The sequence below is a fragment of the Dendrobates tinctorius genome, unplaced genomic scaffold (assembly GCF_039654945.1).
Source record: "Dendrobates tinctorius isolate UK_male_01 unplaced genomic scaffold, ASM3965494v1 ptg000074l, whole genome shotgun sequence".
Lineage (NCBI taxonomy): Eukaryota > Metazoa > Chordata > Amphibia > Anura > Dendrobatidae > Dendrobates > Dendrobates tinctorius.
This window is the reverse complement of record NW_027361742.1, coordinates 16,806,827-17,095,184: the sequence shown is the minus strand read 5'-3', so window position 1 is coordinate 17,095,184 and position 288,358 is coordinate 16,806,827. Positions and strand designations below refer to the sequence as shown.

General features: G+C 45.3%; 1 protein-coding gene across 3 annotated transcripts; it reads left to right on the top strand.

Moving 5' to 3' along the window:
• The first annotated feature begins 100,264 nt into the window (after positions 1 to 100,264).
• Positions 100,265 to 229,896, top strand: LOC141096376 (beta-1,3-galactosyltransferase 2-like). 3 transcript variants are annotated; one of them, XM_073582929.1, is made up of 5 exons: positions 100,265 to 100,399; positions 101,365 to 101,555; positions 101,886 to 102,061; positions 122,606 to 122,731; positions 228,387 to 229,896. In XM_073582929.1, exon 5 carries the CDS (start codon positions 228,426 to 228,428, stop codon positions 229,542 to 229,544), a length of 1,119 nt encoding a protein of 372 aa, XP_073439030.1. In that variant the 5' UTR covers positions 100,265 to 100,399; positions 101,365 to 101,555; positions 101,886 to 102,061; positions 122,606 to 122,731; positions 228,387 to 228,425; the 3' UTR covers positions 229,545 to 229,896. The 3 variants fall into 3 exon arrangements, with proteins under 3 accessions (XP_073439030.1, XP_073439029.1, XP_073439031.1); XM_073582928.1 differs by lacking the exon at positions 101,886 to 102,061; XM_073582930.1 differs by lacking the exons at positions 101,365 to 101,555; positions 101,886 to 102,061 and having other exon boundaries at positions 100,279 to 100,399.
• Positions 229,897 to 288,358: the final 58,462 nt, after the last annotated feature.

Here is a 288,358-nt window from a genome sequence, read left to right as displayed (position 1 = left end):
CAGACCAGAAAATGAGTTCACAACACTTTCCGTTTTTCTACTTGTTAAATTCTGGTGTAATACATACTGAGCCTGTGAGTGTCTGTGTCTGACTCCGGAAGTATAGATGGAAATTTACAATTACCCCTAGACTGGATACACCTGGTATGTGCTGATACAGTACCTTTGTTCAAAATTTTGCATTACGGTATCATCCATAGTGAGTGAGCATGTGTGGTTTACGTCTTCTATATATACGGTGAATCGGAGATACCAATTTTTACCCTATACTCGATACAGCTTGTATCTTGTTGTACAGTACCTTTGTTCGACATCTAGTATTACGGTCAAATCCATACTGAGTAAGCGTCTGAGACTGACTACGGGACTATGTATATGGATATTTCAATTGTACCCTATAATATATATACTTGCTATCTAGTACCTTTTCTACAATATTTGTTATTATGGTCAAACCCAGACTGAGTGAGCGTCTGAGGGTGACTCCGGAAATACATACCGAGATTTCAAATTTGGCCAACACTGTATACAGCTGTACGCTTGTGTTACATTACCCATTTACAGCTTTTCATATTCTTGTGTAATCCATACTGGGCCCAAGAGCGTTTGTGTCTGCCTCCTGAAATGTATACGGAGATTCAGAATGTTTACACTATACTATACATACCTTATACCTGGTGAAACTGTACCCTTTTTCACCTTTTTATTTTATTGGGTAATCCATACTGAGCCTGTGAGCATCTGTGTATGACTCATGAAATATATACGGAGATTTACTGTTATCCCTAGACTGTATAGAGCTGTACAATTCTGATACAGTACCATATATCTGCTGGTATTTTGGGTCAATTTTCTAAAACATGAGGAAGTATGGTGGAAGAGGACGCGGACGTGGGGGGCCACCTTGTACTGATGGTGGTGGTGCATCTGCTAGTAGTGCCAAAAAAACAATAGCAGCTAAGGCAGGAGGTGTTGAGCCTGCATCATGGTGTAGCTCTGTAAGGCCTGTAAGGCTCTGTTTTCTGGGAGTAGGTAGACTGCTTTTAAAGCGGAGCATCAGGAACTGTTTTTGGCTTACATTGCTGAAACAGCCTCCAGCTCTATCGCCTCCTCTTCTGAAGTTTAAAAAAATGCAAGCACAGAGTCGTAAGTGCAGGCTTCTGGTCAGGAGCAACCACTTTCCTTGTGTCCTTCACCCACACCAAAAGTGAAGGATGCGGCAGCACACACTTCAGATTACTCCATGGAGCTCTTTTCACATACCATGCCTGGGTTAATTAAAAATGGGGCCCATCATATACTGGAGCATTCAAAATGGGGGACATCATACACTGGAGCATCATCCATGAGGCCCATCATATACTGGAGCATTCCAAATAGGGCATATCAGACACTGGAGCAGCATCTATGGGGCATATGATACACTGGAGCATTAGAAATGGGGTCCATTATATATGGAGCATTATTAGGGCCCATAAGACACTGGAGCATCATCCATGAGGCCCATCATATACTAGAGCATTCCAAATGGGGGATATCAGACACTGGAGCAGCATTTATGGGGCCCATTAGACACTGGAGCATTAGAAATGGAGCCCATTTTGTATGGAGCATTATTAGGGCCCATAAGACACTGGAGCATCATCCATGAGGCCCGTCATATACTGGAGCATTCCAGATGGGGGACATCAGACACTCAAGCAGCATTTCCGGAGCCCATTAGACACTGGAGCATTAGAAATGGAGCCCATTATATGTGGAGCATTATTTTGGCCCATAACACACTGGAGCATCGTCCATGGGGACCATCATATACTGTAGCATTATGTGGAGCTCATCATATACTGTATGGAACATTATATGTGGCCAATTATTCTGTATGGAGAAATATATGGGACTCATTATTCTGTATGGCGCACAATGTGGTGGCCATAATACTGTATGGAGTAATATACTGTCCTTTTTTTGAGCTATTGTACAATTTAAAATAGATCAGTCATGTCATGTAAGCAGTGAAGTATTTGTCATTGTACTATACCTATATTTCTGTGCCGTATCGGAGCATCATGAGTTGTGGTAAGTGTTAAAGGGGCGCACTGACACTCTTTGGCCCAGGGCACACGAAAACCTGTAGCCAGCCCTATCCCCCCACCAACTTTAGCCAAATAACCCCCTGTTTTCAATGCGTAACTATTATTATGAAATAAATTAAGGTTGACAAGCTTCAGTAATAAGAATTGATGTTTTTGACATTGAAATGGGCACTGTAGGTGTGTTTACTGTCCTCCACTCCCTGCTGACTTTGCTTCCCCATTGACTTGCATTGGGATTCGTGTTTCAGTTGGCCTCCAACTTTTCCCTATAGTTGGCCGATTTCATTCGACCTGACTTTTGAGAAAGTCGGGTTTCATGATACCCGACTCGACCCTAAAAAAGGCAAAGTCGCTCATCTCTATTGGTAACATATTTGAAGGGTTTCTGAGAAATTATAGGCCAGTAAATCTAACCTCTATTGTTGGTAACATATTTGAAGGGTTTCTGAGGAATTTTATTCTAGATTATCTCAATGAGAATAACTGTTTAACTCCATATAAGCATGGGTTTATGAGGAATCACTCCTGTCAAACCATTCTAATCAGTTTTTATGAAGAGGTAAGCTACAGACTGGACCAAAGTGAGTCACTGGAAGTGGTATATCTTGATTTTTCCAAAGCATTTGATACCGTGCCACACGAGGTTGGTACACAAAATGAGAATGCTGGGTCTGGGGGAAAATGTGTGCAAATGGGTAACTAACTGGCTGAGTGATAGAAAGGAGAGGATGGTTATAAATGGTATATTTTCTAACTGGGTCGCTGTGACCAGTGAGGTACCGCAGGGGTCGGTGTTGGGACCTATGCTCTACAACATATTTATTAACAATTTGGTAAAAGGTTTACACAGTAAATCATCAATATTTGCAGATGATACAAAACTATTAGGCTAGTTTTACACTAGCGATGGCAGCCTACTTGCTCCTTTCTTCCTTCGTGAAGCTCTACCCACTCTCCGCCTACTGCTGCATGCGTCCTACATGTCCCTGCGCACCAATCTTTAACATTGGGTACGCAGGGACATGTGTTGTATGCGGATGCATCCGCATATGGTGAATTGATGTGTGCGGCAACTGCATGGAATCGCAAAACTTTGCGTTTCCGTGCGGTTGCCGCACACGTCAAATCGTCGCATGTGGATGCATCCGCATACAACACATGTCCCTGCGTACCCAATGTTAAAGATAGGTACCACATAGTCTGCCATACAGTATTATGGGCCACATATAATGCTCATTCATACAGTATATCAGTATATCATGGGCCCCATGCAATGCTCCTCCACACAGTATTACGGGTCCTCTGCTCCTCCATACAGTATATTAGGGGCCTCATGCTCCTCCATAAAGTATTATGGGTCCCCTGCTCCTCCATACAGTATATTATGGGCCCGCTGCTCCTCCATGCAGTATATTATCGGCCCCCTGTTCCTCCATACAGTATATTATGGGCCTCCTGCTCCTCCATACAGTATATTATGGGCCCCCATGCACCTCCATACAGTATATTATGGGCCCCATGCTCCATACAGTATATTATGGGCCCCCTGCTCCTCCATACAGTATATTATGTGCCCCCATGCTCCTCCATACAGTATATTATGGGCCCCCTGCTCCTCCATACAGTATATTATGGGCCCCCTGCTCCTCCATACAGTATATTATGGGCCCCCATGCTCCTCCATACAGTATATTATGGACCCGCTGCTCCTCCATACACCACATCATGGGGCCCATGTAATGTTCCTTTGTGCTCCTTTATGCAGTACATCATGGGCCCCATGTAATACTGCATACATAAAGAAAAAAAAATCAAATGCTCACCTCTCCTGCTCCCACCGCAGGTCCCATGCACTCAGCGTCTCTCCCGGCTCTGCAATGCTCAGGACAGAGAGGGCACGCAGTGAGGACGTAACCCTCTGCCCTGAGATGCCGCAGAGTCAGAGTGTGCTGAATACCCTGCAGCTGCTGGAATGAGGACAGGTGAGTATTAGAGGGGGCCCCGATGCCAGCGCTGTCTGGACCCCATGCTGTGCGTGCCAACCCCCGTTCACCCCATTTACCCAGGGCCCCCAGCGCTTACCTGGGTTATTAAACTCTTAGAATCGTGTCTTAGTATATAGATAACCTTTACCATGCCACATACTGTCAAACTTTCTGCATGCCACAGTAGCTGTGGAGCATTCAGACAAATAAGGTTGATAACAGTGTGAGTAGCCTTTTCTTACTTGAGCACTCCTGGTATCTAAAAGAAAAAAGATTGACATTCCAGCTCCTAAAATCAATTCTTTATTAGACCATTAAAACTTAATGTTTAGCCAGAATCCTCAAATGTAGTGGATGTGCACTCAGAGCACTGACAGTCCAGCGATGCGTTTTAATCTATAGGTAGATCTTTGTCACCGCTAAACTTCATCTAACAGCATACAGATCTTAGAACTTTGTGGTGCTCTTGATGAAGAAGTGTGAGTATTTTGAAATGTGTTATCCTCTACACCAGACTGGATGCTTTTGTGGATACACAACCAGCAGCGCAAGTTACCCACAAGTCCTAAATAAAACATTGGACTGACAACCTGTGGGGCTGCAGCTGGAATTTTTTCTCTGAAATTGTTGTCTCACACAACCGTATCGGGTGAGCAGTACCGCCTCTCACTTAATGCTGTTATCTGGATAGCACCCTCTCCTTTACAGTTATGAAACATTTGTGGGGGCAAACAATTGCCCCCACAGACGCTTCATAACTGTAAACTGAGGAAGAATTTTCACTGTGTAATTTGTGTATTAAGCTATGAATTTGTGCACTGATATCAATGTAATTTGTGGAGCCTGGAAACAGATGTTTGGAGAAATAGAGCAGTATCTACAGCATTCACAATAAATAAACAATTGAGCTAAGTGGACTTGTGTTTTGCGTAGTAATAACAGTCTGCCCTCTTAGCCAATTCTCTTGCTGGAACTGCTCCCTGATGTATCTCACAAATTAAATATTTACACGAAAATTAAGTGAAAGAGAGGGAAGCTCATGTGTACAATGGTTGTCACTTGGTGCCTGTATAATTGGAAATACTGTACCATGAACAGTCTGGTGAAAAATAAATCTGCTGCTTCCTACTTCCTTGTTATATATGCTTGTTTTTCAATGACAAGTAAATAATTTCTGTATTACATTCCAAGTAAAATACACACATAATTAAAAATGGGGCAGGAGAAGAAACTCATGCACTTCATACTTTAAAGGGAACCTGTCATCAGGTTTGACGGATACGAGTTACGGTCACCGCCTTTCAGGGTGGCTGTAACTCATATCCTGCAATCCTTATACTGCATTCTATAATGCTGTAGATAAGCCCTTGATCCAACCTGTGAGAGAAGAAAAATGACTTTTATTATACTCACCTGTGGGGTGGTTCGGTCTGATGGGTGTCTCTCTTCTTGGCCCGTCGCCTCTCATCTTCTTGCGATGTCGCCCTCCTGCTTGCTTCATGGCTCCCTGGCATTGCGCTCCTGCACAGGTCTACTTATTTGCCCTGTTGAGGGCAGAGCAAAGTATTGAAGTGTGCAGATGCTGGGGTCTTTGTGACCTTTCCCCCAGCGCCTGCACAATGCAGTACTTTTCTCTGTCCTCAACAGGGCAAATAAGTAGACCTGTGCAGGAGCGTGATGCCAAGGAGCCATGAAGCAAGCAGGAGGGCGACGTCGCAAGAAGATGGGAGCACTATAGAATGCTATAGATAAGCCCTGAAAGGCAGTGGTTGTATCTTATATCGGCCAAAACTGATGACAGGTTCGTTTTAAGGCTGTGTAACCAGGGTGACTTTTTGTTGACTTTTTGATGCTGCATATTTTCACTGCTTCAAAAATTCAACATCTTAAAGTTCCATCAAAATGAATTTATAGAAACCTCATGACCTTTGTGCTTATTTTTTACTCATCATAAACTGACCTTTGGTGCATGATCCATATCCACAACATGTCAGTTTATCTTGTGGGTACGCTGAGTTTTATGTGCAGATTTCAACCATAGACATTTGTTAGATACTGAAAATCTGCAGTCAAAAAACACACATGCACTTTTAGTACATTTCTATGGCAGAAACACATCAAAAACCCATGTAATTCACACATGATGAATCAATAAAAATTTGTCAAAGCCAAATACCAGGAAGTATTAAAAAAAAAACAATGAAGCTATTTTTAACTCCTTAGCCCCAGAGGTATTTTCGTTTTTGCATTTTCGTTTTTCTTTCCAGAGCCATATTGTTTTTATTTTTCTGACAATATGGCCATGTGAGGGCTTGTTTTTTGTGGGACGAATTGCACTTTTGAACTACAGCATTGTTTTTACCATGTCATGTACTAGAAAACAGGGAAAAAATTCCAAGTGTGGTGAAACTGAAAAAAAAAGTGCAATCCCACACTTGTTTTTTGTTTGGCTTTTTACTAGGTTCACTAAATGCAAAAACTGACCTGCCATTATGATTCTCCAGGTCATTATGAGTTCATAGACACCAAACATGTCTAGGTTCTTTTTTATCTAAGTGGTGAAAAAAAATTCCAAACTTAGTTTTAAAAAAATTGCGCCATTTTCCAAAACCCGTAGCGTCTCCATTTTTGATGATCTCAGGTTGGGTGGGGGGGGCTTATTCTTTGCATGACGAGCTGTTGTTTTTAATTATACCATCTTGGTGCAGATACGATCTTTTGATCGCCCGTTATTGCATTTTAATGCAATCTCGCAGTGACCAAAAAATGTAATTCTGGCGTTTTGACTTTTTCTCGCTACGCCATTTAGCGATCAGGTTAATCCTTTTTCTATTGATAGATTGGGCGATTCTGAATGCGGTGATACCAAAGATGTGTAAAGTTTGATTTTTTTTATGGTTTTATTTTGAATGGAGTCAAAGGAGGTGATTTGAACTTTTATATATTTTTTTATTTTTTTTTAGATTTTTAAAAACTTTTTTTTTCACTTTTGGCATGCTTCAATAGTCTCCATTGGAGAATAGAAGCTGCCATAGCAAATCGATCGACTCTGCTACATAGAGGCGATGATCAGTTCACCTCTATGAAGTAGAATTACTCACTTGTTTTGAGGGCCGACCACTGGGTGGCACTCACAGCAAGCCGGCACTGACAACCATAGAGGTCTCCAGAAGATCTCCGATTGTCATGCCAACATACCGATGACCTGCGATCATGTGACACGGGTCACCGGTGGACGGATTTCTGGCGCAATTTCCAGAAGTGCTTGTTAAATATCGCTGTCAGCGTTTGACAGTGGCATTTAACGGGTTAATAGCAACAGGTAGATGCAATTCCACCTGCTGCTATTGCAGGTAAATGATAGGTTTTCAAAACAGCTGACATGTTCCTGGAAAGATGTGGGCTAACAGCCAGAGCCCACATAAAAGGGAAGGAGTCCGTCATCGGCGTACTATTATGTCTGATGTCGGAAAGGGGTCAAAGAATGACATACCAACAACAGACAAAAAACGCAGCATCAAATACACAATTGAAACTTGTTAAAAACGCACTCCAAAACACAATGAAAAACCGCAAGTAACCCCATTTACTTTATAGGTGCAAAATGGCACATAAAATCTGCAACATAAAAAACTCATCAAACACAATGGTAGGAACATAGCTAAAGTGTATGTGCTGTGGTAGATAGACTCACTTGGCTACATCATGGAGGTAGACACAAGTATACTGTCTCTTTAAGAAGCTCACTGGTTTACTAAGAAAATATCTCCCAAGTTTTGAAGAAGGGAAAGAGGGACAAAGACTGCGGTATGCGCAGCGCACTGTGGGAAATTTTAGGCCATGCCCCCGACCACACCAATTTCACAACTAGTCACACTCATGTCCGCACCCCAACTGCATCCATTTAGCAGTGCTGATTACACTGAATGGTACTGAGGGCACAGTGGCTAGCATTATGGGCACACTAAATGGTACTATGGGCACACTGACTTGTACTAAGGAAAAGAAAGAAAGAACAGAGAGAAAAAGAAAGAACAGAAAGAAAGAAAGAACGAACAGAGAGAAAGAAAGAAACAGAGAGAGAAAGAAAGAGAGGAAAGAAAGAACAGAGAGAGAAAGAAAGAAAGAAATAACAGAAAGAGAAAAAGAAAGAGGGGAAAGAAAGAACAGAGAGAGAGAGAAAGAAAGAAAAAGAAAAAGCAGAGAGAAAGAAAGAACGAACAGAGAGAGAAAGAAACAGAGAGAGAAAGGAAGAACAGAGAGAGAAAGAATGAACAGAGAGAGAGAGAACGAACAGAGAGAGAAAGAAAGAAAGAAAAAGGAGAGAGAGAAAGAACGGAGAGAGAAAGAAAGAACAGAGAGAGAAAGAAAGAATAGAGAGAGAGGGGAAGAACAGAGAGAGAAAAAGAAAGAGGGGAAAGAAAGAACAGTGAACGAAAGAAAGAACAGAGAGAGAAAGAAAGAGAGGAAAGAAAGAACAGAGAGAGAAAGAAAGAAAGATAAAAAGAAAGAAATAACAGAAAGAGAAAAAGAAAGAGGGGAAAGAAAGAACAGAGAAAGAAAGAAAAAACAGAGCACAAGAAAGAAAGAAAGAACAAACAAAGAGAGAAAAATAAAGAACAGAGAGAGAGAGAAAGGAAGAACAGAAGTAAAGAAGGAAAGAAAGAACTGAGAGCGAAAGAAAGAACAGAGAGAGAAAGAAAGAGGGGAAAGGAAGAAAGAACAGAGAGAGCGAAAGAAAGAAACAAAGAAAGAAAAAACAGAGAGAGAGAAAGAAAGAGGGGAAAGAAAGAACAGAGAGCGAAATAAAGATCAGAGAGAGAGAGAAAGAAAAAGAGGAAAGAAAGAAAGAACAGAGAGAGAAATAAAGAAAGAAACAAAGGAAGTAATAACAGAAAGAGAAAAAGAAAGAGGGGAAAGAAAGAAAGAACAGAGAGTGAGAAAGAAAGAAAGATAAAACAGAGAGAGAGAAAAAAAGAAAGAACAGAGAGAGAGAAAGGAAGAACAGAGATAGAGAAAGAAAGAGGGGAAAGAAAGAAAAAAGAAAGGAAAAACTGAGAGCGAAAGAAAGAACAGAGAGAGAGAAAGAAAGAAAGAAAAAATGAAAGAAGGGAAAGAAAGAATAGAGAAAGAAAGAGGGGAAAGAAAGAACAGAGAGAGACAGAGAAAGAACAGCGAGAGAAAGAAAGAAATAAGTAAGAAAGAGGGGAACGAGAACAGAGAGAAAGAAAGAAAGAAAGAAAGGGGAAAGAAAGAACAGAGAGAGAGAAAGAACAGAGAGAGAAAGAAAGAACAGAGAGAAAGAAAGAAACAGAGAGAGAAAGAAAGAACAGAGAAAGGAAGAAAGATTAGAGAGGGAAAGAGAGAACACAGAGAGAGAAAGAAACAGAGAGAGAGAAAGAAAGAAAGATTCTATAAAGATACTATAGCAGCCCGGCTCCCATTGTAGTGCCCATCTGAGCCTCCCGGTGCAGGACATATCATGATCCGCTCACATGGCCGGCATCCCCGATTCCAAGGCGATCCCGCTGTCCGTGCTGTCGGAGGAAGACACGGTGATGGATCTGAAGCATTCCCTGAAGTGCCTCCATGATTCCGTCACAATCTCCACCCGAAATCATCTAATTTCCGGTCAACTTCCAGCACATCACTTCCGGTGGAACGTCACATGCGAGTTTTAAAGTGCTCCTCTGCCATGTACTCCTGTGTCCGTGGGAAAAGTATGATCCTGGCCGGGACAGTGGGGCAGACTCAAAATCGGACTGTCCCACTGGATCCCGGATGGTTGGGAGGTATGAATGCTCCCCACCATACACCTTGTACACACACGGCTCCGTACACTTCATACACACAGGGCTCCGTTTTGTACACCCCATACACACGCGGCTACGCTCCGTACACCCACACGGCTCTGTACACTTCATACAGACAGGGCTCCATTCCATACACCCCATATGCACATGGCACTACTCTGTACAACAACTACACACATGGCTCCACTCCGTACACCATGTACACATGCAGCTCTGCTCCGCACAACCCATACACACACAGCTCCGCTCCGTATGTGGCTCCCCAAAAGCTCAGTCACCACAGAGGTACTGCACCTTCTCCTAAGGTGTAGTGCCCCACCACCTAGGTAAGTTGGGAACTCCTTTCCACACTCCAACACCTGCACCCCACACACAGGATAGTTCAGCAAAGGACCACATTGCGGCTTCATGCTTAGAGGGTAACAGAGCACCTTTCGTGGGTCCTTGCTTCGTAACACGAGATGTGCTGGGAGGTGGGTGGAGTTGAGATATATAAAAGGTTGGGAAGGTTTAGAATTACAGTTTGAGTTGGACTTGGAGTCAGGAGGTCAGTCAGTCAGGAGAGTCTGAGGACGGATCCCTGGAGGAAGGGATGGAGGAAGGAGTGCTGCACCTGCCTCTGAGACCTGAGCCAGCTGGCACGGGAAAGGAACAGAAGGAGAAAGACGTAGAACTGCAACCTAAGCTTCCATAAGAGAGAGAAGGAACAGTGCGGAACGAAGGAGTAGGAGAACAGAGAGGAGTTGTGGGTTGGAAGAGGAACCCTGCCTATAGGTTCTCAGCGCAAGGCCAGGGCCTGGTCCCCGAGGTTGTATGGACACTTATGGTTCTGCAGTAGACACCGGTGGATTAGTTGGCTGTAAATGCACTACTCCCATCCAAGACTTGGGGCACAACAGCAACTGAATAGAGAGCCAGGACTCCAGAGAAGGGAGTCCCCGAGAGAGGCTACAGCTGTCTGTGATACAAGTAGAGTTGTTAGGAACATCTGACAGGAGGAACTTCAGAGTACCACGGTACTGGAGCTCTTCACACTAAAAGGCGCAATAGAGGAATCATTCAGGAAAGGTACATGTTGGCGGAGTGTTGGAGAGGAGAACCCTGACTTGCCCGGGAAGTTGATTGAGTCTCTACCCCGGAGGACACGGCACGGAGGCAGGCACCAGTGTGTACCACGAACTGTGAGTAAAGCTTTGGAACTGCAAGCCCTGGTGTCTTCCATTCACTTGTGCGCCAACACCGTCAGCACTGCTACATCTGGGTACCAACATTCCTCACACCGCCTGAACCTATACACTGCCCTGGGGTCACAGCTTCACCTGTGGGTAGCTACACCATCTATGCTGCCACAAACCATCAGCCCCAGAGGATCTGTATGCAACGTTGGCTTAACATCTTGCTTGCCAAACACCACAGGTGGCATCACGAACTATCACACAAACTATATCTCAAGCCACCATTGATTTGGGCGCCCAGGGCCACGGACCGGGTCACAGCCGCCATGACACATCCCCCTGACACCGGCCCGGTACCGAGTACCCCACAGCCCTGGGACGGGGCGACCCACGTACACCTCGCACACACACACAGCTCCACTCAGTACACACAGGGCTCCATTTCGTACACACCGTACACATGCGGCTTCGCTCCGTACACCAACTACACTCATGGCTCCACTCCGTACACCTTATACACATGCGGCTCTTCTCCGCACACCCCATACACACGCAACTCCGCTCCGTACACCTCGCACACACACGGCTCCACTCAGTACACACATGGCTCCACTCTGTAAACCTCATACACACATGGCTCTGCTCCGCTCTGTACACACATGACTCAGCTCTGTACACTTCGTACACACAGGGCTCCGTTTTGTACACACCGTACACACGCGGCTTCACTCCGTACACCCCATACACATGCGGCTTCGCTCCGTACACCCCATACACACACAGCCCCGTACACTTCATACACACAGGGCTCCATTCCATACACCTCGTACACACACGGCTATGCTCTGTACACCAAGTACACACATGGCTCCACTCCGTACACCTTGTACACATGCTGCTTTGCTCCGCACACCCCATACATATGCGGCTCCGCTCCGTACACCTCATACACATACAGCTCTGCTCCAAACACCAAGTACACACAGGGCTCTGTTCCGTACACCTCGTATACACATGGCTCCGCTCTGTACACATCGTACGCACATGGCTTGGCTCTGTACACTTCGTACATACAGGGCTCCGTTCAGTACACCTCATACACACACGGCTCCGCTCCGTACACCTCGTACACACAGCTCTGCACTGTATACCTTGCTCACACATGGCTCTGCTACATCCACCCTTTAAACCCCTCCTACCCCACACAAACTTTCCCTCATCCAGCACCATGACAACCAGAACAGCAGAGTTCTGCATACTCTGAGGCCCCTGATCATGTGACCCCTGACTCCTCTGTGGTACCCCTGAGGGTTCAGTCACCACAGAGGTACTGCACCCACTCTCAGGTAAGGTGGGGGCACCTGACAGGACTCTAACACCTGCACCCAACACACACCCTATAGCAGCAGGGCATCTGGATGTACCCTATGGGAGGAGGATCTCAACCCTGCCTGGGTAGTAAAGGGAGTTGGGAGGTGGGTGGAGCTAGTAGGATAAGAGTGTGAAGAGAGTTCAGTGGGAAGGAGAGAGGAGAAAGTGAAAGTGGAAAGACGTGTGTGAAGCAGCTCCCTGTCAGGAGGAGCTGCAGGGAAGGAAAGAGACAGAAGGAAGCTCCCTGAAGAGGGAAGGGATCCTAGAGGCACAGGCAGTGACCATACTGCCCATGGGGCTTGTTCCACGCTGTCTAACATCGGGTGGAGGGATTAGGTCGCAAACTAGGGACTGGCCCTAAAACTAGCAGAGTGAATAGCGGACTCCGCTAGATCAACCAGAGGGTACGAGCATTGCAAGTGCTGTAGCCAAATCCTAAATCATTCGCTGAACAGGCAGACACATAGGAGCCAGGGACCTAGAGGTTATTCGTGACAAGATCCGAGTCTGCTGGCTTGGAACACTGCTTGTGAAGGTGCTGGACAGGAGGGAGGAAATCAGCACAGGGAGACGGCCGGAGGAAAGGCATAGAAGGAAGTCCTGGAAAGGTGTTCTCCATCTACTTGGGAGTTTGCTGGACCCCTCACCTGGAGAACGCAGCATCAAGTGAGCATCGCCAGCTCTTGAGAACAGTGAGTAAAGCTTTGGAAACTGCATCTACTGTATGGCCTGAATCCTTTCCATCTGGTCTGTCCTGCACTACACTCCAACCTTTAGCACCACCACCCTGCCCTGGGGACTAGCTCCACCTGTGGGGAGCTGAACCAACTCTACTGCATCACCACCATCCCCAGCAGTCTGAACTGCAGCGTTGGCCTAATATCTAAGTTGCGGAGTACCACAGGTGGCGTCACGAACTTATCTGCACATAGACTTTATTCCTCATCAGTACTTATTTTACATGGACACTCAGGGCCAGGGACTGGGTCCCTGCTGCTGTGATGCATCCATTTAAGACACTGGCCTGGTACCAAGTAACCCATAGCCCTGAGGTGGTGTTCCACCTCCCCTCCTGTGACCTCATCACAGGTCCTGTGCGCACAGAGCAGCCCAGCCATGTCATTGCTGGGATTTATCAGTGAGGGGCTGCGGTGGGTCTCTCTGGGAGGATGAGGAATGGATGGGGTCGGTGCATGGGGGCATGGCAGCTCAGTGCACTGCGGGAAAGTAAAATCTCAGTCGGGACAGCGGGGCAGGCTTTGAAAATTGGGACTGTCCGGCTGGATCTTGGATGGTTAGGAGGCTTGATTAAGAGGGCTGCATAAGCCAATGCAGAGTTCGCAAAAATAAACAAGGTGTTTCTGGACTGAGGAAAAACATAACATGCAGCAGTCCATATTCCCGTTCAGGGAATTCACATATAATGGTGCGTCTTCCTTTTCAGGACACATAGCACTGGATTTCTACTCTCCCAGCCTTCCGAACAATGAATGACTCAGAAGGCCGACTATTTAAGCCCTAGACTGCACCCTGGGGAGGAGTTAAGGTGGATATTCTCCCATCCGTTCTATGGTTGTCCACAAAAACACAGCCCTTAAAATGGACAGTTAACCCCTCTAAACACATAGTGTGCTGGAGCTATCTTCTGAGTTTCAAATCACTGAAGCTATTAGCCTCAGTGAAACAAATCCCCCTCCAGCACTTTACCAATGATTTTGTCACAGTGCACACTGTCAGTATTGATAGCAGAAAAATCTGCTGCACATCTGCTGCAATTACTGATTGTTGGCAGTGTGAGGGAGAGCCAGTGCCATAGTCGTGGCTGAGAATATCGGCTCCAGCATTCCCTGGTCTCCCGTCACATACAAAGAATGTCCCATTGTCAGACTACTTGCCTCTCTACTCTCCGCACCTTCAGGGTCTTCTCTATGTTGCCTAAGACCCCCTTCAGTCATTTGCGCACAGAGACACAGTCCAGTTGCAACTTAAAACATAGAACTTTTCTTCTTTCTTTTCGCAGCACATCCTTATCGTGTTTCCCCGAAAGTAGGACCCCCCCGAAAGAAAGACAGGGTGGGGGTTACGGGGGGGTCCTTCAAGGCCTCCCCCGAATGTAAGGCAGGGTTGGGGGCCGCTGTGAAATGTAAGGCCCTTACCTTTGGGCCGCCGCTGTCCCCCATTGGGTCCAAGAAACCATATAAAAAAAAAAAACCCTAAAAACGATACTTTATTATTAAAAGACCAAAAGTCACACCACAAAGTGAACAAAACTAAACAACAACGTGTCCAATAACAAAAAACATGTAATGGGGTTACCTAGGAGTCCCTAATACAGTCTAACGCTCAATCCTTCCTTGCCGCGGAGGTTGGCACCCTAGGGGGAACGTTGTGGCGCCCCCGCTCAACGGTGGCTGTCCCTAGGGACCCTGATAAACCCTGCAGCCACTAGGGATCCCTTCCCCGATGCTAAAGGGACCCCTATCATTAGACAGAGATCAACTATGATAAGGAGGACCCTAATCCCCAAAAGGATTAAAAACAAAAGGAACACATTAATATACTGGCATTAAAGTGGTGGCATCGTGGTGACGTGATTCAAATAAATACAGTAGAGAAGGTCCACAGCATATAGAGTATCAAATATCATTTACATGAGGTTAGATCCAAATGGCACAAAAATGCAAACTCAACAAATGGTAAATCACTAAATAGCCAAAAATTTGCATGCAAAATGACAATGATCATGCCACTAGATTAGAAATATGGTGCCATTAGATACATAATTCAAACACTCAGTGATCAATGCTGCAGATACTCATCATGTCACACGCCATCTGCCATATACATGAAGCGCCTCAACGCGTTTCGCCCCATCTGGGCTCATCAGGAGGGCCGATCTCAATAACAATAGTGTCCTGATGTGGTATAGTAGATGTGCTGGCATGATAGCCCTTATTTTATAGTTACCGCCACAGCGTTCGCCAGCTCCGGACGCTATGAAGGGACACACCCCCTTAACGCTACTGCGCATGTCCCGACTCAAAAAGACTCACCCATTGGTTATAGAGTGTCTCAATCATTTCCTCACATCGAGTATGCCTATCATGACTTAGATAACGCCCCTGTCACGGGTGTAAAGACAAACCCACCCTACCCCCATATTGTACTGCGTTTGATGATAAACGCGCAAAGTCCCGGGGGATGGATAAGTGTTAACAGGAACATGTATTGATGAATACGGGTCAGTTTGACCTAATTCCTAACACGCATGTCGCTCATCAATATACCAAAATATGGGGCTTGCGTATGTACAACCCGGAACTGATTGTATTGTTTCCGGGTAGGTCAAAGGTGAATCTCACTGTGCAGAGCCACGGCCTCTCAAAGGTGCACTCACTTCATCCATAACACAAAAGTGTCCACCGTGCAGGTTCCAGCTTGGAAGCACCACTATCATACATCCCTATTACTGCGCATGTCCACCATCGGCCATTCAATGCCCGCATTCAGAGCGGGTGCATAGCACTCAATGAAAGCCGGCAGAAAGCATCCAGAACAAGGCACAATAGAAACAGGTGAACCCGATCCAGCAGAGCAGAGGCAATATATACCGCTAGCTCCACAAATGACATACAATTAATGCCCATGTTCGTCTCTTAAATATGGTACCAGATGAGACACATACAGTGTAGATCCATGATAAAAAGCATCATGTTAATAGGTGCATTCTGTCCTCTATTTATGTATATATATTTGGCCAATGTATACATCTATGATTGAAAACGATACTTTATATTAGCATAGCAAAGGCAATATATACTACTATCCTCATAGGTAACATACATTTTAATGCCCGTGTTCATCTCTTAAATATGGTGCCAAATAAGACACCCTGTTAGTAGGTGCATTAAATCCTTTATTAATGTATGTTAAGCCAATACATAAATCTGTGATTGGCCAATATCAGACCTCAAACTACCTTGATCATCTGGGTGGTCTCAGAGCGGGGTGTCAAGTCCCTAATAATATAAGGGGGAAATAATCATCAAAAGAATTTGTCATGGTAGATCCATGTAGGTCTTTAAACTAGACCTTAACAAGAATTTGGAAAACAGTCCAGTCTTACATTTGGTCCTCATAGGAACTATATCTGGGTTTAGTATAAAAATTGATATATAGCAGACCCGTGAAAAAGGATGAAAAATCACAAAAAACAGGCAAAGGAAAGTTGTTCATTTAGTCCCCTCGGTTCACGACTCTCCATCCTGAATATCCATTCACACTCTCTTTTCAGGATGGTTTTATCTGTATTACCTCCTCTGGGATTAATATTCACTACCTCAATAATCGTGAACTTGACCTCAGCAAGGGAATTATTGTGGAATAATTGCATGTGCTTAGCCAAGGGGGTGTCTCTCCCATTCCTGATGTCTCCCATGTGCTCGCCTACTCTACGTCTGAATTCCCTCTTCGTCTTCCCAATATAATCCTTAGGGCAAGAGCAAGTGGCCAGATAGATCACTCCAGTGGTCTTACAGTTTGAGAAATTGCGTTCCCCGTGGCAGCACTACAAAAGAATTTGTTGGGCTTCATCCATCTACACAGGGTACAGTCCCCACACTTGAAAAAACCAATAGGTTTCCTCTCAAGCCAAGTACCCTTTGGTTCCGGTCTCTTGTATTGACTATGTACTAGCATATCTCTAATGGACTTCCCTTTCCTAAATGTAATATTGGGGCGTTCGCCTATCAGACTTCCAATATCCGGATCTAATCTCAGAATATCCCAATGTCTTGCAATAATTCTCATAACTTCTTGATGTTTATCATCAAATGTACCTATAATTCTCACTATTTCAGATGTATCCCGTTCAGTACGTTTCTGTAGGAGTTGCTGCCTATCCGCTCTTTCAGCAAAGTTTAATGCTGTATCCAAGACATGTGTCGGATATCCCTTTTCCCTAAATCTGTTATACATGTCCCCAGCCTGACTATAAAAGAGGTCATTTCTCGAACAATTTCTCCTCAGTCTAAGGAACTGACCTTTAGGGATTCCTCTCTTGAGAGGGACAGGGTGATGACTCTGCCAGTGAAGCAGACTGTTGGTACTAGTAGGTTTACGATGAATACTCGTTGAAATATTCCCGAAAGATTCTCTCCTGATTTTAATATCCAGAAAGGCCAGTTCTTGCTTCTCAATTTCAAAGGTAAATCTGAGATTGATAACATTATGGTTAAGCTCATTGACGAACATCTCAAATTGAACTTTTCTTCTTTCTTTTCGCAGCACATCCTTATTACCGTGTTTCCCCGAAAGTAGGACCCCCCCGAAAGAAAGACAGGGTGGGGGTTACGGGGGGTCCTTCAATGTAAGGCCTCCCCCGAATGTAAGGCAGGGTTGGGGGCCGCTGTGAAATGTAAGGCCCTTACCTTTGGGCCGCCGCTGTCCCCCATTGGGTCCCCAGGCTCCAGAGGTGTCCTCAGGTGCAGCTGGGCGGGTCCAGCGCTCATGGGGTTAACTCGCCGTGTTAACCCCGCAATCCGCCCAGCTCAACAGCTCATTGGCCGCCCCTGTTCCCCACGTCACCGCCGGCCCCCGGCTCGAGCACTGATTGGTCCAGCAGCTCGGGCTGTAATTGGCCGCCCCAGCCCCACGTCACCGCTGTTTCCCTGCTGATTGGCACAGCACAGGCCTTCCGCACCCACAGCCGCACCGCAGAGGAAAACGTCCAGCATTTAAAAACCAAGTAGGGAAACATGTACTGTATAGGGTATGGGGCTGTGTGCAGTGGGATACGGCACTGTTATGGGGTGTGGGGCTGTGTGCAGTGGGATACGGCACTGTTATGGGGTGTGGGGCTGTGTGCAGTGGGATATGGCACTGTTATGGGGTGTGGGGCTGTGTGCAGTGGGATACGGCACTGTTATGGGGTATAACAGCATGTTAATAAATGTTAATTTATTGGTTAAAAAGAAATTGTCATTTTTTTTCGGCTAATGTAAGACCTCCCCCGAAAGTAAGACAGGGTGGGACTTTTTGGGGTAAAATTAATGTAAGACAGGGTCTTACTTTCGGGGAAACACGGTAGATATAACATCAGCATAGGGTTCCATACAGTCCACATTCTTCACTTTCCTTGCACTCTTTCCTACATCCTTCAGTACGTACCCCGGTCATGTTGTCTCATCCGGTACTGCAGCACCCTCCCTGTTCAGACTCACTATGCTCAGGCGTTCCCTCATCTGTTTCACCCCAGACATGAGGCCATCTGCCCAGGTAGTAAGCTGCCATATTTTGGAGCGACCTGTGTCCTTGTACTGTTATGACCTCTGCTGTAGCTTCAGTTCCCACCAATGCTGTCACCGCTACTGCCTCAGCTGCACTTCTGGACCACTGGCCATGGATGGCTGGGTTCATTGCTTTGAACTTTTCAGAGCTGTCCTCCCTATAGGGTTCTATGGCCCTACTCACTAGGATTAGGAAACCCTCTATCTTATCCATGGTTGGCTCCTCGTAGATAACTATGTACACTAATGTGCCCCCATCTAGTGTCCAATTCTGGGTACTGCACTTTCCCTAATCTACAACATAGCAGTAATATACATACAGTATAACTGTATGTATGTAGTAATTTGGCATAAGACATTATATACAGTGGGGAAAAAAGTATTTTGTCAGCCACCAATTGTGCTTGTTCTCCCAGTTAAAAAGATGAGAGAGTCCTGTAATTGACATCATAGGCAGACCACAAATATGAGAGTCAAAATGAGAAAACAAATCCAGATAATCACCTTGTCTTATTTAGGAAGATTTATTATGGTGGAAAATAAGTATTTGGTCACCTGAACACATGCAAGATTTTTGACTCACACAGACCTATAACTTCTTTAAGAGGCTCCTCTGTCCTCCACTCATGACCTGTAGTAATGGCACCTGTTGAACTTGTTATCAGTATAAAGTTGGTGGTATGTTGGCCCATTCCTCCATGCAGATCTCTTCTAGAGCAGTGATGTTTTGGGCATGTCGCTGGGCAACACGGACTTTCAAATCCCTCCAAAGGTTTTCTATATGGTTGAGATCTGGAGACTGGCTAGGCCACTCCAGGACCTTCATATGCTTCTTAAGAAGCCACTCCTTCGTTACCCTGGAAGTGTGCTTGGGATTATTATGATGAAAACAGCACCAAATCATGATGTTCCCACCCTCATGCTACACAGTAGATATTGTGTTATTTGTATGCAACTCAACATTATGTCTCCTCCAAACACGACAAGTTTTGTTTCTACCAAAAAGTTCTACTTTGGTTTCATCAGACTATTTGACATTCACCCAATACTCTTCTGAATAGTCCAAATGCTCTCTAGCAAACTTCAAATGGGTACGGATATGTACTGGCTTTAGCAGGGGGTTACTGATGGTAGCCTTTGTTATGGTGGTCCCAGCTCTATGCAGGTCATTCACTAGGTCCGCCCGTGTGGCTCTGGAATTTTTGCTTACCGTTCTTGTGATCATTTTGACCCCATGGGGTGAGATCTTGCATGGACCCTCAGATCGAGGGAGATTATCAGTGGTCTTGTATGTCTTTAATTTTGTTATTATTGCTCCCACAGTTGATTTCATCATACCAAGCTGCTTGCCTACTGCAGATTCAGTCTTCCCAGCCTGATGCAGGGCTACAATTTTGTTTCTGGTGTCCTTCGACAGCTCTTTGGTCTTCACCATAGTGGAGTTTGGAGTGTGACTGTTTGAAGTTGTGGACAGGTCTTTTATACTGATAACAAGTTCAAACAGGTGCCATTACTACAGGTAATGAGTGGAGGACAGAGGGCCTCTTAAAGAAAAAATTAGAGGTCTGTGAGAGCCAGAAATTTTGCATGTTTTTAGGTGACCAAATACTTATTTTCCACCATAATTTGCAAAATAAATCTTGACAAATCAGACAAGGTCATTTTTTATTTGTTTTTTTCTTTTTGTCTCTTATAATGGTGGTCTACCTATGATGTTGATTACAGGTCTCTCTAATCTTTTTAAGTGGGAGAACTTGCACAATTGGTGGCTGACTAAATACTTTTTTTCCTCACTGTATATAATATATGTATACTGGGTGGGCCTTGTATATATACACCTAAATAAAGTGGGAATGGTTGGTAATATCAACTTCCTGTTTGTGGAACATTAGTATATGGGAGGGGAAAACTTTTCAAGATGGGTGATGACCATGGCGGCCATTTTGAAGTCGGCCAATTTGAATCCAACTTTATTTTTTCCAATGGGAAGAGGGTTATGTGACACATCAAACTTGAGAATTTCACAAGAAAAACAATGGTATGCTTGGTTTTAACGTAACTTTATTCTTTCATGAGTTATTTGCAAGTTTCTCTTTGTTTACAGCCATTGACATGGCACAGAGGTTAACACGTGAAGAGCGGATAAAAATTGTGTTGATGTCGGGTGAACGCAGTACCTGGATCATTGTAGCAGATTTCAATTGCAAGACACCCTATGCAAGAAAACTGTCACCATTCCCATTTTATTTAGGTGTATCTATGGCGCCCCTGAGGCTCAGTCGCCACAGAGGTACTGCACCTTCTCCTAAGGTGTGGTGCCCCACCATCCAGGTAAGTTGGAGGCTCCTGACCACGCTCTAACACTCGCACCCCACACAATAGAGTAGTTCAGCATAACCAAATTGCGGCTCCTTGCTTAGAGAGAAGCAGAGCACCTTTGGTGGTTCCCTGCTTGGAACACTAGACGTGCTGGGAGATGGGTGGAGTTTAGGTTAGATATAAAAGAGTGGGACAGTTCCAGGATTGAGGTCTGTTCAGTTCGGGGTTCAGCCTGACAGGAGGTCAGGGAGGAAGGAAACCACTCGGAGAGGAGTGGGGATCCCTGGAAGAGGGATGTGTCATGATCCAAGGTGGATCTGACAGTTTAAATGCACAAAGTAAACTTTTTTCCTTTGGCTTGGTGCCAAAGTGGGTTGATTGCCCCTGGTGGCTATTAGAATTATTACACGTGGTGTCGTTCATTCTTAGTTGCCCCGGTGGTGGTGAGCGGTAGTGCACTTTAGTTTCTTTGGTTTAATGTGCACTTAATTACAAATCAGGTGTTAGGCTCAATAAAAGGGAGCCAGGTGGGTTCAATCACTGTTGGTGATATTGTGTGTTAGTCATTCACAAGGAAGCCTGGGTGAAAGAAGGAGCTGAACATGAGTCCTGCGCAGCCCAGCCAGAGGGGATGAGTGGCAGCTATGTGGTCTGCAGGAAGGGCTGGCATGGCGTGGTGGAGTTGCAGTTTATGGTGTCAGCAGGAGGTGCTTGTATGGCTTGGTGGAGTGGTGACGATGGTGAGAGTTGCACTCAGCATGCTGGACTTGGTTGCTGAAAACTGGACTCAGGCATGCTGGACTTTTTGGCAGAAGCTGGACTCATCTTTGGGACTCTGTTTACTGGGCAGCTGCAACTGGTGGTGGACTCTGCTCCAAGGCTGCACTATGGTGAAGAATCCAGTTATGGTGGATCTGGGTGGAGGAGAAGATGCACACAGGTGGTGGGCTCTGTTGCTAGGAGCGTACGCAACAGAGCAAAGCTAAGTGGTGTTTCCCCTGTATTGTCATTTTCCCTCATGTGTGTTTAGTGCAGTGGTGGGATTAGTTTCCGCACCGACCAATTCCCTAGTGAGGGTTTAGGTTCCAGGCGAGCTAGGGTTTTTAGGGTCCTGTGCGTTGCCCGGTGCGGAACCGGCATAGGGAACGTTAGCACCACTGCTGTGACACATCCAGCTGATACCGGCCCGGTACCGAGTTCCCCACGGCCCTGGGAGGGCAACCCAACTTGGCATCATGAACAGGATGACGAGACCCGATGCCATCGGGTTCTGTGCGCCTAAGATTTGTTGGACTTAAAACTTTGAGAATGTGCAGAAGACCCAATTTAATAGACTGTGAAATGAACATTGAAAATGGCCGTTGGCGTGGAGAAGAAGGGCGTGAAGAGATGGGAGGTCCTAGGAAAAGACCGCGAAGAGTCTTGGGCCTCCCCTGCCTGACTTACTATGTGACAGCGACATGGCCCACCCCCCCGAGGGGTTCGTATACTGGCTTGGTATGGAGGCGCTGGAAGAAGATGCCACCCCAAGAAGGAGGGGCAGAAGCCAGTGGCGGGAAAAGGGGCCGAGAGTGGAGGGAGAAGAACGCCAGAACGCCATCTTGGAGAGAGAGGGAAGGAGGCCTGTGGAGCGCAGGGGTATGGATCTCCCTGGCGCCATGGCTGAAGGCTCCAACCCAGTAGCAGAGATGAACCGTCAGCAGCTGGAGGACAAAATCTCCTGGCTGACCGAATGTTTGCGGCTGAGGCAGGAGGCCTTGTGGAGGCTGAACTGGCAGCGCGCCCAGGAGGGGCCTACATCTGCGGTGACCGCCGCCGCTGCACCGGAGCTTCCCCAGGCTGATTCAGTGGAGCCTGCCACCGCCGTCACATCGCCGTCAGCATCCGAAGCCCCTTTGCTGCCGCCACAGGAAGAGTTATATGAGGCCCCGGGAGCTGAAGCGGGAGAAAAAGAGCTCATGCCTGGACCTGATGCAGCTGCGCAGGTCCCATCAGAGGACTCCCGGACTCGGAACTACCACCCGCTACCACCGGCTCGCTTTTACCAGCACCGGAGCAGAGACCACACCGCCAGGAAGCCCCAGGTACGTCCGATGCCCCGACACCTGGGAAGGCCCTGGGGTGCACCACGGTCGCAGCGGCTGGACAGGTCGTGCTAGATCTAGTCTGGAACCGGTATACCAGTCCCCGGGGGGGGAACACCGGAACCCCTGAAGGTGGCGCCGCTTTACCAAACCAGCCTGGACCGGTCCCGGGAGGAGCGGGAGGATGATGAGCACTGGGCTAGTTGTCAAGCCACCATCCGGCATCTGGCAGCTGAACACCGGAAGAGAGAGCAGCGCCGGCAAGCGGTACTAGGCCCAGATTTGGACCAGAAGGAGCGGGTCCGTGCCGGTCATTATGGTCCCAAAGATGCGGCAGGTCGGGGCCACGTCCTGAATGTGAACCATGAGAGGGGGTTCGGCTTTATCCATGACCCTAGCCGAATCTCCAATCTGTTCTTCAGTCAGAGGGATGTGGAACCCCATCTGAGAAAAGTACACCCTGCCAGGAACCTGAGCCCGGGAGACAAGGTGACCTTCACCAGACATGAAGGTCTCTGGGGCTGGTATGCCATGAAAATCAGGCGAATCCCAAAGGATCTCCTCCAGACCTGCAGGCAGATACCACCTACTGCCCCTATGTGCCAAGATGTGCCCAAGGTACAGAAAGCCACAGGTTTCACCCCACTGGAAGAGGAGTACTTGAGGACTGCCTGTGCGTTCCTTACATCTGGTAGCAGTACCCCATCAGCAGCTTCCAGAACCCCAGGACCAGCACTGATAACTTACAGTAACTCTCGTAACCCAGGAGGGTTTGTTTGCACCGTTGTGCCTTTTGTTCTATTTTTGACCATCATGGTTAGTTTTTGTTTTTCCAGAGTTGCCCTGTGTTGTTGGCAGCCTCTACATTTGAACTAGGCGATCATGAACTTGGAGTGATCCAAAAACTTTTACTTGTAAATAGTTGCACCTCTTTAGGTGCCCTCTCTTGGTTTTACATATAGACACTTTGCGAAGATTACATCTACCTCAAAGGACACTGCAAGAGATCCCGGCTGGGAGCAGTGTCCAGCACTTACAAGAATTGTTGAAAAGTTTTAATGTGAAATATTTGATAATGGTATATCTAATAAGAGTATTGGTAACTAGGAAATGGCTTTTATATAGAATTAAAAATGTTTTGATATAGATATGAGAGATTTGAATAAAGAATTGAAATTGTAGATGATGAACCAGGCATCACGGTTATCTCTTGAAAGAGAGTAGAAAATGTGCATAAGAGAGAGAAAAAGAAATGTGTACTAGGGATGGAAAAATGAAGAATACTGAAGTGATAGTGAGCAACAGATAATAACACTTTGTCTTAAGTATGGTATGAAAAATTGCACCTTTTTGACTTAGAATTTTAGATAGAAAATGAAGAATTGTTTGCAATGTTCAAGAATGAGTGCCTCTCATATTGGGAAGCTTTGTATAAGAAATGTTTATTCAGCATTACAAAAATTTTGTATGTTCCTGTATTGTCAACTTTGCTTACCTTGCAGCCCGCGGACGTGCTGTGTTTAACGGGGGGTATGTGGCGTCCCTGAGGCTCAGTCGCCATAGAGGTACTGCACCTTCTCCTAAGGTGTGGTGCCCCACCATCCAGGTAAGTTGGAGGCTCCTGACCACGCTCCAACACTCGCACCCCACACAATAGAGTTCAGCATAACCACATTGCAGCTCCTTGCTTAGAGAGAAGCAGAGCACCTTTGGTGGTTCCCTGCTTGGAACACTAGACGTGCTGGGACAGGGGTCCTCAAACTATGGCCCACGGGCCACATGCGGCCCGCCGAGAACTTTTATCCGGCCCACGGCCAGGCCGACATTGAACTGCACTGCAGTTCAACACCGGCGGGCCATGTAATCGCAGGCTGGACGAGGTGCAGAGAAAAGGCATTGCGCAGCCCTCCGTATGCAGCACAGTGCACACAGACGACGTGACTGTCATCACATCGCCTGCACAGCCTGATGACGTCATGCCGCCTTTGCATGTGCTGGAAGAAGATGGAGACGAGCGGGTGCCTCTTCAGAGCAGCGAGGGACATAGGTGAGTACTTTTTTTTTTTAACGCCGGGTCCTCTTGGGGACATTTACAGTACTTGCCTATTGTGGACCTGCACTGCCTATTGGGGACCTGTGCTACCTTTTGGGGACCTGTGCTACATTTTGGGGACCTGTGCTATGTTTTGGGGACATTTTCCTTCTTATTGGGGACCAATGCTGCCTATTTTGAACCTGTGCTGCCTATTGGGGACCTGTGCTACCTTTTGGGGACCTGTGCTACCTATTGGGGACCTGTGCTGCCTATTGGGGACCTGTGCTACCTTTTGGGGACCTGTGCTACCTTTTGGGGACATTTTCCTGCCTATTGGGGACCTGTGCTACGTTTTGGGGACCTGTGCTACGTTTTAGGGACATTTTCCTGCCTATTTGGGACCAATGCTGCCTATTTTGGACCTGTGCTGCCTATTGGCGACCTGTGTTGTCTATTGGGGACATTTTCCAGCCTATTGGGGACCTGTGCTGCCTTTTGGGGACCTGTGCTACCTTTTGGGAACATTTTCCTGCCTATTGGAGATCTGTGCTGCCTATTGGGGACCTGTGCTACCTTTTGGGGACCTGTGCTACATATTGGAGACATTTTCCTGCCTATTGTGGACCTGTGCTGCCTATTGGGGACCTGTGCTGCCTATTAGAGACCTATGCTGCCTATTGGGAACATTTACCTGCCTATTGGGGACCTGTGCTGCCTATTAGGGACCTATGCTGCCTATTGGGGACAGTTACCTGCCTACTGGGGACCTGTGCTACCTATTGGAGACCCTGTGCTACCTTTTGGGGACCTGTGTTGCCTATTGGGGATATTTACCTTCCTACTGGGGACCTATGATGCCTATTGAGGACCTGTGCTACCTATTGGGGACATTTACCTGCCTATTGAGGACATTTACCTTCTTATTGGGGACCTGTGCTACCTATTGGGGACATTTACCTGCCTATTGGGGTCCTGTCCTGCTTATTGGGGACCTGTGCTACCTTTTGGGGACATTTACCTGCCTATTGGAGACTTATGCTGCCTATTGGGGACATTTACCTGCATTTTAGGGACCAATGCTGCCTATTGGGGATTCTGGCAGCACACCATGAGGTAAAAGTGGAGTTCCACCAATATGGGCACTGGTGAGGCTGCATTGATGGGCACTGATCAGACTGCATTGATAGGCACTGATCAGGCTGCGTTGATGGGCATTGATCAGGCTGCATTGATGGGTACTGATCAGGCGGCATTGAAGGGCACTGGTCAGGCTGCATTGATGGGCACTGATCAGACTGCATTGATGGGTACTGGTCAGGCTGCATTGATGGGCACTGATCAGACTGCATTGATGGCCACTGATCAGGCTGCATTGATGGGCACTGATCAGGCTGCATTGATGAGCACTGATCAAGCTGCATTGATGGGCACTGATCAGGCTGCATTGATGGGCACTGATCAGTCTGCATACATGTGCACTAATCAGACTGCATTGATGGGCACTGATCAGACTGCATTGATGGGCACTGATCAGGCTGCATTGATGGGCACTAATCAGACTGCATTGATGGACACTGGTCAGGCTGCATTGATGGGCACTGATCAGGCTGCATTGATGGGCACTGATCAGACTGCATTGATGGGCACTGGTCAGGCTGCATTGATGGGAACTGATCAGACTGCATTGATGGGCACTGGTCAGGCTGCATTGATGGGCACTGGTCAGGCTGCATTGATGGGCACTGATCAGACTGCATTGATGACCACTGATCAGGCTGCATTTATGGGCACTGATCAGGCTGCATTGATGAGCACTGGCCAGGCTGTATTGATGGGTACTGATCAGGCTGCATTGATGGGCTCTGATGTGCACTAATCAGTCTGCCGTGATGGGCACTGATCAGACTGCATAGATGTGCACTGATCAGACTGCATTTATGGGCACTGATCAGGCTGCATTGATGGGCACTGATCAGGCTGCATTGATGGGCACTGATCAGGCTGCATTGATGGGCACTGATCAGACTTCATTGATGGGCACTGATCAGGCTGCATTGATGGGCATGATCAGGCTGCATTGATGAGCAATGTAGTGTGTATGTCTCTGAGTGGGCAATTTTATTGCTGGTATATTGTTTTTGTAGTGCTGTATATATGTTGGTATTTTACTAATAGCAATTTTGAAACCCTAGGAAACAATGATATCAAGAAAGAGAAAAAATTGACTCGAAGTGTAGGATATTCGAAGAACCCCCAAAAATCGGTAAGTTTGATGATTTAACTTTACTTCTTCATTTTTAGTATTGTATTTGTTCCTATTTTGTTTTATTACTTCTAAATAAGATTTGTGCAATGTGCATAGGAATTTGTTCATAATTTTTTTAAAACTGTATTCCGGCCCTCCAATGGTCCGAGGGACCGTGACCTGGCCCCCTGTTTAAAATGTTTGAGGACCCCTGTGCTGGGAGGTGGGTGGAGTTTAGGCTAGATATAAAAGAGTGGGACAGTTCCAGGATTGAGGTCTGTTCAGCTCGGGGTTCAGCCTGACAGGAGGTCAGGGAGGAAGGAAACCACTCGTAGAGGAGTGGGGATCCCTGGAAGAGGGATGGAGGAAGGAGTGCTGCAGCTGCCTCAGTGACCTAAGCCAGCTGGCACGGGAAAGGAAAGGAAAGGAAAGGAAAGAAGGAGAAGGACAGTGAACCGAAGCTTCCTGAGCTTCCATAGAAGGGAAAGACAAGTACGGAACGTAGGAGTTAAAGGGAACATAGAGGATGTGGGTTAGAGGAAGAACCCTGCCTAGAAATTCTAAGTGCAAGGCCGGGGCCCGATCCCCGAGGTTGTATGGACACTAATGGTTCTGTAGCAGACACCGGTAGAGTAGTGGGCTGTAAATGCACTACTCCCATCTAAGACTTGAGGGCACAACAGCGACACGGATAGAGAGCCGGGACTTAGGAGTAGAGAGTCCCCGAAGAAGGCTACAGCTGTCTGCCGTGCAAGTAGAGTTCTTGGGAACATCTGTCAGAAGGAACTCCAGTGTAACACAGTACTAGGAGATCTTCACACTTAAAGGTGATATAGAGGAGACGTTCAGAAAAGGCACATAGGTTGGCGGAGTGTGGAAGGGAGCTTTCCATCTTGCCTGGAGGTTGACTGAGTCCCTGTCCCGGAGGACATGGCACGGAAGCGGGCACTACAGACTGTGAGTAAAGCTTTGGAACTGCATGCCCTGGTGTCCTCCATTCCTTCCTGCATCTGTCCGCCTAGCACTGCTGTATCCCCTGCGCCAGACACTACACCATCTAAGTGTCTCCATATCTACACTGCCCTGGGACAACAGCCCTGCCTGTGGAGGGCTATACCATCCTTGCTGCACCACACCATCTGTCCCAGAGGATCTGTCTGCAGCGTCGGCTTAACACCTCCCTTGCCGAACACCACAGGTGGCGTCACGAACTATACATTTAACAACATTCCACCATTCACATCTCCGCCATTGCTTGGGCGCCCAGGGCCACGGTCCGGGTCACCGCTGCTGTGACACATCCCGCTGATACCGGCCCGGTACCGAGTACCCCACGGCCCTGGGAGGGCGACCCATATCCATATAAATGACCCACCAAAAAAAGTTTTCCTCATCACTGAACATAATGTTCTGTGTAAACTGAGGGTCCTGTTCCAAATTTTGTTTTGCCCATTCTGCAAATTCAGCGTGCTGATTGGGTGCAGGTGTGCCGTGTCTCGTAATGGCGCTGCGCTGCCCGACACCAGGTATTCTTCCAGACTCTGCGGTTCCGTGGGAGGAGCCACTTCCGATTGCTCTGCCCAGTCAGCCTTGGGCTCCTTCCATTCTTCTGGGATCTGCTATAGAGGGCATGGCTTCTCCTTTCTTTGCCGCGCCCATCGTGGGCTGGCACCACTCACAATGGGATGTGACCTGGGATCAGGCTATTGCCTCTGCCAGGCAGATTTTCATGCCATTTTACTTGTGGGGCACCCATGATGGGCATAGATTTCACCTGCCTCCGCAACCATCACCTGCCATTTTAGTGTCTCTTAAGGCTAATATCTTTGTGATCCCAAGGGTTCCTCCGCTTTTCAAATGTGAGGACTCTAAATCCTGCCGACTACGTCAATTTTGTGAGGTGGCCAGGGTGGAAATCATGGTGAGGAGCTGCTGTTTCGGCACACCTTGGCAACACGCAAAGAAAAACATAATGTCAAGTCTGTTGTGTGATTTGTGTGTAATGCAAGTCAGTCACTTTTGGATTGAAGTTCTCTTCAGGACCCCTGGTCGAGGTTCCAGATGTCACCCCATACTGATTGACAGAATCTGAGTTCATTTTTAACAACTTATCTTTACTCAACAGGCTCAGTTCAGTCACAGACACCACACAGAAATTCTCACAGATCACAAATCCCTTCCGCTGTGCTGCCCAGGGTCAGACTGGGCCATTGTGAACCTGAGGATTCTCCGGTGGGTCCAGGCACTTACACCTGCTGGCATACAAGGCCAGCAGCTGCCTAGGGTCCCTGCTGCTCCAGGGGCCCACAGCCAGTGGCGTGTCGCTAATAGCGGCACACCATGCAGCTGCTGTGGGGATCCCTGGTGCCAGTGGAGCAGAAGCGGGTGACAGGAAGCTGAAGTCTGTTCCAGCTGCTAAAGAGAAATGAAGAGTCATGCTTCCCAATGGGCGTGGTGAGGATCTGAATATTCATTTCACTTTATTAGCAGGCAGTGTTTGCCACAGGCTGAGGCTAACACTGCCTGCTATCAGGTCCCGCAGACAAGGGCACCCGCCCCCCCAGAGGCCCCCAGTCCACGCAGCCGCTATGGGCCCATAAGTCAGGGGAACCAGGTGTCAGCACCGCCCCCCCAGTGTGCGCCGCATTCAACTGTATCGGCATCATATGCTGATACAGTGGAAAGCAATATAGGAAGAGAGAGCGTTAGATGACGCTCCCTATCCCATCATTCATCTCTGCCTCTGACACACAGCGGGTGTGCGATGATGTCACTTCATCACTTTCCCACTGTTTGCCGGGCAGACTGTAGTGCAGCTCCTGACATTGGAGCAGAGCTGCTGCCGGAATCAGAGTGGGAGCGAGGAGAAGAGGTGAGTATTGTGGGGTTTTTTATATATATACACAGTATATATATCCGTGAGTCCTGGTTGCATTATACCCTATAGTCAGCATTATTTCCCATGGGGATCGGCATTATAGCCTATGAAGGGTGCATCCTTATACCCTATGGGGGAACTGCATCATACCCTATGAGGGGGGCAGCATTAAACCCTGTGGGGGAGCTACATTATACCCTATGAGGGAGACAGCATGATACCCTATGAGGTGGCTGCATGATACCCTATCAGGGGGACAGCATTATACCCTATGAGGGGGCAGCATGAAACCCTATGAGGGATGCAGCATTATATCCTATAGGGGAGCTGCATTATATCTTATGAGGGGGGCAGCATTATACCCTATAGGGGGAGCTGTATTATACTCTATGAGGGAGGCAGCATTATACCCTATGGGGGAGCCATATTATACCCTATGAGGGGGGCAGCATTATAAAACCCTATGAGGGGGGCAGCATGATACCCTATGAGGGGGGCTGCATGATACCCCATCAGGGGGCAGTATTATACTCTATGAGGGGGCAGCAGGAAACCCTATGAGGGGGGCAGCATGATACCCTTTGAGGTATAATTAAGACATGCACTACCTTAAATTATACCATGATATTAGTGCATTTTACAGCACAATTGGTGGTCTTGTATTTATTTTTATGTAGCTTCATAGTGGGCTCTGTTACACCGCTCCGACATACTCACCCGGCCTCTGCTCCCACGCCATCTCTGCATTTTCACCCGGCCTCCGCTCCCACGCCGCAGCCTCTCGCCACCCGACGGCCACAGCGGTCACCTCTGACAGGCTCGCGGCCGACGCCATCTCTGCATGCACTGCGCATGCGCCATAGGCAGCGGCCGTGCCTCCCTTCTGCTTCTTGTGCTCCGGTTGTGCCCTGACCCGGAAGCACCTTCGGACCAATGGCAGACCAGACGAGGCCATATCGGGCCGCTTCCCCCTGAGGGAGGCGCCTGATCGTTGTGCTACCTTGCACGCTGGGCCCTGCTTCCTCCTGTGCTCTCTGCAGCCTCTCGGTGCCGTCCTCTGTGTTTCCTGCAGCAGCCTCACAGCCTGTCTTCCGTGTTCCCTGCAGTATTCTCAGTCCTGCTCCAGTGTTCGTGTTTCCTCCATCTCCTGCCCTGTTCCTGTGTTCCTGCCTACTCCAACCCTGCCTCCGGTGTTCCTGCTCCACTCAACTATCCACACTCTTACAGTCCAACTCCAGTCTTGTTCCTGTGTTCCTGTTCCATCCTACTCCAGTCCTGCCTCTGGTGTTCCTGTTTCATCCAGCTGTCCACACTCCTACAGTCCTATTGCAGTCCTGTTCCATTGTTCCGGTTCCATCCTACTCCAGTCCTGCCTCTGGTGTTCCTGTTCCATCCAGCTATCCACTCTCCTACAGTCCTACTCCAGTCATGTCTCCTGTGTTCCGCTCCAGCCATCACTCCACATTCCAGCCTTACAGTCTACACTTCAGTCGCACACTCCCACTCCAGTCCATCCTGAGCCGCCCCTCTAGGTACCGGCTACCGTGGTACTTGAACCCCTTGGCCTGCTCCTAACGGTCCCTGTATAGGGGTTGGTTCCACCTGGCAGCTCACCCGGGGCCCCTCGGTGCCACGGTCCAGAGGGTCCACTCCTGGAGATTCCGGCTCCTGACCACCCACGTTAACAGTACGATCAGGCCATGAACTCCGCCGGTACTACTGCTGCTGCTCAGAAAGAGTTGCTCTTCCTGTGGGAGAATCAGGGACGCATTATGTCGGTCATGAAGTCTATGGACACCCGTTTGTCGGCCCTGCAGGTGGCAGATCCTGGAAATGCCACTCAACTGGCCAGTCTCCAACAAGAGGTGGGTCAGCAAAAGGTTACTCAAGCCCACATTTTGCCTTACATGGCCTCCTTTAACAGTTGCTTGTCGGCCCTCCAGGCTGCCACCGCAGCCCCGACTCCTCCCTCCGCATCTAGAGCTCTTCCGACGCCCCGCCTCGCCAACCGCCTCGCTTCACTGGGGATCCCAAGCTCTGTAGGGGGTTCTTAAATCAGTGTAGCCTCCACTTTGAATGGTTGCCGCAGCAATATCCCTCTGACCAGGCCAAGGTGGCCTTTATCTTGTCCCACCTCGGGGGAGGCCCTGTCTTGGTTGAATCCCCTCTGGGAACGTGACGACCCTGTAGTCTCGAGTCTCCCAGTTTTCCTGGATACTTTTCGCAGAGTCTTCGATGAGCCGGGCCAGTTAGCCTCTCTCACTGAGTCACTCTTTAACTTACATCAGGGTTCTCTCACGGTTGGACAGTACGCTATTCCTCGGAGCTCAGCTGGAATAACGCGGCTTTGGTAGGGGCATTCTGGCACGGTCTTTCAGGCAGAATAAAAGATGAACTCGCAGATCGAGATAACCTGTCCACCTTAGAGGACCTTATCTCGCTGGCTACCCGCATTGACCTACGCTTCCAGGAGCGCGTTCAGGAGTCAGCGAGAGACAGGAGGTCCACCAGGCCAGTTCCCCTTTTAACCCGTTCTGCCAGTCCCCATTCGGCTGGGTCCTCTTCTCCCTCCTCGGTTGAATCTATGCAGATAGATCGCCTAAAGTTGGCAGAGTTGCATCAGAGAGAGAGGCGGGCACAAGGTCTGTGCCTCTATTGCGGTGATTCGTCACACTATGTCCGCACCTGTCCTAAGAGACAGGGAAGCTTCTCCACCTAGGTCAGGTAAGAGAGGCCTCCCTAGGTGATGATGATCCCTCTCAACCTCTTACCATTTCTGTGTTTTTGGTTTCAGGGGAAAGACATGGTTCCGAGGTGGCCTACGTGGATTCGGGCTCGGCAGGTAACTTCATTCGACCTGAAGAGGTGGACAAATACCAAATTCACATGGTTACTCTATCTAACCCTATCCAGATTGCCGCAGTGGATGGCAAAATGCAACAGGTGACCATCACCTTGGTCACTGAAGAAGTGGAGTCGCAAGTCGGAGCCTTACACCGAGAGAAGATAGCCTTTTACGTTTTGCCTAAGCTCTCTCACGCCATTCTACTCAGACTTCCATGGTTAAGGACTCATCAGCCTGTTCTCGAATGGTCTTCTGGGGAGATACTCTGTTGGGGGCACCCATGCCAAGCTCGCTGTCTGACTCCTGTCCGCCTGGCGGCCGCTACTCGTTCGCCTCCAGACCTTTTGGGTCTTCCTCCAGTCTACAGCTCCTTCAAAAAGAAGGACAGAACTCTACGACCGTGCATTGACTTTAGGGGCTTGAATGAGATTACCATCAAGAACATGTACCCTCTTCCACTCATTCCGGAGCTGCTTGACCATCTCAGAGGGGCTCGGGTCTTCTCCAAGCTGGACCTCATAGGAGCCTATAATCTGGTCCGTATCCGTGCAGGTGACGAGTGGAAGACCACTTTCAACACTCGAGACGGCCATTACGAGTACCTGGTCATGCCCTTTGGTCTCTGCAATGCTCCTGCGGTGTTTTAAGAGTTTGTCAATGAGATCTTCCATGATCTCTTGTACTCCTGTGTGGTCGTGTACTTAGACGACCTCTCGTCCCACAGAAAGAGTGTTCACCTGGTGCTACAGCGTCTTCGGGACAACCGCCTGTATGCGAAAATAGAGAAATGTCTCTTCGAACAGACCTCTCTGCCATTTCTGGGATACATTATCTCCGACGCTGGACTTAGGATAGATCCCGACAAGTTGTCTGCCATTCTCAAATGGCCTCGCCCTGTCGGAGTAAGGGCGATAAAACGCTTTCTCGGATTCACCAATTACCGGCAATTTGTCTCCCACTTCTCCGCGATCACAAGACCTATTTCTGCTCTCACCCGTAAAGGGACTACCCCCAAAGATTGGAGTCCTGAGGCGGAAGAGGCCTTTCTGACCCTAAAGCAGGCTTTCTCCACGGCTCCGGTCCTGCATCGCCCTGAGAGCAATCGACGTTTTGTACTCGAGGTGGACGCTTCCTCAACAGGTGCCAGGGCAGTATTGTCCCAGAGATCTGCCTCCGGTCGCCTGAACCCTTGTGGCTTCTTCTGGAAGGCCTTTTCTCCATCCGAGTGTAACTACTCGATCAGCGACCGGGATCTCCTGGCCATCAAGTTGGCCCTGGAGGAATGGCGTCACCTCCTGGAAGGAGGTGTCTATCCCTTTGTCATCTTCTTGGACCACAAGAATCTGGCCTGTTGTGAGCTCATTTTCGGGTTTGCCTCAGGCTTCTAGTGAGGGTTATGGAGCTGCCTGTGCTGACAGAGGAGTAGTGAGTTCTCTATCTGGACTCCCTCTGTTGGTGAAGGGAGGTAATGAAGCTGATCTAAATGACAGAGACCGGCCACCTGAGGAAGAGGACTGTGATTGGACATCAGGAATTTCTGATTGGATTTAAGGCAGCCGACTCCCAAGTTTCTTGCTGGTGATTTCTCCTGACTGTGGCTTCTGGTTTCCAGTTTGGTTCCTGCCTTCCTAAAGCTAAGTTTCTCTGCTATTGTTCATATGAGTTTTCGTCTGGTTTACTTAGTTTTTGTGTTCAGCCAGCCCTGGCTGGGACTGGGCTGAATCCTCATTTTGTCTCTGATCAGTTGATCTCTTTTGCTCTGTCTTCAGAATATACCTGAGTGCTGATATAGGGAATTGAAGTCTAGCGACTTCAGGGCCTTTTTCTATCAGACGTGTTGGACATTTTTTGGCAGGGTTTTTTGCGTGATTGCAGACAGCAGCTTTTCTTTCCTGTCCTTTCTAGCTAGTGAGGGCCCCATTGTTTGCTCAGCCTATCTTTCTATCTGTGTTTGTGTTTTCATCTTGTTTCACCGACAATACATGTTGGGGGCTGTCTATTGCTTTGGGGTCTGCTCTGGGGCAGTTTAGATTTTCCCTTTCTTTCTTTAGGCTTATTTAGCTCTCCGGCCATGACGAGGCATCTAGGACCACTGTAGGCATGCTCCACGGCTACTGCTTGTTGTGTGTATAGGATCAGGGGTCTGCAATCCGCTAGTTACCAACCTCTACGGTTTTCTGGGCTTAGCTTGGTTTTTGTGATTTCCTCCTTGGTGACTCATTCATAACAGAATCACCAGCCATACCGCAGATTCTAGGGTACTCAAAAGCAGGAGAGAATTGTTAAAAAAAAAAAAAGGACAAGTGTCGGAATTTTTTTTTTTTTGTTTGTATGGATATTTTCTCCTCTTTTTCTCTGGGGCCGTAGGAGGATTCTATTTTTTCTTTCTCCTTGATGGAGATTAAGCAATTGTCTGATCGTGTGGAGCAGCTTGCAGCTGAAGTGCGGGGAATTTACGCCTATCTCACTCATTCACATGCTGTTTAACCAAAGATCCATACTCCTGATGTGTTTTTTGGGGATCGGTCTAAATTTTTGAATTTTAAGAATAATTGTAAATTATTTCTTGCCTTGAAGCCTAACTCATCGGGGAGCTCTGTGCAGCAGGTTAAAATTGTCATCTCCTTGCTGCGCGGCGATCCCCAGGATTGGGCGTTTTCTTTGCCACCTGAAGATCCTGTTTTGACTAATGTGCATGCATTTTTTCAAGCCTTGGGGTTGTTATATGATGAACCTAATGCTATTGATCAAGCTGAGAGAGCCCTATTGGCATTAAACTAGGGTCAGGATCCTGCAGAGTTATACTGTCAGAAATTCCGAAAGTGGGCGGTCCTTACTACATGGAATGATGCATTGGCAGCTCTCTTTCGGAAGGGTTTGTCTGAAAGTTTAAAAGATACTATGGTGGGATTTCCTGTTCCCTCTGGTCTTGACGATTCTATGTCATTAGCCATTCAAGTTGATCGGCGTTTACGTGAACGCAAGACTACATGGGAGGCGCTGCCACCTTTTGAACAAATGTCTGAACCTATGCAATGTGATAGAGTTTTGTCTAGGGCACAACGTCAGGAGTTTAGAAGGCACAATAAGCTGTGTTTTTTCTGTGGAGAAGCCTCTCATGTTATTTCTGTCTGCCCTAAACGAGAGAAACGTTTTGCACACACATTTGCTGTGGGTGGTGTACAACATAAGTTTCTTTCGGCAATTACTCTGATCTGCTCCTTATCCACATTTTCCGCAAAGGCTTTTGTGGATTCAGGAGCGGCCTTGAATCTGATGGACTTGGATTTTGTTAAACGTTGTGGTTTTCCTATGACACCTCTGCGGACACCTATTCTTTTGAGGGGTATTGATGCTTCTCCTTTGGCGAAGAATAAACCTCATTTTTGGATCCAGGTGATAATGCGGGTCGCCCCAGACCACCAAGAAAATTGCAGATTTTTGGAGTTGCATAATTTACATGATACCATTGTTCTGGGTTTTCCCTGGTTGCAAATCCATAATCCGGTTTTGGATTGGAAATCTGTGTCTGTGGTGAGTTGGGGTTGTCGGTGTGCTCTTGGCGACACTCCTGTTTTCTCCACCTCTCCCCAGTCGCATGATGTTCCTGACTATTTAGCTGATTTTTATGATGTATTTAGTGAGAGGAAGTCTGCGTCTTTGCCTCCTCATAGGAGTTATGACTGTGCAATTGATTTGAGACCTGGGTGTAAATTTCCCAAGGGTCGACTTTTCAATTTATCTGTACCCGAACACGAGGCTATGCGATCTTATATTAAGGAGTCGTTGGAGAAGGGTCATATTGGACCATCCTCTTCGCCCTTAGGTGCTGTTTTTTTTTTCATGGCCAAGAAAGATGGTTCATTAAGGCCTTGTATTGACTATTGTTCCCTCAACAAAATTACGGATAAATATCAGTATCCGTTACCCCTGATTTCTGATTTATTCTCCAGAGTTAAAGGTGCTTGCTGGTTTACTAAGCTTGACCTCAGGGGGGCATATAATCTTATTCGCATCAAGCATGGGGATGAATGGAAGACGGCGTTTAATACTCCGGAGGGACATTTTGAGTACCTGGTGATGCCTTTTGGGCTGACTAATGCCCCTTCTGTCTTCCAATCCTTCATGAATGATATTTTCTGGGACTTTGTGGATAAGTTTTTGATCATCTATCTGGATGATATTTTGATCTTTTCCAGGGATTGGGATTCTCATGTGGAACATGTTCGGACTGTGTTCCGGATTTTGAGAGTGAATTCCTTGTATGTTAAGGGATCGAAGTGCCTTTTTGGTGTACAGAGGATTTCATTTTTGGGATTTATTTTGTCTCCGTCAACTATTGAAATGGACCCGGCAAAGGTACAGGCCATTTATGATTGGGTTCAACCCACTTCTTTGAAGGCTCTCCAGAAGTTTTTGCTAATTTTTATCGTAAATGTATAGCTAATTTTTCTGGTATTGCTAAACCACTGACTGATTTAACTAAGAAGGGTGCTGATGTGCTGAATTGGTCTTCAGAGGCTGTTTCGGACTTTCAGGAGCTGAAGCGGAGGTTCACTTCTGCTCCGGTTTTACGGCAACCTGATGTCTCACTTCCTTTTAAGGTGGAGGTAGACGCTTCAGAGATTGGTACAGGAGCGGTTTTGTCCCAAAAAGATCCGGTGACGTCTAAAATGTATCCCTGTGCCTTCTTTTCCGGAAAGTTCTCCCCATCTGAATGCAACTATGATGTGGGGATTCGGGCATTGTTAGCCATGAAATGGGCATTTGAGGAGTGGAGACATTGGTTGGAGGGAGCTAGACATCAAGTTGTGGTCCTCACTGACCACAAGAATTTGATTTACCTTGAGTCGGCCAAACGCTTGAATCCTAGACAGGCTAGGTGGGCCTTGTTTTTTACGCGTTTTGATTTTGTGGTCTAATTTCTTCCAGGCACTAAGAATATTAAGGCAGACACCCTTTCAAGGAGTTTCTTTGCTGATTCTCCTATTGTGACCAAGCCTACTACCATCCTAGGTGAGGGGGTAGTTCTTTCTGCCATCTCGCCCGATTTGAGACGTGCTCTGGAAGAATTCCAGGAGGACAAACCTGAACATTGTCCTATGGGAAAATTGTATGTTCCTGACCAGTGGAGGAAGAGAGTGATGTCTGAAGTTCATTGCTCCGCATTGGCTGGTCATCCAGGTAATTTTGGTACCAGAGATTTGGTGAGTCGGTCTTTTTGGTGGCCTGCCTTATGTCGTGATGTCAGGAATTTTGTGCAGTCCTGTGGGACTTGTTCCCGGTCTAAACCCTGTTCTCGCTCTAGTGGGTTGTTGATGCCCTTGCCGGTGCCTAAGAGGCCATGGACCCATATTTCAAATGATTTTATTTCTGATCTTCCTGTCTCTCAGAGAATGGCTTTTTATTACAATAAATGGGAAAAAAACAACCAAGCCGTCAGGAAAAAACAATAATGTGTTGATGAAGAACCCGAGGCTGCAAAAAATTCTTTCAATGTTCGTAGTTTTTATTATAGATAACAGTCACACAACAACCCAACGTTTCGGCCGTGCTGGCCTTTCTCAAGGGTATCTTATCTGTGTGGCTATAATTAGGAAGTTCAGATTTCTGCAAGTGAAATGTGCGGAAAGACAGGACAGCGCCGCAGTCAGATGACTGCGGCGCTGTCCTGTCTTTCCGCACATTTCACTTGCAGAAATCTGAACTTCCTAATTATAGCCACACAGATAATCTCAGAGAATGACTGTTATCTGGGTGATTTGTGATAGATTCTCTAAGATGGTCCATCTTGTACCACTCTCAAAGTTGCCTTCTTCCTCAGAGTTGGTACCCTTGTTTTTACAACAGGTGGTTCGGTTGCATGGGATTCCTGAGAACATTGTATCGGACAGAGGAGTTCAGTTTGTTTCAGGATTCTGGAAAGCCTTTTGTTCCAAGCTGGGAATTCAGTTGTCCTTCTCCTCTGCATTTCACCCTCAGACCAATGGACAGACGGAGAGAACAAACCAGACTTTGGAGTCCTATTTGAGATGTTTTATATCTGCTGATCAGGATGATTGGGTTTCATTTTTGCCCTTGGCCGAATTCGCTTTAAATAATAGAGCTAGTTCTGCCACCTTGATGTCCCCCTTTTTCTGTAACTTTTGGTTTCATCCTCGATCTTCTTCAGGGCAAGTGGAATCTTCAGCCTGCCCAGGTGTTGACACTGTGGTAGAGAGAATGCAGTAGATTTGGGACCAAGTAGTGGATAAGTTGTCTCTCTCCCAGGAAAAGGCCCAGCAGTTTTCTAACCGGCATAGGACCATTGTTCCCCGGTTTAAAGTGGGTGATATGGTTTGGTTGTCAAAGAATATCTCTATGAAGGTGGCTTCTCCAAAGTTCAAGCCAAGATTTATTGGACCTTACAAGATTTGGGAGATTCTTAATCCGGTTTCTTTTCGATTGGCTCTTCCTGTTACGTTTAAGATCCATAAGGTGTTTCATAAGTCGCTGTTGAAGAGATATGTTGAGCCAGTAGTTCCTATGGCGGCACCTCCTGACCCTGTATTGGTTAAAGGTAATGTGGAATATGAGGTAGAGAAAATACTGGATTCTCGTCTGGCTAGACAGAGACTCCAGTATTTGGTCAAGTGGAAGGGTTATGGCCAGGAGGACAATTCTTGGGTCTCTGCCTCTGATATTCATGTTGATAGATTGGTTCGTGCTTTTCATCGGGCCCATCCTGATCGGCCCGGTGGCGTGGGTGAGGGTTCGGTGACCCCTCCTCAAGGAGGGGGTACTGTTGTGAGCTCATTTTTGAGTTTGCCTCTGGCTTCTGGTGAGGGTTATGGAGCTAGCTGTGCTGACAGAGGAGTAGTGAGTTCTCTATCTGGACTCCCTCTGTTGGTGAAGGGAGGTAATGAAGCTGATCTAAATGGCAGAGACCGGCCACCTGAGGAAGAGGACTGCGATTGGACATCAGGAGTTTCTGAGTGGATTTAAGGCAGCCGACTCCCTATTTTCTTGCTGGTGATTTTTCCTGACTGTGGCTCCTGGTTTCCAGTTTGGTTCCTGCCTTCCTAAAGCTAAGTTTTCTCTGCTATTGTTCTTATGAGTTTTTTTCTGGTTTACTTAATTTTTGTGTTCAGCCAGCCCTGGCTGGGACTGGGCTGAATCCCCATTTTGTCTCTGATCAGTTGATCTCTTTTGCTCTGTCTTCAGAATATACCTGAGTGCTGATATGGTATTTTGAGGTCTAGCGACTTCAGGGCCTTTTTCTATCAGACGTGTTGGACATTCTTTTTTTCAGGGTTTTTTGCGTGATTGCAGACAGCAGCTATTCTTTCCTGTCCTTTCTGGTTAGCGAGGGCCCCGTCGTTTGCTCAGCCTGTCTTTCTGCCTGTGTCTGTGTTTTCATCTTGTTTTGCCGGCGGTGCGTGTTGGGGGCTGTCTATTGCTTTGGAGTCTGCTCTGGGGCAGTTTGGATTTTCCCTTTCTTTCTTTGGGCTTGTTTGGTTCTCCGGCCGTGATGGGGCGTCTGGGGCCGCCGTGGGCGCGCTTCCACGGCTGCTGCTGGTTGTTGTGGTTGGGATCGGGGGTCTGCGGTCCACTGGTTGCCAACCTCTCCGGTTTTCTGGGCTTGGCTTGCTTTTTGTTTTTTCCTCCTCGGTGACTCATTCATAACACGGGCCCGTCGACTTCCATGGGGGACGGTGTCACGACGGCGACCCGGTCCGTGGCCCAGAGGCGTCCAGTAATATAAAATAGGGGAAGTTGTGTGGTATTTATGTGGTAAAAATTAAGATAAAGTTTATAGATGGTTAAATACGTGACGCCACCTGTGGTATTCTGGCCATAGGTGACCAGCGCTGTGGTGTTGCTTCTCTGGGATGGATGTTGGGCACAGTTATGATGTTGTAGCCCTCCACAGGTAGGGCTGTAACCCCAGGGCAAAGATGTTAAATAAATAGTAAAAATGGCTGTGAACATTGGGGTGCAGAGAAATGAGAGAAATACACATAGAGGTTCAGTTTCTTTACCTTTTACTGGTAATTGGTTGTAGTCCGGAGTACCACATAGAGGTGATCGAATGAGTCTGGCTCGCCTGGAGGCATTCAGGGGATCCACCTTTCCAGGTGGGGATTTAGGACCTTCCTTTCTGCGCTTTGTGTGTGGGTCTCCGCTGTATATAACTATGCTGCGACCCTCTATTCATGATGGTTTCACTAACCTGTATGGCTGTCAGCGTGAGCCTATTCCACGGGTACTATTCTCTTCACCGTCGGCCCCGAGCTCCTTATCCGCTGCCGTGCCCTCAGGTGATTAATGTGCACAGGAATTTACAATCCCCTGTACTTTCAGATTCGGCTATCAGGGCGTACAGCTCCTGTCAGCCTAGGACTCTGATGTCCCTTTTCTCTTTATTAGCGCTTCACTCGGGTCTGCTATATGCAGTATTTTAGTTTCCCTAGAGTCTCTCAGTCTCTGCTCTTGTCCTTTCCCTCTTCACAGATCAGCTGCCTGTCTTGAACTGACAGGATCTTCAGAAAAATCTCTTTTACCTCACGTCCCCTCGTTTAACTGTCATTATCATTTTCTCACAGCTGTTTCGATTCCATGACAACTCTCTCAGCTGACTTCTAGCTGACTCACCAACCCCCTCTGCTGGCCAGAATTTATAAGGCATCTCCCTTTTCTGACCTGCAGCAGGAAATTGTGATTTAATCTATTACCTGGCATGGGGGCCCCTTTTCTGCCTCCAAGCATGACTTAACCTCATAGAGGGAGGCAATGTCACTGAGACAACCGGACACAAGCGCTGCCCATTGAAGCATTCAGATAGCTGGAACTTGTAGTGCTGCCCAGCCAGGGAGTCTATGGGTTAATGTAGAGAAGGAGAGAAAGGATATGGTACTTCTGTTTGTAAAGGTGTAACTGAGTGATTTGCTTCAATCAACAAATTTTATTTAAAACAAAAATATGATAGGATTTTCATCAATAAGAGGACAATCTCCATAGATCGTGAGTAGATTAAATATTTATTTGGTATAGTTGTGATAACTATTGGCTACACCATATATACAATAAAAGAATAACTTTTTTTTTATACATTTCATATAGGAAAATTAAAAGAGAGGTTGAACAAAAATCGGAGCATAACACAACCGGTTTCAGCCATATAGGTCTTCTTTATCAGGTGTATAGAAGAGTGTATCACATGAAAAATATTTACACATGTCCTCATTACTTGTAGGTGTGGTTTGCTCCCATAGGGTATCCAATCACTGGTAGTCTCACTTTTGAGAATAACCAAGGGAATCCAAGTTACAGGTCAGTGTCGAGCACTCTAATGGGACAGAGGGTAAAAATAGTATCTATATAATTGATATTTGAATTTAGTATGTGATGTTTTCTAAAAATACCACTAGACTGATTATCATGGTGTAAGAAGAGAAACCAGGCTGGGGGTACATTTCCTGTGACGGTCCAAAACCGTCAGGGATGTCTCCTCGGAAGTCCATGGAAAAGTCTAAGCAACTGGACCGATCTTTGCACGAGCTGACAGGGGGCATGGCTAAGCGTGACCATGAGCGGAACAGTGCGTGGGTACAGACAGGGAGCGTGGCTAAGCTTGACGAGGTACAGCCCAGCGTGCCGAGACAGGGGAGGTTGTCGGGAAGACACAGCGCACGGCTGAGGGGAAAAAAAGGGTCCTGCGTCAGTGACGGTGAGGATGAAGGGATGGTGCCCAGCCATGTCAGAAACTCAACGCAAAGTCTCTGACCAAGAAGCCTGCCGTACGCAGGTTGGTTCTCACACAAACTGGTGCCAGCTGTTCCCCTACAGTCGGGGTTGTTTTTGAAACGACTGACAGAGACTCTAACCAGAAACCCATCATGTACAGGACGACACCTGAGCATTTATCGGCTAACGGGTCTGTAATGTTCAGGGCTGTGTGTGAGACTTTGGACAGCGACTGGGACAGTGACCGGAGACTGCTTCTGAAACCCTTGGCATATAATCGTCGAGCCTGACTGAACTTTGTCAAGACCGTGGCTTATACTTTATTGGCCATTCGACTCTCCGACTCTCAGTACTGAAGGCCCCACAGGACACTGCAAAGACTCATCATTGTCAGCCGGGAACGAATTTTTGCCTACTTCAGGACCACACTGGATCTACGTTGCACCATCGGCTATTGGCATCATCATCAACTTTGGGGTCTTTTCTGACAAGAGAACATCTGATTGATAAGTGACTAATTTCGGAATTCCCTCACTAGTTATTTCCCCCTACCAAACGCTGTATTTCCTGGACTGTGGATTAATTATCTCACGTTTACCGTGAATTTCCCCAATTGAGCCCCTGTATTATCAGTGTTGCCCTATTTTACCCCATGTAATTCCTGTCTCCCTGTTTAAAATAAGCTCTTGTTTGGTAAAGAGTTGTTAACCCTTGATCTGTCTCCTGACTGTCACTGCATCTGCTAAGCTGTTCACAATGGTAAGCAAGTTTTAATAACTCCTCAGGTCACATCATTATTGGAGGACGTTTTTCTATATCTACTGCAGTCTCCACACCGAGTTTCAGTGGATCTGGACAATAGGATCATATGTGTGAATATAGACCCTAGTGTCTCTATTCTATGTCTTACCAAGTAAAACATACCACAATGTGTCTCAGCACAAACACATTGGGGCTAACAAACCCTGCCTGGAGTGACCAAACCAAACGGCTGCTTCAACCCCAGGATAAGTCACCCCTCAGTTTAGACTCAGGAGAACTCCCCCATAATATCATATCGGGGTCACCCCATTCTTTGAGGCACCTGAGGAAATGAGTGAAAGATTATGACTTCCTTAACAGATTCAAGAGTCTCATTTAGTCCGTCTGGTTATAAACTCCCCAAATCTATAAATCCAACAGGATTCTTTTGCATTCAAGGTGGTTTTCCTATTTCTGGTCGATAGGGGATTTGTTCCAATAGGGTTACTCATATGGAATACAAATTTTTTTATGTCATAAAATAATGTGTTTGAATAAACTGTGCTTGAGATACCCAATTTTTACGTTATGCCTATGGCCTTTCATGTGACTATGTAATGTTTGTGTGGTCTTAGGCTAGTTTCACACTAGCGTTTCACTGACCTGCGTCAGTCTGCGCACGGCTGCTGCTAAGCTCCGTCCCCTGCCACGCCTCCTCCTGTCAGCTCCGCCTATGGGCACTGTTGTGAACACTTTTGACCTGACTTCTGAGTTTGGGCTCCCTCTGTTGATTGCTGCGGGTAGTGGAGCTGGTTGGGTTGACAGAAGTCAATCACCTGAAGAGGATGATTGGAGGTCAGGTGTTACAGACTGGGAATATTTAAGTAAGCAAGCTTCCCTAAGTTGTTGCTGGTGATTTGGTTTTCTTCCTGTGCATTTTGAAGTCAGCTTGCCCCCTGCTTGTGTCCTGCATCGTCCAGATAAGTTATATGTTTGCTGGAATCTTTTTGCATTTGATCCAGTTTTTGCCTTTCTCTGCTTTCTGCTTTGCTGTGTGGGTTCAGCATTGTTCCTTGGTGGGACCAGTGCTGAACCCCGTTCCATATGCCACAGCTTATGTCAGTCTGTTCAGTATTGTTAGTCCACTGTTATATCAATTTAACACAATCCAACATGTTTAAGAACATAATTCATTTCCCTATCAGAAAAAGAAATGTTCAAAATATACCATGGAAATAGGACAACTCCCATATTAGTTATATGATCCTACATAGAATATCCGGAGTATAACGCCCAAAATTGAGACCCAGACAGGTTAATTATAAAGTGGTGAAAAATATATACAATCTTTATTGATACATATACAGTGGGGAAAAAAAGTATTTAGTCAGTCAGCAATAGTGCAAGTTCCACCACTTAAAAAGATGAGAGGCGTCTGTAATTTACATCATAGGTAGACCTCAACTATGGGAGACAAACTGAGAAAAAAAAATCCAGAAAATCACATTGTCTGTTTTTTTTTTCATTTTATTTGCATATTATGGTGGAAAATAAGTATTTGGTCAGAAACAAGCAATCAAGATTTATGGCTCTCACAGACCTGTAACTTCTTCTTTAAGAGTCTCCTCTTTCCTCCACTCATTACCTGTAGTAATGGCACCTGTTTAAACTTGTTATCAGTATAAAAAGACACCTGTGCACACCCTCAAACAGTCTGTCTCCAAACTCCACTATGGTGAAGACCAAAGAGCTGTCAAAGGACACCAGAAACAAAATTGTAGCCCTGCACCAGGCTGGGAAGACTGAATCTGCAATAGCCAACCAGCTTGGAGTGAAGAAATCAACTGTGGGAGCAATAATTAGAAAATGGAAGACATACAAGACCACTGATAATCTCCCTCGATCTGGTGCTCCATGCAAAATCCCACCCCGTGGGGTCAGAATGATCACAAGAACGGTGAGCAAAAATCCCAGAACCACGCGGGGGGACCTATTGAATGAACTGCAGAGAGCTGGGACCAATGTAACAAGGCCTACCATAAGTAACACACTACGCCACCATGGTCTCAGATCCTGCAGTGCCAGACGTGTCCCACTGCTTAAGCCTGTACATGTCCGGGCCCGTCTGAAGTTTGCTAGAGAGCATTTGGATGATCCAGAGGAGTTTTGGGAGAATGTCCTATGGTCTGATGAAACCAAACTGGAACTGTTTGGTAGAAACACAACTTGTCGTGTTTGGAGGAAAAAGAATACTGAGTTGCATCCATCAAACACCATACCTACTGTAAAGCATGGTGGTGGAAACATCATGCTTTGGGGCTGTTTCTCTGCAAAGGGGCCAGGACGACTGATCCGGGTACATGAAAGAATGAATGGGGCCATGTATCGCGAGATTTTGAGTGCAAACCTCCTTCCATCAGCAAGGGCATTGAAGATGAAATGTGGCTGGGTCTTTCAACATGACAATGATCCAAAGCACAGGGCAACGCAGGAGTGGCTTCGTAAGAAGCATTTCAAGGTCCTGGAGTGGCCTAGCCAGTCTCCAGATCTCAACCCTATAGAAAACCTTTGGAGGGAGTTGAAAGTCCATGTTGCCAAGCGAAAAGCCAAAAACATCACTGCTCTAGAGGAGATCTGCATGGAGGAATGGGCCAACATACCAACAACAGTGTGTGGCAACCTTGTGAAGACTTACAGAAAACGTTTGACCTCTGTCATTGCCAACAAAGGATATATCACAAAGTATTGAGATTAAATTTTGTTTCTGACCAAATACTTATTTTCCACCATAATATGCAAATAAAATGAAAAAAAAAACAGACAATGTGATTTTCTGGATTTTTTTTTCTCAGTTTGTCTCCCATAGTTGAGGTCTACCTATGATGTAAATTACAGACGCCTCTCATCTTTTTAAGTGGTGGAACTTGCACTATTGCTGACTGACTAAATACTTTTTTTCCCCACTGTACATAAAAAATTGAAATGCATTAAAAATACAATCATATGATCAGGAGGCGGTAATGACACAAAAGGAAAGTGACAGCAGCATGAACAAAATATTACGCACTGGTACACAAAGTAACCAACAAATCACCAGCAAAACAATGGCTCACTAAGTAAACTGTGCCACAGTCAAGGGATAGGATGCAAAGTAGCGCTCTATCGCATAAATACTACAGAGGGCACAAGGAGACATGCATTGCAAGAGTTAAAATGCTTAGTGCAGAAATGAAGGGAAAGTTATGTAGTGACCATGCTTACCCATGTGGGGCATACATCTGCTGTGTGTCAGATCCCTAGCCCCAACACACGTTTCACGCTGGGCTTCGTCGGGGGGGCTTGTGTATGTTGCTGCATAATGCACGGGGTTTAAAACCTCATATCACAGCTGGCCGTGATTACCGCCGCTCCAAAGTGCGGCAGACCTCGGGTTACAGGTGCGTCACATCCGGTTATCTCAGTCTGCAGGAGGGACAAGGAGAAACGCTGTTCTCCTGACGTCGCTGAACCACCCCAGACTGTGATGACGCCTTCAGGAAAGCCCACAAGACCACAATTCTACTGCGCATGCGCGCACCGCGGTGGCCATATTTAGTACTGGCCAAGATAAGGGAATGGGTGACCACTAAACAAATGAAAGAGATATTAAAGTCTGAGGGCTAACTCGCAGTATATCTTGTAGACCACCATATTGGAAGTACTTCACAAGAACCCATACAAAATTATGGGTCCATTATTCATAACTATATAGCGGTAGCCATTTTAGGTACTGGCTCATGAGTGGGCAAAGACAGGGGGAGGAACAAACAGACAGATAGGGAGACATATGTAACTTTAACAACAGTAAATCACCGTTAAATATACGATCCTGCCCATTCCGTCTCAACAACTTGTAAAGAAAAGATGGATATATAGTTTGTTCCACTTCCTGGAAGAAAATGCATATATTCCGATGGCTTATTTTTCCACATCGATGTCCATAAAATACTGCCCACACCAGTCCAGATGATTAATATGGGTCCCCAATGATAGATGGATACCCGTAGTGCACATCCGAAACATATAGTATCATGCTGATTATGCTCTAAAAAATTATAAAATAAAAACAGCAAAAAATTAAAAACAAGAGAAAAAACAAAAACACAACAAAAGAATGATGCAGAAGGACACCAAATACATTTTCCTCTTTGTACCCACCCACACACTAACGTCCCACATGTATCAAGAGGTAAGCTTACAGAAAGGGGGCGAAGGAGAGTTTCTCATTGAGTCCATGAGGTACCATAGAACCCAAAGATACAATCCAGCGGCACTCAAGCTGGGCTAAAGTTTTTTTAAGATCATCACCCCTAATACCGGAGTGCACTCTATCAGTGCCCCGGACCTTGAGTGCACGTGGGTCACAATTATGAAATTGCCTGAAGTGCCGCAGGATAGTCTTGAGTGTGGTGACATCAACAATCTCCTTCGCTGCTTTGATGTCCCTTACGTGGTCCCTAACCCTGATACGGAGTTCCCTGGAAGGTAGGCCCACATAAATCAGGTTGCAGGTACAAAATGCATAGTATACACATGAGTGGTACTACAAGATATATAACTCGTGATCCGGTAGTCCCAACTACCATCTGCCGTTTTGAATGTGGTCGCTCTGACAATGTTGTGGCAAGCCGTACACGAGACACAAGGATAGCATCCCCATCTCTGAGGTCCCGCACCGAATGGATTAGTTGGTTTAGCAACGCAGTGACTCCTCACAAGCAAGTCCTTTAGGTTTTTTCCTCTCCTTGCCGTGAGGAGGGGTCTATCTGGCAAAATCCTTTTCAGTGTGGTATCTGTTTGCAAGACAGACCAGTGTTTGTCCATAATTTCTCTAATTTTCCTCCACTGGTTATTATATGTCATAATACATCTTAGTGGTGGGTCCCTAGAGATGTTACCATGTTGTTTTACATCAAGGAGTTGGTGGCGGGGAGTTTTCTTTGTGAAACACGTCAGTTTGAATAGTACCATCCGCACACAACATGATTTTAATATCTAAGAAGTCAATCTCTTTCGTTGCCACTCTATAGGTCAATTTGATGTTCCGATTGTTCTGATTTAAACCACGGATGAAGTCCAGAAGACCAGACTCGAGAGCCTGCCATATGATGAAAACATCTTCAATGTAGCGGTACCAGCACGGCGCATGGGACGCGGCGCACGCACCATCCCCAAAAACCTCCCGCTCCCAGTAACCCAGGAAAAGGTTGGCGTAGGATGGCGCGCATACCGAGCCCATCACAGTGCCGCGATGCTGTAAGTAAAATTTGTCCTTAAAAGTAAAGTAATTGTGAGTTAAGACGAACTCCAGCAGCTCCAGGATCAGGGTCTGCAATGCCAAGTCTAGGTTGCTCATACTGAGGAAAAACTCCACAGCCTCCAATCCATCCCTGTGCCCAAAGCTAGTATAAAGGGACTTTACATCCACTGTTGCAAACAGCATACCGGGTTCAAGATGGAGACCATCCAACTTCCTCAGGACGTCCGTGGTATCCCTGACATAGGAGGGCAGCGTCTCCACTAGAGAGTGAAGGTAATCAATAAATTTGCATATGGGATCGCAAAGCAACCCCTATGCCAGAGACAATAGGACGCCCTGGGGGATCCACTGGGTCTTTGTGGATCTTCGGCAGAAAGTAGAATGTAGGGACCACCGGATTCTTCACAAGTAGACCCTCAAAGATCTTTTTTGGTATAATGCCCTGGTTAAAAGCCTTATCTAATATCTCGTAAATACTCCCAGAAAAACTGTTGGTAGGATTCTGTGGAGGAATAGAATAAGATTCTCGGTCCCTTAGTTGGCGGAAGGCCTCTTTTTCGTACTTAAATGTTGGCCAGATGACCACATTCCCTCCCTTATCTGCTGACTTAATGACAATATCTCTCATAGATCTTAATTCTTTCAAAGCAATTCTATGCGCCCCTGTCAAATTGTCTCCCTTATGTGTACTTGTTATTGATCTAATATCTTCTACAACTAATTTATTGAAAATTTCAATCGATGGGCACAGAGAAAAGGGGAGGGGAATGTGGTATACATGATATGTTTCGGATGTGCACTACGGGTATTCATCTATCATTGAGGACCCATATTATTCATCTGGACTGGTGTGGGCAGTATTTTATGGACATTGATGTGGACAAATAAACCATCGGAATATATGCATTTTCTTCCAGGAAGTGGAACAAACTACATATCCATCTTTACAAGTTGTTGAGATGGAATGGGCAGGATCGTATATTTAACGGTGATTTACTGTTGTAAAAGTTACATATGTCTCCCTATCTGTCTGTTTGTTCCTCCCCCTGTCTTTGCCCACACGTGTGCGAGTACCTAAAATGGCTACCGCTATATAGTTATGAATAATGGGCCCATAATTTTGTATGAGTTCTTGTGAAGTACTTCCGATATGGCGGTTTACAAGATACACTGTGAGTTAGCCCTCATACTTTAAAATCTCTTTCATTTGTTTAGTGGTCACCCATTCCCTTATCTTGGCCAGTATTAAATATGGCCACCGCGGTGCGGTTCCTGAAGGCGTCATCACAGTCTGGGGTGGGTCAGTGACATCAGGAGAACAGCGTTTCTCCTTGTCCCTTCCCGCAGACAGAGACAGCCGTACGTGACTCACCTGTAACCCGAGGTCTGCCTCCCATGTGCCCTTTGGAGCGGCGGTCATCACGGCCAGCTGTGATATGAGATTTTAAACCCCATGCATTATGCAGCAACACACACAAGCCCCCCGACGAAGCCCACCGTGAAACATGCATTGGGGCCAGGGATCTGACACGCATCGGATGTATACCCCACATGGGTAAGCATGGTCACTACAGCACTTTCCCTTCATTTCTGCACTAAGCACTTTAACTCTTGCAATGCATGTCTCCTTGTGCCCTGTATAGTATTTATGAGATAGAGCACTACTTTGCATCCTATCCCTTAGGCCTGTTTCACACTTCCGTTTTTGACCATCAGTCAAAATACGCCGTTTTTGCAAAAAAACGGATCCGCCATTTTTTTGGCGGATCCGTTTTTTTCCCCATTGATTTGCATTACCAGCGGATCTTGACGGATGGCCATCCGTTGGATCCGTAGTTTTGCGGATCCGTCAATTTTTTTGCGTCCGCCGAGATGCCTGGACGGACCATATAACGTTTTTTGTACTGCAGGATCCGCATTTTTATAGTGCGCATGCCCGGAGGAATGAAGTCAGGCTGAAATTTAACCCTGAAATCATTTCTGGCGGGCAGAAAAAAATTCTCTCTCTCTCTCTCTCCTTCCCGGGCAGCGGTTCCTTTAAAATTCTTCATTCGGCGGATCCGTCAAAAAAAAAACGGTCCGGTGGCATCCGTTCACATCAGTTAACAACGGATCCGCTTTCCGCCATTTTGGCGGATTTTAACTGACAAAAAAACTGATGTGTGAAACAGGCCTTAGAATCAAGATTTAATTGACTGTGGCACAGTTTACTTAGTGAGCCATTGTTTTGCTGGGGATTTGTTGGTTACTTTGTGTACCAGTGCGTAATATTTTGTTCATGCTGCTGTCACTTTCCTTTTGTGTCATTACCGCCTCCTGATCATATTATTGTATTTTTAATGCACTTCAATTTTTTATGTATATGTATCAATAAAGATTGTATATATTTTTCACTATAATTAACCTGTCTGGGTCTGAATTTTGGGCATTTTACTCCGGATATTCTATGTAGGATCATATCCCCTTTTATATCAATACTCAGGAGGTGTTCCAGCAACTTCGACCAAAGGATGGTTAAAATCAAAAGACTTTATTCCAAAAAAAATGATTGAAAACAGAATAGAAGCATAAAAAACATATGGTTCACCATTGTGACAGACGCTTACGCGTTTCGGACTGGAGGGTCCTTACTCATAGCTTAACATCTCACAAATAAACACATACCTATATACACTTGCTGGCTGCAGTAAAGTGGGAGGGAAAAAAAAAAATGGGCGGAGGTCCACAATAGCAGGAAGGGAGGATTTTCTCCACCATACCATAAAGCATTGAATCTGAACATGGAGGGAATCACCACATCATCTTAATCATATATATAGAAAAGATCAGATTTTAAATTCATGCCTGCGGGATATCGGGTTTTTAACTTAAAAATCCACATTGCTTCTTTACGCTGCAATTCCTTTTTTCTATCACCTCCCCTCTTGGGGTTTGGGACAGTTTCTATTATATTAACCCTACAAGTACTGACATCTCCTCCATGTACAGAAATAAAATGCTGAGAGGCTCCCGAGGGACTCCTTGTAGTTTTATTACATGAATCATAAAGATGTTCAGAAATCCTTTTACGAAGAGAACGTGTGGTGTTACCCACATATTGAATACAGCATGTTTCACATGTTATTAAATAAATAACATATGTGGAACTACAGTTAGCAAACATATTTATAACATATTCATTTTTGTAACTGTGGATTTAAATGTAGACGTATTATACATGTATTTACATAAACCACATGATCTTATTCCACAACGATAGCTACCAGAGACGGATAACCAACTTGAATTATTGTCTGATGAAAGACGCAAAGTGTGATCACTGGGGGACAAAATATTCGCAATTGTAGTTCCTTTTTCAGGAATAAAATTGCAGCCTTTATCCAATATACAGTCATGGCCAAAAGTATTGACACCCCTGCAATTCTGGCAGATAATACTCAGTTTCGTCCTGAAAATGATTGCAAACACAAATTCTTTGGTATTATTATCTTCATTTAATTTGTCTTAAATGAAAAAACACAAAAAGAATTGTCCTAAAGCCAAATTGGATATAATTCCACACCAAACATAACAAAGAGGGTGGACAAAAGTATTGGCACTGTTCGAAAAATCATGTGATGCTTCTCTAATTTGTGTAATTAACAGCACCTATAACTTACCTGTGGCATCTAACAGGTGTTGGCAATAACTAAATCACACTTGCAGCCAGTTAACATGGATTAAAGTTGACTCAACCTCTGTCCTGTGTCCTTGTGTGTACCACATTGAGCATGGAGAAAAGAAAGAAGACCAAAGAACTGTCTGAGGACTTGAGAAACCAAATTGTGAGGAAGCATGAGCAATCTCAAGGCTACAAGTCCATCTCCAAAGACCTGAATGTTCCTGTGTCTACCATGCGCAGTGTCATCAAGAAGTTTAAAGCCCATGGCACTGTGGCTAACCTCCCTAGATGTGGACGGAAAAGAAAAATTGACAAGAGATTTCAACGCAAGATTGTGCGGATGTTGGATAAAGAACCTCCACTAACATCCAAACAAGTTCAAGCTGCCCTGCAGGCCGAGGGTACAACGGTGTCAACCCGTACTATCCGTCGGCATCTGAATGAAAAGGGACTGTATGGTAGGAGACCCAGGAAGACTCCACTTCTTACCCCGAGACATAAAAAAGCCAGGCTGGAGTTTGCCAAAACTTACCTGAAAAAGCCTAAAACATTTTGGAAGAATGTTCTCTGGTCAGATGAGACAAAAGTAGAGCTTTTAGGGCAAAAGCATCAACATAGAGTTTACAGGAGAAAAAAGAGGCATTTAAATTAAAGTACACGGTCCCTACAGTCAAACATGGCGGAGGTTCCCTGATGTTTTGGGGTTGCTTTGCTGCCTCTGGCACTGGACTGCTTGACCGTGTGCATGGCATTATGAAGTCAGAAGACTACCAACAAATTTTGCAGCATAATTTAGAGCCCAGTGTGAGAAAGCTGGGTCTACCTCAGAGGTCATGGGTCTTCCAGCAGGACAATAACCCAAAACACACTTCAAAAAGCACTAGAAAATGGTTTGAGAGAAAGCACTGGAGACTTCTAAGGTGGCCAGCAATGAGTCCAGACCTGAATCCCATAGAACACCTGTGGAGAGATCTAAAAATGGCAGTTTGGAGAAGGCACCCTTCAAATATCAGGGACCTGGAGTAGTTTGCCAAAGAAGAATGGTCTAAAATTCCAGCAGAGCATTGTAAGAAACTCATTGATGGTTACCGGAAGCGGTTGGTCAAAGTTATTTTGGCTAAAGGTTGTGCAATCAAGTATTAGGCTGAGGGTGCCAATACTTTTGTCCGGCCCATTTTTGGAGTTTTGTGTGAAATGATCAATGTTTTGCTTTTTGCTTCATTCTCTTTTGTGTTTTTTCATTTAAGACAAATTAAATGAAGATAATAATACCAAAGAATTTGTGTTTGCAATCATTTTCAGGAAGAAACTGAATATTATCTGACAGAATTGCAGGGGTGTCAATACTTTTGGTCATGACTGTAGTTCTCAAAGTTGGATCCACCCGTAAATAGGTAGATTTGATTTAATAATTTCCGTTATTTGATTAAATTGATCACTATATTTAGTAATAAAAACTGGTTTCTCCTGAAAATTACTAGATTTTGATTTTATTTCCAAATAATCATCTCTTGTTTTTCTTTCTGCTACAATTTTACCCCTATTAATTTGATGCTTGCGATAACCTCTAGTCTTTAATCGTTCGTCAATTACTTCACATTCCTGTCTGTAAAATGAATCAGTTGTGCAGCACCTCTTGGCACGCACAAATTCACCTACTGGGAGATTATTAATGACGTGTTTGGGATGGTTGCTGCTAGCATGCAACAAGGAATTACCTGATTGCGGTTTTCTATATAAACATACTTCAACCCTAAAATCTGCTTCATTTCCAATCAACATCATGTCAAGAAAAGCAATTCGTTCCTTATCCATATGATATGTACATTTTAAATTATGATTATTAATATTAAGGAATTTTATGAATTCTTTTATATTATCTGGATCACCCTTCCATATTATTATCAGATCATCAATAAATCTTCCAAAAAATTCTATATGATCCATAAAAATATTTTCCTGACCATAAATTTTTTTCTTCCTCCCACCAAGTAACAAATATATTTGCAAGCGATGGGGAAAATTTCACCCCCATCGCACATCCTTGTAATTGAAGGAACAAATTGCTTTTCCTTTTGAACATAAAATAGTTGTTTTTTAACAAAAATTCAGTTACAGATAAAATAAATTGCTGCAATTCCACACTGTATTTAGTATATTAAAACAACTGATCCTGAAGTGTACGAATAGCTAGATGATGAGGTATAGATGAATACAGTGTAGCAATATCTGCAGTAACCCATGTATAATTACTATTCCACTTAATGTTCTTCATTACACGTAACACATGTTTACTATCCTTAATATAGCAGGGTGATCTCAATACTAGTGGTTGAAGTCGTGCATCCAACCAATCCCCCAAATTCTCCAATAATGACCCTATTCCAGATACAATAGGCCGCATAGGTGGGGGAAATACCCCCTTATGAACCTTGGGCAAGGCATGAAAAAGAGGAATTTTGGGGAAAGGTGGATTCATAAATTCCAATTGCTGACTAGTAAAAAAACCCATCAAATGTCCTTCTTCCAAAATTTTCATTAAAAGAACTCTTATCTCCTCTGTAGGATCTTTCATTAGCGGCTTGTACACAACACTGTCTTGAAGCAACTTAAGCACTTCTTGTTCATAAAGACCAGTATCCAGTATAGTAGTAGATCCACCTTTATCTGAACTTTTTATAACAATGTTAGAATTTTTCTTCAATTCCTCCAATGCATTTTTTTGTTAAGTTTTTTTTATTATTCTGATTTTTGATTTCCGATGCCAGTTTGGTAAGTTCACTTTCCACCACTATTTGAAATTCCTCCATCACTGTGCTACGTGACTGCACTGGGTAATAAGTAGGATTGGGAACCCTGTTTCCAAACAGACGGTCATTTATGTCCAAAAAATTTTGTTTTGCTGGAACACCTCCTGAGTATTGTGCCTACAAGATTTTCCGGAATCCAAGTTCCCTGCACCGCCCAGGATTGATTGCATTCCTCCAGACTCCGCATTTGCTACGGTTTGGTGAGCTGACAAAATTTTTTCCTTGTGTCTCTTTTATATCAGTATCTTTTGTTTTGCTTCCAGTTAACGCCAGAATTCTGATCTAGTGGGGGAGAGGTCGTGTGGCCTCAGTATTTTTGCATATTAGACGTGTTGGATTTTTCTTAGGGTTTTTTGCATAATTGCAGACAGTATCTTTCCGGTCCTGTTCTATCTAGACAGTTTGGGCCCCATCATTTGCTTATTCTATTTTCTGCCTGTGTTTGTGCTTCATCATGTCTCACCGGCAATGTATGTTTGGGGCTATCTATTCCTTTGGGGTTCTACTCCGGGGCAGTTTAGCTTTCCCCTTTTTTGCTTTAGGCTTAGTTAACTCTTTGGCTGTGCCGAGGCGTCCAGTTTAGGGTTCTAAACCGGAAATTCAGTTGTCTGTCTCCTCTGCATTTCACCCTCAGACCTATGGGCAGAGTGAGAGAACAAACCAGACTTTGGAAACCTATTTGAGATGTTTTATATCTGCTTATCAAGATGACTGGATTTCATTTTTGCCCTTGGCTGAATTTGCTCTAAATAAGAGGGCCAGTTCTGCCACTTTGATGTCGCCTTTTTTCTGCAACTTTGGGTTTCATCCTCGATTTTCTTCAGGGCAGATGGAGGCTTTGGCCTGCCCAGGTGTGGATTCTGTGGTAGAGAGAATGCAGCAGATTTGGGATCATGTAGTGGATAAGTTGTCTCACTCTCAGGAGATGGCCCAACGGTTTGCCAACCGGCATAGGACCATTGGTCCCCAGTTTAAAGTGGGTGACATGGTTTGGTTGTCCTCAAAAAATATTCCTATGAAAGTTGCGTCTCCAAAATTCAAGCCAAGGTTCATTGGACCTTCTAAGATTTTGGAAATCCTTCATCCCGCTTCTTTCCGTTTGGCTCTTCCAGGAACGTTTAAGATTCACAACGTTTTTCATAATTCTTTGTTGAAAAAGTTTGTGGAGCCAGTAGTTCCCATGGCTGTGCCCCCTGATCCTGTATTGGTTAAGGGTAATCTGTAGTATGAGGTAGAGAAGATATTGGATTCTCGTCTGGCTAGACAGAGACTCCAGTACTTGGTCAAGTGGAAAGGTTATGGTCAGGAGGATAATTCTTAGGCGTTTGCTTCTGACATTCATACCGAGAGATTGGTTTGCGCCTTCCACCGGGCCCATCCTGATCAGCCTGGTGGCTTGGATGAGGGTTTGGTGACCCCTCCTCAAGGGGAGTACTGTTGTGAACACTTTTGACCTGACTTCTGAGTTTGGACTCCCTCTGGTGATTGCTGCGGGTAGTGGAGCTGATTGGGTTGACAGAAGTCAATCACCTGAAGAGGATGATTGGAGGTCAGGTGTTACAGACTGGGAAGATTTAAGTCAGCAAGCTTCCCTCAGTTGTTGCTAGTGATTTGGTTTTCTTCCTGTGCATTTTGAAGTCCGCTTGCCCCCTGCTTGGTCCTGCATCGTTCAGATAAGTTATTTGTTTGCTGGAATCTTTTTGCATTTGATTCAGTTTTTGCCTTTCTCTGCTTTGCTGTGTGGGTTCAGCATTGCTTCCTGCTGGGACCAGTGCTGCACCCCGTTCCATGTGCCACAGCTTATGTCAGTCTGTTCAGTATTGCTAGTCCCCTGTTATATCAGTATTTTTTGTTTTGCTTCCAGTGGGGGGGGGAGCTGTCGTGTGGCCTCAGTATTTTTGCATATCAGACGTGTTGGATTTTTCTTAGAGTTTTTTGCGTGATTGCAGACAGTATCTTTCCTGTCCTATCTAGATAGTTTGGGCCCCATCATTTACTTATTATAGTGCTTTTGAAAAAAGCACTATCTTGTAATCCGAACGCTGCTAACTTATTATAGTGCTTTTGAAAAAAAACAATATATTGTAATCCAAACGCTGCTAACTTATTATAGTGCTTTTGAAAAAAGCACTATATTGTAATCCGAACGCTGCTAGCTTATTATAGTGCTTTGAAGAAAGCACTATCTTGTAATCCGAACGCTGCTAACTTACTATAGTGCTTGAAAAACCACTATCTTGTAATCCGAACGCTGCTAACTTATTCTTATTATTCAGTTAATTTCCGCAATTAATGCGGCCTGAACTGCTACACACACAGACTCTGTTGAGGTGTCGTTTCGAAGCCAGCGTCCATGAGTGGTGTGCCAAGAATTTTTCGTGTCGATCGGATTTGTAGTTTTTGCGCAATTTGCGTTAGAAAATTTTTTTTTCCCCGTCATTGGAATGCATTGTCTCAATGCTTTTCAATGGGGAAATGTTGCCAAAGACAAAACATGCCCTGAGGCGATTGAAATGGCAGTTAAGCTCATTGATATGTGCAGGCAGACCCAGCTACTATGCCAATGACTACGAACTTCACATGACGCCCCCAGGACACAGATTCTGGCAGATAATATCAGCTCTTAAAGCGAAACCCACAGCACAAATGCAAATCTAGCTTCATCACATGACGCACGCCCCTGAGAGAGAATGTGCGCCAAAGTGGATTTAGAAGCCCAGTGAGCCAACCTAGCTCTTAAACGGCCGACGCGCCAAAGTGATTCTTAAAGGGCCGGCACGCCAAATCGAAAGCTGAGTGACCCCAGGCTCCAAATCGGAGGCTGAGCCACCACGGCCTCCAAATTGGAGGCTAATCGACCCTGGCCTACAAATCGGGGGCTGAGCCACCCTGGCCTCCAAATTGGACCCAGAGTGGCCCCGCTCACCAAATCGGACCCAGAGTGGCCTCGCTCACCAAATCGGACCCTGAGGGGCGCCGCCCACCAAATCAGACCCAGAGTGGCCCTGCCCACCAAATCGGACTCTGAGGGGCCCCGCCCACTAAATCGGACTCTGAGGGGCCCCGGCCACAAAATCGGACCCTGAGGGGCCCCAACCAGAAAATCGGACCCTGAGGGGCAGCAACCACAAAATCAGACCCTGAGGGGCCCAGGCCACAAAATCAGACCCTAAGGGGCCCCACCCACAAAATCGGATCGAGGGGCCCCGGCCACAAAATTGGACCCTGAGGGGCCTCAACCACAAAATCGGACCCTGAGGGGCCACACCCACAAGATCAGACCGAGGGGCCCCACCCACAAAATCGGATCGAGGGGCCCCGGCCACAAAATCGGACCCTGAGGGGCCACACCCACAAGATCAGACCGAGGGGCCCCACCCACAAAATCGGATCGAGGGGCCCTGGCCACAAAATCGGACCCTGAGGGGCCTCAACCACAAAATCGGACCCTGAGGGGCCACGGCTACAAAATCGGACCCTGAGGGGCCACACCCACAAAATCGGACCCTGAGGGGCCCCAACCACAAAATTGGACCCTGAGGGGCCCCGGCCACAAAATCAGACCCTGAGAGGCCCCGGCCACAAAATCGGACCCTGAGGGACCCCGGCCACAAAATCAGACCCTGAGGGGCCCCAACCACAAAATCGGACCCTGAGGGGCCCTGGCCACAAAATCGGACCCTGAGGGGCCCCACTCATAAAATCGGACCCTAAGGGGCCCCGGCCACAAAATTGGACTCTGAGGGGCCCCGGCCACCAATTCAAGCCCTGAGGAGCCCAGGCCACCGAATCGGATCCTGAGGGGCCCTACCCACCAAATCAGACCCGAGGGGGCCCTACAGGCCAAAGTGACCCCTGAGAGGCACCCACAGTTAAAACGGATCCTGTGTTGAAAGTCTTGCAGGGGCAGCAGTCAAGTCTCTCTTAAAGGGGCAGCCTGGGCACCACTTCAAAGCACTATCAGAACTTCCTTCAGGAAATACACATCTAGCTATAGTGGTTTGAAAAAACCACTATATTGTAATCCGAATGCTGCTAACATATTCTTATTATTCAGTTGATCTCTGCAATTAATGCGGCCCAAACCGCTACACGCACAGACTCCATTGAGGTGTCGTTTCGAAGCCAGCGTCCATGAGTGGTGTGCTAAGTATTTTTCATGTCGATCGGATATGTAGTTTTTGTGCAATTTGCGTTAGAAATTTTTTTTTCCCGTCATTGGAATGAATTGTCTCAATGCTTTTCAATGGGGAAATGTTGCCACAGGCAAAACATGCCCTGAGGCGATTCAAATGACAGTTAAGCTCATTGGTATGCCCAGGCACACCCAGTTACTATGCCAACGCCTACGAACTTTTCATGACCCCTCCAGGACAGAGTTTCTGGCAGATAATATCAGCTCTTAAAGCGAAACCCACAGCACAAATGCAAATCTAGCTTCATCACATGACGCATGCCCCTGAGAGAGAATGTGCGCCAAAGTGGATTTAGAAGCCCAGTGAGCCAAACTGGCTCTTAAAGGGCCGATGCGCCTAAGTGATTCTTAAAGGGCCGAGACGCACCAAAATGAGTCTTAAAGGGCCGGCATGCCAAATCGAAAGCGGAGTGACCTCAGGCTCCAAATCAGAGGCTGATCGACCCTAGCCTATAAATCGGAGGCTGAGCCACCCTAGCCTCCAAATCGGACCCAGAGTGGCCCCGCCCACCAAATCGGACCCTGAGGGGCCCTGCCCACCAAATTGGACCCTGAGGGGCCCCGCCCACCAAATCGGACCCTGAGGGGCCCGCCCACCAAATCGGACCCTGAGGGACCCCGCCCACCAAATCGGACCCTGAGGGGCCCCACCCACCAAATTGGACCATGAGGGGCCCCGGCCACCAATTCAAGCCCTGAGGAGCCCAGGCCACCAAATCGGATCCTGAGAGGCACCCACAGTTAAAACGGATCCTGAGTTGACAGTCTTGCAGGGGCAGCAGGCAACTCTCTCTTAAAGGGGCAGCCCAAGCTCCATTTCAAAGCACTATCTGCACTTCCTTCAGGAAATACACATCTAGTTATTATTCAGTTGATTTCAGCACTTAATGCGGCCCAAACCGCTACACGCACAGACTCCGTTGAGGTGTCGTTTCGAAGCCAGCGTTCACGAGTGGTGTGCTAAGTATTTTTCATGTCGATCGGATTTGTAGTTTTTGCGCAATTTGCGTTTGAAAATTTTTTTTACCATCATTGGAATGTCTCAATGCATTTCAATGGGAAAATGTTGGCACAGGGAAAACATGCCCTGAGGCGAGTCAAATGGCAGTTAAGCTCATTGATATGCGCAGGCAGACCCAGTTACTATGCTAACGCCTATGAACTTCACATGACCCCAGCAGGGCACAGTTTCTGCCAGATAATTTCAGCTCTTAAAGCGAAACCCACAGCACGAATGCAAATCTAGCTTCATCACATGACACATGCCCCTGAGAGAGAATGTGGGCCAAAGTGGATTTAGAAGCCCAGTGAGCCAAACTGGCTCTTAAAGGGCCGACGCACCTAAGTGATTCTAAAAGGGCCGGCGCACCGAAAAGAGTCTTAAAGGGCCGGCGCGCCAAATCGAAAGCTGAGTGACCCCAGGCTCTAAATCGGAGGCTGATTGACCCCGTCCTCCAAATCGGAGGCTGATCGACCCTGGCCTACAAATCAGACCCAGAGGGGCCCCGCCCACCAAATCGGACCCAGAGGGGCCCCGCCCACCAAATCGGACCCTGAGGGGCCCCGCCCACCAAATCGGACCCTGAGGGGCCCCACAGGCCAAAGTGACCCCTGAGATGCACCCACAGTTAAAACGGATCCTGAGTTTAAAGTCTTGCAGGGGCAGCAGGCAAGTTTCTCTTAAAGAGGCAGCCCGGGCACCATTTCAATGAACTATCTGTACTTCCTTCAGGAAATACACATCTAGTTCTATTTTCTGCCTGTGTTGGTGCTTCATTTTGTCTCACCGGCAATATATGCTTGGGGGCTATCTATTCCTTTGGGGTTCTACTCCAGGGCAGTTTAGCTTTCCCCTTTCTTTCTTTAGGCTTAGTTAACTCTTTGGCTGTGCAGAAGCATCTAGGGAATCATAGGTACGTCCCACGGCTAATTCTAGCTGTGTTGTTAGTTTTAGGGGTCTGCAATCTGCTAAGTTACCAACCTTTCTGGTTGCCTAGCTTATTTCCTGGCGATCCTTTTCGGTGACCTAATCATAACAGGGTGCATGTGGCCTGCATGCTACCTGCATACCCTATCTTTAGCATTGGGTACGCAGGCAATGCGTTTGCCGGCGCATGCGTCCTTTTGACGGTGCGTGGACCTGCGCCAAATGCACCGTGTTGCATTTTGGTGCGCTTGGCGCACCATCAAAAGGATGCATGCGCCGTCCAACGCATACTTGCGCATGGCCTGTGTACCCAATGCTAAAGATAGGGTACGCAGGCCGCATGCGCCCATAGGCGGAGCTGACAGAAGGAGGTGCATCAGGGGGCGGAGCTTAGTGGCGGTCGCGCGCAGACCGACGAAGGTCAGTGAAACGCTAGTGTGAAACTAGCCTTTCATACGTACTGAAGCCCGCATTCACATGATAACACATATATAACAAAGTCTGAAACGCATTTCACTTCCTGGGTGAAATTGAAAGTGGTACCAGACTTTAATATTTGGCGTTTTTATCCCACAGTTAATAATTTTGCAACAATAACAGTGCTTGTTTTCACATTTGGACACTCCTATTGGAATCTTTGCCAACATTTTTGGTAGTAGATTTTGTTTTATCCCTTAATAGGCTGGGTGCTATACTATTCTTGATTGTTTTTCCCCTCTGAATAAAAATATTGGGTTTTGGGGGAACCAATTCCTTCAAAATTGGATCCTTCTTTAGAAGGTACCATTATTTATTGAGTGTTTTTTTTAGCTTATTGGATTTCCCTATTATATACGTATGCTAATAAAACTGTATCCCCATTTTTGTGTGTTTACTATTTTTTCATTTTAGACAATAATTTTGACTGAGAGCTAAATTTCATTTGTATGCAGACTGTACTAATTTTTGGGACAATTTTTCTCATGAAATCTGGAATGTAGAACTCATGATTGTTCAACATAATCCCTTGTGATGCGGCAAAACTGACTGGATGGTATATATTTTTTCCACTTGAGATAATGTGCACTAAAAAAAAAAAATCTAGATAGCCACTAGTGTCCACTGGCTTGACGTGAGTTCTACTTTGGATGGAATTCTGCCAGATGTACAATTCAAAATCCAGGAACACAATTTTTTCTCTCAAAAATTTGCTGTGAAGGACAGTTCCCACTGATTTTGGCTCAGTTCCTGCACAAAACTGTTGACCTTATCTTCTTTGTCCCTCCATATTATAAATAAATTGACTATGAAGCAATGGTAATATAGAATATGATTTTTGAATTTTGGAGACATGATTGGCGACAGGGACTTGAATCGCCCCATGAACAAGTTAGCAAAACTTGGTGCGACCCGAGTCCGCATCGCAGTCCCGAACTGCTGGAGGTATAATTTGCCTTGAAAGAAGAGCAAATTGTGTTCAAGAATGAATCTTAAACCCCTCAAAGGAAATGTGTTTTGCTGTACCAATATACTAGGGTCTCCAGTGAGAAAAAAATCACCGCATCGAAGCCCAGATTGTGCTCAATATATAGAGCAGACACAGTGAGGCTTAGGAAGATATAATTATCCTCACGCCAAAAAAATATTTGTCTCAAGAATGAGCTGTGTTGAATCTTCTTAAATGAGATGGCAATCCAATAACATATTTTTGTAAGACTAAATCAACGTAATGGGATAACGAACTTGTGAGGAAACCTATCCCTGATATAGTAGGCCTTTCAAGGGGACTAGAGATATGGTGGTAGAAAATTGTCTAATTTGAACTGGTATTTATGAGATATCGTTTCTCTTTTGTTAATGAATTGAGATTTGGTGGCCTCATTTATCAGTGAATGGTATTCTCTTTTCAAAATATTCTGTCGGATCAGACCGAATGAGTTTGTAATACCTGGTATTGTCAAGGTGAAAATATATTTTCTTATATAACTTTTATACTTTTATACTGTGAAACAATAAGTTTTTCCTAATTGCTTGCTAATGCAAATGTAACTGTATTAAAGATGGCTGCCAGTGTTCACTTTCACTTAAATTCAGTGTCTAAAGAGTTAAGTTAAGTTTCATTTCTCCTAAAAAAGATAACTCAGGAATGTGAAGAAGAAGTAACCATCGGGAGACGTTTTGACGAATCAGAGAGAGACTGGACACTAGATGTATACTGCATAAACCCCGCCCAATGCACGCCTTCCCCTAACACTCAATATAGTATTGTGTATTTGTAAATAAAGCCAGTTGTTGTACTGCTCCTGACAGGTGTGGATGCGGGACATTAGCTAAGACTGAATCAGCTGCGTGTCTGAGTCATTCTTAATTGGTACCAGATGTTTTGCGCTCGCACAATGATTTGGAATGACTGGTGAATGAGGATTTATTGTCGTTTACGACCCCGACAATTTGGAGCCCAACGGGGGGCGTGGACAGTGATCCGAGGCTCCTCTGGACCCATGCCTGGATGTCTGTGGATGATACCTGTAGTGGCTGACCTCGAGGACTGATCACCCTCCAAAACACGGTAAGTGAGATCATATACACTGTATGTGTCACACTTGCTAGTGTCTCAGCCGTTATTGGTTTGTCTGTGGTCTCCTTGGGTCTGAGGGGTGACCGGTCGAGTGGTGAGACTGAGTGCGATCCTGTGCCACGCTCTGAACCAGCAACTGAGAGACGTCGCATTCTGCGCGTCCTCGTGTACACCACACCTCCTCCACCGGTCATTGTACTCCATTCAACCACCCTACCCGTGACTATTGTCTAGTAGTGAAGTGGAGTGATAAATTGAGCTAGTTGCAGATTGTGGGGCAACTTAGAGGAAGGGATAGGAGACGCAGCCTCTGTGATATTGTACCAGCTAGGTAATTAAGACGTCCCGAGAAGGGACCACCTGTATTTCTGTGGAGGGCTCTCACTAGGAGACCGCCTCCCGACTGTTGGAATATCGTGGCAGGATAATCTGTTAATCACTGCTGTTCAAGGTTAGGGAAAGGAAATATTGAGCGCGAGGCTCTTTTCCTAGTACGTCGAACGTGAGGCTCCGTACTGTGGAACATCAGTGTTGATATCGCTACCAGTGGTTTTTCTGCAGAGAACCATAGTATTCTGTAAGAGTCATGCTGCGTATCTTAAAGCAGAAGAAGTCTGTGCCCCACAAGTTAGATGAGGATGCTGTGGAGGTCAAGGCAATAGTAGCGTCACGGGAAGGCAAGAAGGCAGTCAAGAATGTTAAGAGATTGTATAAGCATGTAGGATTGCCCTCGTCAGGGAGATTACAGCCGGCTATGTGGCATAATCTCATAGAGAACAAACGAGGCATGTTGAAAGATAAAGGAATGTTAGAACAAGCACAAGCTCATCTGCGAGTTGCGCGAGGCTTGAAGAATGAAGGATGGAAAGAGATTGATGGGGAAGGAGGATCAGACAATGCGGAACCTGTGTTTGGTTATAAAATGCCTTTGAACTGTGATCTTATAGATTGTAAAATGGCCGCCGTGCCACTGATGATGAAAATGCAGTCCCAACCACCGCCCTATAATGGCGACAAGACGAGCTCTCCAGAAGCGTGGGTGTGTCCTGTTTGTGGCGTGCAGAATCCAACCTGGGTGGAAACCTGCCGTGTGTGTGGGGCGGGCCGTCCTTGGGGTTCCGCCCAGACCATGGACGGAAGTGGGGCATGCCACGCCTCCACCGGAAGCCATCTTGGTGCACCCGGAATTCCTCCCCAGCCACTATGTCCGCTGGTAACACTTTCCGGCGAGTACTATCAGGGACCACCACTTCCTGAGAAACCTCCGGCACCGACCGATGCTGTTCCCACCTCTAATGTTCCTGTTTCTGTTCCGGCCTCTGGGCCTAGTCTCCCGGTGCAACCCACTGTGATATTTGTAAATACACCTGGTCAAGGTCCCTTCACTCTTGATGCCCTGACCGGCAGTACGGCTTTCCAGTCCGTAATGCGTATGAGGCGCCAAGCTATCGGAGATGATGAGGGATCAGAAGATTCTGACAATCAGGTTGCTACAATTCCCCCTGCCCCGCCACTGCTATTAGGTCCGTTCGAATCCCCCCGGCCCGGAAGGAGCCCACTACCTACCCCTCTCAACAAATCCTCTAGGTTGCCCCATGACCCTGAAATCTGGTTCCCCTGTCATTCACGCTATTACATCACACCTCAGGGCTCCCAGGTTCTTTTCTCAGTGGGGTATGGGGACATAGTTACCCACCAGGTAGGAGCCATAGTGAACCCAGCTAACTCTACCCTGTCGCATAGAGGTGGTTTGGCCCAACAGATAGCTAAAAAGGGAGGCCCAGCCATAACCCAAGAGTGTCAGGCCTACCTTACCAATTATGGCCCCTTGCATCCAGGAGACGCTATGTCCACCCAGGGAGGGAATTTGCCCTGTGATATAGTGTTACACACTGCAGGCCCTATATATGATTACAGGACACCCGAGCATTGCCGTACAATATTGCAGACCGCCTTACAGACAGTGCTTATCTTTGCAGGACGGCTAGGGAGAGATACACTTCCTCGTAGAACTTTGGCTATACCATTGATATCTTCAGGACTCTTTGGATACCCACTGGGCCCCTGTATGAAGGAACACGTTGAAGTCATCAAGAATTGTCTCCAATCAACCCCAGATCTCGATTTACAAGAAGTTAGGATCGTCTGTTACCATGAATCCGGATTAGAGGGCATCATGCCCTTGGTAGCTGAATACATGATACCACTGATGCACACAGGTATAAAGCCCCTGGATGAGGTAATACCCACAGCACCCCCAACTGCCCCGAAGGATGAGGCAGTGACACATGACGAAGAAGAAGAAGGGCTGAAGCTGAAATACAAACCCTTCACTCCGGTACAAATTGATGCTATTGTTAACAAGTTACCTGACCCGGACAAATTTCCCATGCAGTATGTAAGGAAACTGGAACAGACTAGGAGCATCTACGGGGCTACATGGTCTGATCTATCAGGCATCACCTCAATCAAAGCCTCCGAATATTTTCTCCCCACCATCATGAAGGAATTGGACCCCACTAAAGCAGGACCTCTCAACAAGTTCAAGTCTGGAAAGGAGTTTATCGCTCAACTCACAAAGTGGGCCCAGGATCGTCTCTGTGACGAAGCAGGATCAATACAGGATATACAACAAGAATCTGGTGAAGCTGTGGAGAAATACGCTGCCAGACTAACTATGCAGTTTGAAGACTTGGGTTATTCAACTCATGTGAAGACGCAGGCAGCCTTGTTGGTCCGTGCTTTTATTGATGGTCTGGAAGATCCACTGAAGGATAAGGTCATGAAGCTTCGTCCCGAATTACCTGATGGTCCCCTAAAACAGGCCCTCACTGTTGTGAAGAGTTATCAGAAAATGCTTCAAAGGGAAGAAAAAGAAGCAGAAAAGGAAGCAGAGAAGGAAGCACAGAAGGACAAAGGCAAGAAGAAACCAGCCATGTATATGGCAGAAGCCTCAGAAGTACCTGTTATGGTGTATCAGGCTCAGGATCGGTATGGATCACCACGCTTGAGGCCGAGAGGGTCCCAGGGCCAAAACTACAGGGACAGACCAGTTCGTGATGACCAAGGGAGACCTCTGTGTTGGGAGTGTGCCAGCCTTGGTCATATGAGAAGAAGTTGTCCTCGCAGGGGGCACCCTCAGAGACCTCTTCCTCCTCCACACTCATGAAGTTCAGGCCAACCGGTGCCCACTTTTCCCGCCACCTGTACTTCCTCGTCTTGTGGTACAGTGACCCTGGAAGTGGACAATCAACCTCTCAAGTTCTTAGTGGACACTGGGGCAGCCACCTCTGTTATCTCTTCATCTCAGCTGCCTCCTACAATCTCCCTGTCTTCAGATTTCCTCACATGTATTGGAGTTGAAGGTCAACAAACCTCATCACCACTCACTGTTCCCGTCCCAGCTGGCCCATTCTCTGGTGTCTTTGCCAAATTTCTGGTGTCTGAAACCTGCCCCGTCAACCTTCTAGGAGCTGACCTCCTTCAAAGGCTTCACGCTACCATCATCTTCGGTGATCAAGGGATGGAATTGCAATTACAAGATCCTGCCTCACAACAAGGCACTGAAGATCGTTGTGTCCTTAAGGCTTTCCCTCTGATGATGATGACTCTGCAAACGACACCTTCCCCGGATTTGCCCAATCTACCTACCACTCTGTGGTCAACTGGACCTGAGGATGTGGGTCTGCTCAAAGTGCCTCCAGTAAAAGTCCACCTCAAACCTGGGCACCCATACCCCAGACTACCTCAGTATCCGCTTAAGGCTGCCCAAGAGCGGAGCCTTGGAGTTCAGATTACCTCCCTCTTACATTCTGGAGTGCTAATCAGATGTGTTTCACCCTGTAACACACCCCTGTTTCCAGTGAAGAAGAAGACAGCTCCTGGAGACCATCCGAAGTACAGACTTGTACAGGACCTCAGAGCAGTCAATTCAGCCACCATCTTGGAAACTCCTGTGGTACCCAACCCAAACACCTTGCTTTCTCAAGTGCCTGCTTCAGCAACACTCTTCACCGTTATTGACCTGGCTAATGCTTTCTTCAGTGTCCCGCTTCATGAAGACTCACAGTTTTTATTTGCCTTCACGTTTCAAGGATCTCAGCTGACCTGGACCAGGACACCACAGCGTGCCCAGAACTCCCCTAACCAGTTCACTCATGCTATGAAGATGACCCTGGATCCGTGGGTGTTACAGAATCTTCATGTCACGCTTCTCCAGTATGTTGATGACCTACTCCTCTGTGGAACTGAAGAGAATCTGTTTGCTGCTTCTGAGTCCTTGCTCCTTTTTCTTCATTCTGCCAACTGCAAAGTCTCAAAGGCCAAGGTCCAGTGGTGCAAAGAGAAAGTCGTCTTCCTCTGACACTGCATCTCTCAAGGCTCGAGACACCTCACCGAGGACAGAAAACATGCAATCGAGGATATCCCTTATCCAAAGACATACTCTGCTATGCAGTCTTTCTTAGGACTCATTACCTACTGCAGACAGTGGATTCCGGATGCTTCAAGACTCATGCAACCTTTGTATGATTGCCTCAAGACTGGAGGACCGGACTGGGATCATGCTGAAAATCCGTATATCTATGCTCAGCAAAAGGACTGTTTCCTGGCTCTCAAGGAAGCTGTTGTCAGCGCCCCTGCTCTGGGTCTCCCTGACTACACTCAGCCGTTTCATCTCTTTGTTTCAGAATCTGAAGGACATGCCTCTGGTGTGCTGGCACAGAAACATGCTGATCGTTTCCGTCCTCTGGCCTACTACTCAGCCAGGCTAGACCCTGTTGCCAGAACTGCTCCTTCCTGCCTCAAGGCTGTGCATGCAGCCCATGTTCTTCTGGATAAGTCTGCTGACATAGCACTTGGTCATGACTTGGTCATTCAAGCTGGACATGATCTCTCTGCTGTCCTCCAACAAACATCTCCTAAGCATCTAACGAGCCAAAGACATCTCAGACTTCAGTGCTCTCTACTTCTGCCCTCCAACATCACCTTCCAGAAATGTACTACCATCAACCCAGCCACTTTGCTTCCACATTCTAGGGGGGAGTTCCCTGACGGGTATAAGGACTTACCAGACGGGAGGTCACCTGATGACCCGCATGACTGTGTAAAAGCACTGGAACAAGAAGCCTCTGCACCACAAAATGTGGTAACTCAAGAACTTCTCAACCCTGATTTGCAACTATGGACTGATGGATCTCGATTTGCAGACTCTTATGGCAAGTTCCACACTGGATATGCGGTCACCACTGAAACAGAAGTCCTTCTGGCTGAAGCCTTGCCACCTCACCTTTCGGCTCAAGAAGCCGAACTTGTGGCCCTACAACAAGCATGTTATCTAGCAGAAGGGAAGACGGCCAATGTCTACACTGACTCAAGATACGGCTATGGAATCTGTCACGATTTTGGATTCCTGTGGAAGTCCCGAGGGTTCATTACGGCTACAGGAACCCCTGTTAAACATGCACTAAGGATTAAAGCCCTGATGAAGGCATTGGAGCTACCTGTACAAATTGCGGTGATCAAGGTCAAAGCTCACGGGAAAGTCAATTCGAAGGAGACTAGAGGAAACCATTTAGCAGATCAAGCTGCCAAAGCTGCTGCCATAAAGAATGTCTCAGCAAAGTGGGAAGAAGAAGAAACAGCACCAGAAAAACCCTGTTGGGAAGGCACTGATACACCTGTGATGCCTGTGCTTACCAGAGCACAAACAAGAGAACAGGCAACCAAAGAAGCTACCCAAGCCGAAGAAGAACGAGACTTTGAGAAGTCCGAAGCCCGAAGAAAGAAGAGGGAGTTGATAGAAGACATGGAAATGGAATACCCTGCCACCGGATCTGTCTGGAAGCCAGCCCGACCACCTGAAGAGAGATTGTGGGAAGAACAAAAGTTGACCTCTAAAGAAGAAAAGAAGCAGTGGGAAGCTGCAGGAGCCATTCATGGGAATCGTAGTTCTGCCGGACAATACCAATTTCCTAGACTCTATAAGGTGGATGGGAAACCCTGTCTACCCAAAAGAATGTATCCAGCCGTTGCAGCATGGGCTCATGGATCAACTCATCGAGGAAAGAACCAAGCTCTGGCCTGTATCAAGAAGCTCTACTGGGCCCCAGGAATCTCTACCACTGTCACAGCCTACTCAAGAGCCTGCCCAGTCTGTGCCATCTGTAACCCAACAGCCACCGCCAAGGTTCCACTTCAGCATCTTGCCAAACCAGACTACCCTTGGCAGAGAATCCAGGTTGATCATATTCAGATGCCCAAGTCAGGAAAGTATGAGTATGTCCTAGTGGCTGTGGATATGTTCTCAGGATGGCCCGAAGCCTACTCAGTGACCAACATGACTAACAAAACTACAGCTAAGAAGCTCATCACTGAAATTTCGTGCAGATTTGGAATTCCCGAAGTTGTTGAATCAGATCAAGGCCCAGCCTTCACTGCCAATGTCTACGAGGAATTGTGGCACATGTTAGGGACAGATTTGGGTCTGCACACCCCCTATCACCCCTCCAGTTCAGCCAAAGTTGAGAGAATGAACTCCACAATTAAGACCCAGTTGCTTAAAATGAGCCAGGACCACCCACTCCCATGGCCAGATTTGCTCCCCGTGGTCCTATACCATATCAGACACACCCCACAGGGAAAACACGGCCTGACTCCCTTTGAGATTCTTTTTGGTGCTCCACCTAAAATAGGAGACATTAGGCCACAAGAGTTGTCTGAGACAAATGATAAAGTTGTACAATTTGTGATTGCATTGTCTAAGGAACTGTCTAACACCCACTCTACAGTTTCTGCTTCTCTTCCAGAATCCACAGGTGACGTGGTCCATGACTTTGTGCCAGGAGACCTGGTGTATGTGAAAAAGTTTGTGCGCAGAGATTGTCTCCAGCCGAGATTTGAAGGACCCCACACGGTGATCCTGGTCACCCCCACTGCAGTAAAACTTGAAGGAAAGAGCACCTGGATTCATGCTTCACACTGTAAAAGAGACCGAACCAGTGTTTAGTCACAGTAGTGACTGAAGGGAAATGTTGCTGTTGTTTTTGACCTTGGGACTGGGGGCCATCCTCGCCCCTACCTCTTCGGCCCCTATTGTAAATAAGAATTCTGGTCCCTTTATTCTCTGGGTAAACCTGACAGCCCCGGTGAATATCTGGCGATTTGATTTCTGTGATGTAGTCAAGTGCCTTGAGACTGAACGGGTGGTAGAGGGGATCATCCAGTTCTATAAGTGTGTTACCAGACAAGACAACAATAATTGTCATTATTGGACAGATGCTGCCTGGAGTACGGGGAATGATTGGGGATATAAACCTAGCGAAGCCATGTTCCCCAAGGATGGGACGGGTAGGAGTCTTCGTGAGAGAATGCATCTAACAGCCCTTCTGCAACCATTTAGGGGCTGTAAATGGGGTAGAAGCTGTCACCCCCTTCTCCTAAATCTTGAAAGCCCTCAATCTGCTGATCTGCAGACGTTCGTACTAGGAAGGCATTATAATTATGTATTTAGTGCTGGACCTTATGCGTATTTAGGCCATATACGGCTTCAGGATATTAGCTTCAAACCAACCAAGGCCCCCGTTACCAGTACACCTAAAATAGGCCCAGGTGAGCGTTTGCAAAATGTAGTTAATGAAGTGATCCCCATTCCAGGTCTCAGTTGGCAAGAGGTTTTCTCCATAGAAACACAAACAGCCCCAAGGAAAAATTTGTGGTTAGAATGGGTGAGGTACAATGTAAAAGTCCAGAATATCTCTGTAGGATGTATTGCTTGTGCTGCTGCGAATACACACCTATACACACATGCATTGCTTTTCCCTGATGACAACACCACTGCCTGTGTCATGAATTTGTTGAAAGGTTTGAAGCCCACTGATTGCCCAGATTACGTCCCACTAATTCATAAGGAACCCAAACTAAAGGTCCCAGGAGAAGTAACTGTATTAGCTGACAATTACACCTGCTATAATTCCCACGACACCACAGGTACACCAGTAGGGATCTTCGAGACAGGTTTCTGCAAAGAGAATAGTTCTCTAGATACTGACTTGTTAATCAAACATACACAATATATGTATGACATTTATTGGTTATGTGGAGATGGTAAGCTCCGTCCTAGGTTGCCAAATGCCTGGACAGGCCAATGCACCCTTGTTAAACTAGCTATGCAGTTCAAGATTCTACCCTGGGATCCAAAGATACCTGATGAACCTACCAGGAAAAGGAGAAGCCTCGATCAGCTCCATATGAGTTATGAATAAGATCCACTAGTATATATTGATGCTATTGGAGTGCCAAGGGGGGTGCCTGACCAATTTAAAGCCCAGAACCAGATCTATGCTGGCTTTGCTTCTATAATCCCACAGGTGCAGATTAATAAAAATGTTGAATGGATCAATTACATATATTACAGTGAACAAAGGTTTGTCAATTTCAGCCAAGATGCCTTCCAAGGTATAGTTGAAGAATTGGGCCCTAACACTAGAATGACACTCCAAAATCGACTAGCCCTTGATATGATATTAGCTGAGAAAGGAGGAGTTTGTGGGATGGTGGGAGAGGAGTGTTGTACCTATATCCCTCAGAACTCTGGAGTGAATGGAAAAACCATGATAGCCCTTAAAAAGATAACTGGGTTAGCAGCAGAATTGAAAACTAATGCTGGAGTAGACACACCTTTCTTTTCCGGCTGGTTGGGTGGACTCAAGGGATTCCTTCAACAAGCTTGTATAGTACTGATTGCCCTCCTTGTAATTGGATCGATAACTCTTTGTTGTGTTATTCCCTTGTATAAAAAGGTTATTGCCAAAGCAACTCCGACTGGCACCTTCCTCAATCAAGAAGTAGACCCACCAGAGTACGATGGTACTGATCTAGGGGAGATCCCTAAGTATATTCCCCTCAAGAGAGTAGACAAAACCCCCCATTCTCAGATGATGTTAAGAGACTTAGTTTAGGGACAGCGGGAGAACTCCATGTGAGGTTAGTGAAGGGTTCAGCTGCCTGGAGGCCTCTCGCTAGGGGAGAGCTTCTGAGGTGTCTGGATGAAGAAATCCACCTCCCCTTTTCCCATCGCATGGACAGTCTCGAAGGATCTTTCATTAAGGGAAAAACTTAGTGTTTAGGGGGGATTGTCAAGGTGAAAATATATTTTCTTATATAACTTTTATACTTTTATACTGTGAAACAATAAGTTTTTCCTAATTGCTTGCTAATGCAAATGTAACTGTATTAAAGATGGCTGCCAGTGTTCACTTTCACTTAAATTCAGTGTCTAAAGAGTTAAGTTAAGTTTCATTTCTCCTAAAAAAGATAACTCAGGAATGTGAAGAAGAAGTAACCATCGGGAGACGTTTTGACAAATCAGAGAGAGACTGGACACTAGATGTATACTGCATAAACCCCGCCCAATGCACGCCTTCCCCTAACACTCAATATAGTATTGTGTATTTGTAAATAAAGCCAGTTGTTGTACTGCTCCTGACAGGTGTGGATGCGGGACATTAGCTAAGACTGAATCAGCTGCGTGTCTGAGTCATTCTTAATTGGTACCAGATGTTTTGCGCTCGCACAATGATTTGGAATGACTGGTGAATGAGGATTTATTGTCATTTACGACCCCGACAGTATCAGAAAGAATGTTGTATGCCCCCCGATAAAATCTTCCGTTTTGCACAACTACCCCCCTTTTCTGCTTGTCTGATTGTAATTTTATCATTATTTTGTAACCATTTCAAAGCTATTTTTGTTCTTATTGAGATTACTATTATTAATTTTATATTTATTAATATTTTATTTTCAAATTCCTCCATCACTAGGGAATAAAATGTTCCCAAATGTTGACCTTTGTGATGTAATGGATCGAAGGATGCTTTTGGTGCCACCTCCTGATGTGTGTAAGGATCTGTAACTGTGTTAGGAAGAACATAGTTCCCATTAATTTTTTCTTTCCTTTCTCTCCAATTTCCTGCTCAAGATATTTTAAATGTCCTGGCTATTCCAGGACGATCAGCGATAACCGGCAAGGGGGGCCGGTCGCTGGTCAATGTCACACACAGCGATCTCGCTGGTGAGATCTCTGTTGCGTCACAAAACTTGTGACTCAGCAGCGATCTCGCTAGCGAGATCGCTATGTGTGACGGGGGCTTTAGTGAAGTCAGGGGAGTCACCAAGCCCACTCTTCCTGTTTTTGATACGCTCAATGCAATTCTTTTGTGTAAGAGCTCTTGCGTTTATAAATGCATCAGAGACCAATTTTTTAGGATACCCTTTATTCTTGAAACTTTTTTTAGGATAATGGCTTCTTTAAGAAAGTCACTGTCTTTTGTGCAGTTCTTCGTTATCCTCCAGTACTGTCCGTAGGGGATGTTTAAAATCCAATTGGGGAGGTGACCGCTGCTAAAATTGAGGAAACTATTAACATCAACTCTTTTAAAATGGGTGGAGGTTGAAAAACAACCAATTGAATCAACTTGAACCATTAGATCTAGGAATTGAATTGTAGTATTAGAAATATTGGCTGTGAATTTCAAACCCCAGGAGCTATTGTTAAGGGATTGGACAAAATCTAGGGCCTCTGACTGGGAGCCAGTCCAAATAAAAAAGAGGTCATCAATAAAGTGGCTGTAAAGGGATATCTTGCCTGCTGCAAGGGGGGACTGCGCGATGAGGACTGACTCGAATGCCTTCCCCTCCAGCAGTTTCCAAATCTAATCCCTCCACCATACCACTCACCAACAATAAACTGAAAGACCGGCCCTGTGTCTTTGCAAATAGTCAGCAAGAAAAATACTATCAGCAACATAAGGACGCTCTTAGGTGATGCACCAAAAACATGGGACATCCCCCAGGAGTTTCCTCTGAGGACCCAATTAATTGTCCTATATCCCCTAGCACATTAGCTCAATCCACCAATAATAAATTCATGAACAATCCCTCCTATGATACCCCCATGGAGGAACCTCTTGAAGCTCTACTCACTGTCCCTATCCCCCCCATCTTCCAGCGAGGTTGACTGCATAGGGGGTTTCTCTCAATTTACAGTCCATTATGACTACCTTTCATCCCAATCCTCCATGCATTCGATTTCCTTCCTGACTCTGCCCCCTACTCTTATTAAGACTATCCCAATACTCCCTATAGTCGAAACTGTTGAATCGACGGACCACTTGAGAAGCAGTTTAGCAGTCTCCTCTAGTATAAAAACATTTTCTACTTCCCCAGACTCCCACTTACCAAATCTAGAATCTCCTGACAATAGGCCCATTAGGCCCTACACGGACCACCACCAATTTTTCCTCTAGTAATACCAAAATCACACAATTGTTTCGGCTTGCTCCAGGCCGTTCCTCTAAAATAAAAAGAAAAAGAGGAAGCGTAGAAGTAGAGGAAGAAGAAAAACCAGATACAGTTTCAAACCCAAAAACAAAAAAAAATGTGTCAGGGGCGGTCATGGACCGCCCCCGACACGTTAACCCCTTGTACACTGCGATCAAACACAATCGCGGTGTACCGGGGGTTAAAGGGAATCATCGGCAGGGAGGGGTCCCCCTCCGTGCTTCCCTGAGCCCCCCACGGCAGCGCAATGTGCAGCGCTGCTGCGGGGGGCTCTTTCCCTACAGGCCCCCGGATCCAAGATAGCGACGGGGACCTTCGGGGGCCTGTAGGGAGCTGACTTCCTCACTGCCTGCAAAGCGCAGGCATGAGGAAGTCTGCAGCAGTGCCTGTGACAGATCGCTGATCTGTCACAGTGATCTGTGATGTGACACATCAGCGATCTGTCACAGGACAGTGATGTCCCACCTGGGACAATGTAATAAAGTTAAAAAAAAAAAAGTGTAAAAATAATTTTAAAAAAAACAAACCGGTAAATAAATTAGTAAAAAAAAAAAAAAAATATTCCCCAATAAATTCATTTTTTGAAAATAAAAAAAACGAAACAATAAAAGTACACATATTTTGTATCGCCGCGTCCGTAACAACCCACCCTATAAAACTGTCCCATTAGTTAACCCCTTTAGCGAACCCCTTAAAAAAAAAAAATAAAAAACGTAGCAAAAAATAATGATTTATTATCATACCACCGAACAAAAAGTGCAATAACGCGCGATCAAAAAGACGCATATAAATATCCATGGTACCGCTGAAAACGTCAGCTTGTCCTGCAGGAAACGAGCTGCCATACAGCGTCATCCGCAAAAATTTAAAAAAGTTATAGCTCGCAGAATAAAGCGATGCAAAAATAATTATTTTTTATATAAAATAGTTTTCATTGTATAAAACCACCAAAACATAAAAAAAGACCTAAATGAGGTATCGCTGTATCCGTACTTACCCAAAGACTAAAACCGCTTTATCAATTTTACCGCACGCGGAACGGTGGAAACGCACCCCCCCAAAAGAAATTCATGAAACGCTGTTTTTTGTTCATTCTGCAAAAATCGGAATAAAAAGCGATCAAAAACTGTCACGTGCCCGAAAATGGTACCAATAAAAACGTCAACTCGTCCCGCAAAGAATAAGACCTCACATGACTCGGTGGGTCAAAATACGGTAAAATTATAGCTCTCAATATGTGGTGATGCAAGAACTATTTTTACAATAAAAAGCATCTTTTAGCGTGTGACAGCTGCCAAGCATAAAAACCGCCATAAATAGTAAATCAAACCTCCGTTATCACCCCCTTAGTTTGGGAAAAATAATAAAATAAAAAAAATGTATTTATTTCCATTTTCCCATTAGGGTTAGGGCTAGGGTTAGGGCTGAGATTAGGGTTAGGGGTGTGTTGGGGTTAGGGTTGGAGTTATAATTGGGGGGTTTCCACTGTTTGGGCACATCAGAGGCTCTCCAAATGCAGCATGGTGTCTGATCTCAATTCCAGCCAATTCTGCGTTGAAAAAGTCAAATGGTGCTCCTTCCCTTCCAAGCTCTGCCATGCGCCCAAACAGTGGTTTACCCACACATATAGGGTATCAGCATACTCAGGACAAATTGCAAAACAACTTTTGTGGTCCAATTTCTCCTGTTACCCTTAGGAAAATAAAAAATTGGGGGCAAAAATATCATTTTTGTGGAAAAAAATGATTTTTTTATTTTCAAGCCCAGGCATTATAAACTTCTGTGAAGCACTTGGGGGCTCAAAGTGCTCACCACACATCTAGATAAGTTCCGTGGGGGGGTCTAGTTTCCAAAATGGGGTCACTTGTGGGGAGTTTCAATAGTTTAGGTACATCAGGGGCTCTCCAAACGCGACATGACACCCGCAGACCAATCCATCAAAGTCTGCATTCCAAAACGTCGCTACTTCCCTTTCGAGCCCCGACGAGTCCCCATACAGTATTTTTCTCCCACATATGAGGTATCAGGGTACTCAGGACAAATTGGACAACAACTTTTGGGGCCAATTTCTCCTGTTACCCTTGGGAAAATAAAAAAATTGTAGACTAATTGATCATGTTTGTGGAAAAAATACGATTTTTTTATTTTCATGCCTGGGCATTATAAACTTCTGAGAAGCCCTTGGGGTTTCAAAGTGCTCAACACACATCTAGATAAGTTCCTTGGGGGGGTCTAGTTTCCAAAATGGGGTCATTTGTGGGGGTTTCCACTGTTTAGGCACATTAGGGGCTCTCCAAAGGCAACATGACACCTGCAGACCATTCCATCAAAGTCTGCATTCCAAAACGTCACTACTTCCCTTCCGAGCCCCGACGTGGGCCCATACAGTAGTTTTCTCCCACATATGGGGTGTCAGCGTACTCATGACAAATTGGACAACAACTTTTGGGGTCCAATTTCTCCTGTTACCCTTGGGAAAATAAAAAAATGGGGACTAAAAGATGATGTTTGTTGAAAAAATACGATATTTTTATTTTCATGCCCGGTCGTTATAAACTTCTGTGAAGCACTGGGGGGTTCAAAGTGCTCACCACACATCTAGATAAGTTCCTTGGGGGGTCTAGTTTGCAAAATGGTGTCATTTGTGGGGGGTTTCTACTGTTTTGGTACATCAGGGGCGTTCCAAATACGACATGGTGTCCGATATCAATTCCAGCCAAAAACGTCAAATGGCGCTGCTTCCCTTCCAAGCTCTACCATGCGCCCAAATAGTGGTTTACCCCCACATGTGGGGTATCAGCGCACTCAGGACAAATTGCACAATATCTTTTGGGGTTCTGTTACCCTTGGAAAAATAAGAATTGAGGGTGAAAAGATCATTTTTGTGGAAAAAATATGATTTTTTAATTGTACGGCTGTATGTTATAAACTTCTGTGAAGCCCTTGGGGGTTCAAAGTTCTCACCACACATCTAGATAAGTTCCTTAGGGGGTCTAGTTTCCAAAATGGGGTCACTTGTGGGGGGTTTCCACTGTTTAGGTACCTTAGGGGCTTTTCAAACGCGACATGGCGTCCGATCTGAATTCCAGTCAATTTTGCATTGTAAAAGTCAAACGGCGCTCCTTCCCTTCTGAAGTCTGCCATGCACAGAAACAGTGGTTCCCCCCACATATCAGGTATCAGCATACTCAGGACAAATTGCACAATAACTTTTGCAGTCCAATTTCTCCTGTTACCCTTGGTAAAATAAAAAAAATTGAACCTGAAGTATTTTTTTTGTGAAAAAAAGTTAAATGTTCATTTTTTTAAATATTCAAAAAATTCCTGTGATGCACCTAAAGGGTTAATGAACTTCTTGAATGTGGTTTTGAGCACCTTAAGGGGTGCAGTTTTTAGAATTGTGTCACTTTTGGGTATTTTCTATCATATAGACCCCTCAAAGTGGCTTCAAATGTGATGTGGTCCGTAAAAATAAAATGGTGCTGCAAAAATGAGAAATCGCTGGTCAATTTTTAACCCTTATAACTTCCTAACAAAAAAAAATTTTGGTTCCAAAATTGTGCTGATGTAAAGTAAAGATTTGGGAAATGTTATTTATTAAGTTTTTTGTGTGCCGTATCTCTGTGATTTAAGGGCATACAAATTCAAATTTGGAAAATTGCGAAATTTTCTAAATTTTCGCCAAATTTCCATTTTTTTCACAAATAAACGCAAGTTATATGAATGAAATTTTACCACTAACATGAAGTACAATATGTCACGAGAAAACCACGTCAGAATCACCGGGATCCATGGAAGCGTTTCAGAGTTATAACCTCATAAAGGGACAGTGGTCAGAATTGTAAAAATTGGCCCGGTCATGAACGTGCAAACCACCCTTGGGGCTTAAGGGGTTAAACATCCCCTACGGACAGTACTGGAGGATAAGGAAGAGCTGCACAAAAGACAGTGACTTTCTTAAAGAAGCCGTTATCCTAAAAAAAGTTTCAAGAATAAAGGGTATCCTAAAGAATTGGTCTCTGATGCATTTATAAAAGCAAGAGCTCTTACACAAAAGGATTGCATTGAGCGTACCAATACACACCCCCGCACCACCGAGAACCATTTTTAGAAAAAAAATAGCCTTTGCAACCTTGTTGCCCCAGCAACAAACCCGTCGACCCTCAATCTCTCCTCATCCTCAGACTGTTATGAACTGTCAGTCCTGTTATGTATTTGATTGAATGCGGTTGCGGGCTGCAATACGTTGGGTGAACAATATAGACTATGCCTGCAAGTGACTCGCCCCAAGAGGCCATGGGGTACTCGGTGCCAGGCCCGTTGATTTCAATGGGAGATGTCATAGTGGCAGTGACCCGGTCCGTGGCCTCAGGCAGTCAATGTAAAAGGGGTAGAGTGATGGGGATAAAGTTATTGAGATGATTCATGATGCCACCTGTGGTTTCTGATCAGTTTGACCAGCGCTGCAGGGTTGCTTCTCTGGGACAGATGGTGTGGTTCAGCATTGATGTTGAAGCTCCCCCCAGGTAGAGCTGTAGTCCCAGGGCAGATGAAGAGAGTTGGTAGATAGTGAGGTAGTGTAGAGCGAAGGATGCAGCAGTGCGGGGAACGTGGCGCAGAAATAAGTGGAGGACACATTGGAATGTAGTTCCAAGGCTTTACTCACAGTCTGGTGCACACAGATGCTCGCTTCGGTGCCGTGTCCTCCAGGTCAGGGGCTCAGCCAACTCCCAGGCAAGATCGAGTACACCTTTCCAGCACTCCTCCAACATGTGACTTTCCTGAACATCTCCTCACTAGCGCTTAAACTGAAGTACTTGTAGTTGTGAATTAAATTCAAGTTCCTCCTTCTAGATGTTACTTGGAACTCCACTCGTATGGCAGATAGCTGTAGCCTGCTTCAGGGACTTCCTACTCTCAGGTCCCGGCTCACACAAGTTGCTATTGTGCCCCCGAGTCTTAGGTGGGAATAAAGTGGTGATAACTTCTATTCCTCCGGTTTCGGCTGCAGGACCTTCAGTATCCATACAACCTCAGAGACCGGACTCCGGACCATGCGCTTTAACTTAAGGAAGGGCTCTGCTCTCACCCTTGTCCTCAGTTCTCTTCTCCCCACGTTCTGTACTAATCTATCTTCCTTCTGAAGAATTAGGCTTTCTTCTTGCTCTTTCCCGTGCCAACAGCTCCAGATCACAGGAGTCTGCTGCAGCACTTGTTTTCACTCCATCTGTGACACCTCAGAGTCCGGTTGTCACAGTGACATTACCTCCCTCTAATGGGTAAAGTCATGCTTGGAGGCAGGAAGGGACCCCCATGCCAGGCAGCATAGATTTAATCACAATTTCCTGCTGCAGGTCAGAAAAGGGAGCTACCTTACAAATTCTGGCCAGCAGAGGGGGTAGGTGAGTCAGATAGAAATCAGCTGAGGGGGTTGTCATGGAAACAAAACATCTGTGTGTAGAAATGATAACAGTTTAAACGTGAGGACGTGAGGTAAAGAGATCTTTCTGAAAGATCCTGTCAGATGAAGACAGGGAGCTGATCTGAGAGGAGCTCGATAGGCAGAGCTGATCTGTGAAGAGGGAAAGGACAAGAGCAGAGACTGAGAGACTCTGGGGAAGCTAAAATACTGCATATAGCAGACCCCTGAGTGAAGCGCTAATAAAGAGAAAAGGGACATCAGAGTCCTAGGCTGACAGGAACTGTACGCCCTGATAGCCGAATCTGAAAGTACAGGGGATTGTAAATTCCCATGCACATTGAGCACCTGTTGGCACGGCAGCGGATAAGGAGCCCGGGGCCGACGGTGAAGAGAACGGTACCAGTGGAATAGGCTCACACTGACATCCATACAAGTTAGTGAAACAATCATGAATAGAGGGTCGCAGCATAGTTATATACAGCGGAGACCCACACACAAAGCGCAGAAAGGAAGGTCCTAAATCCTCACCTGGCAAGTGGATCCCCTGAATGCCTCCAGGCGAGCCGGACTCATTCCACCACCTGCATGTGGTACTCTGGACTGCAACCTATTACCAGTAAAAGGTAAAGAAACTGCACCTCTCTGTGTCTTTCTCTCATTTATCTGCACCCCAACGTTTACAGCCACTTTTACTATTTATTTAACATCTTTGCCCTGGGACTACAGCCCTACCTGTGGAGGGCTACAACATCATAGCTGCGCCCAACATCCATCCCAGAGAAACCACACCGCAGCACTGGTCACCTCTGACCAGATTACCACAGGTGGCGTCATGTATTTCACCATCTAATGCTTCATTTTCATTTTTACCACATAAATACCACACAACTTTCCCCTATTTTCATTACTGGACGCCTCTGGGCCACGGACCGGGTCGCCGCCGCCATGACACCATCCCCCATGGAAGTCGACGGGCCCAGTACCGAGTACCCCCAGGCCCCGCGGGGCGCTCCACATCCCTCTCCGGGGATCTTCTCTCACTAACTAACTCCTTCCTAACCTTCTTCCCTCTCTTGTGCAGTCCAAGCTCCACCCGCTTCCCCAGCACCCTTTGTGAACCAAAGCAGCTGACTTACAGGGTGCTCCGCTATTCTAAAGTGTCTGTGCTGGGTGCAGGTGTTGCAGTGTGGTCGGGCATCTCCACCTTACCTGGATAGTGGGGTACCACACCTCAGGAGGAGGTGCAGTACCTTTGTGGCGACTGAACCCTCAGGGGCGCCACACAAGGATAAACAAACATCGTCAGAACATCCGTAATGGATATCTAATGCATAGTCTGTCAAAAAATTTCCTTGTAGCACATAATAAAAACCTATGTTCTTTAAAACTTACGGTAATCGACCAGATATTAGCAGAGACCCCTGACCGGTATAGGGCTTTAATTAGAAGAGAGAGCTACTGGATTTTTAAACTTGGCACCATAGCACCTGAGAGGTTAATTCTTATTATTGAAAAAATTATTTAATTATACCCCTTTTAGTATATTTTAACATTTTATTCACTTTTTTCATACATTGTCTTATATATCCCCTTATTTTAACTGTTGTAACCGTGTTTTTATTATGTCCGTGTAATTGTCCTTTCCTTCGTTTTATCCTAATCATGCTTTCTACTCAAGTGTTTGTAATGATTGCACCTTAATTGCTATTGGCTGTCAGTCCCTTTATATGTTCCCTTTTCCCCCCACTTCCTGTATATGCCACCTGATGAAGACAGAGGTTATCCGTCGAAACGCGTAATGGAACTTAATAAAAGAAGAAATCTACCAAGTATACTCTCATCCTACTTGTCCTTTGCGCTCCCCTGCGAACGGGCTTTCTCTGCTTTCCATGTTCTCATCTTCTCTTGAGGCACCCAGCAGGAGCAGCATCCGATCTCAATTCACCGGCGCCCCGATACCTGTCGGCCTGGCGCTCCACTAATCTGTCTCATCTGGACTGTTTCTATATTTTGACTTCCTGTCAGTCGTACGTTTTTTCCTCTGATACAGTCCTCCTGGTATTGATCTCAAGTTCTTCCTGACCATGTCCCTGATTTCAGAGTCTATCTTGAGTCACCTCTCTATGGTTCTGGCTCAGCCCATCGACTATCCTTTACCAGATCACACCCGCCAGCTAGCAAACACACCATGGGCTTAACCCAGTGAACTCTATAAAAGGGTGAAAGCCAGGGTTCTTCTGAGACCTGCAAAGCAGAGTGGCTTGATTAAAGTCTGTACATGAAAGCCCTAGTAAGAGCTGTCAGGCTGCACATAGAGCTTTACGTTGCAGCAACATTATTAGTATTCATTTTTAGAGCACCGTCGATTCCATGGTGCTGTACATGATTTGTGAAAAAAATAAATTTTATTTTTTTTCCTTCCACATTTAGTTCTCGTGAAGCACCTGAAGGGTTATTAACCCCTTTCTGCCATCGGACGTACTATTCCGTCCATGTGACCTGGGACTTAATTCCCATGGACAGGATAGTACGTCATAGCGATCAGCGGCGCCCCTAGTGGGAGCGCTGCTGAACGTGGCTGGGTGTCAGCTGATTATCACAGCTGACACCAGGCACTATGTGTCAGGGGCGGTCACAGACCAACCCCGGCGCATTATCTCCTGGCACACTGCGATCAAACATGATCGCAGTGTATCGGGGGATTAGGGAAGCTTCGGCAGGGAGGGGGCTCCCTGCATGCTTCCCTGAGACCCCTGGAGAAGCGCGGTGTGCTGCACTGCTCCGAGGGTCTCCTTCCCTGCTGGCCCCTGGATCCAAGATGGCTGTGGGGGCCTGCAGGGAGGCGGCTTCCTCAGTGCCTGTTGAGAAAGCCTGCAGCAGCTCCTGTCAGATTGCTGATCTGTCAGCATGCTGTGCAAACTGTCACATTACAGTAGTGTCCCCCCCGGGACAATAAAATTAAGTAAAAAAAAAAAAACACATGTAAAAATAATTTATAGTAAATCCCTAAATAAATTTAAAAAAAAAATATTCCCTAATAAATTCATTTTTTGGAAATAACAAAAAAAACAATAAAAGTACACATATTTAGTATCGCCGCATCCGTAACGACCCACCATATAAAACTGTCCAATTAGTTAACCCCTTTGGTGAACTCCTTAAAAAATAAAAGAAAGCAAAAAAACAATGGTTTATCATCACACCACCGAGCAAAAAGTGCAATAACGTGCGATCAAAAAGACGGATATAAATAACCATGGTACCGCTGAAAACATCATCTTGTCCCGCAAAAATTGAGCCACACACAGCGTCATCAGCAAAAAAATAAAAAAGTTATAGCTCGCAGAATAAAGCGATGCAAAAATTATTTTTATATAAAATTGTTTTCATTGCATAAAAACGGCAAAACATAAAAAAGGCATAAATGAGGTATCGCTGTAATCGTACTGACCCGAAGAATAAAATCGCTTTATCATTTTTACCACACGTGGAATGGTGTAAACGCACCCCCCAAAAGAATTTCACGAAATGCTGGTTTTTGTTCATTCTGTATCCCAAAAATTGGAATAATAAAAGTCACGTGTCCGTAATTGGTACCAATATAAACGTCAACTCGTCCAGCAAAAAATAAGACCTCACATGACTCGGTGGGTCAAAATATGGAAAAATTATAGCTCTCAAAATGTGGTGATGCAAAAACTATTTTTACAATAAAAAGCGTCTTTTAGCATGTGACAGTTGCCAAACATAAAAACCTGCTATACATAGTAAATCAAACCCCCTTTATCACCCCCTTAGTTAGGGAAAAATAATAAAATTTAAAAAAATATATTTATTTCCATTTTCCCGCTAGGGCTAGGATTAGGGTTAGGGCTAGGGTTAGGGCTGAGATTAGGGTTAGGGGTGTGTTGGTTTTAGGTTTGGAGTTAGTATTGAGGGGTTTCCACTGTTTAGGCACATCAGGTGCTCTCCAAATGCAACATGGCGTCTGATCTCAATTCCAGCCAATTCTGCGTTGAAAAAGTCAAACGGTGCTCCTTCTCTTCCAAGCTCTGCCATGCGCCCAAACAGTGGTTTACCCACACATATGGGGTATCAGCATACTCAGGACAAATTGCACAACAACTTTTGGGGTTCAATTTCTCCTGTTACCCTTAGGAAAATAAAAAATTGGGGGCAAAAATATCATTTTTGAGTGAAAAACAATATGATTTTTTCATTTTTATGGCTCTACGTTATAAACTTCTGTGCAGCCCTTGGGGGTTCAAAGTGCTCACCACACATCTAGATAAGTTCCTTGGGGGGGTCTAGTTTCCAAAATGGGGTCACTTTTGGAGGGTTTCAACAGTTTAGGCACATCAGAGGCTCTCCAAACGCGACATGACACCTGCAGGCCATTCCATCAAAGTGTGCATTCCAAAGCTTCACTACTTCCCTACCGAGCCCCGACATGTGCCCATACAGTAGTTTTCTCCCACATATGGGATATCAGAGTACTCAGGACAAATTGCACAACAACTTTTGGGGTCCAATTTCTCCTGTTACCCTTGGCAAAATAAAAAAATTGGGGACTAAACGATCATGCTTGTGGAAAAAAATATGATTCTTTTATTTTCACACCCGGGCATTATAAACTTCTGTGAAGCCCTTGGGGGTTCAAAGTGCTCACCACACATCTAGAGAAGTTCCTTGGGGGATCTTGTTACCAAAATGGTGTCATTTGTGGGTGGTTTCCACTGTTTAGGCACATCGGGGGCTCTCCAAACGTGACATGGCGACCGATCTGAATTCCAGCCAATTTTGCGTTGAAAAAGTCAAATGGCGCACCTTCCCTTCTGAGCTCTGCCATGCGCTGAAACAGTGGTTCCCTCCACATATCAGGTATCAGCTTACTCAAGACAATTTGCACAATAACTTTTGCAGTCCAATTTCTCCTGTTACCCTTGAGAGCTTTCAGAGTTAGAGGGGCACTCCTTGCATCCTTCTTCAACTCTGTTGTGGCATCAGTCATCTTCTTTGGTGTGGCGTGCTGGTGTAGTGGCATATCAACCAGGGACAGGAATAGGCTGGACAAACTGATTAGAAGGGCCAGCTCTGTCCTGGGATGCCCCCTTGACCCAGTTCAGGAAGTAGGCGACAGGAGGATACTGGCCAAGGTGAGCTACATGGTGCAGAATGATTCCCATCCCTTGCATGAGACCGTGACAAAGATGTGCAGTACTGTCAGTGACCGGCTACTTCATCCTAAATGTGAGAGGGAGCGCTATCGAAAGTCCTTCCTTCCTGCTGCAGTTAGGCTGTATAACCAGCACTGTCCAAAACGGAGAGCGACCCAAACAGAGAACTGATAGATCCAAAGTTGTGACAGTCCGGTTACATTTTTTTTTTTTCCGTATATGTACCTACCTACTGTCAATGTAATGCCTTTATGCATCTGTATCTGTACTTGTTCCTGCCTTGCTGCTGTAATGCTCTGAATTTCCCCATGGTGGGACGATTAAAGAATTATCTTATCTTATCTTAAAATAAAAAAATTGGACCTGAAGTAATTTTTGTGAAGAAAAGTTAAATGTTCTCTTTTTAAACATTCAAAAAATTCCTGTGAAGCACCTGAAGGGTTAATAAACTTCTTTAATGTGGTTTTGAACACCTCGAGGAGTGCAGTTATTAGAATGGTGTCACTTTTGGGTATTTTCTATCATATAGACCCCTCAAAGTGACTTCAAATGTGATGTGGTACTTAAAAATAAAATAGTGTTGTAAAAATGAGAAATCGCTGGTCAACTTTTGACCCTTATAACTTCCTTACAAAAAAATGTTGGTTCCCAAATTGTGCTGATGTAAAGTAAACATGTGGGAAATGTTATTTATTAAGTTTTTTGTGTGCCAAATCTCTGTGATTTAAGGGCATAAAAATTCAAAGTTGGAAAATTTCAAAATTTTCTCTAAATTTGCATTTTTTTTCACAAATAAACGCAAATTATATGAATGAAATTTTACCACTAACATGAAGTACAATATGTCATGAGAAAACAGTGTCAGAATCACTGGGATCCATGGAAGCATTCCATAGTTATTACCTCATAAAGGGACAGTGGTCAGAGTTGTAAAAATTGGCTCGGTCATGAACATGCAAACTACCCTTGGGGGTAAAGGGGTTAAACTTCTTGAATATGGTTTTGAGCACCTTGAGGGGTGCAGTTTTTAGAATGGTGTCACTTTTGGGTATTTTCTGGCATTTAGGCCCCTCAAAGTGACTTCAAATGTGTTGTGGTCCATAAAAAAAAAATGGTTTTGTAAATTTTGTTGGAAAAATGAAAAATCGCTGGTCAACTTTTAACCCTTATAACTTCCTAACAAAAAAAAAATGATGTTTTGAAAATTGAGCTGATGTAAAGTAGATATGTGGGAAATGTTATTTATTAACTATTTTGTGTGGTATTACTCTCTGATTTAAAGACACAAAAATTAAATAGTTGAAAATTGCAAAATAAATGCAAGTCTTATTGAAGAAATTTTACCACCAACATGAAGTACAATATGTCACGAAAAAACATTCTCAGAAGTGCATTGAGCAGCAGGGTGGTGTGCTGGTAAAAGGGAAAAAAAAATCTTTTAAATCTTCTGCCTGAGCGAGTGTGAACGAGCTGAGTGTGACCTGAGCGTAAGTGCGAACTTTGGTAAATGTGTGACTTGTGATTCAGTGAAGAGGTATTTGTAAAACCTATAACAAATACCTGCGTGAGTTGCTGAATTGTAGGTTGCTGAGTGCTTTCTACCTGTTCAATTTTTGGGGGCCTTGGGGGCTTGTTTAACCTATTTTTTCTTTCTACAGGGTTAATCTCTTATTTTACTATCTGTGTTTCTAAGGGTTTCCTATATTGCATTTAAATCTTGAGGTGTAACTATATTCACAAGGGGTTACTTAAGGGTTGGAGTTCATAATTAAGGTTTTATAAGGGGCAGCTGGTTGGGGCTCAACTCCTTTTGGAAGTGCATTGAGCAGCAGGGTGGTGTGCTGGTAAAAGGGAAAAAAAATCTTTTAAATCTTCTGCCTGAGCGAGTGTGAATGAGCTGAGTGTGACCGGAGTGTAAGTGCGAACTGTGGTAAGTGTGTGACTTGTGATTCAGTGACTTTGGATTCAGGGAGTTTCCAAGGGAGGTATTACTGAATTGCTGTTAGATTTTATTAATACTTTATTTATTTTTGCTTATCTTTTTGTCTGGTGCAATCCCCATTAGGATGTGCTCCACTATTGCCAAAGCCATCCAGTGCACGTCTTGCCGCATGTATGAAATCCTTGAACAGCCGGTCGAGGGTGCATACTGCTGTGTGAGATGTGAGCACGTTGTGCATTTGGAATCCCAGATACTGGATCTAAATGTGCAGCTGGCAACACTGAGATCCATAGACAATATGGAAAGGAGTCTTCTGCTCACTGAGCAGACGCTCAATAGGATAGATGAGGGGGGGATGCTAGGTTGGAGCTGCAGGACAATGAAGCAGCTAGCTGGGTGACAGTTAGAAGGCAGGGTAGAGGGAAGAGCACCAGGGAGGCTAGTCCTGATCTGGCACACCCCAATAAGTTTGCTAAGTTGGCAGATGAGGGCAGTGTTAGTGCAGGACTAGCACTGCTGCAGCAAGGCATGGCCTCTGAAAGCCGAAGGAGTGTCTGCTCCAGTAAGGGGGAAATAGGAGAGCAGGGTAGGCCAGACAGGTTCTGGTAGTGGGAGACTCAATTTTTAGGGGAACAGATAGGGCAATCTGTCACAAAGACAGGGATCGTCGAACCGTGTGCTGCCTACCTGGCGCTCGAGTCTGACACATCGCTGATCGGGTTGACAGATTACTGGGAGGGGCTGGTGAGGATCCAGCTGTCATGGTGCACATTGGCACAAATGGCAAAGTTAGAGGTAGGTGGAAGGTCCTTAAAGATGATTTCAGGGAATTAGGCTGTAAGCTTAAAGCAAAGACCTCCAAGGATGTATTTTCGGAAATACTTCCTGTACCACACCAGAGAGGCAACGAGAGATTAAGGAGGTTAATAAGTGGCTCAGGAATTGGTGTAGAAAGGAGGGGTTTGGGTTCCTGCAGAACTAGGCCGACTTCTCAGTTGGCTACAGGTTCTACGCTAGGGACGGGATGGACCTCAATGGAGAGGATGCAGCTGTGCTGGGGGAGAAAATGGCTAGAAGGTTGGAGGAGTGTTTAAACTAGGGATGGGGGGAGGGTATAACTTTTATAGGGGGGGAAGACAGTGCAGATAGAGACCTGGGCACAAATAATGAAGTTGGGGGTGGGGGTGGCATGGGGGGTGGGGTTAGAACAGTTAATAATTTAAGAAAGAATAGGGGTACAGAGAGATACATAAAGTGCATGTATACCAATGCCAGAAGCCTCGCCAACAAAATGGAGGAATTGGAGTTAATGTTATTGGAACATAATTATGACATGGTGGGGATATCTGAGACATGGCTGGACGAGAGCCATAACTGGGCGGTTAATTTACAGGGCTATAGTCTGTTCAGAAATGACCGTACAAATAAACGAGGGGGAGGCTTATGTTTATATGTAAAATCATCCTTAAAACCCATCCTTCGTGATAATATATATGAATCTAATGAAAATGTAGAGTCCCTGTGGGTAGAGATAAGGGGAGGGGGGAAAAATAATAAATTACTGATAGGGGTTTGTTATAAGTCTCCAAAAATAATGGAAGCAACAGAGAATATCCTCATAAAGCAAATAGATGAAGCTGCAACTCAAGGAGAAGTCATTATTATGGGGGACTTCAACTACCCTGAAATACATTGGGGAACCGAAACCTGCAGTTCCAGCAAAGGTAATAGGTTTTTGACAACTATGAGAGACAATTACCTTTCACAACTGGTTCAGGACCCAACAAGAGGGGGGGCACTGCTAGACCTAGTATTAACCAACAGGCCAGACCGCATATCAAATGTAAGGGTTGAGGGTCACTTGGGTAATAGTGATCACAAATTAATAAGTTTTCACGTATCCTTTAATATGATGTGTAGTTGAGGGGTTACAAGGACACTAAACTTCAGGAAGGCAAATTTCCAACGGATGAGAGATGATCTTGGTGCAATTAACTGGGACGATATCCTGAGACATAAAAATACACAAAGAAAATGGGAGACGTTTATTAGCATCCTGAATAGAACCTGTGCACAATATATACCATATGGGAATCAACATGCTAGAAATAGGAGGAAACCACTATGGCTAAATAGAGCTGTAAGGGGTGCAATAAGAGATAAAAATAAAGCATTTAGAGAATTAAAGCAAGTAGGTAGTGATGAGGCATTAAATAAACACAGAAAATTAAATAAATTCTGTAAAAAGCAAATCAAGACAGCAAAGATTGAGACAGAGAGACTCATTGCCAGAGAAAGTAAAAATAATCCCAAAATATTCTTTAACTACATAAATAGTAAGAGGCTAAAAAATGATAGTGTTGGCCCCCTTAAAAATAGTCTGGGTGAAATGGTGGATGAGGATGAGGAAAAAGCCAATACGCTAAATGACTTTTTTTCAACAGTATTTACACAAGAAAATCCCATGATGGATAACATGATCAGGGATAAAAATTCTCCATTAAATGTCACCTGCTTAACCCAGCAGGAAGTACAGCGGTGTCTAAAAATCACTAAATTTGACAAATCCCCGGGGCCCGGATGGGATACACCCCCGAGTACTGCAGGAATTAAGCACAGTCACAGATAGACCATTATTTTTAATCTTTAAAGATTCCATAATAACAGGGTCTGTACCACAGGACTGGTGTATAGCAAATGTGGTGCCAATATTCAAAAAGGGGACAAAAACTGAACTTTGAAATTATAGGCCAGTAAGTTTAACCTCAACTGTGGGTAAAATCCTGGAGGGTTTTCTAAGAGATACTATACTGCAGTATCTGGAGAAGAATAACCTCATGACCCAATATCAACATGGGTTTATCGGTCGCCCTCCCGGGGCCGTGAGGTACTCGGTACCGGCCAGTGTCAGCGGGATGTGTCACAGCAGCGGTGACCCGGTCCGTGGCCCCGGGCACCCAAGCAATGGCGGGGAATGGAAATGGTGTAAGGTAGCTAACGGAATAGTTCGTGACGCCACCTGTGGTGTTCGGCAAAGGAGGTGTTAAGCCGACGCTGCAGACAGATCCTCCGGGACAGATGGTGTGGTGCAGCAATGAGGTTATAGCCCTCCACAGGCAGGGCTGTTGTCCCAGGGCAGGATAGATGAAGAGACACTTAGATGGTGTAGTGTTTGGCGCAGGGGATGTAGCAGTGCCAGGCGGACGGACGCAGGAAGAAATGGCATACACCAGGGCATGCAGTTCCAAAGCTTTACTCACAGTCTGTAGTGCCCTCTTCTGTGCCGTGTCCTCCGGGTCAGGGACTCAGTCAACCTCCAGGCAAGATGGAATGCTCCCTCCCAACACTCCACCAACTTATGTGCCTTTTCTGAACGTCTCCTCTATAACACCTTTAAGCGTGAAGATCTCTTAGTACTGAGTTATACTGGAGTTCCTCCTGACAGATGTTCCCAAGAACTCTACATGTACGGCAGACAGCTGTAGCCTGCTTCGGGGACTCTCTACTCCTGAGTCCCGGCTCTCTATCCGTGCTGCTGTTGTGTACTCAAGATGGGAGTAGTGCATTTACAGCCCACTACTCCACCAGTGTCTGCTGCAGAACCATTAGTGTCCATACAACCTCGGGGACCGGGCCCCAGCCTTGCGCTTAGAACTTCTAGGCCGGGTTCTTCCTCTAACCCACGTCCTCTGTGTTCCCTTTCACTCCTACGTTCTGTACTTGTCTTTCCCTCCTATGGAAGCTCAGGCTTAGGCTCAATGTCTTTCTCCTTCTTTCCTTTCCCATGCCAGCTGGCTCAGATCACTGAGGCTGCTGCAGCACTCCTTCCTCCATCCCTCTTCCAGGGATCCCCACTCGTCCCCGAGTGGCTTCCTCTCTTAGACACCCCGTCTGACTGACCTCCAATCCTAAAACCTTCCTGCTCTTTTATGTGCATGGGTCGCCCTCGCACACCCAGGGCTGTGGGGTACTCAGTACCGGGCCGGTGTCAAGGCGGGAATGTGTCACAGCAGCGGTGACCCGGTCCGTGGCCCTGGGCGCCCAATATCAATGGCGGTGATGTTAATGGTGTTAAAGTTTATTAGAATAGTTCGTGACGCCACCCGTGGTGTTTGGCAAGTAAGATGGTAAGCCAACGCTGCATACAGATCCGCTGGAACTGATGGTGTGGTGCAGCAGAGATGGTATAGCTCCCCACAGGTGGAGCTGTAGTCCCAGGGCAGTGTAGGTGCGATGGATGAGGAGAGGCGCAGAAAGGTATGGAGGCTGGTACCCAGGTGTAGTGGTGTGAGAATAACTGGTGGACACCAGAGTGTGCGGTTCCAAAGCTTTACTCACTGTTTGCAGTTCACACAACTGCCTGCCTCCGTACCGTGTTCTCCAGGTCAGGGCACCAGCCAACCCCCAGGCAGGATAGGATTCTCCCTTCCACACTACGCCAACATGTACCTTACTGAACGACTCCTCCAATGCACCTTTAGGTGCGAAGCACTCCAGTACTTAGTTACCCTGGAATGCCTCTCTCTAGGTGTTCCTAGTCTTTACTTGTATGACAGACAGCTGTAGCCTGCTTCGGGGACTCCACTCTGCGTCCCGGCTCTCTATTCAGTTGCTATTGGGTTCCAAGTCTATGATGGGAGCAAGGCGTTAGCGGCTCACTACTCCTCCGGTGTCTGTTGCCAGACATAAAGATCCAATCAACCTCAGGGACCGGTCCCCGGCCTTTGCGCTCTCTGGACTGGAAGGGTTCTCTCTCTTTCTCAACCTGCTTCCCACCGTCCTTCTATTCTCCTTCATTCCGATCTGTTCTCTCTCTCTTTTATGGAAGGTTAAGTTATCAATCTTATCAGTCTCTTTCTCTGGTCTTTCTCGAGCCAGCAGCCCAGATCACTGGGACCTGCTGCAGCACGTCCCTCAGACACCCATCTTCTCTCTTCTCTCTCCTCTAACCAACTAACCACTAACTTTCACTCTTCCCACTTTTTTGTATCATCTCTCTCCACCCGCCTCCCAGCACATCTCGTGTTACAAAGCAGGGTTCCACGAGGGGTGCTCTGCTAACCCCCAGCCTGACGCTGTTAGGTGGCCCCACTGAACTATCCTGTGTGTGGAATGCAGGTGTGGAGCGTGGTCAGGAGTTCCCACCTTATCTGGATGGTGGGGCACTACACCTTAGGAGAAGGTGCAGTACCTCTGTGGCGACTGAGGCCTCAGGGGCACCACATGCATTCTCAACTCCACCCACCTCCCAGCACGTTTAGTGTTACAAGCAGGGAACCACCAAAGGTGCTCTGCTTCTTTCTAAGCAAGGAGCCGCAATGTGGTTTTGCTGAACTACTCTATTGTGTGGGGTTCGAGTGTTGGAGCGTGGTCAGGAGCCTCCAACTTACCTGGATGGTGGGGCACCACACCTTAGGAGAAGGTGCAGTACCTCTGTGGCGACTGAGCCTCAGGGGCGCCACATTTACAAGGGACCGTTCCTGTCAGATCAATCTGATAAGCTTTTATAAAGAGGTAAGTTCAGGACTGGACCAAGGGAATGCAGTGGACGTGGTGTACATGGACTTTTCAAAAGCTTTTGATACGGTGCCACACAAAAGGTTGATACATAAAATGAGAACAATGGGGATAGGGGAAAATATGTGTAGGTAGGTTAAGAGCTGGCTCAGGGATAGGAAACAAAGGGTGGTTATTAATGGAGCACACTCGGACTGGGTCACGGTTAGCAGTGGGGTACCACAAGGGTCAGTTTGGGGCCCACTTCTTTTTAACATATTTTTTAATGACCTTGTAGGGGGTATAGAGAGTAGAATTTCAATATTTGCAGATGACACTAAATTCTGCAGGGTAATCAATACAGAGGAGGACAACTTTATATTACAGCAGGATTTATGTAAACTAGAAGCTTGGGCTGATAAATGGCAAATGAGCTTTAATGGGGATAAATGTAAGGTCATGCACTTGGGTAGAACGAACAAGATGTATAATTATGTGCTTAATTGTAATACACTGGGCAAAACTGTAACTGAAAAAGACCTGGGTGTATGGGTGGACGACAAACTCACATTTAGTGGCCAGTGTCAGGCAGCTGCTGCAAAGGCAAATAAAATAATGGGATGCATTAAAAGAGGCATAGATGCTCATGAGGAGAACATAATTTTGCCTCTATATAAGTCACTAGTGCGACCACACTTAGAATACTGTGTACAGTTCTGGTCTCCGGTGTATAAGAAAGACATAGCTGAACTGGAGCGGGTGCAGAGAAGAGCGACCAAGGTTATTAGGGAACTAGGGGGTCTGCAATACCAAGACAGGTTATTACACTAGGGGTTATTTAGTTTGGAAAATGGAAAACTTAGGGGTGATATTATTACAATATATAAATATATGCGGGGACAGTACAAAGACCTTTCTAATGATCTTTTTACTCTTAGACCTGTGACGGGGACAAGGGGGCAACCTCTACGTCTGGAGGATAGAAGGTTTAAGCATAATCACAGACGCAGATTCTTTACTGTAAGAGCAGTGAGACTATGGAACTCTCTGCCATATGATGTGGTAATGAGTGATTCCCTACTAAAATTTAAGAAGGGACTGGATGCCTTTCTTGAGAAGTATAATATTACAGGGTATATACACTAGTTTCCTTAATATTGCGTTGATCCAGGGAGCTAGTCTGATTGCCATATGTGGAGTCGGGAAGGAATTTTTTTCCCCAATGTGAAGCTTACTGATTGCCACAAGGGTTTTTTTTGCCTTCCTCTGGATCAACATGTTAGGGCAAGTTAGGATAGGATATGGGTTGAACTAGATGGACTTAAAGTCTTCTTTCAACCTTAATAACTATGTTACTATGTAGAATCAGTAGGATTCGTTGAAGCGTTCCAGAGCTATAACCTCATAAAGTGACAGTGGTCAGAATTGTAAAAATTGGCTTGGTCATTAACCCCTTACCTACAATTGACGTAATATTCCGTCCATGTGACCATGGACCTAATTACCATGGACGGAATATTACGTCATCGCGATCAGCGGCGCCCACGTGGTGAGCGCCGCTGATCGCGGCCGAGTGTCAGCTAATTATCATAGCTAACACCCGGCACAATGTGTCAGGGGCAGTCACGGACCACCCCCGACATATTAACCCCTTGCACACCGCGATCAAACACGATCGCGGTGTACCGGGGGTTAAAGGGAAGCATCGGCAGGGAGGGGGCTCCCTCCGTGCTTCCCTGAGCCCCCCACGGCAGCGCAATGTGCAGTGCTGCTGCGGGGGACTCCTTTCCTGCAGGTCCCCGGATCCAATATGGCGACGGGGACCTCCGGGGGCCTGCAGGAAGCTGGCTTCCTCAGTGCCTGCAAAGCGCAGGCATGAGGAAGCCTGTGCAGTGCCTGTGACAGATCGCTGATCTGTCACAGTGATCTGTGATGTGACAGATCAGCGATCTGTCACAGGACAGTGATGTCCCCCCTGGGACATTGTAATAAAGTAAAAAAAAAATTTAAAAAAGTGTAAAAATAATTAAAAAAAAAAAAAATCGCCAAATAAATTAAAAAAAAAAAAAAAAATATTCCCCAATAAATTCATTTTTTGGAAATAAAAAAAACAAAAAACAATAAAAGTACACATATTTGGTATCGCCGCGTCCGTAACGACCCGCCCTATGAAACTGTCCCAATAGTTAACCCCTTAAGCGAACCCCTTAAAAAATAAAAATAAAAAACGAAGCAAAAAATAATGATTTATTATCATACTGCCGAACAAAAAGTGCAATAACGCGTGATCAAAAAGACGCATATAAATATCCATGGTACCGCTGAAAACGTCATCTTGTCCCGCAAAAAATGAGCCACCATACAGCATCATCAGCGAAAAAATAAAAAAGTTATAGCTCGCAGAATAAAGTGATGTAAAAATAATTATTTTTTATATAAAATTGTTTTCATTGCATAAAAGCGCCAAAACATAAAAAAAGACCTAAATGAGGTATCGCTGTAACCGTACTGACCCGAAGAATAAAACCGCCTTATAAATTTTACCGCACCCGGAACGGCGTAAACGCACCACCCAAAAGAAATTCATGAAACGCTGTTTTTTGTAAATTCTGCGTCCCAAAAAACGAAATAAAATGCGATCAAAAAATGCCACATGCCCGAACATGATACCAATAAAAGCGTCAACTCGTCCCGCAAAAAATAAGACCTCACATGACTCGGTGGGTCAAAATATGGAAAAATTATAGCTCTCAATATGTGGTGATGCAAAAACTATTTTTACAATAAAAAGCGTCTTTTAGCATGCGACAGCTGTCAAACATAAAAACCGCCATAAATAGTAAATCAAACCCCCCGTTATCACCCCCTTAGTTAGGGAAAAATAATAAAATTAAAAAAATGTATTTATTTCCATTTTCCCATTAGGGTTAGGGCTAGGGTTAGGGTTAGGGCTAGGGTTAGGGCTAGGGCTAGGGTTAGGGTTAGAATTGGGGGTTTCCACTATTTGCGCACATCAGGTGCTCTCCAAACGCAACATGGCATCTGATCTCAATTCCAGCCAATTCTGCGTTGAAAACGTCAAATGGTGCTCCTTTCCTTCCAAGCTCTGCCATGCACCCAAACAGTGTTTTACCCCCTCATATGGGGTATCAGCCTACTCAGGACAAATTGCAAAACAACTTTTGGGGTCCTATTTCTCCTGTTGCCCTTAGGAAAATAAAAATTTGGGGGCAAAAATATCATTTTTGTGGAAAAAAAATTTTTTGTTATTTTCACGCCTGGGCGTTATAAACTTCCGTGAAGCACTTGGGGGTTCAAAGTTCTCACCACACATCTAGATAAGTTCCTTGGGGGGTCTAGTTTCCAAAATGGGGTCATTTGTGGGGGGTTTCCACTGTTTAGGTACATCAGGGCTCTCCAAACGCGACATGGCGTCCGATCAGAATTCCAGCCAATTTTGCATTGAAAAAGTCAAACGGCGCTCCTTCCCTTCTGAGCTCTGCCATGCGCCGAAACAGTGGTTCCCCCCCACATATCAGGTATCAGCGTGCTCAGGACAAATTGCACAATAATTTTTGCAGTCCAATTTCTCCTGTTACACTTGGTAAAATAAAAAAAATTGAACCTGAAGTAATTTTTTTTTGTGAAAAAAAGTTAAATGTTAATTTTTTTGAAATATTCAAAAAATTCCTGTGACACACCTGAAGGGTTAATAAACTCCTTGAGTGTGGTTTTAAGCACCTTAAGGGGTGCAGTTTTTAGAATGGTGTCACTTTTGGGTATTTTCTATCATATAGACCCCTCAAAGTGGCTTCAAATGTGATGTGGTCCGTAAAAATAAAATGGTGTTGCAAAAATGAGAGATCGCTGGTCAACTTTTAACCCTTATATCTTACTAACAAATAAAAATTTTGGTTCCAAAATTGTGCTGATGTAAAGTAAACATGTGGCAAATGTTACTTATTAACTTTTTTGTGTGCCATATCTCTGTGATTTAAGGGCATAAAAATTCAAAGTTGGAAAATTGCGGAATTTTCAAAATTTTCGCCAAATTTCCGTTTTTCTCATAAATAAACGCAAGTTATATGAATGAAATTTTACCACTAGCATGAAGTACAATATGTCACGAGAAAACAATGTCAGAATCACCGGGATCCACGGAAGCGTTTCAGAGTTATGACCTCATAAAGGGACAGTGGTCAGAATTGTAAAAATTGGCCCGGTAGTTAACGTGCAAACCACCCTTGGTAGTGAAGGGGTTAAGGAAAAAATTGGTTCAGTCACTAAGGAGTTAAACAGTGATGTGAGCTGTAGATGTGAATACACCACTGCACATAAAACACCAAAAGTGGCAAAGAGCTTGAACTGGAACCTGGGAGGACGAGTACCAGCTCTGTTTGATATGTTACATATATAAATATGCGGTCCACTTTTACCTAAATTGGAAAAACCATTTACTCGTAAGTCTCCATTAAACAGTTTGTTTCAATATTTTAACACGCAAAAAAAGTTTAAAATATTTTGAAACTTATTTTGTGATTTTTTAATGATATTTTTGAAGCTCAATTAACAAGCTACTGGAGACAAATATCAGATTCAACACTACAATGAGACTAAGCAGCATTTTAAAGGGTGTAATGGGTTTTTGCCACCTAATCTAAGAGCAGCATAATGTAGAGACAGAGACACCGATTCAAGTGTTGTGTCACTTACTGCCCTGCTTAGTATAGTTTTGATAAAATCACTGCTTTATCAGCAGAAAATCATCATCAGTGGACTTGTAAACCTGCCGACAGGTAGTCCCCCATGTTCATGGGCGTGTTATAACCCCAACCCCAAAAACTGTGAACAGGCAAAAACTGCCAATCAGTGGTGAGGGGTGGGGCTATAAAGAGCACAGCATTCAGATAACAGCTAGATATCCAGCAGATAAAGCTATGATTTTATCAAAATGACAACAAGCAGATCTGTAAGTTGCACATCGTTGGATTCAGCTCCAACGATGGTATAGATTCTCTATAATGAAAACACTAATGACCCCTGAAACAAGGGCTGGTGTTGTGGGCAGGCTCTTCAAGTCTCTGAGACTTGAAGTTACTTTTTAAAACAAGTACTGTAATTTAATGTCCATGATGCTATGACCGGGAATACAAAAATGTTTTGCCACAGGTAAATCCATTCTTTTTTCTCTTATTGTGTGAGGATGAGAATTCATCCTTGATCTAAGCCTTTGCCCTGTCTCCCCCACATACAGACCTCCAGTTGGACATTTATTACAAATAATTAAGTACACCACTTTAGATGCAACTTTAAGTCTCAGAGAGACAGGAGGGTCTGGAAGTATAAATTTATGATAACCTTTAACACACTCAGTGCAGGAATGAATGTGTCACATGGATTTCAAAAGATATTCAGAATTGAGAGTCCACAGTGGTTGATACCTTTTAATGGCTAACTGAAAAAAATCGTAACACATTGCAAGCTTTCGAGACTACGCAGGTCTCTTCATCAGACAAAGACTAATACAACATCTGTGGAATCATATATTTATGCACAACACAGCACAGAAATAACACAATAGAAAAGGCAAGTGATTACATCAATTAAGGAATTTGCTCTTCGGACCTTCTGAGGTCATCACACAACACAGTACCAGACCCAAATCAGAGGACAATAAAACTTCACACTCCTTATCTATGAACTGTCCCAATATTTATGTTTAGCCCTCTCTCATAATGACAATTCTGCTTCATGTCACTTATCTTATCTATTGCGTTATTTCTGTGCTGTATTGTGCATAAATATGTGATTCTTCAGATTTTGTATTAGTCTTTGCCTGATGAAGAGACCTTTGCAATTTGTTACCATCTTTTCTGTTAGCCATTAAAAGGTATCAACCACTGAGGACTCTCAATTCTGAATATTTTTCTATCTGCTGGCTAACACGGTACAAAGATATATATATTTTCTGTCCCCAATCTAGGTATACATGGCCCCCTCATCCCTATCCTAGTATTCATGGCCACCTCATCCCCATCCTGGTAGGCATGCCCTCCTCATCCCCATACTGATTTGCATGCCCCCCTCATGCCTATCCTGGTATGCATGGCCACCTCATCCACCACCTTAATATGCATGCCCCCCTCATCCATATCCTGGTATGCATGGCCTCATCATCCCCATCCTGGAATGCATGGCCCCCCTCATCCCTATTGTGGTACGCATGGCCCCCTCATCCTTATACTGGTCTACATGGCCTCCTCATTACCATCCTGATATGCATAGCCTCCTCATCTCCATCAAACACTATGCTTGACAAGTGTGACCAACCTGTCAGTTTTCTAAGCGAAGCCACAGATCGCCTGGAAAACGCTAGCAATCTGCAAGCTAATTACGCTTGCAAAACGCTAGTTTTTCACGGGAAATACGTGAGAATTATGCATGCGGATTTCTCACGTATTTCCAGCGGCAGGGAGTTGCGGAATTGCGGCAGAAATTTCGGCTGCAATTCCTCAACGTGTGCACATAGTCTTAGTGCGGCGTTTCGGTTCAAGTGGCGACCCTTTTTCAAGCAGTGAATATGTTACAAATGCCAGGTATTTATAGGTTGTTCAAAAATTACAATCGTTAGCAAGATTACAGAGAAAGCCATGATCCCTCTGACAGAGGGCATACATAAAGTGCTGAGTGCTATTCAAATTTACACAAATGTAAAAACGTGCTATATAATTCCATCACTATGGTGATATTGCATACAGCGCACAATATAGTGTTAATAAGCAGTGTTCAGGTGCATGAAATCAACAAGACTAGTTAGCCCCATGGCTTACCCCATTAAGCACATGAAAAAAGCATGCTGGCTGGCGTCCTGCAGTATCAGAACGCGCATGACAGGAAGAACAACATAAGAAAGCAATAAGCGCTTCATAGCGCAAGCCCTGCGGGGATTCAGCTTTCCTGGGCGCCATCTTCATTAAGGGTGAGTAAATCCAGAGAAAAAACAGATTGCGCCTGCGCAATGGCAGAGCGCAGGAGGACGCCATCTTCACAACTGACAGGAGAATCAAAATGCGAGCATATGGGATATAAACAATGTTATAAACTGACAAGTCATTGCTTACAAATAAATAGTATTGTAACATTAACCCTTTGTGTGAGGTGGATGTATGCAGGTATTTTCAGAAAAAGTTGATTTCATGCACCTGAACACTGCTTATCAATTATTGTGCGCTGTATGCAATATCAGCAGAGTGATGGAATTATAGAGCCCTTTTTTACATTTGTGTAAATTTGAATAGCACTCAGCACTTTATGTATACCCTCTATGTCAGAGGGATCATGGCTTTTTCTCTGTAATCTTGTTAACGATCGGAATTTTTGTACAACCTATACATACCTGGCATTTGTAACATTCACTGCTTGAAAAAGGTTCACCACTTGTACCGAAACATCGCACTTATGGGCTAAATAAACAGCTCTCATTTAACCCTGAAAAACTGGTCTGCTGTTCCCGCTTTTTGGATTTTTTTTATCTATCTATCCCATATTTATCTATTACCTATCATTTATCTATCTGTGTGTGTAATGGAGTGTGGGTTGGGACAAATGTAAAAGATGAGGTTGGACAGAAATGGCATCAGAAATCTTTTTTTTGTGAAATAGCATATCTTTATTTAGCTTACAAAAACTCATATAAATCCGCAGGCAAAACCACACTGAAAAACCACATCAAATCCACGGCAAAAACACATCAAATCTGGGGCAAAAACGCACATACGTTTTCTGCCCAGATATGTGGATTTTGTGTGGAAAAATCTGCAGTAGAATCCGCAACGTGCGCACACACCCTTAGAGTACAATGGAATTGTAAATATGTCTGCAGGTATCTGACACTTCTGCAGCTTTACTGTTTCTTTTTTCTGTCTATTCTATATATTACTATAGATAAACTAGTGCATTGTCCTGTGTCTTCTCTAATACCCATATACTGGAATACATGGTGAACTAACAGTAAGGGTTAAACAGCCCCAGGTGTTGGCGCTCCACCTTTCTGCTTCCTCATCAGTGATTACATTCTGGCTTACCTGTTGCTTCTCACATTTGCAGCCTGTGTAATGCTTAGCGCTCAGAACCTGGTAAGTTGACTTTTATCTACAATTACTTTTTCTTTTTAAATTCTTTTTATTGTATTCAAATAGAAGTGAATGAAGATTGATAACAAGGATAACAGTAAAAGAATAGAATATAGTTCATGAGTTACAACGGGGAAAGTCAGCATCCTGCAAACAAGCAATATTTAATGACAATGTGAACAGTGTTCCTGGGCAGCTTTCAGTTATGTGACACAAATATAAAGTCAAAGTAACAAAATGTTCAATCATTACAAATGGTTTTTGCGCTACAATAAAACGCAATCCAAATTCCTCAACCAAATTTGCTAAAAAAATCAACATATTTCTATTTAGATGCTCAGTGTATACTATAAGCTTCGTGTTATGCCAGCCTCAGCAGTCATTACTGAATATAACAACCCGTGCAGTGATCTCCTAAAATCAGTTCATGTAGTCAAAATGAAGACAGACTTGGAAGTTGTGAAACAATTGCTCATTTTCTGTTGTTTACTTGTGCGGAGAAAAGTCAGGTAAGAAATGTCACCATATGATGTGTCATACAAGTTCCCAATATCAATGATAATCTCTGCTGTAAGCAATGCTTTAGTTTTGAGGAGAGAGTATCTCAATCATGTTGCATTCAATGAAGCCATTCAAGTTGGACAGGAGAAACCTTGAATTTGCCTCCATATAGAATTTGTGGGTATCTCATTATTGCTTGGTTGATTCTTGTATGGTGACACATGAATGGCAATAAGTTCTCCCATTTATCTACATTCAGAAGGTGCTCGGAGACTGAGATCTGGTGAGTCTGACATTTGTGTAGGGAGGAATCGTTGTCATAGACTTCCTTTGCTGTTTTCCAACTTCTTCAAGTTCTACAGTACTGCGTGATGTGTGTTTTCGCTTATCTGCACGTTCGTGGGTAACATCAGGGCTTGTGTACGAACCCCCCCCACAAAACGGGATTGTGACTTATGATCCAACGGGGCCATAGACTATACTACGCGCGCTGTGCTGGTCATCATTTTCGCCCATATAGGCCTACTGGAGGCGGGCACCCAGAGGGGAATTTATCCCACTGACAGATTCCCCTTAATCTGAGAAGTCTTTCACCTACAAATCAGTCACTGGCTGATTTCTGTTTTGTTCACTAGTCTGCTGTGGGTAAAGACTCTTGGAGAATGGATTAGCACCCATCCCACAACGCATGATAATCAGACCATACTTGTGTCCCGTTCTAATACTTGTGCACGGCCTTTTCATTCACGCCGTGGTGCTCTGGTATGGTACCAGGCATAGCCACAAATATACATGAAGCCCTGTGCCTGGGTAAACTTCAGTCAGTAAAGACCTAACACTTAGGTTTCTACTGTGGAAACAGCATGTGACGGCAGCACAACAAGCCATTGTTCCTTGTGGCTTTTAGATCTAAGCATTGTGGCTATTTGGTTTGTGTCTATGGTGACATTCATACCAAGGGGCACTCAGAGGAGTAGAAAACCTTGTTTTTATTTATCAAATGAATATTTAGATTAAAAGTTAATAATGACACACCCTTTTAAATGTATAAAAGCACATAAATAATGCATGTGAGCATTGATAGCGCATTGAATAATATATAGATAGTAACGGATAGCTTCCCAGAGAGACCTGCTGGGTGTTGTAGTTTCATTTAGAGGTTATTGCGCGCAATATATAATGGGCAATGAAGTCCACATAAAGCTAAAGATGGATACACTGACCATAATTAATAGATACAATTGAACAATAAAAGCATTGGTTCCCCAACTCCACATTAGGCGCTGGTAATTACCCCACTGGCGTAGTAAGGGTGCACTGGAAGCCAGTTATGTTCAGTTACTAGGGTGGAATTTAGATGAATGTTCAGGCAATAGAGTCCCAAGTTGAGAATCCAGAGGAAAATTTTGCGAGATCTTTAAACTCCGGAGTTGGCTACTTGAATTTATTTATTATCGCATGCTCATAGAATAGCAAATCAAAGCTGCCATAGACACTAGATAGCTGGAATCCAGATAATTGTTTGGCTGACAGTTATCTTGTCTGACTGCTCCATACACAAGAACGTGATCCCTTTGGGCTTTATATAGCTTCTACATGAGAAGTGTAAAAAAATATCTAAGATAACTAAATTCTAGAGAATATAGTTCCGACAGACTGTCAGTAATAAATATATAAATAAAACTAGTCAAAGCGATTGGCTGAAAGGATGCAGTGGGTAGGTCATCAATAGTGATGGTCTGAAAACTGGGACCTCCACCAATCACCTGTTATATATTCCATTGATGGCCTGATGTAGATACACAGAATGAAGCTGCAATGTGCAGTTCCCATCAAGAGACTGGAAGCTGGTGTGTAATACCTGGCTGGGAACTGTGCATTGCAGCTATTTTTTTGGATTTACATCAGGCTGTCAAACAGCTTATCGGTGGGAGTGCCAGGAGGTGCCAGACCCCCACAAATCTAATATTGATGATCTATCCACAGGATAAGTCATCAGTATCTTATTACTGGGTAGCCCCTTTATATTTTTTATCACTTAAACAATTTTTTAATCACATGACAGGAAACAGAATATTTTATGTCACCTCAATTACTGCAGAACAAAATTGTATTCTGTGTGAAAATAATACTTAATAGCATGTAAAGGCATTATGTGTGAAAACTAAGGTTCCGTGAAGAAACAGGATATTCTATAGCATACCAGTATATTATATGTCAGTCTTTTTGAAACAGGACACAGAATACCATTTCACACAGAATATGTATTACTAGGTATATGTAACGCTAGATCGTGGTAAGTGTCGGCATACAGTTTGTTTCTGCAGAACTTGAACCTTTAATAACTTATTCAAAGATAAAGTTTCGAAGAAAGAATACGCACGCACCTTACAAAGAAGTATCGCACATAGTAACACACACGATGGACCCGTAGGATCTTTTTCCTGCAATTAACAGGTCACCATTTCAATACTTTTCTTCTGAATATATGACGTACATGTATGTCATATATCATGTCCAAGCCTTTGATGTAGGCTTGCACACTGAGCCTGGACCTTTAGGCTGTGTGCCCACGTAGCGATTTTTAAGCGTTTTTGCCGCGATTTTTGGCGCGAAAACGCTGCGAAAACTTTTAAAAATCGTGTACAGAACACCCCCCATGCATTCCTATGGCATTCCGCACATGCTGTGCTAATGCTGCGCTTTTTTCCGCGGCGGAATCGCATCGCGGAAAAAAATCGCAGCATGCTCATTCATTTGTGCAGAATCGCAAAGAATTGCCGCGATTCCGCACCCATAGGAATGCATGAGAATCGCTTACTTCCGCATGTGGCTATGCCCACCATGCGGGAAGTTAAGCGTCTCATGTGCGGTTGGTACCCACGGTGTGGAGGAGAGGAGACTGTCCTCCAGGCCCTGGGTGCCATACCCCTGTAAAAAAAAAAAGTATAAAAAATAAAAAATAGGGGTATATTTACCTTCCGGCGTCCCGCGCTGCATTCCCGGCCTAAGCGTTCCCAGTAATGCCTTGCGGCAAGGCCCTGTGGTGACGTAGTCTCGCGTGACTCTAGCGATCTCGCGAGATCGCTATAGCAACGCGAGACTACTTCATCACAGGTCTCGCAAGGCATCGCTGGGAACGCTGAGGACCGGGATGGCAGCGTGGGACGTCGGAAGGTAAATATACCCCGATTTTGTTTTTATTTTTTTTTAGCATTTTAACATTCTATCTTTTACTATTGATGCTGCATAGGCGGCCTCAATAGTAAAAAGCTGCTCACACTTGTCAAACACTATGTTTGATGAGTGTGACCAACCTGTCAATCACTTTCCAAGCGATGCTTCAAATTGCTTGGAAAGTGCTTGAATATCGCATGCAATAATCGCGGTGAAATCGCGCGGAAAAAACCACGCGATTTCTGAGGAGTCCGGTTTTCTGTGTGCGTTTTAACACGCAACGTGGGCACATAGCCTTACAGGCAAATGCTGGCTGATTTAATCAGCAATCATGTGCCCTTAACAACTGCAGGTGTAGTAGAGCTCTGCCTTTGGTTGTTAACCTATTAAATGCTGCTGTCAATCTTTGACAGCGGCATTAAACATGTGCCGGCGGGGGGCATTGGCAAAACTGTAATGTGATCATGGGGCGCCGATGAGTTGATGTGGGGCGCCGTGCTTGATATGATTCATCTGTTACAACTAGCAAATGGCTGTCGTTCGTAGGAGATCATGATTTTCACTTTACATAGCAGTGCTGATGTACTGCTATGTGTAGCACAGGCAATCAGACGATCGCAGCTTCAGGTCTTCTAAGAGGATTGTCAAATACAGTAAAAAGTTTTAAAAATATATATATAAAAAAAAATAAACCAAACCCACAAGTTCAAATTATTCCTTTTGTTACTTTAAAACTAAAACAATAAAAAAATAAAAAATGCACATTTGATATCACTGATTTGTACAAGTCCGATCTATCAAAAAATACAATTTATTATCCTAATTGGTGAATGGCGAAACGAGAAAAAAATCAAAACTCCAGAATTTTTTTTTTTTGTTTTTTTTTGTTTGCTGAAACATTGCAAACAATGCATCAAAGACTGTAAAATGGTAACAGTAAAAATGGCAGCTCAGGGTACAAAAAAATAAGCCCTCAAACAGCACTATTGTGGAATGAAAGGAAAAATAATAAAAATCATAATAATAATATAAGCCCTCATGCAGTACTATATCCAGAAACTGAAAGTGAAACGGGTCTCAGAAAATGGAGACACAAGCAAATTTTTTTTTTTTTTACAAGTTTCTGAATTTATTTTGTACCACTTAAATAAAAAAAAAAACTATACATGTTTGCTATCTGCATACTCATATTGACCTGGAGAATCATATTGCCAGGTCAGTTTTACGGCATAGTGAACATGGTAAATAAAAAATCTCCCCCCAAAAAATGTGAAATTGCACTTTTTTTGCAACTTCTGCGCACTTGGAATATTTTTCCTGCTTTCCAGTTCATTGCATGATAAAATGTAAGATGTCATTCAAAAGTACAGCTCATCCCACAAAAAGCAAGCCCCCATATGTCTATGTGGATGAAAAAATAAGAGTTATGGCTCTTGGAAGAAGGGGAGGAAAAGCAAAGAAATGGAAAATCACCCTGGGGTAAAGAGGTTACAATTATTTTTGTTTATTCATTCATTGTTTGTGATGCAGTACATAATTTGGCTAGTTATGGACAAGTCTGACTAATTTACACTGCTTTAGGGCAGGTGCAGATGCCATTATTTTGGCTGGGTCACGCGGCCATTTGTCTCGCATGAGAGAAATTGGTCCGATTATGCTAAGGTCACTCAGAGCAAACTCTGTCAGAGTTTGGTTCGAGTGTCACCTTAGTGTGATCCGTTTTTCTCGCATGAGGGAATTGTAGCACCAGCTTGGGGAAGATAGAGAACTTCATTTTTCCAGATTCTCTGTGTCCTCCGGTAATTGGAATGCACCATAGACTTGTATGGGTGCGAGGGATTCGATTATATGATGCACTCATAGCATGCTACAATTATTTTCTCAAGCCTAATTGGCATTAGAAAAAAAATCTCAGATCTGCACTACCCCATAGCATAACATTGATCCGATTACTATCCGATAAAACATCATAGAGCACTCATCCGTGTTATACATCAGTGTGACCGAGGCCTTTTCTCTCATCCAAGAGAATCGGATTGATTATGCATATGACGCTCTGAATACACTCTGATCTAAGTTTGTTCAGTGTGTTATTATAGCATGATCTAGTTCTCTCAGAAGAGATGGAGAAAAAAATCTCCACTCTGAGAGTGTGTGGAAATCGGACTGAACTCAGTTGTCATTCATGTGCAGTCTGAAAGTCTTCCACGGACTCATGGACTGGCATTGATGAGTGTGATCTGAATAACAGATCAAACTCAAGTATGCAGCTATTTTTTCCTTGAAGAAACTCCGCTCAAGGAAAAATTTGGACATGTGCCCGGACCTCTAGAGATGCAATGTATTGTCAGATCGCACTTGGGACAATAATACAAATCATCAGGTGGCAGACCTCTGTCAACCAGGCCAGCTTCACTACCCGCAGTAACCACTAGAGGGAGCCCCAACTCAGAAGTCGGATCAAGAGAATTCACAACACACTCCTTTGTTATTTTAGCTGTGTGCTTAGAGTCATTGTCTTGTTGGATGGTATACCTGTAAGGGGGTGAAGAAGAAGAGCCTAAAAGGGGTTACCTTTCATGCTCCGTATCCAGAACCACCTAGCCAGACAGCAGGGTTGAGACTAGTGCCGCCCAGCGAAGAGGACCACCCACATGCTACAACTGCAGAGTACCCAGCCCGAATGTAGAAGAGCCGACGTGGACCCGTGATTCACAGCTGGAGATTAGAAGAATTTGGGAAAAAGTTGAGAGTCTGGGGAAGCCCTTACTGGTGTCTTGGAGACCAGCGGCATACCCCGAGGTAAAGCACAGAAGCAGGCGGAGGGAGTTAGAGGAGAGGTGCGGAGAATGAAGAAGGCTTCAGTGGCAGCTCCAGAGTGTAACCCCGTATCCTGGAGTGAATAGCAACCGCAGATGAGAGATGCTTCCTGTTGAGGTCGACAATCCAGACTAAAGCGCCCACCAGACAGATGCAGATGTGGGTGCTTGGCATGTGGAAGAGTGGGACACCTGGCCAGGAATTGTTCTACCCGAGAAAAGCAATGGCAAAGAACCGCTCACCCCTCCAAAGGTCCTGCTAATTGGAGGGAACGTCACCCCTAGAGGGAATGGTACGGCGGGAGAAGGAGAGCTCCACTCAGAGCAGGACAGTGTCACGACGTCGGACGCCGAGGAGAGACAGAGAGGGTGTTGACTGTCCATGGTCAAATGAATGCATTGTTCCGACGCGTGGAGGCGAGTTTAGCAGAACTCCAACCTGGGTCTAGAGGTCCCGACTGTGAGATTCAACCTGAAGAGGAGGTCCATCAGAATATCTCACAATTAGGCTCGCCACAAGCTACCGGCAAAGGAAAAGAGGTGACAAGAGTTCCCGAGACGCACGCTCCTACGGTTCTCGTCAATGAGAAGGAAGAGCCGCTAGTGTCATCCCCTGAGGGGGAAAGTTTGCCAGCCATCAGCTCACAAGACCCTGACCAGATGGAAGACAGGGAGTATGGCTGTGGAGCCATGGGAAGTGATGCCCGCAGAGCCTGGCGCGGATGATGAAGGATCCAGCCTGCATTGTCTAAATCCATCTGTTTCTGGTTTTGACGAGAGTGCTCCTGTCAAAGAGGGGGGAGCTATGGAGAAGAATTACCTGTACTAAGCCCCCAGACTGAGGAACCCAAGCAAGGAGTCCCAAAAGTTTTCAATAACGACAGAGAAAAGGACGAACCGTCTATTCAAACGTCTGCTAGCGGCAAGGCTAAAAAGAAGAAAAAAAAGAAGACAAAGCCAAGTTCATCCGAAGTATTTCCTTCTGCAGCTGTTGAAGATAACGATGAGGACTGGAGTATCTTCGACCAGCCTTACTGGAAGAAATTGGAGCCAGCAAGACAGGAGGAGTTGCGAAAGTTGTGGGCAGCTCTAGGTCCTCAGGTGGACATCTTGGAGTATGACGAACCCTCGCCCTTGGAATGGCGAGCTTTAAGAGAGGAGGAATGAAGGTGGTGTAGAGGAGGAAGAATAGCCTAAAAGGGGTTACCATTCCTGCTCCGTATCCGGAACCACCAAGCCAGACAGCAGGGTTGCCGGGGGGAAGACATTCGGGCCCGGACTGACTGAACCATGTGACTGTGGGGGGCTGTGATAAGAGAGGAGAGGTGCTGGACAGGAAGCTGTGCAGAGAAAGGGCACAAAAGCAGAGCACGCCAGACAGAGAGCAGAGTGTTCCTGAGACAGAGCAGAGCTACTGTCACATTTATCCCCCTACTGCTCCTACCTGCATTGAGAGAAATATCCCTGTAAATAAACCTTTAACACTTGGTCTGTCTCGGATCCGTAGCGACATCCTCAGTACCTGCAGTATATTACAAACCTTCGGTCAAGTCTGAGGTCCAGACAGTGGCGTAGCAACTGTTTGTGGCGCCCGGGGCGGTCGAAAAATTTGCCGCCCCTTTGGTCGTTGATAATTCGGAAGCATCCGAAGAGCCCACACTACACTCAAAGATCTAATTTTTAGTCTGCTACTAACTCTGCTATTTCTAAATTTCTAGACTTTCAACTTCTTGCAGTTCTCTATATATATGTATGTATTAGCTTGATGATGCTGGATGAAGACCTAATGGCTTTTTTTAATAATTTTTAATAATGTGACAGAAAAAAAAACAAAGTACAAATTATTTTGGCGGACAGGGGGCGGACACTGACAGCTTGGGGTCCCTGTGCAAGAAATGTGTCCGGGCCCCCCTCCTTTTATGGCGTCAAAGCTACGTGTGTGTGTGTGTATATATATATATATATATATATATATATATATATATATATATATATATATATATATATATATATATATATATATATATATATATATATATGATATTATATAGCCACACACAAGTATATATTACATAGTCTCCTTTATTATGTATATTGCTGTCCCATACACAGTGCCTTCTCTTGTTATGTACAGTTCCGTCCCTTACATATTGGATTATATAGAGCCCTGTTTTTTATTACATACCGTCCTGTCTTGTTAGCTGTATAATGCAATGATGGCTGATGGAGCATGGGAAAGCTTCCTTTCTAATGGAGGAGCTGATGGACTGGTCGTCTGGTCACCGGCTCCTCGATCAGCAGTCATTTTATATCTAACAAGAGAGGGGACCATGTAATAAAAGAGGGCGCTGTGAATAACAAAAATAACAAAAATACACTATGTAAGAGACAGCACTATACATAACAGCAGAGGAAGCTATATAATAAGGGACGGCACCATATATAACTAGAGAGGATGGTAGGTAATAAGGGGTGGTGTTATACATAATAAAAGAGGAAACTATGTAACTAAGGATGGTGTTATACAGAATTAGTGAGTACACTATATACTAAGGGACTGTGTTAGACATAATAAACGATAATGTCTTCCTCCCCCTGTTCCTAAGGCCATTATAAGTCCCCCTTCCTCCCATCCCAATCCCCCACACCCCTCATTGTCCTCCTCCCCTCGCATCCCATTATTGTCCTCTCCCCCACCTCCATCATTTTCTTCTCCACCACTATCTTTGCTTTCTCCCCCACCACTCCCATCATTGCCCATTCCACCACCTCCATCATTTCCTCCTCCTCCACCACCCCCATTTATTGCCCTTTCCACCACCACCATCATTGCATTCTCACCCACCACCCCATCATTGCCCTCTCGACCATCACCCCATCATTGTCTTCTCCACATCACTGCCTTCTCCATCACCCCATCACTGTGCCTTCTCCCCATCACTCCCATCATTGCCTGCTCCATCACCCCATCACTCCCATAACTGCCTGCTCCATCACCCCCATCACTGCCTTCTCCATCACCCCATCACTCCCATCATTGCCTGCTCCATCACCCCATCACTGCCTTCTCCATCACCCCATCACTGCCTTCTCCATCACCCCATCACTGCCTGCTCCATCACCCCATCACTCCCATCATTGTCTGCTCCATCACCCCATCATTGCCTGCTCCATCACCCCATCACTCCCATCATTGCCTGCTCCATCACCCCCATAACTGCCTGCTCCATCACCCCCATAACTGCCTGCTCCATCACCCCATAACTGCCTGCTCCATCACCCCATCACTGCCTGCTCCATCACCCCATCACTGCCTGCTCCATCACCCCATCACTGCCTTCTCCATCACCCCATCACTGCCTTCTCCATCACCCCATCACTGCCTTCTCCATCACCCCATCACTGCCTGCTCCATCACCCCATCACTGCCTGCTCCATCACCCCATCACTGCCTGCTCCATCACCCCATCACTCCCATCATTGTCTGCTCCATCACCCCATCACTGCCTGCTCCATCACTCCCATAATTGTCTGCTCCATCACCCCCATCATTGCCTGCTCCATCACCCCCATCACTCCCCTCATTGCCTGCTCCATCACCCCATCATTGCCTGCTCATCACCCCATCACTACCTTCTCCATCACCCCCATAATTGCCTGCTCCATCACCCCCATAATTGCCTGCTCCATCACCCCCATAATTGCCTGCTCCATCACCCCCATAATTGCCTGCTCCATCACCCCCATAATTGCCTGCTCCATCACCCCCATAATTGCCTGCTCCATCACCCCCATAATTGCCTGCTCCATCACCCCCATAATTGCCTGCTCCATCACCCCCATCATTGCCTTCTAGACCATCACTCCCATCATTGCCTGCTCCATCATACACACAGACATACATACATACATACATACATACATACATACATACATACATACATACATACACACAAGACACCACCTCTCTCCTCTCACCTGTCCGCAGCATCGCCCACGCTTCCTCCCTCACACAGCAGCGGCCGCTGAATGATGACGTCATTCAGCGGCGCTCCTCTGTGTGAAACAGGAAGCGCGGCCTCCGGGCAGGAAGCAGGACGGACCCTTGCCGCTCCGCTCCTGCTATTCACTCTTGCAGGCAGCGGAGCTGCCGTGATCGCATCGCTCCCTGCCCGCCGCTGCACTGCACTGCAGGGTGGAATTGCTGCTGCCGCGCCGCCCCCACACACATGCCGCCTGGGGTGGACCCCCCCCCACGCTACGCCAGTGGGTCTTTAATAGACAGGTGTGCCTTTACAAATCAAGTCCTATCAGTTTAATGAAACACAGCTGGACTCCAATGAAGGAGTAGAACCTTCTCAAGGAGGATCACAAGGAAATGGATAGCATGTGACTTAAATATGAGGGTATGAGCAATGGGTCTGAATACTTATGACCATGTGATATTTCAGTTTTTCTTCTTTAATAAATTTGTAAACATTTCTACATTTCTGTTTTTTTCAGTCAAGATGGGGTGCCGAGTGTACATTAATGAGAAAAAATGAACTTTTTAAATTTACCAAATGGCTGCAATGAAACAAAGAGTGAAAAATTTAAAGGGTCTGAATACTTTCTGTACCCATTGTATGTGTATATCTGTTTTGTTTTCTTTTTTTACTTTCTTTACAATCTGCTATGCGCTTTTAGAAATAAAAACCTTTTTAGTTAGTGCTAATTTTTATCATCTTTACCAATAGGGCGTGGGCCACAGTATTACCTGGAGGTAGGTCTTTAGACTGCTTGCTCTTCATTATCACCATGTGAGCAATACCCCTTTGGAAAAAAACATAAAAACTGGCACTGAATAAGTGCCAATATGGAACTGTATTGGAACTTAAAAAAAAAAGCCACATTTGACCTGGTAAAAGGTCCTATTGATAGAATACACTTTCACATCAAAGGGAACTTGTCAGCAGGATTGTGCACAGTAACCTACACACAGTTGTAAGAAGATGAACCGGATCGGGGGTACCTCTCTTGTGTCCTCTGGAACTGTCAGGTCTGTTACCACTGTTGTCTGAGGGAAAGCTTTCCAACCTGGACCGACCTTTGCACCTGACAGCAGGGGGCGAGACTAAGATAAAAGATGCTGTGCGCGGGAAAGACGGAGGAGACTTGACAGGAAGACAGAGCGCGTAGCAGGGGAAGTCTGGTGCTCCGTCCTCTGAGCACTGTTATAGCGCAGGCCCACGCTTTAGATTCCCTGTGTCCAGATACATTGACTGTGGACAGAGATCTGAATTGTGCCCGTTGGCTCCCGCCACCGAAAGTGCCAAACGTTCCGGGCCAGTTAGTACCGTGCGTTTGCCGCCTAAGACAGACCAGGTGACCCATCTAGAACTGTGCCCTTCCTCACCCACATATTACTGTCGAGCTGAGTGACGCTCTGGTAGTGTTACAGACACAAAGCAACAAGGACTCATCGCCACCACGGGAATCAGACCCTCAACTTCTTCAGGATGACACCGGAATCATCACGCACCAGTTGAGGCGCCACCGTTGGAACCTAAGACTCTGCAGCCAGAAAGCCATCGGACTGATAAGTAAACTCTTTCATAAACAGTTGCTTTACCTATTACGATTATTACTTCACCCCGCACCTATACTGTGCTAATATCACTTGCCATACCCCTGCTTAACCGATCACCTCACCCATCACCCTTCCCCTGTTAATATATCTGCTAGCCCTTGCTCTGCCTCCTGTCCGTTACTGCATCACGCAACCTGTTCACACAGTGTCAGGTCAGCACCGTTATACTGATTAAAATGATACCTGGGTTGATGAAATCCGTCTGTAGGTTCCTGTGCACAATCCTGCTGACAGGTTCCCTTTAAAGGCCCATGAGTGAATCATGCTTTATGTTATACTAGCTGAAGAGCCCGGCGCTGCCCGGGCATACTGTAGTAACTAACAAATTACAATGATTATATATATATATATATATATATATATATATATATATATATATATATATAATTTATACAGTTGTGGCCAAAAGTATTGACACCCCTGCAGTTCTGTCAGATAATACTCAGTTTCTTCCTGAAAATGATTGCAAACACAAATTCTTTGGTATTATTATCTTCATTTAATTTGTCTTAAATGAAAAAACACAAAAAGAATTGTCCTAAAGCCAAATTGGATATAATTCCACACCAAACATGAAAAAGAGGGTGGACAAAAGTATTGGCACCATTGTTCGAAAAATCATGTGATGCTTCTCTAATTTGTGTAATTAACAGCACCTGTAACTTACCTGTGGCACCTAACAGGTGTTGGCAATAGCTAAATCACACTTGCAGCAGTTGACATGGATTAAAGTTGACTCAACCTCTGTCCTGTGTCCTTGTGTGTATCACATTGAGCATGGAGAAAAGAAAGAAGACCAAAGAACTGTCTGAGGACTTGAGAAACCAAATTGTGAGGAAGCATGAGCAAACTCAAGGCTACAGGTCCATCTCCAAAGACCTGAATGTTCCTGTGTCTACCGTGCGCAGTATCATCAAGAAGTTTAAAGCCCATGGCACTGTGGCTAACCTCCCTAGATGTGGACGGAAAAGAAAAATTGACAAGAGATTTCAACACAAGATTGTGCGGATGTTGGATAAAGAACCTCGACTAACATCCAAACAAGTTCAAGCTGCCCTGCAGACCGAGGGTACAACAATGTCAACCCGTACTATCCGTCGGCGTCTAAATGAAAAGGGACTGTATGGTAGGAGACCCAGGAAGACCCCACTTCTTACCCCGAGACATAAAAAACCAGGCTGGAGTTTGCCAAAACTTACCTGAAAAAGCCTAAAATGTTATGGAAGAATGTTCTCTGGTCAGATGAGACAAAAGTAGAGCTTTTTGGGCAAAGGCATCAACATAGAGTTTACAGGAGAAAAAAAGAGACATTCAAAGAAAAGAACACGGTCCCTACAGTCAAACATGGTGGAGGATCCCTGATGTTTTGGGGTTGCCTTGCTGCCTCTGGCACTGGACTGCTTGACCGTGTGCATGGCATTATGAAGTCTGAAGACTACCAACAAATTTTTCAGCATAATGTAGGGCCCAGTGTGAGAAAGCTGGGTCTCCCTCAGAGGTCATGGGTCTTCCAGCAGGACAATGACCCAAAACACACTTGAGAAAGCACTGGAGACTTCTAAGGTGGCCAACAATGAGTCCAGACCTGAATCCCATAGAACACCTGTGGAGAGATCTAAAATGGCAGTTTGGAGAAGGCACCCTTCAAATATCAGGGACCTGGAACAGTTTGCCAAAGAAGAATGGTCTAAAATTCCAGCAGAGCATTGTAAGAAACTCATTGATGGTTACCGGAAGTGGTTGGTCGCAGTTATTTTGGCTAAAGGTTGTGCAACCAAGTATTAGACTGAGGGTGCCAATACTTTTGTCTGGTCCATTTTTGGAGTTTTGTGTGAAATGATCAATGTTTTGCTTCATTTTCTTTTGTGTTTTTACATTTAAGACAAATTAAATGAAGATGATAATACCAAAGAATTTGGGTTTGCAATCATTTTCAGGAAGAAACGGAGTATTATCTGACAGAATTGCAGGGGTGTCAATACTTTTGGCCACAAGTGTGTGTGTGTGTGTGTGTGTATATATATATATAATGTTGAGTGTATAGCCCCGCCCACTCCGCATAGCCACATTCATTATAATATCCCACATCATCCCGACAGGCAGAGCCACCGGACTACTACCCCTAATATCCCACATCATCCCGCCAGCCAGAGCCACCGGACTACTACCCCTAAAATCCCACATCGTCCCATCAGCCAGAGCCACCGGACTACTACCCCTAATATCTCACATCGGCCTGTCAGCCAGAGCCACCGGACTACTAATATCCCACATCATCCCGTCAGCCAGAGCTTACCGGACTACTACCCCTCATATCCCACATCATTCCGTCAGAGCTACCGGACTACTATCCCTAATATCCCACATCATCCCATCAGCCAGAGCCACCGGACTACTATCCCTAATATCCCACATCATCCCGTCAGTCTGGGGTCAGAGCCAGAGCGCTGAGTGGAACGGTCCTAACTTCCATACTGGGATCCTTTTAAGAGAGGCCTGGCATCAGAACCAGAGCGCTGAGTGGAATTGCCCTATCTTCCATATCAATGATCCCTTTAAGAGAGACTTGGGTCAGAATCAGAGCGCTGAGGGATTTACCCTAACTTCCATACTGGGGATCCCTTTAAGAGGGGCCTGGGATCAGAACCAGAGCGCTTAGTGGAATTGCCCAAAATTCCATACCAATGATCCCTTTAAGAGACCCTGGGGTCACAGCCACAGCGCTGAGTGGAACGGTCCTAACTTCAATATCGGAGATCCCTTTAAGAAAGCCTGGGATCAGAACCAGAGCTCTGATAGATTTGCCCTGACTTGCATACCAATGATCCCTTTAATAGAACCCTGGGGTCAGAATCAGAGTGCTGAGGGATTTGCCCTAACTTCTGTACAGGAGATCCCTTTAAGAGAGCCTTGAGTCAGTACCAGAGCATTTGAAGGCAATTGCCATGACTTCCATACCGGGGACCCCTTTAAGAAAGGACTGGGGTCAGTACCAAAGTGCAGATTGGATTTGCCCTCACTTCCATACCGGGGATCCCTTTAAGAGGGGCTTTGGGAGAGAACCAGAGCGCTGAGTGGATTTGCCCTAAAATCCATACAGGAGATCCCTTTAAGAGACCCTGGGGTCAGTACCAAAGCATTTGAAGGCAATTGCCCTGACTTCCATACCGAGGATCCCTTTGAGAGGCATGGGGTCAGAACCAAAGCACTGGATGGATTTGCCCTGGCTTCCATACCGGAGATCTCTTTTAAGAAAGGTCTGAGGTCAGTACCAAAACGCTGAGTGGATTTGCCCTAACTTGCATACCAATGATCCACGGGAGGGGGTGATTCATTTCTGTCATGTGCTCTGTGCTCCTGTCTCGGGGGCAGACAATGGCTGGGAGCTTATGTTCCCAGGGATGCTAGATCTCTCCCACCATGTCAGTGTCTGCTGAGGTGTTGTCAAGTGGGAAAACTTGCTCATAGCAACCAATCACAGCTCAGCTTCTTTTAACCAGCTCTGGTGAAATGAGAGATGCTTAGTGACTGGTTGCAAGTAAAACTGTTGCGCATAGCAACCAATCACAGCTCAGCTTCTTTTGAACAGCTCTGGTGAAATGAAAGATGCTTTGTGATTGGTGATACATACATACATACATACATACATACATTCAGTTTTATATATATAGATGGCACTCTGGGTGGTAGCTGTGGGAGAGGTCCTGGCTTGGTGTGTGTGGTCATGTTTCCGTAACGGTCGCACTTTAGCCCATGAGAAGCAAATCACACCAGCTCGTTAAAGGGAATCTGTCACCCCTTTTTTTTGAATATGAGCTGCCAGCACAGACATCAGGGGCTTATCTACAGCATTTTGTAATGCTGTAGATAAGCTCCCAATGTAACCTGAAAGATAAGAAAAAGGAGTTAGATTATACTCACCTGGGGGACGGTCCGGTCTTAGTCCAATGGGTGTTGCGGTCCGACACCTCCCTTCTTCTAAAGGCCCCTTTACATTTAGCGATGCACCAGGGAACCTGACCACGATACAACCCGGTCAGGATCGCTGGTGCATCGCTAAATGGTCGCTAGAGAGCTGCCAAACAGGCAGATCTCTCCAGCGATGTAGCGATGCTCAGCAGTCATACTTTCCTTTCAGACGAAGCGATGACCGCAGTCTTCCGCCCGCGTCCATAGCTCGCTCGTCGGCGCCAGCAGGAAGCCGACGACGAAAAATGGATGTGGACAATCTCGCGCGATCAGCGATACCCAGCGGGGGAGCCGGTCGGAGGTAAGTATCACAGTTACAGCAATCCGGACCATGATGCGACCAGATCAGGATCACTGGTGCATCGCTAAATGGTCGCTAGTGAGCTGCCACACAGGCAGATGTCACAGTGACGTAGCGATGCAGCCGCGTTCGTTACTTACCTTTCAGATGTGGTGATCCTGACATCCTCCCTCCCGCATCCACGCGTCGCTCGTCGGCGCCAGCAGGAAGCGCCCAACGAGAAATGGAGCTGCACGATCAGTGACAGACAGCGGGGGAGCCGGTCGGAGGTAAGTATCACACATAGCGATATCGCTAGCAATATCGCTGCTGTGTCACAAAATCAGTGATGCTTTAGCGATATTGCTAGCGATATCGCTATGTGTAAAGCCCCCTTAACTCACATAAAACTAAAACAGCTGCTGCTTTCAGAATTCCATCTTATTAGCTACTGTCTAGCCAACAGCATTTTAAAAATAAGGAAAAATTCATACTGGAATGGTTCCCATCAGGTTTTACTACTATAGTGGCCGCAACAGGGATAGGGCTAGTGATGAGCGTCCGTGCTCGGATAAGATGTTATCCGAGTATGCTGGTGCGCTAACCAAGTGACTTCAGATTGCCTAACAAACAAGCAATTCCTGCATATGATGCGGCTATCAAACAGCCACGAGATATGCAGGTGTGGGGACTTGAACATATTTTTCGAGTATGATGAAATCACTCGGTTAGCACATGAGTGTAAGGGGTGTTCTGGGGCTAATTTGTGCCCTGCATCCCTGTGCGCATCTTCTCAATAAAATCGTTTTTTTTTGTACGTTCTGCATTTAAAGTGTCATGTAATATGATATTGTTTTATGGTGCGTTAACATGTCAGAATGTTCATGTGTTGTGTAAGCAATATATATCTTTATGGGTTAGGGATAGAGAAAGGGAGATATAGTAATAGCATTAATAAGGGGTAATATAGGACTAAAGGTACTGTCACACTTAGCAATGCATCAGCGATCCCGACCAGCGATATGACGCGGTCAGGATCACTGGTGCATTGCTAAGTGGTCGCTAGTGAGCTGCCACACAGGCAGATCTCCCCAGCGACATAGCAGCGGTCGGGGGTCATTACTTACCTGTCAGACGAGGCGATCCTGACATCCTCCCTCTCGCGTTCACGCGTCGCTCGTTGGCGCCACAGGAAGCCCAGTGTCACGTGGACCCGTCCTGTGTGATGCGACCAGCAGGTCGGTAACTGAAACAACAAGACACGGCACGTGAAACTGTCCTGTGTGACGCAGGCCGGTAACTAAAACAACAAGACACGGGGAAAGGGGAAACAGTTACAATGGTGGGCCCTGCGATAAGGAACGGGGACATGGAGACCTCCTGCACTCCCCTGAGTCAGTGTCCCTCACACTCCTAATGTTCCCTAGGCCAGTTCCGCACCGGGCACCGATCAGGATACCTGTCACCCTAGCACACCCTACACCTATCCCTTGCTAGGGAGCTGGGTGATGCAGGCACTGGCCCCACCGCTGTACTAATATACACCAGGGAAAAATACAGACAGGGAAACACCACTTAACTTTGCTCTGTTGCTATTGCTCCCAGCAACAGAGTCCACCACCAGAATGCAGCTTTCCTCCTGAATAGCTGCCACCAAGCTCTGTCAGAGCTGCAAGGAAATCCCCTCTGACTCCTTCCACAACAGGGCTCTGACTGAGCTGCCAGAACCTCTCTAGATCCTTCCTCCACCAAGAATGGTTGAAATGAACACTATCACCAACAGTGATTGCAACACCTGACACTCCTTTATAGGTAAGAGCCAGCAATCACACCTGCTTTATATCACATGCACTAAACTAAAGAAACCAGAGTGCAATGACGCTCACCACCACCGGGGGCACACTAGAACAAAAGACACCACTGTGTAATAATCATAATGGCCACCGGGGGCAAAACCAAACTTAAGCACACAGCTTAAGGAAAAAAAAAAGGTTACATGTGCTTTTTATGTCATGATCCAGCATGGATCATGACACCCAGCAGGAAGCTGACGACGAGAAACGGTCCAGAACGTTCTCGCACCATCAGCAATAATCAGCGGGGGAGCCGGTCGGAGGTAAGTATCAGACATAGCGATATCGCTAGCAATATCGCTGCTACGTCACAAAACCAGTGACGTTATAGCGATATTGCTAGCGATATCACTTAGTGTGACAGGCCCTTTAGAACAGTTGAGGGCACTGTACATTAAGAGATTAGATTGAGTTAAGATAAGAAATAGTTATAGCAATAGGATGCTAGCTTGTGGGAGGAGCTAGATTGGGGTTAGGAGAATGTGTTCCTGAGGTAGTCAGTTGTGTATAGGAAGAGGAACAGTGAGGTTATTGACCGAAGCTTTGTTATGACAGAAGCTCATCAATCCTGGCCCTACGGGTGGTGAGACACACGAGCACGAGTGAATCAGGGCAGCTAAGAGAAACAGCGGCTAAGCTTATGGGAAACTCCTGTGACGTCTGAGACCTAGGATCTGAGAAGGATTGACAGCAGCATCCCTTACTTTCACCCAGGATGGGGAAAATGGATGGGGAGCACCAGGAACAAGCTAGTCCAACTACTCAAGGAGCTGTGGTATGGGGACACGTGTTTTCAGGAAAGACCAGGGACAGCTAAAGGAAAGGAGTGTCTGTAACATGTGAGGATTGCTGTGCGGTGCGTTGTATCTAAACTGGACGAAGTAAAGTTGTTATGTTGAAAATGAACTTGGACTTTGAAAATCTTTGTGTCTCTGGAACGCTGCAATTTGATGAAATCTCTAATCCATAGGTTGGTGAAATGCACTGCACACACAGTACACAGCAGAATGGAAATTGTGTTTATGTGGTGTGGTGCTAGAGCGTGCCGGAAAGAGCAGTCCCTCACCATTACTATCACCTTGGCCCCCATTCCATGAGCATGGTCGGATAACACCTTATCCAAGCACGTTCGTTCATCACTAGATAGAGCATGAATGCTGCTGGTAACAGGAAAAGGCACTGTACTGGTGAAACACCTTGGGGAGAATTATGTTCATTCCCATATACCATTGACGCTGCTGCACAATTCTGGTGTGTGGTTCCTTGTTTTAAGAGAGAGCCTAAGGCTAAACCCTGAAAACATCCCCTTAGCTTTATCCCTCCTCCATCAAAGAGGAGTATAATTCTTCACTCCTCACAACATGTTTCTAATGCTCCAGAGTATTTGTCAGCAGCATCCTTTTTGGGGTACATATAAAATTATTAACATACTTTTATTAAAAGTTGCTTTTACTTTGTGGGAAACTGTGAACATGCCAATACCAAATTTCTATATTTTTATTTATATTTTATGCAATAAATAAACACTTTGTGTCGCCATATTCTGAGAGCCTTAAGTTCTACAATTTTGAGTTAGCAGAGCTATGAGCGTGAGGCTATTTTTTGCACAACAAACTGTTAGGCGTCGGGTTCCGGGTGCTGCACAACGGGAATCCCGAGCCTTGCCATCAACAGTCTCCCATTCTTCTTCGGCCGCACTGGAGCCTGCTCAGCAGACTCCTCGATCCTGGCGTTCTGCTCACACCAGCATTGTGGGCTCGGTTGCTGCTGCCACCTCTGGTCCAGTTATGACAATGCAGCCTGGCCAGCAGCAAAAGACTCCAGAGTCTAAGTCCTTCCGTCGCTCCACTGAGCATGCTCATGGGACGATCTCCCATTGGGGACCGGGAGTCACATGCTCAGGTCCCTCTCCAGTTCTGATTGGACCATCAGGGGGATCAGGAAGGTTCTGGAAGGATACGGCTATAAAAGGTTCACATGGCCGTCCCGCCGTGCGCTATGATAGACTCTGAGACTATAGTACTTAGTGTATGCGAGATGATGGATGAATGAGCCTGGTGACTGCCGCATTATAATTCCCCCTAGGGTTAGGAATTAGAGTCAGCACAGTAGCTCTGACACTGCATAGCGCCGCAATGTTCCTCATCGCCTTCCTCTAGCGCCTTGGACGTCGGCCAGTACAGGCCTCCTGGACCACTGCTACCGCAGGGTCTGCCTAAGTAACGCCGTGCGCCTTAGGTGCACTTTCCAGCTCAGTTGATAGGCTGGTTAGTGGCATCCGTCAGGGCGGACATTGCACCCGTACTAAGCGGTGGTTCACACTACCGTGACCTGTGATGTTAACAGGTCGCGGTTATTTGCCGGCTGGTATGTGCTTCGTGAAGCAACGGGGTTCGTGCCTGCTAACACCGGGTCAGTGATTATCCACCGGTGTCCAGCTTTCTCCTACAAGCCGTTCCCTCATTGTTTAGCTGCAGTTAGTCACCTCTGCACGGTGGGCCCGGGCTGCGAACGCACCTTATATATTATTTCATCTTTATTTATTTGGTGCGTTTTGCCAGCCCGTAACACAAACTGTACATTATATTGGTACCATTTTGTGATGCAATGCATCTCTTTGATCACATTTTTTGGAAGGTAAAATTAACACACAAAAAAAGTAATTCTGAATTGGCTTTAATTATTTTTAAAACATTGTTTACTCTTTGGTATAATTGTCATGGGATTTTTATTCTAATGGTCAGTATGATCATGCCAATACTAAATTTATATAGATTTGATTATATTTTGCCACTTTTACAAAAAAAAATGACTTCATATTACAGGAGGACGACAAAAGAGCACCGCGCTGGAGTTGTAAAAATCTCAAAAGTAGTGACTAAAGATCAAGGAGGTATAACAAGTGGATGAAAGAATCGTCTGCCTACCTTACAAGGATTGAATGGTCCAGTGTAAGTAGGGTGATCCTATGAAAGAGATTGCTGATCCACCAAAAGATCCATAGACAACTATGTTATGTTACTATGTTAACAAAATAATTGTGGTCACTGTATTTTGTTGCCTACATAACCATTTCATATTTTGTTAGATTAAGTTGTAAGAGAACTTGTTTTTTCAGGACAAATTTCAGCTCTTAATTGTACCATTTTTAGGCACAAATGACTTTTTAATGCTTTTCCCTGTTTTGGCAGGAGGCATGACCAAAAACAATAAATCTGAAAGAGTTTTTTTAATTTTTTTTTACAGAGTTCAACATGCAGTATAACTGACAGATTAAATTCATTTTGCGTATCAATATCATTATGGTGCTATCCGATTTATATTGTTTTTATAATTTTTACTGTTTTGAGAAAAAAAAATTTAAACAGTTTTTTGGTCACTATATAGCAAGAACTTTACTTTTTCTCTTTACTGTATACATTTCTATGCACACGGGTACATACTGATACCCCTAATATGTTGCAACTTTTCATGAGTACATTTCTATTACTGTATACATCTGTAGATGATATGGATGTCCCATTTGGATATATATGATTTTTTATCACTTTTTATTTGATTTTTTGGGGGAGGCAAGATGAACCAAAACAGCAATTCTGCAATAAGAGTTCTTTATAGTTTTTCTTGTGACATTCACCATGCGCAAAAAATAAGTAAGATTATACTACAGGTCATTATGAAACACGGCAATATTAAATATGTGCTGTTTTTGTGGGTTTTTCCTTTTAAATTAAACCATTTTTTATAAAAACTGGGATTTGGGTATTTTATATACAGATATTATATTAAACTTAAACAGTGTAAAAGAGTAAAAAGTGTAAAAAAAAAAAAACTGTATATAAAATACCCAAATCCCAGTTTTAATAAAAAAAAAAAGTTTAATTGAAAAGGAAAAACCCACAAAAACAGCACATATTAAATATCGCTGTGTTTCATAATGACCTGTACTATAATTTTATTTTTTTTGTGCATGGTGACTGTCTCAAGAAAAAATATAAAGAACTCATATTGCAGGATTGCTGTTTTGGCTCATCTTACTGGTCCCACAAGGGGATTTGGTCCTGCGATCATAATAAAAATACACTGCAGTACTAATGTGCTACAGCGTATTATCTCCACTGTCAGACTTTGACAATTAGCCAATCAGGCCCCATCCACAGATCCACCAGGCTGAAGGATATTGCAGATATGTAAGCCTTTTGTCAGGTCTTAGGCTGGTTTCACACTTGCGTTTTTTTGCGCTGTTTCTTAGCGCAAAAAAAGCATGCGTTTTTTTCCCTATACTTTAACATGGGTGCGCATACACACGCATTTGCATGCGTTTTTTTGTAGTGTGCGCTTGGGGGCACAAAATGCATCCTGTTGCATTTTTTGTGCGTCCGACTTGCCCCAAAAAAACGCATGCGCACGCAATGCGTTTTTTTTACAGCAAAACACCCATTAAAGTCTATGGGTGAGCATACGTGTGCATTGTAATGCGCACAAAAAATGCTTTTTTTAAAAAAACGCACCAAAACCCGCAAAAAACGCACACAAACGCATGATGCGTTTTTTTCATGCGTTTGTGTGCGCAAAAAACGCAAGTGTGAAAGTAGCCTTACTATTATCATGGCAACCATCGGCACCCCATGATCTCGATTGGCTAACAAAAGGAGTGATCTTCTTTTGTACGATTCCTCACATGCCACCATTACTACTGACAGCGGCATAAGAGAGTTTATGGTGTTGAGTCCAGTCTCGGCACTTGTAGCAGGAGCTTGGCTGTGTTTAACAGCCGCCTCCTGCTGTGGATCTCACTGGCACAGCTCCCCAGCCTGTGCCATCTCTTTGACGTGCCTATAAGTCAGATTGCAGTAAATCACCTTCAATCTTGACGTACAGTTATGTTATTTTGCAGGAAGGGGTTAAAGAAGACCTGTGGACAATTGTTGACCTAATTTTATTCCCGCTGTTACCCTGATTATACCTCTTTTATCTTTTTTTAAAATCTGCCATACTGTTTCAGAGTTTTGGGAATTTTATTTAGTTTTTATTTACTTTTTATTAGTTTTTACCAAGGGTTCATTACTCACTGGTTAAAAATGCAAAGCAGCCTAAAGATCTGCCCCAGAGAATCCTGAGAGGCATACCCTTTTGGCAACGACCATAAAAATTAGTAGTAAATAAAAAGGCTCGTATCTCTGGAATCATATGGAAGATTTTGAAAAAGAAAAGTGGGAATGTTTATTGGAGCAACAGGAATAAAATAGGAGCAAAAACTTCACAATCTTTACCTTGCGACTGATAGATCCTCTGTAGGATATGGCATTTCATTGGATTTTTTAATTTAAACTCATTGCCTCGTACAATTGAAAAAAAAAAAAAAAGGGAGAAGGAAGTGATCTCCAGTGTGAGACTTGGGTTAGAATTCCAATTTATTTGTAATATATAAAAAAATCAGAGTTCATGGAGAAACATCATGTAAGCAGGGTCCCAGGTACAATCAGCAGCCAATGCGTTTGGACCTGTGAGGCCGGGGTCACACTGGCGAGGAATACGGCCGAGTGAGAGGCGCTAAAAGCACGCATTAGACACGGACCAATGATTCTCTATGGGGTCCCTCGCACCAGCCGTGTATTTCTCATCCGTATTCTACGCTCCGTGCCAATCGCAGCATGCTGCGATTGTCAGCGTACTACGCCCGTAGTACGCCAATGCAAGTCTATGGGTGCGCAAAAAATACAGATTACACATGGACCACACATGTGACTTGCGAGAAATACGCACCAGGTGTCTTTTAGCAAAGCCGGCAATTCAGTGCGCAATACAGTAAACTCACACTGACAGGTTTAATAAAGAAACGAAAGAATAGATATATACACATAGAATACATATATTCTGTTAGAAACCCTGTCATAGGGCTCTATTATATGTCCATTTTGCACGCCTGTGAGAAAATCTCGCTATACGGATGCCATACGGATGCTTACATGCGCAAAATACGCGACCACACCTTGATTATGGATGACATACGGAGCACTGTTTAGGGGTCATTCATCCGTATTACGCATGTAAAATACTGACCGTATTTTGCGTCGGTTAGTGTGACCCCGGCCTGAAGGTCTTAATCATGGAGTGCTGTGTCTTTAAACATCAGAAACATATATACCGGAACATAATGAAGATGACAGGTGTGCAAATTAAAAACATCCAACCGTGAATCAAACCAATTGAATACAAAAATATATTAAAAACAGAGAGAGAGACAGACAATTAGAGAATCCTATAGGAGAGACAGGAAAAAATTATAACAAACAAAAAAAACACAGAAAATCATTATCCGAACAGCTATAACCACCCAAAAAAAAATCATTCAATCATATTGTAAAATTAAATCTTGCCGTTTATTTAAACCTAACGGTATTCTAGTCTGGAGTTTGAAAATCCAGAAGGATTCCTGATTTAAAACCTTGCGTTTGTAGTCCCCACCCCTAGAAGGTCTTTTCTATACCCATTGCTTTGAGAGAATTAGTACTACCTGCATGAAAAAGTTTGCAATGGTTTGACACCGCCGATATATTGCGTGTACTATAACTGGAGGCTTCAGACAAGTGTTTTCTGAACCTGTTTTTAAAGGGTCCAATAGTACAACCAACGTACTGTAATTTACATGTAGTACATTCAATTAAATAAATTAGACCTTCCGTATTACAATTCATATGAGAATTGAGAGAATAAGAAATGCTGGTCTCAATAGATGTCAATTGAGTACTTTTTTGTACATAGTTACAGGTCTGGCAAGGATGATGGCCACACATATAAAATCCTTTGTGAGCCAAGCATGTCTTGTTACATCTGACGTTTTGACTACAAAAAAGACTAGGTGAAAGAATATCTCCTAATGAAGGAGCTTTTTCTGCAAAAACCGCAAGTGCATTTTTTCAAGAATATCTGTCAAATTGGAATCACTAAAAAAAAATAGGGACATATTTTCTGACAATGCTGGTAATAGTATCAAATTGCGGACTATATTCAGTAATAAAATTAATGTTAGAAAAACAATGACTCTACAGAAATGTTATCGCAATTTTTCTTCAAATTTTTATATGAAATTTTTTTTAAATTATGAGATTCTGAGATTAAAGTATTTCTATCAATATTAGCAACAATTTTCCGTGCTCTAGACAGAGTCCAATTAGGATATCCTCTAGAATGAAGTCTATGGACTGTATTATTAGCTTCCTTCTCATGTCACCTTGGAAGTACAATTCCTCTTAAGTCTGATCAGTTCACCTGTAGTTATGTTATTAATAACATGTCTTGGACATGAAGAATGAGCTTCTAAGATGGAATTCGTATCAGTGGGCTTCCTATATGGAGAAATAATAACAGAGTTGGTAACAGAATCCACTGATAATGTAATGTCCAAATAATTGATAAACACATTAGAAAAATTGCGAGTAAAAGAAAAATTGAAATCATTATCATTGATATAGTCAATAAAATCACTCACTTGTTCTGTAGTACCTGACCAAATCAGAAGCAGGTCGTCTATGTAACGACCAAAAAATTGGATATTCTGTGTGAAAGGATTATGATCATTGAAAATGTACTTCTCCTCCCATACAGCAACCGTAATATTTGCAAGGGAAGGGGAGCATTTGCCTCCCATGCTAACGCCTTGCTTCTGCAACAAAAAAGAATTATCAAATATAAAATAATTATGAGTTAGAAGAAAAAATACTGCATCAATGATGAATGATTGAATTTCTTCTTTATAATTGCTGTATTTCTTTAAGGAATATGTAAGACTAGAAATAATGACATGATGAGGAATTGAAGGATAGAGACCTACAATGTCACAGGTGACCCAGAAATATGAGGAAGACCACTGATAACCGTCTAAAGATGAAATAACAGCTCTAGTATCATTAATATAACCAGGTAAATTAACAACTAAGGGCTGTAAATAGTGATCCACCCATTCTCCTAGATGTTCTGAAAGGGATCCTATGCCAGAAATAATAGCTCTAAAGGGAGGTAGAAAAATACTTTTATGTAAATTAGGTAACGCATGATAAATAAGAATTACTGGGTTTTTAACAAAAATATAATCCGCAATTTTTTTGTGTAATTGCCCCTGTGGGAAACTCCTCTTCCAAAATTTTACAGAGTTCACTATTATATAATTCTGTTGGATTACCAGAAATTTTGAGATATGTGGACAAGTCATTCAAAGTTTTAAGATTTTCAATATGATATAACTCTGAAATTAAAATGACTTCTCCACCCTCCTTATCAGATTGCTTCACAAACAAGTCTTTGTTGTCTTTAAGACTTTTCAAGGCTTCTCTCTCTTGCATAGTAAAGCACCCGTTACACATAGCGATATCGGTAGCAATATCGCTCGCTGTAAAGTCACCGATTTTGTGACGTAGCAGCGATATTGCTAGCGATATCGCTACATGTGATACTTACCTGCGACCGGCTCCCCCGCTGGTTATCGCTGATCGCGCGAGAAGGTCCTGGACCATTTCTCGTCATCAGCTTCCTGCTGGGCTTCCTGTGGCGACGCGTGGACGCGGGCGGGAGGAAGTCAGGATCGCCGCGTCTGACAGGTAAGTAGCGACCCCCGACCCCTGCGATGTCGCTGGTGAGATCTGCCTGTGTGGCAGCTCACTAGCGACCACTTGGCGATGCACCAGCGATCCATATCGTTGTTGGGATCGCTGGTGCATCTCTATGTGTAACGGTACCCTAAGATTGTCCAGATTGCTAAATACTTGCTTATCCAATTGAATCAGATCTTTTTCTATTAATTCTTGAAAGGTGTCCAGGACTGGAGGTCTGGACTGGATCGGACAAAATATGGATTGAACATATTGAAGCTATTATTATGAGTGCAATCTTTGATCAACGATAATGATTGTAAATCTCTGAGCGTGTTATAATGCATAAGTTCCTGAAAGGAAAAATTTCCATAAGGTAAATGAATATCCAAAGAGGAATATACATTATCATCATTAGATATAGGTACAAAAGAATCATGAGATTGATTGAAATGACATTTAAGAGTCAAGTTTCTGGCAAATTTGTTCACATTCAGTAAAGTTTAAAAAATGTTAAATTTTTTTAACTGGACAAAAATCCAGTCCTTTGCTGAGCAGGGAGTTTTGCGCCTCTGACAAAATGTAGCTGGATAAGTTCCAAACAGGGCGTGTTACTAACGCCTCTTGTTTCTGAGATAGTAATTTCTTTGATTTGTGCTTCCTCCCCGCTCTTCTACGTCGTTTTTTGAAGTAGCAATAAAGTCTTGATGCGATCTGTCACGTTGAAATCCCTTACGTGGATTTGCTCCTAGAGAGGTTATCAGAAAAATCCTCAGAAAAATTCAAATTTGAACTGGAGGAACCTGCAGATTCCTGAGATGTGGTAAAGCTGACCCTCCGCCCTTTGAAATTATGAGCAGAGTAATGGGATTGAGAATGTCTATTTTTCCTGCTCCAAGAACGGAAATTCTTCCAAGTATACACTTGATTGCGTTCAAAGTCCTTGTTATCTCTTTGTAATTTAATACGTTTGGTATCTGCTATATTATCTTCCAATTTTAAGACTCGTACAATTGTCACTTCTTCAATGATTCTGAAACTGTTTTTCTTTTTATTCTGTGCCCAAATGTTCAAAAGTTATTCCAGAGCGCATGAAGCAAGGGGGCAAATTCCCTTCAACTATTTGGGCGTATACCACAGAACTTCTCTGTTGGTATTTGCTTTTTCTCCTCTAATGCATACCAATCAAATCATGGCTGTGCCCACAGAGAAGTTCTGTGCTGTAAGCCCAGTGGATTAAAGTGAAAATTTCCACCTCTATTTTTGAAGGGTTTAACTTTAGAATAGAGGAGCATGTAAGAAAAACTGATCCAGGATCAGTGCAGCAGCAAAAATTGGGGGAAATACACAGCTTAAATGAAAAAATGCCATTAAAGGTCTTCTTTAGGCCATGTGCACACGATGCAGATTTCCAGCGGATCCGCAGCGGATTTTACCGCGCAGAAACGCTGCATATCCGCATTGTGATGTACAGTAGCATGTTAATCAATAGAAAAAAAAAACGCTGTGCAGATTCCGCGCGGTTTTCTTGTGGTTCAAAATATGCAGCATGTCACTTCTTTTGTGTGGTTTTCCACCTGCTGCATTCTCCAAATCCGCAGGGGGAAATCCGCAGGGGAAAACCGCAAGAAAACCGCACAAAAACAGGAAGAAATCCGCAGGAAAAATGCAGGTCATTTGACGTGCGGATTTCTTCAATTCTGCGCGGAAAAATCCGCAGGGCAAGAAAGTACGTGTGCACTTAGCCTTAAGGTTTGCATGCAGCTCTTTGGCCATGGAAGCCCATACCATAAAGCAACGGGTGCTGTGGTAATACCAATGAGGTTTGAAACTGCATTTATTGAGCAGCATAGCATTCGGGACATCTATGTTATATGTGCATCAGCACTTAGCAAAAACACTATACTTTTATAGGCTGATTTTATGTGGTTCCTAAATGCTTTCACCTTTTAATAATACAAGTCATAGGTAATGGTGGAATATTTCATATTCATTGAGGTCATTAGAACAACCAATTACAAATGTTTTAAAAATGCAGCTTGCATGGCTAGGTGCTAAATTTTAAGCACCTTGACAATGAGACTGAATGCAAAACCTGATATAGCTATATATTGTATGAGACACGTTTACTATACCATCTAAACATATTTTTATAAATGCAATGTACTTACAACTTATACACTTTCCACATTAGTTAATCATTACTACTTGTTTATATATATGAGATCATTTTACCAAACCCTATAAAATTTAACTGAGGCACTTTTAAGGATTACTCCGCCTCGTGAAACCCTTCCCTTTAACATTACATAGGACACTGACCTTCAAAATACTTTAAGCGGTAATCAATGACTAGCAGTTTTTTCAACAGTAAAACATCTTACTGTGTCACCAATTTGGAACGATCAAGGAAACTATTGTAAAATATGTACTCCTCTTCTATGAACACAAACTGGAGATATCAACTGCAAGTTGGATTATTAATGTACATTTGGTGGACATGCTACCATATTAATTATTTACAATTTGGGATAACCCAACAAGAACCCTCACTAATAATTCCTTAAACTTAACTTTAATTATGAATTAAAATAGTGAGGAAATACAAAACATGTAATCATTCTTTCATCACCGCTAAATGGTATACATTTCTGTGAGACACATGTGGTGTCAACGTGCTCATGCTCATTGCACCCCTAGTTGAATTCATTGAGGGGCGTAGTTTGTAAAATGACATAACTCATGGAGGGTTTATGCTCTTCTGGTACTTCAGAGGCTTGGCGAATGTAACATGGCACCATCAAAAACATTCCAGCAAAATCTGAACTCCAAAATATCGGTGTACTCAGGAGAAATTGCACAAAGAACTGTATGGCCCATTTTGCTAGCGCTGACGTCACTGATGCTGTGCAGCCTCCCAGCCTGACCTGCAATGAACTCGGCAGCATGGGAAAATGAACTGTCATTTTCCCACAATCAAGAGTTCACCGCGGGTCAGGCAGGGAGGCTGCCAGACTTCACTGATGCTGCCGCCGGCAGCTTCTCATTTATTCCTCAGTGGTTTACAGCTAGGGTGGCAGCATTAGCACCGATCATGGTTGTAAACTATTTAACCCCAGATATGGATTACGCCATGGGACTAAACGCCGGACAGGGATGGTATATTGTTGTTTTTTTTATTTTCTATTTATTACAGGAGATCGAGGCATCATTTGGATTAGCAGAAGAAAAAAGATGGCAAAACTGTGTGTTCTTTCATTTCATTGAAATACTTTTTTCTGCCTGTGTGTGTTAATTTAACCCTTTACAAACTTTAAGATTAGTAATGGAGAGGTGTCTTATTGACACCTCTCCATTACTAAGCCAGGCTTAAGCTGGAGTCACACATAGCGACTTACCAGCGATACCGACACCGATATCAAGGTGTCAGGATCGCTGGTAAGTCGCTATGTGATCGCTGGTGAGCTGTCAGCTTCACCAGCGATCAGCACAGTGATGCTGAGCGCCCGGCATCGCTTGCCATCCCTGTAAAAAATAGAATTAAAATAAAAAATATTGTTATATTCTCACCTTCCGACATCCCGCGCAGCCTTCCTCTCTCCACGCTCCGGTCCCAGTAATCCTTTGCGAGAATGACCGCGAGAGTCACGGTCTCGCGGGAGCGCGAAGTCTCACGGTCATTCATGCAAAGGATCACTGGGACCGGAGCGTGGAGAGAGGCGGGATGGCTGCGCGGGAGGTCGGAAGGTGAGAATAACAATATTTTTTATTTTAATTCTATTTTTTACAGCTGATCGCTGGTCTCCCGCCTGTCACACGCAGCGATGCGTGCTGGCCAGCGGGAGCCCAGCGACCAAAAAAATGTCCAGAGGTTTCTTACAGCGATCAGCGATACCGGCAGGGGGGCCTCTCGCTGATCGCTGTCACACACAGCGATCTCACTGGTGAGATCGTTGTTACGTGTCAAAAGTTGTGACTCAGCAGCGATCTCGCTAGCGAGAATGCTATGTGTGACTCCAGCTTTAATGTCACCTTACAATACAAAGGTGACACAAAACCCCTTATTACCCCATATGCCACCTCTACATGGCAGTGGGAAGAGAGAGGCTAAGTGCCAGAATTGGCGCATCTTACAGATGCGTCTTTTCTGGGGGTGGCTGGGGGCAGATGTTTTTAGCCGGGGGGAGGCAATAACCATGGTCCCGCTCTAGGTTATTAATATCTGCCCTCAGTCACTGGCTTTCCTTCTCTGGCGAAGAAATTGTGCAGGAGCCCACGCCAGTTTTTTCCATGAAAACATTCTTTTATTAAAAACATACAGGTCCCAAATTTTACACGCACATACTACTAACAGTATTAGTCACTGACATATATAAATCTAAATGTTCTGCAATGGTTTACTGTATGTAAACCATGTCTTCTATCCTGTCGGCTTCTGCAATGATTTCACAGAAGCCGACAAATGAATTATCAGCTATTCTGCCACCTATCTGTCTATGAAATATAAAGATATATATATATATATATATATATATATATGTTTGTCACTGACGTATATATATATATACACCTGTTATGATTCGGTCACCAAGGAGGATTACCAGGGAATTAGCTAAGCAACCAAGAAACCAGAAAGGTTGGCAACTTAGCAGATTGCAGACCCCTAAAGCTAACAACACAACTAGCATTAGCCGTGGGCCGTGTCTACAATGCCCTAGACGCCTCAGCACAGCCAAAGAGTTAACTAAGCCTAAAGCAAGAAAGGGGAAAGCTAAACTGCCCCGGAGTAGAGCCCCAAAGGAATACATAGCCCCCAAACATATATTGTCGGTGAGACAAGATGAGGCACAAACGCAGGCAGAAAATAGAGTGAACAAATGATGGGGCCCAAACTGTCTAGATAGTATCTTTTCTGTCCTATCTGCAATTACTCAAAAACCCTAAAAAATCCAACACGTCTGACATACAAAAACACTGAGGCCACACGACCTCTCCCACGCTAGATCAGCATTCTGGTGTGAACTGGAAGCAAAGCAAAAGATACTAATATAACAGGGGATGAGCAATACTGAACAGAATGACATAAGCTGTGACATATGAGCGGGGTCCAGCACAAATCCCAGCAGGTAATAATGCTGAACCCACACAGCAAAGCAGAAAGCAGAGAAAGGCAAAAACTATATCAAATGCAAAAGATTTAGCAAACAAATAACTTATCTGAATGATGCAAGACCAAGGACGGGAAAAAGCAGACTTCACAATGCACAGGAAACCAAACAAATCATCATCAGCAACTGAAGGAAGCTTGCTCACTTAAATCCTCCCAGTCTGTAACCCCTGACTTCCAATCATCATCTTCAAGTGATAGACTTCTGTCAACACGACCAGCTCCACTACCTGCTGTAACCACCAGAGTGAGCCCCCACTCAGAAGTCAGATCAAGAGAGTTCACAACAGTACCCCCCCTTGAGGAGGGGTCACCAAACCCTCATCCATGCCACCAGGCCGATCAGGATGGGGTTGGTGAAAAGCATGAACCAATCTCTCGGCTTGAATGTCAGAAGCATAGACCCAAGAATTATCCTCCTGGCCATAACCGTCCCACTTGACCAAGTACTGGAGTCTCCGTCTAGCCAGACGAGAATCCAATATCTTCTTTACCTCATACTCCAGGTTACCCTCAACCGATACAGGATCAGGGGGCGCAGCCATGGGAATCACTGGCTCCACAAACCTTTTCAAAAAAGATTTATGAAAAACATTGTGAATCTTAAACATTCCTGGAAGAGCCAAATGGATAGAAACGGGATTAAGGACTTCCAAAATCTTATAAGGTCCAATGAACCTTGGCTTGAATTTTGGAGACGCAATTTTCATAGGAATATTTTTTGAGGACAACCAAACCATGTCACTCACTTTCAACCGGAGACCAGTGGTCCTATGCCTGTTGGCAAACCGTTGGGCCTTCTCCTGAGAATGAGACAACTTACTGACTACTTGATCCCAAATCTGCTGCATTCTCTCTACCACAGAATCCACACCTGGGCAGGCCGAAGCCTCCACCTGCCCTGAACAAAAACGAGGATGAAACCCAAAGTTGCAAAAAAAGGAGACATCAAAGTGGCAGAACTAGCCCTATTATTTAGAGCAAATTTGGCCAAGGGCAAAAATGAGACACAGTCATCTTGATCAGCAGATATAAAACATCTCAAATAGGTTTCCAAAGTCTGGTTTGCTCTCTGTTTGCCCATTGGTCGGAGGATGAAATGCAGAGGAGAAGGACAACTGACTTTCCAGTTTAGAATAAAAAGCTCTCCAAAATCTGCAAACAAACTGAACTCCTCTGTCCGACACAATGTTCTCAGGAATACCGTGCAAACAAAACACTTGTTGTAAAAACAAGGGCACCAACTCAGAAGAAAATAGCAACTATGGGAGTTGTACGAGATGGACCATCTTAGAAAATTTATCACAGATCACCCAGATTACCGTCATTCTCTGAGAAACAGGGAGATCAGATATAAAATCCATTGAAATATGGGTCCATGTCCTCCTGGGCACCATCAGGGGCATTAACAAACTACTAGAACGAGAACAGGGTTTGGACCGAAAACAAATCCCACAGGACTGCACAAAATTCCTGACATTAGGAGATAAAGCAGGCCACCAAAAAGATCGACTCACCAAGTCTCTGGTACCAAAAATACCAGGATGACCAGCTAACGCAGAGCAGTGAATTTCAGACATTACTTTTCTCCTCCACTGGTCAGGGACACACAATTTCCCCATAGGGCATCATTCAGGTTTGCCCTCCTGAAATTCCTCCAGGGCAAGTCTCAAATCGGGTGAAATGGTGGAAAGAACCACACCCTCATTTAGAATGGTGGTAGGTTCAGTCACATCAAGAGAATCAGCAAAGAAACTCCTAGAGAGGGAATCCGCCTTAACATTCTTAGTGCCCGGAAGAAAGGAGACCACAAAATTAAAACGCGTGAAAAGCAAGGCCCACCTAGCCTGTCTAGGGTTCAAAACTTGGCTGATTCAAGATAGATCAGGTTCTTGTCATCGGTAAGGACCACAACTTGATGACTGGCTCCCTCCAAGCAATGTCTCCACTCTTCAAAAGCACACTTCATGGCCAACAATTCCCGATTCCCCACATCATAGTTACGTTCAGATGGGGAAAATTTTCGAGAAAAGAAAGCACAAGGATTCATTTTAGGGGTTACCGGATCTCTTTGAGACAAAACGGCTCCTGCACCAATTTCAGAAGTATCTATCTCCACCTGAAATGGGAGTGAAACATCAGGTTGCCGTAAGACAGGAGCAGCAGTGAATCTCCGCTTAAGCTCCTGGAACGCCTAGACAGCCTCTATAAACCAATTCACCACACCAGTGCCCTTTTCGGTCAAATCCGTCAGTGGTTTTACAATACCAGAAAAATTACTTATGAATTTATGGTAGAAATTAGCAAAACCCAAAAACTTCTGGAGGGCCTTCAAGGAAGTGGACTGAACCCAATCATAAATGGGCAGGACCTTGGCCGGGTCCATTTCAATAGCAGATGGGGACAAAATGAATCCCAAAAACAAAATCTTTTGTACACCAAAGAGACATTTCGATCCCTTAACATACAGAGCGTTTTCTCTCAAAATCCGGAACACAGTCCGAACATGTTCCACATGAAAATCCCAATCACTGGAAAAAATCAAAATATCGTCCAAATAAATGATCAAAAACTTATCCACAAAGTCCCGGAAAATATCGTTCATGAAAGATAGAAGGGGCATTAGTGAGCCCAAAAGGCATCACTAGATACTCAAAATGTCCCTCAGGAGTATTAAACGTCGTCTTCCATTCATCACCGTGCTTGATGCGAATAAGATTATACGCCCCCTAAGGTCAAGCTTGGTAAACCAAATTGCACCTTTAACTCTGGAAAATAAATCAGAAATCAGGGGTAACGGATACTGATATTTAACAGTGATTTTATTTAAGAGAACTATAATCAATACATGTCCTTAGTGAACCATCTTTCTTGCTACAAAAAAAAAACAGCACCTAAAGGTGGAGGATGGTCTGATATGACCCTTCTCCAATGACTCCTTGATATAAGATCGCATAACATCATGTTCATGTACAGATAAGTTGAAAAGCCGACCCTTGGGAAATTTACAACCTGGCACTAAGTCAATCGCGCAATCATAACTCCTATGAGGAGGCAAAGACGCGGACTTAATCTCACTAAATACATCAGAAAAATCAGCCAAATAATCAGGAACATCATGAGACTGGGATGAGGTGGAGAAAACAGGAGTGTCACTAAGAAGACATTGACAACCCCAACTCACCACAGACAGATTTCCAATCCAAAACAGGATTATGGGTCTGCAACCAAGGAAAACCCAGTACAATAATGTCATCTAAATTATGCAACACCAAAAATTTACATTTCTCTTGGTGGTCCGGGGCGACCCGCATTATCACCTGGGTCCAAAACTGGGGTTTATTCTCCACCAAGGGGGTAGCATCAATACCCCTCATAGGAAATGGGGTTCGCAGGGGTATCATGGAAAACCCACAACGTTTGGAAAAGTCAAAATCCATCAGATTCAGAGCTGCTCCTGAATCAACAAAAGCTTTAGCAGAAAATGAAGACAAGGAGCAGATCAAGGAAACCACCAAAAGGAATTTAGGCTGTACACTGCCCATAGCAAATGAGTGGGCAAAACTTTTTTCCCGCTTAGGGCAACCAGAAATAGTATGAGAGGCATCCCCACAAAAGAAGCATAACTTATTATGCCTTCTAAACTATTGAGGTTGCACCCTAGACAAAACCCTATCGCATTGCATAGGCTCAGAAGTTTGTTCAAAAGGCAGCACTGCCTCTCGCATAGTTTTACATTCACGTAAATGTCGATCAATTTGAATGGCTAGTGACATAGTCGTTAAGACCAGAGGGGACCAGAAATCCCACCATAACATCTTTTACGGTTTCTGCCAAACCTTTCCAAAAGAGAGCTGCTAGGGCGTCATCATTCCATTTAGTAAGGACCGCCCACTTTTGGAATTTTTGACAATATAACTCTGCTGCATCCTGATCTTGGTTCAATGCCAATAAGGTCTTCTCAGCTGGATCAATAACATTAGGTTCATCATACAACAACCCCAAAGCTTGGAAAAATGCATCCACATCAGCCAAAATAGGATTCCCACGTGTCAGAGAAAAAGCCCAGTCCTGTGGATCGTCGCGCAACAGGGAGATGATAATTTTAACCTGCTTCACCTAGTTCCCTGAGGAGTTAGACTTCAAGGCAAAAAACAGTTTACAATTATTCTTAAAGTTCAAAAATTTAGATCGATCCCCAGAAAATACATCACGAATAGGAATCTTTGGTTCTACAGCAGACGATTGAGTGAGATAGGCAGAAATTCCCCGAACTTCAGCAGTGAGCAGCTCAACACGATCAGACAATAGCTTACTCTCCATTAAAGCAAAAATCCTCCTATGGTCCCCAGAGAAAAAGAGGAAAAAATATATAAAAAATCTAACACTTTTTTTTACAATTTTTTACTTCTTTAGAGTACCCTAGAGTCCACAGTTTTGGGCTGGTGATTCTGTTATGATTCGGTCACCGAGGAGGATTACCGGGGAATTAGCTAAGCAACCAGGAAACCAGAAAGGTTGGCAACTTAGCAGATTGCAGACCCCTAAACCTAACAGCACAACTGGCATTAGCCGTGGGACGTGTCTCCAATGCCCTAGACGCCTCGGCACAGCCAAAGAGTTAACTAAGCCTAAAGCAAGAAAGGGGAAAGCTAAACTGCCCCGGAGTAGAGCCCCAAAGGAATACATAGCCCCCAAACATATATTGTCGGTGAGACAAGATGAGGCACAAACGCAGGCAGAAAATAGAGTGAGCAAATGATGGGGCCCAAACTGTCTAGATGGGACAGGACAGAAAAGATACTGTCCGCAATTATGCAAAAACCCTAAAAAATCCAACACATCTGATATACATAAACACTGAGGCCACACGACCTCTCCCATGCTAGATCAGCATTCTGGTGTAAACTGGAAGCAAAGCAAAAGATACTAATATAACAGGGGATTAGCAATACTGAACAGAATGACATAAGCTGTGACATATGAGTGGGGTCCAGCACAAATCCCAGCAGGGAATAATGCTTAACCCACACAGCAAAACAGAAAGCAGAGAAAGGCAAAAACTATATCAAATGCAAAAGATTCAGCAAACAAATAACTTATCTGAATGATGCAAGACCAAGGAGGGGAAAAAAGCAGACTTCACAATGCACAGGAAGAACAATAAATCACCAGCAGCAACTGAAGGAAGCTTGCTCACTTAAATCCTCCCAGTCTGTAACCCCTGACTTCCAATCATCGTCTTCAGGTGATAGACTTCTGTCAATACGACCAGCTCCACTACCCGCTGTAACCACCAGAGGGAGCCCCAACTCAGAAGTCAGATCAAGTGCGTTCACAACATACACCTATTCTATGTGTATTTATCTATTCTATTCTAACCTATTCTGTACTGTACTTGGCATCTGTCGGCTTTTAATCTATCTATACGGATCACTGTTCAGGGAACATTTGGGCGATTCTCAGCCGTCAAAATTGGACAGATTTTTTTATACGGTAAGTGTGACTCCAGCCTTACACATCTTCTACTACAGGCAACCCACAAGATGAAGACCCAACTTCGAGTCTCCACAATTCAAAAAAATATTTGTGACATCAGCAGCAAAAGCAACTGCAGCCACAGAAGCCATAACAAAGGTGCAACAGACTGCAAATAATGCAAGATCAATGCAGGCACTAAAAACTACACCGACGCCTAGTCTGTGACTGGGGTACAAAAGTAATTGGAGATCCATGACTTGTTTATTTTGATGAAAGTTAGGCAGTCTACACCTTCAAGGGACAGGTGGATGTGCTTATCCATAAGGACACTGCCAGCTGCTCTGAAGATATTGATATTGATTTCCAGATATTCCTGAACCATCCTCTCCATTCATTAACAATGTGTCAAGCTTTTACTTTGTTCTGCTGGTGCATGTGCTGCTCTAAAAAAAATGTATGAAATGACTCACAGAAATTGCTTATGCCACTTACTCTGCTGCTGCTGCTAATGTTTGACTCCTTGTTGTTCCCGGGGTTTGAATGTCTAGATGCACACTGTGTGCCTCACTGCTGTCTTGGGGAAAACCACTCTTAAGATTGTCAAGGTCCACCACCACCTGACGCAAACTATTCAGAATGTGCTCAGCAGGTAGATGGAAGGAATATTGATGCTGATGATGGCATCATCAGTGCTATCATCTTTGTAGCCATTTCAAAACTGTGCAGAAGTGTGAAGAGGTCCTTCATCTGTGCCCACTCCACAAGCGTGATCTGCACCACATCCATACTGTGCTGGCCCAGTCTATGCAATAGGACATACTGTGCCACAGCTCGTCGCTGCATCATATGCAGAATGGAATTAAAGCTTTTTGGAACATCACAAACCATACGGTTTACCGGTACGCTGAACGACCTCTGTAGTGATGCAAGTCGATGACCTCTGGGGTGCGATCGTCTAAAGTGAGCATACAACGACTGTGCTTTCTGCAGCGTTTTGCAGGAGTGCATCCAATCTGGGATAGTGGGGGAGAAATTACACAATAAAAAAATTACCAAAAAGTTTTTATTAAATACATACATTAATTCAAAAAATTGTAACTCAAAAAAATCAAAGAAGAAAGGACATATGACCCTAGTAAAAGCACATGGGTCCAAAGCATCAATTAACACATAGTGAATGACATTATGGTAATAAAAATGAAGGCACTTCAGTCACAAAAATATTAGTGCATATTATCAGCCACAAAATTTACAAAGAGAAAGTCTTTCAAGCAAACTGCACTTAAATAACTACACTGACACAATTGCACATAGCATACAAAGGTTCAATTAGTCAAAGTGAGCTTTTTGACACCTTTCACTCCCTCCTCAGGCCAAAAGCACAAGCTCCTATCTCAGACATTTGTGCAGATGACCTGGCCTCCCATTTTATAGAGAAAATAGATAATATCCATCAGGAAATCCGCTCCCAACCACCAAGTGCTGTGACTCCCATTCCTACCTGTATTTCCCCTGGCTCACTTTCCACATTTGATCCCATCACAGAAGTCTACAGACTCCTCTCTTCCTCTCGTCCGACTACATGCACTACTGACCCCATTCCCTCACATCTCCTCCAGTCTCTCTCCAGTAATCACAACTCACCTAACTACAATCTTTAATCTCTCCCTCTCCTTGGGCATTTTCCCATCCTCCTTCAAACACTCTATCATTATTCCATTATTAAAGAAACTTGCTCTCGACCTATCCTGCACAAACTACAGACCAGTCTCCAATCTCCCCTTCATGTCTAAACTTTTATAGTGCCTAGTCTACTCCCGCCTTACCCGTTACCTCTCCACTCACTCCCCCTAGACCCTTCACAGTCTGGCTTCTGACCCCTACATTCAACTGAAAAAGCACTCATCAAAGATACCAATGACTTTTTGACAGCAAAATGTAACGGTGAACACTCTCTGCTCATTCTTCTCGACCTTTCTGCAGCTTTTGACACTGTTAGCCACCATCTCCTACTCCATAGGCTCCAGTCACTAGGCAATAAGAACATCGCTCTCTCCTGGTTCTCTTCCTATCTCTGACTGCTCCTTCAGTGTTTTGTTCGCTGGCTCCACGTAATCTTTTTCCTCTCGCTGTCGGGGTACCTCAGGGCTCAGTCCTTGGCCCCCTTCTATTCTCTCTATATGGCCCCAATTGGACAGACCATCAGCAGATTTGGCTTTCAGTACCATCTTTATGCTGATGACACACGACTATACATGTCATCCCCCGACCTTACCCCCACTGTGCTACAAAACACTAGTGATTGTCTGTCCGCAGTCTCCAACATCATGTCCGCTATCTGAAACTCAACCTCTACAAAACTGAACTTCTTCTGCTCCCACCGCCTACTAACCTCCCTAAATCTCACATTTCACTCTCCATGGGTAGCACCTGTTATGAATGAGTCACCGTAGGAGGCAAAAACAGAAATGCTAGCTAAGTCCAGAAAACCAGAGATGTTGGCAGCTATCGGATTGCAGACCCCTGAACCTAACAACAACTAGCAGTAGCCGTGGGGTTTCCTACGGTGCCCTAGACCCCTCGATCACAGCCGGAGAACTACATAGCCTAAAGACAGGGAAATCTAAACTGCCCCTGAGCAGACCCCAAAGCAATAGGCAGCCCCGAACATATGACGGTGAAGCAAGATGAAAAAACACTAACACAGATAGAAAGATAGGCTGAGCAAATGATGGGGCCCAAGCTAACTAAATAGGACAGAATAGAAAAGCTGCTGTCTGCAATCCGCCAAAACCCTCTCAAAAACAAGAGCCAACAGACTGATAGGGAAAAAAGCCCTGAAGACGCTAGGCTTCAAAAAGACTATATCTGTACTCGGGTATTATCTGAAGACAGAGCAAAAAGGAATTCAGCTCACTCAGCAGGGAAAGGCAGAAATCCTGAAAAACAAGGCCAAACAAAACCAAAACACTAATGCAAAAGGTAGAGCAGAAAACTTAGCTTTTGAGGAGCAGGAATCAGACTGGTCTCCAAGAATCCCTCAGAGTAATCACCCGCAAGGCAGAAGGGCGTCGGCTGCCTTATATCCAGTCAGCAATCCCAGTCACCCAGTCATCATCATTCTGCTCAGGTGCTTTGTAATCAGCATCACTACCTTCCTTCACCAGAAGAGGGAGTTCATCAGACCTCAATGGTGAAGGGGAAAATGAACTCACAACAAGCACCATAATAACACACCGGCAGCAGGCGCGCTGTCTGGGCGTTATGTTTGACATCAATCTCTCCTTCACATCCCATATACAATCTCTTGCCCCCTCTTGCAGCTTACACCTAAAGAACATCTCCAGAATTCGCCCTTTTCTCACCATGGAAACAACAAAAACCCTCACTGTCGCATTGATCCACTCCTGTTATGAATGAGTCACCGGAGGAAGAAAAAACAAAAATACAAGTTAAGTCCAGAAAAACGGAGAGGTTGGTAGCTAGCGGATTGCAGACCCCTGATCCTATTCACAACAACTAACAGTAGCCATGGGGTGTTCCTATGGTGGTCCTAGACACCGCGTTCACAGCCGGAGAACTAAATAAACCTAAAGAAAGAAAGGGGAAATCTAAACTGCCCCAGAGCAGACCCCAAAGCAATAGACAGCCCCCAACATGTATTGACGGTGAAGACAGATGAAAACACACACAGACAGAAAGATAGGCTGAGCAAACGATGGGGCCCAACTAACTAGATAGGAAAGGACAGAAAAGATGCTGGCTGCAATCACGCAAAAAAAAACCCTGCCAAAAATAATGTCCAACACGTCTGATAGAAAAGGCCCTGAAGCCACTAGACTTCAAAATCACTATATCAGCACTCAGGTATATTCTGAAGACAGAGCAAAGAGATCAACTGATCAGAGACAAAAATGGAGTTCAGCCCGTCCCAACCAGGGCAGGCTGAACACAAACACTAAGTAAACAGACAAAATATCATGGAACAATAGCAGAGCAGAAACTTAGCTTTAGTAGACAGGACTAAACTGGAGGCCAGAGCTCAGAGCAGAAAGGATCACCAGCAACCCTTGCAGGGCGTCGGCTGCCTTATATCCACTCAGAAATTCCGGATGTCCAATCACACTCCACCTATTCAGATGACAGGTTTTTCCCATCCAAATCAATTTCACTACCTCCTTTCACCAGCAGAGGGAGTTCATCAGACATCAAAGGTGAAGGAGAAAATGAGCTCATAACAGTACCTCCCCCTTGAGGAGGGGTCACCGAACCCTCATCCACGCCACCAGGGCGATCAGGATGGGCCCGATGAAAAGCACGAACCAATCTTTCGGCATGAATATCGGATGCAGAGACCCAAGAATTATCCTCCTGGCCATAACCTTCCACTTAACCAAATACTGGAGTCTCCGTCTAGCCAGACGAGAATCCAGTATCTTCTCAACCTCATATTCCACATTACCTTCAACCAATACAGGGTCAGGAGGTGCCACCACAGGAACTACTGGCTCAACAAACCTCTTTAACAGAGACTTATGAAACACGTTATGGATCTTGAATGTAACAGGAAGAGCCAATCGAAAAGAGACCGGATTAAGAATCTCCAAAATCTTGTAAGGTCAAATAAATCTAGGTTTAAACTTTGGAGAAGCCACCTTCATAGAGATATTCTTTGATGACAACCAAACCATAGCACCCACCTTAAACCGGGGACCAATAGTCATATGCCGGTTGGAAAACCGCTGGGCCTTTTCCAGGGAGAGAGATAACTTATCCACCACTTGGTCCCAGATCTGGTGCATTCTCTCCACCACAGTGTCAACACCTGGGCAGGCAGAAGACTCCACCTGCCCTGAAGAGAATCGAGGATGAAACCCAAAGTTACAAAAAAAAGGTGACATCAAAGTGGCAGAACTAGCTCTATTATTTAAAGCAAATTCGGCCAAGGGCAAAAATGAAACCCAATCATCCCGATCAGCAGAAATAAAACATCTCAAATACGACTCCAAAGTCTGGTTTGTTCTCTCCGTCTGCCCATTGGTCTGAGGGTGAAACGCAGATGAGAAGGACAATTGAATTCCCAGCTTGGAACAAAAAGTCCTCCCAAATCTAGAAACAAACTGAGGACAGAGACAACAGACAGAGGACTGTCAGACACAATATTCTCAGGAATTCCATGCAAGCGAACCACCTGTTGCAAAACAAGGGCACCAACTCTGAGGAAGATGGCAATTTAGGGAGTGGTACAAGATGGACCATCTTAGAGAATCTATCACAAATCACCCAAATAACATTCATTCTCTGAGAGACAGGCATATCAGAAATAAAATCCATTGAACTATGGGTCCATGGCCTCCTGGGCACCGGCAAAGGCATCAACAACCCACCTAGAGCGAGAACAAGGTTTAGACCGGGAGCAAGTCCCACAGGACTGCACAAAGCCCACCTAGCCTGTCTAGGATTCAAGCGTTTGGCCGACTCAAGGTAAATCAAATTCTTGTGGTCAGTAAGGACCACGACTTGATGTTTAGCTCCCTCCAACCAATGTCTCCACTCCTCAAATGCCCATTTCATGGCTAACAGTTCCCGATTCCGCACATCATAGTTGCATTTGGATGGGGAGAACTTTCGGGAAAAGAAAGCACAGGGAATCATTTTAGATGTTACCGGATATTTTTGGGACAAAACAGCTCCTGCACCAATCTCAGAAGCGTCCACCTCTACCTGAAACGGGAGTGAGACATCAGATTGCCACAAAACCGGAGCAGAAGTGAACCTCCGCTTCAGCTCCTGAAAGGAAGAAACAGCCTCTGGAGACCAATTCAGCACATCAGCACCCTTCTTAGTCAAATCAGTCAATGGTTTGGCAATACCAGAAAAATTAGCTATAAATTTACGATAAAAATTAGCAAAACCCAAAAACTTCTGGAGGGCCTTCAAAGAAGTGGGCTGAACCCAATCATAAATGGCCTGTACCTTGGGTGGGTCCATTTCAATAGTTGACGGAGACAAAATAAATCCCAAAAATGAAATCCTCTGTACACCTTAACATGCAGGGAATTCTCCCTCAAAATCCGGAACACAGTCCGAACATGTTCCACATGAGAGTCCCAATCCCTGGAAGAGATCAAAATATCATCCAGATAGATGATCAAAAATGTATCCACAAAGTCCCAGAAAATATCATTCATGAAGCACTGGAAGACAGAAGGGGCATTAGTGAGCCCAAAAGGCATCACAGGTACTCAAAATGTCCCTCCGGAGTATTAAATGCCGTCTTCCATTCATCCCCATGCTTAATGCGAATAAGATTATACGCCCCCTGAGGTCAAGCTTGGTAAACCAGCAAGCACCTTTTAACTCTGGAGAATAGATCCGAAATCAGGGGTAACGGATACTGATATTTAACAGTAATTTTGTTGAGGAAACGATAGTCAATACAAGGCCTTAATGAACCATCTTTCTTGGCCACGAAAAAAAACCCAGCACCCAAGGGTGAAGAGGATGGTCTAATATGACCCTTCTCCAACGACTCCTTAATATAAGATCACATAGCCTCGTGCTCGGGTACAGATACATTGAAAAGTCGACCCTTGGGAAATTTACACCCAGGGCTCAACTCAATTGCACAGTCATAACTCCTATGAGGAGGCAAAGACGCAGACTTATTCTCACTAAATACATCATAAAAATCAGCCAAATAGTCAGGAACATCATGCAACTGGGGAGAGGTGGAGAAAACAGGAGCGTCACCAAGAGCACACCGATAAACCCAACTCACCACAGACACAGATTTCCAATCCAAAACTGGATTATAGATTTGCATCCAGGGAAATCCCAGAACAATGATATCATGCAAATTATGCAACACCAAAAATCTGCAATTTTCTTGATGGTCTGGGGCGACCCGCATTACCACCTGGGTCCAAAACTGAGGTTTATTCTTCGCCAAAGGAGTAGCATCAATACCCCTCAAAGGGATAGGCGTCCGCAGAGGTGTCATAGGAAACCCACAACATTTAGCAAAATCCAAGTCCATCAGGTTCAGAGCCACTCCCAAATCCACAAAAGCCTTAGCGGAGAATGTGGACAGGTAGCAGATCAGAGTAATTGCCAGAAGAAACTTAGGTTGAACACCACCCACAGCAAATGTGTGTGCAAAACGTTTCTCTCGTTTAGGGCAGACAGAAATCATATGAGAGGCATCTCCACAAAAAAAACACAGCTTATTACACCTTCTGAACTCCTGATGTTGCGCCCTAGACAAAACTCTATCACATTGCATAGGTTCAGACATTTGTTCAACAGGTGGCAACATTTCTCGTGTACTTTTACTTTCACGTAAACGCTGATCAACCTGAATGGCTAATGACATAGAATCGTCAAGACCAGAGGGAACAGGAAATCCCACCATAGTATCTTTTACGGTTTCTGACAAACCCTTCTGAAAGAGAGCTGCCAAGGCACCATCATTCCAGGTAGTAAGGACAGCCCACTTTCAGAATTTTTGACAGTATAACTCTGCAGAATCCTGACCCTGGCTCAATGCCAACAGAGCTTTCTCAGCTTGATCAATAGCATTAGGTTTATCATACAACAACCCCAAGGCTTGAAAAAATGCATCCACATTAGTTAGAATAGGATCATCAGGTGTCAAAGAAAACGCCCAATCCTGGGGATCGCCGTGCAGCAAAGAGATGACAATTTTTTAACCTGCTGTGCAGAGCTCCCCGATGAGTTAGGCTTCAAGGCAAGAAATAATTTACAATTATTCTTAAAATTCAAAAATTTAGACCGATCCCCAAAAAACACATCAGGAGTAGGAATCTTTGGTTCAGCAGCATGTGAATGAGCAAGATAGGCGGAAATTCCCCACACTTCAGCAGCCAGCTGCTCCAGACGATCAGACAATTGCTTAATCTCCATTAAGAAAATTCCTCCTACGGCCTCGGAGAAAGAGGAAAAAATATACAAAAAAAAAAATTCTGACACTTTTTTTTTTTTTTTTTTTTTTTACAATTCTTTCCTGCTATTGAGTACCCTAGAATCTGCAGTATGGCTGGTGATTCTGTTATGAATGAGTCACCAGAGGAGAAAAAAACAAAAATACAAGCTAAGTCCAGAAAACTGGAGAGGTTGGTAGCTAGCGGATTGCAGACTCCTGATCCTATTCACAACAACTAACAGTAGCCGTGGGGTGTTCCTACGGTGGTCCTAGACACCTCGTTCACAGCCAGAGAACTAAATAAACCTAAAGAAAGGGGAAATCTAAACTGCCCCAGAGCAGACCCCAAAGCAATAGACAGCCCCCAACATGTATTGACGGTGAAAACAGATGAAAACACAGACAGAAAGACAGGCTGAGCAAATGATGGGGCCCTCACTAACTAGATAGGACAGGAAAGAAAAGCAACTGTCTGCAATCACGCAAAAACCCTGCCAAAAATAATGTCCAACACGTCTGATAGAAAAGGCCCTGAAGTCACTAGACTTCAAAATCACTATATCAGCACTCCGGTATATTCTGAAAACAGAGCAAAGAGATCAACTGATCAGAGACAAAAAATGGAGTTCAGCCAGTCCCAACCAGGGCTGGCTGAACACAAACACTAAGTAAACCAGACAAAATCTTATGGAACAATAGCAGAGCAAAAACTTAGCTTTAGAAGACAGGACTAAACTGGAGGCCAGAGCTCAGAGCATAGAGGATCACCAGCAACCCAGCTGTTGTGAGTTCATTTTCCCCTTCATTACTGAGGCCCGAGGAACTCCCTCTTCTGGTAAAGAAAGGTAGTGAACCTGATTATCAAACACCTGAGGCTGATGATGATGACTGGCTGAGTGGAGTTACTGACTGGATATAAGGCTGCCGACGCCCTACTGCCCTGCGGGTTATTTCTCTGTGGGATCCTTGGAGACCAGTCTGAATTCCTGCTCCTCTAAAGCTAAGTTTGCTGCTTGGCCTTTTGCATTTGTGCTTTGACTTTGTTTTGCTTTGTTTTTCTGGATTTCTGCCATTCCCTGCTGGGGTGTGCTGAATTCCTTTAGCTCTGTCTTCTGAAAATACCTCAGTGCTGATTTAGTTTTTGAAGCATAGCTGCTTCAGGGCCTTTTTCATATCAGCTTGTTGGCTTATGTCTTTGATAGGGTTTTGGCAGATTGCAGACAGCAGCCTTTCTGTCCTTTCCTATCTAGGTAGTTTTGGGCCCCGTCTTTGCTCAGTCTATCTTTCTGTCTGTGTTAGTGTTTTCATCTTGCTTCACCGTCATTATATGTTGGGGGCTGCCTATTGCTTTGGGGTCTGCTCTGGGGCAGTTTAGATTTCCCCTTTCTTTCTTTAGGCCTAGTTAATTCTCCGGCTGTGATCGAGGGGTCTAGGGCATCGTAGGAACCCTCCACGGCTACTGCTAGTTGTGTTGATAGGTTCAGGGGTCTGCAATCTGATAGTTGCCAACTTCTCTGGTTTTCTGGACTTAGCTTGTATTTCTGCTTTTGCCTCCTATGGTGACTCATTCATAACACCAGCAGGTCGTCAGCGGCCTTATATCCACTCAGAGATTCTGGATGTCTAATCACACTCCACCTGTTCAGATGAAATGTTTTTCCCATCCAAATCAATTTCACTACCTCCTTTCACCAGCAGAGGGAGTTCATCGGACATCAAAGGTGAAGGAGAAAATGAGCTCATAACACACTCCCGCCTAGACTACTGCAATGCTCTATTAATTGGCCTCCCCGTTACTCAACTTTCCCCTCTCCAGTCCATACTTAATGCAGCAGCCAGGGTCATCCATCTGGCTAATTGGTACTCGGACGTGTCCACTCTTCGCCAATCGTTACACTGGCTGCCCATTCATTATAGGATCCAATTCAAAGTACTTGTTCTCACCCACAAAGCTCTCCACAGTGCAGCACCCCCCTACATCTCCTCCCTCATTTCTGTTTATCGGCCTAGCCGACCGCTGCGCTCTGCAAAAGACTTTCGACTAACCTCTGCACTAATCCGCACCTCTCACTCCCCGACTCCAAAACTTCTCCCGCGCTGTGCCAATCCTCTGGAATGCTCTACCCCAAGAAATTCGGACTATCCACAATTTGCACAGTTCAGAGCAGCCTATCACATTCACTAATTAAAGTCATTTTATGTGTAAGTGTGCGTTTGTAGCCCATTCACTATCTCTATCCCCCACCTTCTCTTTCAAATGATTTTTATTGAAATTTTAATTTTAAAGGGAAACAGGGGGGATACAGAAGGGAAGAGGGGAAATAAAATTTAGAGAGCTACTTTTCAACTTTGGTCATGAAAATATTGTGACACATACTTATACAGTTAAGATTATAAATATATTAAATAATAGATATTATACAAGGCAGTCTTACTGAAACTTAGAATTCCACACTTCCCACTTCAAGTAATATCTATTTAATGTACCCGAGTGGAAAGCTATTTTCTCTTCCGTCCAACTGTGTGTTCATAAGAGATCTATAATATCATCAAGTTTAGGCACATCAGGTTTTTTCCACCATGTAGCTATGCTGTTTTTAACCGTTAAGAGGATATGTATAATCACAAATTTGATGGATGGATTGACGTTCTCTAAGTCCAAGGACAAAAGTGCCATACGCGGAGTGATCTCAACAAGGGTCTGAGATAATGAGGCAACGTGAAGTTGAACTTGCTTCCATAAACCTCGCAATTTTGGGCAACACCAGAATATGTGATACAGGTTTGCAGGTTTTAGGCAGCCTCTCCAGCATAAGGGCGAAATGTCTGTGCTAATATGCGCTAGACGTGTAGGCGTATAATACCAACGCAACATAACCTTTAAACTTAACCTTAGACTTCCTGGCGCTGCTAGAGTGGCAGCCTGTTACAGTAGCTCCTTCTTTGCTCTCCTTTTTTCTCTATTTTTTCTATTTTTCCTTTCTCTTTTTTATTGCTACTCCAAAGGACATTGCACTATGGAAAACCATAAGAGGACATGGACCTTTGATGGACTTTTTACCTTGTTTTTACTTGGATCTAGAGTTGAGCGACTTTTGGTTTTTTAGGGTCGCGTTTCGTTTCGTGAAACCCGACTTTTCCAAAAGTCGGGTCGAGCAAGATCGTCCGATTATAGGGAAAAGTCGGGGTCGTCCCGAAACACGAAACCCAATGTAAGTCAATGGGGAATAAAAGTCGGCAGTGAGAGGAGGACAGGAAACACACCAACAGTGCCCATTTGAATGCCAAAAGCATCAATTCTTCTTACTTAAGCTTGTCAACCTTAATTAACTTCATAATATAAGTTACGCACTGAAAAATGGGTGTTATTTGGCTAAAGTTGTGGGGGGGGAGGGCTGGCTGCAGGTTTTCAGGTGCCCTGGGCGAAAGAGCGCCCCTTTAACACATACCACAACTCATCATGCTCCGATACGGCAGATAAATAGCGGTATAGTACAATGAAAAATACCTCACTTTTTACATCTCATGACGAGGCCCATCTATTTCTCCATACAGAATCATTGGTCCCATATAATGTTTGAAACAGTATATGATGAGCTCCACATAATGCTACAGTATATGTTGGTCCCCATGGATGAAGCTCCACTGTCTTATGGGCCCAAATAACGCTCCAAACATAATGGGCCCCATTTCTAATGCTCTAGTGTATAATGGGCCCTGTAAATGCTGCTCCAGTGTCTGATGTCCACCTTTGGAATGTTCCAGTGTATGGTGGGCCCCATCTATCCTCCAGAGTATAGTGCTCCCCAAAAATTGCTGTCCCAACATTGAAAACAATCAAATAAGTCTCCTCGCTAGGGAATCCCTGTACTTGTCTGGACAGGTGCTGTAGCTTGCTTAACAGCTCGCCAGCCGTTCTCACGCCCAGTATGGATTGCACGTGATTGCACAAAGGTTAGAAAGGGTACCGTATCCCTGGATAACATGTATGGATAGCGTACACATTCAAAATATATGTCTATACAGCATGAGGCAGGCTCAGACGGTGTTAGGCCCAGTATGGATTGCACGTCATTGCACAAAGGTTAGAAAGGGTACTGTATCCCCGGATAACATGTATGGATAGCGTACACATTCAAAATATATGTCTATACAGCATGAGGCAGGCTCAGACGGTGTTAGGCCCAGTATGGATTGCACGTCATTGCACAAAGGTTAGAAAGGGTACCGTATCCCCGGATAACATGTATGGATAGCGTACACATTCAAAATATATGTCTCAGGAGGCAGGCTCAGACGGTGTTAGGCCCAGTATGGATTGCACGTGATTGCACAAAGGTTAGAAAGGGTACCGTATCCCCGGATAACATGTATGGATAGCGTACACATTCAAAATATATGTCTATACAGCATGAGGCAGGCTCAGACGGTGTTAGGCCCAGTATGGATTGCACGTCATTGCACAAAGGTTAGAAAGGGTACCGTATCCCCGGATAACATGTATGGATAGCGTACACATTCAAAATATATGTCTATACAGCATGAGGCAGGCTCAGACGGTGTTAGGCCCAGTATGGATTGCACGTGATTGCACAAAGGTTAGAAAGGGTACCGTATCCCCGGATAACATGTATGGATAGCGTACACATTCAAAATATATGTCTATACAGCATGAGGCAGGCTCAGACGGTGTTAGGCCCAGTATGGATTGCACGTGATTGCACAAAGGTTAGAAAGGGTACCGTATCCCCGGATAACATGTATGGATAGCGTACACATTCAAAATATATGTCTATACAGCATGAGGCAGGCTCAGACGGTGTTAGGCCCAGTATGGATTGCACGTCATTGCACAAAGGTTAGAAAGGGTACCGTATCCACGGATAACATGTATGGATAGCGTACACATTCAAAATATATGTCTATACAGCATGAGGCAGGCTCAGACGGTGTTAGGCCCAGTATGGATTTCACGTCATTGCACAAAGGTTAGAAAGGGTACCGTATCCCCGGATAACATGTATGGATAGCGTACACATTCAAAATATATGTCTATACAGCATGAGGCAGGCTCAGACGGTGTTAGGCCCAGTATGGATTGCACGTCATTGCACAAAGGTTAGAAAGGGTACCGTATCCCCGGATAACATGTATGGATAGCGTACACATTCAAAATATAAGTCTCAGGAGGCAGGCTCAGACGGTGTCAGGCACAGTATGGATTTGACGGCCCAGATTACACAGCGGAGGAGCAGGGAGAGGTAAAGATTGCAAATGCTGGGGCCCTGCCCAAGCAAGGGGGGCCCACTCGTGGGCGTCGGTACTGGCACTGGGCCCCTCATAGTACAGCGGTGTGTCTGACGGCGGGTGTGCACCACCGCCGTCAGAGACACTTGATTGCACTATGAGGGAACCTGTGCCAGTGCCCGCGCCCAAGAGTCGGCCTACCCACCTGTCCAGGGCAACGGCACTCGCACGGTGTTGTGCGGTAGGTGGTGACCCTGGCCATGGGGGGGGAGGCAGCACAGTTAGGGAGTTTTAGAAAGTGGCATATGTTGATGTTGGACATTCAGCTGATGCAAAAGGCGAAATAGGTGAAGTACCAGGAAGAGGTGGACCAAAGCAAGCCATTTTTCTGTCACCCTATGTGTCATCAGGGGAAGGTGGGACAAAATCCTTGGAAACCCATGCGTGGTTCATTTTAATGAAGGTTAGATCATCCACATTTTGGGTTGACAGACGGGTCCTTTTTTCTGTAAGGATTGATCCAGCTGCACTGAAGACTCTTTCCGATAGCACACTTGCAGCTGGGCAAGCGAGCTCCTGTAAGGCATATTGGGCCAATTCAGGCCAGGTGTCCAGTTTAGCGGCCCAATAGTCAAAGGGGAATGACCTGTATGGGAGAACATCGATATGGGAGGAAAAGTAGTTTGTAACCATAGTTGACAACTGCTGTCTCCTGTCACTTTCCATCGATGCAGTATTACCAGTTGTGTGAGCGGTATTTGAAAAATCAGTCCACAACATTGTCATGAAACCCCTGTCTCCAACGCCACTTCTGCTGTGTGCACCACGAACACCTCTGCCAAGCTGCCCCCGGCCCGTACGGCTCGTGTGAGAACCATCACCGCTGCTGTGTGCTGGGAATGCCTCAAGCAACCGATTTACCAGAGTTGCTTGTTTATTAGCCAATATTAGGTCAAGGTTCTCCTGTGGCATGATGTTTTGTAATTTGCCTTTATAGCGTGGATCCAGGATGCTGGCCAACCAGTAGTCGTCATCGTTCATCATTTTGGCAATGCGGGGGTCCCTTTTTAGGATCCGCAAGGCATAATCTGACATGTGGGCCAATGTTCCCGGTGTCAATGATGCACTGCGAGTGCTGGGTGGAGGAGCACTTTCTGGCAAATCCACATCCCTCCAGTCACGCACAAACCCTGTACCAGACCTTGCCACGCCAACATTTTCACTTGCCCCACGAGATGCATCCTCCTCCCCTAAGTAATCATCCCCATCATTCTCCTCCTCCTCCTCCTCTTCTTCCTCCACTTCGTCCAGGAGAGGTCCCTGAGCAGACAATGGCTGAATGTCATCAAGCATTCCCTCCTCCTCTTCCTCCTCATCAACATTGGCTGCAGACGCCTGCTCCTTAAGGTGCGTCAAAGTTTGCATGAGCAGACGCATAAGTGGGATGCTCATGTTAGGATGGCGTCGTCTGCGCTTACCAGCCATGTGCATTCCTCAAAACACTGAAGGACTTTACAAAGGTCCTTCAGCTTCGACCACTGCACGCCTGTCAACTCCATGTCTGCTCTCAAAGTGCCTGGCCGTGTATCCTCCCACAAATGCATTATGGCCTGCCTCTGCTCGCACAGCCGCTCCACCATGTGCAGGGTGGAGTTCCACCTTGTTGCAATGTCGATAATGAGGCGGTGGTTGGGAAGGTGGAGCAATCGCTGCAGCTTCTGCATACGAACGGAGTGTACAGGCGACCGGCGGATGTGCGCGCACAGTCTTCGCACCTTCTGGAGCAGGGCTGTTAACTCCGGATAATTTTTGAGGAAGCACTGCACCACCAGGTTCAATGTGAGAGCCAAGCAAGGTATGTGGCTGAGTTTTGAAAGGGCTATGGCTGCCACAAAATTACAGCCGTTATCACTAACTACCTTGCCTGCCTCAAGATGTACACTGCCCAGCCATGACTCAGTTTGTCGCTTCAAGTACTCGGCCAGCACCTCGGCGGTGTGTCTGTCGCCCAAACACATCATCTGCAACACAGCCTGCTGACGCTTTCCACTAGCTGCTCGATAGGGGGACACATCGTGTGCAACAGTGGCAGCTGCAGATGGAGTGCTCGTACGACTGCGCTCTGTGGACGAGCTTTCGCTTCTGGAGGAGGAGGAGGAGGAGGGTCGAACGCCTACAGCCAACTGTTTCCTATACCGTGGGCTAGGCAGCACTGTCCCACCACCGCTGTCCCCTGTGGACCCTGCATCCACCACATTAACCCAGTGCGCAGTGATGGACACATAACGGCCCTGGCCATGCCGACTGGACCATGCATCAGTTGTGAGGTGCACCTTTCCGCTCACTGACTGCTTGAGTGCATGGACAATGCGGTCTTTCACATGATGGTGGAGGGCTGGGATGGCTTTGCGAGAGAAGAAGTGGCGACTGGGTAGGTCATAGCGTGGTACTGCATAGGCCATGAGTTCGCGGAAAGCTGTGCTTTCCACCAACCGAAAGGGCATCATCTCAAACGAGATTAGTTTGGCAATGTCGGCGTTCAAACCCAGTGTACGCGGATGAGAGACTGAGTACTTTCTTGACCTACTCATAGTGTCTGGGAGGGTGAGCTGGACTTGAGAGCTGCATATGGTGGAAGTAGCGGTGGACAGGGCGGACTGAGAGAGGGTTGATGATGGTGATGGAGTTGGTGTTCTTTCTGATGGCCTAGAATCAGTCTTTCGTTGATATAACAGTGGGATTCCCTGACTGCTGTGGCCTTGCAACGACACCTCAACATTTGCTGCTGTGCTAACCGGTGGGCTTACAGTGGGGGAAACAATGTAGCGTTGCTGACTACCTTTGTTGTGATCAGTTGCACATGTGGCACTTGAGGTTTGGTGTTGTGTCCACGCTTGCAAGTGCATGCTGGTTAAATGTCTAAGCATGCAACTGGTATTCAAATTTTTCAGATTTTTCCCTCGGCTAAAGGTCTTTGCGCACTTCTTACAGATAACTTTGGCCTGATCATGAGGATTTTGTTCAAAAAAGTGCCACACTGCACTCTTCCTACTTTGGCAGACATTTTGCGGCCTAGCACGATGTGATCTTTTGACCCTCTGGACAAGCTGTCCAGCAACTCTTTTGATATTTGGAACCTGTCTTTGGAGTGCTCCGGGCCTGCCAGATAACAGCTGTTGCGATGTCGATGTCTGCTGTGGATGCTCCTCATCTGAGCTATTGGAAGCAGCACCCTCTTCCCCCAATGGATGCCAATCTGGGTCAACAACTGGGTCATCCATCACCTCCTCTTCTATGTCATGTGCACCTTTCTCTGTGTCACCGTGTATGGTGGTATAGTGTGCGGGAAGGGGTACCTGAGTCTCATCAGGGTCAAAATCTGGCTCTGTACACTGCGAGGACAATGTAGTGCTCTGAGTGAATGTACCAGCAGAATCATCCATCAGCGGCTGTGCATCAGTGCACTCCATGTCAGATTCATCTTGGCCTGGGTAATTCACCATTTGACTTGATAATCCAGGCATGGTATGTGAAAACAGCTCCATGGAGTAATCAGTAGTATGGCCTGCGTCATCCTTCAATCTTGGTTGGGGTGAAGGACACAAGGAAAGGTGTGGTTCATGAACATGAGCCTCCAATGACGACTCAGTGCTTTTACTTTTTACAACTGAAGAAGAGGAGGCGATAGAGCTGGAGGCTGAGTCAGCAATGTAAGACAAAACTTTTTCCTGATGCTCTGCCTTTAAAAGCGGTTTGCCAACTCCTAGAAAACTAAGCGTTCGAGGCCTTATGTAGCCAGACGATGATGCAGGGTCAGCACCTCCTGCATTCGGTCCTATTTTGCTCTTGCCACTACCATCAGATCCGCCACCAACACCATCATTACCAGCTGCCAACCCCCGCCCAATTCCACGGCCTCTTCCACCAGCCTTCCTCATTTTTGGTAGAAATGTAGACAAAATCCAACAAACTATATAGTAATGTAAAACAAGGTACAAGGTGTCTATAGGACAGGGGAGATTTAGAATTTCTGCACACACTTGTGGACAGTGGACACTTTTGGATTGTGTGAGGCCCACTGATATCTGAGCGCTATGTGACACGCTCGATGGCACAGCTGCCTGTGACCAAAGTGACGAGAGGATAATGGAGATTTTGAATCTCTGCGTACACTTTTGGACACTGGACACTTGTAGATTGTGTGAGGCCCACTGATATCTGAGCGCTATGTGACACGCTCGATGGCACAGCTGCCTGTGACCAAAGTGACGAGAGGATAATGGAGATTTTGAATCTCTGCGTACACTTTTGGACACTGGACACTTGTGGATTGTGTGAGGCCCACTGATATCTGAGCGCTATGTGACACGCTCGATGGCACAGCTGCCTGTGACCAAAGTGACGAGAGGATAATGGAGATTTTGAATCTCTGCGTACACTTTTGGACACTGGACACTTGTAGATTGTGTGAGGCCCACTGATATCTGAGCGCTATGTGACACGCTCGATGGCACAGCTGCCTGTGACCAAAGTGACGAGAGGATAATGGAGATTTTGAATCTCTGCGTACACTTTTGGACACTGGACACTTGTGGATTGTGTGAGGCCCACTGATATCTGAGCGCTATGTGACACGCTCGATGGCACAGCTGTGACAAAAGTGACTAGAGGATAAGGGAGATTGGATTGCTTTTAAAAAAGCAGTTTGCGGAGCAGTGGGTAAACAGCAATGCCAGCGTGTCAGGAAGCCATAGAAGGCAGCCCAACAACCAACACCACTGATACACCACAATATAGCCTCCCCTTGCACTGCACACACAGTGACTTGTGTGTTGTGCAGGCCAAATCGCTAGCAGCAGAAGCAGTTCTTTTGTCTTCTTCCCTGCCTAACGCTCTCCCTACAGAATCAGCAGCAACCTCTCCCTATACTAAGATCGGCAGAAGTAAGATGGCGGTCGGCGTGCACGCCCTTTTATACCCCCTGTGACGCCCACCAAAGCAAGCCAATCACTTGCATGCCCTTCTGAAAGATGGTGGTGACCCGTGCCTAGGTCATCACGTTGCCCACAGTGTCCGTGGATCCTGATTGGCTGAAAAAGAGCGCAAAACAAACTTTTGAAACGCGACTTTGGCGCGTAAGTCGCCGACCTCGTGGCCGACCTCATCCTAGGGTCGGGTTTCGTTTCATGAAACCCGACTTTGCCAAAAGTCGGCGACTTTTGAATTTTTTCGACCCGTTTCGCTCAACTCTACTTGGATCTATTGTGTTGGGAAATCCAGGAACTGAAAAAGACCCTATTGTCTACTCAAGAGAAGCTATACTGCTGCTTAGGGATACAGCAAGGCAGCATGCTGCTAATTGACCAGAGGACATTCTACCAGAAATAAGGAGGACTAAGAGAAGAGGTTGCAGAGCTGGAGCCCTCAGGAAAGCTAGAAGAAGGCGCTATAGACCTGCTCTTCCCTCCGTCATTATGGGCAATGTGAGGTCACTCGGGAATAAGATGGACGAACTGTCGGCGCTGACCAGACATCATCGGGAATTAAGGGAGTGCAGTATGTTGCTGTTTACAGAGACCTGGCTCACCGAAGGTACTCCGGACACTGTTGTCTCGTTGGATGGCTTTAAACTCATTTGCGTGGACAGGACAAGGGAGAGCGGTAAGAGGAATGGCGGAGGGCTGGCGATATTTGTGAATGATAGATGGTGTGACTCTAGGCATATCGTGGTCAAAGAGCAAACATGCTGTAAGGACATTGAGCTATTAGCTGTGGGCATGAGACCTTTTTATTTACCGAGGGAACTATCGCATGTAATCATGATAGCTGCATATGTCCCCCTTTCTGCGAAAGCTGATGCCGCCACTGAGGTCCTACAATCCACAGTAAGCATGATGCAGTCCCTTCACCCTCAAGCACTCCTTCTGGTTTCGGGAGACTTCAATCATGTGTCTCCAGCATCCATACTACCCGGTTGCACACAGTATGTTACCTGCCCCACTAGAGACAACAAAATATTGGACTTGTTCTTTGCCAATGTGAGAGGGGCATATGCCTGATCAGCCCTACCGCCCCTTGGAAGATCGGATTACAACCTAGTGCACCTCCAACCCGTGTACAAGCCACTTGTACAGAGAGAACCTGCTGTCACTCGCACAGTGAGGATATGGACTGAGGAGAGTGATGATGCTCTGAGAGATTGCTTTGAAACAACCACTTGGGATGTGCTGCAAGATTCCTATGGTGATGACATGGATGGTCTCACACACTGTATAACGGACTACATTAATTTCTGTGTAGACAACACGGTACCCACAAAAGTAGTGAGGTGCTTCTCTAACAATAAACCATGGATCAGCCCCGGAATAAAGGCTCTTCTCAAAGAGAAGTTGGCCTTCAGATCAGGTGACAAGGGCAGGCTGAGAGAGGTGCAGAAAGATCTGAAGAATCTAATCAGGCAGGGAAAGGATAATTATAAGAGAAAGATTGAACTGAAATTGTCACAGAAAAGGATTCATGAAGTCTGGGAGGATCTAAAGTCTATATCTGGGCATAGACAGACTGTCTCCAGGATGGTTGTAGATAAAGAGGGGCTTAATGAACTTAATCTATTCTTTAACAGATTTAATCACACACTGGCTGCTCCTGCCCCTGCATACCATTCACACCTCTCTGCTACAATAACCTCACCCCCTGCTGCAACTTGTCAACTGAGCCAGGGTCTGTTCTTCACAAGTACCCAGGTTGCAAAAGAACTGGCTAAGATCAAAGTTTTGAATGCTGCAGGTCCTGATGGCATCAGTGCAAGGCTAATCAGAACCTGCGGGCACCAGCTGAGTGAGATCATTACATATCTGTTCAATATGAGCCTGAGAATAGGTATAGTACCACAACTGTGGAAATTATCATGTGTGGTACCAGTTCCGAAGAAACCTTATCCGAAAGACCTTGATGACTATAGACCTGTAGCATTGACATCACACCTGATGAAGGTACTAGAGAGATTGGTTCTCACACGTCTTCATCCTCTAGTGAGCTCGGCTATGGACCCTCTCCAGTTTGCCTACAGGCCGGGCATTGGTGTGGATGATGCTATTATCTACCTTCTAGATAGGACTCTCTCACCTGGAGAAACCTGGGAACACTGTGAGAATAATGTTCTTCGATTTCTCTAGTGCTTTTAATACCATACAGCCAGGTCTACTGAGAGACAAGCTGGGCCTTTCTGGCGTGGACCTCCAACTCTCCACCTGGATCCTTAACTACCTCACGAACCGACCTCAGTTTGTAAAGGTTCGGAACAGTGTGTCAGACATGGCGATCTGCAATACAGGGGCACCTCAAGGTACAGTTCTTGCCCCTTTTCTCTTCACACTGTACACTGCGGATTTTAAGTGCAACTCATCTAGCTGCTACTTGCAGAAGTATTCTGATGACTGCAATAGTAGGCCTCATCACAGGAGGAGATGAAAGAGAGTACAGAGATACTAACCAAGCTTTTGTGGAGTGGTGTCAGAGGAACCACCTTAGGATTAATTCCGGGAAGACCAAGGAATTGGTGGTGGACTTTCGCAAGGGAAGAAATCCACCAGTAGTGGTGAACATTCAAGGAAATGACATTGAGATAGTCGACACCTATAAGTACCTTGGTGTGATCCTCAATAATAAGCTTGACTGGGCCCATCTCTTGGATGCAGTGTACAGGTGTCACATCACCGTCAGACTCAGGGCCTGCTGTCCCGGCCTCGACCACTAGGAGGCGCCGGACTGTCCTATCACCGTCTGACCCGTGGCCTGCGGTCCCAGCCTCAGTCTCTGGGAGGCGCTGTGCTTCAACCCCGAGTGATGGCGGCGATAGTTATGAGGCTCCTGCGCATCCTCGGTCAGTCATGAAGGGGCTGGTGCATCACTATCCAGCCTGGTCCTGGGGGCGGTCCGGATGACATCATCAGCCCAGGAGCCTGTGAGGGATGACCTGATCCCTCAAATACCTTGGGACTGCTCTTGCAGGCTGCCGAATATATTCTTGGTTCCCCTGTGTGTTACTGTGTGAATTACTGTTTGACTGACTCTGACTTTTGCCTGGACTTCTGACCCTGCTTCTGCCTAACGATTCTGTACCTCTGCGACTCTCCTGGTTTATGACTCTGGCTTCGGCCTGGAGTCTGACTTTGCTGCTGTCTACTGTTTTTATACCATTTCTGCCTGACTGGTTTAGTCTCGGATATCATTGCCTCTGTGTCCTGTATTGGAACACCTTTCTGGCGACCGTCCTGCTCTGGTCATTGCTCCTATTCAGACAGCACCTCCTGGGCTCTGCTATAAATCCAGATCCCTGTATAGGGGTAAAGGGTATCAGTGTTTCTCGGGGTGTTGCCTGGCTGCAGCCCAGACCGCAGGCAGACGTCACAACAGGAAGGGCCACAGTAGGCTTTATCTGCTCAGAAGGCTGAGAGCCTTCGGAGTTAGGGGGCACTCCTTGCATCCTTCTTCAACTCTATTGTGGCATCAGTCATCTTCTTTGGTGTGGCGTGCTGGGGTAGTGGCATATCAACCAGGGACAGGACAAACTGATTAGAAGGGCCAGCTCTGTCCTGGGATGCCCCCTTGATCCAGTTCGGCGGAGGCGACTGAGTGGCTGCGGTCCCACGGGGGATCCGCTGCGAAAAAATCCTAATGTGGCGGCTGTTGCTTCAGATCCTCTCAATTAACGGTCTAATTGGAGCTCTCTAGGCGAGTTCCCAAATACCAGCTATACCGGAAGCTGTACTCAGTGATGGTATCCCCCTGTTTATCTTTTGATAGGGGCGTAAGACTGTACGCCTATGTTACTAGGTTCCTGTTTTGCTTTTTCTTTTTCAAAAGTTTTAATTTTTATAGTTGTTTAGATGGAGGCCGCAGTCGACCCCAAATTCTGCTATCTGTGTGGGATCTCTGCCCCTGGATCGGGCACCATTATGCATCATATCCAGATGCAGGGGAATGGGTTCTGAGCTGATTTGTATGACCTGGAATCTAAGAGGCATAAAAACCCCGCGAAAGAAAATTAAGGTGTTCTCACAAATTAGACATTATCGTCCTCACATTGTGGCTATGGTAGAGACTCACCTAACTAGAGATACGGTTCGGTGGGTACAGAAACCGTGGGTGCAATAGAGTTGAGCGACTTTTGGTTTTTTAGGGTCGCGTTTCGTTTCGTGAAACCCGACTTTTCCAAAAGTCGGGTCGAGCAAGATCGTCCGATTATAGGGAAAAGTCGGGGTCGTCCCGAAACCCAATATAAGTCAATGGGGAATAAAAGTCGGCAGTGAGAGGAGGACAGGAAACACACCAACAGTGCCCATTTGAATGCCAAAAGCATCAATTCTTCTTACTTAAGCTTGTCAACCTTAATTAACTTCATAATACAAGTTACGCACTGAAAAATGGGGGTTATTTGGCTAAAGTTGTGGGGGGGGAGGGCTGGCTCCAGGTTTTCATGTGCCCTGGGCGAAAGAGCGCCCCTTTAACACATACCACAACTCATCATGCTCCGATACGGCAGAGAAATAGCGGTATAGTACAATGAAAAATACTTCACTTTTTACATCTCATGACAAGGCCCATCTATTTCTCCATACAGAATCATTGGTCCCATATAATGTTTGAAACAGTATATGATGAGCTCCACATAATGCTACAGTATATGTTGGTCCCCATGGATGAAGCTCCACTGTCTTATGGGCCCAAATAATGCTCCAAACATAATGGGCCCCATTTCTAATGCTCTAGTGTATAATGGGCCCTGTAAATGCTGCTCCAGTGTCTGATGTCCACCTTTGGAATGTTCCAGTGTATGGTGGGCCCCATCTATCATTCTCCAGAGTATAGTGCTCCCCAAAAATTGCTGTCCCAACATTGAAAACAATCAAATAAGTCTCCTCGCTAGGGAATCCCTGTACTAGTCTGGACTCCTCATCGTTCCCATCTTCCATCTCACTGCACAGTATTTCAACCTTGCAAGTGCTGTGATCCTGAGCAAGCAGGGGGGGCCCACTCGTTGGCGACGGCACTGGCACAGGGCCCCTGATAGTACGGTGGTGTGTCTGATGGCGGGTGGTCCGAACCTGCACTTTCATCTGCAGCTTCCTCTTTGTCACCGTGTAAGATGGAACTGTATATGGGAAGGGTAACCTGAGTTTCATCAGGGTCAGATTCAGGCCGTGTAGCGTGCGAGGGGAATGTAGTGGTCTGGGTCAATGTACCAGCAGATTCATCGAGCAGTGGCTGGGCATCAGTGCACTTGTGTCGCCCCCAGGAGTACGGTCGCCACAGTGGCATTACCTTCCTCCTAGGGAGTGTGATGTCATGCTTGGGAGCAACGAAGGATCTCTCTAGCAGGTTAACTGATTGGGCGGCGTTATTCCCATGAGTCATGACCCTCCAAACAGCGTTCATGAAGGCAAAGTGTTTGTTTTACGTGGGCAGTATGGTTGCAAAGCTGAACCTTAAAGGAATGTCCAGAAGGGCACCACCAGGAGTGGAGCCTACGGTTTAATTCGACTCCACCTGGGAAACCTCAACCATGCAAGCTACAGAACAGATGCACACATTGCAAGCTTAATTCCGTTAATGAACGAGACTCCGTCATGCCCCGCGGTCCGAGTCTGGCTTACTAGAGGGACACGTGAGGCTCTGGCACATGAGATTGGCCAATAACTGGTGTGTCATGCCCTTACATGTCCGTGGCTGCATGTGCGCTACACTGAAAAGGCCAGCGTTTGTCGCTTACAGGTGCAGATAACCCGCTGAACAACGTTAGTGATGGGGATCTGTGATTACAATTATTACCCGCGAACGATTATTTCCCAGTAAGTGCAGGTCAACCGCAGTTCCGGAATTAGGCCTAACCGTCATTCCTGAAAAAATGAAAAACTTACGTGTGCAAACCACAGGTGCTGTAGCTTGCTTAACAGCTCGCCATCTGTTCTCAGGCCCAGTATGGATTACACGTGATTGCACAAAGGTGAGAAAGGGTACCGTATCCCCGGATAACATGTATGGATAGCATAGTGTACACATTCAAAATATATGTCTATACATCAGGAGGCAGGCTCAGACGGTGTCAGGCCCAGTATGGATTGCACGTGATTGCACAAAGGTGAGAAAGGGTTCCGTATCCCCAGATAACATGTATGGATAGCGTACACATTCAAAATATATGTCTATACATCAGGAGGCAGGCTCAGACGGTGTCAGGCCCAGTATGGATTACACGTGATTGCACAAAGGTGAGAAAGGGTTCCGTATCCCCAGATAACATGTATGGATAGCGTACACATACAAAATATATGTCTATACATCAGGAGGCAGGCTCAGACGGTGTCAGGCCCAGTATGGATTGCACGTGATTGCACAAAGGTGAGAAAGGGTTCCGTATCCCCAGATAACATGTATGGATAGCGTACACATTCAAAATATATGTCTATACATCAGGAGGCAGGCTCAGACGGTGTTAGGCCCAGTATGGATTGCACGTGATTGCACAAAGGTTAGAAAGGGTACCGTATCCCCAGATAACATGTATGGATAGCATACACATTCAAAATAAATGTCTATACATCAGGAGGCAGGCTCAGACGGTGTTAGGCCCAGTATGGATTGCACATGATTGCACAAAGGTGAGAAAGGGTTCCGTTTCCCCAGATAACATGTATGGATAGAGTACACATATACATCAGGAGGCGGGCTCAAACGGTGTCAGGCCCAGTATGGATTTGACGGCCCAGACTACACAGCGGAGGAGCAGGGAGAGGTAAAGATTGCAAATGCTGGGGCCCTGCCCAAGCAAGGGGGGCCCACTCGTGGGCGTCGGTACTGGCACTGGGCCCCTCATAGTACGGTGGTGTGTCTGACGGCGGGTGTGCACCACCACCGTCAGAGACACTTGATTGCACTATGAGGGACCCTGTGCCAGTGCCCGCACCCAAGAGTCAGCCTACCCACCTGTCCAGGGCAACGGCACTCGCACGGTGTCGTGCGCTAGGTGGTGACCCCGGCCATGGGGGGGGGAGGCAGCACAGTTAGGGAGTTTTAGAAAGTGGCATATGTTGATGTTGGACATTCAGCTGATGCAAAAGGTGAAATAGGTCAAGTCCCAGGAAGAGGTGGACCAAAGCAAGCCATTTTTCTGTCACCCTATGTGTCATCAGGGGAAGGTGGGACAAAATCCTTGGAAACCCATGCGTGGTTCATTTTAATGAAGGTTAGATCATCCACATTTTGGGTTGACAGACGGGTCCTTTTTTCTGTCAGGATTGATCCAGCTGCACTGAAGACTCTTTCCGATAGCACACTTGCAGCTGGGCAAGCGAGCTCCTGTAAGGCATTTTGTGCCAATTCAGGCCAGGTGTCCAGTGTAGCGGCCCAATAGTCAAAGGGGAATGACCTGTGTGGGAGAACATCGATAAAGGAAGGAAAAGTAGTTTGTAACCATAGTTAACAACTGCTGTCTCCTGTCACTTTCCATCGATGCAGTATTACCAGTTGTGTGAGCGGTACTTGAAAAATCAGTCCACAACATTGTCATGAAACCCCTGTCTCCAACGCCAGTTTCTGCTGTGTGCACGACGAACACCTCTGCCAAGCTGACCCCGGCCCGTACGGCTCGTGTGAGAACCATCACCGCTGCTGTGTGTTGGGAATGCCTCAAGCAACCGATTTACCAGAGTTGCTTGTTTATTAGCCAATATTAGGTCAAGGTTCTCCTGTGGCATGATGTTTTGTAATTTGCCTTTATAGCGTGGATCCAGGATGCTGGCCAACCAGTAGTCGTCATCGTTCATCATTTTGGCAATGCGGGGGTCCCTTTTTAGGATCTGCAAGGCATAATCTGACATGTGGGCCAATGTTCCCGGTGTCAATGATGCACTGCGAGTGCTGGTTGGAGGAGCACTTTCTGGCAAATCCACATCCCTCCAGTCACGCACAAAGCCTGTACCAGACCTTGCCACGCCAACATTTTCACTTGCCCCACGAGATGCATCCTCCTCCCCTAAGTAATCATCCCCATCATCCTCCTCCTCTTCTTCCTCCACCTCGTCCAGGAGAGGTCCCTGAGCAGACAATGGCTGAATGTCATCAAGGATTCCCTCCTCCTCTTCCTCCTCATCAACATTGGCTGCAGAAGCCTGCTCCTTAAGGTGCGTCAAAGTTTGCATGAGCAGACGCATAAGTGGGATGCTCATGCTTAGGATCGCGTCGTCTGCGCTTACCAGCCGTGTGCATTCCTCAAAACACTGAAGGACTTTACAGAGGTCTTTCAGGTTCGACCACTGCACACCGGTCAACTCCATGTCTGCTCTCAAAGTGCCTGGCCGTGTATCCTCCCACAAATGCATTATGGCCTGCCTCTGCTCGCACAGCCGCTCCACCATGTGCAGGGTGGAGTTCCACCTTGTTGCAATGTCGATAATGAGGCGGTGGTTGGGAAGGTGGAGCAATCGCTGCAGCTTCTGCATACGAACGGAGTGTACAGGCGACCGGCGGATGTGCGCGCACAGTCTTCGCACCTTCTGGAGCAGGGCTATTAACTCCGGATAATTTTTGAGGAAGCACTGCACCACCAGGTTCAAGGTGTGAGCCAAGCAAGGTATGTGTCTGAGTTTTGAAAGGGCTATGGCTGCCACAAAATTACGGCCGTTATCACTAACTACCTTGCCTGCCTCAAGATGTACACTGCCCAGCCATGACTCAGTTTGTCGCTTCAAGTACTCGGCCAGCACCTCGGCGGTGTGTCTGTCGCCCAAACACATCATCTGCAACACAGCCTGCTGACGCTTTCCACTAGCTGCTCGATAGGGGGACACATCGTGTGCAACAGTGGCAGCTGCAGATGGAGTGCTCGTACGACTGCGCTCTGTGGACGAGCTTTCGCTTCTGGAGGAGGAGGGTCGAACGCCTACAGCCAACTGTTTCCTATACCGTGGGATAGGCAGCACTGTCCCACCACCGCTGTCCCCTGTGGACCCTGCATCCACCACATTAACCCAGTGCGCAGTGATGGACACGTAACGGCCCTGGCCATGGCGACTGGACCATGCATCAGTTGTGAGGTGCACCTTTCCGCTCACTGACTGCTTGAGTGCATGGACAATGCGGTCTTTCACATAATGGTGGAGGGCTGGGATGGCTTTGCGAGAGAAGAAGTGGCGACTGGGTAGGTCATAGCGTGGTACTGCATAGGCCATGAGTTTGCAGAAAGCTGCGCTTTCCACCAACCGATAGGGCATCATCTCAAACGAGATTAGTTTGGCAATGTGGGCGTTCAAACCCAGTGTACGCGGATGAGAGACTGAGTACTTTCTTGACCTACTCATAGTGTCTGGGAGGGTGAGCTGGACTTGAGAGCTGCATATGGTGGAAGTAGCGGTGGACAGGGCGGACTGAGAGAGGGTTGATGATGGTGATGGAGTTGGTGTTCTTTCTGATGGCCTAGATTCAGTATTTTGTTGATATAACAGTGGGATTCCCTGACTGCTGTGGCCTTGCAACGACACCTCAACATTTGCTGCTGTGCTAACCGGTGGGCTTACAGTGGGGGAAACAATGTAGCGTTGCTGACTACCTTCTTTGTGATCAGTTGCACATGCAACTGGTATTCAAATTTTTCAGATTTTTCCCTTGGCTAAAGGTCTTTGCGCACTTCTTACAGATAACCTTGGCCTGATCATGAGGATTTTGTTCAAAAAAGTGCCACACTGCACTCTTCCTACTTTGGCAGACATTTTGCGGCCTAGCACGCTGTGATGTTTTGACCCTCTGGACAAGCTGTCCAGCAACTCTTTTGATTTTTGGAACCTGTCTTTGGAGTGCTCCGGGCCTGCCGGATAACAGCTGTTGCGATGTCGATGTCTGCTGTGGATGCTCCTCATCTGAGCTATTGGAAGCAGCACCCTCTTCCCCCAATGGATGCCAATCTGGGTCAACAACTGGGTCATCCATCACCTCCTCTTCAATGTCATGTGCACCTTCCTCTGTGTCACCGTGTATGGTGGTATAGTGTGCGGGAAGGGGCACCTGAGTCTCATCAGGGTCAAAATCTGGCTCTGTACACTGCGAGGACAATGTAGTGCTCTGAGTGAATGTACCAGCAGAATCATCCATCAGCGGCTGTGCATCAGTGCACTCCATGTCAGATTCATCTTGGCCTGGGTAATTCACCATTTGACTTGATAATCCAGGCATGGTATGTGAAAACAGCTCCATGGAGTAATCAGTAGTATGGCCTGCGTCATCCTTCAATCTTGGTTGGGGTGAAGGACACAAGGAAAGGTGTGGTTCATGAACATGAGCCTCCAATGACGACTCAGTGCTTTTACTTTTTACAACTGAAGAAGAGGAGGCGATAGAGCTGGAGGCTGAGTCAGCAATGTAAGACAAAACTTTTTCCTGATGCTCTGGCTTTAAAAGCGGTTTGCCAACTCCTAGAAAACTAAGCCTTCGAAGCCTTATGGAGCCAGATGATGACGCAGGCTCAACACCTACTGCATTCGGTCCTATTTTGCTCTTGCAACTACCATCAGATCCACCACCAACACCATCATTACCAGCTGGCAAGCCCCGCCCAATTCCACGGCCTCTTCCACCAGCCTTCCTCATTTTTGGTAAAAATGTAGACAAAATCCAACAAACTATATAGTAATGTAAAACAAGGTACAAGCTGTCTATAGGACAGGGGAGATTTTGAATTTCTTCTCACACTAGTGGACACTGGACACTTTTGGATTGTGTGAGGCCCAATGAATATCTGAGCGCTATGTGACAGGCTCGATGGCACTGCTGTGAGCAAAGTGACTAGAGGATAAGTGAGATTTTGAATTTCTTCTCACACTAGTGGACACTGGACACTTTTGGATTGTGTGAGGCCCAATGAATATCTGAGCGCTATGTGACAGGCTCGATGGCACTGCTGTGAGCAAAGTGACTAGAGGATAAGTGAGATTTTGAATTTCTTCTCACACTAGTGGACACTGGACACTTTTGGATTGTGTGAGGCCCAATGAATATCTGAGCGCTATGTGACAGGCTCGATGGCACAGCTGTGACCAAAGTGACTAGAGGATAAGTGAGATTTTGAATTTCAGCAGACACTTGTGGACACTGGACACTTTTGGATTGTGTTGTGCCCAATGAATATCTAAGCGCTATGTGACAGGCTCGATGGCACTGCTGTGACCAAAGTGACTAGAGGATAAGTGAGATTTTGAATTTCTTCTCACACTAGTGAGATAAAAGGAGAGATACAGGGCGCATCCACTGTGTGAAATCCGTATAAAACAATTAATATTGTGGAACAGTAGGGAAGGTGCTCACCTATTGGGGTTGTGAGGAAGTCACAACACCCATGAACGCTTGAGAAGCAGCAGCAAGTCTGCACAGGGTCCTAGGACAGAATTGCAGAAATGACGTGGAAGTGCAATAAGGACTGCGCTTGCTTCTGGTAGAGTAAAGGGTTCTTTATTCAACCAACGCGTTTCCTGAGCCTGCTGGCTCACTTCATCAGGGCAGTTTACATTGGAAGACAGTGAAACATACTTATAGAGAAAAAAGGCGCCAATACAGGGTCAAACAGAATCAGCAAAGGTAAAAGAAAAAAAAACAAAAAAAAAACCAAACAATGAAACTTTATTACAAGCATAAAAAACACAACAATAATAGTATATATAGAAAAGGAAAAAATAAAAATATGTAAAAGTACAAAAAATTAAAATATAAAACAGAGTGCTATGGATCACGGGGTTAAAACATGGCTATAGTTAAAAAAGGTGAGTCCTCAAGGGGTATTAGAACCTGGCTCATAAAATGCAAATGGAAGGTATTAGTCCACTAGACCATTAAGCTTGACTGGTGGTGTGAAGAATAAATTGAGGGGTTGTTTGTCACTTTATTTAGGAAAAAAAAAAAAAAATATATAAGTAAAGGTCAAAAATGGTAAAGAATAAAAACAATGAGATTTAATCACAAACATAGAAAACACAACAATAAGAGTCTATATAGAAAAGAAAAAATAAAATTATGTAAAAGTACAAAAAATATAAAACAGAGTGCTAAGGATCACGAGGTTGAAACATGGCTATAGTTAGAAAAGGTGAGTCCTCAAGGGGTATTAGAACCTGGCTCATGAAGTGCAAGTGCAGACTATGAAGTGCAAATGTAAGGTATTAGTCCACTAGACCATTAAGCTTGACTGTGGTGGTGTGAAGAATAAATCCTTTCCCCCTCTTCTATCAAATAAAAGCATCATTGATAATATTGAGGCCATAGGGACCAATTGTCTTTAATTTATAAATCCAATAGACCTCTTTTCTATTCAGTGCTTGGGTTCTATTGGAAACGTGTTCAGGGATGTGTTCTATAGGAAAAATGATAGCTTTAGAAAAATCTCTTTGGTGAAATAAATCAAAGTGACGTGACAAACCGTGTTTTTGATACCCAGTTTTAGTGTTGTGTCTATGAGAGTTCATTCTACAGTGAAGGGGTTGTGTGGTTCTGCCAACATACAATTTAGGACAAGGACAAAGGATGACATAGATGACAAAGGAAGACACACAGGACAGGTGGTTAGTGATGGTGAATTTTTCTGAGGTGAATGGATGTGAAAAGATGAATGTATTATGAGCAATATTACTGCATAGGCTGCACCTGGGTTTCAGGCATCTGAAAATGCCTGGTGTCAAGCCAGTGCAGTTATCAGGAGTACACTGGATCAATCTGCTAGGGGCCAGATGGTTTTTTAGTGATCTGGCCTTCTTAAAAGTGACAGTAGGTCTATCAGGCAGAACTTTATTGAGTATTGGATCTTTTTTGATAATATACCAGAGGTCACCTAACATATTTTTTATCTCTTTATGTTGGGAGTTATAAGTAGTGATAAAGTTGGCCTGATAGTTATCATGTGCATCCTTTTCTTTAGATCTCTCACTTAAAAGAGTTTGCTGATTAAAATTTTTAAAAACATTATTAAAAGTAGAATGAACCAATTGGGAGGGGTATTTTTGAGCAAGGAATCTTCCCTTGAGGACCTCAGCTTGATTATTAAAATCCTCGTCCTCTGTGCAATTCTTTCTGATTCTCTGAAATTGATTATGAGGGATGTTAAAAAGCCATTTGGAATAGTGGCTACTCTTAAAATGGACATAACTATTGGAGTCAACTTTCTTAAAAAAGGTTTTGGTATGAATTTTGGAATTTTTTATAAAAAAAGTGATATCAAGAAAGTCCACCTGGGTATTACTAATGTGGGGGGTAAATTCCAAACCCCATGTGTTATTTTGTATAGAAGAAATAAAAGCATCAACTGAAACGTGACTGGTGTCCAGGATTAAGAATAAATCATCAATGTATCTTCTATATAAAACAATACCCTCTAAAAATGAATCAATAGTATTTTAGATTTTGAATTTCTTCTCACACTAGTGGACACTGGACACTTTTGGATTGTGTGAGGCCCAATGAATATCTGAGCGCTATGTGACAAGCTCGATGGCACAGCTGTGACCAAAGTGACTAGAGGATAAGGGAGATTTTGAATTTCTGCAGACACTTGTGGACACTGGACACTTTTGGATTGTGTGAGGCCCACTGATATCTGAGCGCTATGTCACAGGCTCGATGGCACAGCTGTGACAAAAGTGACTAGAGGATAAGGGAGATTGGATTGCTTTTAAAAAAGCAGTTTGCAGAGCAGTGGGTAAACAGCAATGCCAGCCTGTCAGGAAGCCTTAAAAGGCAGCCCAACAACCAACACCACTGATACACCACAATATAGCCTCCCCTTGCACTGCACACACAGTGACTGGTGTGTTGTGCAGGCCAAATCGCTAGCAGCAGAAGCAGTTCTTTTGTCTTCTTCCCTGCCTAACGCTCTCCCTACAGAATCAGCAGCAACCTCTCCCTATACTAAGATCGGCAGAAGTAAGATGGCGGTCGGCGTGCACGCCCTTTTATACCCCCTGTGACGCCCACCAAAGCAAGCCAATCACTTGCATGCCCTTCTGAAAGATGGTGGTGACCCGTGCCTATGTCATCACGTTGCCCACAGTGTCCGTGGATCCTGATTGGCTGAAAAAGAGCGCAAAACAAACTTTTGTAACGCGACTTTGGCGCGTAAGTCGCCGACCTCATGGCCGACCTCATCCTAGGGTCGGGTTTCGTTTCATGAAACCCGACTTTGCCAAAAGTCGGCGACTTTTGAAATTTTTCGACCCGTTTCGCTCAACTCTAGGGTGCAATGGTTTATACATGCTTTTCACACCAGCTACTCAAGGGGAGTTTCACTGTTAATTCATAAGGATGTTCGGTGGGAGGCCCGGAAAGACCCCGAAGGACGATTTGTGTTCGTGCATGCGCTGATTAACTCTCAGAAATATGTAATTCTTTGTATTTATAATCCCCCTCCGGCCAATATATCAATTATTCAGAAGGCAATGAGCTTTGCTTTAAATTACCCAGACGCACATGTCATCTGTATGGGAGATTTTAATTTGGTCATGAACAGCCATCTTGATAAATTGAGACTGGGTGATGGAATACAGGGTGGAGTCCCCCCCCCGGGTACATCCCAACTGTCACAATTCATGGCGGGTAGTGGGTGGCTAGATCTATGGAGAATGCGCCATCCAGAGACAGGGGAATACAGTTGCCATTCCTCCACTAGACTCTTCTGTCTCGCATAGACTACATTTTTGGGTCCAGCAGTCTGGCAGCGTGGGTGGATGATATTAAACATGGAAACGGGGATTTTGGATCATAGTCCAGTTATTCTCAAGCTTAAATATGGGCCATTGACTAATAGGATAGCATGGAAGCTGAACCCTTTTTGGCTGAAGTTCATAACATCCCCTGATAGAACGATAGATCAGTTACGTTGTCTCGTCCCACCCCGAACCCCGGAATATTAATGTATTTTGGGATGCTCTTAAAGCCTATTTACGGGGTTGTCTATCCTCTACGATTTCTCACATTAAGCGGGTGACATCGGAGGAGGATGGCGAGATGGAGCGACGTTTGAAAGTGTTATGGTCGGCGGAACGCACCAGATATAAAATAATAAGAGGTGCGTTCACCGCCCGGGGTCCACCGTGCGGTAGTTGGTAAGACCGCTGCTGGGTAAGGGCAGATGCACCAGAAGGTGACGTAGTGCGCACGGGTTAACGTCACCCGAACGCTAGGAGCGGCTCTGTTCAGACACAGAGTCGCTTGCCAGAAATATATGCAAAGGCGCTGGCCCTGTTAACGTCACAGGAGTCAGCATGTGGCGTCGCAGCCGCGAACACCAACAGCTGCTGTTAATGCAGCGCAGCGGCAACTATAGCCGCAAGCGTCGGTGCCGAGAACCGGGCACTGACGGACGCTAGTGTAGGCGAGGGAGCACTGTGGCGAAGCTTGCCACTACCTGGTGCTGACTTAAGAACACACTCTGTCACCAATCGTATTATCCGAGGGAAGGGGTTTCATAATGAGTCAGCCACCAGTCCATGCATCCGTCACCATACACACACACATAGCAAGATAAGTCTACACTAGCGCATCGCCGAGTTGCCCTGCGGGCTTTTTATAGCGATGCGCTTCCGGAACCTTCCATTAGCTTGGGAAGGACCAATCAGATCCGACGCAGGACCTGAGCATGTGACCCCTGCTCTCCAGTGAGAGGTCAAGTTGCGGGCATGCCCAGTAGCACGGCATGAGGACTTAGACTCAGGAGCGGTTCCCTGCAAAGCAGGTTGCGCTGTCATTGCAGCACCAGAGGTGGCAGCAACATCCAGGCTGTCAGAGCGAGTCTGAGCAGCAAGCCTGGCTCGCCGTGTTTGCTGAGCAACACCCGGAGTGGTCGAGGAAGAATGGAAGACCGCAGGATGTCTGGCTCTGGATTCCTGCTGTGCAGTGCCAGGAATCCAATGCCTAACATTACCCCCTCTCCTAGGGCCCCTTCCCCTCTGAGCCTCACTGCGCCCAAAAGCCGCGATCTGGAGCAGTGCATGAATGTTCTCCACCGGCTCCCAGGTCCGAGCCTCGGGACCATGACCCTTCCAGTCCACCAAATAAAACTTTTTGCCACGGACAAACCTGCACCCCACGATGGCGTTAACCTCAAACTCGTCACACGATAAGTCTGGTGACCCGGTGGATGGCTCAGAAAACTGGACCATGTGAACTGGTTTGAGGAGGGACACATGAAACACGTCCGATATGGCCAAATGTGGAGGAAGAGCCAGGCGGTAGACCACTGAGCGAAGTCGCTCGAGGACCTTGAACGGTCCAATGTAACGTGGTGCAAATTTTGGAGACTCGACCCGCAGTTTGATATTCCGGGTGGAGAGCCACACCATGTCGCCAGGGGAGAAGCTTCGTGCGGGTCCCCGATGCGTGTCGGCGGACGCCCTCATCCTTTCTTTAGATGCCCGGATAGCATCCTGTGTGCAATCCCAAATGTCCCGGGCCTCCACTGCCCAGACTGCCACCCTGGAGTCAGTGGAGGACACCGGCATCGGGACAGGGACGCGAGGGTGTTGACCATAATTTAGGAGAAAAGGCGTCTGACCAGTGGAATCGGCCACCGCATTGTTTAGGGCAAATTCAGCCCAAGGCAGCAAGGATGCCCAGTCATCCTGCCTGGCAGAGACAAAATGCCGTAGATAGGTGACCAAGGTCTGATTGGCCCTTTCGAGCAAGCCATTCGTCTCGGGATGGTAGGCGGAAGACAGATTTAGCTCGATGCTGAGTAAGCTGCAGAGCTCCCTCCAAAATCGAGACGCAAACTCGGGACCTCGGTCACTTACGATTTTGTCCGGCATGCCATGTAAGCGGTATACATGCTTAATGAACAGGACGGCCAGACCTCGGGCGGAAGGTAGGCGTGCGAGTGGCACCAGATGTACCATTTTGGAAAAATGGTCGGTAACCACCCAGATGACCGTACTGCCACCGGACTTGGGAAGGCCAACTACAAAGTCCATGCCCACCGTTTCCCATGGTCTATCCGCTACTGGCAGGGGGAACAAGAGCCCCGCCGGCCTCTGTCTAGAGGGCCTGTTCCGGGCACACAAGACGCATGCTTTCACGTATGCCTTAACGTCTCGAGCCATATGTGGCCACCAATATGACCTTGCCAGGAGTTCGGTGGTCCGTTTATTGCCAAAATGGCCACCTAACCTGGAGGCATGTGCCCAGGCAAGAACCTCCGGCCGTAGCCGAGGGGGCACCAAGGTCTTGCCTGGCGGTACCGACTCGAGAGCGATAGGAGCCACGGTCGTAAAACTCTCCGGAGGGAGAATTAACCGAGGCTCCGCTTCTCCCTCCTCCGCTGAGACCACCGAGCGTGAGAGGGCATCTGCTCGGACGTTCTTCTCCCCGGAGAGGTAGTGTAGGGTGAAGCGGAAGCGAGAAAAGAAGAGCGACCACCTGGCCTGACGGGAATTCAGGCGTTGGACTGTCTGAAGATAGACCAGGTTTTTATGGTCCGTGAAGACCTGAAAGGGGAACCGGGCTCCCTCCAGGAGATGTCTCCACTGGGAAAAAGCCAATTACATGGCCAGCAGCTCCCTGTCGCCGATGGAGTAATTTTTCTCCGCCGGTGAAAAGGTCTTAGAATAGAAGAAGCAGGGATGCTTCCAACCTTGAGCATCCTTTTGGTAAAGGACTGCTCCTGCACCGACGGAAGAAGCGTCTACCTCAAGGATAAACTGCTTATCCACATCGGGACGGTGTAAAATGGGAGCGCCTGCAAAGTGGGACTTTATGGAGGAAAAGGCCTTAGAAACCTGCTCGGTCCACGCCTTAGGATTATCTCCTTTTTTTTGTGAGAGCAACCAAAGGAGCTACCAGGGTGGAGAAGTGGGGTATAAACTGGCGGTAATAGTTAACGAACCCTAAAAGCGCTGCACCGCTTTAAGAGAATGAGGTTCCTGCCAGTCCATAACCGTTTGCAGTTTGGCCGGATCCATAGCCAACCCCTGGGCCGAGATGACGTAGCCCAGAAATGGCAAGGACTCCTGCTCGAACTGACACTTCTCCAGCTTGGCGAACAGGGAATTCGCCCGTAGGCGGTCAAATACCCTGCAGACATCTTTCTAGTGGGTGGGCAAATCTGGCAAAAAGATGAGGATGTCATCCAGATAGACCACCACCGAGGTAGAAAGCATGTCACGGAAGACGTCGTTGACGAAGTCCTGGAAGACAGCGGGCGCATTACAAAGGCCGAAGGGCATGACCAGATATTCATAATGGCCATCCCGAGTATTAAAAGCTGTCTTCCACTGGTCTCCCTCGCGAATACGGATCAGGTTGTATGCCCCTCGTAGATCTAGTTTTGTAAAGAGTCGCGCCCCACGCAACCTGTCGAACAACTCTGAGATCAACGGGAGAGGGTACTTATTCTTTACCGTGATGGCATTGAGACCCCGGTAGTCGATGCAAGGGCGTAACTCTCTGCTCTTCTTCTGAACGAAGAAGAAGCCTGCCCCAGCCGGTGACACCGACTTCCTGATAAAGCCCCGTGCCAGGTTCTCCCGGATGTATTGGGACATTGCCTCTGTCTCCGGGAGAGATAATGGGTAGACACAACCTCGAGGAGGTTCTGTGCCTGGCAGGAGGTCAATCAGGCAGTCATAGGGATGGTGCGGCGGGAGTGTCTCAGCGGACTTCTTAGAGAAGACATCCGCATATTGATGGTAAGGTTCAGGGAGTGTGGAGAGATCTGTAGGCAGCTCCGTAGACGCTACCTGAAGACTGTCCCTGAGACACCTACCCTCGCAGTCCTTGCTCCAGCCCAATATTCTCCCCGAAGCCCAATCAATGTGAGGGGAGTGACAACGAAGCCAGGGAACCCCAAGGAGTACCTGATCGATGCCATGAGGCATAATAAGCAAGGACAGGGTCTCCCGATGTGAGGGGGACATGGCGAGACCGAGTGGGACCGTCTGATGGGTCACTTGAGACGGCCATGGTGCCCCATCCACCACCCTGATGGTCAGAGGTTGTGGGAGTAATACCAGAGGGATAGTGTGACTCTGGGCAAAACTCGAGGACATAAAGTTCCCCTTGGCCCCGGAATCCAGAGTGACCTCTGCCTCCCAGGTGGAGGAACCGTTATCTAGGGTACCCCGGAATACCTGCTTAGGCGAAAAGGACTCCATCTGGGACTGGCCACCACCTACAACCATGGAACGGGGTCGTCCCTTCGGCCACTGAGGACATGTGCCAGCCGAGTGGCCAAAGTGTTGGCAGTGATAACAGCGCACGGAGCCCCGCACCTGACGTGGCTTAGTGCCGGTGCGAGATACCTCCATGGGCTCGGTGGAGGGAGACTGCTGTGCGGAATGGCTCAGCGGTTCGGTAAAGGTGGGAGCCAGGTTAATTTTACGTCTGGATTGAGTCCTCTCCAACCCGCGCTCCGTGAACCGGAGATCAATACGGGTGGAGACGGCGATCAATTCCTCCAGAGTTGTGGGAATATCTCGGGTAGCTAGAGCATCCTTGACGTGCTCAGCTAGGCTTCTCCAGAACACTGGGACTAATACTTTGTCCGGCCACTCCAGTTCGGAAGCCAATGTCCGAAACCGGACAGCATAATGGCTAACCGAGAGTGACCCTTGTGTTAACGACAACAGTTGGAGAGCCGTATCGTGCGTGACCCGTGGTCCTAAGAAGACCTGCTTCAGAGCCGCGAGGAACTGAGCAGGCCCCTGAATCACGGGATCATCACGTTCCCACAATGGCGTGGCCCACTGCAATGCCCGGCCAGACAATAAGGAGACAATGAAGCCCACCTTAGCCCGCTCTGTAGGAAACCGTGCAGCCAGCAACTCCAGGTGAATGGAGCACTGACTGACGAATCCCCTACAGGTGGCGCTTTCACCCGAAAACTTATCGGGGAGCGGGAGGGAAGAGATTGTCGGAGAGGGCAAGAGTGTGGGCACACGTGAGACGGCTTCGGCGACCGTCTGGGCGGCAGCTAGCGCAGCATTCGCAGCTGAGTTGGTGCTCTCGATAGCCGCCAACCTGCTCTCCAGCTGTCGAATGTAGCGCTGCAGCTGCTGCACGTCTGCCATTATCAGCCAGACCCTGGCGCTAGTGTAATGTTATGGTCGGCGGAACGCACCAGATATAAAATAATAAGAGGTGTGTTCGCCGCCCGGGGTCCACCGTGCGGTAGTTGGTAAGACCGCTGCTGGGTAATGGCAGATGCACCAGAAGGTGACGTAGTGCGCACGGGTTAATGTCACCCGAACGCTAGGAGCGGCTCTGTTCAGACACAGAGTCGCTTGCCAGAAATATATGCAAAGGCGCTGGCCCTGTTAACGTCACAGGAGTCAGCGTGTGGCATCACAGCCGCGAACACCAACAGCTGCTGTTAATGCAGCGCAGCTGTAACTATAGCCGCAAGCATCGGCGCCGAGAACCGGGCACTGACTGACGCTAGTGTAGGCGAGGGAGCACTGTGGCGAAGCTTGCCACTACCTGGTGCTGACTTAAGAACACACTCTGTCACCAATCGTATTATCCGAGGGAAGGGGTTTCATAATGAGTCAGCCACCAGTCCATGCATCCGTCACCATACACACACACATAGCAAGATAAGTCTACACTAGCGCATCGCTGAGCCGCCCTGCGGGCTTTTTATAGCGATGCGCTTCTGGAACCTTCCATTAGCTTGGGAAGGACCAATCAGATCCGACGCAGGACCTGAGCATGTGACCCCTGCTCTCCAGTGAGAGGTCAAGTTGCGGGCATGCCCAGTAGCACGGCATGAGGACTTAGCCTCAGGAGCGGTTCCCTGCAAAGCAGGTTGCGCTGTCATTGCTGCACCAGAGGTGGCAGCAACATCCAGGCTGTCAGAGCGAGTCTGAGCAGCAAGCCTGGCTCGCCGTGTTTGCTGAGCAACACCCGGAGCGGTCGAGGAAGAATGGAAGACCGCAGGATGTCTGGCTCTGGATTCCCGCTGTGCAGTGCCAGGAATCCGACGCCTAACAGAAAGACTCGGAGGCAGCCTATATATCTGATCAAACTAACAGTAATAGGGTAGAATGGCTGACCGCTCAAAGGTTATATGCTCAATACACTGACTCCAAGTTGAAACGTAAATTATTTTGAAATGGGGAATCAGGCAAGTAGTGTCATGATCCAGGGTGGATCTGACAGAGTAAATGGATAAAGTGAACTTTTGTTTCCTTTGGCTGTGTGCCAAAGTGAGTTGATTGCCCCCGGTGGCCATTGGAATTATTGCACTGTGGTGTCGTTTGTTCTAAGTTGCCCCGGTGGTGGTGAGCGGTATCGCACTTTAGTTTCTTTACTTGAAGTGCACATGATTTATGCTGATGTTATGCTCTATAAAAGGGTGTCAGGTGTGTTTGATCACTGTTGGTGATAGCTAGTCATTCACAAGTAAGCCTGGGTGAAAGATGGAGCTGAATAAGAGTCCTGGGCAGCCCAGCCAGAGGGGACGAGTGGCAGCTATGGAGTCTGCAAGGAGTGCTGGCATGGATTGGTGGAGTCCAACGATGGGGTCTGCAAGAAGGGCTGACATGGCGTGGTGGAGTCGCAGTTTATGGTGTCAGCAGGAAGTGCTTGCATGGCTTGGTGGAGAGGCGACTATGTTGAGAGTTGCACTCAGCATGCTGGACTTGGTTGCTGGAAGCTGGACTCAAGCATGCTGGACTTTTTGGCAGAAAAGTTGGACTCAAGCATGCTGGACTTTTTGGCAGAAGCTGGACTCATTTTTGTGACTCTGTTTACTGGGCAGCTGCAACTGGTGGTGGACTCTGCTCCAAGGCAGCACTATGGTGATGTGTTATGAGCTCATTTTCTGCTACACCAGTTGAGAGTTCTCCTTCCGTTCTCCCTCTGGTGGTGACAGGAGGTAGTGAGGTTGGTTTAAGTGGTAGTGATCTGCCACCTGACGAGAAGGATAACGATTGGATCTCTGGAGTATCAGACTGGATATAAGACAGCCGATGCCCTATCCGGGTACTGGTGTTTCAGTCTGCTTCTCAGGTCTTGGACTTCAGCTCTCTTCCAGTCTTCTTAAGTTAAGTTTGTTTTTTGCTAATGTTCACACTTGCGCTTGTTGGTCAATTCAGTTTCTTGTGTGGTCAGCTTGCCCCTGCTGGGGCTATGCTGAACTTCCACTCCTATTTATCTGTATTTGCCAATTTGCCTTTTTTTCCCTTATTAGATTGGCCTCTTTTTGCTCTGTTTCAGAATATTTCAGAGTGCAGATATAGTGGGAGAAGTCTAGTGACTTCAGGGTTAATTTTGCTAATAGACGTGTTGGACATTATTTTTGGTAGGGTTTTTTGGCAGATTGCAGACAGTGGCTTTCCTTTCCTGTCCTTTCTAGTTAGTAGGGCCCCACTAATTTTCCTGCCTGTGTTTGTGTTTTCATCTTGCTTCACCGTCAATACATGTGTGGGGGTTGTCTTTTCCTTTGGGGTCTGCTCTGGGGCAGTTAGTTTTCCCTTTTCTTGCTTTAGGTTTATGTAGTCCTCCGGCGGTGACGAGGCATCTAGGAACAACGTATGAACGCTTCACTGCTACTGTTAGTTGTGTGGTTAAGATCAGGGATCTGCAATCTGCATAGTGACCAACCTCTCTGGTTTTCTGGGACTTAGCTTTTTTATTGTTCCTCCTCGGTGACCCATTCATAACAGACTCACCAGCCATACCGCAGATTCTAGGGTACTCAAAAGCAGGGAAAGATTGTTTAAGGGAAAAGGAAAAGAAAAAAAAGTGTCAGAATTTTTTTTTTTTTAATATTTATTTTTTCCTCTTTTTTTCTGGGGCCGTAGGAGGATTTTTTTTCTAATGGAGATTAAGCAATTGTCTGATCATGTGGAGCAGCTTGCTGCTGAAGTGCATGGAATTTCCACCTACCTAATTCAGTCACATGCTGCTGAACCTAAGATTCCTACTCCTGATGTGTTTTCTGGGGATCTGTCTAAATTTCTGAATTTTAAGAATAATTGTAAATTATTTCTTGCCGTAAAGCCTAATTCATCAGGGAGCTCTGTGCAGCAGGTTAAAATTGTCATCTCCTTGCTGCGCGGCGAACACCAGGATTGGGCTTTTTCTCTGACACCTGAAAATCCTATTTTGACTAATGTGGATGCATTTTTTCAAGCATTGGGGTTGTTATATTATGAACCTAATGCTGTTGATCAAGCTGAGAGAACCCTGTTGACATTAGACCAGGGTCAGGATCCTACAGAGTTGTACTGTCAAAAATTCCGAAAGTGGGCGGTCCTTACTACATGGAATGATAGTGCATTGGCGGATCTCTTTCGGAAAGGTTTGTCAGAGACCGTAAAAGATGTTATGGTGGGATTTCCTGTTCCTTCTGGTCTGGATGGCTCTATGTCATTAGCCATTCAAGTTGATCTGCGTTTACGTGAACGTAAAACTACACGGGAGGCGCTGCCACCTTTTGAACAAATGTCTGAACCTATGCAATGTGATGGGGTTTTGTCTAGTGCGCAACGTCAGGAGTTTAGAAGGCGTAATAAGCAGTGTTTTTTCTGTGGCGACGCCTCTCATACTATTTCTGTCTGCCCTAAACGAGAGAAACATTTTGCACACACATTTGCTGTGGGCAGTATACAACCAAAGTTCCTTTTGGCAATTACTCTGATCTGCTCTTTGTCCACATTTTCCACTAAGGCTTTTGTGGATTCAGGAGCAGCTCTGAATCTGATGGATTTGGACTTTGATAAATGTTGTGGTTTGCCCATGACGCCTCTGCAGATGCCTATTCCTTTGAGGGGTATTGATGCCACTCCTTTGGCGGAGAATAAACCTCAGTTTTGGACCCAGGTGATAATGTGAGTTGCCCCAGACCACCAAGAAAATTGTAAATTTTTTGGTCCTGCATAATTTGCACGATACTATTCTGGGGTTCCCCTGGTTGCAAACTCATAACCCAGTTTTGGATTGGAAATCTGTCTCTGTGGTGAGTTGGGGTTGTCAGTGTGTTCTTAGGGATGCTCCTGTTTTCTCCACCTCTCCTCAGTCTCATGATGTTCCTGATTATCTGGCTGATTTCTCTGATGTATTTAGTGAGAGTAAGTCTGCGTCTTTGCCTCCTCATAGGAGTTATGACTAGTGTTGAGCATTCCGATACCGCAAGTATCGGGTATCGGCCGATACTTGCTGTATCGGAATTCCGATACCGACTTCCGATATTTTTTCAATATCGGAATTCGGCATCGGAATCGGAAGTTCAGTTGATTGACGGCCTGACGTCATCATGATGCGCGGTCATTTCGGGCCTTCCGGGGGTCTCTGCCGGCCTGCCGGGGGGCTGTGCCGGCCTGCCGGGGGGCTGTGTGGACTGCCCGGGGTCTCTGCCGGCCTGCCGGGGGGCTGTGCACCCTGTGGGGGTCTGTACCGGCCTGCCGGGGGGCTGTGCCGGCCTGCCGGGGGGCTGTGCTGATGTCCGGGGGTCTGTGCAAGCATCGTCCGATGGGACTACAAGTCCCATCGGGCGATGCCTGCTACCATGACAGTGATTGACACATTAGCCAATGATGGGACAGTAGTAGTCCCATCATCCGGCTAATGTGTTAAATGTTAAAAAAAAAAAAAAAAAATACTACATACATACTACATGCTACATACATACTACATATATACTACATACATACTACATACATACTACATGCATGCTACATACATACTACATATATACTACATACATACTACATACATACTGCATGCTACATACATACTACATACATACTACATACATACTACATGCATGCTACATATATACTACATGCTACATACATACCACATACATACTACATGCATGCTACATATATACTACATGCATGCTACATACATACTACATATATACTACATGCATGCTACATACATACTACATGCTACATGCATGCTACATACATACTACATACATGCTACATATATACTACATACATACTACATATATACTACATGCTACATATATACTACATACATACTACATATATACTACATGCATGCTACATATATACTACATACATACTACATATATACTACATGCATGCTACATATATACTACATACATACTACATATATACTACATACATGCTACATACATACTACATGCTACATACATACTACATATATACTACATGCATGCTACATATATACTACATGCTACATACATACCACATACATACTACATACATACTACATGCATGCTACATACATACTACATGCATGCTACATATATACTACATGCTACATACATACCACATACATACTACATACATGCTACATATATACTACATGCATGCTACATACATACTACATATATACTACATGCATGCTACATACATACTACATGCTACATGCATGCTACATACATACTACATACATACTACATGCTACATACATACCACATATATACTACATACATACAATACATTCATACAATACATACATAGACATACAGTACATATAACATAGAGTAACATACTTACCAATACTTGTCACATTGTTCCCCGAAGCCATTGTCTTTCCGGAATAAATATTAACATAACAAACCACAAAAATACTCACCCACGATCCGAAGCAGTCCACGAGTGTGTCCCACGACGATCTTGGGTAGAGAACTGCAGCATCAGATGATGCTGCCGTTCTCTACGGGCTGCAGGAATCCAATGACGGAAGGTAGGTATCCTTCCGCACTGTATTCCTCCGCCACTTAAAAAAAAAAAAAGTCCCTAGTCTCACTTTATGCCATTGCTGTGTGGGAAATTCCCACACAGCAATGGCATAAAGTGAGACTAGGGACTTTTTTTTTTTTTTAAGTGGCGGAGGAATACAGTGCGGAAGGATACCTACCTTCCGTCATTGGATTCCTGCAGCCCGTAGAGAACGGCAGCATCAGCTGATGCTGCAGTTCTCTACCCAAGATCGTCGTGGGACACACTCGTGGACTGCTTCGGATCGTGGGTGAGTATTTTTGTGGTTTGTTATGTTAATATTTATTCCGTAGACGACAATGGCTTCGGGGAACAATGTGACAAGTATTGGTAAGTATGTTACTCTATGTTATATGTACTGTATGTCTATGTATGTATTGTATGAATGTATTGTATGTATGTAGTATATATGTGGTATGTATGTAGCATGTAGTATGTATGTAGCATGCATGTAGCATGTAGTATGTATGTAGCATGCATGTAGTATATATGTAGTATGTAGCATGCATGTAGTATATATGTAGCATGCATGTAGTATGTATGTGGTATGTATGTAGTATATATGTAGTATGTATGTAGTATATATGTAGCATGTATGTAGTATGTATGTAGCATGCATGTAGCATGTAGTATGTATGTAGCATGCATGTAGTATATATGTAGTATGTATGTAGCATGCATGTAGTATATATGTAGTATGTATGTAGTATATATGTAGCATGTATGTAGTATATATGTAGCATGCATGTAGCATGTAGTATGTATGTAGCATGCATGTAGTATATATGTAGTATGTATGTTGCATGTAGTATGAATGTAGCATGTATGTAGTATGTAGTATGAATGTAGCATGTATGTAGTATGTAGTATGAATGTAGCATGTAATTTTTTTTTTTTTTTTTTTTTTTACATTTAACACATTAGCCGGATGATGGGACTACTACTGTCCCATCATTGGCTAATGTGTCAATCACTGTCATGGTAGCAGGCATCGCCAGATGGGACTTGTAGTCCCATCGGACGATGCCTGCACAGACCCCCGGAGCCTGCACAGCCCCCCGGCAGGCCGGCACAGCCCCCCGGCAGGCCGGCACAGCCCCCCGGAGCCTGCACAGACCACCGGCAGGCCGGCACAGACCACCGGAGCCTGCACAGACCCCCTGGCAGGCCGGCACAGCCCCCCGGCAGGCCGGCACAGCCCCCCGGCAGGCCGGCACAGCCCCCCGGAGCCTGCACAGACCACCGGCAGGCCGGCACAGACCACCGGAGCCTGCACAGACCCCCTGGCAGGCCGGCACAGCCCCCCGAAAGGCCCGTACAGACCCCAGAGAGGCTGTACAAGGGCAGGAAAGGGTTTTTCTTATTCCGATACCGGAAGTCCCATAGACTTGAATGGGACTTCCGGTATCGGAATCGGCGATACCGATACTTTTTTTAAAGATCGGCCGATACCATCCGATACGATACTTTGAAGTATCGGATGGTATCGCTCAACTCTAGTTATGACTGTGCAATTCACTTGATGCCTGGGTGTAAATTTCCCAAGGGTCGGCTTTTCAACTTATCTGTACCCGAACATGATGCTATGCGATCCTATATTAAGGAGTCGTTGGAGGAGGGTCATATTAGACCATCCTCGTCACCTTTAGGTTTCCTGGGGTTTTTTTGTGGCCAAGAAAGATAGTTCATTAAGACCGTGTATTGATTATCGTTCCCTTAACAAGATGACGGTTAAATATCAGTACCCGTTACCTCTGATGTCTGAGTTATTCTCCAGAGTTAAGAGTGCCTGCTGGTTTACTAAGCTTGACCTCAAGGGGGCGTATAATCTTATTCGCATCAAGCACGGGCATGAATGGAAGATGGCGTTGAATACTCCGGAGGGACATTTTGAGTACCTGGTGATGCCTTTGGAGCTCTCTAATGCCCCTTCTGTCTTCCAGTCCTTTATGAATATTTTCCGAGACTTTGTGGATAAGTTTTTGATCATCTATCTGGATGATGTTTTGATCTTTTCTAGTGATTGGGATTCCCATGTGGAACATGTCCGAACTGTGATCCGGATTTTGAGGGAGAATTCCCTGTTTGTTAAGGGATCGAAGTGCCTCTTTGGTGTACAAAGGATTTAATTTTTGGGATTTTTCTTGTCACCATTGACTATTGAAATGGACCCGGCCAAGGTACAGGCCATTTATGATTGGATTCAGCCTACTTCTTTGAAGGCTCTCCAGAAGTTTTTTGGTTTTTCTAATTTCTATCGTAAATTTATAGGTAATTTTTCTAGTATTGTCAAACCACAGACTGATCTGACCAAGAAGGGAGCTTATGTGCTGAATTGGTCTCCTGAGGCTGTCTCAGCATTTCAGGAGCTTAAGCGGAGATTTACTTCAGCTCCAGTTTTACGGCAACCTGATGTCTCACTTCCATTTCAAGTGGAGGTAGACGCTTCTGAGATTGGTGCAGGAGCTGTTTTGTCCCAAAAAGACCCTGTGACTTCTAAAATGAATCCCTGTGCCTTCTTTTCTCGAAAGTTTTCCCCATCTGAACGCAACTATGACATGGGGAATCGGGAATTGTTGGCCATGAAATGGGCATTTGAGGAGTGGAGACATTGGTTGGAGGGAGCTAGACATCAATTTGTGGTCCTCACCGATCACAAGAATCTGATTTATCTGGAGTCTACCAAACGCTTGAATCCTAGACAGGCTAGATGGGCCTTGTTTTTCATGAGTTTTAATTTTGTGGTCTCTTTTCTTCCGGGCACTAAGAATGTTAAGGCAGATGCCCTTTCTAGGAGTTTCTTTGCCGATTCTCTTAGTGTGACTGAGCCTACTACTATCCTTGGTGAGGGGGTACTTCTTTCTGCCATTTCGCCCGATTTGAGACGCGCCTTGGAGGAATTTCAGGAGGATAAACCTAAGCGTTGCCCTATGGGAAAATTGTATGTTCCTGACCAGTGGAGAAAGAGAGTGATGTCTGAAGTCCATTGCTCCGCATTGGCTGGTCATCCGGGTATTTTTGGTACCAGAGATTTGGTGAGTCAGTCGTTTTGGTGGCCTGCCTTATCTCGTGATGTCAGGAATTTTGTACAGTCCTGTGGGACTTGTTCTCAGTCTAAACACTGTTCTCGTTCTAGTGGGTTGCTGATGCCCCTGCCGGTGCCCAAGAGGCCATGGACCCACATCTCAATGGATTTTATTTCTGATCTTCCTGTCTCTCAGAGAATGACTGTTATCTGGGTGATGTCTGATAGATTTTCGAAGATGGTCCATCTTGTACCACTCCCAAAGTTGCTATCTTCCGCTGAGTTGGTACCCTTGTTTTCACAACAGGTGGTTCGGTTACACGGGATTCCTGAGAACATTGTGTCCGATAGAGGGGTCCAGTTTGTTTCCAGATTCTGGAAAGCCTTTTGTTCCAATCTGGGAATTCAGTTATCCTTCTCCTCCGCGTTTCATCCCCAGACCAATGGGCAGACTGAGAGAACAAACCAGACCCTGGAGTCTTATTTAAGATGTTTTATATCTGCTGATCAAGATGACTGGGTCTCATTTTTGCCCTTGGCCGAATTTGGGCTGAACAATAGAGCTAGTTCTGCCACTTTGATGTCACCCTTTTTGTGTAATTTTGGGTTTCATCCTCGATTCTCTTCAGGGCAAGTGGAATCTTCGTCCTGCCCAGGTGTGGACACTGTGGTTGTGAGAATGCAGCAGACATGGGACCAAGTGGTGGATAAGTTGTCACTCTCTCAGGAAAAGGCCCAGCGTTTTTCCAACCGGCATAGGACTATTGGTCCCCGGTTTAAAGTGGGTGATATGGTATGGTTGTCGTCTAAGAATATTCCTATGAAGGTTGCATCTCCAAAATTTAAGCCCAGATTTATTGGACCTTATAAGATTTTGGAGATTCTTAATCCTGTTTCTTTTCGATTGGCTCTTCCAGTTATGTTTAAGATCCATAACGTATTTCACAAATCTCTGTTGAAGAGGTTTGTTGAGCCAATAGTTCCTGTGGCGGTGCCTCCTGACCCTGTATTGGTTGAAGGCAATGTGGAATATGATGAGGTAGGTGGGGCTCTGTTGCGTGGAGCACAAGCAACAGAGCAAAAAGCTAAGTGGTGTCCCCCTGTATTGTCATTTTCCCTTATGTGTGCTTAGCGCAGTGGTGGGATTAGTTTCCGCACTGACCAATTCCCTAGTGAGGGTTTAGGTGCAAGGCAAGTCAGGGTTTTAAGGTTCCTGTGCGAACCGGCATAGGGAACGTTAGGAGTGCAGGGACTCTGGCTCAGGAGGTCTCCACTTCCCCGTTCCCTTTTGCAGGGCCCCCATTGTTATTGTTACCCAGGTTTCCCCTTTATTATTTAAATTCGCCTTACTGGAGGTGGGGTTTCCAGACTTTTGTATATATACGTGTAATATCTAAATTCGCCAGTTGGAGGCGGTGTATCCAGCTGCACGTCTTATTATTTAAATTCGCCCCACTGGAGGAGCTGTATCAAGGGTCACGTGTGACATATGGGTTCGCCTTGCGGTACTCGCTGCGTCCAGACACGCGTGACCATGACAAGTAGATTTCTGGCCTACTTAGTACGACAGCATAATGCAACTAACACAATTCTACAGATTCGTGATTCAGGTGGTACTTTGGTTTCCTCTGCTGAGGAGATACTAAAATGCTTTTCTGACTATTATGGTTCATTGTACAATTCTAAGACTGATGTGGATGGCTAGGAGTGTCTAAGTTATTCGTTAGATATAGAATTTCCTACGCTAAGTCCTTCCCAACAGGCCTTTATGGATGCTGAGTTTACTCTGGAGGAGGTAGAGGACGCCATAAAGGACATGGCCTCCGGGAAGGCCCCTGGGCCGAATGGATTTCCTGTGGAGTTATATAGGAAATTTCAGGATATACTGGCACCCCTTTTGTTGACAGTGTTTCGTGGGATTTGGGGGGGGGGGATGCATGCCGGAGTCCTTTTATGAGGCCAATATAATAGTTCTTAAAAAGGAGGGGAAGGATTCTTTAGATTGTGGATGTTACAGGCCTATATCACTAGTAAATGTGGATTATAAAATCTTTACAAAAATTTTGGCCAAAAGAGTAAATTCAGTTACATTAGATCTTGTACACCCTGATCAAATGGGTTTTATGCCGGGGAAGAGCACCTCCATAAATATCAGACGAGTCCAGTCAGAGGTCCAATATAGCTCTCTGGTACCAGATAATGAATGGGCACTGGCATCGCTGGATGCGGCTAAGGCCTTTGACTCGCTTGAATGGCCTTTTCTCCGTGCATGTTTGCAGAGGTATGGATTTGGTGATAGATTTCAAAAATGGGTCAATGTTTTATACATGAAGCCCAAGGCCTGGGTCATCTTAAATAGGTCCATATCTGATCATTTTCATTGCATAGGGGAACTCGTCAGGGGTGTCCCCTTTCCCCGGCCCTGGTCTTCACCCATCTCTGCTCTCTTTCTAACTTCACCAACTCCCCTCTCCCTCTATCTGACCATCATCTACTCACTTTCTCATCCCTGTCCTCCTCACCTGGCACCCACGCGTGTCCAGCAACACGCACACCCCCGCAGAAACCTTGCACACCTAGACACCCACGCGCTCTGACTCTATTCTACCACTGGCATCCATATCCTCACTCCATGACACAGACAGTGCCATTGCCTTCTACAATGCCACTCTTGCATCAGCTATTGACACGGTTGCCCCTCTCGTTCATGGCAGAATGCGACATATCAACAGACAACCCTGGCACAATAACACTACTAAAAAGCTCCGGCAAGTGTCCAGGATTGCAGAGCAGCGCTGGAAGAAAACAAATTCGCAAGATGACTTCACCACATTCAAACAGGCAACACTCAATTTCAAATCTGCCCTCACCTCTGCTAAACAGGCCTACTTCACAACCCTCGTATCTTCCCTATCTTACAACCCCAAACAGTTATTCAAAACTTTTAACTCCGTCCTCCGCCCACCACTGCCTCCTCCAACCTCCCTCATCTCTGCCGAGGACTTTGTCACACACTTCAAAAACAAGATTGACCAAACAAGGCAAGTCTTCATCACTCAACCACCACAACCCCTTTGTATACAAGACCAATACCCAAACCCCATAACCTCACTCTCCAACATCACTGAAGGGGAGCTTAATCGCCTCTTCTCCAAATCGCACCTCACAACCTGTGCACTTGACCCCATCCCATCCCACCTCCTCCCCAACCACACCACCTCACTTATCCCATCCCTAACCCACCTCTTCAACCTATCACTAATGTCCAGTACCTTCCCTTCTTTCAAGCATGCCACAATCACGCCTATCCTTAAAAAGCCAACCCTCGACCCAACCGCTATGTCCAGCTATCGCCCAATATCATTGCTTCCATTCGCTTCCAAACTCCTGGAACAGCATGTCCACGCTGAACTTTCCTCCCACCTATCATCTAACTTGCTCTTTGACAATCTACAATCTGGTTTCCGCCCCCATCACTCCACTGAGACAGCCCTGACCAAAATTACTAGCGACCTACTTACAGCCAAATCAAATGGACAATACTCTATACTCCTGCTTCTAGACCTGTCCACTGCATTTGACACAGTTGACCACTGCCTCCTACTACAGATCCTCTCCTCCTTCGGCATCAAAGGCCTTGCCCTATCCTGGATCTCCTCATACCTTTCCAACCGCAAATTCAGCGTCTCCCACTCCCACAACACCTCCTTATCCCACCCGCTATGTGTTGGAGTCCCCCAAGGCTCAGTTTTAGGACCCCTACTCTTCTCAATCTATACACTTGGTCTGGGGCAACTCATAAAGTCCCATGGATTCCACTACCACCTTTATGCCGATGACACTCAGATCTACCTCTCTGGCCCAGACGTCACCTCTCTGCTGTCCAGAATCCCAGAGTGTCTATCAGCCATATGCTCCTTCTTCTCCTCTCGCTTCCTCAAACTCAATGTAGACAAATCTGAACTCATCATCTTTCCGCCATCTCACAGATCTTCTTTACTCGACCTAGCTATAACAATTAATGACATCACACTTTCCCCAGTACCAGAAGTCCGCTGCCTCGGAGTAACCTTTGACTCTGCCCTGTCCTTCAAACTGCACATCCAAGCTCTTTCAACCTCCTGTCGCCTCCAGCTCAAAAATATTTCCAGAATCTGTCCTTTCCTCAACCCTCAATCTACTAAAATGCTTGTGCATGCCCTCATCATCTCCCGCCTCGACTACTGCAACATCCTTTTCTGTGGTCTCCCTGCTAACACCCTCGCACCTCTCCAGTCCATCCTTAACTCTGCCGCCTGACTAATTCATCTCTCTCCTCGCTACTCCTCCGCTTCTCCCCTCTGCAAATCTCTTCACTGACTCCCATTCCCTCAGCGTATCCAGTTCAAATTACTAATTCTGACCTACAAGGCCATCTATATCCTGTCTCCCCTATATGTCTCTGAACTAATCTCCCGATACCTTCCCTCACGTAATCTCCGGTCCTCCCAAGACCTCCTTCTCTCCTCCACACTTATTTGCTCCTCACCCAACCGCCTCCAAGACTTCTCCCGAATAGCCCCTATTCTCTGGAATTCTTTGCCCCAACAAGTCCGACTATCAACCACATTTGGATCCTTCAGACGGAACCTGAAAACCCACCTCTTCAAAAAGCCTACAGCCTGCAATGACCCCGCTAGCTCCTTCTCTCTCACCACTACCGGTGATATCACCTCAACCAACACCGGAACTGCTGCAACCCACCAACCTACTGTCTCCTTCCCCACCATCCTGTAGCATGTAAGCCCGAAAGGGCAGGGTCCTCTCTCCACTGTGTATCACTCTGTCATTGTTAGTTTGTTTACTGTAAGTGATATCTGTAATTTGTATGTAACCCCTTCTCATGTACAGCACCATGGAATCAATGGTGCTATATAAATAAATAATAAGATAGGGGAGGTGAGAGGACTATGCTTACTAGGATTGGGGGATGAGGGGTACCATGCATACCAGGATTGGGGGATGACAGGACCATGCATACCAGGATTGGGTGATGAGGGGTACCATGCATACCAGGATTGGGTGATGAAGGGTACCATGCATACCAGGATTGGGTGATGAGGGGTACCATGCATACCAGGATTGGGTGATGAAGGGTACCATGCATACCAGGATTGGGTGATGAGGGGTACCATGCATACCAGGATTGGGGGATGAGGGGTACCATGCATACCAGGATAGAGGGGGAGAGAGCACCATGCATACCATACCAGGATTGGGTGATGAGGGAGTACCATGCATACCAGGATTGGGGGATGAAGGGTACCATGCATACCAGGATAGGGGGATGAGGGGTACCATGCATAACAGGATTGGGGGATGAGGGGTATCATGTATACCAGGATTGGGGGATGAGGAGTACCATGCATAACAGGATTGGGGGTGAGGGGACCATACATACCAGGATTGGGGGATGAGGAGTACCATGCATACCAGGATTGGGGGATGAAGGTACCATGCATACCAGGATAGGGGGTGAGGGGACCATGCATACCAGGATAGGGAGGTGAGAGGACCATGCATATCAGGATTGGGGGAAGAGGGGTACCATGCATACCAGGATTGGGGGATGAGGGGTTCCATGCATACCAGGATAGGGGGGTGAGAGCACCATGCATACCATACCAGGATTGGGTGATCAGGGAGTACCATGCATACCAGGATTGGGGGATGAAGGGTACCATACATACCAGGATTGGGGGGATGAAGGGTACCATGCATACCAGGATAGGGGGATGAGGGGTACCATGCATAACAGGATTGGGGAATGAGGGGTATCATGCACACCAGGATTGAGGGATGAGGAGTACCATGCATAACAGGATAGGGGGTGAGGGGACCATACATACCAGGATTGGGGGATGAGGGGTACCATGCATACCAGGATTGGGGGATGAGGGGTACCATGCATACCAGGATAGGGATGAGGGAGTACCATGCATACCAGGATTGGGGGATGAGGGGTACCATGCATACCAGGATGAGGGGTACCATGCATGCCAGGATTGGGGGATGAAGGGTACCATGCATACCAGGATAAGGGGGTGAGGGGACCATGCATACCAGGATTGGGGGGATGAGGGTACCATGCATACTAGGATAGGAATGAGAGGTGCCATGCGTACCAGGATAGAAGGGTGGCAGCACATACCAGGATGGGAGACCATATACCAATTAAAATGCTCGCCACCCGGGCGTAGAACGGGTTCATAGCTAGTATATATACTGTATACTAGCTGAAGAGCCCGGCATTGCCTGGGCATAGTAACCAACTGGGGTTAGTTATAACAAATTATAATGATTATATTGCACATAAAAACATTTCACATCATATATTCAACACTACAGATTTCAACACAAATTAACTAAACGATTACCCAAGTATTGATAGTATTTTATTTTCAACTCATTCAAGAGACTTTTGATAAACAACATGTGTATCTATGTATCTAACCCTATCCTGTGTGATAATGTCTGCTGAGCTGTGTACCTAATCCTCTCCTGTGTGATACTTTCTGCTGAGCAGTGTATCTAATCCTATCCTGTGTGATACCATCTGCTGAACCATGTAGCTAACCCTATCCCGTGTGATACTGACTGCTGAGCCATGTACCTAATCCTATCATGTGTGCTACTGACTGCTCAGCCGTGTATCTAATCCTATCCTGTGTGATACTGACTGCTGAGCCGTGTATCTAATCCTATCCTGTGTGATACTGACTGCAGAGCCGTGTATCTAATCCTATTCTGTGTGATACTGTCTGCTGAGTCATGTATCTAATACTATTCTGTGTGATACTGTGTGCTGAACTGTGTATCTAATCCTATCCTGTGTGATACTGACTGCTGAGCCGTGTATCTAGTCCTATCCTGTGTGATATTGACTGTTGAGTAGAGTTGAGCGAAACGGGTCGAAAAAATTCAAAAGTTGCCGACTTTTGGCAAAGTCGGGTTTCATGAAACGAAACCCGACCCTAGGATGAGGTCGGCGACTTACGCGCCAAAGTCGCGTTTCAAAAGTTTGTTTTGCTCTCTTTTTCAGCCAATCAGGATCCACGGACACTGTGGGCAACGTGATGACCTAGGCACGGGTCACCACCATCTTTCAGAAGGGCATGCAAGTGATTGGCTTGCTTTGGTGGGCGTCACAGGGGGTATAAAAGGGCGTGCACGCCGACCGCCATCTTACTTTTGCCGATCTTAGTATAGGGAGAGGTTGCTGCTGATTCTGTAGGGAGAGCGTTAGGCAGGGAAGAAGACAAAAGAACTGCTTCTGCTGCTAGCGATTTGGCCTGCACAACACACAAGTCACTGTGTGTGCAGTGCAAGGGGAGGCTATATTGTGGTGTATCAGTGGTGTTGGTTGTTGGGCTGGCTTCTAAGGCTTCCTGACACGCTGGCATTGCTGTTTACCCACTGCTCCGCAAACTGCTTTTTTAAAAGCAATCCAATCTCCCTTATCCTCTAGTCACTTTTGTCGCAGCTGTGCCATCGAGCGTGTCACATAGCGCTCAGATATCAGTGGGCCTCACACAATCCACAAGTGTCCAGTGTCCAAAAGTGTACGCAGAGATTCAAAATCTCTATTATCCTCTCGTCACTTTGGTCACAGGCAGCTGTGCCATCGAGCGTGTCACATAGCGCTCAGATATCAGTGGGCCTCACACAATCTACAAGTGTCCAGTGTCCAAAAGTGTACACAGAGATTCAAAATCTCCATTATCCTCTCGTCACTTTGGTCACAGGCAGCTGTGCCATCGAGCGTGTCACATAGCGCTCAGATATCAGTGGGCCTCACACAATCTACAAGTGTCCAGTGTCCAAAAGTGTACGCAGAGATTCAAAATCTCCATTATCCTCTCGTCACTTTGGTCACAGGCAGCTGTGCCATCGAGCGTGTCACATAGCGCTCAGATATCAGTGGGCCTCACACAATCTACAAGTGTCCAGTGTCCAAAAGTGTACGCAGAGATTCAAAATCTCCATTATCCTCTCATCACTTTGGTCACAGGCAGCTGTGCCATCGAGCGTGTCACATAGCGCTCAGATATCAGTGGGCCTCACACAATCTACAAGTGTCCAGTGTCCAAAAGTGTACGCAGAGATTCAAAATCTCCATTATCCTCTCGTCACTTTGGTCACAGGCAGCTGTGCCATCGAGCGTGTCACATAGCGCTCAGATATCAGTGGGCCTCACACAATCCACAAGTGTCCAGTGTCCAAAAGTGTACGCAGAGATTCAAAATCTCCATTATCCTCTCGTCACTTTGGTCACAGGCAGCTGTGCCATCGAGCGTGTCACATAGCGCTCAGATATCAGTGGGCCTCACACAATCTACAAGTGTCCAGTGTCCAAAAGTGTACGCAGAGATTCAAAATCTCAATTATCCTCTCGTCACTTTGGTCACAGGCAGCTGTGCCATCGAGCGTGTCACATAGCGCTCAGATATCAGTGGGCCTCACACAATCCAAAAGTGTCCACTGTCCACAAGTGTGTGCAGAAATTCTAAATCTCCCCTGTCCTATAGACACCTTGTACCTTGTTTTACATTACTATATAGTTTGTTGGATTTTGTCTACATTTCTACCAAAAATGAGGAAGGCTGGTGGAAGAGGCCGTGGAATTGGGCGGGGGTTGGCAGCTGGTAATGATGGTGTTGGTGGTGGATCTGATGGTAGTGGCAAGAGCAAAATAGGACCGAGTGCAGGAGGTGCTGACCCTGCGTCATCGTCTGGCTACATAAGGCCTCGAACGCTTAGTTTTCTAGGAGTTGGCAAACCGCTTTTAAAGGCAGAGCATCAGGAAAAAGTTTTGTCTTACATTGCTGACTCAGCCTCCAGCTCTATCGCCTCCTCTTCTTCAGTTGTAAAAAGTAAAAGCACTGAGTCGTCATTGGAGGCTCATGTTCATGAACCACACCTTTCCTTGTGTCCTTCACCCCAACCAAGATTGAAGGATGACGCAGGCCATACTACTGATTACTCCATGGAGCTGTTTTCACATACCATGCCTGGATTATCAAGTCAAATGGTGAATTACCCAGGCCAAGATGAATCTGACATGGAGTGCACTGATGCACAGCCGCTGATGGATGATTCTGCTGGTACATTCACTCAGAGCACTACATTGTCCTCGCAGTGTACAGAGCCAGATTTTGACCCTGATGAGACTCAGGTGCCCCTTCCCGCACACTATACCACCATACACGGTGACACAGAGAAAGGTGCACATGACATAGAAGAGGAGGTGATGGATGACCCAGTTGTTGACCCAGATTGGCATCCATTGGGGGAAGAGGGTGCTGCTTCCAATAGCTCAGATGAGGAGCATCCACAGCAGACATCGACATCGCAACAGCTGTTATCTGGCAGGCCAGGAGCACTCCAAAGACAGGTTCCAAACATCAAAAGAGTTGCTGGACAGCTTGTCCAGAGGGTCAAAAGATCACAGCGTGCTAGGCCGCAAAATGTCTGCCAAAGTAGGAAGAGTGCAGTGTGGCACTTTTTTGAACAAAATCCTCATGATCAGGCCAAGGTTATCTGTAAGAAGTGCGCAAAGACCTTTAGCCGAGGGAAAAATCTGAAAAATTTGAATACCAGTTGCATGCTTAGACATTTAACCAGCATGCACTTGCAAGCGTGGACACAACACCAAACCTCAAGTGCCACATGTGCAACTGATCACAACGAAGGTAGTCAGCAACGCTACATTGTTTCCCCCACTGTAAGCCCACCGGTTAGCACAGCAGCAAATGTTGAGGTGTCGTTGCAAGGCCACAGCAGTCAGGGAATCCCACTGTTATATCAACGAAAGACTGATTCTAGGCCATCAGAAAGAACACCAACTCCATCACCATCATCAACCCTCTCTGTCCGCCCTGTCCACCGCTACTTCCACCATATGCAGCTCTCAAGTCCAGCTCACGCTCCCAGACACTATGAGTAGGTCAAGAAAGTACTCAGTCTCTCGTCCGCGTACACTGGGTTTGAACGCCCACATTGCCAAACTAATCTCGTTTGAGATGATGCCCTTTCGGTTGGTGGAAAGCACAGCTTTCCGCGAACTCATGGCCTATGCAGTACCACGCTATGACCTACCCAGTCGCCACTTCTTCTCTCGCAAAGCCATCCCAGCCCTCCACCATCATGTGAAAGACCGCATTGTCCATGCACTCAAGCAGTAAGTGAGCGGAAAGATGCACCTCACAACTGATGCATGGTCCAGTCGGCATGGCCAGGGCCGTTACGTGTCCATCACTGCGCACTGGGTTAATGTGGTGGATGCAGGGTCCACAGGGGACAGCGGTGGTGGGACAGTGCTGCCTAGCCCACGGTATAGGAAACAGTTGGCTGTAGGCGTTCGACCCTCCTCCTCCTCCTCCTCCAGAAGCGAAAGCTCGTCCACAGAGCGCAGTCGTACGAGCACTCCATCTGCAGCTGCCACTGTTGCACACGAGGTGTCCCCCTATCGAGCAGCTAGTGGAAAGCGTCAGCAGGCTGTGTTGCAGATGATGTGTTTGGGCGACAGACACACCGCCGAGGTGCTGGCCGAGTACTTGAAGCGACAAACTGAGTCATGGCTGGGCAGTGTACATCTTGAGGCAGGCAAGGTAGTTAGTGATAACGGCCGTAATTTTGTGGCAGCCATAGCCCTTTCAAAACTCAGACACATACCTTGCTTGGCTCACACCTTGAACCTGGTGGTGCAGTGCTTCCTCAAAAATTATCCGGAGTTAACAGCCCTGCTCCAGAAGGTGCGAAGACTGTGCGCGCACATCCGCCGGTCGCCTGTACACTCCGTTCGTATGCAGAAGCTGCAGCGATTGCTCCACCTTCCCAACCACCGCCTCATTATCGACATTGCAACAAGGTGGAACTCCACCCTGCACATGGTGGAGCGGCTGTGCGAGCAGAGGCAGGCCATAATGCATTTGTGGGAGGATACACGGCCAGGCACTTTGAGAGCAGACATGGAGTTGACCGGCGTGCAGTGGTCGAAGCTGAAAGACCTTTGTAAAGTCCTTCAGTGTTTTGAGGAATGCACACGGCTGGTAAGCGCAGACGACGCCATCCTAAGCATGAGCATCCCACTTATGCGTCTGCTCATGCAAACTTTGACGCACCTTAAGGAGCAGGCGTCTGCAGCCAATGTTGATGAGGAGGAAGAGGAGGAGGGAATGCTTGATGACATTCAGCCATTGTCTGCTCAGGGACCTCTCCTGGACGAGGTTGAGGAAGAAGAGGAGGAGGAGGAGGATGATGGGGATGATTACTTAGGGGAGGAGGATGCATCTCGTGGGGCAAGTGAAAATGTTGGCGTGGCAAGGTCTGGTACAGGGTTTGTGCGTGACTGGAGGGATGTGGATTTGCCAGAAAGTGCTCCTCCACCCAGCACTCGCAGTGCATCATTGACACCGGGAACATTGGCCCACATGTCAGATTATGCCTTGCGGATCCTAAAAAGGGACCCCCGCATTGCCAAAATGATGAACGATGACGACTACTGGTTGGCCAGCATCCTGGATCCACGCTATAAAGGCAAATTACAAAACATCATGCCACAGGAGAACCTTGACCTAATATTGGCTAATAAACAAGCAACTCTGGTAAATCGGTTGCTTGAGGCATTCCCAGCACACAGCAGCGGTGATGGTTCTCACACGAGCCGTACGGGCCGGGGGCAGCTTGGCAGAGGTGTTCGTGGTGCACACAGCAGAAGTGGCGTTGGAGACAGGGGTTTCATGACAATGTTGTGGACTGATTTTTCAAATACCACTCACACAACTGGTAATACTGCATCGATGGAAAGTGACAGGAGACAGCAGTTGTCAACTATGGTTACAAACTACTTTTCCTCCCATATCGATGTTCTCCCACACAGGTCATTCCCCTTTGACTATTGGGCCGCTAAACTGGACACCTGGCCTGAATTGGCCCAATATGCCTTACAGGAGCTCGCTTGCCCAGCTGCAAGTGTGCTATCGGAAAGAGTCTTCAGTGCAGCTGGATCAATCCTGACAGAAAAAAGGACCCGTCTGTCAACCCAAAATGTGGATGATCTAACCTTCATTAAAATGAACCACGCATGGGTTTCCAAGGATTTTGTCCCACCTTCCCCTGATGACACATAGGGTGACAGAAAAATGGCTTGCTTTGGTCCACCTCTTCCTGGTACTTCACCTATTTCGCCTTTTGCATCAGCTGAATGTCCAACATCAACATATGCCACTTTCTAAAACTCCCTAACTGTGCTGCCTCCCCCCCATGGCCGGGGTAACCACATAGCGCACAACACCATGCGAGTGCCGTTGCCCTGGACAGGTGGGTAGGCCGACTCTTGGGCGCGGGCACTGGCACAGGGTCTCTCATAGTGCAATCAAGTGTCTCTGACGGTGGTGGTGCACACCCGCCGTCAGACACACCGCTGTACTATGAGGGGCCCAGTGCCAGTACCGACGCCCAAGAGTGGGCCCCCCTTGCTTGGGCAGGGCCCCAGCATTTGCAATCTTTACCTCTCCCTGCTCCTCCGCTGTGTAATCTGGGCCGTCAAATCCATACTGTGCCTGACACCGTCTGAGCCTGCCTCCTGAGACATATATTTTGAATGTGTACGCTATCCATACATGTTATCCAAGGATACGGTACCCTTTCTAACCTTTGTGCAATGACGTGCAATCCATACTGGGCCTAACACCGTCTGAGCCTGCCTCATGCTGTATAGACATATATTTTGAATGTGTACGCTATCCATACATGTTATCCGGGGATACGGTACCCTTTCTAAACTTTGTGCAATGACGTGCAATCCATACTGGGCCTAACACCGTCTGAGCCTGCCTCATGCTGTATAGACATATATTTTGAATGTGTACGCTATCCATACATGTTATCCGGGGATACGGTACCCTTTCTAACCTTTGTGCAATGACGTGCAATCCATACTGGGCCTAACACCGTCTGAGCCTGCATCATGCTGTATAGACATATATTTTAAATGTGTACGCTATCCATACATGTTATCTGGGGATACAGTACCCTTTCTAACCTTTGTGCAATGACGTGCAATCCATACTGGGCCTAACACCGTCTGAGTCTGCCTCATGCTGTATAGACATATATTTTGAATGTGTACGCTATCCATACATGTTATCCGGGGATACGGTACCCTTTCTAACCTTTGTGCAATGACGTGCAATCCATACTGGGCCTAACACCGTCTGAGCCTGCCTCATGCTGTATAGACATATATTTTGAATGTGTACGCTATCCATACATGTTATCCGGGGATACGGTACCCTTTCTAACCTTTGTGCAATGACGTGCAATCCATACTGGGCCTAACACCGTCTGAGCCTGCCTCATGCTGTATAGACATATATTTTGAATGTGTACGCTATACATACATGTTATCCGGGGATACGGTACCCTTTCTAACCTTTGTGCAATGACGTGCAATCCATACTGGGCCTAACACCGTCTGAGCCTGCCTCATGCTGTATAGACATATATTTTGAATGTGTACGCTATCCATACATGTTATCCGGGGATACGGTACCCTTTCTAACCTTTGTGCAATGACGTGCAATCCATACTGGGCCTAACACCGTCTGAGCCTGCCTCATGCTGTATAGACATATATTTTGAATGTGTACGCTATCCATACATGTTATCCGGGGATACGGTACCCTTTCTAACCTTTGTGCAATGACGTGCAATCCATACTGGGCCTAACACCGTCTGAGCCTGCCTCATGCTGTATAGACATATATTTTGAATGTGTACGCTATACATACATGTTATCCGGGGATACGGTACCCTTTCTAACCTTTGTGCAATCACGTGCAATCCATACTGGGCCTAACACCGTCTGAGCCTGCCTCATGCTGTATAGACATATATTTTGAATGTGTACGCTATCCATACATGTTATCCGGGGATACGGTACCCTTTCTAACCTTTGTGCAATGACGTGCAATCCATACTGGGCCTAACACCGTCTGAGCCTGCCTCATGCTGAATAGACATATATTTTGAATGTGTACGCTATCCATACATGTTATCCGGGGATACGGTACCCTTTCTAACCTTTGTGCAATCACGTGCAATCCATACTGGGCGTGAGAACGGCTGGCGAGCTGTTAAGCAAGCTACAGCACCTGTCCAGACAAGTACAGGGATTCCCTAGCGAGGAGACTTATTTGATTGTTTTCAATGTTGGGACAGCAATTTTTGGGGAGTACTATACTCTGGAGAATGATAGATGGGGCCCACCATACACTGGAACATTCCAAAGGTGGACATCAGACACTGGAGCAGCATTTACAGGGCCCATTATACACTAGAGCATTAGAAATGGGGCCCATTATGTTTGGAGCATTATTTGGGCCCATAAGACAGTGGAGCTTCATCCATGGGGACCAACATATACTGTAGCATTATGTGGAGCTCATCATATACTGTTTCAAACATTATATGGGACCAATGATTCTGTATGGAGAAATAGATGGGCCTCGTCATGAGATGTAAAAAGTGAGGTATTTTTCATTGTACTATACCGCTATTTATCTGCCGTATCGGAGCATGATGAGTTGTGGTATGTGTTAAAGGGGCGCACTTTCGCCCAGGGCACCTGAAAACCTGCAGCCAGCCCTCCCCCCCCCCCCACAACTTTAGCCAAATAACACCCATTTTTCAGTGCGTAACTTATATTATGAAGTTAATTAAGGTTGACAAGCTTAAGTAAGAAGAATTGATGCTTTTGGCATTCAAATGGGCACTGTTGGTGTGTTTCCTGTCCTCCTCTCACTGTCGACTTTTATTCCCCATTGACTTACATTGGGTTTCGTGTTTCGGGACGACCCCGACTTTTCCCTATAATCGGACGATCTTGCTCGACCCGACTTTTGGAAAAGTCGGGTTTCACGAAACGAAACGCGACCCTAAAAAACCAAAAGTCGCTCAACTCTACTGTTGAGCAGTGTATCTAATCCTATCCTGTGTGTTACCATCCGCTGAGCCGTGTATCTAACCCTATCCTGTGTGATACTGACTGCTGAGCCGTGTACCTAATCCTATCATGTGTGTTACTGACTGCTCAGCCGTGTATCTAATCCTATCCTGTGTGGCAGCGTCGGACTGGAACACCTTGGGCCCACCAGAGAAAATCATTCTTGGGGCCCACTATGTAGCTGCATAGAGTTAAATACCAGACCACCAATTGTGCGGTAAAACACGCTAATATCCGGGTATAATATAAGGTTGTACATGTCTTAATTATGTAGCAGGAGTTGGGGTAGCCCCCTCATAGAATATAAAGCAGCCCCCTCATAGAATATAATGTAGACCCCTCATAGAATATAATACTGCCCCCCTCATAGGGTATAATGCACCCCCTCATAGGGTATAATGCACCCCCTCATAGGGTATAATGCACCCCCTCATAGGGTATAATACTGCCCCCCTCATAGGGAATAATGCACCCCCTCATAGGGTTTAATGCACCCCCTCATAGGGTATAATACTGCCCCCCTCATAGGGAATAATGCACCCCCTCATAGGGTATAATGCTGCCCCCTCATAGGGTATAATACTGCCCCCCTCATAGGGTATAATACTGCCCCCCTCATAGGGTATAATACTGCCCCCCTCATAGGGTATAATACTGCCCCCTCATAGGGAATAATGCACCCCGTCATAGGGAATAATGCTGCCCTCCTCGTAGGGTATAATGCTGCCTCCTCATAGGGTATAATACTGCCCCCCTCATAGGGAATAATGCTGCCTCCTCATAGGGTATAATGCTGCCCCCTCATAGGGTATAATACTGCCCCCCTCATAGGGAATAATGCACCCCCTCATAGGGTATAATGCACCCCCTCATAGGGAATAATGCACCCCCTCATAGGGTATAATGCACCCCCTCATAGGGAATAATGCACCCCCTCATAGGGAATAATGCACCCCCTCATAGGGTATAATGCTGCCTCCTCATAGGGTATAATACTGCCCCCCCTCATAGGGAATAATGCTGCCCTCCTCATAAGGTATAATGCTGCCTCCTCATAGGGTATAATACTACCCCCCTCATAGGGAATAATGCTGCCCTCCTCATAGGGTATAATGCTGCCTCCTCATAGGGTATAATGCTGCCTCCTCATAGGGTATAATACTGCCCCCCTCATAGGGAATAATGCACCCCCTCATAGGGTATAATGCTATATAGATATATAGATATAGAGTTAGATAGATATAGATAGAAAGATAGATGTAGAAATAGATAGATCTAGAGATAGATAGTAGATAATGGATAGAAAGTAGATAATGGATAGATATAGATAGAAAGATTCATAGCGATAGATAGAGAGAGATAGATAGAGATAGATATAAAGATAGATATAGAAAGAAATATAGATAGATAGATAGATCGATAGGTAGATAGATATAGAGATAGATAGAAAATAGATAATGGATAGATAGATAGATATAGAGATACATAGCTATAGATAGAAAGATATAGATAGATATATAGATAGAGATAGATAATAGATAGAGATATACAGATATAATAATAATAATATAGACATATATAGATAGATATAGAGATAAATATATATAGATAGATGGCTATAAATAAAAATAGATATAGAGATATATATATAGAGATAGAGAGATGATAGATAGATATAGAGACAGATAGATATAGAAAGATAGATATAGAGATAGATATAGAGATAATAGCTAGATATAGAGATATGTATAGAGATAGACAGATAGAGTTAGAAAAATAGATAGATGGATATAGAGAGAGATATAGAGATAGCTAGATAGATGGATAGATATAGATAATAGAGATAATAGATAGATGTAATAGATATAGAGATAGATGTAGAGATAGATCAATAGATAGATAAAGAGAGAGAGATAGAGATAGATAATGAGATATAGAGATAGATATAGAGATATAGTGTTAGATAAAAAGATAGATATAGAGATAGATAGATATAGAGATAGATAGATAGATAGATAGATATAGAGATAGATATGGATATAGAGATAACAGATAGATATAGAGATAGATAGATATAGAGATAGATATGGATATAGAGATAACAGATAGATATAGAGATAGATATAGAGATAATATATAGATAGATAGATATAGAGATAATATATAGATAGCTATAGAGAGAGATATAGAGATAGATATTGAGAGAAACATATAGATATAGAGATAGATACATATAGAAATAATAGATAGATATAGAGATAGATATAGAGATAGAGAGAGCGGTAGATAGAGAGAGATAGATATAGAGAGAGATGGATACAGAGATCGATAGAGAGATAGATATAGATATAGATATAGATAATAGATAGAGATAGATAGATAAAGATAGATAATAAATATAGAGATAACAGATAGATATAAAGATAGAGTAAGATAGAAAGATATAGACATAGGTAGATGTAGATAATAGAGATAGCTAGATAGATAGACATAATAGATAGATATAGATATAGATAGATATAGAGATAGATAGAAAGATAGATGTAGAGATAGAAAGATAGATATAGAGATAGAGCGATAGATAGATAGAGATAGATATAGATAATAGATAGAGATAGATAGATAGAGATAGATAGCTATAGAGATAGATATAGAGATAGAAAGATAGATAGATATACAGAGAGATAGAGATAAATAGATATAGAGAGATATAGAGAGAAATAGATATAGATATAGAGATAATAGATATATATATATAGATATAGAGAGAGATAGCTACAGAGAAAAGATATAGAGATAAATAGATAGAGAAAGATATATAGATATATAGATATAGAGATAGAAAGATAGAGCGATAGATTTACAGAGATAGATATAGAGATAGATAGAGATATATAGATAGATAGCTATAGAGAGAGATATAGAGATAGATATAGAGAGAAATAGATATAGAGATAGATATAGAGATAGATAGATATAGATATAGAGATAGATACAGATAAAAGATATAGAGATAGATAACGGATAGATAAATAGATAGGTATAAAGATAGATAGATATAGATATTAGATAGAGATATATACAGTGGGGCAAAAAAGTATTTAGTCAGTCAGCAATAGTGCAAGTTCCACCACTTAAAAAGATGAGAGGCGTCTGTAATTTACATCATAGGTAGACCTCAACTATGGGAGACAAACTGAGAAAAAAAAATCCAGAAAATCACATTGTCTGTTTTTTTTTCATTTTATTTGCATATTATGGTGGAAAATAAGTATTTGGTCAGAAACAAGCAATCAAGATTTCTGGCTCTCACAGACCTGCAACTTCTTCTTTAAGAGTCTCCTCTTTCCTCCACTCATTACCTGTAGTAATGGCACCTGTTTAAACTTGTTATCAGTATAAAAAGACACCTGTGCACACCCTCAAACAGTCTGACTCCAAACTCCACTATGGTGAAGACCAAAGAGCTGTCAAAGGACACCAGAAACAAAATTGTAGCCCTGCACCAGGCTGGGAAGACTGAATCTGCAATAGCCAACCAGCTTGGAGTGAAGAAATCAACTGTGGGAGCAATAATTAGAAAATGGAAGACATTCAAGACCACTGATAATCTCCCTCGATCTGGTGCTCCACGCAAAATCCCACCCCGTGGGGTCAGAATGATCACAAGAACGGTGAGCAAAAATCCCAGAACCACGCGGGGGGACCTAGTGAATGAACTGCAGAGAGCTGGGACCAATGTAACAAGGCCTACCATAAGTAACACACTACGCCACCATGGACTCAGATCCTGCAGTGCCAGACGTGTCCCACTGCTTAAGCCTGTACATGTCCGGGCCCGTCTGAAGTTTGCTAGAGAGCATTTGGATGATCCAGAGGAGTTTTGGGAGAATGTCCTATGGTCTGATGAAACCAAACTGGAGCTGTTTGGTAGAAACACAACTTGTCGTGTTTAGAGGAAAAAGAATACTGAGTTGCATCCATCAAACACCATACCTACTGTAAAGCATGGTGGTGGAAACATCATGCTTTGGGGCTGTTTCTCTGCAAAGGGGCCAGGACGACTGATCCGGGTACATGAAAGAATGAATGGGGCCATGTATCGTGAGATTTTGAGTGCAAACCTCCTTCCATCAGCAAGGGCATTGTGGCTGGGTCTTTCAACATGATAATGATCCAAAGCACACCGCCAGGGCAATGAAGGAGTGGCTTCGTAAGAAGCATTTCAAGGTCCTGGAGTGGCCTAGCCAGTCTCCAGATCTCAACCCTATAGAAAACCTTTGGAGGGAGTTGAAAGTCCGTGTTGCCAAGCGAAAAGCCAAAAACATCACTGCTCTAGAGGAGATCTGCATGGAGGAATGGGCCAACATACCAACAACAGTGTGTGGCAACCTTGTGAAGACTTACAGAAAACGTTTGACCTCTGTCATTGCCAACAAAGGATATATCACAAAGTATTGAGATGAAATTTTGTTTCTGACCAAATACTTATTTTCCACCATAATATGCAAATAAAATGAAAAAAAAACAGACAATGTGATTTTCTGGATTTTTTTTTCTCAGTTTGTCTCCCATAGTTGAGGTCTACCTATGATGTAAATTACAGACGCCTCTCATCTTTTTAAGTGGTGGAACTTGCACTATTGCTGACTGACTAAATACTTTTTTGCCCCACTGTATATAGATAAAGATAGATAGATATAGATGGTAGCTAGATAGATAATAAATATAGAGATAATAGATATAGAGATAGATGGAGTAAGATAGATAGATATAGAGATAGATAGACATAATAGATAGATATAGAGATATATATAGAAAGATATAGAGATAGATAGATATAGAGATAGATGTAGAGATAGAAAGATAGATATAAAGATAGAGCGATAGATAGAGATATAGAAATAGATATAGATAATAGATAGAGATAGATAGATATAGATAATAGATAGAGATAGATATAAGAGAGATAGAGAGAGATATAGAGATAGATAGAGAGAGAGATATAAAAAAACAAACAAAACACAATACTCACCTCTCCTCCTCGCTCCCACGCTGATTCCGGCAGCCGGCTTCAGTGTCAGGAGCTGCCCCCTCTGCCAGACACACAGCGGGTGCGCGATGTAGTGACGTCATCGCGCACTGGCTGTGAGCCAGGAGCAGAGAGGACTGAGGGCGGCGCCGGCCCTGATTTACAGCTGTAGTCTGCAGAGCAGCTTACTGGGCTGGGGGCGGGGCCTCTGGGGGGTGGAGTCCTGAAATGATATTCACTGCTTCGCAGTGAGTATTCATTTCTCTTTAGCAGCGGGGACAGGGGCTCCTGCCTCCTGACACCCGCTGCTGCTCCGCTGGCAGGGGCCCCCATAGCAGCTGCATGGTGTGCGACACACCACTGGCTGGGGGCCCCTGGAGCAGCGGGGGCCCTAGGCAACTGCTGGCCCTGTATGCCTGCAGGTGCCAGGGCCCACCAGATGCCAGGGCCCGCCGGAGAATCCACCGGTTCTCCGGTGGGCCAGTCCGACGCTGCTGTGTGGTACTGACTGCTGAACCGTGTATCTAATTCTATTCTGTGTGATGCTGTCTGCTGAGCCGTGTATCTAATACTTTTCTGTGTGATACTGTGTGCTGAGCTGTGTATCTCATCCTATCCTGTGTGCCTGTGTGATACTGTCTGCTGAGTCGTGTATCTATTCCTATCCTGTGTGATACTGTCTGCTGATGTCACGGTCACATGTGTCTGGACGCAGCTAGTACCGCAAGGCGAGCCCATATGACACATGTGACCCAGGATACACCGCCTACAGTGGGGCGAATTTAAATAATAAGACGTGCAGCTGGATACACCGCCTCCAACTGGCGAATTTAGGTATTACATGTCATAATACAGTAGTCTGGAAACCCCGCCTCCAGTAAGGCGAATTGAAATAATACAGGGGGAACCTGGGTAACATTAACAATGGTGGGCCCTGCAATAGGGAATAGGGAAGTGGAGACCACCTGAACTCCCCTGAGTCAGAGTCCCTGCACTCCTAACGTTCCCTATGCCGGTTCCGCACCGGGCGACGCACCCGTACCTCAAACCCTAGCTCGCCCTGCACCTAAACCCTCACTAGGGAATTGGTCGGTGCGGAAACTAATCCCACCACTGCACTAAACACACATGAGGAAAGAAGACAATACAGGGGAAACACCACTTAGCTTTGCTCTGTTGCGTACGCTCCTAGCAACAGAGCCTACCACCTGTGTGCATCTTCTCCTCCACCTGGATCCTTCACCATAGTGCAGCCTAGGAGCAGAGTACACCACCAATTGCAGGAGTCCAGTAACAGAGTCCCAAAGATGAGTTCAGCTTCTGCCTAAAAAGTCAAGCATGCTTGAGTCCAGCTCTCAGCAACCAAGTCCCGCATGCTGAGTGCAACTCTCTCCATAGTCGACACTCCACCAAGCCATGCAAGCACTTCCTGCCAACACCAAAAACTGTGACTCCACCACGCCATGCCAGCCCTTCTTGCAGACCACATAGCTGTCAATCGTCCCCTCTGGCTGGGCTGTGCAGGACTCATGTTCAGCTCCTTCATCACCCAGGCTTGCTTCCCAAATGACGAACACACAATATCACCAACAATGATTGAACACCCCTGAGACTCATTTATAGAGCCTCACACTTGATTTATAATACGTGCACATTAAACCAAATAACTAAAGTGCACTACCACTCACCACCACCGGGGCAACTTAGAATGAACGACACCATGTGCAATAATTCCAATGGCCACCGGGGGCAATCACACCACTTTGGCACCAAGCCAAAGGAAAAAAAGTTCACTTTGTGCATTTAAACCTGTCAGATCCACTTCAGATCATGACAGCTGAGCTGTGTATCTAATCCTATCTTGTGTGATACTGACTGCTGAGCTGTGTATCTAATCCTATCCTGTGTGATACTTGGCTTCCCCTACAGTCTGTGTCAGAGGGTGGTCTGTGTTGGCACGGTAATAAATTGTGTTATTTCCGGTTTTAAAGAAGGACGATAACACCATAGAAATGATAAGAATAATAGGAAAAATTGTTTGGTGAATTGGAACGCACGGGTTAAAATTTCAGAATAAAGAAAAAGACAAAATTAATTTTCATAATATCGGCCAATGATTGACAGGTAAATATTCAATCATACAACTTGATATTCAATTCCCTTGTCGCCCACAGGAAACGAACACACAAATATAGCGAATCGGACATCATGGTCATAATTCCACATCATAAGTAGTATTACCAACTTAAAGAGAATTATCCTGAAATCATATGATGGATAATAGGTCATAATCTCTATTTAGTCCCCGAGGGGCAAGTGTTTGCAACTCATGAATCCAATAGGATTCTCTCCGTTTTAATAACCTGATCCAATCACCCCCCCGTCTGGGCATTGGGACATGTTCGATCACTTGGAATTTAAGCTGTGTGACATTGTCCGTGCGTGTGAAAATGGTGGGGCAAAGGGAGAAGTAAATTCTTACATCTAATGGTTGATTTATGTTTACTAATCCTGTCCCTTATGGCCTGAGTTGTTTCCCCTACGTAGAGGAGCCCACACGGGCATTTTATGAGATAAACTACATAATTTGTGTCGCAAGTGGAGTAGTCTTTAATGGAATATTTTTTCCCGGAATATGGGTGGAAGAATGCGTCTCCTTTTTGTACATTATTACATTGATGACAATGTAGGCAAGGATATGTACCCATGCGAGGATTCTTCAAAAATCTCTGTGTGGATTTTCTATGTCTAGGGCCAATGTCAGCTCTAATGAGAGAGTCACGTATGTTGTTGGGCCTTTTATAACAGGAGAAACGGGTTTTGGAATTCTGGAACCTCAGGGTATGCGGTAGATAATAAGCTCCAATGTTTCCTGATAGTTTTGTGCAAAATGTTAACATAGGGATGATAAGTATGAACAAATGGTATCCTTGAAGTTATCTTTCTATGGGTGGTCACTTGTAGCCCCAGAGCCTCAGCTAGTAATTCTTGTGGATAACCGCGTTCCCTGAACTTGGAATTCATCTGCTGTAATCGTATCTTTTGGTTCTCCGGATCTGAGACGATCCTACGGACCCTCGTGAACTGAGATTTAGGGATAGCCTTTTTAACAGCTGGCGGGTGTAAACTCGAGTAAAAGAGAAGGCTATTCCGGTCCGTGGTCTTGGTGTATAGGTCAGAACTCAGATTACCCTGCTCATCTTTAATGATCATTGTGTCTAAAAAACTAACCTGTGACACACTACTTGTGACGGTAAACGAGAGGCCAGGCCAGGATGTATTAAGAACATTAAAGAAAATGTCTAATGACTCAGAGGTCCCAGTCCAGATGCAGAATATGTCATCGATGTAACGTTTCCACACCAAGCAATGTAATTGAAATAATGTGTTGGTATAAACTATTTCTTCCTCAAAAGTTGCCATGTAGCTATTTGCATAGGGGGGTGTCATGTTAGATCCCATGGCAGTACCACTAGTTTGAAGGTAGAAGTTTTCCTCAAACATGAAGTAATTTCGTGCAAAATTTTGTGGCTGTAGCTGCGATGCCACTTGCGATGCCAATTCCGGACATACACACATACATACATACACTTTTTCCCCATTATGTACATAGGGGAAAAATTGTTTGGTGAATTGGAATGCACGGGGTTAAAATTTCACATCACAGCATAGCCTATGACGCTCTCGGGGTCCAGACGTGTGACTGTGCAAAATTTTGTGGCTGTAGCTGTGACGGTGCAGATGCCAATCCCAGACATACATACACACACACACATACATGCACACACACATTGAGCTTTATATTATGTATATATATATATATATATACACTCACTGGCCACTTTATTAGGTACACCTGTCCAACTGTGTGTTAAGACTTAATTTCTAATCAGCCAATCACATGGCGGCAACTCAGTGCATTTAGGCATGTAGACATGGTCAAGACAATCTCCTGCAGTTCAAACCGAGCATCAGTATGGGGAAGAAAGGTGATTTGAGTGCCTTTGAACGTGGCATGATTGTTGGTGCCAGAAGGGCTGGTCTGAGAATTTCAGAAACTGCTGATCTACTGGGATTTTCACGCACAACCATCTCTAGGGTTTACAGAGAATGGTCCGAAAAAGAAAAAAAATCCAGTGAGCGGCAGTTCTGTGGCCGGAAATGCCATGTTGATGCCAGAGGTCAGAGGAGAATGGGCAGACTGGTTCGAGCTGATAGAAAGGCAACAGTGACTCAAATTGCCACCCGTTACAACCAAGGTAGGCAGAAGAGCATCTCTGAACGCACAGTGCGTCGAACTTTGAGGCAGATGGGCTACAGCAGCAGAAGACCACACTGGGTACCACTCCTCTCAGCTAAGAACAGGAAACTGAGGCTACAATTTGCACAAGCTCATCGAAATTGGACAGTAGAAGATTGGAAAAACGTTGCCTGGTCTGATGAGTCTCGATTTCTGCTGCGACATTCGGATGGTAGGGTCAGAATTTGGCGTAAACAACATGAAAGCATGGATCCATCCTGCCTTGTATCAACGGTTCAGGCTGGTGGTGGTGGTGTCATGGTGTGGGGAATTTTTTCTGGGCACTCTTTGGGCCCCTTGGTACCAATTGAGCATCGTTGCAACGCCACAGCCTACCTGAGTATTGTTGCTGACCATGTCCATCCCTTTATGACCACAATGTACCCAACATCTGATGGCTACTTTCAGCAGGATAATGCGCCATGTCATAAAGCTCGAATCATCTCAGATTGGTTTCTTGAACATGACAATGAGTTTACTGTACTCAAATGGCCTCCTCAGTCACCAGATCTCAATCCAATAGAGCATCTTTGGGATGTGGTGGAACGGGAGATTCGCATCAGGGATGTGCAGCCGACAAATCTGCGCCAACTGTGTGATGCCATCATGTCAATATGGTCCAAAATCTCTGAGGAATGCTTCCAGCACCTTGTTGAATCTCTGCCACGAAGAATTGAGGCAGTTCTGAAGGCAAAAGGGGGTCCAACCCCTTACTAGCATGGTGTACCTAATAAAGTGGCCAGTGAGTGTATATATATATATATATATATATATATATATATATATATATATATATATATATATATATATATATATATTATATAATTATATAAAGCTCAAGTGTGTGTATGTATGTACAGTTGTGGCCAAAAGTATTGACACCCCTGCAATTCTGTCTGATAATACTCAGTTTCTTCCTGAAAATGATTGCAAACACAAATTCTTTGGTATTATTATCTTCATTTAATTTGTCTTAAATGAAAAAAACACAAAAGAGAATGAAGCAAAAAGCAAAACATTGATCATTTCACACAAAACTCCAAAAATGGGCCAGACAAAAGTATTGGCACCCTCAGCCTAATACTTGGTTGCACAACCTTTAGCCAAAATAACTGCGACCAACCGCTTCCAGTATCCATCAATGAGTTTCTTACAATGCTCTGCTGGAATTTTAGACCATTCTTCTTTGGCAAACTGCTCCAGGTCCCTGATATTTGAAGGGTGCCTTCTCCAAACTGCCATTTTTAGATCTCTCCACAGGTGTTCTATGGGATTCAAGTCTGGACTCATTTCTGGCCACCTTAGAAGTCTCCAGTGCTTTCTCTCAAACCATTTTCTAGTGCTTTTTGGGTCATTGTCCTGCTGGAAGACCCATGACCTCTGAGGGAGACCCAGCTTTCTCACACTGGGCCCTACATTATGCTGCAAAATTTGTTGGTAGTCTTCAGACTTCATAATGCCATGCACACGGTCAAGCAGTCAAGTGCCAGAGGCAGCAAAGCAACCCCAAAACATCAGGGAACCTCCGCCATGTTTGACTGTAGGGACCTTGTTCTTTTTTTTGAATGCCTCTTTTTCTCCTGTAAACTCTATGTTGACGCCTTTGCCCAAAAAGCTCTACTTTTGTCTCATCTGACCAGAGAACATTCTTCCAAAACGTTTTAGGCTTTTTCAGGTAAGTTTTGGCAAACTCCAGCCTGGATTTTTTATGTCTCGGGATAAGAAGTGGGGTCTTCCTGAATCACCAGCACCAGGATAGGGCGTCGGCTGTCTTATATCCAGTCTGATACTCCAGAGATCCCATCGTTATCTGCCTCATCAGGTGGCAGATCACTACCACTTAAACCAACCTCACTACCTCCTGTCACCACCAGAGGGAGAACGGAAGGAGAACTCTCAACTGGTGGAGCAGAAAATGAGCTCATAACAGTACCCCCCCTTAAGGAGGGGTCACCGAACCATCATCCATGCCACCAGGCAGATCAGGATGGGCCAGGTGAAAAGCACCAACCAATTTATTGGCATGAATATCAGAGGCAGAGACCCAAGAATTATCCGAGTCTCAGTCTAACCAAACAAGAATCCAATATTTTCTCTACCTCATATTCCACATTGCCTTTAACTAATACAAGGTCAGGAGGTGCCGCCACATGAACTACTGGCTCAACAAACCTCTTCAACAGTGACTTGTGAAATACGTTATGGATTTTGAATGTAACTGGAAGAGCCAATCGAAAAGAAACAGGATTAAGAATCTCCAAAATCTTATAAGGTCCAATAAATCTTGGCTTAAATTTTGGAGATGCAACCTTCATAGGAATATTCTTAGATGACAACCAAACCATATCACCCACTTTGGTAAAAAAAAGAAAAAATAATCCAGCTCACCGTACTGCCTTGCTGGTAGAATCCAAATCTTGCGCACGGATTTGACTAGGCAGTCAATCAATAGTGGAAAAGAAAAAAGAGAAATTCCAGCGCCAGAAATGGAAAATTAAAAATCCATTTTATTGTGCCAATGCATATTAAAATTCCAGCAGGTACAGCATATCAGTCGGATGACTGCAGAACAACGCGTTTCGACGCCTCAGGTCTTAATCATGTTCTATCACCCACTTTAAACCGGGGACCAATGGTCCTATGTTGGATGGAAAATCGCTGGGCCTTTTCCTGAGAGAGTGACAACTTATCCACCACTTGGTCCCATATCTGCTGCATATTCACAACCACAGTGTCCACACCTGGGCAGGACGAAGATTCCACTTGCCCTGAAGAGAATCGAGGATGAAACCCAAAATTACAGAAAAAGGGTGATGTCAAAGTGGCAGAACTAGCTCTATTGTTCAGCGCAAATTCGGCCAAGGGCAAAAATGAGACCCAATCATATTGACCAGCAGATATAAAACATCTTAAATAAGACTCCAGGGTCTGGTCTGTTCACTCAGTCTGTCCATTGGTCTGGGGATGAAACGCGGAGGAGAAGGATAACTGAATTCCCAGACTGGAACAAAAGGCTTTCCAGAATCTGGAAGCAAACTGGACCCCTCTATCGGACACAATGTTCTCAGGAATCCCGTGTAACCGAACCACCTGTTGTAAAAACAAGGGTACCAACTCAGTGGAAGATGGCAACTTTGGGAGTGGTACAAGATGGACCATCTTCGAAAATCTATCAGACATCACCCAGATAACAGTCATTCTCTGAGAGACAGGAAGATCAGAAATAAAATCCATTGAGATATGGGTCCATGGCCTCTTGGGCACCGGCAGGGGCATCAGCAACCCACTAGAACGAGAACAGGGTTTAGACCGAGAACAAGTCCCACAGAACTGTACAAAATTCCTGACATCACGAGATAAGGCAGGCCACCAAAACGACCGACTCGCCAAATCTCTGGTACCAAAAATACCCGGATGACCAGCCAATGCGGAGCAATGGACTTCAGACATCACTCTCTTTCTCCACTGGTCAGGAACATACAATCTTCCCATAGGGCAACGCTCAGGTTTATCCTCCTGAAATTCCTCCAGGGCGCGTCTCCAATCGGGCGAAATGGCAGAAAGAACTACCCCCTCACCTAGGATAGTAGTAGGCTCGGTCACATTAAGAGAATCAGCAAAGAAACTCCTAGAAAGGGCGTCTGCCTTAACATTCTTAGTGCCCAGAAGAAAAGAGGCCACAAAATTAAAACGCGTGAAAAACAAGGCCCATCTAGCCTGTCTAGGATTCAAGCGTTTTGCCGACTCCAGATAAATCAGATTCTTGTGATCGGTGAGGACCACAAATTGATGTCTAGCTCCCTCCAACCAATGTCTCCACTCCTCAAATGCCCATTTCATGGCCAACAATTCCCCACGTCATAGTTGCGTTCAGATGGGGAAAACTTTCGAGAAAAGAAGGCACAGGGATTCATCTTAGAAGTCACAGGGTCTTTTTGGGACAAAACAGCTCCTGCACCAATCTCAGAAGCGTCTACCTCCACTTGAAATGGAAGTGAGATATCAGGTTGCCGTAAAACTGGAGCTGAAGTAAATCTCCGCTTAAGCTTCTGAAATGCTGAGACAGCCTCAGGAGACCATTTCAGCACATAAGCTCCCTTCTTGGTCAGATCAGTCAGTGGTTTGACAATACTAGAAAAATTACCTACAAATTTATGACAGAAATTAGAAAAACCCAAAAACTTCTGGAGAGCCTTCAAAGAAGTAGGCTGAACCCAATCATAAATGGCCTGTACCTTGGCTGGGTCCATTTCAATAGTCGACAGAGACAAGATAAATCCCAAAAATGAAATCCTCTGTACACCAAAGAGGCACTTCGATCCCTTAACAAACAGGGAATTCACCCTCAAAATCCGGAACACAGTCCGGACATGTTCCACATGGGAATCCCAATCACTAGAAAAGATCGAAATATCATCCAGATAGATGATCAAAAACTTATCCACAAAGTCTCGGAAAATATAATTCATAAAGGACTGGAAGACAGAAGGGGCATTAGAGAGCCCAAAAGGCATCACCAGGTACTCAAAATGTCCCTCTGGAGTATTAAACGAAGTCTTCCATTCATGCCCGTGCTTGATGCGAATAATATTATACGCCCCCCTGAGGTCAAGCTTAGTAAACCAGCAGGCACTCTTAACTCTGGAGAATAAATCAGACATCAGAGGTAACGGGTACTGATATTTAACCGTCATCTTGTTAAGGGAACGATAATCAATACACGGTCTTAATGAACCATCTTTCTTGGCCACAAAAAAAACAGCGCCTAAAGGTGACGAGGATAGTCTAATATGACCCTTCTCCAACGACTCGTTAATATAGGATCGCATAGCATCATGTTCGGGTACTGATAAGTTGAAAAGCCGACCCTTGGGAAATTTACACCCAGGCATCAACTCAATTGCACAGTCATAACTCCTATGAGGAGGCAAAGACACAGACTTACTCTCACTAAATACATCAGAAAAATCGGCCAGATAATCTGGAATATCCTGGGACTGAGGAGAGGTGGAGAAAACAGGAGTGTCCCTAAGAACACACTGACAACCCCAACTCACCACAGACCCAGATTTCCAATCCAAAACTGGATTATGAGTTTGCAACCAGGGAAAACCCAGAACAATAGTATCATGCAAATTGTGCAGGACCAAAAATTTACAATTTTCTTGGTGGTCTGGGGCAACTCGCATTATCACCTGGGTCCAAAACTGAGGTTTATTCTCCACCAAATGAGTAGCATCAATACCCCTCAAAGGAATAGTCGTCCGCAGAGGCATCATGGAAAAACCACAACGTTTAGCAAAGTCCAAATCCATCAGATTCAAAGCTGCTCCTGAATCCACAAAAGCCTTAGTGGAAAACGTGGATAAGGAGCAGATCAGAGTAATTGCCAAATAAACTTAGGTAGCACACTCCCCACAGCAAATGTGTGTGCAAAATGTTTCTCTCGTTTAGTGCAGACAGAAATAGTATGAGAGGCGTCTCCACAGAAAAAACACAGCTTATTACGCCTTCTAAACTCCTGACGTTGCACCCTAGACTAAACCCCATCACATTGCATAGGTTCAGACGTTTGTTCAAAGGTGGCAGCACCTCCCGTGTAGTTTTACGTTCACGAAAACGCTGATCAACTTGAATGGCTAATGACATAGAATCATCCAGACCAGAGGGAACAGGAGATGCCACCATAATATTTTTTACGGTCTCTGATAAACCCTTCCGAAAGAGAGCTGCCAATGCACCATCATTCCATGTAGTAAGGACCGCCCACTTTTGGAATTTTTGACAGTATAACTCTGCAGTATCCTGACCCTGGTTTAATGCCAACAGGGTTCTCTCAGCTTGATCAACAGCATTAGGTTCAGCATACAACAACCCCAAGGAATGAAGAAAATGCATCCACATTAGTCAGAATAGGATTTTCAGGTGTCAGAGAAAAAGCCCAATCCTGGGGATTGCCGCGCAGCAAGGAGATGACAATTTTAACCTGCTGCACAGAGCTCCCCAATGAGTTAGGCTTCAAGGCAAGAAATAATTTACAATTATTCTTAAAATGTAAAAATTTAGACCGATCCCGAGAAAACATCAGGAGTAGGGATCTTAGGTTCAGCAGCATGTGACTGAATGAGGTAGGTGGAAATTCCCTGCACTTCAGCAGCAATTGCTTAATCTCCATTAGGAAAAAAAAATCCTCCTACGGCCCCAGAGAAAAAGAGGAAAAAATAAATATTAAAAAAAAAAAATTCTGACACTTCTTTTTTTATTTTTATTTATTTTTTTTTTTTAACAATCTTTTCCTGCTTTTGAGTACCCTAGAATCTGCGGTATGGCTGGTGATTCTGTTATGAATGGGTCACCGAGGAGAAACATTAAACAAGCTAAGTCACAGAAAACCAGAGAGGTTGGGAACTATGCAGATTGCAGATCCCTGATCCTAACCACACAACTAGCTGCAGCCATGGAGCGTTCCTACGATGAGTCTAGATGCCTCGTCACAGCCGGAGGACTAAACAAGCCTAAAGCAAGAAAAGGGGAAAACTAAACTGCCCCAGAGCAGACCCCAAAGAAATATACAGCCCCCACACATGTATTGACGGTGAAACAAGATGAAAACACAAACACAGGTAGGAAAATAGGCTGAGCAAACGATGGGGCCCAAACTAACTAGAAAGGACAGGAAAGTAAAGACACTGTCTGCAATCTGACCAAAAAACCCTACAAAAATAATGTCCAACACTTCTGATAATAAAATTAACCCTGAAGTCACTAGACTTATCCCACTATATCAGCAACAGAGAACCCTGCCTAGAAGTTCTAAGCGCAAGGCCGAGGCCCGGTCCCCGAGGTTGTATGGACACTAATGGTTCTGCAGCAGACACCGGTGGAGTAGTGGGCTGTAAATGCACTACTCCCATCTAAGACTTGGGGCACAACAGCAACTAGGATAGTGAGCCGGGACTCAGGAGTAAGGAGTCCCCGAAGCAGGCTACAGCTGTCTGCCGTACAAGTAGAGTTCTTGGGAACATCTGATAGGAGGCACACCAGTGTAACTCAGTACTAGGAGCACTTCACTTAAAGGCGCTATAGAGGAGACGTTCAGAAAGGTACATGTTGGCGGAGTGTTGGAAGGGAGCATCCTATCTTGCCTGGAGGTTGACTGAGCCCAGGAGCCGGAGGACACAGCACGGAGGCAGGCATCTGTGTGAACTGCAGACTGTGAGTAAAGCTTTGGAACTACATGCCCTGGTGTCCTCTACTTATTCCAGCACCACTACACCCCGCACTACTACATCTGGGCACCGGCCTCTTCACTGCCTGTGCCTCTCCTCCATTGCTACATCTACACTGCCCTGGGACTACAGCTCCACCTGTGGAGAGCTTCACCATCTTGGCTGCAACCTACCACCAGTCCCAGAGGATCTGCATGCAGCGTCGGCCTAACACCTCACTTGCCGAACACCACAAGTGGCGTCACAAACTATTCATAAACTTTAAATCATTGTTCATTCATCCCCCTTTTGCCATGGAGCCCCAGGGCCACGGACCGGGTCACAGCTTCCGTGACAACTCCCATTGAGATCAACGGGCCCGGTACCGAGTACCCCGCTAGGCCCTGGTGGGGCGCTCCATTCATATAATTTTAGGAATGGTGGAACGCACTAAATAAAAATAATAATAAAGTGCATTCGCCGCTCGGGGTCCACCATGCAGTAGGTGTTACAACCGCTGCTGAGTAATGGCAGACGAGCAATATGGCGATATAATGCGCACGGGTTCAACTTCACCCGAAGTGCGCAGAGCGGGCTCTGTTCACACACAGAGGCGCCGCAACAAAAACATACAAAAAGGCTGAGCCTGTTAGAGTCACAGGCCTCAGGTAAATGCAAACACGGTATAAGGTCACCGGAGCAGGAACTAAGACAGAGGGGCTGAGTCCGTCTAGACCTACCGTGTGTGCGGCGTCGCTACTGCGAACGCCAGGAAGGGCTGCAACTGCAGCGCGGAGCAGGACACTGCCGCTGAACGACACAGCTACAAAGCAGGCGCTATGTCGGATGCTAACGCAGAGGTGCGGTGTGCACAGTGGCCTAAGGCTTGCCACACTGGCGCAGACTACTGAACTAATTCCCTAACCACATGCGTAATGTCAGAGGGAAGGGGTTTCATAATAAGTCAGTCACCAGAATCATACATCCGTCACCATTCACACATAGCAGTATAGTCTATACTAGCGCCTGGCGGAACGGCCATGCGCGCTTTTTATAGCAGCCGGGACCTTCCGGAAGCTTCCAGATCTCCAAGATGGACCAATGAGATCTGGAGCAGGACCTGAGCACATGACTCCCGATCTCCAATGGGAAACCGTCTCATGAGCATGCTCAGTAGGGGGACAGAGAGACTTAACCCCTGGAGAGATTTGCTGCAAGGCAATCTCCTCTGCGGTAGATAAAGAGCAAAAGACCGCAGAATGTAAGGGTCTGGATTCCTGCAGAGCAGATGCAGGAACCTGACTCCTACCACATTATGATTGCACCAGCCAAACTAAAAACTCGCTCAGACAACACACTTGCGGCAGGGCATGGCAGCTCTTCCAAGGCGTACAAGGAGAGGTCGGGCCAAGTGTGCAGCTTGGACAACCTAAAGTTAAAGGGCACTGAAGAATCAGGAAGGATGCTGGTATGGTCACTTAAGTACTCCTTCACCATCTTGGTCAACTGCTCTCTCCTCATAGTTACACCCACAGATAGCCCTTGCTTATGTGGGTGAAAATGGCACAGTTGGTGGACATTTCATCCCCCCTCCCCAGAGTTGCATCTGGTGTGCTTGGTCTTCCTCTGTAATCCTTGTGGGTGAAAAGAGCAGGAACCTCTGCCTGCAGCGTTGTCTGAGGGTTATCTATTCAGCAAGTCTTCCTCAACGGCCCTCTGGCATGTATGCACTGAAAATGGCATGTCTGCCTCTGACATGAGAGAGGGAAATTTCTCCTTGTACCGTGGGTCAAGAAAGGTGCACAGCCAGTATTTCATGGTGGATAAAATGTGTTTCACACAAGGGTCTTGGGAAAGGCATCTGGACATGAACTGTGCCATGTGTGGAAGACAACAAAGAGTCAAACATTCAGTGTCCCCACCTGAATGAACACTAAGGCCGGGGTCACACTAACCGACGCAAAATACGGTCAGTATTTTACATGCATAATACGGATGAATGGCCCCTAAACAGTGCTCCGTATGTCATCCGAAATCAAGGTGTGGTCGCGTATTTTGCGCATCTAAGCATCCGTATGTAATCCGTATGGCATCCGTATGGCGAGATTTTCTCGCAGGCTTGCAAAATGGACATATAATGGAGCCCTATGACAGGGTTTATAACACAAACCAAAGAATAGATATAGACACATAGAATGCATATATATATATATATATATATATATATATATATATATATATATATATATATATGTGTATTCTATGTGTATATAGCTATTCTTTCGTTTCTTTATTAAACCTGTCAGTGTGAGTTTACTGTATAGTGCACTGAATTGCCGGCTTTGCTAAAAGACACCTGGTGCGTATTTCTCGCAAGTCACATGTGTGGTCTGTGTGTAATCCGTATTTTTTGCGCACCCATAGACTTGCATTGGCGTACTACGGCCGTAGTACGCTGACAATCGCAGCATGCTGCGATTGGCACGGAGCGTAGAATACGGATGAGAAATATACGGCTGTTGGGAGCTGCCCCATAGAGAATCATTTGTCCGTGTCTAATGCGTGATTTTAGCGCCTCTCACTCGGCCCTATTCCTCGCCAGTGTGACCCCGGCCTAACAGTCTTCTCCTCCTCTCAACGCATCGCCTCCTCCTCGTCGACTGTAGTGCAAACCAAAAACTCCTGTTCCTTCTCCTCCTGTTCCTCATCATCACACAATGTGGCCTGACAACATTGTGTGAGGCTGGCTGGGCTGTGTGGTATCAGCCACTGTAAAATCTTGCTCCATAGCCACATACTCGGCATTCAAAGCTTCCTCTTAAAATTCTGCAGCAAATGTTTTAATAGACATTGCAGTGGGATGGTTATGCTGACAATAGTGTCATGAGCGCTCACCATCTTGGTGCAGTGCTCAAGGTTTTGAAGAACCTCACATACTGTATGTCAGCAATCCACACACACTCGGCAGTTATGTGTGGGGGCTGAGTGTTAGTCTGACGGGCATTGAGAAGCTGGAATTCAGCCACTGCCCTCTGCTGCTCACTATGCCTTGCCAACATTTAAAAGGTTGAATTCCAGCATGTGGGCAGGTCACATCTCAGTCGGTGATGAGACAAATTAAAGCGCTGCTGTAGTGAAGCCAGACCGGCGAAAGCCTGAGATGACTTTCAGAAATGGGCGCTGACATGGAGAATCTCGGGAAATAGGTCTGCCAAGTCAAGGTATGTTTTCAAAAACCACTGTACAACCAAGTTCAACACGTGGGCCATGCATGGAACATGTACTAGCTTGCCCAGCTTTAAAGCCGCCACCAAGTTATTCCTATTTTCACACATAACCATATCTGGTTGGAAGTTCAGCAGGGAGAACCACTGATCGGTCTGGTCTTTTATTCCTTTGAACAGCTCTGCTGCATTGTGATCTTTATCACCTAAACATACACTCACTGGCCACTTTATTAGGTACACCATGCTAGTAACGGGTTGGACCCCCTTTTGCCTTCAGAACTGCCTCAATTCTTCGTGGCAGAGATTCAACAAGGTGCTGGAAGCATTCCTCAGAGATTTTGGACCATATTGACATGATGGCATCACACAGTTGGCGCAGATTTGTCGGCTGCACATCCCTGATGCGAATCTCCCGTTCCACCACATCCCAAAGACGCTCTATTGGATTGAGATCTGGTGACTGAGGAGGCCATTTGAGTACAGTGAACTCATTGTCATGTTCAAGAAACCAATCTGAGATGATTCGAGCTTTATGACATGGCGCATTATCCTGCTGAAAGTAGCCATCAGATGCCTGTTCTTAGCTGAGAGGAGTGGTACCCAGTGTGGTCTTCTGCTGCTGTAGCCCATCTGCCTCAAAGTTCGACGCACTGTGCGTTCAGAGATGCTCTTCTGCCTACCTTGGTTGTAACGGGTGGCAATTTGAGTCACTGTTGCCTTTCTATCAGCTCGAACCAGTATGCCCATTCTCCTCTGACCTCTGGCATCAACAAGGCATTTCCGGCCACAGAACTGCCGCTCACTGGATTTTTTTTCTTTTTCGGACCATTCTCTGTAAACCCTAGAGATGGTTGTGCGTGAAAATCCCAGTAGATCAGCAGTTTCTGAAATACTCAGACCAGCCCTTCTGGCACCAACAATCATGCCACGTTCAAAGGCACTCAAATCACCTTTCTTCCCCATACTGATGCTCGGTTTGAACTGCAGGAGATTGTCTTGACCATGTCTACATGCCTAAATGCACTGAGTTGCCGCCATGTGATTGGCTGATTAGAAATTAAGTCTTAACACACAGTTGGACAGGTGTACCTAATAAAGTGGCCAGTGAGTGTATGAGCTTCAGCAAAGCGTGCTGCCGCTTCGTGAAGGCAGTGCTGCAGACCTCCCAGCTGGGGAGTGATAGGGAAGCTAGTTCCGCTGAGGAGGAGGAGAGACAGTAATTGTAATATAAGGAGACTGAAACCTTGATGGAAGTTGAGCCCGCTATTCTTGGTGTGGGTAAGATGTGTGATGTCCCAGCCTTTGACTCCGTCCCAGACTCCACCAGATTCACAGTCTGCCATAATGGAAATGTAGAGTCCCTGTCCACAAGAACTTGTCCATGTGTCTGTGATTGGGTGGAACTTCCTTGTGACTGCATTGCCCTTAGCACAGCTGGTAGTGTGTAACACATGCTTATGTAATGTTGGGATAGCACACCAGGAAAAATAGTGGCGGCTGGGAATAGAGTACTGTGTGGCTGCTAACGCCAAGAGGTCATGGAAAGACTCAGTTCCCACAAGCCAAAACAGCAACATTTCCAGGGCTAGCAATCTGGCAATGTGGGTGTTTACTTAGCATTTGGGCTTGTGGGTGAGTTGATATTTCTGCTTCCTGTGAAACTTCTGGGGCTGGGACAACTGAAAGCTGTGCTGAGACAATGAACTGGTTGTAGTTACTGACTGTTGTGTCTGTACAACAGCAGATTGTGGGCAGGAGGCAGGTCCAGCTCCAGGTTTTTCAGGGCCCCGGGCGAAAGAGTCTCAGTGGGCCCCCCCTTTAACACATACCACAATTCATTCATACCATACAGCAGAGGGGATTTATATAAGTCAACCCCTTATATGCCAGATTCCACACCAGCTCCGCCTCCACCGTCCCACCGCCCACTCTTGGAAAAACTCACAACCACATCCTCACCGATCAGATATTAATAGTTCCCATCAAACACCAGATCACACATATAACCAGCAGCTTTTGTTTTGGGCAAAATAATTTTTAAGCTGATACCATGACACGGTAGACTCTTTCGGCCGGGCCCTACTCTAAACTATTAAAAATAAATATATATTTATGTATTTTTCTTTAAGGGAATGAGTCACATACATATACATTTTTTTTAAACAACCATTAATACCACATACAAGGGACAAATATCGTCACACTATGACCAGACCACATATTGCCACCAAATAGTCACCGAATGATACCACATACAAGGAACAAATAACGCTGCACCATGGCCAGACAACATATTACCACCATATAGTGTCTGAATAATACCACATACAAGGAATAAATAGCGACACACCATGACCAGACCACATATTACCACCAGATAGTGATTGAATACTACAATACTGATCATTAATTTAAAAAAAACACAATACTAAGTGTAATTGTATATAGGAACTCTGTATTTACTGTCAGTGTACAGGTAACACACTGACTCACCAGTGACGTCTCTAGCTGAAGTCCTTCATCTTTGCTTTTCTTTTTCATCCAGCGCAGACTGCCATCACTTCTTCCAGCCAGGACTTGTCTCTGCATAAAATGACAGTTACCTAGAGCACCAGTTCCAGAGCACATTTGTCACGTGGACCGGTCCTGTGTGACATGACCCGCAGGCCGGTAACTAAAACAACAAGACACGGGGTAAGGGAAAACAGTTACAACGGTGGGCCCTGCGATAGGGAACGGGGATGTGGAGACCTCCTGCACTCCCCTGAGTCAGTGTCCCTCACACTCCTAACGTTACCTAGGCCGGTTCCGCACCGGGCGCCAATCAGGAAACCTGTCACCCTAGCACACCCTACAACTATCCCTTGCTAGGGAGCTGGGTGGTGCAGGCACTGGCCCCACCACTGTACTAATACACACCAGGGAAAAATGCAAACAGGGAAACACCACTTAGCTTTGCTCTGTTGCTATTGCTCCCAGCAACAGAGTCCACCACCAGAATGCAGCTTTCCTCAAGAATAGCTGCTACTTCTCCAAGTTTTGTCAGAGCTGCAAGGAACACCTCTCTGTAATTCCTTCCTTCACCAGACTTTAACCCAGAGCTCTCCTGAGCTGCTCTCTGTAGTTCTTTCCTTCACCAGTCTTGGTTGGAAATGAGCAACATCACCAACACCTGCTCATAGACCATGTGACCCTATATAGGAAAAGGGAATGGTCAAATGATCAGGGGCAAAAAACTGCTATAACCCCACTAACCACCGGGGCAAAAGGCAAAGCAAAGAAAACATCAAGTGCAATGACCCTAACGGCCACCGGGGGGTGGGCAAAACTAGAACTGAAACCACACAGCTTAAGGAAATAAAGGTTACTAGTGCTTTTTATCATGACAATCATGGATCATGACAACATTCCCCACTTATTCCCTTTCTTCTACACTACACATCTGAATACGGATATGCACCCACCATTAATACATAATTGGTTATTATGCAACCCACCATTCCAAATATAAATTATAATCCACCACTGTGCACCCACTAACTATAAATGCCACTTTCCCCATTTAACATATAAATTAATTAGCACCTATACTCTTTCCCCCAATTCATTACCAGGCACTTCAACCTCAACACCCCGCACTATGTACCTCCCGCTCTAACCCTAATCCCAATTCATTATATTTACATGCCCCTCCCGCCTCAATTCATTGTCATGTCTTTCTCTCCCACCCTCTATTCATTATCAACTGCTCCACCCCACATTCAATACATCACTTACACCCCCACCTTCAATTCATCATTTGCTCTCCTCATCCCCCACCTTCAATTAAATTGCTGTGCCCCGTCACTCACACTGAATTCATCATTTTCAGTCCCCCATCCTCTCCCCCACATTATCATTTGCAGTCACCCCACTTTAATTTGAAGTCCCCTTACTTCATCCGTTGCAGTCCCCTATCACTCCTCACTTCATCTGCAGTGCCCCTTCATCATTTGCAGCCCCTTATCCCTCTTCCATTTCATCATGTGCAATTCCCTTTACCCCCAATTCATCGTGTGCAGTCCCCCTTACCCCCCAATTCATCCTGTGCAGTTCCCCTTCATCATGTGCAACCCCCCTTACCCCATCATCAAGTGTAGCCGCATTCCATCATGTACAGCCCCACTCACCCCATTTCATCACGTGTAGCCCCACTCCATCATGTGCAGCCCCACTCCCCCCACTTCCACATGTGCAGCCCCATTCACCCCCTCCATCATGTACAGCCCCATTCTCCCCCTTCATCATGTGTAGCCCCACTCCTCCAACTCCATCATGTACAGCCCTTTCCCCCTTCATCATGTGCAGCCCCACTAACCCAACTCCATCATGTACAGCCCCACTCCATCATGTGCAGCCCCACTCCCCCCACTTCATCATGTACAGCCCCACTCCCCCACTCCATGTACAGCCCCACTCCCCCCACTCCATCATGTACAGCCCCACTCCCCCCACTCCATAATGTACAGCCCCACTCCCCCATTCCATCATGTACAGCCACACTCCATGTGCAGCCCCACTCCCCCCACTCCATCATGTACAGCCTCACTCCCCCCCTCCATCATGTACAGCCCCACTCACCCCCCTCCATCATGTACAGCCCCGTTCACCCCTTCATCATATGCAGCCCCCCACCCCCTCCATCATATGCAGCCCCTGCACCCCCCTCCATCATGTGCAGCCCCATTCACCCCTCCATCATGTACAGCCCCATTCACCCCTTCATCATGTTCAGCCCCCTCACCCCCCTCCATCATGTTCAGCCCCCTCACCCCCCTCCATCATGTGCAGCCCAATTCACTCCCCTCCATCATGTACAGCCCCATTCACCCCCTCTCCATCATGTGCTGCCCCTTCACCCACTGAATTCATTTTACAAAAAAAATAAGTTTCCCATACTTGCCTCACAGCCGCTCCCCAGCAGCGCCTCTCTGCATCCAGCGTCCACGTACATGTCGGCGTCTGCGCGATGACGTCATCGCACAGGCCTGACACCTGACCTGGAAGTAGGGAGGGAGTGGGAGCTGCGCAGCCGTCAAGGTGATGGCTGTGCACAGCTCCTGGCATGATACACTGTGATGCGGGCGGCTGTGTCTGCTGCCGGCCCCGTCACAGTACAGAGGGCATGGCCGCACACACTTTGCTGCGCGGCCGGGCCAGCCCTGTACAGGTGGCCCAGCCACCCCGGTGGGCCCCCCATCTCGCCAGGGCCCCGGCACTTGCCTGGGTGCGCCGGGTGCTGACACCGGCCCTGGCAGGAGGCATCAATGCCTGTTTCCTGAACAACAGATTGGGAAGGCCGTAACACATGTGTAAGGGCAGTGGTTTCACCCTCAAACACAGATTTTGTACCCAGGCATTCCAGCCACCTACTGGGGTGCTTGGCTGCAATGTGCTTCTGCATGCTGGTGGTACTCGGGTTAACAGTGTTCTTGCCTCTTCTAAACTTGGTATGGCAGATGCTGCAAATTACAGTTGTTTTGCCTGAAGGACTTTCAGAAAAAACTGTCATAAAGGGGAACAGCGCACCCTTGGTTTGTTATCTAGCCGAGGGGGGCTCTGTCAAACAGTTGACCGAGATCTCCCTCAGGTCAAACCGCTACCTTTTGCCTGTTTTCATGCTATGGATCCATCACTCTCTACACTGCTGTACTAGATAGGCGTGCCTCTGCGCCAGGTTGGATCAGTGGCTTCATCATAAGCCACGTCATCTTCCAATTCATCAATCTGATCTTCCTTCTGAGTTGCAATTTTATGCTGACCCAATGGCAACTGTGCGTCATGATTAACCTCCACCTCTTCAGACATTAACTGACATTCCACAATGTGGCTTTCTCCTGGCTGTGGGTGCTCAAATGTTTGGGCATCACTGCACTCCACCTCCTCATGACCCTCTTTAATTGTGCACATTGAGAGGCCTGAATAATTACAACAGAACATAAACAGTTCCTCGGAGTGACCAGCATTGGGGTCATATGTCTCCTGGGACTCTTCATGGGGGAGGAAGGAGGACCTGGTTGAGTATTCAGAGGCCCAGCCTCTTGGCTACTGAGACTGGACCATGTGGAAGACTTGGTGGTGCTGCTTCTCAACAAACTAGAGCTTTTGTCTGCCAACCAACCCACAACATCCTCCCACTTGTCTGGGTTCGACAGTGGTGTAGCGCACTTACTGAATTTTGGCAGGAAGCTAGAACGAGATAGTCACCTTCTGATCTGTCACACGGCCTTGGCAGGCACCACCACATCGACATCCACATCCCTTGACGTCACCCTTTCCCATATTGAATGCATTATGAAAAAAAGATCCTGGCTTTATTTTTCACAAGTACTTTCACAGAGGTGTTATGTACAAATTCCCAGTATCTAGCAATGTGTGGGTATTTTTTTCAGATATCAGTTTTATTACACACGGCAACAGCAAACTCAGGAAAATCACAGGTAAATTGTGATGTTTGCATGTCTCAGCAGGCTTTGCGCCAGTCACACAACTACTAGAAAAAGATACGCTATTTATTTAACCAATGTAATTTTTTTTATTTTTTATATCACCTTTATGAGACACGCCAACAGCAGACTCGGGGAAATTACTGATAAATGGTGACATTTCCGTAGCTCAACAGGTTTTGCGCCAGTCGCACAACTGCTAACTAAATATTTGCTATTTCAGCAATAGGCAAGGAATATTATTTAGCAATTAGCTTTTAAAAATATAATTACTGTATGTTGTCACTGATGAATATTATTTAGCTGTAAAGAAAAAAAATTATATGCTTGCTCACAGTAATATTATGTAACTCCAAAAAGATTTGTTTAGTATATGCTGGTACTAAGTAATATCATATGGCTCTAAGATAGCTGAGCTGCTTTGTATATTATGGTAGTGGATGAAACCATGCCTATCTCTCACTAATCCCACAGTCTGTTACTAAACTATACTACACAATAAAAAAACTAGCAGAGATCTCCAGCATGTACTTGCGATGATGATAACACCTAGGTGCCTGCCTTTCACTCGCTCTCGTATTAAATCTCTCCCTACGCTATATCCACCTAGGAAGTAACTAATTCTTACCCTCAGTAGCACTTTGGAATCACAAACTCTCCCTACACGCTGCTTTCACTCTCCCTACACTCAAACTTTACGGCTCCAATGTGCGCAAGATGGTGCCGGCAGGGACTAAATATCTCTTATGATGCTGTAAGGCCAGCCAATCACAGGAATGCCACACCAAAGATGGCACCGGCATTACTGTGATTGGCAAGCAAGCCCAGCATGTTCATTGGCTGCAAATAAGGCACCAAACATGCTGGGTGGGTCACTCGAATATACCTAGGCGAATAGCAAATTATTTGCCAAGTAACGAATAGCCTGAATAGCGTACTATTTGTGCAAATAACAATTAGTGCTGAATGTATTCGCTCATCACTAGCAGTTGCCATAACTATGAAACTGTAACTCGCATGTGATATGTCTGTGATTTCAATAAAGGGCAAGGAATCCTGATTCCATGGTGTTACCTCATGTAATATTGATTTGTTATTTCATTCATGTTTTTCAGATGACGTGTTCAAAAGAATAGAAGTCAAGAATTTGCATTATGAATTATTTCAAAATGATTTTCTTTAAAAAGCCGCACTGCGCTAACTTGACTGTTAAACTGCTATTGTTTTTCTTTTTGCTTCTTCTTACTGTGACTCTGCTGATTTTAAGCAATTCTGTTTGGTCTCCACTGAGCTTAGTAAGTCAGGATAGTAATTTGAAACGTGTGATTTCTACATTGTCAGGGAATTCTCAGGAAAATGTTGCACCAAAACTGAATGAACTATCACAAAATGAAACACGAAATCCTTCATTTACTAAAATAAATACGACTAAAATATCTGACAATATCCACAAATCAAAATATGAGTATATTATCAATGAACCTGATAAATGCAAGGAACATGTTCCATTTCTAGTTCTGCTTATAACTGTAGAAAGATGGCAACAAGAAGCTCGTCAGGCAATAAGAAAAACATGGGGAAGAGAGGATCTTCTACCCGGAGTCAAGATACTTAGGTTATTTTTCCTAGGTAAAGACCCTATACCGAATTCTGAAGCTGAAACAGCCATTTCAGTAGAAAGTCAAGGATTTCATGACATTATCCAACAGGATTACCTGGACACATACGCAAACCTCACTATGAAGGTACTGATGGGTTTGAACTGGATTACCACATATTGTCCCCACGTTTTGTATGTAATGAAGACAGACAGCGACATGTTTGTTAATACTGAAAATTTGGTCAACAAGCTCCTCCAACCAAATCATCCACCAAGAACAAATTATTTCACAGGATTTCTAATGCTTAATGGTTTACCCATTCGCAATTTAGATAGCAAATGGTATGTGTCACCAGATGAATATCCCGAAGAAACGTATCCTCCTTTTTGTTCTGGGACTGGATATGTGCTCTCAGGAGACCTGACCCACAAAATAATCAAAATCCTTCCAAATGTTAGATGGATACATCTGGAGGATGTGTTTATTGGTTTATGCCTTGAGAAATTAGGAGTTGAACCAGTGGCGTCAGCCCCAAACTCTGAATTTAATAACTGGAGAGTCGCGTTTTCAAATTGCAGATACCACAATATTGTTACAGCTCATCAAATGAGTCCTAGTGAGATACTGTATTATTGGGTCAGACTACAAGACACTAAGCATCTCTGCGCATAAGTCACTACATATAGACTTCTAAAAAAAATCCTTAAAACATCATCATCATCTTGCTGGACTGCTCCAAAACACATTATTTCCTGTTATCAATTACAACATGACTCTCAAGCATAAGGTCTGCATCATACTCAGCAGATATGTCTATTTTATATATGTAAAGAATGTGCAGCACTCTACAGAAAATTCCATCACTGTCCCTATAAGCTCTGAAAATCTAACTTCCCTATCGTCTTTGGAGTTTCATAGGAAATTGGAGTACTCAGAGGAAACCCACACAAACATGAGGAGAACATATAAACAGCTTGCAGATGTTGTCTTTGATGGGATTTGAGCCCAGGACATTGGTGCTATAGTGCTAACCACCAAGCCACTGTGCAATATATATATATATATATATATATATATATATATATATATATATATATACAGGGTGGGCCATTTATATGGATACACCTAAATAAAATGGGAATGGTTGGTGATATCAACTTCCTCTTTGTGGCACATTAGTATATGGCAGGGGGGGAACTTTTCAAGATGGGTGATAACCATGACGGCCGTTTTGAAGTCGGCAATTTTGGATCCAACTTTATTTTTTTTCAATGGGAAGAGGGTCATGTGACACATCAAACTTATTGAGAATTTCACAAGAAAAACAATGTTGTGCTTGGTTTTAACATAACTTTATTCTTTCATGAGTTATTTACAAGTTTATGACCACTTATAAAATGTGTTCAAAGTGCTGCTCATTGTGTTGGATTGTCAATGCAACCCTCTTCTCCCACTCTTGACACACTGATAGCAACACCCTGTATATATTTATATATATAATTATATATATATATATAAATAAATAATAAAAACTAGGCAGCACTCCAAATTAAATGTGAAAAAAGTGGATACTTTACAGATCCTGAGGTGGCACTGGCGACGTTTCAACGGTGACCCGTCAAAGCCTAGTTTTTTATTTTTATTAACTAGGCTGTTTGGACACTGCTGAATAGGTTTTGCACCAGTTGTATAATTTTGGTAGTGCTGCTATATATATATATATATATATATATATATATATATATATATATATATATATATATATATATATAATATATATAGTTCTGGCAAAAATTAAGACACCACCACATCAAAACTCTGTCGTGGGCAGCCCATTCTCTCGACCTGAACCCCAGTGAAAACATCTGGAATGTAATTACGGGGATGATGGATAGTCCCAAGCCATAAAACAAAGAAGAACTTAAATTTTTGCACCAGAAGCAGTGTGAAAGACTGATGGCTAGCATGTCAATACGCATGAAAGCTGTGATTAAAAATCATGTTTATTCCACAAAATATTGATTTCGGAATTCTTCCTGAGTTAAAATGCTAATGGTATTGTTTCTAAAGGATTATGAACTTGTTTTCTTTGCATTATTTGAGGTCTGAAAGCACTGTTTTTTTTTTAATTTTGACCATTTCTCCTTTTCAGAAAAAAAACAAAAAAATTTATTTCTTGGAAATTCGGAGACATGTCAGATGTTTATAGACTAAAAGAACAATTTAGATTTCACTCAAAAATATACCTATAAAGAGAAAAATCAGACAAACTGAACATTTGAAAGTGGTCTCCTAATTTTTGCCAGAGCTGCAAATATATATACTGTGTGTGTGTGTGTGTGTATATGTATATGTATATATATATATATATATATATATATATATATATATATATATATATATATATATATATATATATATATATATATATATATACTCGCATATAAGCCGAGATATTCAGCCCATTTTTTGGGCTGAAAGTCCCCCTCTCGGCTTATACGCGAGTCATATACCGGGGGTCGGCCGGGCAGGGGTGTAGGAGATCATACTCACCTCTCCTAACATGTCTCTTGCAGCCTCCTGTGCTTATTCCATCTTCTCCACGCTGTTCTTCCTGCTTTCAGCGGTCACGTGGTGCAGCTCATTACATATGCGCATATGTAATGAGCGGCTCATTACATATGCGCATATGTAATTAGCGGCACCTCATGACCTCTGAAAGCAGGAAGAACAGCCCTGAGAAGATGGAATAAGCACGGGGGCTGCAAGAGACATGCTAGGAGAGGTGAGTATAGCGGAGGGAGCCATATTCACCTGTCCCCCGTTCCACCGCTGTCTTGCTTCCTCTGGCAGTGACATTCAGGTCAGAGGGCACCATGACGTAGTTAGCAGGCGCCCTCTGCCTGAACAGTCACTGTGCAGAGCCGGCAACGATGAGGAGCAGCAGCTGCAGCAGCAGGGAGGAGGTGAGTATGTAGGGTTTTTTTTTAATTGAGGTAGCGGCAGCAGCAGCATTATAAGGGGCCACTAATAACTGTGCATCATTGTAAGGGGCTGCTCCCTGTGCAGCATTGTAAGGGGCCACTAATAACTGTGCATCATTGTAAGGGGCCACTCACTGTGCAGTATTATAAGGGGCCACTAATAACTGTGCATCATTGTAAGGGGCCGCTCACTGTGCCGCATTATAAGGGCAGAAGCTTCGGCATTTCCCACCGTAGGCTTATAAGCGAGTCAATAAGTTTTCCCATTTTTTTGTGACAAAATTAGGGGGGTAGGCTTATACACGGGTCGGCTTATACACGAGTATATACAGTATATATATTTATTTACATAAATATACAGTGGGGAGAATAAGTATGTAATACTGTAATTTTTATCGTAAGTGGTGCATTTCAACTGTAAGAGACAGAATCTTTAAAATAATCTAGAAAATCACATTGTATCATTTTTTCATAATTAGTTAGCATTTTATTGCATTGAATAAGTATTTGATAAAATAGAAAATCAGAACTTAATATTTGATACAGAAACCTTTGTTTGCAATCACAGAGGTCAGACGTTTCCTGTAGTTCTTGACCAAGTTTGCCCACACTGCAGCAGGGATTTTGGCCCATTCCTCCCTTCAGATTTTCTCCAGATCTTTCAAGTAACGGGGCTGTGTCTGGGTAACATTGCGTTTCAGCTCCCTCCAAAAAATTTTTATTGCGTTCAGGTCTGGAGACTGGCTTGGCCAATCCTGATCCTTGAAATGCTTCTTACGGAGCCACTCTTTATTTGCCCTGACTGTGCGTTTCAGGTTCTTGTCATGCTGGAAGATCCTGACATGACCCATGTTCAGTGCTCTTACAAAGGGAAAGAGGTTGTTGGCTAAAATCTCGCTATACATGACCCCATCCATCCTCCCTTCAATACAGTACATTCGTCCTGTCCCCTTTGCATAAAAGCACCCTGAATGTATGATGTTTCCCCCATTGTGCTTCATGGTTGGGACAGTGTTCTTGGGGTTGTACTCTTCCTTCTTCTTCCTCCAAACAGTGAGTGTAGTTGATACCAAAAAGTTCTATTTTGGACTCATCTGACCACATGATCTTTCCCCCAATGCCTTGTCTTGATCATCAAGATCATCATTGGTGAGCTTCAAATGGGCATGGACATGTGCTGGAGTTAGGAGGGGGACCTTGTGTGCTCTGCAGGATTTAAATTCATGATGGTGTAGTGTGTTACTAATGGTAATGTTTGAGAGTGAGGACCCAGCACTCTTCAGGTTATTAAACAGGACCTCTCATGTAATTCTGGGCTGATTTCTGAGAATCAACCTTACCCCACGAGGTGTCATCTTACATGGATCCCCAGACCAATGAAAATTGACAGTCATATTGTCTTTCTTCTATTTTCTAATAAATGTGCCAACAGTTGTTGCCTTCTCACCAAGCTGCTTGACTATTGTACTGTAGCCCATCCCAGCCTTGTGCAGGTCTATAATTTGTCCCTGTTGTCCTTAGACAGCTCTTTGGTCTTGGCCATGGTGGAGAGGTTGGAGTGTGATTGAGTGTCTGGACAGGTGTCTTTTATAAAGGTAACAAGTTCAAAGAGGGGCAATTAATACAGGTGATGAGTGTAGAGTAGGAGGGCTTCTTAAAGAAAAACTAACAGGTCTGTGAGAGCCAGAATTCTTGCTGGTTGGTAGGTGATCAAATAATTATTATTTATTTCATGCAATAAAATGCAATTTAATTATGTAAAAATCATACAATGTGATTTTTTTGGTTTTTATTTTTAGATTATTTTTAGATTCTGTCTCTCACTTTGTAGGTGGGAAAACCTGCAAAATTGGCAGTGTATCAAATACTTATTTCCTCACTGTATAGTTTCATAAAAAATGACAATTTATGAGTTTTTTTTATCACCATAATCATACTGAAGAATCATGATGCTATGACATTTTTATTGTAGAATTAGCACCATAAAAACAAAGCAAAACTTTTTCACTATTTTCCTGTCATTGGAATTTTTTTCTCATGTTTTCCAATACATTATATGATAAAATTAATGGTGTCATTAAAAACTACAACTCGTCCTGCAAAAAAATTTCTCACGTGACTATGTCGTCAGAAGAATAAAAAAGCTATGGCTCTTTGAAATTAAATAAGGCAAAGTGTTCAAAAGAACATTGGCATCTGCAGGTAGGAATTAATCACATAATGATAAAAATAGAAAATCAGAATTTTTTTTTTACTTTGAATGGAGACTAATGATGTCAAATGGTGAATGGTGATATTATTATTGGCTCAAAACCCATACGTGGAAGTGAACAATGCTGACATAGTTTAAATTTGAAGCATTAAATAGATGCTATCGTACCTTTGTGCTACCAATTCACATGTATGTACAGTACCTACTGTTAGTGTAGGCAACATGGTGGCTCAGTGGTTAGCACTTATGCTTTGCAGTGCTGGAATCTTGGATTCCAATCTCAGGAAGGGCAACATCTGCAAGGAGTTTGCATGTTCTGCCTGTGTTCATGTTCTGCCTTTGAGTACTCTGGTTTCTGTCCACACTCCAAAAACATACCACGTAAGATATCAGTGATGCTGATATCTGCAAATCGCTCTGGCATTAATGGCACTATGTAAGTGAGTAAAATAAATAAGAAATTATGGCTGGCACCCTGGAAGTGAGATCCAGTCATTGGCCGCTTCATTATTTCTTCTGTGACTTTTTCTTGCTTTTTCTTTGTGTTTTACTCCTCATTTATGTTTAAACCATTTTCATTTTTTTATTTGTCCCTTTTTTAAAATCACTTTTTATGTGTTCATCTCTTTTGGGGTTTTTTTTTACTTCGCCACTCTGGATGTGTTTAGGCTTTCCACATATTCCTCCTTGATCTATCAATTGCAACTTTTTGAAAAGTCATAAAGTTTGTGCGCAAACTGGATTAATTTTATGTACACCAGACATTTTTGAGCAGTTTTGCAAAATTTTGCAAAACATGCAACTTTTTGCAATAAGGAGTAATGAAAAGTGTTAAAGGAAAAAATTAAGACCATTGTTTGCTTTATTTAAAATCCATTTTGAAGAATTTAGCTAAAAAATGGCAAGGAATACCCCACAAGCCAAAAAGCAAAAATGACTTTAAAAAAAACCCACAAATGATAAATTGAGGCCTTTCTCGATATTTATATAATCAGAACATCACAGGTCTAAAATCAAAGAAATGTTATTAATTCAACAACTGAATGGCAATATGTATTAATTCAGTGTTACTGTTTGGCAAATAGAAAAATATTAAAATTTGAGAGTCCTCAGTGGTTGATACCTTTTAATAGTAAAAGGACGGGAATAAATTGAAAGCTTTCCAGACTACTCAGGTCTCTTCATCAAACATAGAATAATGCAAAATCTGGAGTATTTCAGATTTTGTATTACTCTATGCCTGATGAAGAGACCTCAGTAGTCTGAAAAGTTCGATATTTGTTACCATCTTTTCAGTTAGCCATTAAAAGGTATCAGCCACTGAGCACTCTCAAATTTTAATATTTCTCTATCTAATGGCTGCCATGGTACACAAATCTGTATTTTTCCTGTATAGCAAATAAAGATTGCATACATTTCCTTCCTCCAGGACCCTGATAACTGCATTGTTTTGTGGTGAATAACAACAAAATGCATCACTAATCATGTGCATGAAGAATATTAGTGTGAAAAATAGAGCAAAAACATAAATACGCATAATATGTACAATCCCAAATGCATCTATATACAAATCTGTTTCAATGCTAAATCTTCCTACAGCACATACAGAAAAAAGGATAATTAATATACAGCTTGGAAGGAGACAATGTAAAAGCCAGTGCAAAGCACAACATGAATCTGACTGCTTAATCAATATACAGTTAGGCCCATATATATTTTGACAGAGACAACATTTTTCTAATTTTGGTTCTAGACATTACCACAATGAATTTTAAACAAAACAATTCAGATGCAGTTGAAGTTCAGACTTTCAACTTTCATTTGAGGGTATCCACATTAAAATTGGATGAAGGGTTTAGGAGTTTCAGCTCTTTAACATGTACCACCATGTTTTTAAAGGGACCAAAAGTAATTGGACAATTGACTCCAAGGCTATTTCATGGACAGGTGTGGGCAATTCCTTCGTTATGTCATTCTCAATTAAGCAGATAAAAGGCCTGGAGTTGAATTGAGGTGTGGTGCTTGCATTTGGAAGGTTTTGCTGTGAAGGAAACAGTGGTCAAAGGAGCTCTCCATGCAGGTGAAACAAGCCATCCTTAAGCTGCAAAAACAGAAAAAACCCATCTGAGAAATTGCTACAACATTAGGAGTGGCAAAATCTACAGTTTGGTACATCCTGAGAAAGAAAGCACTGGTGAACTCATCAATGCAAAAAGGCCTGGGCACCCACAGAAGACAACAGTGGTGGATGATCACAGAATATTCTCTGTGGTGAAGAGAAACCCCTTCACAACAGCCAACCAAGTGAACAACACTCTCCAGGAGGTAGGCGTATCAATATCCAAAACTACCATAAAGAGAAGACTGCATGAAAGTAAATACAGAGGGTTCACTGCACGGTGCAAGCCACTCATAAGCATCAAGAATCAAAAGGCTAGACTGGACTATGCTAAAAAAAATATAAAAAAGCCAGCACAGTTCTGGAAGAACATTCTTTGGACAGATGAAACCAAGATCAACCTCTACCAGAATGATGGAAAGAGAAAAGTATGGCGAAGGCATGGTACAGCTCATGATCCAAAGCATACCACATCATCTGAAAAACACAGCGGAGGCAGGGTGGTGGCTTGAGCATGCATGGCTGCCAGTGGCACTGGGTCACTAGAGTTTATTGATGATGTGACACAGGACAGAAGCAGCCAAATGAATTCTGAGGTATACAGAACCATACTGTGTGCTCAGATCCAGCCAAATGCAGCCAAACTAATGGGTCGTCGTTTCATACTACAGATGGACAATGACCCAAAACATAAAGCCAAAGCAATCCAGGAGTTTATTAAAGTAAAGAAGTGGAATATTCTTGAATTGCCAAGTCAGTCACCTGATCTCAACCCAATTGAGCATGCATTTCACTTGTTAAAGACTAAACCAGACAGAAAGGCCCACAAACAAACAGCAACTGAAAACCACTGCAGTGAAGGCCTGGCAGAGCATCAAAAAGGAGGAAACACAGCGTCTGGTGATGTCCATGAGTTCAAGACTTCAGGCAGTCATTGCCAACAAAGGGTTTTCTACCAAGTACAAGAAAAGAACATTTTATTTACAATTATTTAATCTGTCCAATTACTTTTGGTCCCTTTAAAAACAGGGTGGCACATGTTAAGGAGCTGAAACTCCTAAACCCTTCATCCAATTTTAATGTGGATACTGTTATGAATAGGTCACTGAGGAGGAGAGCAGGTCCAGGCTAAGCCACAGAAAACCAGAGAGGTTGGTACCTAAGCGGATTGCAGACCACTGATCCTATCCACACAACTAGCAGTAGCCGTGGAGCCTACCTACGATTATCCTAGATGCCTCGGCACAGCCGGAGAGCTAACTAAGCCTAAAGCAAGAAAGGGGAAATCTAAACTGCCCTAGAGCTGACCCCGAAGGAATAGATAGCCCCCAGACATATATTGTTGGTGAGACAAGATGAAAACACAAACACAGGCAGGAAAATAGACTGAGCAAATGATGGGGCCCACACTGACTAGACAGGAAAGGAAAGTAAAGACACTGTCTGCAATCATGCAAAAAACCCTGCAAAAAGTCCAACACATCTGATGCAAAAAACACTGAAGTCACACGACTTCGCCTCCCACTATATCAGCACTGGTATATTCTGAAAGCAGAGCAAAAAGAGACCCATCTAACAGGGGAAAAAACAAAATGGCACAAGCAGTAACATATGGGTGGTGATTCAGCACAGCCCCAGCCGCAGCTGGCTGACCTGCACCAAGAAGAGACAGACAAAACCATATCAAATGCAAACAGCATAGCAAATAAACCACTTAGCTGTACATGCAGGGACAGAGCTGGAGAAATCAGACCTTAGGAGGAACAGGAAGCAAATCACCAGCAGGGATAGAGGGAGTCGGCTGTCTTAAATCCCAATCTGAAACCCCAGATGTCCAATCGTCACCATCATTATCAGGTGGAAAGTCTCTGTCAATCAGATGAGCTCCATTACCTCCAGTAACCACCAGAGGGAGCCCAGAAAGAGAACTCGCAACCCCTCTGTCGATCTGACCAGCTCCACTACCTTTAGTAATAACCAGAGGGAGGCCAGAAAGCGAATTCACAACTGTACTCCCCCTTGAGGAGGGGTCACCGAACCCTCATCCATGCCACCAGGCATATCAGGATGGGCCCGGTGAAAAGCACGAACCAATCTTTTGGCATAAATGTCAGAAGCAGAGACCCAAGAATTATCCTCCTGCCATAACCCTTCCATTTGACCAAGTACTGGAGTCTCTGTCTAGCCAAATGAGAATCCAATATTTTCTCTACCTCATACTCCAAATTGCCTTTAACCAATACAGGGTCAAGAGGCGCCACCATAGGAACTACTGGCTCCACAAACCTCTTCATCAAAGATTTATGAAACATGTTATGGATCTTAAACGTAACTGGAAGAGCCAGTGACATAGAATTGTCTAGACCAGAGGGAACAGGAAATCCCACCATAACATCTTTTATGGTTTCTGCCAAACCCTTCCGAAAGAGAGCTGCTAGGGCATCGTCATTTCATTTAGTAAGGACCGCCCACTTTTGGAATTTTTGACAATATAACTCTGCAGAATCCTGACCCTGGTTCAATGCCAATAAGGTTTTCTCAGCTTGATCAATAGCATTAGGTTCATCATACAACAACCCAAAGGCTTGAAAAAATGCGTCCATATTAGCCAGAATAGGATCTCCGGGTGTCAAAGAAAAGGCCCAATCCTGGGGATCGCCGCGCAGCAGGGAAATGACAATTTTAACCTGCTGCACAGAGCTCCCCGATGAGTTAGGTTTCAAAGCAAAAAATAGTTTACAATTATTCTTAAAATTCAATAATTTAGACCGATCCCCAGAAGACACATCAGGAGTAAGGATCATTGGTTCAACAGCAGATGATTGAGTGAGATAGGCAGAAATTCCCCGCACTTCAGCAGCAAGCTGCTCAACACGATCAGACAATTGCTTAGTCTCCATTTAGAGAAAAAAAATCTCCTGCAGCCCCCCCAAAAAAGAGGAAAAAATATATATAAAAAAAATCCTAACACTTTTTTTTTTTTAATTCTTTAATTCTTTGGAGTACCCTAGAGTCTACAGTTAGGCTGGTGATTGCTTTATGAATGGGTCACTGAGGAGGAGAGCAGGTCCAGGCTAAGCCACAGAAAACCAGAGAGGTTGGTACTTAAGCGGATTGCAGACCCCTGATCCTATCCACACAGCTAGTAGTAGCCGTGGAGCGTACCTACGATGATCCTAGAATGCCTCTGCACAGCCGGAGAGCTAACTAAGCCTAAAGCAAGAAAGGGGAAATCTAAACTGCCCCAGAGCAGACACCAAAGGAATAGATAGCCCCCAAAGATGAAAACACAAACACAGGCAGGAGAATAGACTGAGCAAATCATGGGGCCCACACTGACTAGACAGGACAGGAAAGGAAAGACACTGTCTGCAATCACGCAAAAAACCCTGCAAAAAGTCCAACACGTCTGATGTAAAAAACATTGAAGTCACACGACTTTGCCCCAACTATATCAGCACTCTGGTATATTCTGAAAGCAGAGCAAAAAGAGACCAATCTAACAGGGGAAAAAACAAACTGGCACAAGCAGTAACATATGGGCGGTGATTCAGCACAGCCCCAGCCGCAGCTGGCTGACCCGCACCAAGAAGAGATAGACAAAACCAGATCAAATGCAAACAGAATAGCAAATAAACCACTTAGCTGAACATGCAGGGACAGAGCTGGAGAAATCAGACCTCAGGAGGAACAGGAAGCAAATCCCCAGCAGGGATAGAGGGAGTCGGCTGTCTTAAATCCCAATCTGAAACCCTAGATCTCCAATTGTCATCATCATTATCAGGTGGCAAGCCTCTGTCAATCAGATGAGCTCCATTACCTCCAGTAACCACCAGAGGGAGCCCAGAAAGAGAACTCGCAACCCCTCTGTCGATCTGGCCAGCTCCACTACCTTCAGTAATAACCAGAGGGAGGCCAGAAAGTGAATTCACAACAAGACACCCTCAAATGAAACCTGAAAGTCTGAACTACAACTGCATCTGAATTGTTTTGTTTAAAATTCATTGTGGTAATGTCTAGAACCAGAATTAGAAAAATGTTGTCTCTGTCCAAATATATATGAACCTAACTGTATTTAACTAATAAACTATTAAAACTAGACAAACATATCTTCAAGAAGATATAGTGCCTTGCGAAAGTATTTGCCCCCCTGGAACTTTTCAACCTTTTCCTACATATCATGCTTCAAACATAAAGATACCAAATGTAAATTTTTGGTGAAGAATCAACAACAAGTGGAACACAATTGTGAAGTTGAACGAAATTTATTGGTTATTTTAAATATTTGTGGAAATTCAAAAACTGGGGCATGCAATATTATTCAGCCCCTTTACTTTCAGTGTAGCAAACTAACTCCAGAAGTTCATTGTGGATCTCTGAATGATCCAATGTTGTCCTAAATGACTAGTGATGATAAATATAATCCACCTGTGTGTAATCAAGTCTCCATATAAATGCACCTGCTCTGTGATAGTCTCAGGGTTCTGTTTGAAGCACAGAGAGCATCATGAAGACCCAGGAACACAACAGGCAGGTCCGTGATACTGTTGTGGAGAAGTTTAAAGGCAGATTTGGATACAAAATGATTTCCAAAACTTTAAACATCCCAAGGAGCACTGTGCAAGCAATCATATTGAAATGGAAGGAGCATCATACCACTGCAAACCTACCAAGACCCGGCCGTCCCTCTAAACTTTAATCTTAAACAAGGAGAAGACTGATCAGAGATGCAGCCAAGTGGCCCATGATCACTCTGGATGAACTGGATTTACAGCTGAGGTGGGACAGTCTGTCCATAGGACAACAATCAGTACACGGCACAAAACTGGCCTTTATGGAAGAGTGGCAAGAAGAAAGCCATTTCTCAAAGATATCCATAAAAAGTGTCTTTTAAAGTTTGCAACAAGCCACCTGGAAGTCACACCAAACATGTGGAAGAAGGAGCTCTGGTCAGATAAACTCAAAATCGAACTTTTTGGCAACAATGCCAAATGATATGTTTGGCGTAAAGGCAGCACAGCTCATCACCCTGAACACACCATCCCCACTGTCAAACATGGTGGTGGTGGCAGCATCATGGTTTGGGCCTGCTTTTCTTCAGCAGGGGTAGGGAAGTTGGTTAAAATTGATGGGAAGATGGATAGAGCCAAATACAGGACCATTCTTGAAGAAAACCTGTTGGAGTCTGCAAAAGACCTGAGACTGGGACGGAGATTTGTCTTCCAATAAGACAATGATCCCAAACAAAAGCAAAGTCTACAATGGAACGGTTCACAAATAAATGTATCCAGGTGTTAGAATGGCTAAGTCAAAGTCCAGACCTGAATCCAATCGAGAATCTGTGGAAAGAGCTCAAAACTGCTGTTCACAAACGATCTCCATGAAACCACACTGAGCTCGAGTTGTTTGCCAAGGAAGAATGGGCAAGAATTTCAGTCTCTCGATGTACAAAAACTGATAGAGACATACCCCAAGCGACTTGCAGCTGTAATCACAGCAAAAGGTGGCACAGCAAAGTATTAAGTTAAAGGGGCCGAATAATATTGCACGCCCCACTTTTCAGTTTTTGAATTTCCACAAAAATTTAAAATAAACAATACATTTTGTTCAACTTTACCATTGTGTCCCACTTGTTGTTGATTCTTCACCAAAAATTTACATTTGGTATCTTTATGTTTGAAGCATGATATGTGGGAAAAGGTTGAAAAGTTCCGGAGGGCTGAATACTTTCACAAGGCACTGTAAGAATGGCAAAAATCCATGAAAAACATGCTAACCAGAGAGAAATCACGAGAACAAAGAAGTAAAATATATAAAACACTTGTTTGTCTCCCATATCCACAGTAGAATCATTTAAGCAGGTTAACAGAAGGGACAGTTGTGCCATCTAAGGGAACGCTGAATATTATCTACATCTTGAGATCCAATAAATTTCTTATTAGCCATGAAAAAAAGCCATGTTTAGAGTCACAGGCTTCTTACCATAAAGGTTTGTGCAGACTACTGAAATTTCAGTCCAACTGCAATCCGTCAAAAATCTGATTGCACTCGGACCATTGTTATTCCATGAGGCTGTGCACATATCCAATTTTTACCTTTGACCGCATGGAAAAAAGGTATCTTTTTTTATTATAAGATGCACATTGTTTCTCCAAAAATGTGGAGGAAAATAAGGGGTGCATCTTATAGTCCAGATGTACCTGCTATGGCTGTGGTGGAGAGGTGTGGGAGCAGCAGTGGAGAAGCAGCTGGTCACAGGAGGCAGGAGCCGGCAGCTGTGCTAAAGAGAAATGAATATTTACTGCTCTGGACTCCCATAGGCAAGGAAAGTAGTCAATCTTCATTCACCTTAGTAGTGGCACACATGAAAGCCTGGCAGCTTCAGAAAGCCAGCGCTATGGCTATCACTGTGATTGCTATTAAAAAGCAATGAATATTCACTGCTCTCCACGCACTTAGTCCCGACGTGGAGAGCAGTGAGTAGAGATGAGCGACTTTGGCTTTTTCCGGGTCGAGTCGGGTTTCATGAAACCCGACTTTCTCAAAAGTCGGGTCGAACGCAATCGGCCAATTATCGTGAAAAGTCGAAGGCCGACTGAAACACGAAACCCAATGCAAGTCAATGGGGAACCAAGGTCGGCAGTGAGTGGAGGACAGGAAACACACCTACAGTGCCCATTTTATTGCCAAAAACCAAGTCTTATTACTTAAGCTTGTCAACCTTAATTTACTTTATAATAATAGTTAGGCATTGAAAACTGGGGGTTATTTGGCTAAAGTAGTGGGGGGGTAGGGCTGGCTCCAGATTTTCGTGGGCCCTGGGCCAAAGAGTGTCACTGGGCTCCTTTAACACATGCCCCAATTCATGATCCTTTGATACGGCAGAGAAATAGTGGTATAGCACAATGAAAAATACTTCACCACTTACATCTCATGACTGATATCCATTTTAAATTCTCCAATAGCTCCAAAAACGGAGAGTATATTACTCCATACAGTATTATGGCCACCGCATAGTGCGCTATACAGAGTAATGAGGCCCATATATTTCTCCATACAGAATCATTGGTCCCATATAATGTTCCATACAGTATATGATGAGCTCCACATAATGCTACAGTATATGTTGGTCCCCATGGATGAAGCTCCACTGTCTTATGGGCCCAAATAATACTCCATATATAATGGGCTCCATTTCTAATGCTCCAGTGTATAATGGGCCCTGTAAATGCTGCTCCAGTGTCTAATGTCCACCTGATGTCCACCTTTGGAATGCTCCAGTGTATGGTGTGCCTCATATATCATTCTCCAGAGTATAGTGCTCCCCAAATATTGCTGTCCCAACATTGAAAACAAATAAATAAATAAGTAATAAATAAGTCTCCTCGCTAGGGGATCCCTGTACTAGTCTGGACTCCTCGTCGTCCCCATCTTCCATCTCACTGCACTTGGACTGTTTAGACAGAGGCCGTACAGACGTGATGTCATTGTGCTCTCTGACCAGACTGTCACTGTCAGGAAACGCTGAAGACGTCACGGCGGTGGAGCAGGGAGAGGTAAGTATTTCAACTTTGCAAGTGCTGTGATCCTGAGCAAGCAGGGGGGGCCCACTCGTTGGCGATGGCACTGGCACAAGGCCCCTCATTGTACAGCGGTGTGTCTGACGGCAGTTTTGCATACTTTGAGGGGCCCTGTGCCAGTGCCGTTGCCCATGAGTTTGCCCCCCCACCTGCTCAAGGAACCTGCACTTTCATCTGCACATTCCTCTTTGTCACCGTGTAAGGTGGTATAGTATGTGGGAAGGGGAACCTGAGTTTCATCAGGGTCAGATTCTGGCTGTGTAGGGTGCGAGGGGAATGTAGTGGTCTGGGTCAATGTACCAGCAGAATCATCTAGCAGTGGCTGGGCATCAGTGCACTTGTGGTGCCCCCATGAGTACGGTCACCACAGTGGCATTACCTTCCTCCTAGGGAGTGTGATGTCATGCTTGGGAGCAACGAAGGATCTCTCTAGCAGTTAAACCAACACACAACACAGTTCCCACTCCAGGCCAGCAGGGAGAGCTCTGAACCTGAATGCTGAGGAGCTGCTCTCAGTGGTCGGGAGGAAGGAAGTTAGGGCAGTCTGTGAGAAGGGAAGGGGAAGTGTGTGGACGTGAGAAGGGGAGCTGGAGGATGAGCAGAGTTAATGCTCACTCTTAGCTGGAGCGCATGGTCGAGTTTGTAGGGACACTGACGGTCCTGTAGCAGAAACCGGAGGAAGTGGCAGCTGTAAATGCTCTGTTCCCAACTAATGAGAAAATGGAAACAGTCTTAGGAGCGCAGGAAAGAGACTCAGACAAGAGATGGGGGTTAAACCACAACGCGTTTCGACGGAGGATCCGTCTTCATCAGGTGGAAGTTTATTAATGACATAGGGGATGGGGTATTTAAATGGGAGGCAGCCAATCACAACAGTCAAAACAGTCACATGTTATGATAGTTATGTTCCTTTCCTCCATTGGAGGTTTTCGGCTGGAGCTGCGGTGGAGACCTGACATTTTTGTCTGCCCCTGGGTTGCTTCCTAAGCGCTCCTCTATGACCGCTTATCACTGACTTTTATTCATCTGTTCCCAACTAAGGCTCAGAGGCCCCAGCAGCGACGTGTGTGAGCCAGAAGGAAAAAGCTATGGCTGCCTGCCATACGAGAAAGTTCCAAAAGAGAGTCAACGGGGGGAACTTCAGTGAACTCAGTACTGCGAGTACCTCAGATAAGCTCTATAACGGAGGCCACACTACCTATCTGCAGAGAGAGAATTCCAAATTTGCTTCCAGGCTGACCAACTCCTTCTCCATCTGTCCTCTGGGTCCTGGACGGCACTTACCAAGTACAGGTAAAGGAACTGCATGACTGTGTCTGTCATCTTTCTCCTGCGCCTGGCACACGGCTCTGCTTTGTCCTGCACCGCACACCATCTACCAACTCTTTCATCTGCCTTGCGACTACGGTCCTACCTGTGCAGGGCTTCAACATCTTAGCTGCACCACAACATCTGACCTAGAGAAGAGAGACTGCAGCGCGGGTCAATCTGATCAGAAACTACAGGTGGCGTCATGTATCATTCACCTATAAACGTTATTCACCCCTTTGCATGGACGCCCAGGGCCACGGAACGGGTCATCACCACCAACGTGACACATCCCTCTGAGACACCGGCCCAGTACCGATTAACCCCACTGCCCTGGCTGGCCACCCACACTCCATGTCAGATTCATCTTGGACTGGGGAATTCACGATTTGACTTGATAACCCAGGCATGGTATGATAGAAAGAGCTACATGGACTAATGTGAAGTGTGGCCTGCTGCATCATTCACTTTTGGTGGGGGTGAATGACACAAGGAAAGGGGTTCTTCCTGACCAGGAGCCAGCACTTGATGACTCAGTGCTCGCATTTTTTGAAACTTCAGAAGAGGAGGGCATATTTGCTGGAGTCTGTTTCGGCAATGTAAGCCAAAACCAGTTCCTGATGCTCCGGCTTTAAAAGCGGTTAACCTACTCACAGAAAAGGTAGACTTCCAGGCGTTCTGGAGCCAGACCATGACGCACGCTCAACACCTCCTGCCTTAGCTGCTATCGTGCTTTTGCCACTACCAGAAGAAGCACCAGCTGGCCCCCCAACGCCCACGTCCGCGGCCTCTTCCACCAAACTTCAAAATTTAGCAGAAAATAAACCCAAAATAACATCAGATATATGGTACTTTATCAGAAGCGTACAGCTCTATACAGTCAAAGGATAATTGTCAATCTCCCTATTTATTCCATCCGTCACACAGAGACGCTCACAGGCTCAGTATGGATTAGACAAGAATATGAAAAGTAGAAAAAGTGTACAGTATCATCAGATAGCAGGTATATATAGTATAGTTTAAACATTCTAAATCTCCGTAGATATTTCAGGAGACAGACACAGACGCTCTCAGGCTCAGTATGGATTACAACACAATATAAAAAGCTGTAAAATGGTAATGGATCTGAAGAGTACAGCTTTACACAGTGTAGGGGTCATTGTTGTCAGTCTCAGTATTTATTTCCACAGTCAGAAAATAACTCTCACTTGGTCAGTTTGGATTAGACCAGAGTATAAAAAGCTGGAAATGGGTAATGTATCACAAGCGTAGAGCTGTATACACTAGTGTTGGGGTAATTTTTTAATGTACATCTAAATTGTAGGAGTAACCCACAGACTGTCACATGCTCAGGATGGATCACACCACAATATAACAAGAAGATCCACAAGAAATAATCACACATGTGGGACAATGTTCCAGGTGTCAATGATACACTTAGACTGGTGGGTGGAGGAGGACTTCCTGGCAGAAAGAGTACAGTATCACCAGATAGCAGATATATATAGCATAGTTTAAACATTAAAAATGTACATCTATATATCAGGAGTAGTGTTGAGCCACCCCGCTAGTGTTCGTGTTCGTTTTGGTTTGTCGAACAGGAGGCAAGTTCGTTGAATGTTCGTCGAACACCGTCAAACACCATTGAAAACAATGGCAGGCAAACACAAACACATACTAACACATAGAAAACAATTACAAAACACCTTAAAAGGTGTCCCAAAGCAGACAAAATGCTCAGAAGACAAAAATAACATATGGAAAAGGGCAACTACATATAGAAAAGAGGTGGAGGAGTAAAAGAAGGAGGGGACACAGATATAGGCATGTCATGCCCTTATGAAGTCAAGAAAGGCTGGGATAAAAATGTAAAATACAAAAAAAAATCTGAAATCGAAGACTGTCATATACCGTCGGACTTCCCACCATAAATTATGCCAACTTCCGATCGGGCGGTGTTATTCCCACGAACCTCCGAACAGCGTCCATGAAGGCAAAGTGTTTGGTTTCCGGGGGCAGTATGGTTGCAAAGCTGAACCTTAAAGGAATGTCCAGAAAGGCACCACCAGGAGTGGAGCCTGCGGCTTAATTCGACTCCACCCGGGAAACCTCAACCATGCCAGCTACAGAAAAGATGGACAGATTGCAAGCTTTGTCGATTCAGTGGGGGGTGGTGGATATCCGTTTTTAGTTGTGCTAGCGATTTGTCAGCTTAATTCCGTTAGCGAACAAGACTCCGGCATGCCACTGTGGTACATGTCAAGCTTACTAGAGGGACACGCGAGGCTCTGGCACGCGAGATCGAGCAATAACAGGTCTGTTATGCCCTCACATGTCCGGGGCTGCATGCGCGCTATACCGAAAGGACCAGCGTGTGTCGCTTACAGGTGCAGATAACCCGCTGAACACCGCTAGTGATGGGGATCTGGGATTCCAATTATTCCCAACGAATGAGGATTTCCCATTAAGTGCAGGTGAACGGGAATTCCGAAATTAGGCCTAACCGGCATTCCAGAAAGAATGACAAAATTAAGTGTCCAAACCACAGGTGCTGTAGCTTGCTTAACAGCTGGGCTCCTCTGCTGAGTAGCACGCAGTTCTTACATAAACAGGCGGCATAGCTTGGTTCACGGGTGGGCAACTCTGCTGAGTAGCAGACAGTGCTTACATAAACAGGCGGCATAGCTAGGTTCACAAGTGGGCTCCTCTGCTGAGCAGTAGACACCGGTACTAGTCCCAAAGTATTCACTGGGCTAAATGGAGTTAAAAAATGGTTCTTACATAAACAGGCGGCACAGCTTGGTTCACGGGTGGGCTCCTCTGATGAGTAGCAGACACAGTTACTAGGCCCAAAGTATTAACTGTGCTAAATGCAGTCAAAAACAGGTTCTTTCATAAACAGGTGGCATAGCTAGGTTCACTGGTGGCTCCTCTGCTGAGTAGCAGACAGTGCTACAAGGCCCTAAAGGATTTTCTGGACAAGATGCGGTAAAAAATTATTAAAAACACACACGGTGTAGCTCCTTCACAGGTGCACTACACCGTTTGCTACCACACACCGCTACAATGCCATGAAACAGTCTATTAACTTTGAAAACCATTATTGATGTGAAAATGAAGTTACGCTTTTGGTGAATGAAGCATTCTCGAACAGAACCTCGAACAGCCGAATTTTAAGCAAAGTGTTCGAGTTCGACGAACGGCTCGAACACCGCCCAAAACAGCTGGAATTTTAATTTGGTGAACAGGTCGACTCGAACACCACTCATCTCTAATCAGGAGGCAGACTCAGACGTTCTCAGTCCCAGTATGGATTTGACAAGATTGTAGAAAGTTGAGAAAGGGTACAGTATCACCGTATAACAGGTATATATGTAGCATAATTTACACATTAAAAATCTGTCTATATATCAGGAAGCAGACTCAGACGGTCTCAGGCCCAGTATGGATTCGACGTGATTGTAGAAAGTTGAGAAAGGGTACAGTATTACTGGATAGCAGGTATATATAGCATAGTTTAAGCATTAAAAGTCTGCGTGTATATTTCCAGAGTCCGACAAAGACACTCACAGCCTCAGTATAGATTAGACAAGAATCTAAAAAGTAGAAAAAGGGTTATGTATTCGAAGCGTACACCAGTATACACTGTTGGGGTATTTTTCAATCTTCATATATATTTCAGTCTCAGTAAGACAGTCCAGACTCTCCGCAAGAGGAAACGAGATGGATACGGACGGAAAGTCGAGTGATTGCAGAAATTTTGGAATTACTAATCACAGGAAAAACTCCCGGGAGAATTCTCAGAGGCAAAGCTGACCCCCAATTACTTTGTCTGTGGAGACAGCGAAAAAAGTTCTTGTGAAGAAATGTTTGCTGTATCGCAGTACCGTGGAACCCAACACCGTTACTCATCTCCATCAAATTGTGATCACAGGGAGAGATGTAGACATTGTCCTTACTGCCTATCATGATCTGTCAGGTAACTTTGGAGTGCAAAAGACACAAGCCACAGGCCGTAGGCGATTCTATTGGATTGTCATGAGAGGACATATTTAAAAATGTGGGCAGGAATGTCACACGTCTGTGAGTCGGAAAACCGTGAAAGCTGATGATAAACCACCACTGCATCTCATTGTGAGTCGACGTCCATAACAAATGGAAGCCATTGATCATCTGATGATAGAACCCAGCACCTGTCCTGGGCATAGCTACGTCTTAACCATCATCTATCATTTCACCAAATTTGTATTGGCAGTCCCAGTGAAGTATTTAACAGGCCAGACTACACAGTGGTGGAGCAGGGAGAGGTAAGAATTGCAAGTGCTGGTGCCCTGAGCAAGCAGGGGGGGCCCACTCATGGCCAGCGGTACTGGCACAGGGCCCCTCATAGTATGCCGGTGTGTCTGACGGCGGGTGTGCACCCCCACTGTCAGAGACACTTGATTGTACTATGAGGGACCCTGTGCCAGTGCCGTTGCCCAAGAGTGGGCCCACCCACCTGTCCAGGGCAACGGCACTCGAACGGGTGCGTGCGCCAGGTGGTGACCCCGGCCTTGTGGGGGGAGGCAGCCCAGTTACGGAGGTGGAAAAAATGGCATATGTTGATGTTGGACATTGAGCAGCTGCAAATGGAGTAATTGGAGAAGTCCGCGGAACAGGAGGACAAAAGCGAGCCATTTTTCTGGCAACCTACGTGTCAGCAGGGGAGGGTGGGACAAAATCCTTTGAAACCCATGCATGGTTCATTTTAATGAAGGTTAGATCATCAACATTTTGCGTCGACAGACGGGTCCTTTTTTCTGTCAGGATTGATCCAGCAGCACTGAAGACTCTTTCAGATAACACACTAGCAGCAGGGCAAGCGAGCTCCTGTAAGGCATATTGTGCCAATTCAGGCCAGGTGTCAAGTTTACTGGCCCAATAGTCAAAGGGGAATGACCGGTGAGGAAGAACATCGATATGGGACTAGAAGTAGTTTGTTACCATAGTTGACAACTGCTGTCTCCTGTCACTTTCAATCGATGCAGTATTACCAGTCGTGTGAGCGGTACTTGAAAAATCAGTCCACAACATGGTCATGAAACCCCTGTGTCCAATGCCACTTTGGCTGTGTGCACCACAAACACCTCTTCCATGGTGTCCCCTACGACTCATGGGAGAAACATCACCGCCGCTGTGTGCTGGGAATGCCTCAAACAAACTGTTTACCAGAGTTGCTTGTTTGTTAGCCAATATTAGCTCTAGGTTCTCCTGTGGCATGATGTTTTGGAATTTGCCTTTATAGCGTGGATCCAGGATGCTGGCCAACCAGTAGTCGTCATCGTTCATCATTTTGGCAATGCAGGGGTCCCTTTTTAGGATCTGCAAGGCATAATCAGACATGTGGGCCAATGTTTCAGGTGTCAATGATGCACTGCGAGTGCTGGGTGGAGGAGCACTTTCTGGCAAATCAACATCCCTCCAGTCACGCACAAACCCTGTACCTGACCTTGCCACGCCAACATTTTGTCTTGCCCCCTGAGAAGCATCCTCCTCCCCTAAATACTCATCCCCAACATTCTCCTCCTCCTCTTCTTCCTCTTCTCTCTCCACCTCGTCCACGAGACTTCCCTGAGCACACAATGGCTGACTGTCATCAAGGCTTCCCTCCTCCTCTTCCTCCTCGGCTGCAGACGCCTGCTCCTTAATGTGCGTCAAAGTTTGCATGAGCAGACGCATAAGTGGGATGCTCATGCTTATGATGGCGTCGTCTGTGCTTACCAGCCGTGTGCATTCCTCAAAACACTGAAGGACTTTACGGAGGTCTTTCAGCTTCGACCACTGCACACCAGACAACTCCATGTCTGCCCGCAAACCGCCTGATCGTGTATCCTCCCACAAATGAATTACAGCCTGCCTCTGTTTGCGCAGACTCTGAACCATGTGCAGGGTGGAGTTCCACCTTGTTGCAACGTCGATAATTAGGCGGTGCTTGGGTAGCTGGAGCAATCACTGCAGCTTCTGCATACGACTGGATTGTACGGGCGACCGGCGGATGTGCGAGCACAGTCTTCGCACCGTATGGAGCAGGGCTGTTAACTCCGGATAATTATTGAGGAAGCACTGCACCACCAGATTCAAGGTGTGAGCCAGGCAAGGTATGTGTCTGAGTTTTGAAAGGGCTATGGCTGCCACAAAATTCTGGCCGTTATCACTAACTACCTTGCCTGCCTCAAGATGTTGACTGCCCAGCCATGACTTAGTTTGTTGCTGCAAGTAGTCGGCCAGTACCTCCGCGGAGTGTCTGTTGTCACCCAAACACATCATCTTCAACACAGCCTGCTGACATTTACCAATAACTGTTCGATAGTGGGACACCTCGTGTGCAACACTGGCAGCTACGGATGGAGTGCTCGTGCGACTGCGCTCTGTGGACGAGCTTTCACTTCTGGAGGAGGAGGGTCGAACGCCTACAGCCAACTGTTTCCTATACCGTGGGCTAGGCAGCACTGTCCTGCCTCTGCTGTCCCCTGTGGACCCTGCATCCACCACATTAACCCAGTGCGCAGTGATGGACATGTAATGGCCCTGGCCATGCCTACTGGCCCATGCATCTGTTGTCAGGTGCACCTTTCCACTCACTGATTGCTTGAGTGCATGGACAATGCGGTCTTTCACATGCACATGGAGGGCTGGGATGGCTTTTCGCGAAAAGAAGTGCCGACTGGGTAGGTCATAGCGTGGTACTGCGTAGGCCATGAGCTTGCGAAAAGCTTTGCTTTCAACCAACCGGTAGGGCATCATCTCTAACAAGATTAGTTTGGCAATGTGGGTGTTCAAAGCCAGTGTACGCGGATGAGAGGATGAGTACTTTCTGGTCCTACTCAGAGTCTCTGGTAGGGTGAGCTGGACTTGAGAGCTGCATATGGTGGAACTAGCGGTGGACATGGCGGACTGAGACAGGATTGGTGATGGTGGTGTTGCTGATGGCGGGGTCCAGCCCGACGGCTCGCTCTCTTCAGGGGGCGGGGCTGACACGCGCCGGGCGGCGCAGCTCCACACAGGCATCGGGGGGCTGTGCTGACGGCGCTCCAGCTGCACAGCCTGCTTTCTGCTCCGGTTCGCAGTTGGGCAGCCCCAGGACGGCGGCCTGCCAGGCGGCAGGGCCCAGCACTTCACCTCTCACCGGGAGGGGGACTTCAGGTGGGTCGGGGGACTGCGGTGGGGGGGTGCCCGCACCATGGTCTGCCTCTCACGCTGGGCGGCATGACAGGAGATCCTGCAGCAGGGATCCAGCGGCCTGCAGAGCGGCAGGGCCTGTGACTTCCACCCCCTCAGACAGCGGCAGGGGGCACGCTTCGGGGGCACATGCCTCATCACCGGGGGCCGTTTCAGCGGGGTCAAATGGTGGGGGATCCAGGACCCACAACGCGGCGACCCAGGCAGCGTGGTCGCCAGGAGATCGGCTAGTGGGATCCACCCTGGGTTTCGGGTCCTGCACCCCGGATCCTCTGGGAGAGAGTCCTCTGCGTCAGCGTCAGTCCAGCGGTGCCAGCTTCGCTACAAGAACAGGTGGACATTCATCCTTGGATCCTGGTCATTCGGCTGGAGGGCACACAGCCCCCTCGCAGCCCGGTGAGTATGCCTCTGTGTCTACTGTTTTGTCTTCCTCTTCGGCGGGTGTGGGTTCCCCGGCGGATGGTACTGGGGTGGGAGGGGGCGTAGTTGACATGTTAGGGGACGTGCGGAATTTGTTGTCACGCTTAGAACGGGGTTTTCTTGCGACATCTCCATTGGCTGCTTGGGTGGGGTCACAGGCCGGGGGGCATGTGTGGCCGAGCGGGTCGGAGCCGACCGGGCATGCACGAGACCCGGTGTCAGTGTCTGTGCAAACGGAGAAGGAACAGGAGGGTCGGGTGCACTTAGATAACAGGGCTCATGGGGAGGTATACGTTTGTTTCGAAGGCCCTCTGGGGGCTCATTTAAAGAAGGAGGTAACGGAGCGTATTTGGAAGGACGAATACATGGAAATTTTTTCATTATTGCCTCTCGAGAAATTTAATTTGGACAAGAGTAAGAAAGAGGACAGCAAAAAGGAGGAGGAGGAGAAGCGTAGGTGGCGACTCATTCCTCAGACGTTCGTGAATTGGCAGCAGGCGTTTGCCATTTTTGCGAGCGTCATTGGAGAAAAGGCCCCGGACAATTGCTCGGCTTTGTTTTGTTACCTGGATGCGATCGGGGAAGCTTACAGAGTTTATGGGGGTCAGGCGTGGCTTCGGTACGATGAGCAATTCCGGCAGAGGAAGGCCGTTCGGCCGGCCATTCGTTGGGATCAGAAGGATATTGGGTTGTGGATGCGGGTCATAGCGCAAAACAAGTTTGGGAGCTCCTTTCATGGGGGGGCTGGCAGCACCAGCCAGAGTAGTGGAAACGCCAGTGCCACGAGTGGAAGCGGGCAGGGGCAGTCCGGAAATCACAAGGTGGGGGTTTGCTGGCAGTTCAACGACGGGCAGTGCAAGTTTGGGGCGAACTGCAAATTCAAACATCTCTGCTCCACCTGCAACGGGGCGTCACACGGAGCATCTAAGTGTTTTAAGAAAGGGAAGTCAGGAGCTGGGGGCGGTAATTCCAAAGGGGGAGACTCCGGTGAATCAGGAAAAGATGGTCCCTTATCTAAATAGATACACGGACAGAGAGAAAGCTGCATTGTTACATGCAGGTTTTAAGGATGGGTTCGTTATTCCTCAGCCCCCTTTCGTTATTCCGCTAGTTCTAAAAAATGTACGTTCTGCGCTGGTTCATGCTTCAGTTGTTTCAGAAAAAATTGAAAAAGAGGTTTCTTTGGGCCGCATGGCTGGCCCTTTCGAGGCTCCCCCATTTCCGGATCTGGTGGTTTCCCCTCTGGGTGTGGTTCCGAAGAAGGAGCCTAATAAATTTCGGCTTATTCAGCACTTGTCGTTTCCTCGAGGGAGGTCGGTCAACGATGGGATTGATCCGGAGATTTGTTCAGTGGTCTACTCGTCGTTTGATGAGGCTGCTCGGTGGGTGCGGAGCTGTGGTCGGGGGGCGCTTCTGGCTAAGACCGACATTGAAGCTGCATTTCGCTTATTACCGGTTCATCCAGACAGCATGAGGCTGCTGGGTTGTTTTTGGGACGGCAAGTTTTTCATGGACAGATGCTTACCAATGGGTTGCTCATTGTCCTGTGCATATTTTGAGGCATTTAGTTCTTTTCTGGAGTGGGTTGTTCAGGAGGTTTCCGGTTGGGACTCAGTTATCCATTACTTGGATGATTTTCTGTGCGTCGGTCCTGCAGATTCGTTGCGCTGTCAGAGAATTCTCCAGGCTATTGAATGGGTTCCTGAGCGATTTGGCGTGCCGTTGGCGCCCGATAAAACGGAGGGCCCTAGTACGTGTCTGCATTTTCTGGGGATTGTAATTGATACTGTTGTGTGGGAGTTCAGGCTACCTGAGGATAAGTTGGTGGATTTGCGGGCGGAGGTGGTTCGGGCGCGTCGTTTGAAGAAGATATCGTTGCGTGACCTCCAGTCAGTGTTGGGGAAGTTGAATTTTGCGTGTCGGGTGATGCCGATGGGGCGAGTTTTTTCACGTAGGCTGGCCAGCGCTACTGCAGGGATTCAGGCCCCCCATCATTTCATCAGATTGTCGTCGGATCTCAGGGCGGATTTGGCGGTATGGGAGCCTTTTTTGGACGGCTACAATGGCCGCTCTTTGGTGATGTCGGACGTCGTTGGGAATGATGTCTTGGAATTGTTCACGGATGCTGCTGGCGGTATAGGCTTCGGTGCTTACGTCAGAGGACAGTGGTGCGCGTCTCGTTGGCCCGATGAGTGGTTCGCGATCGGTTTGGTGCGTAACATTATGTTGTTGGAGATTTTTCCGATCCTTGTGGCTGTCCATTTGTGGGGGTCTGAGTTTCGGGATCGGCGCGTTCGTTTCAACTGTGACAACATGGGCGTTGTGGGTGCGATTAACGGTCTTACCGCGTCGTCCCCTCCAGTCGTTCGAGTGTTGCAACAGTTGGTTTTGCTATGCTTGTCCTTGAATGCACATGTGACTGCGTCTCATGTTCCCGGAGCCAAGAATGACATAGCTGACTCTCTCTCTCGTTCGCAGTGGGATCGTTTCCGCTCGAGGGCGTCAGAAGCGGAGGTCGAGGGTTTAGCTTGTCCCGAGGAACTGTGGAACCTGGCCCACGGGCCGCAGAGACGCTGATCGAAGCTTCCTTGGCGCCTAAAACTTGGGAGGCTTACCGGGCAGTGTGGCGGATGTGGGAGGAAGTTGTTACAGCTGGCCTTGACGATGGTTTTGGGCAGGATCAGGAAGGGTTGTTGTTGGCCTGGTTGGGGCGTGGCTCCGTCGAGGGTTGGTCGTGTGCAAAAGTTTCTCGCATTTTGGCCGGCTTGTCCTTTGGCTTTCACTTGCGCGGCAGTCGAGATTTGACAAAGACGTTTCTAGTCAAACAGGCGGCGAAGGGTTTTCGTCGGCTCCGAAGCAAGGGGGATTTGAGGAGGCCGGTATCCTTCAATTTATTGGAGCAATTGGGCCTTACACTGGAGTCTGTGTGTTCTACGCATTACGAGGTCTTGTTGTTTCGTTTGGCTTTCTCATTCGCATTTTTTGGGGCTTTACGTGTTAGTGAACTTGTTTCTTCCAGTAAAAAATTGGCGGGGGGGTTATTGGCCAGGGATGTTGTATTGACTTTGGGCGGGGTTGAATTTTGGTTGCGACGTTCCAAGATGGATCAATCGGGAAGAGGTCGCCGGGTGGTGTTGGGCAAGGTGCCTGGTTCTGCAATGTGCCCTGCTCAGTGCTTGAGGAATTTTTGGGACTTGCATCCCAGCTTGACTGGGTCTCTGTTGTGTCATCTTGACGGCGGCAGTTTGTCCAGATATCAGTTTGGTACAGTTTTTAAGAAGTCCGTTCGGTTGCTGGGCCTGGATGACTCTCGCTTTGCTCCTCATTCTTTCAGGATAGGGGTGGCGACGGAAGCGGCAGTGGGGGGTTTGGATCTGGCTTCTATACGGCACGTTGGTGGTTGGAAGTCTAACCGATATCGGAGCTATGTTAGGCCTTAGTCGTTCATTTGTGATGTTAGCACTCATCCTTTTTTGTTGCAGGTGTTGAATCTTTGCTGGTTTGGATTTTTGGGCACTCCTTCGTTCGTTCATTGGGGAGCCTTGAGAGCTGATGTCCGACATGAAGGCAGACAACTGGGCTTCCCCAGGAACACGGCGGTGGTGCGGTGGCTCGGCTTCAGGGGTATGGAATGGTGGAGGGTTTTACAGGAAATTCATGTGTGTGCCCAGTTGGATCGCGCACCGGACATTCTTGTTCTTCATGTGGGGGGCAATGATTTGGCGGTCAGGCCTTTTCGGGAACTTATAAAGGACATCAAGCAGGATTGTTTGTGGTTGTTATATCGGGGGGTCACCATTGTGTGGTCCGAAATTGTTCCACGCAGGCGGTGGCGTTCCATGAGGTCCCTGGTGAAGGTCAACAAGGCCAGGATTAAAGTTAACAGGGCGGTGTCTTCCTTTGTGGTAAGGAATGGGGGTGTGGCTGTGCATCATTTTGATCTCGAAAGGGGTGAAGGTGATTTTTGGTTGGCGGATGGGGTCCATTTGAACGGGGTTGGCGCCGATATTTGGACTCTCGGTCTTCAGGATGGCATTGAGCGGGCCATTGCATGGCGTGTTCGGGGGGTCTTGGGCCCTTGAGGTGTTCAAGGTCCCTCGTTGTGGCGGTTTGGAAGGGGGGAGTCCTTGGAGTCGTTTGGAAATTGGTTTTGGACATTCACTGTATAGGGTCTCCTCCGTTTATAAGTTGGTGGTGGTGATCTGGTGAAAGGTGGATGGGGAGTTCCGTAAAGAGTGCGGATCCCCTAGTTGCCTAGTGGACAGACGTGTCGGTGGTTGGTGCTCCCGAGCCTGTGGGGTAACGGCTGGGAGTAATATGTTGGGTTCTGTCCACAGCATTTTGGGGTCGATTCACCTAGATCTTGTGGCTTCAAGGACTCCTCCTCCGGGTTCAAGTTTACTGTATTTATGTTATTTATAATACTTTATTATTATTGTTGTTTGTTGTTTTAATAAAAGGCTGCTGTGGCCATATAAATTCCAAAAGAAACCTTTGGTCTTTGGTTTTATGATGCGGCGTATGGGGTTAATTTGAGTTGGGGTGGGGGGGTGCGGGGTTTTGGGAGGGTCCCGCCTCCCCCTGCTGGGAGCAACTTGACAATACCAACGTCAAGGTCTTTGCGCACTTCTTACAGATAACTTTTGCCTGATCATTAGGATTTTGTTCAAAAAAGTGCCACACTGCACTCTTCCTACTATGGAAGACATTTTGAGACCTTGCATGCTGTGCTAATTTGACAGTCTGGCCAAGCTGTCCTGCAACTCTTTGGGCTTTTGTAACCCGTTTTTGGACTGCTACGGTCCTGCCAGATAACAGCTGTTGCGATGTTGTTGCCTGCTGTGGATCCCCCTCCTCCTCTTCTGAGCTATTGGCGGCGGCACCCTCTTCCCCCAATGGATGCCAATCTGGGTCAACAACTGGGTCATCCATCACCTCCTCTTCAATTTCATATGCACCTTCCTCTGTATCACCATGTAAGGTGGTATAGTATGCCGGAAGGGGCACCTGAGTTTCATCAGGGTCTGATTCTGCCTCAGTACACTGCAAGGACAATGTAGTGCTTTGAGTGAATGTACCAGCAGAAAAATCTAGCAGTGGCTGTGCATCAGTGCACTCCATGTCAGATTCATCTTGGACTGGGGAATTCACGATTTGACTTGATAACCCAGGCATGGTATGTGAAAAGAGCTCCATGGAGTAATCTGCAGTGTGGCCTGCCGCATCCTTCACTTTTGGTACGGGTGAAGGACACAAGGAAAGGTGTTGTTCCTGACCAGGAGCCTCCACTGACGACTCAGTGCTTTTATTTTTTGAAACTTCATAAGAGGAGGGGAGAGAGCTGGAGGCTGTGTCAGCAATGTAAGCCAAAACTTGTTCCTGAAGCTCCGGCTTTAAAAGCGGTTTACCTACTCCCAGAAAAGGGAGCCTTCGAGGCCTTGTGGAGCCAGACGATGACTCGGGCTCAACACCTCCTGCCTTAGGTGCTATTGTGCTTTTGCCACTACCAACAGATGCACCACCAACACCACCACCATCAGGACCAGCTGGCAACCCCCGCCCACTTCCACGGCCTCTTCCACCATACTTCCTCATTTTTGTGAAAATGTACCCAAAATACCACCAGCTATATGGTACTGTAAAACAAGGTAGAAGGTGTATATAGTTTTGGTGAGAATTTGAATCTCACTATAGATTTGAGGACACTGAACTATTGTCTCAGGCCCAGTAGAGATTACACCTCAATGTAACAGGCTGAAATTGGATGATGTATGACAAGGTGAAGGGTGTATGTAGTATTGGTGAGAATTTGAATCTCACTAGAGATTTGAGGATGCTGAACTATTGTCTCAGGCCCAGGAGAGATTACACCTCAATGTAACAGGCTGAAATTGGATGGTGTATGACAAGGTGGAGGGTGTATGTAGTATTGGTGAGAATTTGGATCTCACTAGAGATTTTAGGAGGCTGACAATGATGCTCTCAGTCCAAGTATGGACTCAGGCAGCCTAATAAACAGGACTGCTGCACACAAAAGGGTGGAAAAATGAACGCTTGGTAACTGTGCAGAAAAGAGGAAGAAAAGTATTTTATCTTTTAAAAAAGCAGTTTTCACAGCAGTGTGCAAACAGCAATGCAGCTATCAGGGAGCCTTATAAGGCAGCCTAATAAGCAACAGAGCTGATGCACAAAAATATAGCCTCCCCTGTCACTGCACACAAACTGTTGTGTTGTAAGTGGAAATCGCTAACAGCAGAAGATTTTTTTTGGTTCTTCTTCCCTGCCTATCGCTCTCCCTTATTCTGAATCAGCAGAAGCAACCTCTCCCTAATGCTAAGATCGGCAGAAGTAAGATGGCGGTCGGCGTGCACGCCCATTTATAACCCCTGTGATGCCACACAAAGCCAGCCAATCACTTGCATGCCCTTCTCAAAGATGGTGGTGACCGATGCCTATGCCATCGCATTGCCCACAGTGTGCGTCCTCCATCATTGGCTGAAAAAGGGCGCTGGAAGCATCATTTGAAACGCGACTTTGGAGTTCGGGTCGCCGACCTCATGGCTGACCTCACGCTATGGTCGGGTTTCGTTTCATGAAACCCGACTTCAGCGAAAGTCGCCGACTTTTTAATTTGACCGACCCGTTTCGCTCAACTCTAGCAGTGAGTATTCTGGCAACTATCCTTTGGCTTGTAAACAGTGCATGACGTCACTGCCATGCGCTGCTTACAATCATAAATCAGCTGCTGGCATTGGAAAAAGACACTGCGAGGGAGCGCAGGAGGGTAAGTGTAATGTTTTTTTTGTTTTTCTGATGTGGGCCATGCATACCAAGATGGAGATGGGGCCAATCATACCAGGATAAGCATGGGGCACAATCATGCCAAGATAAGGATGGGGTCATGCATACCAGGATGGAGATGGAGCCAATCATACAGGATAAGGCTATGTGCACACGGTGCGGATTCTGCTGCGGATCCGCAGCGGTTTTGGCCCTGCAGTTCCGCAGCAGATTTAGGTGCGTTGTACAGTACCATTGTTTTCAATGGTAAACTGAAAAACGCTGTGACATGCTGCAGATTTTTCTGCGCGGTTTTGCTGCGGGTTACAATCCGCAGCATGTCAATTCTTTGTGCGGATTTCGCTGTGGTTTCACACCTTATCCATTGTGAGGTGTGAAACCGCAGGGCAAAACCGCAGGCTAATCCGCAGATAAACCGCAGGACTTCTGTGCTGCAGATTTACCTGCGGATTTTTCAACAAAATCCGCACAACCTAAAAACTATGTGTGCATTAGGGTGACCGAATCTCATATGGGGGGGAAAAAATGTCAGAATCTTGTTCGTCTGGACCCCACAAAACGATTCCCCTTTCCAGATATTGAGATGGCCAAAATTTGAGCTCGATCAAACGACGTTAACCCGTGCCGCTCGTCGCTCAAAGTTTGAAAAAATCCAAATTGAGGTATTTTAAGATTTAGGTATTTTGCATAGTCTGTTAGACTATAAAGAATGTGACAACAACATTGCAGAAATAGCCCTGACCAAATTTTCGAACCATTTGTGGTATTTGAATGCAGAGTTGGTGGGATTATCGTTTTTTGATCCCACCATTACAGACAATGAAAAGTTGTTAATGGCTAATAAATTGCTCAGTAGCACAGATGAACCATCAGAGCACGCTAACCTACATGAGTTGATAATTTTACATAGTTATCTAATCTATTCTAGAGCTTTTGTTAAAGTAGTTTTTGAAACGTCAGAATATAATGCTCGGCATTTGCTTACAACTTGCAGGACATATTGCTTTTGTTCTTCATCTTTTGTCAGAAGGTCGTTAAAGTCGGTTACTTCCTACCTCTTTTAATTTTTCTTTCCTAACTTTTGGATTTACAACCCTAGCGTGCTCTGATGGTTCATCTGTGCTACTGAGCAATTTATTAGCCATTAACAACTTTTCATTGTCTGTAATGGTGGGATCAAAAAACGATAATCCCACCAACTCTGCATTCAAATACCACAAATGGGTCGAAAATTTGGTCAGGGCTATTTCTGCAATGTTGTTGTCACATTCTTTATAGTCTAACAGACTATGCAAAATACCTAAATCTTAAAATACCTCAATTTGGATTTTTTCAAACTTTGAGCGACGAGCGGCACGGGTTAACGTCGTTTGATCGAGCTCAAATTTTGGCTATCTCAATATCTGGAAAGGGGAATCGTTTTGTGGGGTCCAGATGAACAAGATTCTGACATCGATTTTTTGCGGTCACCCTAGTGTGCACTTACCCTAAGGATTGGATCAACACCAAAGAAGAAATCAGTAAAACGTGCAAATATAAAAGCATATACTTTATTAACTCAAGACAGAGTAATTATTACATTACAATACATATTTTAGTGAATATAGATATAAAGGAGGTCACTACTTAACCAAAATAAGGGATTTCACCATCAAAAAAAGCCTGATCTACAGCCCATGTAATCAGTGCATGTATTATTTATTATGTATTATTATATTATGGGTAGCACGGTGGCTCAGTGGATACAAGGGCGAAGATGGGGGCCCTGCATGCCAGGATAGGGAAGAGGGGGACCATGCCTACCAGGATAAGGATGGGGGGTAATGCCTACAAGGCTAGAGATAAGGGGAACATGCCTACCAGGCTAGGGATGATGGGACCATGCATACCAGGATAGGGATTAAGGCATGCTTATCAGGATAGGGATGAGGGTGACATGCACACCAGGATGGGAATGAGGGGGGCCATGCATACCAGGAGAGGCAGGAGGGGGCCATGTATACCAGGATAGGGATGAGGGGACCATATATACCAGGAGAGGGGATATTAAGAACAGAATTGACCACATTTTTTGCTTCAATTTTTTTCTAATTTCCTCTTATTCCTCTTTCTTGCATCTTATGGTCCAGCGCATCTTATAGCTAAAAAAAATACAGTACCTCTGTTTCTGATCAGATTGCACTCTGCCATTCAAGTTTCTGGATTCGTAAAAAAAAATCAGACCACACTCGGATGACATAAAAATGCAGTCTGTTTTTCATGGACTGACAGAATGAAAAAGATTGAGAATTAACACTTAAAGGGTTGCCAGTCTTTTGCTAAAAGTCTACAGTCACTCTATGTGACGGTGTTTCAAGGGCACCGGGATTGTAGTCCGGACCAAGCTCACCCACTAAACACAGTCTGTAGACACCCCAGCCCCTTGTACATGCAATTTGGGATGAATTCAGTCCTTCCCCCAAACACAGTTACATTCTCTCCTCGGGCCACAGCAGTCCAGGCAATTAAGAGTCCAGAGATGCAGCTGTATTCCAACAGGGAAAATGTAACTTTTTAACGGCGTTCAACGAAAGGTAGTCTGTCTTTTCTGGATTCCACCCATTCCTGGGTGGTGTCATCTTCTGCCACTCCACCTGTTTCTCCTGTTCAGGCTTTAAGGGTGGCAGCTCCTCCTTGGCCCGCACCCATCTAAGGCAGGCATCTTTCACAACGGGGTGCGGTCTTCTCTGTTTTGGCACCAAATTCTCTGTATGACCCCCATGAAAAGTCACAATTTCCCCATTTTTTGCACCAACAGCCGCCATTTTTTCCATAGCGGTCTGCACCATTTGTAAATCAGCAACATCCGCCATCTTTATGTCACGAGGCAGTAGTGGGAAAACAGAGGACAAGGAACCTGGGCCCCTGAACTGCCCCTCAGGCTAAGGGGGTTCCCTGACTTTCCTTAATTTGGGGCTACACTTGATGGTAGTGAGGCCCAAGTCTCCGACCTGTCCCTATCTCCTGTTTAGCCCTGCGCTAAACCCCCAACCCCCTCCCCAGGAGGTGAGACAGGAAAAAAAGTGTACTGCACCAAAAACCAAAGGAGAGATAAAGCAGATACCTCGAGGTTAAATCAACCAGAAAACAAAACTTAGCTTTTTCTGCTGCCAATGCTTCGAGCAGCAGAGTAAGGCACCAGATCAGCATTTAGCTGAAGCACCACTGCTCTCAGCCAGCTCCTCTCTTGATCAAGGTTGGTATCCAAAAGGAAGTGTATCACCAACAGTGAGCTGCAGCACTTGGTGACCTTTTAAAGGAAGGTGGGAGTGGTCAACCACCTGCATAGCAAACAGACCAGCCATGCAATTACACCAGCGGTCAATGGGGGGAAAATCTGATATTAACCCCTGATGGCCTGAAGGGAAAAAAGGTTTAATATGCAAAGCAAAATCTGCCTCAGATCCAAAAATGGATTGTGACACTTTACTTCTTTTGCAGCGGTTCACTGCTCAAAGTCTCTATCATCTGCCTGCAATGCTGTAATGGCAGGCAACAAAGCACAAGTCCAAAATTCACAGTCATAAATCTCCAAATCGCTGTCAGCCGACAGCTCCATTTCTTCCAGCTCAGGCAGCACATCATACATTTCAGATTCATAGTCCCTGTCAGCCGCCATCTCTATTTTTCCCTTGGCAGTCACTTCAAAATCACAAGTCTTTAGGCTGCGGGGGTCCATCCTGCCGACTACTCCAAGTGTAACAAGGGCACCGGGGTAGTAGTCCGGACCAAGCTCACCCATTAAACACAGTCTGTAGACACTCCGGCCCCTTCTACACGCAATATGGGATGAACGAAGCCCTTCCCCCAAAGTGAGTTACTTTCTCTCCTCAGGCCACAACAATCCAGGCAATTAAGAGTCCAGAGATGCAGCTGTATTTCAACAGGGAAAATGTAACTTTTTATTGAACAGAGGATGAATTTTCAATACTGGATTTCCTGCTCTCACCCTGACATTTGCTGCAGTTCTAGCCACAACGGCAGCAGCAGTCATGGATCACAGTCGTCCTACCGCTGGAATCTGGGCGCCTGAGATCCCTTCAGCAAAAGCCCCTCTAAAGTCCATAGAGCCTGTGTTGTAGTCCTTTTTTAGTCCTTGGTGATCTTTAGCCTGGTGGAACAGACCTCATCCATTTGGGGGACTGGCAGTGCCCCATCTGTCTGTATGTCTGCACTGGTCAATAATCCTGGCAGTTCTGGAGGGAAACAGCAGCTTTCGCTCTCTGCTTCTGACCCAGCCCTTCACATTAACCATTGCAGTCCCTAACTTAATACAGCCCTTTAGCCCCTTCCCGACCAGTGACACAGCGTATGCGTCATGAAAGTCGGTGCCAATCCGACCAATGACGCATACGCTGTGTCATGACTTTAAAGCCCCCCCTTCGGGTCGGATGACCGGGGTCAATGAAAGGTCACCCGACCCACAGATACAGGGGGCTTTTTACTTCATCACAGGGGGCGTGGCTGCGCCCCCACGTTGCTACGATCGCTCTGATTGGCTATTAAAAGTGAAACAGCCAATCAAAGCCATAGTAATATTTCATCAATGAAAATTGATGAAATATTGCAAAACAGTCATGGCCGATGCTGCAGTAGCATCGAACATGGCTGGAGACTGTTATCTGCCCCCCCACACACCGGCTGGTGGGGGCGATCGGCCCCCGCCACTGAATGACAGCGGCAGACTCCATTCATTTTGATCACTGTGATAAACTCTCAGTGATCAAAATGAAGTAAAAAGTAAATAACCCCACCTCTATCACCCCCATAGGTAGGCACAAATAATAAAATAAAGAAAATATTTTTATTTTTCCATTAGGGTTAGGGTTAGGGCTAGGGTTAGAATTAGGGTTAGGGTTGGAATTAGGGTTAGGGTTAGGGTGGAATTAGGGTTAGGCTTGTGGTTAGGGTTATGGTTAGGGTTGGGATTAGGGTTAGGGGTGTGTTGGAGTTAGGGTTGTGGCTAGGGGTGTGTTGAGGTTAGGGTTGGTGTTAGAATTGAGGGGTTTCCACTGTTTAGACACATCAGGGGGTCTCCAAACATGACATGGTGCCACCATTGATTCCAGCCAATTTTGCGCTCAAAAAGTCAAACGGTGCTCCCTCCCTTCCAAGCCCCGCCGTGCGCCCAAACAGTGGTTTACCCCATCATATGGGGTATCAGATTACTCAGGACAAATTGCACAACAATGTTAGGGTTCTAATTTCTCCTTTTACCCTTGGGAAAATAAAAAATTGGGGGCTAAAAAATTATTTTTGCGGAAAAAAAATGATTTTTTTATTTTCACTGCTCTGCGTTATAAACTTCTGTGAAGCCCTTGGGGGTTCAAAGTGATCACCAGACATCTAGATAAGTTCCTGGGGGGTCTAGTTTCCAAAATGTGGTCACTTGTGGGGGGTTTCTACTGTTTAGGCACATCAGGGGCTCTGCAAACGTAATGACAACAGCAGACCATTCCATCAAAGTCTGCATTTCAAAATGTCACTACTTCCATTCTGAGCCCTGACGTGTACCCAAACAATGGTTCCCCCTACATATGGGGTACCAGCGTACTCAGGACAACCTGGACAACAACTTTTGGGGTCCAATTTATCCTGTTACCCTTGTGGAAAAAAAATTGCTGGCTAAAAATCGTTTTTGGAGGAAAAAAATTATTTTTTATTTTCACAACTTTGCGTTATAAACTTCTGTGAAGCACTTAGGGGTTCAAAGTGCTCACCACACATCTAGATAAGTTTCTTGGAGGGGTCTAGTTTCCAAAATGGGTCACTTATGGGGGGTTTCTACAGTTTAGTCACATCAGGGGCTCTGCAAAGGCAACATGACTCCCGCAGACCATTCCATCAAAGTCAGCATTTCAAAATGTCACTACTTCCCTTCCAAGTCCCAACGTGTGCCCAAACAGTGGTTCCCCCTCACATATGGGGTACCAGCGGACTCAGGACAAACTGGACAATAACTTTTTGGGTCCAATTTATCTTGTTACCCTTGTGAAAATAAAAAATTGCGGACTAAAAAATAATTTTTTGAGGAAAAAAAATATTTTTTATTTTCACTGTTCTGCGTTATAAACTTCTGTGAAGCACCTGGGGGTTCAAAGTGCTCACTATGCATCTAGATAAGTTCCTTGTGGGGTCTAGTTTCCAAAATGGGGTCATTTGTGGGGGAGCTCCACAGTTTAGGCACACAGGGGCTCTCCAAACACGACATGGTGTCCGCTAACGATTGGAGCTAATTTTCCTTTTAAAAAGTCAAATGGCGCTCCTTCCCTTCTTAGCCCTTCCGTGCGCCCAAACAGTGGTTCTGCCCCACGTATAGGGTACCAGCGTACTCAGGACAAACTGGACAACAACTTTTGTTGGTTTATGACCACATATGAGATATCAGTGTACTCAGGAGAAATTGCCCAACAAATTTCATGATCCATTTTATCCTGTTGCCCATGTGAAAATGAAAAAATTGATGATAAAAGAAAATTTTTGTTGGAAAAATTAAAATGTCCATTTTTTCCTTCCACGTTGCTTTAGTTCCTGTGAAGCACCTGAAGGGTTAATAATCTTCTTGAATGTAGTTTTGAATAGCTTGAGGGGTGCAGTTTTTAGAAGGGTGTCACTTTTGGGTATTTTCTGCCATATAGACCCCTCAAAGTGGCTTCAAATGTGATGTGGTCCCTAAAAAAATGGTTTTGTAAATTTTGCTGTACAATTGAGAAATCACTGGTCAACTTTTAACCCTTATAACTTCCTAACAAAAATTTCCAAAATTGTGCTGATGTAAAGTAGACATGTCGGAAATGTTATTTAGTAGCTATTTTGTGTCACATAACTCTCTGGTTTAACAGAATAACAATTCAAAATTTTAAAATTGTGAAATTTTCAAAATTTTCGCCAAATTAATGATTTTTTCACAAATAAACACAAAAATTATCAACCAAAATTTACCAATAACATGAAGCCCATTATGTCACGAAAAAACATTCTCAGAATCGCTAGGATGCGTTGAAGCGTTCTAGAGTTATTACCTCATAAAGGGACACTGGTCAGAATTGCAAAAAATGGCCTGGTCATTAACGTCAAAATAGGCTTGGTCATGAAGGGGTTAAAGGAGAACATACATAATATAGTATAATACATTGCAAGATATAAGGCACATATATAACCATACAGGTGCATCACTTAGGTACATGGGAAGTGCATAGAGGGGTCACACGGCAGAAGGAGGGGGTGAACCTGAGGTGACCGGCCATCTCCTTACAGCTTCATACTTCGGAATCCTCACAGTGTGTTAGCTGCATATTCAGGGTCCTCCAGTGCAGGTGATCACATGATCACAAGTATTCCATTTGCATATATTTGGACACACTTTTACTAGATGTACACAGCCTTGATTTATTTACTTGCATTGAGTAAAGTAGAATGCAACTTTTCTGAATGTGGCTGTGACGCGCCCGAGTGGCCGTGGGGTACTCAGTACCGAGCCCGTTAACTTCAATGGGAGATGTCACCCGGTCCATTGCCCCAGGCGGTCATGTAAAAGGGGTAGAATTGGATGGGGATAAAGATTATGTAGTGATTCGTGACGCCAGTTGGAGTGTTCGACTGTAGTATAGCCAACACTGCAGATGATCCATGGGGGAGTAGATGGTGATGGCAGTGCAGATGTTAAAACCCTCTCTAACCAGGGCAGACCCCCAGAGATTGTGATGCAAGTAGACAGCATGGAGTCATAAGGCAGAAGACAAGGTAAGTCACTTTAGTATTTACTGTAGTTCAGGTGCAGTTCAGAGGAGATATTACAACTCTCATCAGGTTACAGTCTGCTCTGGAGAATGGTAGTTATCTTTCTCTTTGCTGTGACTCAGTGTACCTCCTGCTATTCTAATCCCTTCTGGGACCAAGGCTTTCTGGAGTTTAGAACTTCCCAGTAGCGCCTCTGCTCACTGTGGATTTTGCCTTCAGCAAATTGCAGTTTGAATCCTTTGTGATGCAGCTCAAGTTCCCACTTGCACTGTCCTTCACTGATTCCAGGTTATTGCCATATTTCCGAGGGAAAACACTGTTCTGCTGGTTGTGTAATCCCATGCAGTCTCTCAGCTTACCACCCAGCTCTGAAAGCATGAGTGATCTAGGGGCTGTTTCCCTGCTTTTTAGCTCTTACTGCTGGATCAGCCACATGTCATCATGGCGTCCATGCATACTTTCTCCTTCTTCACACTGAGAACTACAAGTCGGCCCCTCCCCATCCCAGTTAGAGTATGTCTGCAAAGCTCTCAGCTTCAGACAAATGATGGAATGAGGCAAATTGTGTGTGTGTCTAGCAGAGAAAGCATAACTCCCATTGCTCACAAAACACATACAGAACAGTACATATTTAACCCTTTTGTGGCAATACAGATGCAGGGTGCCACATTCCCCCTAGTTAAAGGTAGCACATCCTCGGGCTACACCAGGAACATAAGCACATAACAAATGACATAACAGTTAACTTGAGTATAAGTAAACAATCACATTAACTGAGTTGAAGTAATGGATAACAGCCCAAAACCACTTCTGATTGTTTGGATCGTCCCTGAGTGCAGCTGCAGGGCACACAGACATAATAGAAAATTCACTAGACTGGCTGTTTTAGATGGCTTCCTGCCAAGGCATGATGAACAGTTTCTTCTTCTTGAGTTTAAGAGTCTTTACAAGAGTTCTTGTAGTAAAAAAAGGCATAATAACTAGTGAAATCTCACATTAGTCCATGTGGGCACAATTTCTTTAACATTTTCAATAACTTTACCTAAGACAAAGTTCAATGTTAGTACAACTCAAAAACAAATTGTTAATCTTAATATTATTACAAATCATTTCTATAAATCATAGGGAGAAGGGGTTTGGCCCTGTGTGCTATGCTGTGATCTGCACAAGATAGGAATACTAGACAACTTCCTACGAATCTTTGAACCTACAATGGGTACAACAGGCTCACTGCTGACTGTAGGCAAGTTTTCTGATTCTTCCTCATGCACAGCGATAGTGGTTGGCATTAGCGACTCATTGCTTCCAGAACAATTTGGTGTCTCTGGTAAAGACCTTTGTGGGAACTGTTATGAATGGGCACCAAGGAGGATAGCAGGCCAAGGCTAAGCCACAGAAAACCAGATAGGTTGGTAACTAAGCGGATGCAGACCCCTGATCCTGTCCACACAACTATCAGTAACCGTGGAGCGTACCTACGATGATCCTAGATGCCTCAGCACAGCCGGAGAGCTAATTAAGCCTAAAGCAAGAAAGGGGAAATCTAAACTGCCCCGGAGCAGACCCCAAAGGAATAGATAGCCCCCAAACATATATTGTCAGTGACACAAGATGAAAATACAAACGCAGGCAGAATAATAGACTGAGCAAACGATGGGGCCCACTCTGACTAGACAGGACAGGAAAGGAAAGACACTGTCTGCAATCACGCAAAAAACCCAGCAAAAGTCCAACACGTCTGATGCAAAAAACACTGAAGTCACACGACTTCGCCCCCCACTATATCAGCACTCTGGTATATTCTGAAAGCAAAGGAAAAAGAGACCAATATAGAAGGGGACAAAACAAACTGGCACATGCAGTAACATATGGGCGGTGATTCAGCACAGCCCCAGCCGGAGCTAGCTGACCCGCACAAAGCAAAGATAAACAAAACCAGATCAAATGCAAACAGAATAGCAAATGAACCACTTAGCTGAACATGCAGGGAAAGAGCAGGAGAAATCAGATCTCAGGCGGCACAGGAAAAAAATCACCAGCAGGGATAGAGGGAGTCAGCTGTCTTAAATCCCAATCAGAAACCCCAGATCTCCAATCATCTTCCTCATTATCAGGTGGCAAGCCTCTGTCAAATAGATCAGCTTCACTACCTCCAGTAACCACCAGAGGGAGCCCAGAAAGAGAACTCTCAATCTGACCAGCTCCACTATCTTCAGTAATCACCAGAGGGAAGCCAGAGAGAGAATTTACAACAGGGAACACCATCACTAGAACTACCACTGCATTGTTAACTTGTAGCCAAGAAATAGGGAATTCACCTAGAACAGTTTGAATCTTTGCATCAGTCTTTTCTTTTACCTGATAGTCTTCCTTAGTCTCAACTCTTTCACGCAATTGTGCTGGACATACTTTCAGATTGTCTCTGGATACGGTAGTACACGTTTTCCTGCCATCTTTGGAGATAGTACACACTTTGCTGTTGTCAGAGCTAGATGGTTGAATAGTGTAAGGCTGAGCCTCCCATTGGTCATCTAACTTGTGGTTTCTTCTCTTTCTCTTCAGCACTTGTTCACCTGTTGGTAAGGGGGTTGCTACAGCATGTCTGTTAAAGTTCCTTTTGTCATGATCCAGGACGGGGTTTCGCTTTGGCCTGTCCTGGTCTGACTGGGGGTTAATTGTTCTGCCTCTCACTGGCAGAGGGCGGCTATTTAATGCTCACTGGACATAGGTCCGGTGTCAGTTATACTCCTGCCCTCGGCTGAGTTAGTTGACCGTGTGCCTTGTGCCTGATATCTTGCTTGCTTGTTTGGTTTTGATCCTGTTCTGTCCTTGTTACGAGTTCTGCCTGTCCCTCTTGTACTGCGCTACCTCTCGTGTATGACTCTCTGCTTGTGACCCGACTTCTCTCTGCTCATCCCCTTGGTACCATGTCGCCCTCTTGTGTATGCACCTATACTTTCTGGCTGTTGTGATCCCCAGGGGTCCCTACAGTGCGGGTGAGTCCCTGCTCAGCGGAGGCTGTACGCCGGCGCTGTCAGGATCCTGATATTATAACTGACCGATACCATTTTTTTTCTCTGTTCCCCTTCTTCTGTGTATGTGATGGATCCTATGCACGCTCTTTCTGAGCAGGTTAAACACCTGACCTAGATGTCTCAGAAACTCCTTGGAGAACAATGAGTCCTGGCTCAGTCTCAGCAGCTGATCACTGACACTGTGCAGGGGGTTTTTTCATCGGGGGCTCGGGATATTACATTAGTTTCCCCTGAGTCTCCAGTGAAGTTACCGGATACCTTTTCTGGAGATAAAAAAGAGTTCAGAGTTTTCAAGGAGGGCTGTAAGCTTTTTTTTTTTCCTTAAGACCACACTCTTCTGGGGATGAAAGTCAGAGAGTGGGGGTCATTATGTCTCTGTTACGGGGAGCCCCCCAAGCTTGGGCTTTCTCCCTTCCGACCACGACCCCTGAGCGTATGACGGTAGATGCATTTTTTGAGGCCCTCGGGCATATTTATGATGAGCCTGATCGTATGCGTATGACTGAGGACATGGTGATGAATGTGTGCCAGGGGAAGCACTCAGCAGGGTGGTTTTGTTCAGAATTCAGACGCTGGGCTGCTATGGTCTGTTGGAATGATGCCGCCCTCCGGGGTTTGTTCCGTAGAGGCCTGTCTGAATATCTGAAAGATGACTTGGCTCTTCACCCTCCGCCTGATTCCCTGGAGGAGGCTATGACACAGGCCGTCCGAATGGATCGCCGGCTACGGGCGAGGGGAGTGATGCCAAGTGAAAGTTATTCTCCCAAGGAAGGGGAGCCAGTCCAATATTGGAGATCACAGAGATGGGAATCATCGACCTCAAAGAAAATGAAAGGAGACAACGGCACGTGGGAAAAGGCTGTTTTCACTGTGGCGATTCTGGACATTGGAGAAAGGTTTGCCCCTCCCGTCCACTAACCAAGCGACTGAGCCCGGGTGATTGTCGTGGAGGTCACCCAGGCTCTCAGGTACCTTTTTCTGCCTTCTCTAAAATGTTGTTGCAAGTGGAACTTTGTTGTGGGAGTGTCTCCACATCCACTTCTGCCTTCGTGGATTGCGGATCAGGATTGAACTTTATTGACTCTGATTTGGTATCCAGGTGTAAGTTAGGGACAGTTAGGTTGGAGACTCCTATTCACATTGTGGCCATTGACAAAACACCACTGGTAAAGAATGACATTATGTTTCGTACTGAAGAGTTTCTCCTTAAAGTGAGTTCCTTGCACCAGGAACGTATTTTATGTTTTGTGATGGACAACCTGCCAGCAGGACTGGTGTTGGAGTTCCCCTGGCTACAATTGCATAATCCTGTAATTAATTGGGAATGTCGGGACATTGTTAAATGGGGTCCCTATTGTTCTGAGAAATGTCTTGATACTGTGTCTGTGTCGGCTGTGGGTCTGGAAGGTATTCCGGAGTGCCTGATAGACTATACGGACGTTTTCTCCGAAAAAGAGGCTGAGGTTTTACCACCACACCACCCATTTGATTGTGCCATTGACCTGGTTCCAGGTGCTAAATTGCCCAAGGCCCGCTTGTATAACCTTTCGGGTCCTGAACAGACTGTGATGAAGTATATTTCCGAGAGCCTCCGTAAGGGACACATTCGTCCTTCTGTTTTTCCTGTGGCGGCGGGGTTCTTTTTTGTAAAGAAAAAAGATGGTGGTTTACGCCCATGCCTTGATTTTCGTGAGTTAAATAAGATAACTGTGAGGAATACATATCCCCTTTCACTTATTCCTGATTTATACAACCAATTGTCCGGAGCTAAGTGGTTTTCAAAATTAGATCTACGGGGAGCGCATAACCTTATCCGAGTCCAAGACAGAGAGGAATGGAAAACCGCTTTTCTCACTACTGAAGGGTTGTTTGAAAATCTGGTCATGCCTTTTGGCTTGACCAATGCTCCAGCGGTCTTCCAAAACTTCATAAATCACGTGTTCTCTGATTTTATTGGGCGTTTTTTTGGTGGTATATTTGGATGACATATTGATCTATTCTCCTGATAAACAGACTTACATTGGTCATGTTTGGGCAGTTCTCCAAAGACTCCGGGAGAACTGTCTCTTTGCTAAACTGGAAAAATGTTTGTTTTTTGTTCAGGAACTGTTGTTTCTGGGATTCATCGTGTCTGCTGAAGGGTATCGCATGGATCCTAATAAGGTGCAGGCTATTGTCGAGTGGGTTCAACCTTGTGATTTGAAGGCTCTGCAGCGTTTCCTAGGATTCGCCAATTACTATCGCAAATTTATGAAGGGGTTCTCACAGGTGGTTAAACCCCTCACAGACATGACTCAAAAGGGGGCCGATATCAAGAATTGGTCAACCGCAGCGGTAGCGGCATTTCGGTTTTTGAAAACATGTTTCATGTCGGCCCCGGTTCTTGTTCAACCGGAGCCATTGGAACCATTTATTGTCGAGGTAGATGCCTCAGAGGTGGGGGTGGGGGCGGTATTGTCCCAGGGACCCGCCAGTTTGCCCAATTTAAGACCTTGCACCTTTTTCTCAAAGAAATTCTCTCCTGCGGAGAGAAACTATGATGTGGGAAATCGAGAACTTCTGGCCTTTGAAGAATGGAGGCATTTTTTGGAGGGGGCTGTCCATCCTATAACCGTAATTACGGACCACAAAAACCTAGCTTACATTGAGTCAGCTAAGAGGTTGACTCCTAGACAGGCTAGATGGTCACTTTTTTTTCCCGATTCAACTTCTCGATCACTTTTCGTCCAGGGTCCAAAAATGTGAGAGCGGAAGCTTTGTCATGCAGTTTAGATCTGGTGTCCCCCCCCCGAAACTCCATCCTCCATTCTTCAGCCGGGGGTGATGGTGGCAGGTATTTCGAATATGTTGGAACGAGAGATTCGGGAACCCAGTCTCTTGCACCGCCGGCTAAGCCGGTGGACAAACTTTTTGTGCCAGCTCAGCTTCGCCTTAAGGTCCTCCTGGAGTTCCATGACTCAGTTCTGGGTGGACATCCAGGGATCTCGGCTACCCGTAAGGCCATTGCTAGAGTATTCTGGTGGTCTGCTTTAGCCTCTGATGTTGGGGAATATGCGTCTGCTTGTGATGTTTGTGCCCGTGCAAAAAACCCCCATAACCGGCCGGCCGGGGAATTGGTACCACTGCCAATTCCTGAGAGTCCATTGACGCATTTGTCCATGGATTTCATCACCAACCTTCCCCCCTCCAAGGGTAATACCGTCGTCTGGGTTGTGGTGGACAGTGTTGTGAGTTCATTTTCCCCTTCACCATTGAGGTCTGATGAACTCCCTCTTCTGGTGAAGGAAGGTAGTGAGGCTGATTACCAAGCACCTGGGCAGGATGATGATGACTGGGTGACGGGAATTACTGACTGGATATAAGGCAGCTGACGCCCTTCTGCCTTGCTGGTGATCTCTCTGAGGGATTCTAGGAGACCAGTCTGATTCCTGCTCCTCAAAAGCTAAGTTTTCTGCTCTACTTTTTGCATTTGTGTTTTGGTTTTGTTTTGCATTGTTTTCCTTGATTTCTGCCATTCCCTGCTGGGGTGAGCTGAATTCCTTTTTGCTCTGTCTTCAGAAAATACCTGAGTACTGATATAGTCTTTTTGAAGCCTAGCGTCTTCAGGGCTTATTCCTGGAATAAAAATAGTTCCTCTTTTTCTAAAAAACGGAGATACAACATGGCTCATAAAAAGAAAAATAACTATGAAGGATGGACCACGGATTCGGAGATTCGGACTCAAGTGTTGCAGACGATCGAGAGGACTCAAGCATGCTTACTTTTCCTTCTACCTCTAATAATACGCCCCCTTTAGGAAAAAAACAAGACGAGGCCGGAAAATTACAAAATCAAGGAAAGAATGCAAGCAAGTATCACGGAGGAAATAACACCTCCAATGGACAATCTACGTATAATAAATCTTTCAAAGTGCCAATTATCCAGTGAACACATTGAAGTTTTATCTAGAGGCTTAAATTTTTGTATTCCAGAAAAATTTGATTATGTCGATTTTAGGATTGAATTGTTTAAAAGTAGAAGAAAGCTACATCTTAAAAAATCTTTTTCCAGTGTTTCAGCTGCAGTTTCTGTTCCTATACATGAAGGTGAGAAACGTCCAACTATTGGTCCTTTAGGCTTTATGCTAAATCCAGATATCTGTCCCAGACAATTTTTAAGCGATGTTGAAATGTTAATGAGTATAACAGAACCAGATTTCTCCCTGGAATCAGTTAATTCCAACGAAGAAATACCAATACCTTTTAAAGGAGGAATAAAATCAAATTTCATGCCTCCTATATCTCCTGGGAACAGTATCGATCTTTTCCATGATATGGTCATCAATGATGTAGAAGCTTTACTCTATCCCATGTCAGAAAAAAATTTGAAAGCATCTGAGATGAAAGCTTTGCAAGAAATGAAGGTGTCACGTCTCCGACAGATTTGGGGCCTGCTGTTCCGGTCGCAGCCACTAGGAGGCGCCGGGCCGCCACTTCGCCGTCAGACTCGGGGACGGCTGTTCCTGCCTCGGCCACTGGGAGGCGCCGTGGTTCTATTACGTCGCCGTCAGACTCAGGGCCTATGGTCCCAGCTTTAGCCACTAGGAGGCGCCGGTCTGTCACGTCACCGTTGGATTCGAGGCCTGCTGTTCCGGTCATGGCCACTAGGAGGCACCAGACCGCCACTTCACTGTCAGACTCGGGGACAGCTGTTCCTGCCTCGGCCACTGGGAGGCGCCGTGGTCCGCCCGTGAGTTATGGTGGTGACAGAGAAGTGGCTCCTGCGCAGGCATCTGGTGGGCGCAGGCTCCGCCCCTCTGTCAGTCATCAGGGGGTTACTGCAACTCCATCTGGCCTGGTCCTGGGGGCGGCCCTAATGACATCACCAGTCCAGGAACCTGTGAGGGATGACCTGATCCCTCAAATACCTTGGGACTGGTCTTGCAAGCTGCCGGATATATTCTTGGTTCCCCTGTGTGTTACTTAGTGATTGATTTCTGTTTGACTCTGACCTCAGCCTGGATTTCTGACCCCTCTTTTGCCTGACGATTCTGTACTTCTGCTACTCTCCTGGTTTGTGACCTTGGCCTGGATATTCTGACTCTGCTACTTCCTAACGATTCTGTACCTCTGCTGCCCTCCTGGTTTTTGACTCTGACCTTGGCCTGAAATTGACTCTGCTATTGCCTGCCGTTTTTGTACTTCACTCTGACGACCGTCCTGCTCTGGCCGCTGCTCCTATTCAGACAGTACCTCCTGGGCTCTGTTGTAAATCCAGATCCCTGTATAGGGGTAAAGGGTATCAGTGTTTCTCAGGGTGTTGCCTGGCTGCAGCCCAGAACCGCAGACGGACGTTACAGAAGGGATGGAGTGATACTGTTTTCAGGAGATCTGATAAAAGAGGAAATTTGGTTCTTTTGGATAAGACATACTATATACAAGATGCCCTAAATCACTTGAATGATAGTAATACCTACTGTATGCTAAAAGACAACCCTTTGCATAAATATAAGGACAAATTAAGATCTCTTTTAAGAAAGTATGTTCAGTTGGGGATATTATCAAAAAAGAGAGCAGAAAAACTCTTTCCAGAATATCCAGAAATTCCCTATTGGTATAGTGTGCCAAAAGTGCACAAGTCTTTAAAAGAGCCTCCGGGTCACCCTATAATTTCAGGGAAAAACTCTTTGACTGAACCACTTTCACAATACTTAGACTGGCTACTAAAACCTTTACTAAAAGCAGTGCCATCCTTTGTAAAAGACTCCGGAGATTTATTGAAAAAATTGAAAGATTTTCATTGGCAACCACATTTCTCCCTTGCATCTATTGATGTTGAGAGTCTATATACCCGCATCCCCCATGATAAAGGCATAGCAGCAATAAAGGAGATTTTACATAACACAAACAAATCACAGGATTTTATTTCCTTTATTATCGAGTCACTCGATTATGTTTTGACACATAATGCCTTCAAATTTCTGGATAAGTGGTATATACAAAGGTTGGGCACAGCAATGGGCACGCCAGTCTCTTGTGTTTATGCAAATTTACTCCTAGCACGATTTGAAGAGTTTTATATAAAAACAGCCCTAAATCCACACTTAAAACATTTACAAGCATATTTTCGCTTTGTGGATGATATTTTTATTATCTGGGGGGGTTCTCAGGAAGAATTTGCAGATTTTGTAAAATACCTGAACAATGTGAACAGTGACAACATGCGCTTCACATTTTCATTTGGGGGAAAGACAATAGATTTTCTTGATGTCAAATTTAAAATAAGAAATGGCTCTTTAAAAACAGAAGTGTTTAGAAAAGAAACCGCAACAAATAATTACTTACATTATAAGAGCGCTCACCCATTACACACTAAAAATGGACTTCCATATAGTCAAATGCTAAGAGTAAGAAAACTGAATAATGATGAAACCATTTTTAATGAACAAATTTCTGAGCTGAAACATTTTTTGCAAAGGGGATACCCTATGACTTTATTAAATGAAGCATATGAAAGGGTAAAAAAAATTTCTCAGATGGATTTATTAAAGGAAAGGACTAAAAAATTAAATAGTGTAGTCAAACCTACAAAAAAATTTTACTTTTGTTTCAAACATAGTGCAATGGATAGAGCAATACATGCAGCAGTGAGAAAACACTGGCATCTCATTGATGCAGAAAAAACCTTACACACAGATGGTAAATTAGTTCCTCAATTTGCATACAAAAGGGCACATAATATAGGTGATTTATTAGTACATCATAGACTTCGTCCCCCTCAAAAAAATTGGCTACGAGATTTATCAATAAAAGGAAATTATAAATGTGGTCACTGCAAATACTGTCATCTTCATCTGACAGGGAATTCTATATATTTTGGCTCTATTGAACATAAGGTACAAAACTACATTTCTTGTCAAACTAAATTCGTGGTTTATATTATTTTTCGTCCATGTGGTTATTTTTATATTGGAAAAACTATAAGACCACTTACGATACGTTTTGGTGAACACTATAGATCTATTACATCAGGAAAGGGCTCACTGCGATTAATTAAGCATATTCAAGATGTGCATAAAGCTAACCCAGAAATTTTGAGTTTTGCAGGGATTGAAAAGGTCAATTTTCCACCTCAAGGAGGTAACCATGACAAAGCTTTATTGCAACAAGAAGCAAAATGGATCCTGAAAGCGAACGCACAAGGTCCTTTGGGACTAAATGACCGGATCGATCTATTAGTATTTTTATAAAAAATGTTAAATAAAAAATTGTATGTAAAGTTATTTAGATTATAATCTTCCTATAATATTGTAAAAATATAGATTATCTTGTAATTCGATATGGAAAGATTTATTCTTTACTGGTATCTTGCACTCTGTATATTGTATAACTATATATTTTTTTGTAAATGTTTGTTTCACAACTTGTTATGTATGTTAATTAGTAAGGTCTGTGATCCTATAAAGGGAATGACCTTGAGCTAATCCCCTCACCTGGACCCGTAGAAGCGAGTAATCGTGAAACGGCCGTTGTCCGGCACCTCCCTCCCCTAGCATTCCTCTAACGTCCTGCATGTCCACACATTTGATGGAATTTATGTGAAATAAAGACGCACAGTTTTTTCAGCTACATCGGTGAGTGCTGCATATTTCTTTTTTCGCTTCACATTGAAATATTCATGTTTTTTCATGCAAGCACCTCCATTTTTTGACTGAATTATATGCCGCAATACTTCAGATAAATAGCTCCGTCTGGAAATGCGGTGATTTGTGTGCCCTAGTATGCCGTTCATCTGTTTACTCTTTTTACCCCCATTGAGAGGAGGGTACTGTCATGATCCAGGACGGGGTTTCGCTTTGGCCCGTCCTGGTCTGACTGGGGGTTAATTGTTCCGCCTCTCACTGGCAGAGGGCGGCTATTTAATGCTCACTAGACCTAGGTCCAATGTCAGTTATACTCCTGCCCTCGGCTGAGTTAGTTGACCTTGTGTGTACATTAATTAATTAATCTTTATTTTTATATAGCGCTAACATATTCCGCAGCGCTTTACATTTTTGCACACATCATCATCACTGTCCCCGATGGGGCTCACAATCTAAATTCCCTATTAGTATGTCTTTAGAATGTGGGAGGAAACCGGAGTGCCCGGAGGAAACCCACGCAAACACGGGGAGAACATACAAACTCCTTGCAGATGTTGTCCTTGGTGGGATTCGAACCCAGGACCCCACTGAGCCACCGTGCCGCCCCAATGTGCCTTGTGCCTGATATCTTGCTTGCTTGTTTGGTTTTGATCCGGTTATGTCCCTGTTACGAGTTCAGCCTGTCCCTCTTGTACTGCGCTACCTCTCGTGTATGACTCCCTGCTTGTGACCCGACTTCTCTCTGCTTGTCCCCTTGGTACCACGTCGCCCTCTTGTGTATGACCTTTGGCTTTATCTGACCTCCCGTCTGTTTATCCCTCCTGTACCTCGCTGTCCGCACTGTGTAAGAACTCCGTTTTGCCTGACTCTGAGTTTTCTGTCTTCTATGAAAGCAGGACGCTAAGCCCCGCCCCCTTGCAGTCACGTGACCGTAGGTCCCGTGCCGGCTTGCTAACCATCATCACTCAGGTCCTATGCACCTATACTTTCTTGCTGTCCTGATCCCCAGGGGTCCCTACAGTGCGGTTGTGTCCCTGCTCAGCGGAGGCTGTACGCTGGCGCTGTCAGGATCCTGATACCTTTCCTGTTTTTGCCTAGCTTGCGCAAGACTTTCCTCTACACATTGCTGAACTTTTTGATACTGCAGTTGTCTTTCTGTATTCCAATCCGTGTCCAATTGGCTGGATATGGTTTCAGGAGTTAGGACTCCCATTTCCAGGTCGATGGGGAGTTTACCTGGACATGCACGCATCATGTACGTTGGGGCATATCCTGTTGCACTGGTTGGGATATGGTTGTACATTTCAATCAAATCAGGCAATTTCTCAGGCCCTTGGTTCCTTTCTTCGCGTGGTAGGATCTGCAATAAATTGATCACCAGATGATTCAGTTTTTTGCAAAGACCATTGCCTTGTGGATTGTATGGTGTAGTTCTGATCATTTTACATCCATAGAGGGAGCAAATTTCTTGAATACTTTGGCTTCGAAGGCTGGACCTCTGTCTGTCAGCACTTGATCTGGGTAGCCATGGGGTCTGCAGAAGTATTCTTGGAATGCCTTTGGAACTGTTCTTACTGTTTGGTCTTTCACAGGAACGACCACTAGGAAACATGAATAGTGACCCACTATTGTTAAGGCATAGGTATACCCTGATCAGCTTGGGATTAGTTGCACGTGGTCTAGGGCCACCAGTTCCAAAGGTTGTTTAGTGATGATGGGCTTCAAGGGGGCCCTTTGATTAGCAGAATTCTTTCTTCTGAGATTACATGGGCCGCATTCCCTACACCACTGTTCAATGGACCGTCTCATACCTGTCCAGAAGAAGCGGTCGCGGATGACTACTTTCAGCTTTATCCAACCAAAGTGTCCCGCTTGATTGTGGTAAGCTTCCAAGACCATGGGCACGTCCTTTCTGGGGACCACGATCTGCATACCAGTTCATGTGTACGTGGGTTAATAGCTCTTCAGATCAACTTGCTTCAAAAAGGAACAGCTTCTTTCTCTCTTTCCACAACTGTTGGACATCTGCAGGTGCATCAGGAGCTGGAGACGAATCTTCTTCTCCAAGGAGTTCTTTGACCATACATAAAGCCGGGTCACTGCTCTGCGTCTCTGCCCAACCATGGTGAGGTAGTGGATTAAGGGAAACTTCGTGAATGGCAAGGCTTCTCCCTGTCTCGTGGTTAGAGTCTTGGGAGGCACCGTGGAGGTGGAATGCTGGCATCTCTATTTCTTCCAGGTCTTCTTGATCTTCTGCTGGAACAGGAGCATTTGGCATACGGGACAAGGCATCGGCATTTGCGTTTTTAGTGCGAGCTTGGTATTTAATGACGAACTCATAATTGGACAAATGAGCCATCCATCTTTGTTCCAAGGTGCCAAGCCTGGCGGTCACCAAATGGGTTAACGGATTATTGTCCGTATAGATGGTAAATTTGGATGAGGCCAAATAGTGCTTGAACCTCTCGGTCACTGCCCAAACAATAGCCAAGAATTCTAGCTTGAAGGAGCTATAGTTGGTAGGGTTCCTCTCAGTAGGACGAAGCTTCCGACTGGCATAAGCAATGACTTTCTCCTTACCCTGCTGCACTTGAGATAGGACAGCTCCTAACCCAACATTGCTGGCATTGGTGTGCAGGATAAATGGATGATCATAGTCTTGATACGCTAAGATCTCTTCTCCAGTAAGTGCTTGCTTAAGGCTGTTGAATGACTCATCCAACCTAGCATTCCACTCAATCAGGGGACTCTTGCCTCTGGCCTTTTTAGATTGGCAAACTAGGAGATCTTGAAGAGGGGCTGCCAATTTAGTAAAGTCTTTGATAAAGCATCTGTATTACCCCACTAGGCCTAGGAATTGTCTGACCTCTTGGATGTTGGTGGGTGCTTGCCAGTCCCTGATGACAGTCACTTTGTCTGGGTTGGGTGCTACTCCTTCTGAACTCACAACATGGCCTAAATACTACACTTTGGGCTTTAGGAGATGACATTTAGATGGTTTAACCTTCAAGCCGAAGTTGGACAACGCCTCAAAGACCTCTGCCAGGTGTTGCAAATGTTCTTCATAGGTCCTGGAATATACAATCACATCATCCAAGTACAACAGCACAGTCTCAAAGTTCATGTGTCTCAGGCAACATTTCATGATTCTCTGAAAGGTTCCAGGAGCATTGCTCAGTCCGAATGGCATGTAATTAAACTCACATAGCCCCATAGGGGTAGTGAACCCAGTTTTTTCTTTGTCTGCCTCAGCAACAGGAACCTGCCAGTACCCACAGGTTAAGTCAAAAGTGGAGAAGTACCTAGCTGATTTTAATGCTGCTAGAGACTCCTCTACGTGCAGTAAGGGGTATGCATCTTTGTGAGTAATTTTGTTAAGCTGTCTGTAATCTACACCATGCGCATTGTACCATCCTTTTTTTTTTACTAACACCAGGGGAGCTGCCCAAGGACTTTAGCTATCTCTGATTACCCCTGCTTGTTTCATTTCTCTTAGCATACCTTTTGCACACTGATGAGGTGGAGGTACAGGGCGATACCTTTATTTGATAGGTGGGTGATCTCCTGTGGGGATGTTATGTTGAAACCCTTTTAAGTTGTGAACTCATTTTCTGGTCTGCCTCTGGTTTCTGGTGAGGGAGCTGGTTGTGCTGACAGAGGAGTTATGAGTTCTCTTTCTGGGCTCCCTCTGGTGGTGGCAGGAGGTAATGAAGCTGATCTATTTAACAGAGACCTGCCACCTGATAATGAGGAAGAGGATTGGACATCTGGAGTCTCAGACTTGATTTAAGACAGCCGACTCCCTATTCCCATGCTGGTGATTTTTTCCTGCCTCATGAGCTCTTAGTTTCCAGCTCAGTTCCTGCCTTCTCAAGCTAAGTTGTCTTTGCTATTGTTCACTATAGTTTTGGTTTGGTCTATTCATTTATTTGTGTGGTCAGCCAGCCCCGGCTGGGGCTGTGCTGAATTTCCATTCTTGTGTCACTGTATGTGCCAGTTTGCTTTTTGTCCCTTATTAGATTGACCTCTTTTTGCTCTGTTCTCAGAACATTCCAGAGTGCGGATATAGTGGGAAAAGTCTAGTGACTTCAGGGTTTTTTTTGCTATCAGAAGTGTTGGACATTTTTGCAGGATTTTTTGGCGTGATTGCAGACAGTATCTTTCCTTTCCTGTACTTTCTAGTTAGTGTGGGCCCCATCGTTTGCTCAGCCTATTTTCCTACCTGTATTCGTGTTTTCATCTTGTCTCACCGTCAATACATGTGTGGGGGCTGTCTATTCCTTTGGGGTCTGCTCTGGGGCAGTTTTAGATTTCCCCTTTTCCTGCTTTAGGCTTATTTTGTCCTCCGGCTGTGACGAGGCATCTAGAATCATCGTAGGTACGCTCCACGGCTGCTGTTAGTTGTGTGGTTAGGATCAGGGGTCTGCAATCCGTGTAGTTACCAACCTCTCTGGTTTTCTGTGACTTAGCTTGGTCTTGTTTCCTCCTCGGTGACCCATTCAAAACAGAATCAACAGCCATACCGCAGATTCTAGGGTACTCAAAAGCAGGAAAGAATTGTTTAAAAAAAAAGTGTCAAAAAAATTTTTTTTATATGTATTTTTTCCTCTTTTTCTCTGGGGCCGTAGGAGGATTTTTTCTCTAATGGAGATTAAGCAATTGTCTGATCACGTGGAGCAGCTCGCTGCTGAAGTGCAGGGAATTTCTGCCTACATCACTCAGTCACATGCTGTTGAACCAAAGATCCCTACTCCTGATGTCATTTCTGGGGATCGGTCTAAATTTTTGAATTTTAAGAATAGTTGTAAATTATTTCTTGCCTTGAAGCCTAACTCATCGGGGAGCTTTGTGCAGCAGGTTAAAATTGTCATCTCCTTGCTGCGTGGCGATCCCCAGGATTGGGCTTTTTCTCTGACACCTGAAAATCCTATTCTGACTAATGTGGATGCATTTTTTCAAGCCTTGGGGTTGTTGTATGATGATCCTAATGCTATTGGTTAAGCTGAAAAAACCCTATTGTCATTGAACCAGGGTCAGAATTCTGCAGAGTTATACTGTCAAAAATTCTGAAAGTGGGTGGTCCTTACTACATGGAATGATGGTGCATTGGCAGCTCTCTTTCGGACGGGTTTATCAGAGACCGTAAAAGATGTTATGGTGGGATTTCCTGTTCCCTCTGGTCTTGATGATTGATGTCATTAGCCATTCAAGTTGATCGGCGTTTACGTGAACGTAAAACTACATGAGAGGCGTTGCCACCTTTTGAACAAACGTCTGAACCTATGCAATGTGATAGGGTTTTGTCTAGGGCGCAACGTCAGGAGTTTAGAAGGCATAATAAGCTGTGTTTTTTCTATGGAGACGCCTCTCATACTATTTCTGTCTGCCCTAAACGAGAGAAGCGATTTGCACACACATTTGCTGTGGGCGGTGTACAACCTAAGTTTCTTTTGGCAATTACTCTGATCTGCTCCTTATCCACATTTTCCGCTAAGGCTTTTGTAGATTCAGGAGCAGCTTTGAATCTGATGGATTTGGACTTTGCTAAACGTGGTGGTTTTCATATGATACCTCTGTGGACGCCTATTCCTTTGAGAGGTATTGATGCCACTCCTTTGGCGGAGAATAAACCTCAGTTTTGGACCCAGGTGATAATGCGAGTTGCCCCAGACCACCAAGAAAATTGTACATTTTTGGTGCTGCACAATTTGCATGATACTATTGTTCTGGGTTTTCCCTGATTGCAAACTCATAATCCAGTTTTGGATTGGAAATCTGTGTCTGTGGTGAGTTGGGGTTGTCAGTGTGTTCTTAGGGACACTCCTGTTTTCTCCACCTCTCCTCAGTCTCATGATATTCCTGATTATTTGGCTGATTTTTCTGATGTATTTAGTGAGAGTAAGTCTGTGTATTTGCCTCCTCATAGGAGTTATGACTGTGCAATTGAGTTGATGCCTGGGTGTAAATTTCCCAAGGGTCGGCTTTTCAACTTATCAGTACCCGAACATGATGCTATGCGATCCTATATTAAGGAGTCATAGTAGAAGGGTCATATTAGACCATCCTCTTCACCTTTAGGTGCTGGGTTTTTTTGTGGCCAAGAAAGATGGTTCATTAAGACCTTGTGTTGACTATCGTTCCCTTAACAAGATGACGGTTAAATATCAGTACCCGTTACCTCTGATGTCTGATTTATTCTCCAGAGTTAAGAGTGCCTGCTGGTTTACTAAGCTTGACCTCAGGGGGGCGTATAATCTTATTCGCATCAAGCACGGGGATGAATGGAAGACGGCGTTTAATACTCCTGAGGGACATTTTGAGTACCTGGTGATGCCTTTTGGGCTCACTAATGCACCTTCTGTCTTCCAATCCTTTATGAATGATATTTTCTGGGACTTTGTGGAAAGTTTTTGATTATTTATCTGGATGATATTTTGATCTTTTCCAGTGATTGGGATTCTCATGTGGAACATGTCCGGACTGTGTTCCGGATTTTGAGGGGGAATTCCCTGTTTGTTAAGGGATTGAAATGCCTCTTTGGTGTACAGAGGATTTCATTTTTGGGATTTATTTTGTCTCCGTCGACTATTGAAATGGACCCGGCCAAGGTACAGGCCATTTATGATTGGGTTCAGCCAACTTCTTTGAAGGCTCTCCAGAAGTTTTTGGGTTTTGCTAATTTCTATCGTAAATTTATAGGTAATTTTTCTGGTATTGTCAAACCACTTTGGTATTGTCTGACCAAGAAGGGCGCAGATGTGCTGAATTGGTCTCCAGAGGCTGTCTCGGCATTTCAGGAGCTTAAGCGGAGATTCACTTTTGCTCCGGTTTTACGGCAACCTGATATCTCACTTCCATATCAGGTGGAGGTAGATGCTTCTGAGAATGGTGCAGGAGCTGTTTTGTCCCAAAAAGATCCTGTGACTTCTAAATTGAATCCCTGTGCCTTCTTTTCTCGAAAGTTCTCCCCATCTGAACATAACTATGACGTGGGTAATCGGGAGTTGTTGGCCATGAAATGGGCATTTGAAGAGTGGAGACACTGGTTGGAGGGAGCTAGACATCAAGTTGTGGTCCTCACCGACCACAAGAATTTGATTTATCTGGAGTCGGCCAAACGCTTGAGTCCTAGACAGGCTAGATGGGCCTTGTTTTTCACGCGTTTTAATTTTGTGGTCTCTTTTCTTCCGGGCACTAAGAATGTTAAGGCAGACGCCCTTTCTAGAAGTTTCTTTGCTGATTCTCTTATTGTGACTGAGCCTACTTCCATCTTATGTGAGAGGGTAGTTCTTTCTGCCATTTGGCCCGATTTGAGACGCGCTCTGGGGGAATTTCAGGAGGATAAACCTGAGCATTGTCCTATGGGAAAATTGTATGTTCCTGACCAGTGGAGGAAGAGAGTGATGTCTGAAGGTCATTGCTCCGCATTGGCTGGTCATCCAGGTATTTTTGGTACCAGAGATTTGGTGAGTCGGTCTTTTTGGTGGAAACGAACAAGGCAAAGGAAGAATTAGTTCCAGCTGCGTATAAAATCCTTTTCTTCTTTACTGAAAAAGCGTATTAAAATGCACAAATAGCTTATGCGCTCTCCACAGGTGCCATAACAGACAGAGGCTACGCGTTTCGACCTTGTCGGTCTTCAACCAAGCCATACTAGTACATATACAGCTTATCTCTATATAGAAAATTGTAACCAATCACAACACAACAGTATATCACATGACAGATAAGCAGGTCCTATACAAAATTTAAAAACATTAACATGATATTTAAGGTACAAAATAAACAGAAAAATGAATGAATAAAAAATAGAAGAATAAACAAAAAAAATTAAATTAAAAAATGATGAATGAATGAGAAAAAAAAAACATAGTAAATTAACAATAATGTAGCATTAAATCATTTCTTTTGTTGAGACCACCAGGGATTCTAGTGTTTAAGCGTTAGATCCAATAAGCTTCTGGCATCCCCTCCCCGAAAAGGTATGGTGACATGTTCTATTCCCTGTACCTGAAAATGCGCTGTATTACGAGCATGCTGTGATATGAAATGGTAAGAGGCTGCTGATACATTACAATCTGTATTGTTGGTATTATTAATATCACTAAGATGTTCTCTAATTCGTGTTTTTAGTGTCCTAGACGTACAACCTATATATGATAAGTTGCAAGCTTTGCAGTCTATTTTGTATACAACATTGGTCGAATTGCAATTAATATAATTTTTTATTTTAAAATTGACCGTGTTGTCCGTATTTGAGAATTTTTTTTAAATAAATGCGTATTTGCACGTCTTACAATTATTAGACCCACATTTAAAAAATCCAGTGTAGTTCAACCAATTTTTGGGGGGGAATTTTTATCCAGAAAAAATAAACTTGGAGATAATTTGCTCCCCAATGTAGGAGCCCTTCTTGATACCACATTAATACCAGGGGTTAAAATACTGTCTAATTTGTCGTCTTCAAATAGAATTGGAAGATATTTAGCTACAATTTTTCTGATCTGTGTGAATTGAGGACTATATTGAAAACAGATATATGGTTTGTTTCTAAAAGTTTCATCTTATTTTTTGGTTGATGATTTGATTAGATCAGTGCGATTTTTTTTGTTACACAATCCTTTGTGCTCTGTTTAGTGCCCAGCATGGATATTTGCTATTTTTTAAATTTTTCTGTAACAACATCAAATTCCTTCTTTAGATCCACATCCACATTACAATTACGTTTTACTCTGGTGAGTTCTCCCACCGGAATAGATTTAATTGTGTGTCTGCTGTGACTACTGGTGGCATGCAATAAAGTGTTGCCACTCAGTGGTTTATGAAAGGTTTTTGTAAATATATTTTGATTATTTGTGCCAGTTAATTCCAGATCAAGAAATCAAATTTTCTCAGAATCATATTTGTGCATGAATTTAATATTGTAATTGTTGGAATTTAAATAGTTAATGAAACCTGGTATGGCAGATATATCTCCATCCCACACTATAAGTGTATCATCAATATATCTGCCATGCCAGTTCATCTGATCGCAGAAAGGATTATTAGAAGAAAAAGTATATTCTGATTCCCAAAAGGACATCACTTGGTTGGCAAGGGAAGGTGAATATTTGGCCCCCATTGCCACACCCGTTCTCTGCAAAAAAAAAATCACCATTGAATGCAAAATTGTGTAAACAAAAAACGCACCACATTTAAAATATAGTTTTACAGATAACCAGAATAGTTACTAAATTTGTGAAGGTGAAAATGCAGCGCTTGTATCGCCAAATCATGGGGAATGCATGTGTATAAAGATATAACATCACAGCACAGCCAGGTGTAGGATGATGACCAAGTTTTTTCAGAAAAAAATTCTAGGATTTGTTTGGAATCTCTAATATACCCTGTAGTTCTTTGAACCTAAGGTTGAAGCAATGAATCAACCCATTGACACAGGTGTTCGTTTGTAGAGCCAATTCCTGATACAATGGGTCACATGGGCGGGATACCATCAGTTTTATGAATCTTTGGAACCCCATGTTTTTTTGGAAGGACTGGATTTTTTACCTCCAAAAATTCAGCCTGCTTTTTTGTTAATACACCCAAGCTGAGACCCTCTTGAATAACTAAATTGCATTCATTTTTAAAAATATTTAGAGGGTTAGCCTTGAGTTTTTCAAACACCAATTGATCTGAAAGTAATTCCATCATTTTTGCATAGTAATCCACAAAATTTAGCACTACTACCACCCCACCTTTATCCGACATTTTTATGACCAGATCCGACATTTGTTTTAATTCATATAGCGCTTGGCATTGTTTTCTGGAAAAATTCCTATGGTTCTTATTGCCAATGTGAACCTGGTCATACAAAATGTGTAGCTCCTTTTCTACAATTTCTTGGAAACGATTCATGCAATCTAGTCTAGACTAAATTGGATAGAAGTAAGGGTTTTATGTAGTAAAAGTGTGTGCTTGATTGATGGTTTCATTGTCTGAGAAAAACGAAGGAGAACAAGAGTCCAAATCCTGCAGGATAATTGTTGCAACTTGTTCCTTAGCCCCTTTACCCCCAAGGGTGGTTTGCACGTTCATGACCGGGCCAATTTTTACAATTCTGACCACTGTCCCTTTATGAGGTAATAACTCTGAAACGTTTCCATGGATCCTGGTGATTCTGACATTGTTTTCTCGTGACATATTGTACTTCATGTTAGTGGTAAAGTTTCATTCATATAACGTGTTTATTTGTGAAAAACGGAAATTTGGTGAAAATTTTGAAAATTTCGCAATTTTCCAACTTTGAATTTTTATGCCCTTAAATCACAGCAATATGGCACACAAAAAACTTAAAAAGTAACATTTTCCACATGTTTACTTTACATCAGCACAATTTTGGAACCAAAATTTTTTTTGTTAGTAAGTTA

Coding starts and splice junctions, on each gene's coding strand:
- LOC141096376 (XM_073582928.1), top strand. CDS start 228,426: ATGAATTATTTCAAAATGATTTTCTTTAAAAAGCCGCACTGCGCTAAC.